General features: G+C 37.1%; 7 protein-coding genes and 1 long non-coding RNA gene across 36 annotated transcripts; 4 read left to right on the top strand and 4 right to left on the bottom strand.

Moving 5' to 3' along the window:
* Positions 1–73,786: 73,786 nt before the first annotated feature.
* Positions 73,787–136,707, bottom strand: PARN (poly(A)-specific ribonuclease). 11 transcript variants are annotated; one of them, XM_075165001.1, is made up of 25 exons: positions 136,547–136,649; positions 136,056–136,133; positions 135,068–135,147; positions 133,419–133,486; positions 133,243–133,324; positions 132,493–132,553; positions 131,423–131,588; positions 131,146–131,211; positions 130,337–130,375; positions 128,374–128,416; positions 128,193–128,273; positions 126,149–126,238; positions 125,970–126,026; positions 124,829–124,906; positions 123,186–123,229; positions 122,659–122,701; positions 121,049–121,124; positions 118,725–118,835; positions 118,570–118,639; positions 111,939–111,994; positions 107,158–107,244; positions 99,526–99,600; positions 83,816–84,005; positions 76,840–77,033; positions 73,787–74,391 (listed from the first exon to the last, which is right to left on the bottom strand). In XM_075165001.1, exons 1-25 carry the CDS (start codon positions 136,563–136,565, stop codon positions 74,339–74,341), a joined length of 2,007 nt encoding a protein of 668 aa, XP_075021102.1. In that variant the 5' UTR covers positions 136,566–136,649; the 3' UTR covers positions 73,787–74,338. The 11 variants fall into 11 exon arrangements, 10 of the variants coding, with proteins under 10 accessions (XP_075021102.1, XP_075021107.1, XP_075021106.1 ...); XM_075165006.1 differs by having other exon boundaries at positions 136,338–136,620; XM_075165005.1 differs by having other exon boundaries at positions 136,363–136,620.
* Positions 136,708–136,716: 9 nt separating this feature from the next.
* BFAR (bifunctional apoptosis regulator) lies at positions 136,717–152,097 on the top strand. 7 transcript variants are annotated; one of them, XR_012676091.1, is made up of 10 exons: positions 141,427–141,581; positions 142,580–142,910; positions 143,747–143,948; positions 144,333–144,502; positions 145,157–145,301; positions 145,554–145,724; positions 146,223–146,425; positions 147,333–147,652; positions 149,727–149,904; positions 151,366–152,097. XR_012676091.1 is itself a non-coding variant. In XM_075165017.1 (8 exons), the coding sequence occupies exons 2-8, from the start codon at positions 142,645–142,647 to the stop codon at positions 147,523–147,525; spliced, it is 1,350 nt and encodes a 449-aa protein (XP_075021118.1). In that variant the 5' UTR covers positions 136,717–137,684; positions 142,580–142,644; the 3' UTR covers positions 147,526–148,294. The 7 variants fall into 7 exon arrangements, 5 of the variants coding, with proteins under 5 accessions (XP_075021118.1, XP_075021116.1, XP_075021117.1 ...); XR_012676092.1 differs by lacking the exon at positions 149,727–149,904; XM_075165017.1 differs by lacking the exons at positions 141,427–141,581; positions 149,727–149,904; positions 151,366–152,097 and adding an exon at positions 136,717–137,684 and having other exon boundaries at positions 147,333–148,294.
* LOC142089063 (phospholipase A2-like) lies at positions 147,903–163,879 on the bottom strand. Its single transcript, XM_075165018.1, has 4 exons — positions 161,327–163,879; positions 155,043–155,208; positions 152,178–152,284; positions 147,903–149,555 (listed from the first exon to the last, which is right to left on the bottom strand). Exons 1-4 carry the CDS (start codon positions 161,709–161,711, stop codon positions 149,410–149,412), a joined length of 804 nt encoding a protein of 267 aa, XP_075021119.1. The 5' UTR covers positions 161,712–163,879; the 3' UTR covers positions 147,903–149,409.
* Positions 163,880–164,191: 312 nt separating this feature from the next.
* LOC142089452 (uncharacterized) lies at positions 164,192–182,014 on the bottom strand. Its single transcript, XM_075166041.1, has 6 exons — positions 181,805–182,014; positions 178,645–178,730; positions 178,191–178,297; positions 177,398–177,511; positions 176,727–176,914; positions 164,192–164,997 (listed from the first exon to the last, which is right to left on the bottom strand). Exons 1-6 carry the CDS (start codon positions 182,012–182,014, stop codon positions 164,896–164,898), a joined length of 807 nt encoding a protein of 268 aa, XP_075022142.1. The 3' UTR covers positions 164,192–164,895.
* Positions 182,015–182,028: 14 nt separating this feature from the next.
* Positions 182,029–213,000, top strand: ZC3H7A (zinc finger CCCH-type containing 7A). Of its 2 annotated transcripts, none has more exons than XR_012676089.1 (23): positions 182,029–182,642; positions 189,276–189,379; positions 190,647–190,686; positions 191,543–191,740; positions 192,286–192,444; positions 194,106–194,186; positions 194,273–194,314; positions 195,147–195,177; positions 195,704–195,984; positions 197,866–198,073; positions 199,035–199,099; positions 199,823–200,015; positions 201,738–201,899; positions 202,536–202,732; positions 202,969–203,066; positions 204,130–204,311; positions 206,373–206,449; positions 207,007–207,140; positions 207,509–207,614; positions 208,123–208,231; positions 209,105–209,254; positions 209,608–209,771; positions 211,106–213,000. XR_012676089.1 is itself a non-coding variant. In XM_075165000.1 (23 exons), the coding sequence occupies exons 2-23, from the start codon at positions 189,312–189,314 to the stop codon at positions 211,293–211,295; spliced, it is 2,919 nt and encodes a 972-aa protein (XP_075021101.1). In that variant the 5' UTR covers positions 182,032–182,642; positions 189,276–189,311; the 3' UTR covers positions 211,296–213,000. The 2 variants fall into 2 exon arrangements, 1 of the variants encoding a protein (XP_075021101.1); XM_075165000.1 differs by having other exon boundaries at positions 182,032–182,642; positions 209,121–209,254.
* A 561-nt stretch (positions 213,001–213,561) lies between these two features.
* TXNDC11 (thioredoxin domain containing 11) lies at positions 213,562–251,789 on the top strand. Of its 8 annotated transcripts, none has more exons than XM_075164991.1 (14): positions 213,562–213,828; positions 217,897–217,971; positions 218,260–218,476; positions 219,229–219,326; positions 221,322–221,451; positions 229,039–229,132; positions 230,385–230,497; positions 231,678–231,878; positions 232,391–233,174; positions 235,635–235,780; positions 237,055–237,164; positions 239,182–239,262; positions 242,129–242,246; positions 245,393–245,549. In XM_075164991.1, exons 1-14 carry the CDS (start codon positions 213,683–213,685, stop codon positions 245,417–245,419), a joined length of 2,340 nt encoding a protein of 779 aa, XP_075021092.1. In that variant the 5' UTR covers positions 213,562–213,682; the 3' UTR covers positions 245,420–245,549. The 8 variants fall into 8 exon arrangements, with proteins under 8 accessions (XP_075021092.1, XP_075021095.1, XP_075021089.1 ...); XM_075164994.1 differs by lacking the exon at positions 242,129–242,246 and adding an exon at positions 245,130–245,197 and having other exon boundaries at positions 213,563–213,828; XM_075164988.1 differs by lacking the exon at positions 242,129–242,246 and adding an exon at positions 251,582–251,789 and having other exon boundaries at positions 213,565–213,828; positions 245,393–246,053.
* On the bottom strand, positions 246,899–256,988 carry SNN (stannin). Of its 5 annotated transcripts, none has more exons than XM_075164995.1 (3): positions 256,907–256,988; positions 255,747–256,027; positions 246,899–248,866 (listed from the first exon to the last, which is right to left on the bottom strand). In XM_075164995.1, the coding sequence occupies exon 3, from the start codon at positions 248,788–248,790 to the stop codon at positions 248,527–248,529; it is 264 nt and encodes an 87-aa protein (XP_075021096.1). In that variant the 5' UTR covers positions 248,791–248,866; positions 255,747–256,027; positions 256,907–256,988; the 3' UTR covers positions 246,899–248,526. The 5 variants fall into 5 exon arrangements, 4 of the variants coding, with proteins under 4 accessions (XP_075021096.1, XP_075021099.1, XP_075021098.1 ...); XM_075164998.1 differs by having other exon boundaries at positions 255,807–256,027; XM_075164997.1 differs by having other exon boundaries at positions 255,747–255,875; positions 256,907–256,983.
* On the top strand, positions 252,064–279,101 carry LOC142089059 (uncharacterized). Its single transcript, XR_012676088.1, has 3 exons — positions 252,064–252,084; positions 261,049–261,115; positions 279,077–279,101. It is a non-coding gene; the product is annotated as an uncharacterized LOC142089059 (long non-coding RNA).
* Positions 279,102–288,358: the final 9,257 nt, after the last annotated feature.

Raw genomic sequence — 288,358 nt, 5'->3', positions numbered from 1 at the left:
GTAAAACAGAGAGTTTTCTACTACTATGGACATCATGGATATATATTAAACTTTAAATGTATGTTCATTTTATATGTGTTACCCAAATTAATGATGATTAGACAAAACAGTGGTAGACTCCCTAAACATCTATGTTATAAAATTTCGATCTCTTTCCCTCACACTGTTTTTCCCACAAGGTTTGCGTGCAGCATGGCGTGGTGGCCTCACTCCTGAAGTGCATTGCGTATCCAGAGCATTAATAATTAAATACCTGGGATCAGTCTATCTTGCTATTTGAAATGAAAAAATAAATTTACAGAAGATAAAAAGTAGATGGTATGTTTGGAATCAAAATTAATTTTCCTTGAGATAAAAACTGTCATGAATTATTGAAAAAATAGTATTTAGAGAGATCAACTCCAATTATTTACTTCATTTATAATTTATAAAATTGAAAGCCCTACTAGCTATGTTTCCATTTAAAACAAATTTAAAACTACATTTTTAGAATGACTTTTCTGCATTTTTAAGCAAACCTTTCAAAAAACAACTTACAAACACTGAATCAGCAGAGGATTATCAAATGGCCTAATCTGTTTACTTTTGAAATTTTATTGAAAGCAGTGAAAAGATCAGGATCTCCACCAGAATCCAGTGGCATGGTTTGGGGATTGGTCTATGGCCTGCATTTTCTGAAGCAGGGCCTCAGCCTTTGACATCTCCTGACCTCATGTTGCAACAGAAAAGTTTTGTGACTCCCCTCTGATCTAGCCATAGAAAAAAAGAGAGGAAGGTAGTGACCCTGAGTTTAGAAACTCATGACCTGGAACAACTAAAAATTTTGCCTTAGTAAAGGCTACAAAATCAGTCGTCCCTTCCTGTGAAGCTATCCAGAGTTTTTCCAGGGCAGGAACCCAGATACCCAAGGTATGATTTTTAAACTGTGTCTTGTTCTTTGCTCTCTTATAACGTTACACATCAGCACTGCTTGCCTGCGTAAAACCTGGACCTCAAGCCACAAAGAAAATCTATGTGAACATACACCAGTATGTTCAGAACATATTTTTCAAAGGTATCACTCAACAATCCTTTTTTTTTTTTTGCCTTAACAATCATATTTAGCAGGTTATGAAGCAAAAAAAATTTGTAAGTTTTTTTGATGGCTTTAAAATATTAGGGGAAAAACATTGCTATCACCTGGAAGCTGCACCTGTAGTGGAAGAAGTGGTAGAAAAGTGGTTGTATTACATGAACTGCCAAATCCGCTTCAGACCATGCAGCTTGAGACCATGAAGCTTCTGGTGAAATTAACGAATTTAAGGCATTGTTTCATAGCGCACATCTGTTAATAAATACGTAAATCTCTTGTTGCAATGTCGTACGCTTTTCTCAGTCAAACAATGCAAATATGTAGGGAATTTGGTAAAGGTACAAACACGGAAAAATGAAATAAAGAATCAGCTTTTTTTGCCTGTTGTCAAAATGCCCAAATAATTTCTGTTTACAAGATTTCAGTGCAAGGGCAATGTGGTGATTATAGGTGATGTGTGAATGGATAGGTGTTATTCAGCTTGTGGATTTTTTTCAGGACATTTCAACAACATGTATAGAATAAATAAAGATAATATGAATAGAAGTAAAAACACATCTATTGCTTTGTGAGCTAGCCAAATATGACTACATGTTAGCAGTTGGTTTCAGAAGGTTACCACTGATTTCTGACTCCCTGTTGGATCATTTTATTTTTCACATTGGAATCATAATTCTCTACAGACAGGCTCCAGAGTTTTAAAATATTTTTTTTTCTTTTCCTGTTTGGAGCATACCTGCTCCTAGGTGAGCTCAAAAGAAGTCTTAAAAATGATGCATCAGTCCTATCTGATTTCCTAATATACTGAATGTTTACATTGTTGATACACATTAATAAGTTTAAACAAAACTATTTAGATCTCTTCAGTTAATATTGCTATAATATTTTAATTTAGCTGTTAATGGGGGAGACTACAATTCACCAGTGTAATGTAATAATGATGCGTTTTTGCTATTTTACGTATCTCAGATTCAGTCAGACAGCCCAAATCCTTTTACTGGAATCATGCCCTTTCTATATGAACTGATACAAAATAGTAGCTACACACCAATTTTTTAAAGTAATAGCTTTTCTTTTGGCTTGTAGGTCAGTATAAGAATTAAAACAAAACGACAAAATGCATTCTGTCATCTACAACAAGGCACATACAAATGGTTTTTGGTAAGGGGGAGAAAAATCATTCCAGGATGTTTCAGGATTGGCCCACAAGGGTCAGTAAAAATAACTGAATGCAGTAATTTTACTGAAGGGGTATTTCTATTTGTTATATATTGCTACTGTTAAAAATGTCTGTTAAAGTCAGTGTAATTTAGATTTTTGCTTTGATGCTGCTGCTGTTTGTGTAAAAGCTTTCTTTTGTAATAAAAGGCCTATTTCAAATCACACAAACTGCACACACCTGTCAGTAGGTGCCTGGATGCTGGTATAAGTCAGCAGTATCTCCACTGAAATCGCTGGACCTACATCAACAAAAAATACAAGTGAGATCACAGTAAAATTTCTGGAACTTGAGGAAAGAATTAGGTTCATTTTTTATATTATAACACGAACAAACAAAGAGCGAATGTATTACACAGAACACCATATTAAATAATATATGAGGAATTGAGCATTGCTTTTTTCAACAATATTATTATATTTCATACGTTATGCTACATGAATCTGTTGAAGAATATGGATTAGTGTGGATTTAGTGTGGATTATTTTAAAAGACTAACTTTTCATTAGGCATGTCAACTGAATAGGCATAACTAAAAGTTCAAATGTGCTACCTGTTTTACTAAGGAGATTTATAAATATGGAATATTCAGTCTTTACTAAATTGGGATTCCTCTTTGCATTTTTACTGACTGAGTGGTCTTTCTGTATGTATGGAAAACTGCCCACATGGCTGGTTGGAAAGTATTTTGAAATTCTTTAAAATGAAGATATTATATGATTTTATTATGTATCATTTTCTTCTATAAACTAACGTTTATGCTGTCACTGAAGTAAATAATCAAAAATGAGGGATGCAGGTCAACTGTTAATGATTATTATTCTGTTTTATTTTTTGCTTTTTGAGAGCTGAAAGAACAAAAATTGTCCTGGATTGTCTGTGCTTTACGCATAATGTTTTTAGCTTCCCAATACTAACAGTAGTTCTAAGATAGCTGCTTCAGAATTCACTTTGGTGAATGGACAGAACCATTTTATACATCCAAAGTAAATGAGTTCGAGGCTATTTGAAAAACTACAATTTTCCTATGCAGTGGACTAACAGAAAATTATGAAACCCTGAAGTATTGTTGGAAAATTGCTCTAACTTAAAAACATTTTCTTTATAGTTTCATTCTTGATGTTCCACAGCATTCACCACTTCCTGCATGGCTCTTTACCGCAGGGAAAATGAGGGACTTTTGGGGGCAGATGTGTTTCCATTACACTACCATAATGCCCCTAAAAATCCTTATTGCTCTTGCAGTATTCTTCTGTGTTGCTGGGCCTGGTGTGAACTACTTGAAGACCTAGCTTATAAGTACAGATTTTCTCTAAAAATACTTTAAAAAAACCACTGAGTTTTATTTTGTTTATCTTATATTATTTTTAGTTGTGTTTACTGTTGCTTAAAATATAAATGGCAAGATATGCAACCACCTGTTGGTAAACAAATGTCATAAGTCATAAATCCAAGGGACATGCCGATAACTGCATGGTATTACGAAGAGGAATATATTTTGGCTTAAGAGTGAGAGCTTCACTCTTTTGGTGTGATTAACTTGTTTTTAACATAAGAATTTAGGGTGTATGTCTCTGAAAACATGACACAGATTTTGCAAGCTAATTTGAATGACTGCTATAGTGGACCTCACTTAGAATATTAACTGCTTTTAAGAACGTACATCAGGCCTTTTATCAAATTAATAGATCTGCCCAGTACTTTTATTTAAATTAAATGCACAAAAACATTCAAATCAAATTTTCATGCAGTCCCAAAATTAATTTATGATTAAACCTAGAAAAGCCATTGTGGGTTCTCAACTATTCTATGCTTATTCAATGCGAAACATCTTTGTGTGGGCACACCTCTTGCTGGGGCTTTTGAGGAAGGAGGGATGTCATGGTCCATTGGGAATGCAGTCGTGCTGTATGGCTCCTCTCTCTACCCCTCCGGGTGAGTGTGAGAGATCTGCAGGACGGGAGCGCCCACACTTAGTCTCTCAGGCACAGTTTATTCCTGCTAGGTGGCAGGTTCCCCTGAAGTCTGCAGATTTCCACAGTTCTTGAAGGAAAAGGCAGAACGTATAAATGTAAACATGGTTTGGTTTTGCCTGAGTATTGCAGCACAATATATCATCAGCTTGACATGTGCAGTGCTGGTAACATTTATTTCAGTAGCTGTGTGTAGGACAGTACTATAACTGGTTTGTGTTAAACGTAGTCTTGACTTTACTGACTAGCTTAAAAGAAATAATAGATATACGGCATCACATCATCCCTCTGACAGTGTCTAATATCTTTAAATAGCCTTCAAAATATTTGATGACATAGGAAAGAAACTAGCTGCGTAGATTTTCCCCACCCCTTTTATATTAAAGTTTAATCCCCAAGGAAATGTTCTTCTTCATTGTGCTAAAGGATTGTTTCTCATTTTTCAGGCAGGAAAATCTTACAGGTTAAGTCATGTCCTATAGGTCACAAAGCAAGCTTGCTGTTATGACTGGAACCCAGAACTTTTGATGCCCAGATAAATACCACAATAACAAGAAAATTACTTTCTAGAAGGACAGAATGAGCCATGTTGCACAATATTATATTCACAGGTCAAAACACGCTGGCATATGCATTTCAACATACAACATTTCAACATGCAACAGCATTTCAAATGTATTTATAGATAAAAAGCAGTAGAAAAACTACTCATTATATTAATTCTAAATTTTCATATCAATACTTCAGTGTTTCTATTTGGACTATTGATCGCAAGATGATTCCTAGCACCTTCTGACATAAATGAAAGGTGTAACACAGACTGGCTTGAGGCTTATGCAGCCTTTAAAATTATAAAAGTTACTTGCAAGGTATTAGATTAATTGAATTATTGAAGTTATTATAAAGTTTTTTGCCATCTGTATGCATGTTTAGCAAACTTTTTATTTCCAACACTCATAGCTAACAAGACTGCATCTAATTGAAAATGTTTAAAAAAAAGTTTAAGACCGCACATATTCTATGGAGTTTTGTAATATTAAGGATCAGTGAAGAGAGTACTCCCAGAGCTATAAATTGCATCACCTTTATATAGAAGATGCTGCTAATAGGAACAGACTGGAATTTTAATTACTTCTAAAAAAGTCTTTTGGGGGCTGTGCTAGTCACAATATTATGTAAAAAATACTGCAATAGATTTGAGCACTAAAACTGATCTGATTTTGTATTTGTCCTTCTTACATTTCTTATCTTACATGTAATCTTTCAAGGATATCAGAATTTTTTTTTTCCTAACATAAGCAATCTTTCATAAAATTTCGTGCATATATAACTTACAGATCTCAACAGCTGATTCTTACATACATACCTACTTAGATACACACAGGCCGCAGCAAAAGTCAGATTCCCTCTGAACATGTGCTCTGTAAATATATGTAAAAATATACCTATCATATAACACTGCTGTCAAGAAAAGTATTTGCTTAGACCTAGCAATCCTGAGACTGAATTCAAGGAAGGGAATCAAAATCAGTAACACTATATTCCAGACCCTTTTATATCTAATAGGAATCACCTGACATACAATTGTCATTTTTTTACACATTTTTATTACTGAAAAATAAGCATTAGAAAATGAGAGCCAAGCACATGGCTTGAGATGCGTACTTAAACCTTCAAATTCAAATACTTGCTTCAAATTGTTTAAGTATTTAAATTATTTTAGTTTGAAATAGTATGTCACAAAAACCTGTGGATCTGATACAGTCCCAGAGGAAGGACTGCAAAACTCATCTGTAAAACTGTCCACTGAAGCTAACAGCACTTTGTCTGTGAATAGGTTTCAATATCAAATATTTTGTAAAAGATAATTTTGCTGTCTGGTTGTTTTTTAAATATGAGCAAAGCAAAGATTTCCATTAGCTTGTTCTTAGGGATTTTGATTTCTTTTAATTATAGGACCAAGAGTCATTAACATGAACCAACAAATTCATGGTGTTGTTCTAAAAGTTAGAACAGTAGCAACTAGGTAATATTTTTCGAATAGAATTTCCACAGTGGAAAAGATATTAAATGTTTGTTATGTGCCAAGAAATGAGCAATATGAGAATAGTTTCATTCTTTTACAAAATAGAAGAGCATTAACAGCATTTTAGTTATATATATATTATATATAAAGTTTTTGATTACCAACAGTCTCATAATAGATAAATAAAAATAGCAGAAAAGACATGTAGTTATTAAATAGGCTGAATAAGATAAACCAATCTCATTTATGTATTGAATAAGCCCATTATTATTTTAAGTTTTGAACTTTACCTCAACTGTATGTACACTGACTATTTAAAATGTTATTCAGAATACAGAACTTGGCTCATCCATTTTAATATTTATTTATATACGATGTTATTTGACTTCCGATATGTTAGATCCAGTTTCTTACTGAATTAAGATAGTATCAATTCTGCTTCGGTCAGTACTGAGGGGATACCAGTGCAGCTCCTCTGTACCATTACCTTAGGGCATGTGACTACATAAATAACAGAGTTTGAACGCAGGAAGCAGTACTGTACCTGTGTCACAATGAAGCTGTTCAGAAACGCTCAGATAAGCCATCTAGTTTCGCACTGTGTAGAGAAAGATGTGGGAAAGGGAAGAGCTGAAGCAAACAGAGTAGCAAGTCAACTGCAAGAGATAAATCACTACTCAGATGTTGTAAATAAGTCTATAGAATAAAGACTTAACCAGTTTTCTGAACAGGGGACCAGAACGCGGCCAGAAGTAAGGATAAAGGAAGCAGACCAGTATTCATGATGAACCTGCAATGTATCTTTTCCTTAAATGGTTAGTTATGGGAGCAGAAATGCATACAAAAAATGAACTCCATTAATAAATGGTCACTACTACATTTCTCAATTATACTAAACCGTTTCAGACTGTGTTAATCTGTTGCCATTGATGGCTGATTAAATATGTGTAAATGGTTTTGTTTTCATTTTCCTTAAATTTTAAATGTGTATAAACATTTTTATTCCCAAATTTAAACTACCAGTGCCAAGATTCTGACTGAAGTGGATCTTTATGGTTGTATTATAAACAAGTGCAAATGTAAGTTATGAAGTACAGTGCTGACATAATCTTAATTATAGCTGGAAGAAGATTTGCCAGTGTGTATACAGTGTAGAAATACAAGGAATCATTGTAAGTTAATAAAGATCATTAAAAGAAATCACACATTTCATAATCATGCTTTCATCAAGATAATATGACCTATTTTACACTTAAGCAATTAAAGCAGAAGCTGAAATATTTGGAGATTATTAACTTATCCAGTAATTAGACTTGACAGGTGATATTACCCAATAACTAATCTACTGAGCAACTGGAATTCTTAACCAAAATGATTTTTGTTGACTTCTGGGTTGTTTTTTTTTTTTAAGAAAAAGCCACTTAAAAATTTCTTTATCTTTCCAATGACAAATTATATTTTGTATATTCCTTTAAAAGAGAAATCTACAGCCTTGCTATGACTGCTGTCTGAGGCTTTTGGAGATCTCAATGGTGAGAACAGCATAAATATCTAACTAGATTGCAGCAGGTTAATTTTGTATCAGAGGAAGCACTAAGATATTCATATATAAAGCCAGAGAATCTGTGCTAGTCATTTTTGGAGTTCTGAACTAATCCATAACAAAATTATCCCATGACTGAGTTGGCAGTAAGGAGAAGCGAGTGTGTCCAGAAGATCTTCAGATTGCAGTTTGAATCAAACATAGATTCTGTGCTATAATCTGGACTCATATTGAAATAATCTAGATTCAATATCTTGATAATTCATATAAGATCATCTTATCTTACAAATTTATTCTAACTTGTACCAGAATTTCACAATAATATTCTTCAAAACTCAGGGTATATCAAAAACCAAAAAGGAAAATAAACCTCCTCTTAGAACGTATCTGAAATGAAAATTGTGGAGTTTTGGTTCCAGTCTGAGCATTAGGAGATGAATGTTGCAAATTCAAGAGGTTCCGGATTCAAGGTCTGGGCCCTGATTTGCCCTCTAGCCAGTCACAGTAAGGTGCAAAATGCCTTCATTAGAACCTAAGCAAGGCAAGGTACTGCATGCTATCAGCGGGAGCAGTACAGCTACCAGCTAATTTCAGAATGCATTTTAATCTGGAATAGTAGGCCAGGGCAAGTCAGCCCTGGCCTTAAACATAGTATCTTTCTGTACCAGCTCTACTCCTATCTCCTCCTTTGCAGATTATCCAGTTAATAAACACTTCCAAGAAGTAAAAAAATAAAAAACCCCAAACCAGATGTAACTCCTTTTCAAGACACTCCTGCCAGAAAGTAAAGACTGAGCCACAGCTGCAATTTCCTGATAACGTACCTCTTGCTAACATCCCAGTATGATGTGTGTGAGTGGAAAAATTACACCAATTAGTCAATTCAAGCCTCTTGATTTTCTCGTAAAGCAAGACACTCCATGCATCATGTCCTGAAACAGAGACAAGCATCTAGTGTGGCGGGTTGTATAATAAACGCATGCCTTCGCAGGGGGTCGTACAAGACATTGGTGCACGTGATAGAAGGAGAATGCAGTGCAAAGCTGGAGCCGGGGGAAAGTGCCTTCTGGCAGGACCCACTGAGCATGGTGGGAGGCTGGAAGACACCAGCCCTCTGCCTGCAGGGCAATACTGTGGCTCTGTCCTTTGTGCTGCATGCGCTAGTTGGGACTAGTCAGCAAGCAGATCACACTTGACCTTTATTATTGCTATTTTATGTGTCTGGTTTTCTTGACTTTTTCTCAGACGTCACTCACAAGATAGCAAGAAATGGTGAACTGCTGCATTATGAGCTTCATCTCGCCTAACTCCCTAAGAAATTTTCCTTCATCATTGTTAATAATGGGATTGAAAAACAGCCTACAACCCTGATCCTGCGTAACAGACAAACTGTTTAGCTACACAGGTTTAACTGATTTCACTAGGAATTAATAGGAACAGAGCAGTATACTTGAACACCAAATTCTGCAGAGTATATGACAATACCTGTAATAGTAAGTTCAGCTTACTGCACAAAACAATTAACATTTCTAATGAAGCGTAATGTAGGATGGTATTAACATTATATATATTATATATTCCAAGGACATATTGTCACCTTTTATTTGTATCACAGAGAACAGAAAAATGTATTTTCCCATTCTACCTACGGAACACTTAAAAACACTCCAGTATTTTATGTTAACACACCAGAATACAGCAGTATTACAGCAGTATCATGGAGTTTTAAACATATTTGGGAGATAGGGGCTTTGTTTCTCTTCTGTGATTCTACATCTCCCAGTCCTGATCTATGTGTTTAACACTCCGGTGTTAAAAGATTGGAAAGAACAAATTTTAAGGTGCTGTACCATATTTTGGAACATTTTTTGTACTTAGGCTGTAGATAATTATTACCAATCTTTAGCATTAGGAATATAGAAAATGTGCCGAGAAAAGACATGGGAACGAAAAATAAAACAGAGCAAACCAAAGTCTCTTTAGACTGCAGGCCAGTTGCCAGCTTCTTCTTACAGGAACTTTCAGTTCTGCTGCTTGCTTTGAGTGTAGCAAAAAGATAAACATTTTCTTGTTGCAAGTTAACAAACACTGCCATGCGTGACAAGTTGATAAGCAGTATCAAAAGTTGTATCAGGAGTTTATTAGTTCATTTGAACAAGATAGAAATGTGCTGGAAAGTTTTGATGTGCAGCTGAAAAATGAAAAATAATTGGTCAATGCCCAAACTGTTCTGCTGAAAAAAGGTTTTCTATTCTTAGTAACTGGAGCTTTCACTGCTATAGACAACTTTTCTTTCTGTTTGTGGTAAATTCCTCAATGCGTCTGCCTCCTTTGTACATCTTACACTACTGCGTTGTGGTTCTGTATTTTCAGGTGGTACAAATATAGGAGTCTAAATTCTACACTGATAAACTTTAGCAACTATGCTAAAGTCATAGCACAATAGTCAGAATTTGTCTTAGTGACTTCGTTAGATTAAAAATAAGCATTTTCTGCCTTGTGTCTTTTCACATTAACTGTGGATGTTGGGATCTTGTTTCCATGGTTTTGCCTTTTGTAATTACTGAAAATTAAATACTGTGTATTTAGGTATGGTACAAAATATGTGCTATGATGGGTTCTGCTGTACATCTCTATTTAGCACTCCTTAAATTCTTGCCTGATTATTTTTCTGATATAGGCCTATATGACTTAGAACAAATTGATAGCGTTGAACTCTTGATATTGTCACCAAATCTGTATTTGAACTAAGATCTGCCAAAGTAAATATTAAAAATCCTGCCATATATATCCCAAATGTCACTTTTAGTTACCTTTTTGTAATGGTATGCAGCATAATATAAACAAGGAGAAACAAAGAGATAGCGCACAGTGATGTAGTATTAGGGTTTACTGGCAAAAATTGGAGGTGCGTATATTAATCACAGATGATAAAAACATAAGGAAAAAGATCTTCTTCCTAGGCTGCAGGAAGAGACTTTTATCCTACACTCTAATGACTTTTTTGTATCATTTATTTTATTGAACAACTCTTTTAGAAAACTTTTAATTTTTTTTCTTACAAAAGTATCCATACTATTTTTATAGTCCCTCTCCCCAGTAAGACAGGCTTTTAAGCACCATTGACATTTATGGTATGCCAATTTTTATGGCTCTAGAGAAATAACAGTAATACACTGTGGAGAAAACTGTGACACATTTTGCCTGGTAAATGTTGTTACACTCTGTCAAAGAAATATGAAGAACTTATTTTAATATCCTGTCTCACAATATGGGGTAAAAGGGACAAGAAAATTAGGACGGGTAGATGAAACGTATACTTTAGCAAGATGTGATCAGTAACTAGAGGGCTAAGATTTTCAGTTATTTGCAAGACTTCAATGATTCCCAGATGCCTGAAGTAGGGCAAGGATGAGGGCTAGGAATTTCTTCTGGATTTGATGGTTGCTTGGCACTGTGGAATGTAGATACCTTTGCCCATTTGTTTGAGAATTGTGTCCTTTGCCTTGGTTTCCCACTGGGAGCTCACAACTGAATACATAGACAGTCTTTCAGGACTTCCTTCCTCCTTTATTTAGCGCACACACACAGGAGATACATGAGCAGGATGTTTCTTGAAAGGAATAAAAAAGTTTTACTCTTCCAGCAACGGAATGCTCATGAGAGAGTGTGTCACACATATATGGATATTTGGTGAAAGTAAACATGCTCCTGTCTGTCTTGAAGGAGAAAGAGCAAAGGCTTTTTTTCTTCTGTATTCTCAGACACTGAATAACATTCTGCTGCAAGACAGAAATTGTTTGTGTGCAGATGCTTGGCTTCCTTGAAAACATAAAGAGTTTTCTTGGTAGTATATTTATTCACCATATTAATATTAGTCAACTAGGGGTTGTTATTTTTTAAATTGAACTACTCTCAGGCAAATAGCACAGAAGGATTGCTATTGGCATACTAGATATTTTCAATTAATTAAGTAAATAAGTTCAATAATTTAATAAATTAATAATTTTAAATTAGTTATTTATTAAGTTAATTTATTTAATTGCTTATCCTGGTTTCTTCTGATTCTCAAATCTAGAATATTAAAACTTAAGCAATGGACCAGACACTGACATGTACATGTAAATTCAGGTATGGGATATGGCCTTCATAAAACAGCACACTGAAATTAGATGTCTCTTGATAAAGGATATAGTTCCACTATTAAGCAACGGGGGCTAAATGTAGCTCTAAAAGATTCAGAATGTGAGCAATCTAGTAAGACGGTCTATAAGGTGTAAATTTCAATTTAAGTCCTCTGTGAGGTCAATAGCTTCTTGCAGTGCAATGAGATTCCTCCAAAGTGTCTAATATTTCATGGCAGCAGACCTCTATACTGTGATAATCAGCAGACAATCTGCTTTGTGATAATCTATATTGTGATAATTAGCAGATAACCCATGTTATGAAACTACTGTACCTTGACTGTGGCATGAAGAAAGCAGGATACTAATGGATCATCATTCCGCAGGCTTTTTAGCTCTGGATCAAGGGAACTCATGTAGGCCTGTAACATAAATAATAACCTGTGAGAATGCAGAAGCAAAGAAGAAATGTGCGAGTTCAGCCGACTGGCTGCCTACAGGAGCAACACACTGCTTGATGAATGAATTGTCTTTCAACTTCGCACCAACAACTTTGCTGCAGGTATTTCATAAGATAAAGAGATCACATATGGCAAGCACAGACACACCAGACACAGACAGCATTTCTCTTCTGAGGTCTAAGAATATTTTTCTTTAGTTTGCACAGAAACCCAAATGGCCGTAAGGAGCTAATAAATTTAAGTTAAAATGAAAGAGAATATTGTTTGATAACATTTGTCTTATATTGGGTCTGACAGATTTAATGTTTAGGGTAGAATAAAGTTCATATATCATAAAAGACCACTGATCGAGCACTTTAGACTCATTATCCTGCCTAAAGGAGATTTCAATTTTATGTTTTGTCATCAGGTTATATTAGGTTAGGTTAGGTCTCCCAAAACAAGTATCGTCTTTCAAGAGGGAAGACTGATTTAGACACAAAATTTGACCTGAATGATCTTAAATGTCTTGTTCAATTTTAGAGTAATGAAATGAGACCTTAACGGGGAACTTGTTACTTGTTCTGTTACCCTGATTTATTAAGTCTAGAGAAAAAACAAGAATCACATGGTAGCTGGTATACATCAGCATTGAGTCAAGTAGTATTATGCCAGTTCATATCAACTGAAGTTTTAGCTCACGTTGTCTTGGAACCTAGAAAACACCTTAGCACAATTTAGAGGCAAATCTCTCTTCCAAAGAAATGTGGAAGCCAACACAAGCCAACACTGAAATATCTGATACAGATAAATCTAAATCTGTTAGGACCTTTTCCAGAAATAGTAGAAGGAATGGACACACAGAATTATATCTGCACATCAGCTTTACATTGAAATATAAGGCAGCGGGAATGTAGCTAGAAAGTATTTTATTGTTTTTAACTGAGAGATATTTGGATTTAGCCAATTATGCAATGTTTGAATGCAGGATTTATTTAAAACTAAGTTGACTTTTTCTGAAAATAATATAGTTAGTGAATGTTAAAATCTTTTCCTCACCTAAGAATTTATATACCCTGTTTCCAATGCTGACATGGTTTGTAGTTATTATCATTTATTTTAAAACAAAGTTCAGTCTTTTAAAATATTTGAGGCATGTTATACGCAGATTCACTGGTCTTATCAAACCTAAATTGTGCAGTTACATCCAAGTCTTTTTACACAAGAATGTAAATTCACTACTAATACAGAAAGAATAGCAAAATATTCAGAAATAGGACTTTTTTAAAAAAAAAAGCTAAAGTGGTCTTGTATTTGCCTCCCTTTAATATTCGATATAATTCTGGAAGCTTATATAGGTAATGATTTTAATGCATTTAAGACAACACGCTGTTGTCTCATTTTCATTTTGTCATTGGATCTAGTATTTTCATAATACCTGCCAGTTCAAGTAGTAATAATGAGCTTGCGATTTCCATTGGTGAAGGTGACCACTGAAACTTGAGGAGGGGGAGAAGAATGACTAATTGGCTGAAATGACTCTGTTTTTCAGGAAAACACTCTTGCACAAGAAACCTGTTGGCAAAATGGAAATTATGTAACTGTTCCTACTCCATCTGCATCTTTTTAAATTGTTAAATTAAATACATGAATGAAGAAAAATCAGAACTTATTTTATCTGTAAATGTATAAATACATGTAAAAATTTGCTTTCACAAGTTATTTTATTTCTATATGCAGTCAAATGCATAATTCTTCTTCTTTAGTCAGCTCTTCCTTTTGTATTTTGGATTCTTTCACAATAACAGAAGAGACCTACAACAATAGCAAAATACCAGCAGGGATTTGCATAATGCCAAGTTATATCACATCTCAATGTACAATAGAATTTGTAAAATTTCATAGTACAGGCCATTGTATTGAATATTGCAAGATATATTTAGTGTCCAAAAGATTCCTAATTACCCATATATGTGCATGCACAAATTACCATAAAAATTATTTTCTCTAAAATGGATGAACATTTCAAATTCTGATTTCAAATTCTTGCCACTTTTCACACACCTGCCATCTCAGTACTTTACAAAACTTTTTGAAAACTTAATTTTTGATAAACAAAGCTCTGGCAACTTGTCAGGGAAGCGAGCGAAAGAAAGCATATGTGTATAGAAGCAAACAATGGTGTACATTCATAAATCATCACAAATTCATGGAGAATTAAAGTGCATGGAGAATAACAACAATTAAGAACTGCATTTCTTCATTTCTAAGTTCTCTGAGAATATCCAATGTTCTTCAGGCATGAAAAATATTCATGTTGTTCTAACAGTTCATTTAATTTGCAATGTGTGTGTGTATGTCCCAAAGCAATCAGCCATATTTGTATTTTGTCAATTCAATGATAACTTGAAATGTATTAGAAACTGTAACATTATAGGCCTGACTGCACAATTAAGTTAATAAGAGCTTTGCTTCAGAGTTGAGAATAGCTTAAAATTAAGATCTGAATGTGTGTGACATATCACTGTAGATACCACATTTGAGAAATCATCTCTCTTTTCTTCTACTCGCACATTAATGCAGAAATAATCTACAAAGGCACTTCATGGACCCCTTCGTTTAAAACAACAGGCCAGCAGTATTTCTCTGGGAGGACCCAGATAGCCTGATTCACTTTGTACAAACCCAAATATAATTTGTTCGTCTAGATTTAAAACTGAACTTCTCCATATTGGGATTATTTTAATAATAAAAGAGATCTGTGTTAGTTAGTCAGGCATTGATAGCCACATATTATATCCTGGAATTAGAATTACTGTAGTAATAAAGCTCCAAGAACACAAGAATGTGGTAGCAAAGAAAGGGATCTTCCCAAATCAATCCAACAAAAGTACTATCAGAATCATTCTCTAAGTATGTGCTGCTTCAGTATGCAGTTTTTAATCATTAAAAAGTGCAGTCTTTTGTAACTTGAAGATAAAGACTTTAATGAGAATTTTTGTGAATGTATTACTTTCCTGTTAAAATACTTGGAACGCTTTGTTAATCCTAGTAAAGCAGCAAATGGAATGTAAAGATGAACGGAATTGAAATAATATAGTCCTCCTCTATGGAAAAAAAGTACTTCAGAGCTGAATGATAAGTTCTCCATAGAAAAGCATAAACTAAGTAGAGTATTAGAAAGAATTCCTACAGAGCATGACTAATTTAGTCCTTACTGAAGTAACAAATTTTACAAATTTAACAAATCCTTATTAAACAATTTTTGATAATATGGGAAGTACCTTAGCTGTACTCCTGTAGCTGCAATATCTATCTCTACTTGACTTTCAGATTTACAGTCATATTGATTGTTCTTAGCCAAGATCTAAATCAAAAAATGATTAAAATAATGAACAAACATTTCAGAATACAGGTAATGTATTGTACCTGGTTCTGCCTCACTGCAATAAATGATCATTTAAGGAGCAAGAACTAATTATTTTCTATGTATATATATATAACTATATATAGATAGATATACACACATATGATTTGCTTTAATAGATGCAAAGGAAATATCCCTTTCTATAAAATCCACCTTTTCATGGCTGTAGTGTGACTTAACAGCATAACCCCCCTAAAGATGGCAGTCTGGTTTTGCAGAATATATTAGGATTCAGGGTAGAGTCTTTCAAAACTCAACAAATTCTTCTTTGAGTTCTACCTATCTTAGATGCTTATCGTATGAGAGGACGAATAACTCTTTGGCAGTAGCCATTTCTCTTCCCTGATAACAGGGTGGTACTCAGTGATCTTGTTCATCATGGTGCCTAAGTTTTAGACGTCCAAAGTAAGGAGGGATTAATTCTCCTTGAAGTCGCTATGTTCCATAGAGGATTAAGAAATGAAAAGCCAGCACATTATTCTGCTTACTTACAAGATCAGAAGAAATGCTGAAAAAAGGACTATTCTAATATCATCTCATTGTGGCTGCCTATTCTATTTACGACACCACTTTATAAACCGCCCAAATCTATTTATGCAACCTACAGATACTCTAAATTACAAAATAAAATTAAGTATGAATATAGGAAAAGTCATGCATTTATCATGCCTAAATCATTTCAGCCTATAAACACGTTCTAAATTGTACTAGACAAGGCTAATATCACATAAAAAATCAAGCAACTAGATGTTTGACTTGCAGAGAACTAACATGATCAAAGATAAAGTCTAAATGACAAAACAGTTTTACTTAATAATTGTCTACTTAAAGAAAATTACTGGCAGTAATATTTTTATGTCATTATAGTCATATTGATAAAACTTTCTAGAGTAAAAGAGTGTGCATTAAACATGTAAAAACCCTTGTAGTATAAAGTTATGATGAAACTATTGAATTTCCTTCTTTAGAGAAGTCCTACTGAAAATCAAAGAATGCAGAAATAGGTATCTCTATCACCTGACATCTCTACTAGGCATAGATCCGTTTTGAATCTGAAACAGATCTGCACAACCGTAAGTTTAGCATATCTTCAAACAACTACATTTGTGAGACCATTGTGTTTATAATGGAACACAGCAAAATGTTCTTTTGACAGAACATTTTGTTCTGAGTCCCTATTTCTGTATCTTATCCTAAAAATCACTTATGTAAATTATGAGTGTCACATAGATTGGTGTGAAATACCCAAAAAGAAATCTCAGTCTATGGAAAAGAGTCTTGATTTCAATAGGTTTTGCTTTTAAATCAACTGGAAACCCAGACCAAATTCCCTTTAACACATTAGTATGCCTGAGCTGATTTATGGTTTCATTTTAACACAGCAAAAAGTTAGTACTAATGACAGGAAATAACGTGAAACCTGAGAGATTTTGGCCAAGATTCATGTGGAATCTGGAATGTTAGTAACTCTAAAGTGTGAGAAACTAGCATGGAAATGAAGGAAATACCCATGCTAACCTTTTCATGCCTAATTATTTACAAAATGAAAAGTTTTTGCTATATTCATAAAACAAAAACCCCAATCGTACAACTGTGCTGAACAAGCAAGGTTCCCTCTCTTACTAAATGCACAGTGATTAAACATTGGAGGCTGTAAATGCTGTTTGATAAAAATGGCTGGTGCCTGTCCCAGAGGAGGTTCTCTCTGGAACATAGTTAGACTCTGATAGCTGGATTAACACACCGAATAAATGAGGAGGATGACCTTCTAGATACTACTACTGGCAATTTCTTTGTACTCATTCTTCTGGTATACTCCTGTTGGTTTAGGAGGAGAGGGCACAACAAATTAACCGTAAGTCATATGTTTAATTCAGCATCTTAAATAGGTTCCTTTGCTGCATCAGGAGTTGCCGCTCTAATCAGAATGTGTTTTGCATGAGGGCAAAAGTGTAGCATAGCTGCATATCCCTTCATACTGATCATTGTCTGGGGCAGGGGCTGGAACATTATGCAAAAATGAGACTGTTAATGCACTATTAGGAACTAACTTTGTCATAAAATAGCACATTGCCTGATAACTAGAAAATTATTTTTACATTATTCCAATAGCTGGACCAAGTAAAGAGGTACTGTGACATGTTATCCCGGAGATACATTTCAGGTACTTGCTTTGAGCTGCAGCACATCATGAAATGGCTAGCATAATCCAGAAATCATCTAGGACAACTATACTTTCTCCTTAAAACTTACATTCAGGAGTATTATTTGTAGGCATTATTTCACACGGTGCACAACAAATACTTGATTCCATGTTTCAATTATACAAATATATATTTTCACTGAATATTTACACTCTTCATACATGCCCATTAAAAATATAACTCTTACCTCCAACCCAAGCATAGATTTTTCTATGTAGCATAAGGTTTATCCTTAAAGCGACTGCTTGACTATAGTGAATAATGTAAAAAGGACATTTTTAGTCCAGCCACCTTAAACAATGACCTAAATGAATCACTAATGGCTAGTGACAGAAAACTACTTGGTTACAGTTTGCCATTGTTGGGCATTAAAAAGGTCTTTTAATATTTGGATTGAAGTTACCTGGCAAAACCTTCACTGGCTTGATTAAATTGCAATAACCACTTATTCACGAAAACAAATAGTTACACATACACAATTCTATCAGAATTCCTCAAGTCTTTACCAGCATGGACGAATTACAACATGAAATCTTTGAAGGATTTACTGGAGAAGTATTTCTTTTTTGTGTGTCAAAGGTCTATGTGGAATGTAGCATGCTTAGTGCTGGAGCAGGGTCTTTTCTATCCCCACCATCATCAACAACAGACAAAATATGGTCATTTAGCTACCACCTACATTTACAGAGGTTTTTCCCTGAAGAAAATGCAGATGAGTGCCAAATGAGATTTTTACTCCATTTGGCATTAGACTTTTAACCTGCTTAGCCGCTTTGTATGTGTTAATCTGAGCAAACTCTGTCATTAGGCTAAGAATCTGTCCTAAAATGCATTGGTCTAGTTAAAATACATAGGAGAAGCCTGCATAGTGCCTCTCCACACTAGATTTGACTGCAGCCAGTACTATTAATCTTCTAATATCATAAATACCATAGGAAAGACATGCTAATAAAAAAGACAGCACTGACACCATTAATCATGTATAGGAGTATATAAATACTGCAGAAATCTCTCTCACTTTTTAAAGAAAATCAGCATTAAACAATTTCCTGGAGAGACTTTACTTTTATTTCACTGCAAAAAATATTTATAGTCTGAAAATAAGAGTCTTTTAAATAACCATATGATTTTAAGTATCATTGTTATATCTATGTCAGCTTTTAGTGAAACAGTTATGGATGTGTTATTAGTGTTTCTGCTATCTGTTCTGTTTGTGGGAAGGTTTGATGTAGTTAGCAATGAAGTTTGCTTCAAGCTGAAAAATTCATTTCAGCCTTATGTCAGAGCTATGTAAACCTGGAGTAGATCAATATCTAAAAAATGACTTATCGTTGGGGAAAAAAGGCATCTCCTAATTAAGACACATTACAATGAGTTTTTTCAAATAAACTACTTCTATGCTAACAGAAATGCCCAAGTTACTTACATTTAGAAAAGATTTAGCAAATTGTTATTCTCTGATACAAGCTAGCTGCTAGATATCTGCAGAGCACTCTGGAACCCCACTCTGTAGAATTTAAGAGCACTGATGGAATTTACAGAGTCCACAAACCACATTCCTAAAATGTTGATAAAGACTGAGTTTCGGTTACTTACATGAAATTTTTAAAGGTCGTCAAAATAAACACTATAAGTTAAAAACTCAGCAAAATGCAGCATAGTTTTTAAAATAATCTCTATATTCTCTCTCTATAACTTATAAAACTGAGTTGTTTGGCCCATTTCCTATTATGAAGAAATTCTTTATAATTTTGAGTTATGGATAGTGGCATTACTCATAAAGGGGCAGGGAATAAAGTGACTTAAGATAACTATTCCGATATATAACTTTTAGGTTTCTATACCAATGGATTTCATACTCTATTTATAAACTGTTTTGAAAAAGATTATGTTTGTAGAAGAAACATTTGGCTGACAGCATCTTCCACTGAACTTCTCTCTTCCCCACTCACTCTGAAGTCTCTACTCCCTTCCACTCTGGAGTGTAAAAAGAATTTGCTGCTGGGGCAGTTTCCAGTTGCAGCTCACATCAGTAGGGAGTTATCAACGTTCAAAACATTTGAAAATACATTTCAAAAATTGAGGCATGCAAAATCAGAAGTATAAAAAAATATTATTTGAAAATATGGTTTGTGCTGACAGTATGTAGATAATTGAAAACACACATGGGTATATTACAGTAACGTATGTGGAACCTCACATCTTCAGATATTAAATCTTGAGTATTGAACCTGAATGCTAAAAAAATAAATGAGAGGTATTACGTTTATGTACTTGTGGGTACATAAATATTCCTAAATATTACATTATGCCTTCATTTTACTTTCTTTTTGGAAAGAAAACCAATTTTCCTTGCTTGAGGAACTTCACCATTGATAAACTTAATTTCTCTTTGAAGCTATATAAAAAAGTTATAAACTTGGCTTTTATTGCATTTTTATAGAGTTCTTTCTTGTCAATCTTCCAGAGTTTGTCTTTCAGTCAGGCTTTTACTGTGAGAAATTTTGCATGCAGACAATCCGCATCACAGCAAAAATTTAAATTATATTTACATTAAATAAAGCAAAGTAAACTGTTTTCCTGTTCCAGGTGATAGAATTTTGTGAATAATTTTATAACTCTATTCTTTACATCTGATATTTTAAATAGTTTAATCTTATCCTGCATTATTCCTAATTTGTAAGCCTATGTTCATTGATTTCCATATCCATGGGTGGTATTCATTACACAGAGTCAAAATCTTGCTGTAAGTATAGAGGTGGCTTTGGCTTGCTCTCCAAAATCTAAATCCTAAACTTGTATAACATTGTAGAAGTAGTTTTTATTTATGGTATATAAATGTATTATTCTTCCCTGTGCAAACTGTGCTTCTGCAAGTAGATTTGTAATCTGCAGTGAACATAATTAAATTGATGGGACTCATACAGGAATCTGACTGCCTGGATACAATGCCATGTAGAACTGAGGATTTTTTAATTCTTTTTACTCAACAGAAAGTAAATATAAATATATTTTGCTAATGTGTTACAATATTTATGGGAATTAAAAGATCTAAATTTTGTCATAATCCTTATTTTGCTTACTGCTTTTCTTATGGGTAAAATATTCTAGTCTCTTATTCAAAGCTATGTTGCAAACCGAGATAATTTATGTCCATACAAATGTCAGGATTATGTATATGAGTTTTAGATATTCACACCGGGTATAACTTTGATACGAGAATAAAACGTATATCAAATATTTTTCCAATACAAACTGTATAGATTTTTGAAAGACTATTTAATCTTCACAAATGTTATAGGGCCCACTTTTCTCTGGGGCAGATGTCCTCTCTTACTTACATTGATTACAGGAATAAATGCTAATTAATGAGGCACCTTTAGCTAATAATAGCAAAGATACAATTTATAGTCCTAAGAAAATTGCATTTTTCCTAAAAGAAGCCCTCTACTTTGCTCACATTTAGTGTAATGGCATTATTTCTAGAAGAAATCAGAGATGGACCAAGATACAAATACAGGTTACAAATATAAGAATATTTGCATCAATTATACATATACATTTGAAACAAAAAATGCTTTTTGTTTTCTCACAACTGTCGCTTTAAAATATATTACATTTATACATTCTTCCTGTTCACCAAGTGAAATTTCCTTGCTGTTTTTTCCTTCAACAGATATTTCTAATCGGTATCTAAAATACTCATTTCCTCCAGAAAACAGTAAGTGAGAGAGTGTTAGGGATTGGCAGAGATGGATTTTCTTTATGTTTTTCTCACCATAATTTAACTGTGCTAGCACGTCATAGGCTTTTCAAAAAATAATAGAAAGAATAGACTCTCTTAAGGGGTAGGTGACTGGGGTATGGTGTCAAATCTTTTATGATATATGGCATAAAGACAAAAAAAAGATTACTAATTGGAACACACTGGTCCCCACTTGCAAACATTGTATGGTTTGTACCACTCCAGCAGTCCTTTTTCTTCCCTACTTGAATGAATCCCATGACTGGTTCTGCAAGTCAGAACCAACAAACCCTAGTAGGGCTGGGCAAGGGAGTTACCCTCCGCCTGCTTGCACTTAGTTAAGCTTTTCATGCTTAAGCTCAAACATGTTTGAATATCAGCTCTCATTTCAGTATGTGAGAAAACTACATCTATGCCACACTCAACAGCAAGTTATATGCAAGAATGAAGTAAAAGTAATTAGAAGTGAAAATTCAAATAAAGGAGTCTTTTTAGTATAACATTTTAAATGCATTTTCCTATATAATATCACAACAGCAAATAATAAAATATGGACTGAAAGCTAACAACTTAGGCACGATTATAGATTGGAAGCTGTAAACGTTAAATGTTAATTCAGCATGAGAATCAGGGAAGTCAGAATTACAAGTTCAGCAGGAGAATACTTTTACAACATGCACATTAAAAATCAAGATCTAAAGACCTATCAGTTTTCAATTTATACATTAAATAATCACTTCATAGAAAGAAGGACAAGTTTAACAACAGGAATTATCACTTTAAACTTGTCATTTAAATTGCTGATAGTTTCTTAATAGCATTTACTTAAAAATATGTTACAACTTTGGGTCCAACTAATAGAAGGTTGTCTTGTCCTGGCAGGTGAAAGAGGTTGTAGAATAATAGGTCTTTTATGTTTATAATTTTTTTTTTTTTTTTTTTTTTGCCATTTGTCAAATGTAGTAAATACTACTTAGCAAACCTGTTAATAAAACTTTCGTTATGTCCCAGATACAAATGGAGCTAGGCAGGTTAGTCTTCATGATTTCCATGTTGCTTTTAAAAGTCTGCCCTTTGAAAATACAATAACAATGCAGTCTATGTAAAAGTGTTCATTATAAACATAAAAGAGAAAGAAATCTGTTGCTATCCTAAATCTTACTTTTCAGTTTTTGTGATTATAATGAGAAGAAATGAAAATTCCTGACTGCTAATAAAGATGGCAATATTTGTAAAAATAAGAACAGCACTGCTGGGCAAGGGCTGCTATACAGTGTTTCCATGTACAATAACAATCCTATAATTTCAGATTTATGTTACAGAAAACTACTCCTGTCCTGATAGAGCATTTTTCCATCCTTTTTTCACTAAGGGAGACAAAAGGAGTGTCCAGGATATGCCTCTAAAGGTCTACTTCTACTTCTTGCCAAGGGCTGGTGCACTACTGAAATTTAAGAAAAATCTTGAACTGATTTATACTGCAATTTCTGAAACTGAAGTATTATTGTATAGAAACTGCATTGTCTAAAGTATTATTATATAGAAATTGACTTCCTTAATGCAATTTGTCTACTTTTTCTCCAAACATCATAAAAGCAAATTAAAATTTAAATGCACCAAAATGTTTTACAAAAGGTTTTCAACTATTCTGTTATTTGAGCAAAGATTCTGGCAGCACTCATGGAATTTGCTTTATGTACTGCTATGGTTTATACTTTTTAATTGTATAATTTGTTTTATATCAGCTGCAACTCAACAGAATTGCAAAGGAAGATACGAATAAACATGAATTTGAGATGTTGTAACTGAGCATAGGAGTGTAATAATGGTAAATTTTTCCCTACAAATCAGCTCCTTGCAAGAAGCTTTAAATGTATGATTTCCTCCACACAACTTAAACCAAACCACTGATGTTATTTAAAGGAGTAATGTGCCTGCATATATCCCTTACACCATCACTCCCTTATAATTGATTTGTACAATACAAAAGCCAGTACAAAAGATTGCACAGAAAGGAGTTCGCTGTTACCCTACCTATGCAGTTCCCACAAAAGCTACCACTGAAACTTCTCTCAACACATGCCAGAGATTTCTACGTTGTGAATGCTAAGGAATCTGACTGCGTGGTTTTTAAAGAAACCAACAGGATCGTCAGTTTTTTACACTGATTACATTTTTGCCTGCTGATATTCATCCATTCTTGAAAGGAAATAAAAGCAATGTAAAAAGACAGAAGTTACACTAAACCAGTAGCGTTTTATTTTTCTCATGCTTGTGAATGCAGATTCCAATTAAAAAGCGATGATGGTTAGAGCTTTTGTATCTTATTTTCATTTTCCCTTCCAATTTGTGAAATATAATAAGATAGAGCACTAAAATAAGGATGAAGAGAGAAGGATAGAGGTGGAGAGGCATCTAAATGTATATCTAAATATAACCAAGATTGTTTATGTCAATGAACTCTGCAAAAGGATAAGCATGTGTTTATGCGACTTTCTCAGTCAGAGAGTTGGTTCGCAATGCTCCCTTATGCATTGTATCCTTTATTGTTCATATTTCAAAGGCCTTTTTTTCCAAGATTCTAAACAAAGAAATTAAAAGTTAAATTATTATCCCAGTTGCAGAAATGGAGAAATTGAAGTATTGAAGCTGACCGACTCTGTCAAGTCAGTGTTTACTATTAGAAATAGGATTAGGTTTCATGTCATCACTCCAAATCTTGCATCCAGTCTTCTAGCACTGACTACCTACCATAATATGACACATGTTCATGTGTTTGGTTTTAAGTGATTAATACCCAGTGAAGAGCAATCGCCTGAATATCAGGCAAATGACTAAAAATTTCTTAAGGATAACTCAGACATTGAAGATAAAAGACCTAACGTTTCATGTTACAATTCTCATCCTTACTGTTTCTCAGGCATGCTCTGATTCATCTCTGCAGAATACTTCATATACTGTAGTTTAACTTTACGTTTCTATCATGATACCAACAATTTGCCATGACAGCCATTTCCCTACACGCTGAGTATTGCTAGCTCTTAAATCAAATGTATACTATCTGCTTCCATCCCTGCTCTCTGTCTCAATTATTATTTTTCTGAAGATAAGAAAATCCCATTTTTACCACTGGAGAGCCAGGCTGCTTAGGTCACAAGATTCTCTTGGCTTAATCCTTGAGTATGAATCATGAACTTTCCCTAATAAGTACTGGCATTCTTCAGATGATCAAGCTAGCTTACTAAGGCTTCCAGAGCTTTCCACATTAATTATCACCACGTTTAAAGTATCAAAAGCAGTAGCTGATTAAGAATTATTAAGACTATAAGTTGTTTATTCTTACTTTTCCTTTCTGTCCTCTATTTCTCACTCTGATGAGGGTTGATATTGTAAATGGCAATAATACAACTCAGTTAAAAGAAAACAAAATATTAAAAAGATTATGAAAAAGACAAATCAGACTGAAAAATATCCATGTGAAAAATTGGAAACAAATCCAGTTGCTTTCTACACTACGTGGCTCAAAAGTAAGCTATAAGTGCCCACGACTCCAGTCAGAAAAAGCTTTTTTTCTCACATTTAATATCAGAAAATTGTGAGATAACCAGATTAGTAGTAAGCCTGTACTCCGCAAATGACTTATAACCCCTGCAAAAAAAAAACCCACTCTACTGAGAGTCATGGTAAATGCCATGTGATTAAATAAGCGTTCTGTTAAGAAATAAATAAAATGAAGACCCTAAAAAGAAAAAAGAAACTATTTCTTAACACTTGAAAGTGGAAACAGAATATTCACTCTAGATTCAGAGTACAGAAGATTGCTGAGATAAGACTGGACTCTACTAAGTACTTTAAATCTGGAAACGAAGATCCTAGGCACTTCAGGAAAGGTTTCATATTCATGCACCAAATTTACATACTAAATCTAGTAAAAGTAGAACAAATACGAACCTATTCAGTTTAGCTACCAAAAATATTTTTGTATCTTTTACCAGGATTAGCACTTCTAAACAGAAATTGAGTAAATTCCTCAAACAGTATTTTAAGTGTGGCACAGTATGACAGGATAAAAGTATATTTAATATTTGGAAAAAATAAGGAGGTTTGTACTTAACTGGCAGTTAATTAAACAATACACATATATATGGGTCCATTATATATGTATGAATAACAGGACACACACAGGACATAGTCAAAATCACTTGGGAACTTTTAAAACAAATATTTTTACAATAGCAGTGATTAAGCCTGAAAATAAAAGCAGAAAGCCCTGAAAGGAAATCGGAAGTGAGTCAAAATCACTAATGGTTACTCTCATATTTATCCTCAGAAATGAGTCAAAATCACCAGGTTTTACTCTCATATTTATCATTATATAAATTGTAGTATAAGAATGCTAAGTATAAGTATAATAAGTCAAGGTGAAAAGAAGAAACAAGATGAAAAGAGCAAATCCAAGAAACATCTTTAATATTATTTCCAAAGCTGACAAATTCAAGAAAACTAATAAAAGTAGTATTAAATAGAAAATGCTTCTTTGAGTGCTCAAAAGAATGAGTTCTCAAAAAAGAACTAAAACCAGTGAAGTAACATTCTAGTTTATGTTTCTCAGAAATATAAAAATCCTTTGAAATCAAATTTAGATACTGTATTTAGATATTTACAAATTTAAAAAATACACAAAAATATCTTGAAGGTTCAGTACAGCCCTTTTTTGAGGCATGATTTAGTGACATACTTGAGCAAGTGAGTAGCTGAACTTGAGTCTTGCTTCCAAGGACTTGCATAATTTAGCACCCAAGTTCAGGAAACGACTTTAAGTAATACCAACCTGATTCAGTAAACTATTTGAAGACACAGGGTACTGAGCATTGAATTTAGTATTTGCTATGTACTTTATCAGATAAACAGAATCTTTCTCCAGAATGAAGGAGCCTCTGTAGAAAGAGTAAAACATTCTCTAGTTCTATTAACTGTTTTACTGAGTACAGGATACAAAAGTTGTGCAGAAGATCTAGTGTGGATGTGTAGAGATCTACAGATCCCTGACTTAAAAAAAAAAGTTTCATACAGGAGTAAGCTTACTTGAACGTTATTTATTAGAGATAAGCTCAAGCCACTTAAGTGAGAGCTAGACATATATAAGCAATGCTTCTGGAAAAAAACTTTAATGTATTATTTCCAGACTTGGTGAAAAACACTGCAAAGTCTTGTAAACAGTTCATAACATCATGCAAAATTTAAAATTTTAGGCTACTGCTGTGATGAGTGTTTAGAGAAGTTTAAAGTTTTCCAGAAGCTGTACTATTTGACTGTTAACTCTTTTTGTCCTGTTCTTCATTACCTCTGAAAATATTTTAATTTGTTTTGTTTTTATGGAAGTGTACAGATATGCAGAAAGCCTGTTTAACAATTCATATTAAAAAAAAAAAAAAGAACTCTAAAGCTCTGCACTCACAAAACACAGCATAACATCTTAACCTAATAAAGTGTTGCCCTACTTTCTGATTTGGAGACCTCGAAATAGGAATTTAAATATTTTACTTCAGCACTGGGGCAAAATTACATCCTAAGACAAAAAACTTTGAAAGAGTTATCTTATCTGGGTACTCCTTCCAATCCTACACTAGAAACTGTAGAATGAGAAACTGTTACCAGACGTGATAATGTACGTGATGTGAATTAGTAATGGGAGCCATATTCAATTACTGTTGTACAATGGCATAAGTAAGTGGAAAAGAAGAAAGAAAAGAAACTATTTCCAATGTTTTTTTCTTTTGGATGAAATGAGCTTGCATAGAACACAGTTACAAAAATGAACTAAAACTGTAAGGCCAGAGTGCTGGCATAGCATGCTCTTAAGAAGAATCTGTCTGTTTATGGTTTCCATATGCTGTACAAACATAAAAATAACAATGTATCTGAGCAAAAAATACAACTTTTTATTTATGAAAAGCAAATTATTGATAAAACTATTTTCAGGTAGCATTAAAAGCAAAGAAGGTAATAAAGGTAAGAATATAGCCAAAGTGAGACAATTTTGAATGCTAGACAGGTATACAAATTATTTCCTAAAAGTTCTATCAATTACTATTAAGCATGTCATTCTTTATGACTCATCTTTGCTCAGATAGCTCCATCATGCATCCAATGCAGATTGTCAATTAATTCTTCATATTCTCTATGTATGACTATATTAAAGTATAGAAAACTAGCAATGTGAATTGTAAAATTTGGAAAATTATGCTCTTCTGTCAAGTGTAGGTATATTTACAACATCTTTCTCTTCAGTCAGCAGCTACTTCTGTTGTTTGTTTTGTTTAGTCTCTCAAAGGGACAAGGGAAGGAGAACAATATATTTTCTCTGAAAAATACTGTTCTTAATATGTCATATCTACTTCCAAGTATTAAATTCAACTTAGTATATGCAGTGATCAGTAGAAATGAACTTCATGGGGCAAGCAGTAAGTCAGTAAGGCACAGCAATTAAACATTAACAGAAGTAAGTTACTTCACAAGTACTGTTTGCGGGTGTTCTCTGTCTTTCTATCCTAAGGGTTTTCTGTTGCCTGATGTACTAGTAGTTTTACATTGTATACCTAACTGATATTTTTCTTATGCATGTAATACATTTTAATATATAAGTTCATCAATAGCAATTATATAAGTTTAACATTCAACACTTATCCCGTTAAACTGTTTCCTCTCCTTCAAAGCTGTTCATGATCTTCATTTAGTTACCTTATTTATTATTGGATAATGCATATGTATATGCAGAATTCTTACCACATCCCACCACTGTTTACAAATTCAAAAAGCAACTGAGTTAATTCTTTTTTCATAACAAAGAATGCAGCATGTTGTTTTTATGTACCACTAGGAAAAAAAATGATAAAGAGGAAATGAAGCAGGGGAACAGAAAAACAAAATAAGAAATGAAATCCAAGTTTCTAATGCAGCGATGTAATGCCAAGAAACTGCTCCAGAGAAACTGATTAACTGCCAGCTTTTCTACCTGTTGCCAAGAAAACATTGCTGTGTTCACTGATCCTGTAATTAAACTGAGTATATTCTGAAACAACTTCTTCTGAATTGTGCCATCTTCTGTAAAGGGGGAGGGAGCTTCATTTCTATAATACACCAATAGAAAGATGGTTCTTCTCTAAAAAGTAGGTAGAAGGGCAAGCTTGGTTGTACACACATCCTTTAAAGAAGAAAAATTAACATTTGGAAAGAGAAATCTTGTTGCCTACAGACCTTTGGTGGGAAGAACAGAACAGTGATTTGCATCATTCAAAATAATAATGTGCAGGACAAAAAGTCTTAATTGCTATTCTTTAGTGTCCTGTAATACCAGGAGTCTTGCTGACTCCTGTTGTTTTCTTTATCAAGGTTTAAAAAGTGAGTTCTTAATTCTAGTGTTTTGTAGTATTTTCTTGCTAGGACTTTTAATGTTTAAGTTATTACAATTACCCATGCTAGTCAAGATTTTGTATACAAGTATGTCAATAAAACAGAACACACCAGTATACTTCTCCTCCCTCATTTTATCTTGTTCAACCCAATCTTGTTTAACCAAGATTTCATAAAGGCTGACTATATTCTCTTCACCTCCACTATAGTCCTCTGGTATCTTCTTGTAAAGGTTTCTTTTACTTCGGATTTCTTTTCTCCATTCCTCATGCTTTTACATTTGATGAGTTAATGAAATGTTGGCTTTACTTAGTTGAATCATTCTTTGCTATGTGGCTGGCTGTGCTACACAGGACAGCCGCTCTCTCTCACATTAGTCCTTGCACTCCTTATTGTATCAAGAAAGGTCTGGATCACCTAATAAAAGTGTGAGAAAGCCCTTGCTTCCAAGACAGTTCCCAATATTCAGCAGAGGAAATTTGGAATCCCAATGGAGGACACCTGAGTTTCCCCTTAACTCAATAGCTCCCTTACTCTTTCTGTGTGCATCCTAAGTACATTCCTACCAAACCATTCAAGGTAGAAACATCACTGTAAAGTCTTGCTACTTCTGTGAACTCCATTCAGCTCATCCTTAGATTCAGAGCTCACCAAATCAATGTAGACCAACTTCCTTTAGAAGGTCGTTCATATCACTGGACATTTTGCCACGCTTGACTTGAGCTATGCTGTTTAAACCATCTTGCCACAGACTTTAAGCCACTTTAGTGAACTTTCTTTTTAAAGATACAATGTTTATGGAACTAAGAACTACTGTAAGTAATGGCAGTTTTAGTGCAATTTTTGTAGTATGAGGAGGAATTTAATTTGTTTCTGTATCTAAATGATAAAATATGAAACATTTTTTGGTTTAGTCATTAGTTTCTTCAATCTTTATCTTATTACCTATAATTAAGAAACCAAACATTTCATTTGGTATGAAGAAGTCCAGAAAATAGCAGTTAAAATGCCTGCTTGCAAACTAAACTTATTCTCTAATTGTTTTGCTGCAATTTACTAAAATTATCTCTTGTATGCCACTACTTAGACTATTTCTACAAAGAAGCCAGGGAAAAAAATAAACAGATTCAAGAGTGTAATATTAATGACTATCAAGTTCCACTATTTCCAGTTTTAGTCCTCAGGAAAATGGAATTATTCAACTATTAAAAAAATATAATGTAGCTCAGAGTGCAATACAAAATTAATTTTAAGACAGGGATACACAATGTAAGAAAGAAAGTTCTAGAAAATAAACATAGCTTGACAGACAGGAATAATATTCATTGCTGTTAATTATCTCAACAGTGACTGAAGACTAACCATTAGCAAGGAAGTCCTGAGAAAGTTGGTTGAGGAGAGAGTGTGTATGCTTGATGGCCAAACTGGAGGGAGAAAAAAAAAAAGAAAAAATTACAGATACTCCCCAAAGATGTCAAGTCACATGTGCTAGCTGGTATAAATTTTGAGCTAGCCTGTTCGTTGCTTATGAACAATCCTCTCTTCAGGTTGATGAAGCAAAATGTACTCTGTTAAGCACCACACTTCCAATCATACCCAAACCTGATCTTATGGACTAAGAGTCTCTCTGCTGGAGACCTAATGAAACACAGTTTTTCATTCTTGTGCTGGCCAGAGGTTTATCTGATGGCACACACTAGCCAGAGCTGAGAATATTCAGCTCACAATGCATTTTAGTCACGATCCTTTTACTCCTCTTCATTGCTATACCTCTGGGACAGAGAGGGACTTGAGGTGAAATAGAGCTGTTGCATTTGTTTGGAGCTAAGCTGAGAAACCTTTTGTGCCAGAGGTATTCTATAAGTGTCAATAGCATCTATAACTGAGATAGCATCAGCTCCAGCCACTGCGTGACTCCAAGCCAGAAAGAGAGCTACTTCCAGAGGCAACTCAGATCTTGGGAAGGCTGAACCCTGAAAAGTTACTTAGTCTGAAAGTAACTGTCTGATGATGACACAAGACCTTAAGATGACTACACTCAAAATTTACACACCAGTACCTAAAGTTACATGGGACGAGATACGGTCTGTGAATCACTGAATTAAGCTGTGTTAACAGAAGAATACTTCCTCATTAGTGTTATAGAAGTATTTTTCAACTTTTCATAGATTTTTTTGTTATTCTCACATAAAAGAAGTGTTTGGAGTTGAGGACTCCAGAAAATTTTATCTGTGTTGTTCTCAATATCTTTTTCTTTGATCCCCTTCCCCACGTATTACAATAGCAGCTGTCAGAATGTGCAGGTTTAAGGCTGACAGATTCACTCTGGAGTGAATAGCTGAGCATACCTGACACCCACACTCCACTTCATTTGGGGGTGGTGAGTTGCTTTGTTTTTCTTCTGTTTTGGCTTGTTTAATTGACGAGTAACAGATCAGAGTCACTCACCAGAGAGAGAACTCTGCTACTAATCTACCTCCAAAACACTGAGAAGCTGAGCCAGGTCACTCTTACTTGCCTGGCTTGAATTTGTCCTGCTCTCTATTGCTGATGGTATCAACAATATCCACTGATATCGGTGGACTTGAATATGCCCAGGTGGCACATTAACGATCATTGCTTCTATTCCTGACACCAACAAATTAATTCTTGTACTTCTAAGCCAAGCTTTGCTTTTTCGACAGTTTGTTTAGCAGGGAATGAACAGTTAGCTGTTGATGCTGATTCATTCTTCATCACCTGTTATTTCTCAGGCTGTCAGCAGTGACTCCAAATGCAACTCTTCAGATTTTTCACTGCTGAGCAGTTCCACTTGCAATGGACCAAATAGCAAAAAAATTATCTATAGTGTTATGTCTCATTACCTAATCAACCACTTTTTTGTAACCCATTCTAACCTTTGTTAGTACAAAATATTAATGGGACAACTCCCAGGATGAATGCCCCAATAAGTAAATGTTGTGAAGCTTCCCTTTGTGGACATCCCTGAGATTATGATTCTCTAAATCTCTTTGGTGGTAGTGTGCCTTAGGTGTTCCCCAAGATCTCCACAGAGTCTTTCCTGCCTTCTGTTTATGGGCTTTATCTTTTGTTTGGCTGTGGGTTTTAACAATGTTATTTTTCAGGTGGATGAGTTCCCTGATTCAGCTCCATACTAGCCCACGGATAGTTATGGCAGCACAACAGAGCAAAAGAGGTGGCATGAGGGTCGGGATGAACAGCAGGAGTGGAAAACAGGGACTCTCTAAGCGTGTTTGACCGGCACAGTTGCTGTGTTTGTCATGACCTGAATTCCATAAAGTACTCAAATACTCCATAGTAAGATATGGAAACCACATTCTGTAAAATCGTGGAAATTTTAAAAAGATGTGCTTCACAGGAGACTTAATTTGCAGGTATAAAGAAACCAAGCCACAGAATTTTTAAAAAGGTGACTGTTTTGGAGGTGCTTAATTCAAAAAGGTACTACCAGTTCTAAAAGGCTAACAGGTATGGGCAAACAAACAGTAGTAAAGCTGCTTAAAAGGCTATGGCAAAACTCCCACTTTTCCTTTTTCATAACAGCTGATATAGTCTATTTCCAGTGTCTTATGACATTCAGATCATTTTCTGTATAACCCTTGTGGTTGAATTATTTATACTTAAACATTTAACTTTGTGTTTTTCCTTACTAAATTGTATCTTATATTTTTCAGACTATTTATTGAATTTGTAAAGACTATTCTAATTTCTAATCCTACTTTTCAGCATACTGGGAGCTTTTCTCAATCTTGAGAAATTTTAATTCTAACATCCAATTCTAGCATCCAAGACACCAAAAAAGAAAAAAAAAAAGTACAAGATTTTAGACACCTCTGGAAAGCCCCACTAAGTTGATGATAGTTTTTGAGTACTTTTCAACCACCACTAAAATCTACAGCAAGAGTAACATAAAAATCTATGCGTAAATTTTGAGTTGCTGCAAGAAAGGCCAGAAGATAGGTGCAGGATTATACTTGTACCTGTTCAAAGGAGACTATGTTCAGTAAATATCATGTTTTCAGTAGCCCTTGCAGTTGTCATCAGGAGAGCTGATAAAACTGGCTAGCAGGCAGGACTCGGCCTCTTTGAGCTATTGCTTGTCACAGCCTTCTCATCCTATATTTGTCTCTTTTCTTGTGCCTGCCCTGGCAATAGGAATCACAGCACATTGGTAGGGATATATATGAGACGCCACTATCTTTCATAGAAGCGACACATTGCCAGTAAGAAGCATCTTGTCTGAGATGTGACATCTCCCAATTTGCATCAGGTTCTTAATGACATAATTTGGAGGGGGAAATTCAATCTGGCATACAGCCCTTAATGTTGCCAATGTATGACCTAGATAGTTTATGAGAGTGCCATTTGAGACATTTTCAAAAGCCTTACTAAAATTAAAATATCCAACTCCTACTGCCTCTCCCTCATTCGCAAAGGCCGTTACCCTGACGTAGAGGGAAATCAGACTTGCTTAACACAGTTTGTTGTTCACAATTCCATCCTGTTACTCACCTCCTACTTATCTTCTGGATGACTGCAAATTATTTTTATTAGTTTATTCCACAATTTTTTATTTTTTACTTAGTAAAAGAGAAGTCAATTGGATTCCTGAATAAAAGTAATATTTGCAGCTAAGTTGCAGGAAAATTCACCTGTTCTTTGCTGTTTGCAATGGTAAAAGACATCTAATTTCATCAAGTGCTTTTAAAATGGATTTGTCTTTTCATTTTTCTTCTTGATCTTATATTGTCTTTAACATGCATGAGTACCCTTTACAGCTGCATCAGATTAACTTCTGTAGCAGCTTTGTGTTCCATTGTCTCCCTCCTTTTTGACCATCATCCACGACATTCAATTTATTATCCTATTACTAATAATTTTAAAATCTTCCATCATTATTAATGGCATTATTATTAAAAATTTGCTGTTCATATCACTAATCTTGAAAATGGTTAAGAAAAAAGAATACACAATCAGTGCATGTCTAAAATCCATTGCAATGGTACTGTCACATGGTTTATGCAAACTGTTCTATTCCAATGGATAGAAGCAAAACCTTTACAGCTACACATGGATTTAAAAAAAAAAAAGCAGTAAAACCTTGAACTTTTGATTCTAAGGCATGTTTTGATAATTAAAAAATATATGGACTTCAGACAAGCTTTGCAACAGGTGAACTTGTCTTTGAGACTGAAGGCCACACCAAGCTTTCTTAGAGTGCTAGAGACATTATATCATCTTTCTGTGAGCCAGGTTGCATACTAGCCATTGTTTTATTAGTCTTATAAGTTAAAGTTCATTGCTTGTTGCAGAGCATTTTGGATTTCTTTTTAACTTCAATTCACAAACTAGTGAGACTAAAAGTGGTTTTTCTCTATGGATTTGTATTTTATGTATTTCCACATACGCTGTTTGGTATACAACAGTAAGAAGTGCTTTTTATATAATCAACTCGAAAGCATTAGTTTATAAGAAAAGATCTGACACGTAGTGTATAGGTTAGTTCAATTGCTTACTTAACCACATTGATTGTGAAATGCTGAACTCAAAACAGCTCACACGGGATTTGTTTTAATTTCTCTCTGTTGGAAGAAATAAAACATATAATTTAAGCCAAATTCCAATGCTTTGCTCTGTGTTTTACTAGTGCATGCCATCTAAAATGTACTAATAATGCCAAAAAATAAAACATTGAATGTTCCTCTATTTATCCTCCATGTATCATTTTCTCATTTTGGTAATCAGGCTCTAAAGTGATGGTAATTGAAATAATCCAAAACATAAGTTTTTGAAAGCTACCCCTTAGTACAGACCTTGACTACCTTTGTGGTGTGGGGGTTCTTTGAATCTACAGGAAAAAAAGTCTTAACATTAATCTTTTGGGGTTTTTTTTTATGCCCCACCTACAACTCCCTTATTCTTATTAAAGATTCAGATAGAAAACTGTTCTTATCCCTAGATCTCCTGTTAAATATGACAAACGCATTTCATCTGTTTAGAAAGATGAATATGCTTCAATTATGAGAAAGTAATATTGGCACACATTTCTTTTGGACCTGAATTATAAGGGATTAACTATTACATTTATAAAGTTTTCTAGACCGTTACAGTAAACACTTCTTTGCTCAATGGATTTAGATGACAATTTACTAAGTAAATCTGCAGGCTCATTCAATTACATTTTGAGAGTGAATTACAGAAACAACTACATGGAATTCTTTCTAGACAGTGCAAAAAAAAGGTCTTCCTTTTTTTAGTTGCTACCACATATGCATATTTCACATGGGCTTTCTAAAGATGACTCTGCCTTCATAAAATATTAATTGGAAGATTTTCTCAATGCTTTCTATCAGTGTATGAAAACAAGGCAAAAGAAGCAGGACATTTCTATCATGATTCAGGCGGGATTAATTTTCTGTAGATATGCAAAAGAAGTTGTTCGTCTAAATCTACTCTCTCTGTGCAGTCTGGGGAAAGAGACAGAAGGCAGAAAAACTGCCTTCTGGAAGTGCCTGCTTCTTAAGGGGAACAAAAAAGTGCTTATTTCCTGGGGACTGACTCTTGAGGGACTCTAGAGCGAGTAACTAACTGAGACTAAAGAGCCAATTTTTAAAAAGATGGAGTGAGCACATTGTCACAGAAGAAATTAAAACTTTCTCTGAGTTTAGCACAGATCAGAAGAACAGGCTCTGGTCACAGAAATTACCAGGGAACTGGTCCATCAGGGATGGATGTTTGAATACACACAGTTCATAGCTCCAAAATTAATGTGTTTTTTTTTTTTTTTTAAATTGGCAATTCCCTAAAACCAATCCTGCAGAACTACAGACAGCTGCATACCAAATGTAAGCCTACAGACAGTAGGCCAATTTGTATTATGTAGCATATCATGCAGCATTGAAGACTATCATGGCAATAACATTGCTACTACACACATTTTCTATAAGCATAACAGTAGCAAAAAAATTATTTTAAACCAACATTTACTCTTCCAGTTTACAGGTAAATGTAGCTTTCACCCGAATGTGTGTGGGGTAATCTCACTTCACCTCCCCCCAACAATCACATGAAGGATGCATCTTGTCTTACCAAAAAATTGCTGAAAAGGTTAGACTCACATTCTTCACAAGTAAGAAATGTTCCTTAAATTTAACATTAAAACTTTTTCATTAGGAGTATATATATGAAATACCTATGATATATACATACCACAGTACAACTGTAATTTTAAATGCACACATGCATATAAATAATTGGAACCAAAATTATTGGCAACAGTAATACCATGTATCCACAGTGCTAGGCTTGTGCACAGAAGTTTAGAAATCTCACATTACTGCTCATATTAGTACTGTAAAATATTCAAATGGCACTGTTCATCACTACAGCCACATTTTTAGTCTGGTTTGGTCTGCTGCCTTAAAATTCTGCATGGTCCCAAAGAGCAATTTTCATAGTCTAAGTAAGTTCCTTTGAGAATGGCACTTCCTTTCTAGTATTTTAGAACTTTAGGACTACTTGTTTGTTTTTAAATCACAAAGCTAAAATTGTCTCAAATACTCTATGTCATCATTTTATCAATAAAGCTGATCAAAATCTATATGTCAGGGAGCCAGCAAATCTGCTTTTAAGCACCAATATACCTCTGAAGCCTTAGATGTTACCCCTGGAAATTACATTCATGTGTGACAATATGCTGTTTTAAGATGCACCACCTGAAGGTAGCCCCAGACTGATTCAAGACAATAATTGTTATTACTTATATATATGTGCACTTAAAGGTACCCAACTATTCTAATCTTGTCCAACTGTACCCATTTAAACTAGTTCCTTTTCATCTTTCATATAACACAGCTAGTTCCCTATTGATATTACCTTGCTGCTTTTGTAAACTTTAGACACTTTTTTTTTTTGCTGTTCTATTTTCTTCTCAACAAGAGTAGCTCCTTTATTCTGTTTGATAAAAGCAGAATGCTATGACTAACATAGTGCATGAGTTTAACTACATGCCCAGAAATATCAATTGCAAGGACTTTTATATGTTAATTTGATAATATACTCATTTCTATGCATATTGCGCATGTTCAAGGACAAAAAGTTTTCTAATAAAGAAAGTGGATTGAGCTACATGATGTGAAAATTGCTAACAGCTGGAGGAAAGGTGCAGTAATGGCAACTGGCCATGATAAGACAATGTAGAAACAATGAAGAGGCAGGTAGCAGGTATCTGTCCAGAGACAGATGCCCTTGAAGTACAGAAAGCCACAAAATAATAATGGGACAGGTAAAGAAATATAAATGGATTTTTAAAACAAAATTCTAAGCAGTATTGTTACAGGACAAGCACAAGGTGGAAAACTGTCAATAAATCATCTAGAGAGAACAAATATTAATATTGGAAAAATATTAATAAAGCTATGTATATTGTGTTAAGACATCTATCTATTGTAGTAGCATTCCATAAAAAGGGAAAATACATCCCAAAAAATATCAACCAAAAACATCATCATGTTGATTTTAATATGAAGTAGATTTGTTTTTCAGTATAGCCAAATTTAAGGGTGCTGATTCTGGTTCATGGAGCAATCAAGGTGTGGCGGCTGTCACAGATTATCATTTCCTTACCAAAGCCAGCAAAATAGGAAACATGCCTGCAGCTCAGCAGATCTAGTTCGGATAAAATAAATGGAAGTTACTCAAAGGTAACCAGAATTCTTTGAGGAATGTAATTCATCTCTATATTCCATAAGAATACTTCATCCTGTACAGAAGCACTGCATTCTCTTTTTATAGACACAGTATGAGACAGTAGATACAATTGTGAAGAATGTGCTTCTTAACAATTAAGTCAGAGTTCCTGGTATCCAGCTCTGCGCACAAAGTATGACTGTCCAATGAAGACTGGGGCTGAAAAGTGATCTTTGAAGAGCCTATACAACCAACATTTTTGATTTTGTGCAGCAAGCTTACAATGCAGATTCTGATGGCTGAGAAGAAAATACACGGAGAGAACTAGAACAGTGAAAAGCTTGTCCTACCAGACAACATGAAGAGTAACAGAGACAGGGAACAGTCATGCTGAACGTTAGTTGCCTATATGTTGAACATAAGAAAGGGCAGGAGATAAGTATGCCTACTATAGATGCTGCAATGGTAAATAGTCTTCAGCCTGTGCAATACAGCACATGTACCCATTACCAAACCCTGCAGAGAGAAGCTCATTTTACTGATTTATGCTACCATGTCAGACAACAACCTGAAATGGCTGAGGCAGGTGCTTGTTCTCTTCTGCTATATGGTAACAGCCCAGGGCAGATAAAAAGGCCTGGGGCAGAAAAGTAGGGATGGTAATCTCAATCAACCATAGCAAGATTTACCCCATTGTATTTAGCATAGCATTTATTTCAAAGTAGCCTGAATATGTCAAGGAACACAAAAATTGAGATTACATTGTACTTTAGTCCTGGAAGTCTTCTGAACCCAAAAGCTTCATTTCCTCCTGAACTATGTGGATTAGTTTAGACAACACAATTATCTGCCTAAGAACAGGATAAGCTACAGGACACAGATCAGCTTACATAGCAGCTCATGTTTCTGAAATTTGCTAGTGCCAAGCAAGTGCCTGGGCATCACCTTGCTGAATTCATAAAGGTGTAAAACTCTTCCTGCTGCTCTGAGAGATCAAGATAGAAAAAAGGGTCAAAAATCATCCTTTTATATGCAAACAGTAGTTTACTGAAAATGTAAGATAATATGAGCATACAGTGATTCACAATGGCTCCAGGACTTCTTTGGATTACTGGGAGTAACTTTCAGCTCTGATTTTTTGAGCAGCAAGTCAATATTTCTCAGTAAGCATTCCTGATTAGAGTCATGGCTTTATTTTATTTTATTTTTTTTACTTTTTTGACCTTTTCTATCTGGGATAACATATTTGTATTTTGTGAGCTTCCAAGGATGAAGGTTTTATTTCTTTCTCTCTCCCAATTCTTGTGCGAGTAGGACAAATTCTTTGGGAATGAATAGAAGCTATTTGGCCTATAAAACTTGCCCTTTTTTGGTTCTATCTTTCTCACATGATGTCATGCAGTTATTTTACTGAATGACTTCAATGTGTTTGCCTCAACAAGTCTGCTACTTTATTATTATACTTTTCATCTTTTTAAAAGGAAAGTTCCACCCTTTCATTAAAAAAAAAAAAAAAAAAACAACACAAACCCACATTTTTCTTTTCTCCTTTTCCCTTTTGGCTTTTCACAGTATCTGGGAGTTGCATTATAAGGAATATGTAAGATGATAAGCACTACATGTGTTCTGTAAAAATCAACTCTGTGTCTCCTGCTACAATTTCCATATTGAGAATCTCTGATAATATCAAGCTGATTGTAAATAATTAGCAGGCATCTTATACAATTTTAGTCTTACAGTTTTTCAGTCTGTTATTGTCACTATCTCTCTACTCCATTATACTATTTCCTTCTTATTATGAAAATATGATTATATTTGATACAATTATATTAGTAGGAATTAAAGAAAGATTCCCTAAAAAAAACAAAATTAAATTTCCTAAAAGAAAGGATTCAAAAGAAAGGGAATTCTAAAAGAATTCTAAAGATTTCTCTAAAACAAAGATTTCTGTGGTAACTGGAAATATACAAACACAACAGACAATTCCCTCTCATCTGGCTTCACAAGTGAAGGGGACAAATTCCAGATTGCTAAAATGGAATTTTGGATTGCTAAAATGGAGTTTAGCAATCTGGAGTTTGGAACAGCGATGTGGGATAGCAAACCTGAATCTGATAAGGAGATAATTCACGACACTGACTACCTTTCCTGCCTACCTTCTTGGTAAAACAAATTTGTATAATCTGATTGTTGGCTTCTCAGTGCTAAAATAACTGCCAAGTATTTCCTGAGAAGCTTGAGGAAAAGCACTGTGCTTCTATCATAGTACTTTTTTTCTACTAGTGAGAATTTGTAATAGTATTTTGTCCCTTGAGAATATATTGAATTTAAATGGCTATTGTGTACACATTCTACTACTTTATGGTGGATACAGTCAGAAAAAACCCCAGCAAGGTGTCACAGAATCTATGCTAGCAGCATTCCTGAACTACTGAAGAGGTGTCCTTTCCAAAGCAAGCACTCCATTTATATGGGATAGCTATTTTTCAAAAGGAAGCAACATATATGTAGGTGACTTAGGACAGCTCTCATGGCTATAGACTACAATGCTGTGGAAAAGAGCTCGAGAAAGAATACCCAAGATGACTCTACAAATCTGTCCCTAATATCTCTGATGTACTTTGTAACATTGCTTTAAAGATGGCATGTGTTATTTATATAATACTTAAAATCCTTACAAATATTCAGTTGCTGTAGGCTTATTTTTCCTTTATCCACCCAAGCCCTTGACATACCACAGCCGTTCAAAGGTTCATTTTTAATCTTGAAATTATTTTCATATTTTAAAAATAAATTCAAACCCACACATATTCACCCAACTTTTTGATGTTTCTCACTTTCTGAAAACCCTATGCAACTAAAACATCCAGTATGAATTTTAATCCATTTTGACATCGAAGACATATTCTTCTGTACGATTGATTACTGATGAAATTATATACTTTTGCAAGGTCTCTTAACTACCTTTTAAATTTGAAGAATTTAAAATAAAAACATCTGAATTAAACAAATTAAACACTCCACGAAATCCTGACTAAGCTTCAGAAGTTTTAAACAAGACTTTCAATTCTTTTTCCATATTCCCAAATGACATGTTCAAAATAATGCCCCTCTGTTGGGACCTCTGCTTTCTGAAACTCTTTGTTTACCTCTATTATTTGCTGTTGCTTTATTTGTATTATCTAATAGTGTGTGCATTTATAATACAGCAGGTAAAGACAATGAGGAGCACTGGTAATTAAACATGAGAAACAAAATCTTTCCGCTGCTTTCATGTTCTTGCATACCTGTCTAGGAAAAGCCCAGAAGAAATCCACATTAGAAATCCACATTAGAGGAAAGCTGTCAAAGATTATGACTAGGCAAAGGAAGGACCCAGAAAACCTAGTTGCACAAATATTTGCAGTATGGGAATGTGGTAAGTGATTCAATTTCTCTGGTTATCAAGATAAATTATGTTGTAACTGCCATTACTCTCATTCTCTCAGTTCTCAATGAAATTCAGCCAGCTGGTTAAAATCTAACCTTTTCCATCAAAGCTTCTCGACTGTGGTCTGCAAGAATCAGAAGTTACTCTATGAAATAACTGCAATATTTTCTTTTTTTTTTTTTTTAAATTCATGCACTTTCATTCCCACTCACACAAAAAAGAAAACACCCCATTCTGCAAGGGAAAACATACGTAATGGAATTGAACATTTACACTATTTTTATTCATTTATAAGTCAATGCTTTATGGCAGCAATGCATGGGATTGTCTATGTATTTCTTCTTCCACTAAATTGAGAAATTCTACTTTATATTTTCTGCATATTTAAAATACAACTCTCTTCCTCACTACTGTAAACTACCACTAACACCCAAAAAACTGCTTTACTTCTTATTGGAATATATATCAAGCTGTTTGAATGGAATAATTACTCACTAAATGGAATGTTTAAACAAAAAAAATCAAAAGCACAGAAACCCCTACACCCTTTCATTTCCTTCTCTTTAGTTATATTTTTCTAATATATTGACCATACAAATCAACTGATATAAGTGACAAACTGTGACTTTCTTTTTAAGTAACATTTTATGTATTAGTAATTTCATATTTTTAACTTATAAATCATCTTGCTATTTTCAGGAAATATACTGTTACTGAACAGATGTTTTAACCAAAATATCTATGTAAGACAATTAAAAAGAAAAGTGGCAAATTGGAGCTGATACCTTTCCTTAGTCTTCTGTAATTTCCAGAATCATTGACTCTGATGATTATCCATCTTTCTTAACTCTAAGACATTCAAAATGTTAAGCATTCTCAACTACAATCTTTCATGGGAATTAAAAATTGCTTTACATATCCCAGCAGAACAGTGGCCATTTTGCAGAATCTCACTTTTATATGTATGCTAAAATGGAAAAAAATGTGAAACAATAATGAGATTCCAATCCCACATAACTAAAACTCTTGAAATTTCACAGCAGAGAAGAAAGCGAGATGTTGCTGTCCTTACTATACGTCTTGGTACAGGTGGGCATCAAGACATTCTGAAGCATGAAAGCCTGTAATAATTTCTGTGATTTTAAAGAATACTATGAGGGTTATAAAATATATGACCTATTGATTTAATAGGTTTCAAACACGGACAACAAATACAAACAAGACAATCAATACTTTCAAAAACAGATGTAGTGAAATACAGCTATCTGAGAATCACAGCGTGCAGCAGGACAACAGAATACAGACCAGCTCAACGGCTCCCCTGGGAGGCCTTCCAGAAGAGCAGGATGTAAGATCCTAAGGTAATCAGTAGCTCTGTAACATTCTCAACTTTTCCTCATCTACAAGGAAAACCGAAAGATAGTGTTTCCAAAGCTACCATGTTGCAGTGAATTAATCTCTCTACCACAGTCTCTACCATCTGCCTCCTTCTGGGGTTAATGTTCCTTCTGAGTCCTACTTCTGCTAACTCAAGAGGGTGCACCAGCCTAAAGTGAGCTTTGGTATAGCATGTTAACTATAATATCTTTTATTTGCTGCATATGAACATGGTTCAGTGATGGAATCTGTATTCTTTGGAGGATTCACAAGTAAATACTTCAAATATGTGTTACAAATCAGTCCACGGATGTTCTCTTTGCTGTAAAGATAGCATCTTCTCTCAAGATGTTAGCTTCTGATTGCAATACCACTGCCACAAAACTCAGATACTTAACAGTAATGTTTGTTCCAAATTATCTCATATTGTCACTCATACTTAATAATGGACTCATGGAGAAAATAAAGAAGAGGGTGGACATGCCCAGCAGTCTAAAGCGAAATGCAAAGCAACAGGAAATACAGAAGGACACAAAAAGCAAAGGAAGACTGAATATTTCATAAATTTAAAAAATGGTGGTGGTGGTGGTGAAACCAATAAATCCTCAATCTGTTCAAAAACAATAGTATACAAAAGACCTTCACAATCCAAACTGCAAGACCACCCATTAATTGTCAACAGGTAAATACTACTAACATATTCCCAAAAGTGCAAAGATCTGGAAAAATCAAAGGTATCACCCTGCAGATTGTGGATGAAACTGTTAAACATGAAACTACAAGTCAGATTATGCATCTGTAAAACGAATGTTCAGGTTATTCCACAGCTTATTTGTAAGAACAACCTTAAAAATTAATGCTTACATTTTAAGACATGTATTAGAAATTGAAAACAAATGCAGCAAGACCTCCACAATTTAATGTTTAAAATGAAAAGTGTAATGAAATTTGCTTCCATCTCCCTATTGACAGAGAAGACTAATCTTCAGGGTTCTGGACCATGTGGATTTTGTATCAAATGACAAACTGGATTCAAGTTAAATCCAACAAAAGCTAAGTAGGCTTCTTTTCAAACAATGTATTGTAGGAGGAAAATGGAACAGTTGATCTCATTCAGGTAAGAAACACAGAAAGCTAGACAGTAATCAGTGCATGCCAAGAAACAAATAAAAAGGAACTAGCTTTGGACAAGCATAATCAACATACTACTTTTCAGAAGAAGAGCCAGCCTGGAATCTTACTCACTGAAATCAACAGCAAAGTTGTATTAACTTTGGTTAGAGCAGAATATCAAAGCCAGATCCTGTTCCAAGTCAGAAATGTACCAACACAAAGTTACATTTTTATTGAGGTAAACAGAACATAACAGAAAAAGGTGTTATTTAGATCCAGGCTTAAGGCAAGGAAAAACTTTTGTCTAAAGTTTGGCTATAGCTATTATGAGAACTGGAAAGAAGTAAACTCAACAGAACTCTCCCAAGATAGAGAGGAAGAAGATACAAGAAAAAAGCAAAAGTGTAATCAAGCACTTCACATATATTAATTTTAGATTATGTAGAAATTCAATTAAACTTTTGCAAAAACCTCATGACATCATTCATGACTCCTGGATGACGCTAAATATACAAGTTTAAGTAGTTAAGTAAGTAGAAGTAAATGTACTTGTATTCTTTTCTCTAGAGCTATATTTCTGCAAGTAAATTAATTACTTCAACAAGTTCAGTGGCTGCTGCTATTGCTGGCTGTTATGTTCATACCAGTTTGGTAAGATACCTGCTGCAGTGACAGGTGGTGAAGTAATACTTTTGCTTTCAAGTATTTCCACTATCACCCCTAAATGTTGTATCTTTTATGTACTGGAATCCAGGGCTCTTTCAAAGACCTAACGGGAGAAAATTAAGTAAAGCAACATACATATTTGAACAGTGCACAAATGCATGCAAGTATTATATATCCAACATGTTTAAAATACATGGCTGTAATGTTTGAAGAAAAAGGAAATCTTGAGCAGAATTTAAATCCATACTCAGGTCCACCATCCCATAACTAATGACACTTCTATTGGTTTTAAAAAAAAGGTGGATCCAATAGGCATAGGAAGCTGCAAGATGCAAAGGATGCAGCAAACTCACTGGAGTTTAATTATGGCACTGGAGAAACTTATTGGAAAGTCAGCTACCCAAAACATTTTCAGTTACTAGAAAAATAGTATTTTCCAGAGACTGATGGGAACTGAAAAACTTTTTAGCACAATTGGAGAGAGTTTTTAGCAGACAAGCAAAATATTGAGGAGCATGCTAGAATCCCAGAGGTACCTTTGCCAGTTTGTCATACTCGTTATAAATCAGCAGTAAGAAAAATAATAGTTGACTTACAGAGGATATTTTTCTTCAGCATAAGCTTTGCAAAGTTTCAATACACTCGGAAGATAAATATAATAAATATAAAATAATTGTTTAAATGTATATTATTTAATTCTAAATATTATGTTTATATCAATAAAAATGAAAGCATAAACTGAAAAGTATCTGGAGTTAAAAGGTAGTGATTTTTTGGGGCCTTATTTTCTCCTTTATGGCACTTCATATACATATTCATTTCTGTGCAAACCCTAAGTAATACTAAGATTGTCTACTCAGTATTTCTGACATTCATTTGCACTAATTTTATCTATTATCTAACAGACACTGGAGATATCCCAAGGTGAGAGGTGACTTTTACTTGTTGATTCCACTTGGCAAGTTACACATGTAACTTTATATGTGTATTTATGTGTGCTTACGAGACAATTGGAATTTTCCTGCTCAAGAATTAATCCACTGCATCGTTTTGTCTGAATGATGAACTCTTTCTGCTCTCAGTTTAAGATATAAGCACCCAGACTGCTTAGTCATAGTGCAGTGAGGAACCCAATATTTAAACAGAGTAATCATAAATAATTAGTCACCAAAAACATTAATTATTAAAGATGATTAAGGCCTGAGGAAGGTCAAATTAAACTGATGTTCCCAGTGAATTATTTCTTTTAAAAAAAAATTTTTTTCAAACATCTGGATTCTTACAAAAATCCTAAATTACAAAATTACACTTAGTACTTATTTAATAACATACTACTATAAGGAGTGACAGGAATTACAGAGAGCAGAATTAATGCTAAAGCCTTGAAAACAATTCATTTATACAGCTACCTTATTGCAACTCATGTAAGGTCGTTCACATGTAAAGCTGACACTGTAAAGAAAAATCTTTAACTTACAGATAGAAAAAAAGTTCAGAACTTTTGCAATTCAGTGGTTTTGCAGAATCCCTTGGACAGATTATGTTCCTTAAACCATCATAATCCGACAGAACTGTCATGTCTCATAACTCTTTTAATAGCAGGTGAAAAGGCTGAGTAACTGCAAATGCTTTATAACCATTAACTGTTGGTAACATCAAATAAGGCCAACCTTTTACATACTTTTTTCATGCTAGCCACATCTAGAGCTTAGGTCCATGACTTTTTATGCTAATTCCTCAGAAGAAAAACTGAGGGGAAAACTACTACAGTTCACTGCTGAGCATGTGAAATTAAGCTGCTATTTGTTAAATTTTAACATACAGAGCTGTGAGCTGCAATAACTGCAATGCCAACATTCCTGTGGCTCTGCAGCCCTGTTATGCGACAGGCACTGCCAGCTGAGTTGCAGAGCAGACAGGTAGATGCAGTAAACTCTAACCAGCTTGCCAAGAAATTCATCTACTGGGGCTCCCCAGCTGTGGTCAAACACTTCAGAAACAGCTGTGATTGTTTTCAGATGTTACTACTTCTACTAATTCTTTACCATCCTCAAGTCCCAGTAAGTGAAATGGAATTCCTGAGCCAGCTAGGTTCGGTTGAATCACCTTCAACAACAGTTGAAGATGACTGAATTTATTATGCCACTAGGTCTACATTGAAAGGTACCTGGAGTCTAGTCACATTAAGACCTCTAAGGGGACAGAGCATACCCAACAGCTCTGTGGAGCTGGTATGCATATACTCCATGTGGAGAGAGGTTATGGGAATAATTAGGGAATAGAATTATCAAAGATTTTGCTGTTAGAATCTAGCAAGCAGAGATCATACTAGGAGTTATGCCCAAAAGGGTTAAAACTTGGTTACATACATAGATTTGTCACAGAAATAACAAAAAGCACATGCTCAACAGGCAGGCCGCTTTCCTGCCAACATCAATTCTCAATTCCAAGCCTTTGGGTCATTCCAGTATTTAAAAAAAAAAAGTTGCCAGACCTTTGTTTTTTAATGAGGACAATACAGAACATTGGCCCCTAGCTTAATTTAAAATAAATAAATAAATAAAATGCTTACCATGTTTACACTGGAAATACAAAAGATTTCTGTTCTATGCTCTCTCCTTTTTAATAGTTAATGTATTATTAATGTAAATCATTCTATCACAAACAAAGAATGGGTCAAAGTTTATTTTCTAAGTTGTTTTTTTTGGTTTCTTTTTGTTTGGTTGGGTTTTTTTAAGGATTGCTATGGTATTCAGAATTAGCCAAACTAAGTCCCAGGCTATCACATCTGGATATTGGGTACAGCAACATAACTTCTAGGAATACTTATTTAGAACATTTAGACACTTGGACCAAGTGCCAAAACATTAATCCTGCACTATCTGAAGCTTTAAATTTCTTTCATTCTCAAGTATATTCTTCATATGCAAGAAATATATTTCATGTTATGAGATTACAAGCAGATATAATAAAATGTACACTGATGTAAAATTAGAACACTTAAAATTGCCTCTTAGTAATTTTTTTCTCCTAAATGCTCTATTGTACATTAATTAGCATTTTTCACTTTTTGAAACTCAGTCATTTGATATCTGAAAAGTTTTTAACACTGTGAGTTTTAGCTGATAAGTTCGTATGTACATCAGTCTAGAAAAATCTCAGTAAAGCAATTTAATTTGAAAATGATCAACATGACAGTGAAAGTGTGGATGATGGAGGTAAGTGAATACAACGATTTAGGTGCTGACATAAAGGGTTTCCCTTGTCTCTGGCCACACATTCTCATTCCCTCCCCTTGAACCAGCATCTTCTGACAAGATCCTTGTCAGAAGGACCCTTCTGATCTTTTTCAGTAAGCTCAGGGAGTGAAGCAAGCAAAAGATTATCCTTACAGAAAAGGAAATCATCTTCTGCCAGATTAGTTCCCTGAACTGGAATAACAGAAAGGCAGGAATCTGAAGCCAGGATCACGATGACTGTTCCCATCAGGAGTTAGACTGGCCTAGCGAGATATGCAAACTGCACACTAACAGTAGCACAAAAACAAGCAGAAGTGATGTTGCTCCAATGCCTTTGCAGAAAGTCTACTGTGTGCAAGTCAAAAATAACGGATGATGTTATTATTCTCTTTGAAACTACAGCAGAAAAAAAAAGAAGGTTGTGGCTTCAGGGGTGACAAAAGCCAAAATTATGCTTCTAAGCCTCTAGCCTTCTATGTGATTAGAAGGTATCATCTTTTTATCTATGAAGTATTATTAAATAAGACTTGGTTGTTATTTTGAGTGATGAAAATTAGTAAATAAAGCATATAGAAATGGATTCTTCTTAATGCATCAAGAAATAAGGTGTGATATACAAGGCTTGATGCTGCTCAAGACCTTTATGATGTGCTCAATATGATCTTTTTTTAAAAAAAAAAAAACAAACTACCAAAAGAATACTTTAGAATTATAGAAAATAAGTTTGAAAGTGTCTGCTGGAAATCTCTAATCCAATCTCCTGCTCAAAGCATGTCTAACGCTGAAGTTAGAGCAGGTTTCTCTGGAGCATGTCTAGTTAAATTTAGATTCCACCCACCCCAGCCTTTTCTGGGGAGAAAACACACCCTCAGTGTCTCCTTGCATGCCTTGTTCCAGTCCCCAGGTCACCTAGGTGGTCCTCTGCTGGTCCCTCTCCAGTTTGTCAGTATCTCTGGGGAGCCCCAAACCAGACACAGTACTTAGATGCAGCTTCCCAAGTGCTGGTGACAAGGGGAATAATCACTTACATTACCTTCCACAAAGCCAGTCGTTTCATCACAGAAGCCAACCAGGTTGGTCAGGCACAATTTCCATGAGTGCCTTGCCTTCTGAGACCTATATATATTCTCATAAAACCAAGCTATGAAAATGCTGATTATGTTAAATGTTTGCAGTCCAATAAATAACATCTATATTAGAGATATACATTATAGGTTTGTTATGGAAAATTTTAAGACACGTTCACAACCTTCTTGTCAGTTTACCTTATGAGCAAACACCGAACTGTTTAAAACAAACCTGGAAAGATACGGAATAGGCTTTTGTTGCATGAGTTTTTCTCATGTTTCTGATTCATAATCAATGTGAGATTTTTCTGCTCAGAGAAGCACTGTCTATATCTTTTTAAGATTTATATAAAGCAGCTGCTGGCTTTGTAACTAATCCTTCGACTTAAAAGTTATGTGGTGTGTCAATTCTCACTTTTCATATTTTATTCCATTCTAACAGCTGTTTATATACTCTGCACATAAAAGCAGTCAGGTAAGTATTGTGTGAAATGCAAAATGCCACCAGTACAGCTTGTAGGTAAAATACTCAAAACTGTTAACAAATAACATTTGAAACAGCGTATGTCACAGTGTGGGAAATCTATCCCTGTACAAAGTATGAATCCTGGTTGCGGTTATGAAATTGCTGTATCATTAAATACCTCAGAGGATGTGAAGTCAACTCTATGCTGTCAGGGCTGAGTCATATGTGTCTCAGACATGGGACCGTGGAAAACGTCCCACCCTAGCAGCTCCCAGTCAAGAGGGAAAATAAAAGGACAATGGGGTGCCTGAGCCAGACAGCAATCAATTCACCCAAACTCTTCCTGCAAGCCAGGGTTTGGAACTATGGAATTTCCCAAAAAACTGAAAAGAAGATCAAATGTTATGACTAAAGCATTTGGGAAATGCCATGAATCACAGAGACAGAAAACTTGTGCATAGAGAAAGAACAGTGAGCCATGCTTTGCTAACTGTAGGTCAGCCAAGTGAGAAGGAAACTGGCTTCAGAATTCTGACATGGACATGCATGCAACATAATTTAGAAAAGTTATGTACAGAAATGGATGACACGGAGCGCACAGACTATGCCCAAAACAACATTCAAAACTGAGGAAGGGAAGTATACACAGTATATTTAGTGTTTTCTCATCTCTATGATATTTTGTGCCAGCTAATATAAAGAATCATTGATTTTATGGAATTTCTACATCTGTGCTTGTCTACTTCAACTATCGCATGTTTCTAAGAGGTGAACTGTAAACCCTGAGCGAGTAAAATGCGGGCTAAAGGAAAAGATGTGCTTAATCTTTCAGAGAACCTAGGGACACAGCTGTCAGTACTCATCCTTGGGGCGGGGGGAGCATGTGCAAGTGGCCAGTAAAGTCTCACATTTACCAAGAAATAGAAGAAAAATGATCCTGACTGGAAACTGAACCAGAGAGAAACCTGCTTCCAACTCTGATCAAACAAAGCTTAAAGGTATACAGGCTTAGAGAGCTAGAATGGAAACAAAGCAGTCCATTTCCAGCTGATGGAACATTATCGAGCCTGTGACAAGCTTGTATTTCTTCTTACTATTACATGAGTTGAAAATTGCAGGTCAGTTGTCCAATTTTCACTTTCACTAAAAGTTAACATAGTTATGATGATTTTAGGAAACACGCCATGCAGTCATATTTACAAATGGCTCTTCACTACCTGAGTGCTCTTCATTAAATAACTTTAACAAAATTTGGGCTACTATTTGTTAATCTTGCTATTCTTCCTATGTTCTTAGCCAAATACCAGAGGAAGATTTCCTGCCTAAGTACTTGTTCCTAACGAAAAAGCATGTTCTTCAATATATTGTAAAATTACACCCAAGCTACTAAACTGAAATTTCAAACCATTTATCGATAGACCAAAAATAAGATAAGGAGAACATTCAGAACTGTTTTCTTAACATTATAGGTAACTAGTTTTGTTCTTGACCTCTTTACTCATAAGAATCATTTGACTGCAACTTTTCAGGATAATCATTTGCATTTTTAATATTTTAAACTCTCTTCGTTATTATGTATTTCTAATGTGTTCTTAGGACAAAAGTATGAGGGTGCATTGTCTTCTTATTTTCTGGGTGGAGAACCATAAGCAGAAACTTTGGAAATCACACATTAGCACAATGTTCAAGTTAAACTGTGTCCAAATAGCTTTGACTGCCATGCACTTCAAAGCACTGGCAAGCCATCACGCAGTATTCTTCCAAGCTTTGCTTGATTTCCATAGTGGTGAATCATGACCATAAAAGAAGCTGTGTGAATGTTGCTTTTTTTTTTCTCCACACAGGAAACAATAAAACATTAATAAAAAATAAGGTCAAAAGAGAACTATAGAACGGTTCTTCAGTGAGATCTAAGTGGCCAATTTTTTCCACCTGGGACACCTAGTCAAAACATTTGTTATTACAGACCTCACTGTGACTCACATGCTAAAATTCCAGGTACAGATTTAACTCACTCCTAACTCTCTGACAAATCCTGACAAACAAGAGAAACCCTTTAGGTCACCAAATCTGACGAAGTTTGGTGTAACTCATTCCAAAGCATTCTATCTTCTCTTGGGCTTATTACTTAGAAAAAATTTAAAGTATGGCAAAATCCTTGTCACTTAGCTCATAGAAAATTCAACATTTTGTAAAATTAGACATCAAAGCCAATGAAGGAAGTATTAACATATATAATGAATTTGCATTACCGCAAATGCTGATACAGAGATTATGAAACCTTTGTCTTCTCTTTTGAAAGGCATTCCAAGGACTGTCATCAGATTCATACTAAATGAGAAGATCCACATATCCTCAAACAAAATTATTCATCTGTCCAAACTTTTAAAAGCAAACCATTCTTTAAACTGTATGGAAAAAGAGACAACTGCTTGCAAGTAGGATAGGAGATGCTCTATCAAATCCCAACATCATAACCCTTTCTTAAAAGAAAAAAAGAATTATGTAAAGCACATATCCATTTAATTATCACTAAATTATGTTAAGTAGCCTAGTAAGCTAAACAAAATGCTGTATAACACACATTTGTTCTGGGTAAATGTTTCTGAAAAAGAAACAAATTAATCTCTGTTCCAAAACAATTTACACAAATTACAGCAACAAATGTGTTGGTTTAAAAAAGTTATATAACCTAAGGTTTATTTGCAGGAATTAAATTTCTTAGATCAGTATCTTTCTAATCTGTTGACATAATTGTAAATTATCACTTATCTAAACTTAATAGTGAGACACAAGGATTATAATTCTTTCAAAATACTATTTAGTTATCAGAAATAAGAATGCCTAGGTAGATGAAAGCTGAACTGGGCTTACATGTGAACAGTTTCCACATCTGGGGAAATGTCTTTTATAAAGTGGTCTTGCAAAAGTAACTGTAATGGTAGTAATACAAATGCAGGTACATTTAGCTTTCTTTAGTCTTACTTCCCACACATCAAGAATTCCTTCTGACAAACCTGTCTGCTTTCAGGCAGCCAATGCTGTGATCTGCAGTTGTGAGCCCACTACTGGGCAGATCACCACCTTTTCTACTCTCTCTGCATACTGGGACAAGGCTTAACTCAGCCATCCTTCCTGGACCCTGTGGGCAGGCTCATGCCACGCCTGCAGCTAACCCGGGATTTCAGAACCTCACATTTATTCTGAAATAACCGGGCAGCAATCTAGACTGTTCAATTATTTCTTCCAGCCACTCATGACCTACTGATTTTGCATCTTGACTCAGGAGAGATTACATTGACTTCTGTCAGAACTGAAGTGAACAGAAGAGATTTGTTTATTTTTTAAGGATCAATATCATCACTGTCAAGTTCTGAAATAATTACGAAATTTAGCTTATGGAGGCATGAAAGAATGAGACCCAAGTTGTGAAAACCAAGTGAAAGAATAAACAGGAAGCTTTTCTGTTTGGAAAAAAAACCATTAGGAAAAGAATTAAACAGCAAAAAAGTCATGAGAGCACACGTATGTTGATGGGTTTCAAACATGCTACTGTCTCATTCTCCTGTGTTGCAAATCAAGTATTGTTGACTCACAATCATTTCAGAGGTTGTTTTTGTTCTGTTTTGTTTTAAAGTGAAGGCAACAATTATGGCATTGCTTTTGTTTCTGAAGCGTGTCTATGCTGTTTTTTTAACTGGCATATACTTTCCTATTCAAAGAGGCCCAGAATCAGTCATTTCATTTAAATTAGTCCATCCATTTTAATATACATTAGGACTCAGACATCCTGCGGATGCCAGATTACCCACCCTCCTTATCTGAAATTATTTAATTTTTTTCGCCCTTTACTTACACCTTATTTCTTCAGAAATAATTATGGTTTTGATATCTGCAAACCATGAGTCAGTTGTCAAATTTATCCAAAAGATAATACAGCAATAATGTGGAGTCAGACAAAATTGAAAAGCTTATTGTTTTTCAGTTTTTTCAATTATATAAAGTACTTCAAAACTGTACATTACAGATAGGACAAGTGTCTGCTTTCAGTGGACAAAGCTTTATACGAATTTCTCTTTCATGCAAACCCACTAAACCCAATTTCTAGGAGAGCATTCAGCAAACCTTCAATTTGAATGCTTAGTCAATATTGATAATTGTATGAATACAGATACTGCTTTGAAGATTTTAGCACCTGTATTCCTTACTTTCTTGTTATTCTTAACAGCTGATAATATGCTAGCATCACTCATTAGCTGGTAAGAAGTTTAGGTGTGGAAAACTAGTTATAAGCCCAAGTAAGACCTGACTTCTAGCAAAGATACGTTATTATTCCCTCTCTTCTTGGGAAGGAATCTGAGGAGGTGACACAGTTCAAGAATCATAGAATCATAGAATCATAGAATCATACAGGTTGGAAAAGACCTCTAAGATCATCGTGTCCAACCGTCAATCCAACACACCATGGCCACTAAACCATGTCCCTAAGGGCCTTATATACACGTCTTTTAAATACTTCCCGGGATGGTGACTCCACCACTTCCCTGGGCAGCCTGTTCCAAGGCCTGATCGCTCTTTCAGTAAAGAAATTTCTCCTAATGTCCAACCTAAACCTCCCTTGGCACAACTTGAGGCCATTTCCTCTTGTCCTATCGCTAGTTACTTGGGAGAAGAGACCAACACCCACCTCGCTACAACCTCCTTTCAGGTAGTTGTAGAGCGCGATGAGGTCTCCCCTCAGCCTCCTCTTCTCCAGGCTAAACAGTCGCAGTTCCCTCAGCCGCTCCTCATAAGACTTATGCTCCAGGCCCTTAAGACTTACGCTCCAGGCCCTTCACCAGCTTCGTTGCCCTCCTCTGGACACGCTCCAGCACCTCAATGTCCTTCTTGTAGTGAGGGGCCCAAAACTGAACACAGTATTTGAGGTGCGGCCTCACCAGTGCCGAGTACAGGGGCACGATCACCTCCCTACTCCTGCTGGCCACACTATTCCTAATACAGGCCAGGATGCCGTTGGCCTTCTTGGCCACCTGGGCACACTGCCAGCTCATGTTCAGCCGGCTGTCAATCAGCACCCCCAGAGACACTAGATTGTCCCAAATATGTACAGAGTCTGAAAAGAAAGATCTGAAAAAGATTAAGACGTCCACAGTAGGATATCAATTCCTGTTCTACCCAGCCAGTGCATACCATTTGATCCAGAAGTGCTGCTGTACACCGTCTACCTGTAACTACAACTCATGTTGCAGATGAACATGCATTTGGTTCCCTGGAGATAATAATTATCTGATTACTTTAAATTATTATTCTGCAAAAATAGCAGGAAATATATTTTCTGAAATACCAATTACATACATGAAAATATTGTAATTTGGTTTTAAGTACAGTCTTACACGTTGTGCAAAGAATAAGGCCTGGATGGACAAAAAGATTTAGTGTAGTTGGATATTGAAGTCCAAAACTCTGCTGATCCTTTTAATCACCTGACATCTGTAGGAACCTAAAGTTATCACCAGGACAAAGTTCCCTGTGCATCTAAACATTTTTCAAAAGAATTCAAGATAAACATCTATGGATCAAAGGCAAATAAATAAAGAAAGAAAGAAAAAAAGAAAGAACATCCCAAGCTTTATTAAGCATACTCTTCCCAAGAGGGACAGAATGGTGTCTCCAAGACATAAGGTCAGCAACATGGATGAATTCTGGATTGATCTTTCCCTGCTCCTTGCCAACATATGATGTTTAGGTTGAGTCTGAGTCAGAGAGAGATGAGAAAAACCATGCTGATCAGCTCTGACCAGTGCAGAAAGACAGCTGTCAGGAGTCTCATTTGGGAAATACTAAGCTTTTATTCTGAATTAGCTATACCTAATGACAGCTTTCAAGATAGTTTTCATAGTGACTAACGTAATGACAATGTCTCTGTCGACTTCTGTGGAACCGTAAGTGATTACCAAATGGTAATTTTTTTGGAGAAAGTCAGATAGTAAGGGAAAAAAAAAAAAGACCATATATATAATCTACCCATTCAACTGTCAGTCCTATTAAAAAAAAAAGTTTTTATTTAATGATATTCAAAGTAAGCATTAACCTAATAAACAGCCTTCAGTAGACTGGAGTTTTACAGCTTCAGCTCTTGTCTAGATTAAGAATATTGACATTTAAAGATCATAAAAATGTAAAAGTAAAGCTGTAACATTTCAAGTGGACGTATATCTGTATGAAATGTGTTTGTTGTTGACAGGAGCTGATGAGAGCCAAATGGATTCAGCATTAATTTACAATTGTTTCAAACATACATAATACAGAATATTATGCCAAAATCAGATGAGAATAGAAAAGCTCCTTAGAAAATACAGCTATGCTCAACAATTTCCATTAAGTTGTTTTTTGGCACCAGAAAGATTCCTGTGACCCAATTTCCACCTGCTTATTGGCTTCATATACCATGCAAAGTAAAGTACCAAATAGGAAACTGCTAAGTGAAAGGTAACAAAACATGAGTTTTTTAAAAGATTGCCATGTGTATGACATTATTTGTCAACATAACTTACAAAAAAAAAAGTTAGGAAAGTGATGGAGACTGCATACATAACAGTTCTTTAGGGAACTGCAAGTTAAGAGACCAACTGATTCTTGTTTTGACAATTTACAGCAGCAAACAAATAATGACAAAAATGTATTATAGTTAGTATATAAATCCCAAGATTTATATAACCCTGCTTCTGAGTTTCACATAATTAGGAATACAAGAGTCAACAATTCAATAACAGGTAATGTAGACACAAATATTAAATTCAAAGTCCTAGACCATTTTCAAACAGATGGCTTCCTAATGGTTTGGTTTATTGAAATAAAATTTTGCTTAAGCTTGTCAGGGGAAGATTGTTTAACTGAAACCCTATTTAATAATTTCTAATTGTATATGTGCAAAATAGTTCAAGCTAACACACGGTAAGTTAGTAAATTTCATGCTGCAAATGTGACACAATATTGGCAAGTGTAACAATGGCAAAGTTATACCATTTCAAACAGAAAATTTCCCCAGAAGGTAAAACTGATATCTTAAAATTCGGGGAGAAACACACTGGCCACTCTGCTTTGTGTATGGCCTTTCAAAAAGCTTTATCTCAGTCTCTTTCAGCCTCCTAAGAAATGTCAATAATCAAATCCATTTGAGCCACTTAAATTGCACCTGTTTGCACAAGGCTTGTACTCTTTAACTTGTTGTTTGAAGTTGATTTAGTTTCCAAATATCTCGTTAAATACCGTTATTTATTAACCCAGTCATTTTGAAGATCTATTGGTTTGCATAGGCCTGTGCAAAAGTAAAATTCAGCTCAACCCTAAATACATTTGGTTTGGGCATTTTGTATATTAATTTTGTCCCTTTATTAAAATGCATTTAATAAAAAGCATTTATTTACTTAGTATATACAAAGTCCACAAAGATGCACTTTAGAATTTTTAAATGGAAGTCAAAGAAATTAAAGTATGCTTTTGGCAAAAATATTAAAAACAGCATGTGCTTGTAGTAGAAATTTTCAGGAAGGTCAGACCAATGAATCTTTGGAAACCCTGGGCTTAATGTCCTAATCAGTCATCCTGAAATAAAAAGTAACTTTTTTACATCATTTGGCTCTTCTGCAAGTGAGGATGATATTTTCTTAATTCCCATTTATTGATTACATATTTTGATGCTTTAATAATTGTTAAGAATCAGACTGTCACGGAAAATTTGCTTTGTACTTAAAAATTATTTAAAATAGGTGGTTTAAATACACTTTTCCTGCCTGCTACTTCAAATCAAAAGAAAACTTGCTATTGAAAATCGCTCTGATGTTTTAACCATACTCATTTTGATGTATGGTTATCATAAGGTATTTCATGTGTAACATTCTGAATTCACAGTAGTGAATTATCAATCACAAGATCCAACTTTGTGGCATAACAGAGTCCACCCATAAAATCAAAGTAATTTAGTGTTTGCATGGGGCAAAGGTTAGTCTGATAGTTTTTATTGTAATGGGAATAGCTCACCCAGGACGTAGCTATTCCTTTACACAAGATGAACAATTCCTACAATACAGTTTGTAGCATCTTCTTATTCCCTGATCTTGGAAAGAGTCTTGATCCCATTTATGTGATCTACACTAAAGAAATTAACTAAAGATTACTTAAAAAAAAAGGTATTTCTAAGTGTTTTTACTTTATATTAACAAATCTCCTCTTTGTATACTTAAGGAGAAATAATCTCGAACTGAAGCAAACATATTAGGTGGTGTTTCAATACTGCAACTCTATTAGTCTTGCTCAATCACACTTTTCTATCCCCCACTTTTTTACCTCCAAGGCTTCACAGGGTGTTGAAGTTGCTTCCCATCCACACTCCATTTCCGGCAATGTCTTCTGTCCCATTGTTGCACAAGGGTCCAACAGCCTGGCACTAGGACAAGAAATATTTGTTTAGAAGTTCCTGTGATAGTAAAGTTACATGCATGACCACATACTACTACTTCTGTCAGGTTTCAGTGGGTACGAAGAACAAAACCTGAAACTTGAAGCAACTGAGTCCCTCTGTTTGCACCAACAGTACAAATCATATTCCTATATATTCAAGAATAATTTATGTCAATGCACAGCCTTCTTACATGAGTGCAAGCAGATATTGGGGTGGTTGAAGTCCTGCATGAGGACCAGGACCTGGAAATTTGAGGCTGCTCTTACCTGTCTGCAGAGGGCCTGATCCACTGGTTCTTCCAGGTCAGGTGGCCTATAGCAGACACCCACTATAATGTCACCTTTATCTGTCCTCTCTTTAATCCTAAACCATAAGCTCTCAATTGGCTCATCTTCCATCCCCAGGCAGAGCTCCATGCACTCCAGCAGCTCTCTCACATAAAGGGCAACTCCCCTGCCTTGTCTTCCCATCCTGTCCTTCCTGAAGATCCTGTATCCCTCCATTGCAACACTCCAGCCATGGGAGCTAACCCCCCATGTCCTCGCGATCCCAACATCATCACAGCCCTGCAACTACAGGCAGATCCCCAATTCATCCTGTTTATTCCCCATACGGTGTGCACCAGTATAAAGGCTCTCCAGAAAGTCCACTCCAGCGTGTTGAGTGCCTGGAGAGGGTTTGGGGGATTTTCCATAATGGTGCATTGCAGGCACTTCCTTACTTACACGCAAGTGTAAGCATGCATGAGAAGCTCTTCTTCTTCTTTCCAGTATTTTGTTATTCATTCTTTAGAATGAAACAATGACATCTAGAGAAGGCAACGATGTTTCTTGAAAAATGTAATATTAACGGTACATGGAAAAAGCAATGCCTAGCTGACTTTCTTATTTTTTCTACCTTGTTTTTCCCTAGTTTCACTTACGTTTACGACATTCCTGACTTTCCAAAAGTCTTTCCTTAGCAGACAGATGATTAAGGTGCCTCTCTGCTTTCATAATCTGTTACAAATTAACTTTCTTTGCATTAATAGTGATTTACAATTGGCTGCAAAATATAAAGAAGAAAGAACCAGCACTATTTACTTTGTTTCCTTATGTTATATTTTTTCCCTGCTACTAGCCTAGAAGAGCATATACCATCTGGCTTCTCCAGTACTTTACCAAGAATCAATTGTTATTCAGGTTTTTCACGGTATCTCAGAAGGTACCAAACTTTCGAGACACCCGTATTTCTCATTGACATACTATAGATGCAGAAGCACTACTTCAGAGTCAAAAATTAATTAATTCATCCAGAGACAGAATTGAAATCCTTGAATGTGATATGCCACAGACTTGAGCTTTTTACCACAGCTACCGTTTCTGATTAATTCCTGTTTGTGCACTTTGGGTAAGATTCCTTTCAAGTAAATTGTCATTTAAAGGTAAGATCAGGTTGCTCTGACCATTGCTTTTGCTCTGCAGCTGACAGAAAAAGAGCTGGGCAGCTCCAGAAGACTATTCATTCTCATCAGACAAAACCTGTGTTAGCATGAGACGGACCATCCTCCAGAAGGGTTTGTTCTTATTGAAACTGATGTGTAGGTTCAACTAGATGAAGCTTTAATTAGATGTTTCAGCGAAATGAATCCTGCTTTTATATTTGGAATATGAATACTTCAGTCTTTTACTTAGGAGTAGAAGTAGATGTTTATGTCTTTCTCATCCTTAGAAACAGCAGACAAATTAATGCAGAAAGAAAATGTTTGGCAACTCATTTTGTCAATTTAAAATTTTGAAAGAGGTAAAAACTTTGCCCATCACAAAGCTTATCCATGCCTAACACCTACTACAATGGCTCCTGGGGAGCTGAGGGAGGGATCGCAAATTTTGTAACCCCTCTCTCGTTGACATAAATAGTGGATGTTACTTCTGCCTTCAGGACAATGGAAATAATGAGAAAACTAACAATTGTTCACCTTTTAAATTGAGATCACTGTGTACACAAAGATTCTACAAGCTTTTAAACAGAAGCTTTAATTATGTTATTTCTGTTTATAAAGGTGATTTTCTGTTGCAGTAATCTAAGATTGCAATTTGGAAAAAACAAGACAGTTTAAAGTCAGGAAACTATAAATGCTAAAGCTAGTCTGCACAAAAATCCCTCTCTTACCGTACACATTCAACATTCATATCACAGCAAAATATTTTTAAAGTTTACACTGTAAATTTAAAAAAAAGTATAAGTTACTTATGTATGTTCAATTTGGTTAAATTAATTATTTTGGACCAAATTAAGTTCAAGTAATGACTTGTTTGAGGTGCTTCTATTACAGAGTCAAATACTGCACTTTGCAGGCAATGCATATAATGCATGAGGGATTATAACCCATGCAAATTAAAAATATTTTTTAGACTTTGCTACCTTTCTTTCTGAGCCCCAGAGGCTTTTTCTCCAGACTCAAACAACTCACTCTCTCTGCATAAATCATGTATTTTATGAGTTTCTATACTGCGTGGTTTCTAAACCCCAGACACTTCCAAGCCACCTTTATAAGCCTTCTCTTGGAGATATCTGGCTCACCAACAATATTCTTAGTTGGCAGAATGTACGTCACCTTTAAAAAAAAAAATCTTTAATTTTTACTTAGAAGTCCTAATAAGTCCAAACAAAGCACAAGAGAAAACATTGTATTGGAATAAAATAGAACAAAGACTTTGTTGAAACTCTAAAAAAAAAAAAATTAATCTTGAAAGTGAAATTAATGTTGAAATTTTCATTAAAGAAATAAAACTATAAGAATACAAAAATGAAAGTTGAAATAAAAAAAAAAAATTGAAACATTGTTTCTTCTTTGGTATGCTCTCTGTTCCACAAGCAAAAGAAGGAGGACAAATTAGGTTGTTGCAAGGAGATACTTCTACTCAGGGGAGTTCAAGGAAAAAAGAAAAAAAACAACTAAACCACCCCCCCCAACACAAAAAAAAAGCCCACCCAAATGCAACTTATACCTATTTTTAATGTAATCAGAGCAATACAAATAAGTGGACTGGATCTTAGTCTTGGTCTATCTGTTATGGAAGACTGTATGCACCAGATATGAAATGAAAGAAATTAGTATGTCTAACAACATTGATCACATGAAACAGGATAAAGCTTTCTCTTTGTGCTTACATGGTGCTTTAAACTATATCAGGAAAATACTTGAAGAGAACTATAGCAGATACTAAATGTCACTGGAAAGTATTTTTGCATATTTGTTCAAGGAATAAAAAAAGTAACGCCTGTTCCTACAAATACCAAGATGAAAAGGGTATGTTGTCCCACAGACCTCCATTCCTACACAAATACACACTTAGTGTCCAGTCCAAGAAAACCTGGACTATGATTCCAAAGAATAGCTATTCTCATTGTTCTTTTACTTCATTTCCCTTGTCTCCTCTCAGCTGGATTATTCCTGTGTCGTATTCAAGTTGCATAGAAAAACAGCTTCTGTGTAGCAGTGTAACGACACAGGTTACATTTACAGTGAATACTTATCTGCTTAAACTTAGACATGCTTTCATTGCTTACTGTAGTGAAGACATTTCAAAAAGTAGGAATTTGTCTTTTTCGCTTAAGGCAACTTCCCAGAATTAACTTCTATATGAAATCTCTTACGCAGTAATTAACTTCCACATGCACAAGGACTTAGTACACATTGTTCAAACTAACATTCTCACTGAATGAACAAACGTTTCTAACTTCGTGCTCTCTGTTGGGAGTTTACAATACCAGGAAAAGCTGCATTATAGGTCTTTTCAGGTCAAGAATGGGGGCGGGGGGGGGGGGGGGGGGGGGGGCAGGAATTATTCCATAAACTAAGACTCTATAACATAACAACATCCCTATACATTTAATTAGAACACAGAATAATACACTTTAGTTATAATACTGGGGAGACAAAGGGGAGGGAAAGGACTAAGATGGTAAAACATGGTATTTCACAGTGAAGACAGATCCTGGAATGACTTGAGAAAGACAAATGAGGCAGAATATCTTTAAGCGTGTATGCTCATATCTGTCAAATGAAATTGAAGAAAACTGTCATACCTGATTTTGTCAAACACTTATTAATAGATGGCAAAACAGTTAATTCCCTGTGCATTGCTTTTATGGACAAAGTTCACAACATCCTGAGTAAATACTCATTAAATTCATATAAGTAATGATTCTTTTCATATGTAATAATGCCTCACATAAAAGTACAATATACTCCTGGATCTTAACTGAATTCAGTCTCAGAGTACCAATACGAGATACATAACTATTACCTCCATATTACAGATAGAGAAACTAGTGACACAGATGGGTTAAAGTGAGTTGCCTAATGTCACACTAAAAACTGGTGGCGAAGCTGACGGTGACAAAAATCAGATTATCCAGTGCTGTCCTACCAGGAGGAAAAAAAAGTATGTGTCTCATAAATAACAGAGCAACTCAGAAGTGTTTCTCCACTTTGCCAACATTGTGGATAAATGTTGGCAGTATAAATGTGTGGAATTTGGCATACAGCCTCTTTCCTTACAATGTGTCATTCATCCTCATTTTTAGCATTTCAGTGGCTGTTCCTTTTAGGTAGCTATTAAAGGGAAGAAAAACAGAAAAAAACCAAAACAATAGAATACACTTATATGACATTAATGAAGCACAAAAGTTAAGCAGAGCATCCTCTTCTAGCTTTGTAGCAGTAAAACAGCTCTACAGTATCAATCAGATTAAGTGCTGGAGTCAGTCCACCCCCCAGGATCTATCAAGATCTTAAAATTTTTGGTTTTATTTTGTTGGGAAAATGTGAAGTTCTTTGTGATATGATTTTATGATAAACCGAAAGAAGTGCCAGTAAAATTGCCAGAGCAATTACTCTATATAGGGCTAGCAAAAATAGGAAATACTGTACTGTTTCCCCTCACAATGCCGTAAATCTTCACAGGTTCACTAAAGAACTATCCTCAGCTAGAAACTTTACCTGAATACGGTATTAAATTCACATTTACAAAACACTTTAAACCTATGTAGGTTTGAGTGGCTGAGCTTTATGCACTGTCCAACCCTACATAATCAATGTCCTGAGATATACACCAGAAGTTGTATAAAGAGTAAGTTAAAATCAGAAGAACTTTATCTGTCAGGAAGAAAGAATGTCAGAACTCTGTTTGAAATTCACAACAATTAAGTCTAAACTAATGAAAATATTAGCTTAATTTAAATAAGCTTTGCTACAGCAGCATGAACATAAAAATGCAAACTTTTCAGGAGGAAGGTTTTATCCAGCTCATGGCTAAATATAGATACCCCAGAAAAAATAATCCTGAATCTCTCAGATTGGACTGATTTTTTTAAATACAAAATAAATCCTCACAACATTTTTTCACCATTATGGGAGGGAAAAAAAAAAAAAATCTGTGTTTAAAAGCCACCGTTATCTGTACTGATTACACAATTTAGATCTTAATAAATATTATCTACAAGCCATATGCATTTTCGGAAGATACTTACTTTATTAAAGACTCCCAGCCATAACTATTTACATATGGTTCCAGAAATCAAAGAAGATTTCTATCTTTTGAGAATGGGATTGTGTTGCAAGAATTAAAAGCACTGTGAAGGCAAGTAGGGAATCCCTGAAATTGTACCTTATTCCACACTAAGTTTGAAAATACATTTGTGAACTGTTCAGGGTAAGTTGTATGCTGCTGTATAACCCTCCACAGAGCAGTGGAAATACAAATGAACTAAAGGATAAGAAAAAGTCATTATTCATATTTGTAACAAATCTGATGTAAGTGCATATAAAAACACAGATCAAAATGTTTGCAGATTCCCAGCAACTATGCACTTCAGTGTTAAAATTCAGATAAATATCCCAGACAAATCATTCCGTGAAGAATTACTTTAGTTTCAGACAAATGATTTCTAGCAGCTTTTCAGCTTCCAAGTTGAGTATTCTGTAGAATATAATATTCAGCAGCACGTATTGCATGAGAATTGGGCATTGTACAAGGGAACTTACGCAGCTGCTTAAACTCTGAGGCTTGCATTTGTAGCTCCCAGTCAACTCAGTGCTAAAAAAAAAGTCTTTCAGAGCATGAAAGGTGCGAGACAGTTGCAGACACGCGAGAGTGAGCTGGATCCCAGAGAAGTGCATGAACTGGCATGTCTGAATACGACTAAGTGCCAAGCAGTTTTACAGTGATTTAAACAGGGCTCAAACTTCAGGAAATGAAGGAGGAGTGGGAAACTGTGCTTTTGAATGTGGCATAATATTATTTAATCACTAAGCCATTACCTTCTTCTAATGAAATATAAGAAAGCACTCAAGATTTTCAGCTCCACTATGTAAATTCTCCTGTTATTCTTCTGTTTGGATATTTGGAATTTTATAAGGGTTGTTAAGTTCCTGCTTTGGTTTTATTATTAAGCAGATACTGTGTATCTATGATTATGGATGCTTTAACTTATTTATATTACCCTTTTTTTCCATTCCAGTTTCCAGTACTAATTTCAGTTACCTAAAAGCCAGCCAGAGCATGCTAAAATGGATCCACCCACCCAGAGGGATCAGTGGCATAGTTCAGATTTTCTCTTAGGATCATTCACTCCGATTTCTATTCCACAGAAGTCTGGAACATGGCAGCACTCTGACAGTTTATTATCTACAATGATAACTCTGTGCTGCTTGCACTACAAGCTTTGAAAATTCAGTGAGATGATTTTTTTGTTATTATTTTGAATGTGGATAGATCTTAGTAAGGCTCTTCTAATCTACGGAGTAAACATCTATGTCTGTTATGTTCAAAATACACAGAGCAAGAGCAGCAATGGAAAAAATGTAAAAGCTAATGCAAGAGTCCTGCAAATTTTTCTCATCTACTAAAAGTCCCTGTATTTACATCTCACTACAGTAAACATTTTAACTTTTTGTTTTTCTACATTAGACTGTATTAAACTTGGAAAGCAAGTTTCACTACTACTTAGACGAGACTTGAAAATCATCTGACCGTTCTGCCAGACAAAACTCTAAATCTATCTGAAATGCAAATACATTTTAGCATTTAAAAAAAAGACAAAACCCAAGTTTCCTGAACATGAGTTAGCTAGCAGTTAAATTACTTAGAACACTAGATGAGTGTCAGCTTCCTGCTATTTTTTCCCAGAAGTTTCTACAGTTGCACTGCTAGCAAATATAACTTCAGTCAGATTTATAGGCCAAAAAGATCATTTACTCTGTTCTGTTTCCCACAGTATTGAGATGCCAATGCTTGGCCTTATTTTTCCTGGTCATATCATATACCCATTTGATTGCAGTCATCAAATACTTACATTTAGAGCTAGACAATACATTTTTGTATTTTATTTTTAGAATGTGCCTTACAATATAATCAAGCCCCCCAAAAAACCCAAAACCCAGGATGAAATAGAAATTGAATATTCTGTTCAAAGACGACTGCTAAGACAAACATGTTGTGTTGTAGTGATGCCTTTCTCTCCAAAATCTGGTAACACCCTCAGTAATTATCTTTAAACTGAAAAATTAAGCTGGAAAACTTAAGAGTATCTATAGAATCTTCCAGATGTCTCAAAGAAACATACAGATAGTAAACCTAGCAGGAATGCTTGATAAGAAAATATTGCTCACTTTTACAAACTGAAATTAAATTATTAAGTGACATTCTTATGCCCAGGTTCTTATTAAGAATGTACAAAGAAGCAAGGAAAGGAATTTGTATAATACAAACCATTTGGTTCTTTTATCTTCCAATGTCTATTTGACTAAATGTTTGCATATTGTTTGTTAGCATAAAAAATGTAGATACTTTGTAAAGATTTGTGATAAAAATACCACACTGTCGGCATTTAACAGAAGAGTTATGGGAAATTAGTAGTAACCATAGAGCTTCTTAGACTTTTATATGCATTTAAACAGTTACAGAACACGTGAGTGACTATGTATTAATTGCCCCTAACAAGGACAAGACACCTAACAGAAGGTATGATTCTGCTCCAGTGTAGAACATCTGTATCCTGGAGTCCAGCTGAGTACTCAACATTTACAGGCAGTATTAATATAGTTGCACGTTATATAACAAAACATGAAAACACTTTTATCCTTTATTTTCTCAATCTAGCGTCACATTTAAATCTCCACTAGTCATTCTTGTCAAAGGGCATCACTGAACACTGCCTACATGAGGTCTTATTTGCCCAAGCCTTTTCAGTTCTATTTAAGAAATATTAAATGTGCAGACGTACTCAAAATTCTATCAGCTAATTAACTTCTCATCTTTATTGATATCCTTTGTCCATTTTCTTTTAGTATATTTTAGGATTTTTTAGTTTTTGGGTTAGCTCTTCAGCCTCCACAGAAAAAACTCTTCCAGTTTTCTGTAGCTTTTACAATGTTTGACAATGTACTGTTCTTCAGGTTGTTATATGGGAAGTTTGCCAGCGCCTCCAGCCTTGGCTTGCAGGAATTCCTTTGCATTGGTGGTAGCATGGCTGAACAGCCACACATTGGTTCCACAATCCTTTGCAGTATGTTAAATAGTCACCATGCCAGATTATTAATTTTACGTTCCATTTCATGTAAATATTCTGCATGTGGAAATGGAGTGCTCTATCCATTAATGCACTGAGATTACACAGATTGCCTGAGTCATAAAACAGCCTGTGAGAGGTAAAGAGACTGCAATTTCAAAACACAGTGATAATTTCAGTTCTTGCAGAGGGAAACAAGCTGAAATCTATTTGCCAAAATTAGTAATGGAGATCTAAATATTGATTACACAGTAATCGCAAATCTACCTTAGGCTGTATGCCTACATTTGAAATTGTACGCTATGTTCAATTCATAGGAATCTTTTATCCCAATAATTGATTCCTAAATATAAAGGAAATATACACACAAGTAAAACTATACATAGTGTAAACATTAAACATTTTTCAGAGAGTTCTGAATGCAATAGTACAGCTGTGTTTATGTGTGTGTGTGTTTTTCAGGAAAGTATTCAAGGAACAAGAAAGTGTTTGATTTATTTAACATGAGTGAGCATTTTAGTAAATAGAAATAGATGAGAATGTGGTAGCCATAGTTAAATTTGGTGTGCATTAACTTAAACAAAGTATGCATGGGAAGGAAAGCAGGGAACTACTTTTATTTAAGAAACTGGAATTCAGAACGTATCACAACTCTGTCTCATCTGAACTCCTGAAGAAGCAAAACACAGAACTTTCCAAATTTCTTATTTAAACTGAGAAAACATCTACACTAGATTGAAAAGCATCTACAGATAGAAAATCTGTTCCACTAAAATACATTGGCCTGAGTGCGTGTTTTGGCAAGACAGAGTAAGAAAGCCTGCTTTTTAAGATAATGGAACACGTATCTAAAAGCTTCTAGCTCTTGTTCATAACACACATACACTAAGATTACCTATCATATACACAAAAAGAAACCAGACAAGTTCTTTCCTAAAAACACAGATCTGAGTTTGTGCACTCATCAAGCCTCTGAAAATTGTCAGACTATAACTGGGAATCCTCTCGTAACACTGCATCCTTTTTTTGCCATGAAAAATAGTGCACTTCCCTCAGAAAAGTGCTGCTTTCTACTGTTACTTATTAGACTTATTTTATATGTTAGAGTAGTAATTTTAGAAGCATCTCTTTTACAGATTCCTTCCAAGGTGAGAAAATAGCTCCACCTTGCTAACCTTAGAGTGGTACCAGTATGGAAATATATTAAATTGAGCATCATTTTATTCTTTAGTCTTTTTATAAACTCAAACAGTTTCTTAAAGTTTGTATAACTGCTACTGTAAAGTTTTTAAGATAAGGTGCATTAAATTTAGATGTTAGTATAAGCTAGTACTCATACTTAATCAGCATATTACTACTGGCATCACAAGTGTTTAAAAGTGTCTTTCAGAGTAATTGTAAGGAAAATAAGTATTTGTTAAAACTGTCAGTTTAAAATACTGTTTCATATTTAGTTTATATCTAGTCTAATTCTTCTAGCTCTTTCCTCCAACAAAAAGCAAGGCATAAAAAGACTAAAGGGTACTAAACAAGTGATTCTGCCACTGAAGCTCCATTTTACTTTAGGTACATCCTCTATCAGACTATTATGCAGCTAACAACGTGTAAATGCAGCGTTCCTTGCTGTACACTTGGCTTTGTTTTTGAACAACTGGACTATGTTTACATATACATATAGCTCATAGACTAATAGATTTCTAAGCTGAAGGCCTTTGAATGGGAACATGATAATAACATTTGGTGTTTTTTATCTAATATACTACACAAACATCATATTAGCATACGCTGGTTGGTTGGGGCGGGGGTGGGGGGAGAGGTTTGCACTATTGCCTGCAGACCTGGACGGGACTGTTTTGCTGACATGCGAGGAGATAATGCACAGGAAGAAAAGGTTGTTCTGTTCAAACCTACTGAGTACTTACCCCAAATTTCATGTTAGACATGTATTATATGATCAATTAGATGTCAAATTCCTGTTCTTGGACATAATTCAAACCAAAGGTGTGTGTCTCAAACATTTCTCCACGCATAATTGCAAATATTCATTAGAAATTATTATTAAGATGCTATAAGCACTTTAGAACACCTTAGAATTGCACCCTCTAAGAGACTGAAGAATTTACTCCAATTAAGAAACCTGATTAAAGTACTGAAAATACAGTGATCTGTTTTAGGAGAATGGAATATTAAACATTTCAAGCAAAACCTCATTTACCTTCTAAAATTCACCAGTACAAACGCTTCCCATTAACTTCTTCACAGACTAATCATTTAGTACCACCATAACCATTCCTTAATCTGTTTTGGTAACAACAATTACTTAAAAAACCCAGGCCAGTATCGTACCATCTAGCAGAAAGGGTTATTAGTCTACATGCAAGGGACTCCAGTAACATTGAGGTGAAATTCTCTGGTAAGTCATCTCTTTGTAACACTGCATTATTAGTTGAAAACAATATGCTCATCATAGGACCAGACAATTGAACTATTGTTTCCACTTTCAGAAGTTCTACACTATTATAGTAAAAAGTTTCTATTGATAACTGGCAGCTTCTCAACAGCACATTAAAAATACGATAAATGAAATTAAAATTTATCGTATATGAGAGAATACGATATGAATTAAAAGGGAAAGTTGAAGTGTAGACTTTTTCCAAACAAAATAGAGAGTCAATTTTAAATTATTGTGGAATTGTTAGCAAATATGTATCAGTTGTTTATTGCAAATGCAGCAAGCAACTTCCCCTAATGCCAAAATTTTAAATGGCAGACTTACAGACATGCTCAGAGCAGACTTATTTTTGAAGAGTAAGAAGCAGCCCACAAACTCATCTAACTTCTAATTTGAAAAAGAAAAAAAAAAAGAGGATATACATGAACTAAACATGTTTGGTCTTCCTTCTAAGTTTAAAATCACATTTGAAAAAGACAAAGATATTTAACATAAAAGTTAATATACACCTAAGTATACGTACGAATGAACACTTACACCCATTACTAAGAGAAAATTATTCACAAACTCTTTGGAATCAAACAAAATAGCCGTTCTTACCACAGTAACAGTGCAAAGTTTTTTTAAGGCTTATATAAGGAATTGGTAACTTCAAAGGCTGAATTTGAAGTAATCGGCTTTAACACAATTGTATTTTCAGTCATTTGACGGGTTATAAACACATCGTAGATTAGGATGCAACGGGCTGGGCACAGCCACAGCCTCCAGATTTTCACATTCAACTGCATACCAATCACGTCATATAGGGTCACTTTGGTAATAAACCGGAAAATTGTTTGCAAGTGCTTGCAGACTATAGACTGCTCATGTACAAATACAACTATCAGTCATTTTAAAGACATTAATGTAAGGGCAGGGAAATCTAACTTTTCACAGTTTGGCTGAATGTTTTCTATATTGCATGTATGAATAGATGCGTTCCATATGAGTTTGTCTTGAGCTGGGACTGACCCGTGATCTGCTATAGTGCTCATGGAAGCACATGGCTGCCAATAATTATTCTGCTGGAAAAAAATATTTAAAAGGAGCTTCATACATACCTATTAAAGCAAAAAGAACATCTTAATTATGATATTGACCCTATAAATCCCAGCCTAACCCACCATCTAACCTCATCCAATGAAAGTGTGGCAGTATTTCTGTAAAGCACACTGGGAACGTTAGTTTAGTGTAAGTTTATAGCTGCAACAGTACAATACAAACTAAATGTTTATTCATTCACTAAATATACCATGGAGTGACTTGAGGAATCTTCTTCAATGTACACATCTGGTCAGCTGGCAATAGTCTAAACACTTCAGAAGCCAACAACTTTGGATTATCAGGAGTCTTCTTGTGTATGCTCTGAAGCTCGATTGCAGAGGACGTTTTTGTCTGCGTTACGTTTACCATGATTTAAAGATAGAGAATACAGCCAGGATACCAGACGTTCTCTGGGCACCATGACAGAACTCAAAGGTTTAAAGAAAGAAAGATACATTTTTTTTTTTTTCCCAGAATCACTATAAGTTTAAGCTTTCTACCTCTCTCTTGGTTTCTTCACTGGATGGATAGTTAAATTTAGTCATCTGAAGCCTTTAGCTTTTTGCTCCAAACCATAAGCTCAAAACTGAGACCAAGAATAGGCTGTTGCACTCCCAGCAATCTTAATTTTACGCGAGAGAGTTCATTCTCCCTTACTCTTCATTTTCTCTTACCTGTCCCCATTCAAATCCATGCTACAAGGACACTCACGCTCTTCTCTAAATTTTAGTCTATACCACACAATTACCTTTTTCTCCGTATTTCTTGTCTACCAGCAACTTCCTATACCCTGTGCTGTCAATCCCGTGCATTCTGACGCAAGTTAATACTTCTCACCCATAAATGCTTGAGATGGATTTGAAAATTATTACTTCAAATACAGTTTTAACTTGCCTTCTGATGCAAACAATGAAGCTCTCAATCACCATTGATAAATGATCATTGTCAAGTTTACGTTTCAGTCAAATAAACACATTCTTACTCCTCTGAAGAGGCAGGATTTCAGCCCACCTTCCTCATTGCCTGCTGAGACAGACTTCCCCTATGTTTCTCCACACCATTTCTTCAGATCATCTCATGTCAGGTCTACACTCCCAAGTTCTCGTCTCCGCAACGGTACTCACAAAATTCCCTCATTTTCTCAAGGAAATTCCTCATTTTCTTCAACCCTACTTCCAGCACTTCTATATATTGTTGCTTGTTGCTTCTACCATCCTCCTCAGCCTCCTCCCCGCCCCCAACTCCCTCCCCCTCACAGCCAACGGTGAGGAAGAGGCCGCTTCCAACCTCACCACAAGCAAGGACAACCTTCCACAGGACACCCACAGCTACAGCGAAGCCCCCGGCCATTTGCTGAAGAAAATCTTTCACTTCAGTACTAACAGCCAGGTAGTGCTGCCTGTTTTACACAATCGGAAGGCAGAAAAAAGAACCCTTAAGGCGGCTGCAGCCCTGGCCCCGCACGGCTCACCTCGCCCGGGCTCCTGGCGGCCTCCACCTCAGCCCGGCCCGGCCCGCCACCCCGCGGCGCGGAGCGCAGCTGCGCCGCCACCTCCCTCCCGGCCCTGAGGGGAGAGGGAAGGCCGCGCCGCCCCGACCGCCCCCCATCCGCCAACAGAAATCAGAGGGCCAGAAGAGGGTCCTCCTGCCTGTTTGGCTCTGAGCAGGCGCCGTTGTACAGGACGCTGAAGGTGGAGCCATCGCTGCTCCTCCAAACCAAGCAAAACAATAGCTCTAAAATGGAACAGATCCGTGGGTGTCGTCCCCCCCTCTCCACCCCCCCCGGGAGAAAAAGGGAATGAAGAGGAAAAAAAAAAAGTAATTCAAAAAAGTAATTCAATCAAACTATTACACAGATGCATCTGACATTTTACTGGGCCAAAATAGAGCCTTTCAGCAGCTTACCAGCTACCCCAGCTCCATAATGAAGCAGCCAGCCGATGCCTCGCCGTACCTCTGGAGTCGAGTAACAGCACGTAAAACCCCGGAGATCAAGACCCAGGAATCTCTGCAGCCACGGAGACGAGTGATGACAGCTTTTCCAGAAACAAATGCTGTAAAGATCTAAATTCTATGCACATATTTTAAACATACATTAGGAAACAAATATGGATCTAATTTAAAAAGCTACATTCTTTCCCTTCCAGAATTCATGATTTCATTTAAAACGAAGGGAAGTGTACCAAACCCCACAGAATAATGAGATTTGATGTGGTATCAGTGGAGCCAGTTCCTCTTAGGACACCACCTGTCACTGACCCCTGACAGTTCACCACCTAAACTTAGTATTAGAAATATTATAGCCCCGCATCCAGTCACATTTTATCAGCTTACCTACGTGTTAACTGGTAAAATCAAATACATGCAAGGACTAGAAAATGGAAGAACACCATTTTCTTAAGAGGTATTAATTACAGGTAGAGATGAATAACATCCTGCTCCTCCAAACGACAATTTGGGAGGGAAAGAGAGTAGAAATAATGGGAATATCTACTAACCTTTGTAGTTTAGAGAAGGATATACCTGGCCTACTCTGAACAAACAAGTTTTTAAGGGATTGTATTGTAATGCAATTAAGACATATTTACCCTGGAGGTATGCAAGTGCTGTTCAAGAGTGAAGTCAGTACCATAAAGATCCTAATGGCCTCAGGATAAAGACCCCAGGTGGATTCTCTGCAACAGTACAGGCCTTTATAGCTCTTGAGCAGATACTTCCTTGCCTCTTAACCTATACTTCCGCCCATCCCTTTAAATGCTTTTGTATCCTTTGTCGTGATCCTAAGCTCCCTCCCAAATCACGTTATGCCAGTTCTTCAGGATACATAGTTAATAACACCCCCCCAACATTTGGATAGAACACTGTATAAGCTACCTGAATCATCTCCATAAGAGATAAATCTTTTATACAATTTTTCTTTAAGTTTGCATATATCCCGAGCACTAAATTTGCAGTTTCTTTGTACATTTGGATACACAAGATAAAAGTGATTTAAGTGTTTACTCCTAAGGTCATGAGTCTCAGAGAAGGAAAGTCTCTGGATCCTTGAGAGCAGAAGAGTTCAGTTTCCCCTTGCATCACTAATAACACTGTCTTCTGTCCCACATTTTAGCGTGAGAATGTGATGATATAGCTGCTATTAAAAACCCAACAACTTAATTATACTACTTCTGGTAGTATTCCAAGGTCAGAAGCAAAATATTTCACTCTTAACATCTTTAAATTATTTTCTCCTTTGCAATGCAAGTTCAAGATAGCTCTCACAATCATTTAAAAACCCACAAATTTTGGCATACCTTCAAACAGGTTATTGCATTGTTTAAATGACAGTGGTTTCCACTCTAATGTAAACACAATCTGGTGAAGCCTTCTTAATATTCCACTCTTCCACAGCAATAGTTTTAGACTCACTGATTTGCCGAACTCTCTTCTTTTTTCCCCCCTCCAAGGGAAACTCATAGCTATTTAAATCTTATGACAACAGGCTTGCTTTTCTTGGTTATATTTCACAAAAATCTTGAAAGTAGTCCATGGACCAAAAGGGTCTGCTAATCACAGGCTGACAAAAAATTGTTATATTATGAAGAAAAAAGAAGAGTTCACTAAAAACATTTCAGAAGCTAATAAATAAAAACAAACCAGTTCCTAAGAAAATGTCTTTAATTTTCATTTTATGGAAATACATCTTTTGTTTTTATTTCCATGATACAAAAATGTTAAATATCAAACATTTTCTGAAATCTACCAATGCAGATCCTTTTTTAAACAAATAAAGGGCTGGTGCAGTTAGCAGGTTTATCACAGGTACCAAAAAACATTTTTACAAAAACCCCACAAGCTGGGGAAGAAGGAGGGAAGAAACAGATCAAGACTTAAGAGTGAAAACAGCAATAGATGTGAAAAAGAAAAACTACCTCCCATCAGGAAATTAATGTTTGAGAAACTTGTAAGTTACAGTTTTTTGAAAGGACAGGGTATGTGTAAAGTTGGTATTTAGATGAATACTGGCTGCACAGGGGGTGGGGGGTAGAGAATGGAAAACTAAAAAAGATTTCCAGATAAAGTAACTGGTAGAAAACAATATGCGAAACTGCAGTTCTACCTGTTTCAAGAATGCTGACAGCATACTGATACCGCCTGAAAAAATAGCTAAAGATTAGGAGATTTGTGGTAACTCCCCTCAAGCACAGGAAACAGCCTAGCATGAAATCATAGAGTGCCAGTTCTTTTTGTACATTTCATAGCCAGCATGCCAAAGTAGGTGACCAAAATACATTTAGTCTTGCTTCTTAAATCTAACATCATTTATGACAGCAAGGATTTCACATGATCAACAATGAATCATATACTAGTTAATATACACACAAGTAAAATTGACAGTGATTGTTCAATAAACAGTTTAAAATAATTAAACTGATTTTCAGGACACATACTGCTTTGTTAACACCACTTTATTTAAATAAAGTATGGCTTCCAAGAAGTGTATTCTCACAACTGCTTTCAATCAATTCCACTTGTTAAGGCAGTTGTTTCCTACCATGTTTCAGGGACTTCAAAAATTCCAGTGGAACTAGTTGTGAGGCTTCCTAAAAGACAGAGTCACAGAACAATATATTAAAGACTTCAATATACAAACACTGAAAGGAATAAAAATTAAATGAAGAATCTTTTTATTCTTTTAGAGCACACAAAGACATATTTTCTCCTCTAGAGTGAGGCTCTAGATACATTACTGGCAAGTCAATATTTACAAAGGGAAACCAAGAGACTGTTTATGAGTAGGCACTTATAAAAGAAAAAAAGGTTAATGTCAAGTTTTTTACCCAAATGGTAAACACTATATTTTGCAATTAATGAATATTTTTAATCCAAGTAATTTTGTTTTTGCAATAACAGGGGTGATAAAGTTAAATAATACTATTTTCCCAAGTGTATTTGCAGTTATTCTTGTTTAAAGCAGTTAAGACAGTGAAGAATATTTTCAGCCCAAATTAACTGAAGAAAGATGAATCACACTAATACCAATAATGTGTATTTCCATAATGCCAAACACAGAGCATGCATTTTATACTTGGAATTATAGCAGACAGTCTTGCCATTTTGCATATGCTTGCATGGCCCAATTGCCCTATTGAACTACAAGAAGAAAGCAATTTCCAGGCACAGCTTTTCAATCAGCTAAGAAAGATTTTACTCTACCAGATCAGGAAAAAGGATGCTTGGCATACAATACCACTTTCTGGATAAAAGTGGCTAGAGCAGATATCGAAATGAAGTTTTAACTATTAATATTAATATTTGAATATTCTTCCATACAGGCAGTGCTCCAGATGACCAATAATTAAGATATGACAAGAAATTACTAACAAAACTTGAAATAGCATCAACAATAAATAGATCAATAAAAATAAAATCTTTTGAGGTTTAAATTCATGTGACCTAAGGTTATTTAATTACATTGTGAGTTCTAAACCAGATTAAAAAAAAGAAAATTTATAAAATATGTAACAGGAGAAAGAAAAAATTTTATCACTTGGGCAAATCCATAATTTGACACTTTTACAACAAAAAACTACTATTTCTTCTGCTTTTCAAAATCTGCATCTCCTGAAAGTGAGATTCCTCAAGCTTCAACAATTAGAAGTCCATGAAATGTGAATGATCTGCTCATGGTCCAGTAAGCCTTTCAAATAAGCAAAGGCTTTCTCAGAGCATGTGGTAGACTGCAAGAACTGTTAAGGGTGACTATGATCCACCTGTCCAAAATGTTTGGAAGGGATTTTAAACACACTCACTCTTCATTACCATCTTGCCAAGTGTTATCAGAAAAAAACCCACAGCTGAGTGATTCATAAATCAGCACCCAGTGATTCATAAATTCAGCACCAGAAAGCTAAAGGGCCTGCGTAAGTTTAAGAGCCCAGTAGATCAGCACCTCTCTGGCAGCTTACTCCCTTCATTGGGTTGTTTCAGAAAGTCAACACATTCTCAGGAATGTTCTAGAGAAGAAAGGGCTTCAGCAGAGTTGCAGCCTAGTTATTTATACCAGGGGATATAAAACAGCAGTCTGACTGGGTCAAACTGCATTCAACCTAAAACAGCACTGTGGCCAGAGGAGTAGTGAGGGGCAGGCAGATAGACTGTCAAAGTTTTGGCTTAATTGTAGAGGTAAATAATATTCTGACCAGATTGAGAAATTCCATTGTTTCCTCAACCTACAGAAATATCTTATCTCACAAATAACTGTAAATAAGGGATGTTAGTGCAACATTATCAGGATATATAGTCTTAAAGTGCTAATTAAAAGGGTACATATATTAGCTTTCAGGGCAGCAGGTAGGTTTATTAAAACCAGACTCATTTGCAAGCAACAGAGGTTGTCTAATGACACACATGTGGCAGGGTCTCGCAAATGCACCGCCACACAGGGCAAGCTACGTGCATTCAATTATGCCACGAATCCATCCCATCAAGCTTAAGAGAAAATGTCCACATTAAGTTAACCTTACATTTTGTGATAAAGTATTGGATTAACAGGGAAATCTACTCTAGAATCCTACTTCCTTCGGAGTTCCTTCAAAGGAAGGAAGCATTGCTTATGATACGCAAAACATACTTGGGTAACCTTAACTAGATAATCACATTAAAAAAAAAAAGAGATTAAGAATAGCTAAAAATATACAAAGAGCTTTATTTTCAGGAAGAAAGTAAGCAAGTAAGATATCAACTACGTCCTGCTTCCTTTGGTTGGTCTCAGGTGGGGGTTTGTTTCTTTGTTTGTGGGGGTTTTGTTTGTTTGTTTCTTTGTTTTTTAGTTTGTTTTTTTAATTTGTTTTTTGTTTTTATAATTTTTGAATGATGCAATCTTCAGTTTAAATAACTTATTGCAAAAGAACTTATAACAGTGACTTATTGCATTACATTCACAGAAGTCCAGAAAAGTTAAGATATTCAAGAAAACAACTTCAGTTCTGTCCAGGCCTAGGGTAGTTCGAAACAGAACAGAAAACCATGCCCATGAACATTGCGCTTACCTGCTGGAACTTGTTCTGTCTTGATCTTTTTGAACTTTTTGGCTCTCTTCTTACCATCTGGAAGGGACTCTGCACAGGAGTCTGTCTGATCAGATTCTGGATCTTGGCCTTCTCCCTCTTCCATATCATCAGAACCAGTTTCTTCCTGAATAGGACTCATGCTTCTCTTTCCCACTGTACTGGTACCTGTAAAACTGAAATGTAGAAGAAATATGATTATGAACAAGTCAAGAATAATTATTAGATAGGTACTAGCTGTTGTACATCTATTAAATGCTTATGAAGGTAGTAGAATAAACTGTAGTAGTGGTGTTCCATCAAACTACCTTATCTGGAAGATCGGACTTAACTATAAAATTCCATAAGTTGGCTATCTAATCCAATCTTATGCAGATGAAGGTATTCATTCTTTGTACTATACATGTCTCAGGCTTAGCTGCTATTCTGATGAGATCACTCAACCCAAATTTAATTAAAGCTGTTCTCTATCCCTGCTTAATTTTAATTTTTATTCTCTTAGTTATGAAAGCTCTTGTAAAGCATTTTCAATAGACACTAAGTTATATGCAACTGTTAAGCCTCAAACACACATCTTGATATTGAAGGATCCTACATGCTAACTTCATCCTCTCTCCTGGAACTATATACACAGTTTTAAAAGCATTTCTATTATATAAAGGTAGAGAAAATCATCAAGCTCCATATAATAAACTTTAAATCAGGCCTTAAAGTGAAGAGTGCTACCATCCAATGGGCTGGTAAAATAAAAAGCACAAAAAATTGCACACTCATTTAACAGGTGGTATTTGAACGAAGCCTGACTAATACAGTATGAAGATGAACTTAGAGCTCCATTTCATTCAGCATACATTGAAATAACACTGCATAGATTTTCATTTGACTGGACTGCTATTATTAAGTCTCCTTGAAAGACAAATAACATTATTAAAATCAAATTAGCATGAGTATAAGAAAGAATGCAGTAGCAAAGGGGCTAATTAAAAAAATAGTTCCCGTTACAAACTTCTAGATATGTGAGTATCAGCTACTTAAATGTCTATTTTAATGCTCTTTTAGAACAACCAATTAATGAAAAACTAAAGGTAAGTCTAAAACTACCTTTTTTTTAAGAACTACACAAAGTGCTTGTATGCATCTAAGCTATGTTCTATTCTTTTATTTAAATAAAAATTAATTCCAAGTTATAGAACAAAGCTTTACAAGCTTTTTTTTTTTCTCCCCTAATCAATAATAGCAGGGAATTATGGTGTTTCAATAAGGTTTCAGCTAAAGGACTGTTAAATTTGGCTGTATAGTTTTGGCTTTGAAATGGAATTTTTTCAGCTGAACATTTTGCAATTTAAAACAGACTCTTTCTGGGATGTCCAAAGGCAATAAACAAACATGAAACATATGATTACGCCTCATGCTCTTACTTGCACTTTAGGAGGACAAACACCATTTACTTTGCTGAATAGCTGGCTTTTCCTCCAAACATTCACACACAGAAGGCCTTCTTGCATGATTTCTTACAAATCATCATTTCAAATTGCACCGGAACTACCATCAATAAAAAGATGCAAGCCAAAAAGCGGGATAGAACTGTTTATCCTACATACACACTTCAATATTGTAAAACAGGCAAAAACTAGGTTTGGAAAGAAAAAATGTCTAGTGAAGAAAGAACATTAAGAAAATGAAAAACTGCTATATATATATTTTAAAACATTGTTTAGAAAAGTTTGTAAAAATTCTACTTTTGGGAAAGATATTCTGAAAAATACATAAAGAAGAAAAACTCAGGAGACATAAATTATGATCCCAGGATTTCTTAGACATACTATGAGCACTTGGCTCTTAGAAGGGAGCTTGCACTCACTGTAGGAAGAAGCTCCCTTTTTGAAAGGTCTTAAGGCTGAATTTAATTTTTTTCAACTTAGACTCTTGAGAAGTTATTGCAAATAAAGAGAAATAAGTTCTTGACCTTCAGTGCGCATTTGGCTATTTACCAAAGTACAAAATAAAAGTTAATTTTAGCCCTTATGTTCTTCCTGCAGATACCTTAAGGGGAAAAAAAAAACCACCAAAAACCAGCAGCACAAAATCCAAAATGTATGTATTTTATAATCAACAACTGTTGACTTCTTGCTTTCTCCCAAAACATTAATTTTATTCTACATTCATTCACTGATTGCATGGATTCGAGATGGCTAAGGGTTGATTTTTATGTGTCTTATTCTTCTTTGACCTAAAATAAGATTCAAGGACTACAGCAACATTATTTATTCACTTAGCAATAGTAGCAAATCAGTATGGTTGTATATACAAGTTAGAGCACTACTCACAAAAAAGTTCAGTTTTCTAACTGTACTAGCTATTTTGGAATATGTCCATATCTCTGCCTCAATTTCCTTACTCTGCTGAGAAAGAACTAAACAAAGTGGAAGAACCAAACAAACTAATAGCTATCAGTAATTGTCCAATTCAGATATACTTGTTTAGCATCCTCACCTGTTTGGATACCTTAACCATTTAGAGACAGAGACTTACAATCATCCATTAACAAACGTAGCACTTAGGTTTCAAAACACACATGTACAACAGTTATCCAGGCAATTTTTTTTTTTTTTAAAGAATATATTTAAGAATGTTCTGAAATTTCTTTTGTAAATTGAAATGGAGATTGTTCTCATTTTTTAAATAAAATTACTAGCCAAGTTGCTGGGGTTTTTTTTGGGGGGGAAGGGGGGGCGCGGGGGGGGAGGGCAGGGAACAAAAAACAATACCACAAGAGAAGCCTATCATATATTGCCAGTTGGCAAATCCACTTAGTGAACACAATATAGCTTTCACATCAGTCAGTGATGATAGTAGGTGGGGTTCCAAGCGTCTTCAATGACGGCAGTTCCCACTAGTACTTCCTCAACCTCTCCCTTCTGTTGACCTATTTTAATGCCAGCCTGCGGGCAAACCTGACGAGGATGAATGCCACTGGAGGAAGGTGGTAGAAACAGAAAATCTAGATTTTATTCTCAACTTCTGTTCCTATTAAGTACAATCCTAATCAACAAAGAATACAGGTTTTTTGTTAAATTCCAGCAGTATGACTAGCAACATTAGTACTGCATGAATCAACAGGATGTGGAGGACTTATATATCACTACTGCCAGAAAGAGCACGGACTCCACCTGATTAAACTGAACTTTGTTATCTCATTTCAGCTACTAAATAGCAGCAATCCAACTAATACTATGGTAATTAGTTTGAAAGAATCAGCAAGTGGGGGGGGGGGGGGGGGGGGGGCAAAAGGTGGGAAAAAATTATGATGATGTAGCATTACACATTTTTTGTTTTGCAAAAGCATGTCCTACTTTTAAAGGGACCACTTACTTCCATCACAACAGAGCATCTTGAATTGGCCTGGATATATAGAGACCTCCAACTTCAAGTAAATTTCATTTAAACAAAAACATAAACCCCATGTTTTCTTGCTACTTTGAACAACATTGAGGAGGGGAGTAGTTACTGACCCATCATAAAAATCAGTCATTTCAGCCTAAGAGCAGGTGAAATCTCCTCAAATAACACTAGAATACTGGAATACTATAATAATTTGCTTGCTATATTTATTATCCATATCTTTAATGACTCAGCTTTTCCCAATTCTTATCCTTTATTTAGTAATAAACCACTATAAACAACCATTTCTGTAAAAAGCAAAAGAATCATCAGCAGAAATACCTGAACATTTCAAAAATGAGAGAAACTATCTTCAGCACCCTGACTTGACAGAAGATGCAACACTCCTGGTTTTAGGCACAAAACTTGTAAGGCAAAATGACGTATCACTTTCCTGTATTTCATACTAGTGTAAGTCTTTTGCCATTGACCTTATTTTATTTTACTCATTCCTAGATGATGATCAGGAAAATTATAAGTAACTACAAGTAGAGCAGGATATCTAGTTTTACATAGAACATACCCTATTTGATTTTTCATGTTATGGTTTAACACTATTTTGCTAAGGAAAAGATCTTAAATCCATGCATTTAAGAGTCATGGCAGAGCTGGCAGGCAGTTATTTGCTAAGCACAACGTAGCCGGTACTGTGTAATTCACAAGAGGCCATGATCCATCCGTTTCGAAAGTCTATTCTGAATAGTGAACAGCTTTAGATAAGAGGATCTTATTAACTACTTGAAGTTTTGTCAAATGCATCAGTTTTTCCGCTACTTCTGCATCTGACATTAATAATCAGGCATATTTCCATTAAAATAAATTTTGATATCTAACAGTAGTAATAAGTTATATGCAAGGGGTATATGTTAATTATAAGTGATTTTACCTTGTGACTGCTATTAATAATATTAAACTATATTTTCTGAAGAATAGTTCCTCTACAATATGGGGCTATAATTTTTTTAGTAAGACAGGAATTAAAGAACCTTTGTTACATACTTATCAATCTGTCAATTTAAGACAAAAGTTCCTTACAAGAAATACCCAACAACTTCATTACTGAATGAAAAAGTAGCCAAGATATATTGTCATCATGGAGAGGAACAGCTATTCTGCAGCTGTGCTCCCTGGCAGAAACTGATGCGGTAAGCTTATTAAATAATAAATAAATAAAGGATGTAATAACATGAAGCTATTATAAGAGATCAGCTGCTAGATACATCTCAGTATTGAGCGCTCAACTATATATGATTCAAATTAATCTGGACAAATATACACACATATACATCCACTCATATATTTGTCCTGATTGTTTCATATAAATATTTGTTATATTTATTATATTTTATACAACAATGGTTGTATATAATATATAAAAATACAAATAAATATTTTTGAGATATCTTTGTCTAGAAACAAAATGAGAATGTTCATCCTGAGTGAACTAAAAGACCACAAGGTTTGCAGTTCCATGTTGTACCTAACCAGATTACACTTAAGAGGAAACATTTATAAAAGATTAGTTGACAGGAGAACACAATCTAACTAGTAACAAATAAAAATAAAATGAAGAAAAATATGTCAAAAGACCTGCATGAAAGGGAATTTGGGACAGAACCAAATCATTTTATTAACAGAATAACAAGAGAACAAAAATTCATGTAACATCAATTACAAAAGAAGTTCTATCAGCAAAATAAAGGCTGCTATCCAAGGCTATCAAAGTGTTGATCATCTGAAAACAAGGCTGCTTCTTGTGGAATTTTACAACACTAGACAAAATAGATTAAAAATTCTCATGGAGATTAACTGCTCAGGCATACAACTCATTGTGGTGTATCATAATTTTAAGGAAAGAATTCACTGAAAATTTTATTCAGCAATTTTCCAAATAATACATTTGCGGTAGTCCTCAAACTTCTTTGTGAGTTAACAACAAATCAGCTTTCCACATTTACTGTTTTCCAAAGTATATGTTAAAAGAATAAGTTGTCTATGGTTCAAACTATAAGCTGCCACTCTTACCATCTCTCTAGAATCTGAGAGATGATACTCAAAAAACAACGTTCATTGAGGAGATACTTCCTCTAGTAGAAATAAAACTAGGACTTAGTATTTCTTTGCAGTAGACTCAAGATGTTTTCAGACTATTTAATACAGACTTAATTATAGACCTAAACCTTAGCCACATGTAAACTAGTGCCAAGACAATCTTTAGAGTTCCTCATGTCTTCGCAGCATGTTTTCCTAAGTACAATAGTTCAATTAAACTAACTTCATTTGATATGGATTTTATCACCAGGTTCCTTCATATGGTTTTTAGGGACCAAACATGTCTCTAACACATTTAGAATTCTCACCATGGCAAAAGCCATGAAAATTTGATAGCTAGCCAAAATACACACCTGCATTTAATTTTGAAAGTAGGCAAATCATAAGCTCATGTAAGTGAGAAGTACAGAACAAGTTTAGTGTATTTGTTACGTGACAGGTAACATTTACAGGAGAATATAATGACAGCTAGAACTTATCATAGAACTCCCAAGAAAGATAAAGCAGAAAGACCTCAGTGTTGGTTTTAAGACCATCTCATTTGGTCTGTCTCACCGGGGGTGGGGGTGGAACAAACCAAACCAAACCACCCACCAAAACCACCACTTGCATGTAACTTATGCACTCCACTTATGCGCTTATTTCTATATAGAATTGATAGCATGGAGGGGGGAGCGGGGAGAAAGAACGGCAATAACTTGATAGGTTAATTATATAATTATATTAACACTAAAAGACCCTTCCCATTCACAGCTACACAGGTGACTGAGAAAGAAGCCTCCTGTTACCATCATATCCAAAACCTGTCATTAATATGTGAGGGTAAAAATGGAACAAGGAATACACACAGCAACATACTGTACCAGAATCAAAACTGGCATCTCCTGACTTAATTTTGTCCTTAAATAACGAACTAAAACCCTATTCAAGTTTTACTCCAAAAACTTAAAGCCATGCAAGTGTCATCATTTGCCTTCCTATTTCTGAAGCATAAGGACAACTTCATCAGGACTGCTTAAGATGGTAAATTATACCCTTCCCTGTGGCAGTATTATCACCATAGAAAGTAATCCAAAAACCAAGATGGCCTTTACAAGGGTATAAGATGACAGCTAAGTTTCCAGATGACACAAGCCATTCAGAGGTGTCAAATGAATAAAGAAAATAATTCTTTTATTTTGGTTATAAGAAATGGTGCTGCTACATCAAGCTCAGAAGCTGCGATTTGACCTGCCCTCAAGATCCCAGTATTTTAAAAATTTGTCTGATCACATTTATGACCAAATTCCCTCTGCTCTTTTACCCATGATCTTGTGACAGCTGATGTACCACTACTGATTTATATGCAAAGAAATATGTACAGAAAAAAAAGTCACCTATTTGTTAAGAACTATCTGAAAATTGCTAGACTTCTAATAAAAATGCAATAAAAATACAGGAGTTGGCAATGCAGGAAAAGTCTCACCTGTTAACACAGTAGTATCGACTCTGGGAAACGTAAGGTGTGCATTGAGTTTTTAACCGCTTTCTCTCCATCTCCTTCCAACTATCTTCTGTACATTTTCTCTTTGCCTGTTTTTCTTCATGTTTTTTCTCAACGTATTCTGCATATGTCTGGATCCTATAACTTTCAGCATACCTGCTGGTGTTTACAGCTATAGGGAAGAAGAGTGATGTTATATACAAAACACTGTAAAATGACAGCATGCCCTCTCCTGAAATAACTTATTTTGAAAAACAGAAGGCAGTGAGCTATTCGTTCTGTTCATATAAATGACTTCTAGTTCCATTGTTAGTGATTAGGGAAGGGGGAAAAAAAAAAAAAAAGAAAATGCCATACTCTCCTAAATTCACATGGTGTGTTTGAATTAGATATTCAAAACTCTCCTCAGAGTTCATACGAAAAGGGTTAAATCTACTTAAGACTTTTCTTTTAAATTAGAAACCATCAATTCTTCAGTCGTAACCCTCTTCCAGATTGCTTGTTGGCAAGAAAAGATTTCCTGGATTTTTTCCCTTTTAGTCTCATTACTTAACCCAGCAGGTTTATTTTGCAAGTCTGCCAGGAAAAGACGACATTTGCAAAGCCTTTGCCAAAACTCTGTTTGATTGCTGTGAAACATAAGCTTATTTGAGCTGCATTTTTGGTTGCACAAGATATCCATGGAAGCAGCATTTAACTAATATCCAGCTGTTCCATCCCTGTATCTTTCTAATGTTTGGTCTCCATTTAACTAAAAAAGACTGCAAGTTGAAGGTAGAAGGATTTCTGTCAATGCAAAATTAGAATCACTTCAAAAATAAAGAGAAAACTTTCACTGCCTTCACTCAGCAACAATTTACCAACATTCCTTCAAATCCCAGCATCTTCACTGCTCTCAGCCTTTAGTCTGCAAGCCAAGCTCTGGCCTGAAGCCATCACTATAACAGATGAATCAGCAAATTAAACTGACTGTCAACTGGTGTCCTCTGCTGTTTTCAGTCTAACTCACCGAAAGTATTGTAAACCAACCAGTCAACCAGTTTAAATGTAAAAAAAAAAAAAAAACAAAACCAAACCCTGATTGTTTTTCATATACTTGGGCTGCGCATTTTAAAATACCATAATTGTAGTGGAGACAAAATCCTGATTTTATTATGTGTTTCCAATCTTTTTGTAGAAATTTCAGATGTGTATCCAACTTTCTGGTTCTAGTTAAAGTGTTGTCATCTTGAATACAGGTATTCTGTTTACCTCTAGCCCAAGCACTAGAAATAGCAAGCTCCAACATCACAATTCAGAAAAGGTGAGGAAGATGGGTGGATTTGGTTTTTCTCCTGTTTCAGAATAGATCATATATTCTGCATATTGGCTATGCTACTGTGGAATTAATTACCTATAGTACCAGTCACAGCATATAGATGCTGCTGCAAAGTCTTTCAAACGTACATAAAACTGGGCAATGGCTTTGTATATTTAATTTTAATCCCAAGAATAGATACCAGCAATTGTTAACATAATATAGGTGTTATATATTGTTGCACTAACCAAAGAGATGTTATGCATGAGATTGTTGCACTAACCAAAGAGATGTTATGCATACCTCCTTTCACACCCCTTATATTTGTTTTGAACTGTGAAGTTACAGGATCTGTTTGTAAGAATTAGGAGTATATTTATTGCCCATGAAGTTATGGTGCAGGCATCATGAATGAATTAATAATGCTCACTGGAGTTACTGCATGCCAGCCGACATTCCTCAGGGTAAAATTTGTTTAGTTAAACTCAAGCATGTTTTTACTTGCTAAAATCAAGCACATAGTTACCATGGATCATCTGATAAACAGTGATTTGTTAAAACACAATAACCATTTCACATTATTTGTTTTGCTATAAACTAAGAGCCAAAGTTATGGCTCTTCCATTTAACTCCCTGACAAACCCGGCCTGTATTTAAGGCGGGGGGGGGGGGGGGGGAATCATCCTTATGCAGCTTAAAGATAATTTTAAAATAAATCTGTGCAAGAGTCAATATTTTTGAACAAAGACAACTCTGCTTTCCTGAAATAAGGCCTATATTTTATAGTAACCCATTCATATTACACATACACACATAAATACATGCATATACATATATATATTTAATATAAAAAATTATATGCTGAATATATTGCTTCATGCATTGAACAACCAAAATGAAGGCATATGGAGAATTCTATGGAGCCACACAGATAAATCAATCTTGCATGGTCTTGAACTGAAGAGCAGCTCCCTGTAAAAGTTTAAAATACATTTTCTCTGATGCTTTTTTGATGAATGCTGTCCATATTGCCAAACAAAGCAAATACAGTTACATCGCTCTGCATTGCCAATAGAAGAAATGCATTGCTAGAATGCTTTGTGAATTCTAACGAACTGAAGAGAACTTAGGGTGTTTATTTACTTAATTATCTAAATTATAAGAGAGAAGATAAATCTTTCTGTGAGAAACCTGACCTAGTAACCAACACCACATGGCTGCATTTCATTACACTGGTTGCAGCCGTGAAGTTTCATTTCTGTCTTATAGTAGAATAATAGTAATTGCACATTATTTTAGGAAAAACATTTCCAGAGGATGGCATCTTCCCTAGTTATTAGGCAAGCTATTAAACAGGTTGACTGATGTTGAGTGATCTAAGAGGAATGTGTACAAAGATCCTCTTTCATCAAGTCCTCGCTCTTATGCAGAGCAAAATCCTGACAGATGGCCTGACAGACAATATTAAGTCTCTGAATAAATAGACAAATATTTAAGTGAACTGTGTAGGTAAAAACCCCACAATATATAAATAAAATAAATACACAGAACCACACAGATTAAGGCTGCAATACTAAACACTAAATTTAAGGTTCACAGGTGAATTTTTACTTTACTATTTCATAAAGTGACCTCTGTATAGATGCTGTGTTAGTCTTATCTGATCATGTACTACTTAAAAACATGGGACTGCTGCCTCAGTCAGATCGACAATGTTTAATTAGTGAGTAGCTAATTCAGTTATTTTGTTTTATTCTCATTACTCATTGTATGGTTCCACAGCCTTATTTATTGACTTCTAGGGCTATTCATGCTCCATTTAAAAAAATCAGAAGTTCGCATATGCACTTTTTTCATCATGGTATTGTCCAGTGTTTCAAATTAAAGCTCATGAGCTGAAGGAGCAGGGCTATGTGCCTATTTTGTAAATAGAAAACAGAAGTAAAGACTCAACAACACAAATTAGAAGGTATCTTTTAAATTAACCTAAATGGAATTAAATTGTCCACTACACAAAGCATTCAATCAGGGTTGTGTTCCTACACAGCAAATGTATTAACATATTCTCACAGAAGTCATAAATCAAAATTCGCCAAAAGAAACAGCATGTAGTCACGTGGCCAGGGACTTTATCAATGCATAAGCATAATTCACCTATATTATGTTAAATATTAGTGAAATTGGTATTGCAATATTAATGTGTGGTTTTTTTTTTTTTTTAGCCTATATGCAGTTTTCAGACTTTTAAGCATACCTGGACAATTTCTGCTGCAAGGCATCACACTTACATGCAGGACTAATTAGTTGGACCAGAAATTAAACGCACTTCTCCAGCCTCTCCCACTAGAATTATGAAAGTTACTGAGAGTTGCTAGCATTGACTCAATATAAAAAGCATTGGGCACACTCTCTGTTGGCTACTGTCAGAAAGAGATGCATGAACTTGAGACCATTCTCACTAATTAGCCAACATTTCTGCTGATTTCTACTCTTACCCTACCCTCTCCAATTTGTCTTTTTCCCAGTTCAGTCTTTTCTGGGTATGTCTATCTCATATTGGTCTTGCAATCTATCATAACCCTAAACATTCTTCAACATTAAACTCACTGTTTCCTATTTTCTCTGGCAAGGCAGTACTCCTACCTCCTTTTTTAAATTGTTTGTCTCCGCTACCATAAGGCACCAGTTTTTCCCAACTTAACCAAGCTATATCCCACCCATTATCCATTTCTTTATCCCAGTTTTTTTTCATGCAGGGTAGTCCTTGCCAAATGCATTTTTCTTTAGTGTCAAACCAGTTTATTTTCAAACCTGGTCCAATTACAGCCTCTTTGCTCCATCTGAACATGTAAACTAGTTAGTTCCCAATCTCACCCCCATTCACTAGTTCCTTGGCCATCCCTTACCTAAAACAAGGAAGCAGAGCTGGCAATGGGGCTGGAACCATACGCTGGTCTATGCAGTACTACAAAAAACCTTGGTGAAGTGAAACCTTGGTCCACCTCCAAAAGGACCAGCACACCCCAAACAAGCAAACAAAAACATATGATAAAAATTACTCCATTAATTTTTTCCTTAAAATTTTTTCCTTAAAATAGTCTTGTTTGAAAGCCAAAATAAAGAACACTGTAAAGAACAAGGACAGCACCGGGACAGCTTTCCCTCCCCGCCCAGACTAAATGAACAGTTTTTAAAATTATGAGCAATCTTTAGGATTAGGAAGGAGGCAGGTTATACTGACTCCTACCAATTAATTACTATATTTAGTTTTCTTTCTTAATGTTTCTTCACTTGGAGTAAGTCCAGAGTTAATTATGAATGGCACTTATTCAAATACAGAAATATAGCGCAGATTCAATCTCACAATCTTTGTGCTCTCTTCTCTCCCAGTACATACAGAGAATGAAATTCTAAACTAGCTGGCTACTTTATTGTATTATTCAGTGATTTGCAAAATTTCATAGGCACGTAGAAGAATCTAGAAGACTACAAAACAACTTTAGCAGGAAAGAAGTGATCCTGAGAATAACTGTCCTATGTATTATATTACTCTTAGTCCTGACAAAAGAATAATTTCAAAAAACAACTAAATGTAGTGGATTAGACCATTTTCTCAAGTCTGGTTACAAAAAGAGTTAGCTAAACTGTGTTACTTTTGACAGTTAGCAGGTCAGAAGGATTCAAATTCATTTGTATTTCAAAAGAAAAACCTGAATGTTTCATTAAATCCTGCTTTTAAAGTGTTGGGGTTTTGTTTGTGGTTTTGGGTTTTTTTAAAAATTCTTTTCATCTGGAATGCTCACATCAACTCATCACCAATCAGCTGAAGAGCACAGTGGAGTTTTAGGAGAGTAAACCCATCTAACAATGTTACTGTCAAAACTGATCTAAGGCCTCATTAATTTACCAGGGTAAGACACCTGTGTATGACAGGATTCTTTAAAGCCTTGGTCATCAACCCACACTAGCAAGGCAGCTATTTTGTTGAGTTGGATGTATTCAGCATACACTTTGCTAAAGCTTTTATTGAGATGAAACCTTATCCTGAAAATAGTTTTATCCACTTTCAACAGAATTATCCTGCACAGGTCTACTTCTAACAGAGTCAAACAAATATTTCAATCGTGACTGAAGAGAGTCAAAAATAACTGCTAATTCAGCTACAGAAAGCCTGACTGCCTGCTTTCCATTTTCCATAAAAGCTGTGCTGCTGCATTGAAACCCTGTTGCACAAGCCAAGGTAACTACAGCAGACTTGCCCAGCATTGCTGAATGAAGTGACACTTCATCAGTGTGCTTCTCAAGATCCTTGTCCTTAAGGAAGGTTAAAGAGAAGAAAAACTCTCACTGCAAACAGTTTATTTAAAAAAAAAAAAGTAGAGAATTAAATAAAACAAGGTATTAAGATCTCATGAAAGATCCTCTAGGATCATCCTGCACTGAAGCATTATGAAGGGAAAGTCTTGGTTTGCTCTGAGATCAGGAGATAATTGAAATTCACTTACAATTTCTTTTACTGATAAAAAAACATTTAACCACGTGAAAGTCAGAGCCTAATTGTTTGAAACCTATAATGCAGCATAATTTTGGATCCCAGCATCACTTAGAAAAATTCAAAAGCCCTGAAGAAGTTAAAAAGTATGTACTTCCAGAAATATAACCACAGATAACTGTCTCAGAGATCAGCACAATGATTTACTCTGTCTTTTTTTCAGGATAAGGAAAGCAGCCTCAATGTAACTGTTCGAAAGTCTCAAGTCTCTTAGTACCAGTTGTAGCATTCAATCATAAAATATGTGTGCTTCAACAAGTTTTTCAATTATTTAACATGCCTGTTTCCCTCCCACTTTCCCAAGGGAATTTATCAAACTTCTCTATATGCATTGTTCCTCCTTGGTTGCCCAAACTTTACAACAGGCTGGAAGGTACTGTATTTAAGAAGTGCCAAATCTCAACATTTCGTTAGAGAACTTAAGTTTTTATCAATTTCACCAACACAGACCACCTATTCAAACTACTCTAAGAAAATATAACTCTCTGAAATCATCTGCATTGCATTTGCTAAAATAAAATACTTGACTGATCATTTTCACACGCTTAGAAATTTAGATGTCTAAAAATTTTTGTTTAGGAAAAAAACAAGATGAAACAAAACAACTGAGGTAAAATACCATGTTATTTCTACCACCATGAAGAAAATCTTAACTTTGTATAAACAACTTTTGTTCTGAGATATAGGTACAGAATTAAGTACAAAACGTTCAAGGACAAATCCTATGCTAGGACAACATTTTTCGAAGTTACAAAATATATCAACTTTGTTAGTTAACTCCGTACCTAATTTCATAAGCTGCATACTGACTGCACAGAAACGCAAATTAAGGTTGGTGAAGATGTATTTCCTTGCTCCAAGGAATCTGTGTACTAGAGTATGATGGAGAAAAGTAATTTAACACTTTGAAGGATCCATAGTCTCTGACTTATGTTTGATAATAGCAACTATCTGCAGGCTGCATCAAAACTGAAAACTCCAATTTGTACATGATGCTTGATTATCTCTTTCTGTTTTCCTCTCCCGTATTAGCCTAAGATAGCGGAAGGTGCCTATACGGATTCTAAAATAGACTTTTAAAAAAGACTATTTTACAAAGATTGTCATATCTCTATTGACATCTGAATCCAGAGCAGGATCAATGTGGTGACAAAACAGCTGTTCACCTTGCAAAGGAGGATGGCAAGTTAGTCAGAGAGCAAACCAAAATAAGTCTTTGACTCTCCATTTTGAAGAAAATGGGAAAATTAACAGGTGATCTGAAAGAAAATGGTTTTACAGAAGAAAGAAAAAATGCCAAGTACAAAGCATGGCAGAGAAAGAGGCTCCTTATACAATGTTTTAAACTAAGAAAATTTCTCTCGACAAAGGGAGATAGTATAGTCCACTGAGACATTTCACATTATGCACATGTATGCGGATTGTTATAAAGGATTTTAACTTTCTTTAAGATGCATTCTTAATTACTGAAAGAATTCAAGCTACTTAACCTTTGCACCCTGTTTAAATACCTCAGTAATTGAAAAAAAAAGCTGTGAAATGTATTCACCCATTTCCAAAAATCCAAATCAAATTAAAAGGTAGTCAAAAGACTTCCAATATTATATTAAGAAAAAACCTACTATATTAAAACTTACAGGGCACAGGGGGTTTTTTGTTTTGTTTTTTTTAATTGATGATAAAAAATATGGCTGCAGGTGCCTGAAGGCAAGTCTATAATCAGTCCTCTTAATTCTGCATCACTAATGCTGAAAGTTGTAAAATAGCTACCTATATTATGATTTATACCACAGATTCCACTGTAAAACCATGACTAGAATATATCAACCAGCAATTCATTTTCTTGTTATAGTCAAGATTCCTGAACAACATAAGCAGAAATTCACCACATCTCATTCCCTGCATTTACTAGTACAGAGAAGCTTTTAAATCAACACTGGAGAATTTTAATTTCCAGGAGTACTAGTAAAGTGTTCAGATCTGTTAATCTACAAATTAAAAGTGTAAAAAGTACAGAATACTTCCCTTCTAATCAGATAGAAGGTCTCAATGTCTATTATTACTCAAAGCACAGAGAGCTCAGATCTCAAAGACTTTTTGGAAAGAAATGGAAGTCACGGTCTGGCTAGACAGCTGATTTAATCTAACAGCTTGTTACCAAATGGGAGAATCCCATTCCTTGCTCCTTAGCCCCTGCTCCAAACTACATGGTCCCATGCCCTCCTTTACAGTGTTTCTGGTGTTTATTGACCTGCTGAGCCAGTTCATCTTGCTGAACCAGCAGGAATTTTCCTTTATTATTTTTTCTGGACACAGAACCAGCAAAAGAAAAGCAGCGAGAGCTCGCTGTTGGAGTGGGGAAAGAGTCACCCCCTTTATGGAACCATGAAGGATTAAGACTGGCACAAACCATTAGCTATATTTTAATACCGGCAAATTAAACGTTTCAGCTAAGGCTGAGCAGTTGCAGGAAGCACACTCCTGCAAAATATGATGACATTTCTGACACTTGTTAAGAACTTCAGAACAAAAACTAGTGAACTGAGCTTGGAGACATCCTCATGGCAGTGCTGTCCAGAAGACCATTCAAGATTAACACAGACATTTTCAATTGAAGCGCCTAGTAATGCTCCACATGTCGGGTGCTTCAAAAAGAACTATCCAGTTAATGAGTTCACCCATCAGATACAGTTTGCTACAGGAATGATTGCACCCTATTGCCAGAATTAACATATTCACTACTGCATCAAACAAGTGTGTTGATACTGTCCCCATCTAAAAAGGCACCCCAAATAAAACCAAATCTTTACCTTTTCCATTTTGATAATCCTTATTAGCCATGAGGAGTGCAAAACCTACAGACTAACTGCTCAGGTCTTCCTAGTGAAACCATTTCATTCAAGTCCTTACATAGCATACAGGTATGTATAACAAATCATTACGATCTTTTGAAAAACTATATGCTGTTTCAAGGTAACGTATGTTTTTAAAAAATCCAACTTACATGAAAATGACGTAAAAGCACGTATCTACAAGATGATTATATCTTACTACAATTATTACAACTATTAGTTTCTCATCTTAAATGCCATTTTGATGCAGCAGAAGAATTTAAGCCACTCAAAAATTAACATGAGAAATACCAAGCCACTGATGCAAAATTTAAGCCAAGCTTTCCTAAAACATCAAAACCGTGTGGATCTTAAAAATTTGAAATTTGATGGGGGAGAGGAGAAGGGAAATCACAAAAAGCTAGAGACACTACTTGAGACTGCACATAATTTCAATAAAAAGTAGCACTACAGTAATGACTGAGATTAGACATGCTGCAGTATGACTCCAGCTTCCTTGGTCTACATTAAGGAAGTTTCCTGCCCAGAGTATGTATCTGACATGAATTTCACATTATCTTATTGGTGAGAACACAGCCACGTGAAATACAATTTTTCAAAGAATCTGGGTAATACAGTAGATACTCCCTTCCATCTCCCCAAATTCAGTGAGAAGAGACTGATATGCACGCAATCTCAAAATACATATGTACATTTTTAAATTGTGGTGGCAAGTATTCATGCTAAGTAGAAGGTTCTATAGCAAACCTTATAAAACACTAATAAACCATAAAGTCCAGCACTGTCTGAGAAGCTCACAAGTTCAGAAAGATTAATGACTTAAACAAGAATCATTGAAAGGCCATCAGAATTTCAGCTGCTGCACCTGCCTTAGTCCATTGCTCCCCTGCTGTCTAAATACATTGGTCTACTCAATGCCTAGGGGAAGAAGATATCTTGCACACAGTAAATTCTATATAAGCTCATGTAACAGGGCACTAACACATGGAACAACTTAACATTATTTCAATGCTTGCCATTTATGACAAGCAGTTGCTTTTCACACGTATTTAAAATTTCAGGTTAAGTGTATTTATTGCATTTTAAAACAGCAAGAAAAAATTCTCAGGAAGGTACTCAAGTTAAAATTAGTCTTAAATCCAGTGGTCTTAAAATATCGTAGAAGTTGCTTATAATAAGAACATAGACGTTATTAAACTGCACCTAAGCCTTAGGTAAAGATAATTAAGAGCAAGCATTAGCTGCTAAGGGAAAATAAACCAGGTATATTTTTGAAGTACCACTGATAAACTTGTCCATTATTTCCATTAACATATAACTATGTCAAATGTCTCAGAACGGAAACCCAATTTTACTTTCAAGCACTTAAATTTAACATAAGACTTTTCCCATGTTTCAGAAATTAATCCACCCTCAAGTAACAGCAATTTTTAAGAGTACATTTTAGATGGCCTATAAAGACTCCACAAGTGCAAAGATATCTAAAGAAACCTCCCTTTAAGAGTGCATCTAGGTTCTTTTTACACCAGCGACCTAGATAGTCACTGAAAGTTGGCTGGAAACAAAATTCAACGAAACCATGAATAACAAGAGCTTATCATTGATACAAAGTATTAACTGAAGACTCACAAACTAGTTAACTGCCCAGAATGGTTAAGATACTGAAGTGGTTGAAACACTGAAATACTTCAGGTTATGTCAATTTATTAATTAAAATAAAATACTGGGTTTACTTTAAAGTTGAGACAAGCTGAAGTTTCTCCCATCTTCCCCACCATTTCCAGACTATTTGTATGAAGTCTAGACCCCTGTAAGTCAAGAAGCATTGAAACAGTACTTATTTCATACTAACCTTTCCAGATGAAAAGCCAACTCTACAAATATACGAAGCTGAACAGCATCCAAAAGCAAGCTTATCTAGCAAGCTGAAAGTCATAAGAACCAGAAGTTGTACACCAAAAGTTTGTTCTGAAGTTTCTTGTATTTATCAACTATCAGTGCACAGTGCTTTATGTTTTGTCACACACTTAAAAAGCACGTGCTCCATGTTTGACAGAAATGCTGAGACCACATAAAGTACAATTTGGCAACAGGAAGTTCTGTCTCCCAGATGTCCAACTAAAGGAATATCAACCATTTAACAAATTCTTATTAATTACCTGCCTTGAACAGCAAACCTCAACAGAAAATAGGCTGTGTTTATTGTCCATTATTGTTTTCAGGTGCTTGTAACTTGGAAATCAGTTTACAGCAGCGTATATTGCAAAAAGTGACAAATCAGAGCCATCTAAACCACCACTTTCACAAACTTCTTATTGGCTTTAACATGACAACATAGCAATTCAACAGTGAAACTGACACAGAGAACACAGCCCAAAAGAACTCAAGAACAATCTTCCCCCACTAAATATGCAGGTGCAACTGGCACATATAGACATGGCAGGCACCTAACTCCGTGGTGATTATGAAATGGTTAACTAACATTCGTCTTGATGCAGCTTCCACTTCAAGCTGAAGTTTACATTCTAATTGTAAAGAGTAATATCATTTTATACAAGAACAAGCCTTTTCTACTTACACTAAATTAGAGAGTCTGCCAATATGCGAGTCACATGAATAACCAAATAAAGTGAAGATTCTTGGACGTTACTATAAGCAGCAAAATGAGAAGGTTAAGGGATTTGCTTCTTGTTTCCCAAGGTTTCTGTTTTACATGTTTTAAGCATGCTATATTCAGTTTGAAACTTAGGAGCAGCTCCAAAATTGCCTATAAAAATGCTGCCCTTTCCCCTACTTATTATTTCAGACGGAAATAAGTGGAAGAGGGAAGAAGTCTTTTTATGCTATGCAAAGATTCATAGGTCCTTCAGGGTAACACTTTAACAATTAAAAAATTGGAATGTGCATTCTTCCTGGCCACATAACACACTACTGATTACCATGTGAAATTCGAAGAGCTACTCATTAGTTTAATTCAGCTAATCAGATTTATACTTTTTAAATAGAAGAGCATATGGACCAATATTTTATCAATCAGTTTTTTACTAGGTCTTAATGGTTACCATCCATGATACTACATAACTCAGGAACACTGTTTTAAAGAGCACTGGGGGATGAACAGATACATTTTATTACCTACATATTCAAAACGGATTTCTATGCATGTTAACATGAGAAATCCAACATATTCCAAGGGTGTAGATGAACAAGTTTTTAGTCCATTTAAAATAACTGAGGCAAGGAGAGTTAGAAGCAATAGAAACAGCATAGAACAGCTTATATGAAGTGTCACATTTTAAGAGATCTGTCATTTGTTTGATGTAAAGGTTAAGCATGAGCATGAAAATTAATTATAATTAATTATCTGAAATGTGAAAGACAACTTGAAGGAAAAAAAAAAAAATCTACTCCCCCAACCTTCCCCCTGCTCTTTTTTTTTAATCAGGTAAAAACTTAATCTTGAAAAGCAAAATTTTTCAAAGTTTTCAAAGCAGCATGGAAAAAAACCCCTGTGTTTAGGGTACAAGACCATCACAATTTCAATACAATCCTTAAATACAGTTACACAAAACCAGTAATATGGACAAATCACATGTTTCAAATTGTGTTTTAACACCTACAAGGCAGAACAAAATAAAAAGGCATTGGAAAAAAGTTTTTAAGAAACAAGCCAGATTCATCAACTGGTTATCCTGAGTATGTACATCAAGGGATGACTGCAGGTCAGTCTTTAAATGATCTGCTGTTCAATTCTGTAGCTTTACATTAGTTCAGCCAAATATTCAGTATTTGAATTGCTGCTGCAACTGATAAATAAAGACACCTCTGACACCTGAGCTGACTTTAAAAAAAATTTGGTAGACCTGCGATCAGTTAGCACTCTAAGCAGATCACTACAAAACTGATCCCGTTTTCATAGCTTTTTCCCCACACAGTTCCCTTATTAAAAGGATGCACAATAAGTCTGGATATTTTTACAGTGCTTAGACTCATATATGATGCAAATCTGACCACTGCAACTTCCATGCACCCTTCATGTTCTCAATCCATTTATTTTCCATAAATGCTTTTGTTGCACATATGTGCTTTGTTAACTACACATATTAATACCAGCTCAAAGCCAGAAACATCTTTAAGAGGTAAGCATAAACGTATGTCTGCAGCAACATCCTGCATTGTATCATATTGTTTGACAGTTCTGCAAGGCTTTCTATATAGTCCAGAAGATGCAGACATATTTATATAAACAGGTTAAAAAACAGGCCACATAATTAGTTTTTCCTAGGTTCTTCACTTAAACACAGCTCACTAAATCACAAGTACAAATAGTGACTTTTATAGCCAAAGCAGTTCATTAAAGAATTTAAGATCAGGAAATAGAATAACAGAATTGATTTTATGAAGTATTTATTACAGGAAAAAAAACCCAAGAGGTTTAAGCGATTTTACAGTAAAAATCGCACAGCTTTTTGGTAATTGAGGTTGCTATAGTTTACCAGTTGGTTGGCTGACTGCTTTCAGTATATGAGATTTTACTAACCTGATTTCATAAAAATCTATGAAAGACTATAATCACCTGAGCTTTCAAACAAATAACTTGTTTCCTAGTACATAGGTCACAGAACAAGCCTCCCTGTTTGTCAAAACATTAAAAAACCACACACACAGAGCGGTGCCAGGAAGATTCAGTTAAAATATTCTGCGGACATTGAGTTCTTTCCACAATATGCAGTTGCTGTAACAAAAAATGAAAATTTAAAAAGAAAAAAAAACTGGTGGTGAATGTGTATGCCAAGCATTCAGACAATAGGTAAGTGACTGAGGTGATAGCAGTGGGGAAGTTACTCTAGCAGCATCCAGCATCTAAGAAGGCTTTCAGCTTATGAAATGGCATAAAACACATGGTTTTTATTGAAAACAAATAGTCTTGCAAGACCCACTCAGAGAAACAAGCAATCAGCTTGAAAAGAAGAGGGAAAAAAGGCACAGATATATAAACTTACAATGACCTATAGATATTCTGTACATCAGGGCATCTGAACTAAAAAGCAGAAAACACAACTTTGTTGCATTTCACCTCAAAGACAAATCCTCTTGGAAAGACAAAGAGGTGGAACAATTCCACCCCTTTATTCAATTTTTTCTCAGCCTATACCTCACACATAGAGACCAAATTCTGAATAAGATTAATCAGGTCTGAAATAAAAAGCTTCAGACACTTCAGGTAAGTTGCTACTTCACAAACAAATCATTTGTGATTGCACAGCTCAGAGTAGATTTTTACTTAAGGTGATTTAGATTACAGCTTATTCCCTCCAATCTTGTAATGTACTCGTTGCTGCATGAACAGTATTTCCCTCAAACCTTTGATGGTGTGCTGGTATCACCACAGACTATAATACATACAGTTTACAAATCATGAATGCTTCAGAGGTAAGAAACTAAGCTGACACATGCAAGAAGTGCTAGCAATGCTTTCCTGAGTTACAGAGCTAGCTAAAATAGGGCCACGTTTATTTTGACATAATTCTTTATCTGGAACTTCTCACTAGAAGTTATATGGTCCTTGTATCTATATACAGATGAAGAAACAATGGCTCTTGCCACTATGGAGCATTTGCTGTAAGGAGGCTGCTGGTAAGCACTCAAAATCCTCTGCAGAGATATGTATGGATGAGGAAGTATGATAAACACTCACAGGATGTTAATAAGGGATTAGGGAGATACACTGATTATGCATCCAGAACCTGAAAGCTTCTTTATTTGCACTTCATAAGATAGATGATGGTAAACTCAGTGGCGTTTTCTAATTTGTTTTTTTCTTTTTAGAACTTAATTGTGACAATTCTGGCAGGATAGCTCTTAAGTGGAACAAAATTTCAGCCACTTAATCAAAAGTGCTATGTATACTGCTGTTCTTACTGGCTCCACAGCATTTGATGCAAGCATTTGAGTAAATAGGGATGATACTACCATAACGTATCCCAAATAATCATGTATAATGGTCCACTTCCAATCATTGTTCTCAGCAGTAAGTTTATGGGTCAGTCCTAAAATATATGCCCAAAAGAACTACAGAAACCACTAAGAGCTTGTGGATCCAATGACAATCAACCAAAAATCTTAAAAACAAAACAAAACCAAAACACAACCAAAAACAAAAACCACCCAAACAAACAAAACAAACAACGCCCCCATTTTGCTCTATGCTTTCAGTCAGCTTCTTATACTGGAAATGGTTCTTTCTAGAGTACCTTGCACAACTGTAAATAGTAAAATATTGCTATCTGTCCTAGGATAGGAATGTGGGTTCACTGAAAGTGTTGCCAGCTGGGGTTAAACCCTCTCCTAAAATCCAAACCAAGAAGCAATATCTAAAAAACCAAACCCAAAACCAATCAACTTTCAAGAAAAAAATTAAACATGAACTTTTTTCAAAGCTAAGCTCAAAAGTTCAAATGAAAATTAAAAAATTAAGGTCTGGAGATTATTAATACACAAACTGTAGACACATTATCAGTCCAGACTGTTAGGACACTGTTACTTTGCATGTGTTCTACAATACACCAAAAGGCTTTCCACTGCACTTGTTATTTGCAAATGTAAGCCAAACCAAACGTGTATCAGTCCAAATGATATAAGGCAAAGACCATCATCAAAGTCTTTGATAGCTCTGCTTTGTGCAAAGTAACAGTAAATAACCTCAATAAATTCTGCATCAAGTGAAGAAACTGGCATTACTCTACCTACAGGTTCAGGTACTTAGAGGGTCATGAAATGAAACACAAAACTCTCTCAACCAAGTCCAGTTTGGGCTTGTTGTCTTTGCTGCAACACATGTGCCGGTACTATAAAAGTTTAGTTCCTCCTATAGCATCTGAACAAGTCAGTAGTTTTGCCATTAGAATCACAGAACCCGGTGGCTCAGAGCATTTTACAGGAGCCAGCTGAAGTCAAGTCTTAATACTGAAGTAAATTCAGAAACACTTACCTATTTGTACTTGTTCTGGCTGGCTCAATGATACAAATGCTGATGTATCATCAATCCACGAAACCTGAATGTTACCTAGAAAAGGCAAAAGAAATTATTATGACTATTTTTATCTTAGACTTAATCACAGATTTTATCTGATGTGTCATGACATAAAAGAAGATCGTCAACTAAGAATAACTTCACCTGGGAAGGCTTTTGTCCGCTGTAAAGGTGCATACTGCATACACAGTTGTACATGAGCCTGGAACTGTTCAGAAAGCAGTGAGTGTTAGGGCTGCGTATGTATCCTGCATACCCTCAGACCCACTAGAGTAAGGACCAAAAGGAAAAAGAGACATATCTAATACCTTTCTAATACCTTTTTCACTCCCACAGTATTCTTCTGCTTCTTCATAGCTTTTTTTTTTTTTTTTTTAAATCTTGTAACAATTCAAGTAATCTTAGGGTTTTTTTAGTCCTCCCTTCATGTGTTCTATATAATTCTACAAAAAAAATTGAAGCAATTTTTTCTGGGAAATTTCAGTTCTGTACCAAAATAAAGAACAGCTCTTTGGGTTTTAAAAAGTATCCATCCTTCAGAATGGCAGCATTTCCTAAAGACACAGCATGGACAAGCTCCAGTTACCACTCTCTGTTCCTTTACTAGTACAGACACACAAGATAAGAAATTCCAGTAGAGCGGGGCAAGGCGGGGGCACAGGGAAGATTGTTCTCATAAGTGGAGAACTCCAGTTATTGCAACACTCTAAATCTTCAAACTCTGGTTTGTTTGGATCACACTATACACCATTTCCCGGATGTGCAACGAAAACTTAATTTGAGTAAATATGAGGACAAATGCACAAAATCAGGGACCTCATTTGGAAGCTGTGACAATGGAACAGTGACTGGATATAAGTTCCTCCATTCGTGAAGCAGTTAGTCCATTTTCTATGTGAATGGCTTAAAGTGTCACATTAGCACTAAAAGAGCTCATAATCAAGCAAAAGTAGAGGAAAGGATACCCATTCCAGACACAAGGTCTTATTACAGTCTGAAACCCATTTACATCTCCTGTCCTCATCTAAGTGCTCTACTGTTTGTACAATTCAGATATTGAAAATTGGTGCAATTTTTTTTCAGGTAGACTAGGAAATCAAGTTATATATAATGTTACACTACCATTTAACCTTCAGACATTACAAGGTTAAAAACAATGATGCAAAATGGCTTAAAATGCATTTTATTTTCAGATGTTTAATCTATTTAAATCTAATTTAGCCTACAGGTTACAAAGTTATAGAAGTCTCTTCTGAAATCCAGCCAGATAATAAACAGATTTTCTAATTATAAAAAATAAAAGCCTAGTTAGATTTAGTTTGCATGCTATACATTTGAGTAGCCAGCTATTTAGGACTTTAAGTTATAATCATTTTGACCATTGCCAAAGCCATAATTAATTCAGTATGGTTTCTGACATTTCCCTATACTAAAGGGCTAAGGCTGCTTTTAAGAAAAGCCTACACTGAGAAGTCAAACATTAGAATTTCTTTAAACACTTTGTAGGGCAAATAAATCCTATTTCTAATAATTCAGTCTTTGAAGAACATAGATCTTTGCTGCCTATGGGTAAGGGTCTTTACTGTAGGGAGAACATGCTCTTGGCAGGACACTTAATATTTCACAACACAGGAAAAGCCCAAGCTGATTTATGATTGCAACTCAAAATTGTAGTGCATTTGGTAGGCCCCGACACCGAGCTTCCTTTAAGTATTAGAAATTATTGCACAATTTAATACTGTTCCAAGTGCATTGACAAGTTATTGCTCTGAATTTCCCCGAGTATCAAGTCCTCCTTTTTTGCATTACTAATTACAAAATTTTCTAAACAATCATTTGAGACATCTGAGACCACACTCTTCTGTAATTCTTCAACACAAAAATGCTGTCCAGATTCTGCCCCTTTCCTCTATATATAATTAATTCCATATCTACCTGAACAGACCAAAACAAAAATTCTCCTGAACATGTTAAAATTGTAACCATCTTAGCGTAAAATATCAAAGAGGATCAGTGATGGACTAAAATCTCCTGAAGGGGTTCAACTACTATTCAAATGGACTTCAGTGCCCATGTTTTCACTATGTACCAATTAAAAATAAATAAATAAAAATCCAACTTATTGATGGCACATCATTTCAGTATCAGATACTTATTCATTGCTGCAGAAAGGCTGTTGCACTCTAAATGACTTTGGTATTTTACATAGATAAGGGTTTCAATACCTGCCAATATATGTTGCCTTTATACTCAGATTTATACATTTTAAATATATAATTTTAAGAACAAGTCAAACATTAAATAGTGGACACTAAGCTGCAGTCTGAAGAGAACTGCAACAAATGTTCTTATGCAATTCTCCATGCTTAAAAGATACTCTTTTCAGACCATGTCACATTTCATTATTATTAAGAAATAATGAAAGAGATTCAAATTTGAGACAAGATTAATAAATTAGATCATTCAGCAATATTGCTAAGCACTCAGTAAATATTGTGCATTTCAAAAGTATGGTGAAAGGGCAATAAATATCTGAAAAGCAAATGCATCTGCACTTAAAGTACAATATTTAGCAATCAACATAGACTCATGCCAACTTACTGCAAGGCTAATCCAAATAAGCCATATACAGCAGTGTAATAGAATACCAGCTCTAGAGGAATAAAACAGAAGATTTCTCTCTCTACACTTCTAGAATAGATCAAATGTCTTCAATACTTTGAAGAACACCATCGTTAGCCTATATGACTCCTTGTCTATTTGCTACTACAATGCACTGTCAAACAATGTCGCTCACTAAAAAAAGGGTAACATCAAGCAAAGAATTATTGAGTGAAATAAAACATCTTCACCCAAATAGGAGTAGATGAAAATCTGATCTGTTGCTTCTGAGATGAAGGCACGAAGTAACGTGGTTTTTTTCTGTAAATAAATTTGAAATTTCTCTCTATATAAATGCAAACATGAAAACAACGTTAAAATCCACAGAATAAAATGATACTGATGGATTATGTCAGTCAAAGAGATTTTGCTTCAGTTTTTATACCACAATGACCAAAGGTATGGAAAGGCTTCCGTATAAGAGACTAAGTAAACTAGGACTCAGCCTTCAAAAGAACATTCTAAGGAAGATGCCTATACAAGTATGTGGGGAAGATACAAGAACAGAAATTATATGAGAGACATACAGAGGGGTTTCACTACTTCATTATAAAACAACTAAGGGACATCTAATAAAATATAAAGAAGTTTTAAAACCGAAAGAATTCTTCACACAATGCTTAATTGCAGTTAGGGAACTGCCATCAAGTGCTGCAGATGACAAGAGTATATATGGGATAAGGAATGATTTTAGACTGACTTACAGAAAGCTGTGAAAGGTTTAAACTAAAAGATGCAAGTGTGACCTCTAGCTCATGAGTCTCTAAGTTATAGATTGCTAGAAGGCAAGAAAGTTCCTTTACTTTGCCTCTGTTCTTATACATTTCCTAAACAACCATTAGTGGCAATTAAACACTTAGGATAGGTTAATTAGGACTATATGGACCTTCATTTAACCAAAAAAGTTTATTAATATATTCTACTTTCTTACAATAACAAAAAAAAAATTGACCACATTGACACCATGATAGAATGGCTAACAGTTTCTGGACACTAACTGCATCAGACAACAGAAATAGTTGAAGCTTTTAGTGTAGGAGCAAGGGTTGAAGCATATATTAAACACAAACAACATTTTCCTGGTGAATAATTGAGAAGGGTTAACAAAGCTTCCACCTTTCTGGCAGGAAGAAGGGTACAAAGAAAGCAAGAACAGCTGAAGGAAACATTGGCATGAGAAGAAGGAGGAAAGGCCAGAAATGCACAAAGAAAAATAGGATTAAAATTTAAACCCCCCAAAAAACAAAAGAAACAACAAAACCAAACAAAAACACTTTCACACCACAAAAAAAACCCACCCCACACCCAAAACTCCCCCACAAACAAAAAAAAAACTACCACTCAAAGCTCACATCTACATGAACATGAGCTCAGGAGAATACTTAATATATATAGTGTGTGCTAGAAGTTTTCCTTAAACTAGATTGTTCACCTTTGAAAGGGACATTTTTCAAGCTCCACTTTTTTTTTTTTAATAGAAGTTAAACAGTGAGTTTGCAGTACAGCAGTTAATAGGAACAGATGTCATACTGTATGGAACTTGTAAATGAGTCTCAAAAACGTATTTAAGAGTCACTTAAAACTCACCTATATAGTAGCTTGGACTACTAGAAAATTTAAACACACAAAGAGCTGGTTACATTTTAAAAGTAATTTATGCATCTTCAGGATCACTATGACTCCATGAACTACATCAGCGTTCACCTCCCTCCTAAAGACGACTCTCACGTTCTCACAAAATACAATGCATAGGTTTGACTCCACTCACTTGGAAAATGTTTAAGTAGTAGTTTTTATAATACTTTATAGTATGTGTTTTAATTAAAGCCCATCAAAGACATTCATTTAAGTAGAAGTGAAGGCAATACACAAAAGCTGTATTCCAGCAAATACTATTTTAATACTTTCATATTTCACATCAGCATGACCAAATAAACTACACAAATTTAGGAATTTAAAGAAAGTAAGTGTTTTAAGAGACTGCATAGTACTGCAAGTACTTGTACAGTGAAACTACATTCACCCATGAGACTACAAAAACATCTTGCATGAACAGGTGTCCACTTGGTATGCATGCAGTACTGAAAGACTTCAGAATCATGAACACTCCTTCTAGAGTAGCAAACATAAAACGGTTCCAAGTCTGACACTGCAGCCCCTTCAGCTGTTTCACTGCTTTCATTAGAAGCTTCCTGGAAGATTACAACTCTGCTTCAACTCATGCTAGGCTAAAACAAATTCAAAATAATTTTTCTATAAAGTCAGATTAATGTTGCTATTCAATTTAACAATTGATTTTTAATCCAGGTAAAAGCTTAATTTAAAACCACTTTTGTTTAACTGGTGTAATAAATCGGGATAATTCATATCTGTTACTGCCATGTTTTTGGGGCTTTTGGCAAATCACTTAACCTTACATTGCGCCACTCTCCGTCTCTCTGTCCAGCTACAACTGAAAAAGCATGGGTACTCCTAGAATTTTGGAAGGAATAATCTGCAGTTTGTTTTGAAATACCATGGCAATAAGACCTAAAACAAAATACAGATTAAGTACTACCCAAATACCAGGAGTTTGTAAATCCAGGTATGAAAATATTCAGTTCTGAAATCTGGAGAAGTGAGAGAAATGGGAATTTCAAAAGTGAATACTATTTTGTGTAAGTATGTGTAAGTATGACCCCTGGTGGTAGTAATCTGTGCTTGCGCTTCACACCAACACTGAAGGGGAAGAGTTGATAAAACAAGAAAAATTATATGGCTGAGTCTTTAAAAGCCTGTAGAAATAATGTCCAAACTGCATTGTTTCTCACCCCTGTAATAGCAGCTCTAGAAGAATCTCATTAACTGTCTACATTCTCACATTCCAGATTCCCAATCAGCAACATTAAATCCTATCCAGCATTATACTGGCATCATGCTGCAGTACAGATGAAAAAGTCAGAAGGAACTGAGCGAATTTTATACAAGTCCAGAGAGCCTGCACAGACTACCAAGTCACAATTCTAGGTTAAGAGGAGAAGAATGGTATTCTGTAAACTAGCATGGTGACCCACAGCAAGCACAGGAGCGACAAGACTGAGTACACTAAGGGATTTCAATCCTTTTACTGGTGATTAAACGGCCTTAGGGATACCACAGCAATTATTTCAATGGAGGTTCAGTTCAAGTTTGCCCTGAATCCGTTTGCCACACTACAAACTCACAATTAAGTCATTAAGTGTGGTACATAACAAGTGATAGGAGGAGAGGAAACACCCTCAAGGTACACTGGGGGAGGTTTAGATGGGACATGAGGAAAAATTTCTTCACTGAAAGGGTTGTCAAGCGTTGGAACAGGCTGCCCAGGGAAGTGGTGGAGTCACCATCCCTGGAGGTCTTTAAAAGATGTGTAGATGAGGTGCTTAGGGACATGGTTTAGTGGTGGATTTGGCAGTGTTAGGTTTATGGTTGGACTCAATGATCGTAAAGGTCTTTTCCAACCTAAATGATTCTATGATTCTATTACTTTGAAACAACTGCAGTACACTGATCAAGTACTAGCTAAACAGACATCTCTTCATTTGCTTGTCTCCAAAAGGGGAAAGGACCATTTCATAATAGACACCCAACTAGTCACTTACCTGCTTAAAAACACATTTAAAAACACGCAGTTTTTATAGTGATTATACTCCAACAGACAAAATCGGTACTGGGACTTCAAGTAAGACTGGGGGCAGGAAAAAGGGGAAACTATAGTCCCAAGCAGAAAATTTTTAGGAATAGGGAAATTACAAATTCAGTCATACATGCTGTGCCAAGACTAACGTAATGTAATGTAAAGCAAAGATTTTATTTTTTAAATGAGAAAGTGATCCCCCCCAATAAATGCTTTGGTAAATAGCTTCCTTCTTTTTTTTTTTTTTTAAGTAATTTCCCATTAAATCCTTATCACAGAATTTGAGGAAGACAAGATGCATAAATGTCTATTATACGTAACATTTAATAAGCTACTTTCAATAATGTATTGTAAGTATTGCGAGCAAATATTTCTGGAAAATCATGCAAAAAATTATTTTGATAGGAGTGATAATTTTTGTTTTACATTAAATGTTTTAAGAAATGGCAAAAAGTTACCTCTTTTGGGGGGGGGGAACCTGCCAACCAGAAAAATAATTTAAAATTATTTGCAAGCCCAAAAGATCTCTTTTGAAGCATTACTGTACCTAGCAATAATAAACTAGAAACCAATCTGCAATAAAAATCTTGGAAGCAACATCCAACACAGGGCTGTACGAAAGATGATTCTTGTTCTGATTTAGGGATGCAAAACATAACCACTTTTTTCTGCTGCAAGAGTTAGGTATCAGGAGATCACTGTCAATTACTTAGGATCTCCACGTCCTTGCATTATGTACTAATACTTAGCAGAAGAACAACAGGACTACTAGTCCCCAGTTACCAGATAGCTTTTTTGTTATTTCTACTGACTTGGATGGTGTTCACAATCTTGAAATCAAATTGGCTATTTTGCTTGCTTGCCTGGACTCACATGAGTTAGTGTTCGGCTTTAAGCAGACTGCAGGATGAACCTTATTCCTAAAACCTTTATCTGCCTTTCACACCAGTCCCCATTCTCGTTACCTACCTATACAAACTCTTACGTCCTCCCAGGAGAGGCTGTAAATAAAAGGATCAAAGGTCCACGATATTCAACAAGCACCACATAAAAAGATTTCTAAAGAGCAGTTCATTAAGGCAGACATTTTCAACACATCGTTACAAAGAAAATCCACGGGACACCATTCAAAAATTACAACAGGCGATTCATCATTACCTATACTAGGAGTAAGTCTGCATCCACAGATTAAAAATAACAAACCAACTCAGAGGTTCTGCTAATGACAAAGAGGAAAAAACTACGTATAAGGAAGGATAGACTCTATCACTCACCAAAGGCACTGAAAAGCTGGTAAAGGTCACTAGTTTTCCACTCTTTGGGAAAAGTAACATGAAGAACATGATCTCGTTTTGGCTGCACTGCAAAATAAAAAAGTGTTTGTTAAAATAAGAGTCACTACTGGTATCTTCAGAATATCCTAAAAAAGTTATCCAATAGAGTCATGTAGCTTTTTTTTTTTCTTTCTTTCTTTTTTTTTTTTAAATAAGAAAACAGGCCAAGATCTATGAAACTACATCAGGCACCAACAAAAACATGCCTGCAATTATGCATGAAATAGACATACTAAATCCTACCAGCTCATCTGCATAAGAAATTGAAACAGCATTACATGCAGTGGGAAATGCCCACAAATTCAGTCCTTCACATCCTTTGCGACAAGTTCAAGGACAGTAGAAAAAAACAACAGCCTCTTCATGCTCTAGCTTTAAAAAATTCTTAGCAATAATTCAATGTTGCCATTTTTCTGTCAATAAAAAACTTACTGTAAAACAATGTTCAATTCAATTTTCATATTACATTAGGTACAAGCCAGAATATACACACTGACAGACTTTTTTTTTTTAATTAAAAACTACACCAAGAAAAAAATAGCATATAAAGGCCAACATCTAAAGAAGAAGTGCAAAAGAAGTCTTTGGTGTATACTGAAAGTTATTTGGAGCTTTCTGAATTTGAGAGAGAGAATCCAAGTCAAACTGCTGGACGATGTAAGAGTATAGCAGAAATTATCACTATACTGACTTTCACATACTTCCCCCTACACATCTGTTTTTGGTCATCATCAGAGGCAGGCTACTGACCAAGTCGGACCTTCGACCTCACCCAGCAAAGATCATTCGTACATAAGAAATCACCACAATGTACGTGCAACTGAAGTTCCTTTCACTAGACATTTGAGCTTGTAGAACCTGTAAATTCCTACCGTATTTTAAAAAGCAGCAAGTGGAATACTGTATTTTAAGATGCAAAGATATTGAAATATTTTCCGTTTTAATGTGAAACTATTTACAAGTCATTAACTGAGCCTCTCCACAGGTATCTACAGAGATTTATGTTTCTATACATCACACATTGCTACATCTTCTCTTGCCATTTTACATTTGATGTTAGACAGAGGCTGAACCACTAAAGTGGAGTGTTCCACTTCATAATTTACTGTTCCAGTTTGTTAAAGGGTTAAAGGGTTAACTACACACAGTTTTATATGATCAGATTTTAACATGACCACTCTCAGGAAGAGCTTCTCTCTTCTTTGGGAGAGATATAGGGACTGACTTCCAGTTTAGTGAATTACCCTCCTGAATTCTTCTGCGATACAAACTTTTCTAGTTCCTGATCTCCTTAGCTTTCAGCATTAAAATAGGAGAGTTTTTCAAGGTGTATCTCATTCATGGAGCACGTGTCCAAAATTGGACCATCAACCCCTTGTTATTGCTATATCCAACTTTCATGTGTACTTGACCCCATTATACAAGGGCAAACCTGTTAGGTTTTTTTGCCACTTTTGGTTAAGATGCAACTTTGCACTGTTTACAGATGAAAGCCTTGTGGATTGTTAATTTCATAAATACAGCTAAGCATTAGCAATTACTACAATTTAGTTATGACTAGTAATTAGAGTAAGTGGTATTGTCCTCAGCCTGGTATGTACTTTATAGTAGAAAGCATGTATGTTTCTAGGTGTAACTCCATTCCACAAGTAAGGCTTCGTTTTTGCATGAACTTGAGAACTGTAGCTTTCAACAGCTACAGTGTTTCCTGAATAGATAGAACAGATTTTTATGTGCTTTGGTTTTAAGCCTTCCCACTCATGCCCAAAGGGTTAATGGAATTTTTATTCCCAAATAATTTTTTTAACATCTTGTGTAAACTCAACAGAACACAACAGTTACTTAGAGGTCTCAAACTCAAGTTCCTAACCAAAACATGTCATGAAAATAGGACAGAGATTTCCAAATGCATCTATCTTCTAAGGAAGAGATGGCAGCATGAACTCAATTATAGTATTAAAATACTGAAAAAAAAAAAGTTCACAAAAGCACTATTATGCATGTACCAACAGTAAAAATAATACACTCATAACTCAGCATTTCATAACTGAAATACTGAATGCTTAATGAAGTCAGGGGAAAATAAGTTTCATAAGTTTTGTTTTCAGTAACTACTTGTTTTGCTCCACATAAGTAAAGAACCTAGTTTTTCAGTTGCAAAAAAAATGGAAGACCAGAATATGACCCTGTGGTAAGTTGTAACATAGTATCTAATTAGTTGGTCAGCAGAACCCATGCAGCTTAGAAAAGGGTAAATTTTTTGATCTATCTGATCGTATCGGCTGAAATAAAATTGATGTTGGAGACAGGTATGCAGGAATACAGCCTTTTCCAGATGAAACTGTATTAACTGAAGATGTTATAGCTGCCAGCCTCCAGGCACTTGTGATTTGCTTGTAAGTGCTTTAATCTTTTTTGCTCAGAACAAGCCGGATTAGCACGTGTTTATTAGAAACTCCCTGCCAACAAATTACAGGTTTGCATGAGCACCTGAGCATCAGACTGGATGGAGACACAAGTAGCTGAAGAAAGCAATCCCTTCATGAGAACACAGGGGAAGTCTTGTTGCTTAAATCTGCTACTTCAAAAACCAAAAAGGACACAAAATTTTTTAAGCACCAGAATTCAATTCTTTTGGCACTATACAAGCCAAACACCAAAACCCCACAAGTTGTCTTAACAAGCCAATGAAGATCAATTCATTGCTGTACAGCCTATCGAACAGCTAGCAATTCAAAGGATTAGGTATTTGCAATCCAGTAGTAGAGAATTCTAACTGTCACAACTCCAGTTTCAGATGTTGTAACAGCCTTTTTCTATTGATTGGGGAGAAGAAACTACTCCTAACCCTCCAGTATCAGTTTATTCTTAAATTCACTTTGAATCCTCTGTTAAACCTCTGTACCTTCTACCTACTCAGGCGAGAAATATGTGATTCATATTCTGCTCTGCAGTCGTTTTGTGCAGCAACTTCCTTCTTTTTAAAGGAGTTTTTAATACACAGTAAGAAAAGAAGATGATGGAAGTCACTTTCACATATTCAATACTATTTGACCTAGCATATGTTACCAAAGTCATTATTTCTGGAAAAATTGCACAAACTAGCTATAACACTACAGGACAAACAGACTGATAAACACAACAAAGCTTAACAACAGTCACCTAGTTAGCTGTTCCTCACCTGTTTTTTTTTTTAAATACAGTCTCCAAGTATATCTACCACAGAAGTGTGGCCTTGTTCTTTGCGTGGCTTTACTTCTCTGCAAAAATGCCCCCTACAGACAACAACCAACCAGATAGCTTTCTCAACCTACAGTAGTGTTTAAATCTCAGAATAGAAATAGAAGTTTCTAAAGCAGCCAATGAAACATGCCACCCTAAACATACTTTCCAGTTTTGAAGCTTAGAAAGTCTCCCTGGTTCAGATTCTGCTGTAACATCTGCATCAGTCTGTTCTACAGGAGCAGCTTTCAGATAAAAGAGACAGACTTTCAGAAGCAGACTCTTTTTTGGCAACTCTTCTTGGCAAGTTATCAAAACAATCCTGTAAGTTGGCTAGCAAGTGGAAGTAGCATCTTTACAGCTTAGTAGCTTTGGCATTCTCTCAATGACCCAAAGTATTTATCCATTCTTCCACTCAGTATCAAACAGTTGGGGAAAGAAATATGCAACATAATTAGATAACCATTCCAATAGATCTGCAGAGCCAGATCTCAGTGATTTGATCATCTAACTGCATTTAAAAATTAAATATATGCCCTTACAGCACATATATTTTTCTCTCCAGTAGTTACTTCCATCTTTCTAGAACTGCATTCTGTTACTGTTAAATTAGCATCTAATAAAAGGTCATCCTCCAGTCTGAGCTTTCTGATGCATGGAGTAGAAAATATCTTCATATCAATATTGCTTCCAGATGGGTACCATTTTTAAGACGTTTGTGTATCTGACTTCACAGTATAAAATTAAGCTTTCATCTAGTCGAGGACTAGACTGACCCTCCAGGCCCTCACATTTTCAGAAGTCAAGACATCAGTGGTAACACTCATTCAAAGTTTTCTCCCTCATAGCACAACATCGCATAACAGTAAGGACCTTTATTTTAGTAAAATCTGTTTTCATTTAAATATATTAGCAACTTATTACAGCAGCCCCAGGTCTGTAACCTGAAATAACTTGAAATGTAAAAATATTTCAAGTAATATTTTTCTATTTATGTAATCATAATCTCAAGTAGCAAAAGAATTCTGATGTTTCGATTGAAGTTAAGTAAAGGTATTGCTGCATGCAAATTGTGAAGTAAAGTGGCCAGAATATTTTCAGAACCATTTGCTATTCACTAGTTTGCATCCTGTATTTACTGCTGAGGTGAGGGGAGAGGGTTAAAGTGTTAAGACCCCACTTTGTATGTTGTATGGTATGTAAGAATAGTGACCTAAATTAACCATAAAGCTGTTAACTTCAAACTCTGTTACATTTAGTTACAATAGTTTAATCTGTTCTAGTCAATCCCCTTTATAATGCAGATTCTCTGGTCAAAGTTGAAGAACTTACAGTTTTATTTTTACTATTTAATTCAAAAAAAAGGGGACGTTTAGATCATTTGATAAGTGGCTAATAACCTAAACACAGCTGATGTCCCAGATAATTAATCTTTACACTTCCTCCCCCAGGAAATTTGTCAGAATGGTAGTAAGTTTACAATGAAATAAGCTACTTACAGTCTGGTCCTTCCAAATTGAGATATGGTATGTCCATTACTCTCATAAGAAATAGCCTGAAGCAAAACGGAAAAGCACCATTAGCAAATTTCTGCCCAAAGACCTTTTAATAAGCCTTCCTTTTTATAGTTTTTTAGATGTTGCTTCTGAAGAAGCAGAATTAATCATCCTAACCATATCTTAAGTTATATTAAAAAAATCAGACCCTCTAATTAAGTCCAATCCATTATCTAACAATCCAGACTCAAAAAGTTACTTGGCATCATGCTAGCAATTTTAATTGTTCAACAGAACAAGAACAAAGAAGCCCCAAACCATTACTGCTGAAAACAATTAAAACAAGTGGGGAAATGAACATTTAGAAAATAGCAGCTCTGCGCAGCAAGAGTCAGTTACACAGTGGATAGTGCAAAAGCTGTCATTCTAAATACACATATACTTTCCCATTTTCTGAGCGCTGCATCATGCTTTAGACAGAATAGATCTTAAAACCCTAAACCTGCAAAAGCCATCACGACACTTCAGTGGAGATAACCAAGACAAGCCTTTTGCCCTTTAACACCTAACTGAAGAGTTTCTCAAAATATTCAAGAAACGCTTTCAGTAAAAGCTCATATTCAGCTCTGAAAACTATTTCCCTCCAAAATAAGATAAGTAGCCCAAAATCCTGTCATAGGTATAGATACCACATTGCTATTACAAAACATTTGCTGTGTATAGTGTTCACTGGAGGGCTAAAATAAATAACTTTTCTATCATAACTTCAAAAAGCTTCTAAAATGCTTACCAAATTACAGCTACGGTATTCAGCTAAGTAATAACTGATATAAACAGCTGATAAAAACATTTTAAGTGTGCAGACTGATCTGTAATTCCCTAGATATTCTTTGTATCCCACATCAATACTAGTTTTTAAGAGTTTGAATATTATGTCCTTATGGTTACTTGTATCACTGAAAGCCTACTGGAATGCAGTTGGTAACTCACTTGTCTTTATTATAAATACTCAGGAGAAAGAAAAAAAAAAAAACACCACTAGGGAGAAAATGGACTAAATGACAGGCTCACATGTGAGCCAGAGGGTCTTCAGAGAACTGGCACCGTTATGATACACACTTCCCATCTAATTTCTCTTCCTGAGTCTCAGGGAAGATACGGCATAATGTGCACTGTGCCCCCCTGAGCACTGCAGAACCTAAAAGGAATTTTATCAATAAAAATTAGAAACATCAGCATCAATTAACTTTAGAAACTTTAACAATTCCAGCATAGCACTGAGTAATGAAAATATTTTACAAAGGAGCCAGAGTTTCTTCTTATGTTTAGCCTTAGGTGCCATACTCCTATAGTCTTGGCTTCATTATAGCTATCTAACTAAACAAGACAGGAATGACATCTTGAGAACGAAGCTAGCTTCAAAGCACAGCTTCCACAAGGAAACAAAGAAAAACGTCCTTACTCTGACATCTCCTAGAGATCCGGGGTAATACTGACAGGATATGCAGTGCTATTGTTCTAAAAAAGAAACAAAAAAAAGCCATCCACCCAGAAAAAAACAGACAGGAGACACAGTGATCAGGACATAAAGGTATCTTTTATGAGATTAAAGGGAGAAGGAATACAAAGAGGGAGTGTGGGACACATCTTCCAAGGAGGAATAGAAAGGAGGTGACTATAATCCATCTCTGGTGGAAGACATCAGGCAGGATCATACCACCATCACAGAGCAGCTAGCTGGGCAGAAAAGAATTTGTGGGTCTGGGATCTATGCTCTGCTAGTAAATTGGGCTTCACTTCAGACTGTCAAAAGATGCTCAGTTCCATTTATTACCTATGATTTGTGCTCATATCTTCATCTGAAATAATGTCAATGTCACTGTTAGTAGGAGCCACAGCCGCCTTCGGACTCCAGTGCAGGGGATAAGCATAGCCTAAATATACAGTATTTCAGCTAGTCAGTAAAAACAATTTAGTTTTCGCTGGATGAAGGTTGTCCATCATCCATGCAGGATAGCAAAAGTTAAAAAAAAAAAAAGGCAGATTTGGCTTAAGTTGAGCTATCTGAAGAAAAAGCTTTCACAGAATTCTTGGAACCAGCTACTTGTTAAATAACTAGTTTAGTTTCATAGGTAGCAGTTTTCATAAAAATAAAGATGAAGTTTACTAAAAATACAATAAAAAGCAATACAGTGGCCAACAGCAAGAACAGACTTATACCAAAAAAATGCATATACCTGAGATTAATTAAGATCAGTTTTTTATCCTCTGAGACAAATCCTACATTTATTTGTTTGGTCAAAGAAGTACGTCTCTAAACAGCACATATGCACACAAACACACGCACTCTTTAGACAGTATAAACACTGATTTTAATATTAAATGCACTTGAAGTACGTTACAGCAGTAACTGCATCTTGTAGCACTAACTTACATCACATGGATTATGAACACTGAGTTGCAGCATAATCCATAATTAAGTATCCATAATTACAAGATTCCTCATGTATCGGCAGAAAATTTAAACTAATAAGGTTGTTCTGCATGACAACATGAACCCTACTTTATATTAAATTAGCTAGATTCGTGAAGCTGTAGCTATGACATTGCTTTTCACTACATTAATTCACAATTATTTAAAAGCTATACTGACCAAAAATATTATTTCCTACACTGTTTAGAAGCTACAGCCATGATCACATGGTCAGAGGACAGAGGTCTTTCTCAATATACAACAATATCCTAGGAACTTCGAGGTATTTTGAGACAGCCACTTGGAAGATAATTGTTTCTGTGGCAAGTCAAGTAAAATAAGAAGAGCAAGGCTATGATCATGCCACTTCACAGTAATGCATAAGTAGTCTCAAGTAGTCAATATTCTTCCTCTGTACTGAGCTAGGATGAAGGTTTTCACAGCTGTGTGATGAACTGTGTAGAGAAACTGATCCAGCTGAAAAAAGAAAAGGCATCTTTTTAAATCCAGCTCAGTTTACCAATCCAGCTCAGTAACTAGTACAGCCACATGTGGCTGAAAGCACAAGGACAGCAATTGTTTACTCCTACACCACGATTGAAAAGCTATCAGTCAAACTGCAGAAAAGCACACTGATGTTCTTTTGCAATAATTCTGCAAAGAAAATTAAATTAATATAGAAAAGCAAAGGGAGAAATTAACTGATGTGCAATACGTGCCAGAGAACCTAGCTCCCTTGTGAGGCATTTTCCAAAAATATAGCGCAAAACCAAGCTATTTGCACAAACATCAAATTTTGGTTTCTGATATCCCATTGTAAGAAAAAAATATTTCTAAGATAATTTATATTTCTACAGACCATCATGCTATTCAGCTCAATAAAACATGGTGTTTTCATTTCCCTACACCTCTTTCACCCCCTGCCTCCAGCTATATCAAAAGAAAAAAAAAAAAACAACATTCAAACAACCCAAAGAGATCCGAAATACAGTTGTCATTAAAAGTTTGAGAGGGGCTTGCTGGTCAGGGCAGGGAGGTATGGAAGAAAAGAAGAGATGTTGCTCTGAACAAAACAGGTCAAAAAATTTCAAATCCACTCCAAAGCATATCACACACTATAGCAACTGAATTACACACGTAAGAGTTTAGATATTACAATATAAAAAGTCCCATCATCTCAACTCCTAAGTGTTCATCAGGGATTACTCACAGCACATTGTTCACATGAACATGATTTTTCAAAGATGTTATAGATACAATGAAGCATAAAGATTACAGAAATGCACCTCTGGAATTCTTGGCTTATTGAGTTGTTTATCATATAACTTACTGCATTATGCCTAAAAGAGCCAAATAACCCTAAGGCAAAGTCTGTTTTTAATCAGTTCCACTCTTAAAAAAAAGTTGAAACTAAAGATCTTACCTATGTTCATCATTAACCTATACGAACATTAGCCTATATGCTGGCCACCACTCTTGAACGGCAAGCCAGGAAGTTCCGTAGCTTTGCTGACATAATGAAAGAGGTCAAAATAACTAGTGAAAAGAGTATTACCTTACTTTGAAGGCTAAGTTTGTAGAAATCAAAGCTTGATTTTTCAGTTTTAAATTTACTCCCACTATGCACATTAGTGACAAGTCTATTCAAACAGAAAACATTTCCAAAATCCTATCAGTCACACCAATCATGTAAAAATCTAACCTGTAAACTGTATTTAAACACCTAGTATTCAGAGATCTCGAAATTATAAGCAACCCAAAGAATCATGAAGTGTTCTGCTTTAAAGAACATTTTCCAGACTATCTTGATAATAGTTCAAACTGAGAACATCGCTTTTAAATAATTGCCTTATAATAAACTACTCTGTTCAGCTTCTTTCAGGAAAAACTTTTGTGACAGAAAGTATAACTTTCATTTGTTTAGCTTACTGTTTGCATGTTGTAGTTTGTGTTTTGCTTGAAGAACATGACTACAGCACAAAGGAAAAGGTTTCCTTGTTCTGACTGCTGCCCACAGGATCAGGTAGAACTTCTGGAGGAAGGAGGAAGATAGTTTTTTTTCTCCCCAGGAGGAAGAGAGGATGCTCAGCTAGGGAAAGCGTCTAGACCACAAACTAGAGAAAACTATGTGTAGCAGGAAGCTAGCTGGCAGCCCAGAGCATACCTGCAAAAAAGCCCCAGAAGCAACATACTTACTAGGGACCTTAAGGTAACTATGTAAATTGCACAAGCCCTGGATGCTACTTACAGGTGCTAAACAGCCCAAATGCTGGAAATAGCGATCTGGTCTGCAAGGACATACTGAACAGAGCAAAAGACTTTTTCATTTAAATATCCAACAGCTCCAACTTCTGACACGTACTTAAATCTTTCTTCTTTTTTAAAAAATAATTAAGTAAATGGAGTTGTCTTATTCTGGTTTGTTATTTTGCATTATAGTTAAAAAAAAAGCTTCAAAAATACAAGCCTTGGCCTGTTCACTATAAGGAAAAGGTGAGACAGTCATCTCCAAGCTCTGATTGAGGTGAGGTGGCAGATGTTAGTTAGAATACAGCAAAGCTTCTAAGACCACGTGAAAGTAAGACATGGCAAGTCTTCCAGGTTTTCATGACTTAAAAATAACATGTAACTTTCCTGAAATAAGAAGCTACAAATTCTGAACAACGGTAATGTTCAGTTCTCACTAAAAAAAAAAAAAAAAAAAAAGCAGCTGTTCTCCCTACAATTTTTTGTTAACTTTCCCTTTCGTTACAGTTAGGCAGTGTTAACTCTGAAGCCAGAACAGACACGGCAGGCTTCCTCTCAAAACTTTGAAATGTCACTGTTAGAGGAATATCACATTTGAAGTATACAACTTAATGTGAAAAGCTTAGATTTAACGTATTATTGTGACAGTTATAGAAGTTTCAGTTTGTCCTTGTTGCAGATATGCATCTCTAAAAAGAACTGATAGCATTTTGGTTAATGATTGAAAAAATAACCCCTTCGATTGGCATCTACTAGTCGGCATGTATGTGTGCTGGTGTTACTGAAAACAACCCTGTGATAAATCCTATCTTAAAATGAAATTATGCTGATCAATTCTATCATCACCTTCACATTCAAATCAAGAGGTCACTGTGGGTCCATGTTCAATCTAAGGAATATACATACAATTTATAATGTCTGCTAGAATATATGAGTTACTGCCTCACGTGTCTTAGCGTCAAGAGAATCACCAAACTGCTGTCACTACAGTCATTTGGTTTCCAGACCAATGACTGCTGAAAGCCATTGATCATGATTATTCCCTCATTTGTGTGGGCCATCTGAAGCTAAAATAATTACTTTTGCCAGCTCCCATATGACAGGGTTTGAAAGGATGAAATTTCTCCTGAATTTAAACAAACAGACTAAAGCACTAGCAGCTTTTTAATTTCAACCCCTTTCCCTTTATGTGACAGGTTATACTATCTTTAGAAACTTCATAAGGTAAAACATACAAATTAAACATGCAAAGAATCAAATCTGTGCAAAAGAGATCTAGATTTCTCAAGTCTTACTTCAATTTGTTCAAGCAATTTGCATGAAGATCCAATTCAAAAGCAAAATACTGATCATAGCATCATCCCATAAACTACTAATCATATATGTTTATTATGCCTTCTTAAATTGGGTTACCTGATAATGTTAATACAATAGTTTTGTGTTATTTGGATTGATATTACAGTAGGGATATCTTAGTTTTTCCAGACTGTTTAGTGTACTCAGTTTTAACTATCACCAGTTTCTGACAGTGTCCTACAACATAAAGAACACCTGAACACCTGAGTTTTTCTTCAGTTCCACTACTCCCAAAGCTTACTCCAGAAATAATTTTTCAAGATTGTAAACATATTCTCAATACTGGCATGGACAAGGCCATTAAAGCAGTTCAGGTACACTTCTAAGTGTCCTTTTACAGGTTAGCAGAAAGTAAACCATTCTCTTCAAAAGAAAAGGTATTTACTTTACAAATTCTGGCCTCTCGACAGCATTACTAGTGTGAACCAGAAAGCCAATCAAAACTGAAGTGTAAAGAAAAATGCAGTTAGCCATTGATTCTGAGGCTAGAGATACATATTCTAAGGCTAGTGTTATATTTCCATGTTTTGGCAGTCTTTTAATACAACAACTACTTACTTGTTAAAAAAAGGTTCAATGAGTTTTGATCTAGCAGACACATGGTTTTTCGGAGGACTGAGGAATGAACCTAATGAATGAAGAAGAAATTCAGTATGTAATAAGCAGCTACAGATAGCACTAAGGAGAAGGTTTAAAAAAGACTACATAGATACCCAGGAAATTAGCCATGGAGATGAAGCACAGTCCAGTAATGTAAGCATCATATCCTGCTTCATGAAGTTGCTCGGAAGCTGTATCATAACTTGGAAACCCTTCGGCACTTTCTGAGGAGAAAAAATAATTTGTAAACATCACTGAACCTAAAGGCAGCCCTGTATGCTTAGCCACACACTTATTTTGTCAGAGCATAACATCATTTGGGTAAGTTTATACGATTTTCAGAATTTCTGAAATTCAGATGTTCCAAAATTTCAGAAGTTCTGAAAAAAGCACAGTTTTATTTTGTATTTTTTAAATAAGAATAGGCTTCTAGGATAGAAACTCCTTCCTATTAAAAAGCTATTAATCCACAGACCTACTTAGCCAAATTGGAGTGCTAATTCTAACACAATGACAGCAGGATTCCCCACACAGAGTATTTTTTCCTGACTGTCTTGCATTCAAAAGACAGACACTCAGGCTAATTGAAAACTCTACTATTAACCTGTTTGCTAATCATCCGATGGACCTATAGTCAGATTTCTCAAGGGATTTAAATGATGAAGATAGAACTAAGTGATTAAAGGATGTCTCTATTGACAATCACGCTTGGTGTTTATGTGAAGACCTTGAGAAGTATCCCTTGAATCACCTCTGAAAGTGGGAACCTTAATAGGCACTTCTCTGAAGAGAAGTGTTCGAAAGTGCCTAAGTCTCAGTAACAGAGAAATATGTGCACATCACACATTTTTCTTTATCATTTAAATTTTTCCCACTCCCAACATCAACATTATTTCACCTCTGTAGCTAGCTTCTCAACCTCTAGAAAGCTGGCTCATTTTCTTCTAGAAGTTATACTGAGAATAGGACTGTTCTGTCCTGTTTAAAAAGCCAGACTCATGACCGTTACATTAACGTACAGACTGAAAAGTGAATTCTCTATTTTTTAAGTAAATATTACAGGGGCTTATCTGAAAAAAGGCCTGATGTTTTACTACTCTAGTTTTGTATGTAAAGTTTGGATTCAAGTTTCTTTTTACAAAATGCAGCAAGTATATATGCTTACATATTTCCATTGTATAAGTTATGCTAGTATTTCTATACATGTTTCATCGTGTATGTTTCATCATTGTTTTAGCTTTTTTTGCTAGGTTGAATGCAATAAATTAAATGGAAATAAAGTTCTCTGAGATTCAGACAACGTTAAGCTATACTGGCTGAGCTGAAAAGGACATTTCTTAGTGCTTTACTTAATTTTTTTTTTAATAGATACATATCCAAAAGAAAATGTAAACGAACAGTTAACTAAAGTATCTTAGTATCTTTAAACATGCTTTGCTTTGGATGTTCTGAACCACATTAATCATCTCTGATGAAATATTAACACTTCTGAGTCAGTTAACCAGTATTGTCATACTTTGCTCAAGAAAAAAAAATTGGTAAAATTATTATTTTATATTACATCCGCAAAAAATAGTACCTGACAGCTGCCAAATTATGTTACATCCTGAGAAGAAGCTACAGAGGATATGCCACTAAAAGCTCTGCATGCAATTACTGTACACTCCATATGCATGGTATTACTTAGGTCTAGGCACCAACAGCTCCTGCTTGTTGTCTGAGAAGATTGTAGATTATCCATCTTAGTATCTGTACTATTACTACAGCTTAAGTGCATCTGCTCTGCACATTCAGCAATATAAAAAAGTATTGCTCATCTTGGTTTTGATTAAGCATTGAGACTTTCCTTTTCAACAACTCTACTGTTCAGTATTGCCCTCCCTTTTCTAAATCAGCAGCTTAAGAAAAATTCCAGAACCTCGAGATAAGCTTGCCCTTTGATTAAATACCCTTTCATTCACCTCAAAGCAAAGAAAGCTCTAAAGGAACTTTAATAAATTCTAGAACACGCATGACTAGTCTGTGTAAGTTTTCTTGGTTTTGTTTGTCCAAGTACCTATAGAGTGCTCTGGCTTTGATCTGAAGGACAAAAATAACCAAATGAAACAGTCTTAAACCAATTTCAAGTTACTCATCAAAAATCAAGCTAAAAACCAAAATGCCGTCATTAAAGATGATGAAACTGCTGTTCACTGAATACATCCATTCTTCTATTGTCTGAAATAAAGTGGAAGGATTCCTACTGACTTCCACTAATAGTTCTAAATACAACTGCACTATATGTATATTGCCCATGTTTAAAGTCCCTTTCATCAAAACACTAAGTATTAATAGGGGAATTTACATTTCAGACCAAGAAAAAAAATAATCAAAACACTTCCTTGCCCCTGAAAGAGGAAAATATTTCAGAAATAAGACCATTTTGACATATCCTTACCAACTTTAGGAGGGCTGAATGGAACCTCTTTTAAACGCTTTTCCAGTTCTGCAAGGGATGTATTATTAATAATCTCCTGCAAGAAAAGACACCATTAACTGCCAATGCCAAGCACATTTTCCCTGGAAACTGAAATCAAATAGGATAAAATGAGTATTTCCTGCTGCCACCTTGTGTTCTCTAAAGATTTAGAGAACATAGCCTCATTTCAAACTAATACACCAGAGAAGTCTGTCAAGGCAAGTTTTAAAAAGTTAACTTGCCTCACCTACAACATAATATCTATGAGTCACAAGCATTTATTAATACTTTCCAGAATTCTTGATGATGAATTATGCAAAAGTAGTATTTCTATTTGAATCTAGTTCCATGTATGGTACATGTGGCAGGTGAAAAGGCAGCACAAACAGCACAGCAAAATATCCTAAATATTGATCATAATGGTTGAATGCATTCAAGGTGAATTGAAATGTGCTTGCTGACTGGACATTCTTGAATACTTTTATAAGTGTAAATACTGCTGATTTAAAGTAATACAAAGACAGTGAGAGAAGCCTGACAATCAGAAAGCTGCTCCTACTCTTCAGCTTAGCTGAGTTGCATTACTGAATCTACCTACATATATAAAATGTCACAAAAAGATATATAGATTATTAATTTCTTCAAACTAAACTTCCTGAATAATCAAATATACTTTGTCAATCAGAACAATGGAAAAAACATGCAGAATCAATAGCAAGAGAAAACCAAAAAGCTCGCACAATCTTTCTTAAAGTTGTCTGAAATTTTTGAGGACCAAATTTCCTTTGGTTCTAAATCATGACAGCTGTTTACTGTTACCATCAAGTCTGCGGTCTGAAAAGTTATCAAGAACTCAGTACAATGAACAAGATCAAATGATGCATTACATTGGCATCCCAAAGCACCACTTGATAGTAAAACCCAAGCATCTACTGTAAAAATTATGAATATCAACATAACTGTACCAAACATAAAACTTGTACAGGATTATTAAGTTTTCAGAATACAAAAGCCTCTGTTCTTACTACAGTAGTATGCAAGACAAACCTGAAAATACCTTCTAAGTACATGCTAATGAGATTTTCTGCAATGCAATGCTCTAAAGTCAGAGAGGTATGCAGAAAAATAGATGCTGCTTCATCAGCATGTTTTTTAATTAACTCATTCCAAAGGCACACAGGAAAGCAAGAGAGCATGACCACTTACCTCGATACTTCTTTGGAATAATAAAACTCATGCTGCAAGAGGTTTTAAGAGAAACCTGTAGTTTTTTTCTCCTGCTGACTACCCACTGAGCAGCAGGCCACAATAGAACCTAATGATGTACATATTTTGCAATTCAAAGATGCTAAGTTACCTTAAAACTGGAACAAACACAAAAGTCACTTGTACAAAAGTAAAAATTTGTATTCTAAAAATTCTGTAAGTTTAGAGACGGGGTTAAGAAAAATCATTCTTTTACAAAAAAGGAGCATCACAAAAAACATCATTAGACATTTTTCTCTAAAAAAAAAAAAATAATTTGTTTCAATACACGCTTAATGCAAACTTGTATCTTCAAATCATTCTATAATATTATATTAATTTACCTTAAAAGGTTGTGTACTTGCCATCAATTTAGTATCCAACAGCCTAGAAACAAAGTAAGAGCTAAATAAGTTGAAATGGAAGAATGTCCCTTTTGACAAATCCTCAAAGATGTTTTCGTGTATTAGCTGGGAAACATCAGTTTCGCCTTACTGAAAAATTACTATCAGATCGTAGAGCAGCCAAAACACTCCTTGGCTTCGTTCAGCATGAAAAAGGACAGCAACTAAGCAATAGCAAGAGATGCAAACAATAAGCAACAAATAAATCTTGCTCCAAATGTAGTGCAGATTCAAAACACCAAACATCATGCCAAAAACAAGCGGGCAGCAAAGCTGCATCTTTTGCCAAGAAGCAGAACAATAGCACCGCTTTTCTGAAAAGGAGATGCTACAGAATACTTTTAAAACTATATTTATCTAACTTGTTCCAGTATTTCCAGTAACAGCTAGGTAACAGGGCTAGGACAAACAATATCAGCTTGCTAAAACAATACTAAAACAGCTGGAAGTTTGAACTAAGAACTTACCGGGGAAAGACACATGATGTTACTTCCTTGAACTCACTTAGGTCCTAATTTAACATTAAACCAGAAGATAAAATCCAAATAAGTTAACTGTTTATTAGTCTCAGAATGATAGATAGCAATAGCTACAATTATCCAATCAGCTTCTAAAATTGAGATACAGTGACTGAATTCTCATCTCATAAGAGATGTATTTGTCAGCATTACCATAAATACCACCTGCAATTACATAGAACTACAGACTAATTATTTCTGATTTATCTGTGATTCGTAAGAGAAATGTTCTATCACCTCCAATATGCCTCTCCTATGAAGAAAGGCTGAGAGAGTTGGGGTTGTTCAGCCTGGAGAAGAGAAGGCTTCGGGGAGACCTTATTGCAGCCTTTCAGTACTCAAAGGGAGCTTATAAGAAAGATGGTAGCAAACTTTGGCAGGGCCTGTTGCGACAGGACAAGGGGGAATGGTTTTAAACTAAAAGAGGGTAGATTTAGACTAGCTATAAGGAAGACATTTTTTACAGTGAGGGTGGTGAAACACTGGAACAGGCTGCCCAGAGAGGTGGCAGATGCCTCATCCCTGGAAACATTCAACGTCAGGTTGGACGGGGCTCTGAGCAACCTGGTCTAGTTGAAGATGTCCCTGCCCACGGCAGGGGGGTTGGACTAGACAATCTTTAAAGGTCCCTTCCAATCCGAACTATTCTATGATTCTATGAATACCCTATCCTATTATATAACCTAGACTACCTCTAATTCCATATGTGTTAACAGTTTTACTTGAATGTTCTCTGCGTTTAATATGTCAATGGAATATATGCAGTCACTCCAGGTGGACAGTTGACTGCCTACAGGTTTAGATCTTCCAAGTGTCAAAAGTATAGGAACAACTGACAACTGCTTATGTTCCAACACTGTCCGAACAGGTCCCAAACCTTCTTCTCCCATCTCATAATCAAGTCTTTCCCATAACACCCACAAGCCCTTGAGGATTGCAAATAATATAACCATTATGCGGGCCATCCTTCCAATGAGACCTTTAGCCTCTTCAGATAATGTCCTCAGTGCCAATACATTGCTTAGTTTAACTTAATTGTTAGACTATTGCAGTCATGAACTGTTAGACTGCCCTACTGCAGTCATGAAAGTATGCTCCCTCCAATTATCCAGACACCCCACCTCTTCACCCCAATGAACATCATCCTGCTACAAGATTTCTTATCATTCTATTAATTGTACTATATTATATGAAAACATGTATTCCCACTTTGTAAACTACAGGGGGAAAAATGCTCCAGACCAGTATCTTAACAAGTCAGTCGGTTAAATTTACCTGCCATTATCCAAGCAGTTTCTGAAGGACTAACAGATATGAACAGAAACCACAATTCAATTCCAACATTTAATTTGAACATTTTAAAAATGTAAAGGAGAAGAATTCAATCCAACTAAGCTTTCTACATGAAGATTTAAGAAAATAAGGCAGTAGCACAGAAGTAACAAGTGTCCTTTTTAAAATACTTTTCTGTTCTTAACAGATTGTCATATACAATCAGATTGTCATATTCACAAGAAAGTTTGGAGATAAGACCAAAGACAAATACATTAAGGCATTTATTTCATCATCTGAACACTCAGAAGATTACTTACATCAGGTAAGGGACAATAGAACTGGTGTATGGTATGCATAACATCCAGTAGCATATTGTGCCCAATAACAAGCTTCCCCTGTGAAAAGAACATTAAATGTCAGTTACACTTCCGATCATGGCCATAGTAAGGGCAATTTGTGAAAAGCACCTATCCCAGATGCTAGCCGAGGGCAGCTAGGAACAAGTACAAATCAAACCTCCCCATTTGCTCTCTGCCTGCCCCACAGACTCCTCCATTCTCTCAGAGCAGCCACTCCTTCTTCCTCTACTCTCAACCACTTACAGCCTTCAGCAGCAGCTTGAAATGTTGAGAAGATGCACTAGAACAGCTACTTACAACTTGGTTTCCAAATGCAATCTGCTTAAGATTGAAGTCAAGTGATTTCTCAGTCCACTACCTTTTAATTTACAACTTGTACAACAACTCACAATATATTGTTTACGGTTGTAACATACGGTAGCTATTAGGGGCATGATCTGGCTTCTCACAGTGCAGAAGCTTTCACGCCAGATGTTGTACAAGCAAGTTCCTTCTTGAAAAAGTACAAGAAATTTTTTAAATGGTAACTTTGATTCATTTGACATGACAACCTTTTCTCCTTCCCTGCATCCTCCATTTGCTAGAGAAAATAATATGCGTACATTTTTTTTTTCCCTACACAGCAGGCTGTAACAACTAAATGAAAATAATTGGGCTGAAGGGGACAGATGTAAAACTATAGCCTATTTTAACTATGTAAGTAGAAGAGAACCAGATGACCTTCTCTGATTAAGCCTTTAACTGCCAGGAAAGAAAAAAAAATCCAAACAACAATCTTTTCGGGACAGAGAAAAAAAGCCCTCAAAGCTCAGTTACTTAAGAGAATCTTTTTAAGAGCCCGAAGAAATTGGTATTGTTGACTCTTGCAGATAATGAGGTTGTTCGTATCATTAGTTTAAGAGCTTACTTAACCTACCATACTAAAACATGAAGCAACATCAACTTAAAAAAAAAAAAAAAGGGGGGGGGGGGAAGAGAAGCCACTTCAACTTGTGTTTCATCTTATCTTCCAAAATGTAACAGTAAAAGAATTCTTTCTTTAAATTAATGATTTTTTTTTCTTACAACCAAAGGTACATTAAAAATCATGTTAACTTACAGAATTAGCAATGGCATGAACGACTCTGGAAAATCCTACCGCATCGTTCAATTCTTCCTGTAAGCAAAGATTCCGACATCAGTGTAACACAAGTATAAATACTGTCAAAACTGTACCTGCGAACTGGTAGACACACCAGTTTGGCTCAAACTGTTTCTCAGACATAATCAAGAACATACCACAGAGGAAATGTCAATATTTGGAAGACACATGAGGTCAAAGCAGGATGCTGCTGATAGAATTCCAGTTTTATATGTAGCTCTAGTTCTCTGTAAAGTAGGACAAGTCGCGAGCTATTGCGGTGGGTTGACCCTGGCCAGAAGCCAAACACCCACTCTGTCTTTTGCTCACTCCCCTTTCCCAGAGGATAGGGAGGAAGAAGGGGGGGGGCGAAGGAAAAAAAAATAAAAGAAATTCAAAGGAAGGCAAAAAGTCTCATGAATCAATATAATGACAAGTTTAGTAAAAGTAAAAGCTGCGTGCACAAGCAAAGCAAAAAGAGGAGTTCATTCACCACTTTCCCATCAGTAGGCAGATGTGCAGCCACTTCCTGGGAAGCAGGGCCTCAGCATGCTTAAAGGTTGCTTGGGAAGATAAACACCATAACCACGAACATCCCCTCCCAACCTCTTGCCCACCCCCCCAGCCTACTCGCTTTTGGGGGGAAGGGTGGAATAGAGAGAGAAAGCCTTGACACTGTGCAAGAGTCATTCAGCAGTAGCCAAAACACTTGTATGGTATCAACACTTGTTTTAGCCACAAATGCAAAGCACAGCAACTCATTGGCTACTATGAAGAAAGTTAACTTCATCCCAACCAGACCAATACAGCTGTAGTCAGTTCACTGTCAATACAAGATCTTCAATAGTGCTCAACAGCTATTAGACTGCAAACAGCTCAAGAAGATACTAAAATTAAGCTACATATCTTCAGCCATGTATTTTACATACACTGTTATAAGATGCAACAGGTTGATCCTGATTGTTATTTCTATTAAATCAGACCGTATTTTTATGCTAAAATTGAGACTGGGGAAGAAACATTCTTCACTCTTTATATAAACAAAAATAAGAAATATTACACAACTACAATATTATACAAACACAATATTATATACTGCAAGATACACATTTTAAACTGACTCAGATTGGTTTGGGGGGATCTGACTAGAGCATCTATTTTAGTTTCACTTCAGGAATTTTTTGTAACAGGTTTTTCTTTTTCAGGTCTAGGGAAGTAAGTTCTGCCTTGCATTATTTGTTTTTGTTCAATCAGAAGGGAAATAAAAACATTCACTGCTATTTTAGTTCAGCTCTGAATGCCACTAGTCAGAGTGAGTAATACACCTATAAAGACTGCTTCAGAAAAATTTACTGTAGTAGTAAATTGTCCCTAACTTGCCTTTTGGAAAAAGAGATGTCACATTAGTTGAGGTCTCTGTTAAATACCTCTTCCCCTCTCAAGAGGCATTCTGCATGCAAGTATTATTGCTCCACCCAAGTTGACTTTATCTTGAAATGTGTAAGCACAAATCACAAGAGCATGATCAAGAATTCCCACAATTCAAGTCTTATGACCTCTTGAAACTTGTGTCAGACTCAGTAAGCAAAAATATCAAGTCCCATAAACAATGCTGAGAGTGCCTGAATATACAAGACATGACCTTCCAGTCAACTTGTTATTACAGTAGTCGTGTGCAGCATGTTTCTATCAAGAAAAGTCAGATGACATATGAATTGTACAGGACATTTTAACTCAGACAACTAAGAGCAAGCAGGTTTTGTAACAGAATACTACTCCAAGGACAGATTGTGAATCCAAATAATGTAAAAACTTGCTCAAGAATTTCTGCAAAACTTTTTGAAATGACTATTGTTATACAGCACCAACAAATGCAATCAACTGATGTCTCCTATTACTAGACCATGCTTCTCTGATAGAGCAGATTCATGAGAGGAGAAATTCACTGCTCCAGAATACTGGTTCAGTATTCTACAGTTACTCATTCTTTAAAATTTTGTAGAGCATCTTGCAACTCTTCTTGCGCTATTGCAAAGCCTAAGTTATCTGGTAGAGTTTGGAAGATAAAGTTCAAACAACAGCCACAGCCAAACAAAAGGGAAATACTACCAAAACCTATCACACAGTTTTGCATAGCTAATTGAAGTCATAGATTCTCCCCCTCCCTCCTTCATGTAAACTAATGAAATGGAACTTATTTACCTGTTCTTTTGCTTGTTTCTGCTGTTCTCTTCTTTTTCGTTCTTCTTCGTTTACCTTACTAATAACAATATATCTCTCCTTCTAAAATAAAAAAATGTATAGTTTGAGGAATGACTCTGAGAAGTTCATATTTAAGACCTGTAAGTTTCTGTAAATTTACAGCAGTAACATGCCTAGTTACCTTATCTGACTCCAGAGTTTCAACATGGATACCTTTTGGATATCTACATCAAAACAAATGAAAAGTAAATATAAGCATTTGGCATATTGAAACCACAACAGTGATTTGGTAATTTCATGTTTCATTATTACTATAAGTCTTAAGTGCAAAAGATCTATTAAAAGTTCCTTTTCAATTTAAAATAATGGAAAATTTTACGCAATGGGCTAGTTAAATTGGCCTCCTTAACGTTACCTAACAGTAACTAGCACTAAAATGTACTTTCTTATGCAAATTTCCCATTGTATTGCTGTGGAATCTATAACTTCTTATTTTAGTAATATTAAGTAAACATCATCTAGATACTTCATCACAAACTAGAATCTGTGATTGAAATCCAAAACCAAAACGCTGGTGAGAAAGCTCTCATTCACTTGCAGCCACAAGACAGCTTCTTTGGTAACTGCATGCCTTTAATAAGTCACTTATTCTAGGGTTTAAAAACAACCCTGAACTTCCTGCTAACAGTAAGCTCTAATAGGAAATAGTAATACAAATTTCGTTACCTCTGCTACAGGGTTGCATCACTCTGCCACAACCACGTTTAATTACCAAAGTACTATCATACATAGAGCCACAGAGCATCCAACCAATAGCAAGGTCAGAGAATATTGTCTTTCACCGCTTAACAAGCAGCTATTACCCTGATCTTCCCATTATAATAAACTAACTACAATTATATAACCACCGCAGAACCAGCATGTTTCCTTCGTCCTCTCGCTACTACTAAAATTAGTACTAGAGAACACGTACTAAAGTACTATTGTGTCCTCTCCACCCTGACTTCTCACACAATTTTGAACCTAGACCTCACTTTCAAGCTGCTTCATGTCACAAACCTTGGATGCATCAAAACACTGTTGCACAACAGAACACTTCAATAGAGAAAATGACCCATGGAGACTTCAGGACACAAGGGCAATCAATAACCTCGTTGTTTTCTGCTTTAAGTATTTCCATGCTAACTTCACAACTTTGCTTTCTCTCGCCAATATACACACAGAGTGTACACAATATACACACACAACGTACACAGCTCTATACATATAAAGCAACACAGCTGAATGTTAAAAAAAATGCAATTCATGAACACACACTTCCATCCACTGAGAGAAGATGCAAGAAAAAGTGTCAGACAAACATAACATTATGTGCTACTGGAAGCTTTAGATATTCTATCAATATATTAAAAAATCCACACAGAAAAATTCTTGAAAACCTCTTTTTTTCAGACTAGTTCTGAAGCTCACTTCTTGAGATTCCATTTTATAGAGGGAAGCTTTATTTTATCCACTTCCAGTGTAAGTAACAGAGTGTCAGATACTGTTGCAACACTGAATTAACTAAATGTACAAAAAAAGATTTCCACATTTTACTAGTGCAGTCAGAACAATGAAATCCCGACAACTTTACAGTTTCTCCTAAGGCCTTAAAGGATATATTTAGGCAAGGATGAGGGATAAAGTAAGACAAGAAAGGAGAAGAGAATTACTACTAGAATTAGGATTTTTAAGTCATCAGAAATGCTTATACTTGGCATCTAACAGAAAACTATAAACATACCAGTACCTACTATAGAACTAGTAGTTTTTCAAGTAAAGTCCGCAATCTGTATAAGCACATGCACTTTCTCTTCAGTAAAAACCTGTCAAGTTGCATTTGTTACATAATTCTAGGCTGTGCTAGTCTATTCACAGATTTTAGATAGGAATGATAAAATAAATACTAAGCTTTAAAATATTCAAATGAATCATCACAAACCAGTTTAATGCAATTTATCTTCAGAACATTATGAAAGTCTTCTCTTAGACAAAAAAAAAAGTCTAAATGAATCACCACTGAGGTGAAGTAGATTAGACCTTACCCAGATTTCTTATCAGAAATACTAAAAATATACAGTAAAGCAGTATTACCAGTAACTTACTTCCAGCTCAAGGTCTGATAAATTAATTTCCTCTGAAATCTAAAATCAAAGACAATTGTGTTACTAATACTCCACTTACAAAAGCGTTTCAAAATAATAATGTTCAGTTAAAGCTGGCTCCATGTTCATTTGTAGAAAGATTTTTGAAGCGTAAGTCACTGCTACCAGAACCTATAGGCTTGGAAGGGTTTTACTGAATTCTGATGTTCAGTTGCCAAGTTGTAAAGGCATTTACACTATTTTGTACAGTTATCCACATATCTTCTCAGAAGCAAATATTCTGTACTCATGATTACTGAATATAGATACAGTGATGTTACCTTACCCCCAGCTTCACAATGTTCTAGTATTTCTAAACTCTTTTTTTTTTAAATTTTTATTTTTTAAATAACTGTACTCTCCAAACATCTGGACTCCAAAGCTAAATAGACTTTTGGAAGGAGACCCACTAAAACCAGTTTCAATACAGTGTCAACTATGGATTATTGATAGCTCAATACATTTGAGAAATTTGTTTATAAAATGCATATCCAAGGCTTATGGAGCACTTCAGTAATAGCAAAAAGAGGCTCACATATGCAAGACACACACTTAAATATGTTGTCACTACATGCAGAAGTTATGGCTCATAAAGCAGAGTATGACATTCATGTAAGTTACCACGTTTTCTCAACCTTCAGAGATTAGTCAAATGTAGATTTTGCTACAGTTAACCCAAGTAAAGATATTCTTCTTCCTTGTCACTCCCCTAACTCTATATGGCCAAAATAAATTTTTTTTTTAGAATATATGTAATTTCAGAAACTGACCCTGTACATGGCTCCAGTTCCAAACTTTCATTTTCTTCATTCTTTAATAAGTCTTCTATCTGTTCCCTGGAAGAAAGAGATTATTTCCTTCTATATCTACCCTTTTCTTTTTATGATGTTTACAGCTCTCCCCAAAAGACAAGAAAACACTTCATAATGAAAAGAGAACTATTTCACAACTAGGAACTAATAAAAATAGCTTCAACATATAAACATGTCACGATTGTTTATGTTTTAGTTTCAACAACATCAGAGGATATTAAACAATTTTACTTACACTACTTTCTCAATGAATTTTTTCTGGTCTTCAGGAATTGTTACAGGACACTTTGTAGCATTAGGAGAAATGTATGACAGAGATCCTGCACCATTGGCCTGGGAACGTTTTTCATCATACTGTTCCCTTAGCTGTCTTTCTTCTTCCTGATTTAAATATGGAATTCCTAAAAACAAAACAAAACAAAGACATTCAAAAGCTCATCATAATTAGAGACAAATTAGAATCATAGAATAGTTTGGGTTGGAAGGGACCTTTAAAGGTCTTCTAGTCCAACCCCCCTGCCGTGAGCAGGGACATCTTCAACCAGATCAGGTTGCTCAGAGCCCCGTCCAACCTGACCTTGAATGTTTCCAGGGATGGGGTATCTACCACCTCTCTGGGCAACCTGTTCCAGTGTTTCACCACCCTCACTGTAAGAAATTCGGGATGTATGATTTAGCAAAGACTTATTACTAACCTAGCGTTTGACAGTGTTACACCCCTGAAGGCTCAAAACACATCCTTCCCTTTCAGTCATCTATTCTAGACCCCATTCTTTATCTGTGTATATACAGGCTTCCTTCTAGCCAGATTATCTGGTAGCATTGGACTCTTAAGAGCTATATGCCTCATCTGCACAAGGCACGACCCTGAGGACTGCAGAGTTGTAGGTGACAATCATAAAAATATTTAACACAGCTCTTTCTTGCTGTCTGCATTGTTTTAATAATAGACTGCAGCAGCACCTATTACAAGGCACTGATACTTTTTCTAAAATGTCACTACTGATCCATTGCACAGCTACATAACTTGTTAATCTATCTATTTATGTTTAGCCACCAAACAAAAATAAACAATCAAGCACTTACCTAAATAGGGATTCTATTCAGTTGCATCTATGCAGTGAATTTTTGGAAAGGGAGTAACTATCTGCACAACTGTAGATCAGAGTAATTCTAAGAACTTCATTATGTGTTAAGAGAGTATCATGAATGACTGTTTTTTTCTTTTTGCAGAAAATGAAGAAAGATGTCATCATAAATTTTGCAGACATTGAAAGAAAGGAAAAAAAAAATCAAACAACTCACCATTGCGAAAAACTTTATTAAAATCAAATCCTTGGTTTGCTAAAAAATCTATACTTGAACTCTGCAACAAAAGAAAATAGCTTTACAATTCGCAAAAGTATCTGTGGCATAAAAAGATTAATTCAATTATTTTTACACTTCTTAAGAAATTATACTAGGTCCAAAGTCAAGAGCAACCAAGTTTGTGACCCTAAAGAAGCCACAGCAAGTTTAGGCTATGCTACTTTTGTTATTTATTTTCAACTTCCATAAAGTACAAGAACAATAAATACACTAAAAAATGTGGTTCAGGAGAACAAATCTGAGACCAGAAAAATGCTGGCAATAGCCTGGGATGCAGTGAAAGTGAGATAAGCAGATAGGAATAAAGGATCACACAGAAAAAGCAAGGGAGCAGCAAGTCAGACAAGAAATAAATAAATAAATGTAAAAAAAAAAAATCATCTTGCCAGGTTTGGAACATTATCTCCAATTCCAGAAACCACAAAATGTAATGTGTAGCAAGATTTAAAAACTGAAGTCAAAGATATTCCCTTCAAGCTCATTTTTAGGGATTGCTCTTAACTGCGTATTTCTTCTATGAGAAAAAAAACAAACCCCAGAAACTCATGTTTATCTGCCTTTTAAGCTGCTAAAAGAACCAACCACTTCTCCCTCTACAATGATGTAGAGTTTTCCTGAAAATATTTTTTAGACATTTGCTGCAGGTATACCTTAAACAAACAAAATCAAACTTGTTTTTCCACTAACCTGACAGACAAACTTGACATCTGGTGAACTTCTGTTAAAGGGTTTTGGAAAAATATAGAAATTAAATGACTTCATTATATACCTGTGAAAAAGATGAGTTGCATGTCAATACAGCTTATCAATATTACTGCATAAATTCCTCAATTAAGAAAACAAGGAATAAGAAAGTAACATACTTTTCTTCTGTGTGATCATATTTAAAAGTGCAAAGGCCAAACTGAAAGAGCAAAAAATCCATGGAATGCTGGAAAGGAAAGGAAAACTTTGCATGAGAATAAAAACTGTACAGATTTAAAGATAACCGGGGTGCATCCACAACAAATATGGCTTCTCTCCATTTCAAAATTAAGCAAATCTTAACTGATGTTTGTTCTGTTGGTAATTTTGAAGTAAATACACCAGAGTTTTTCAACTAGCTTTCATCCCCATTTAATCATCTGACTATTGCCCAAAGATGACTTGTAGTATGCACTTCCACTCCCTAAACAGACAAGAACTGAGGGAAGTCCCATCTCTCTCCATCTATTGCTCACACACAACAGATGCTGCATTCAAAGCAGCTGTCAGTCCTCCTTCTCAACATTCATTTACACTCCCCATAGCGTGGGAGCAGGCTGTGAGGGACACTGGCTGTATATAGTTTTCAAATACACATAATAATACATTTAATGTTTTTCTAATCCACGTGGCTAACTGTGGATAACGTGATAGATGTACTAGCATAGTTACTAGGCACTTTACCATCATGTCCTCTAGTATTTCATAATTGTTGGATCAATATTGGAAAGGTTTTTAACACCACTGCAAGTGTACAAGAAAATAGACAAGCATTGTGATCTCACTGAAAGACTCGTTCCTCCTGAAGGCCAAACACCCATTTTAAACACAAAGAAGACATAGGATTATTCAATTCTATCATAGGGAAAAAAATATGGGTGGCAAAATTAGTCCTCCTCTCTTATCTTTGAGTATAAAGATAAAAATATCAACAGACTGGTCTCTGCTTGTATTGTCTCCTTTAGTGTTTGGGTGTTTTTTTTTTTTAGCTAAAGCCTCCTCCCCATTTTTTGTCCTTTTGTTGTCCTAGTTTCTCAGTAGGAGCACTAACCAGTAATTCCCTCATCAATATTAGTAAACAGTGTTTATTGACTCCTTGGACACTTCAGGGAACAGCATGTGCTGAGATGCTTAGCATTTCTCTCTTCTGATTCCTTTCTTTTGGGGGGGGGGGGGGGAAGGGAACAAACCACAAAACCAAACACCAAACCCAAAACCCAAAACATCACCATTTTGATCTTTTCAGCCTCACACACCATATGTTGTCTCCTGTGGTCATTTGGCTATTTTTCATAACTAGTTCGATGTCCTCCAGCACACCCTTTTTTTTTTTTTTTTTTGTGCTGCAGAGAGGCAGAAGTGGTGGTGACAGCTGGCATTTAAGTTTTGTTAGGGACTGTACCTGCTGGCAGGGGAGGTAGTTTGAGAAGGACCCTAGTCCTGATGTCGTTTCTCTGTCACTGAATTTCTCTTACTCAGTCCCCCTTTGAACTGATAAATTTTAACACTCTCAACACCCTTTAACAAGTTCTACTAACTCTTGCGTGAGGAATCATGTCTGTCTGTTCTGATCATGACTTCTGCAAGTTTAATGCAACACTCCCCAATTCTTGTGTTAGTAGAGACAATGAAACAAGCAATCCCTGTCTGCTCTACGTAACTCAATTTTACAGACCTCTGTCATATTTTCCTACATTGTCTCCATTCTGAACTAAAGAGTTCTAACCTTTTTCCAGCATTTTCATTTTAGTCAAGGTAAACACTTTACCTTTTTAAGTTTCTGATACCTTTCTTCTGGAGTGTCAAAGCCATTGGTTAATGCACTAACAGAAGGCCCATCGCTGATCCCTGAAAAAGTAGAACATATTTTGCTTTGGGTAAGCTTTTCAAAATTAGCCACAGCAAAGAAATGCAACTGGTAATTTAAGAAAAATGTTTTCACTTAAAGTACATATTAAGATTATTTCAGTTGAGAAAGATTTTCTATTTCATAAAAGTATGCGTCTTAGCATAAAAGCCACCTAGTTTAATGGTAGTGTTCCAGCAGTAAAGCTCTGCTGCAAAAGCTCTGCTGCTCTGGTTCCTATTCTACATGATTGTAACATGAAAAGATCTAACAGTAATATAATGTTGATGGTCTTTACAACACAATGCAGAATCAAAGTCAAACTAAAAATGGGATGAGTGCTGTCCATAGATTTATTGAATGACTTAGTCACCTTAAGCAATACATAAGAACAACTATAATTCCATAAGCACCACATCTAACAAAACCTAATCTTGATCACATTTATGTTTCATGGTTGACTGAACTCCGTATCCCAAAGCTAAAGCCCTTCTCAAGGCATCTCTCTGGTGCATAGACCCTCCAAGGTTTACAAACATAAAAGTTCCTACTGCTGTCTTTCCCTGTCCAAACACTTGCAGGGCCTCCCTTATTTATCCCAATCTCTTGCTTTCATGACATATATAAAATAATCTTTTTTTTTTTTCTTGAGCTGCAGTTGAAAATCAATTAACATGTTAAAAGATTACTGTGGGGAGGGAGTAGAAGCAGCATGAGTATGACATGTACCTTTCCTTGACCAAAACTTTGCTATCGCACATATAATAAGTGGCTTAATCGTTTTGTGGTAGCCTTAGCTTTAGCTTTTTCAAGCCACGACTGAAATACGTTACATGAGCAAAGTCGGGCACCTGGGACCCTGCACAAATATTGCCAACAGTTCACAATCACAAAACAGGCGCAACTGTACCTGAAAACTCCCCATCAATGGCCAGGAAGTCCGACTCTTCAATGGCTTCATAAACTTTGTTTAGGTTATCCTTAAAATCTGCGGGTAAAGGGGTAAAACACACCTGAGACTACTAAGGACTTCCCACGGCAGCCCGCCGCCCCTCAGGCAGGCTGAGGCGGCCCGCACCTGCCAGCGACCGCGGGGCCGGTGGCGGGGCCGGGGCTGCTAGGGCCTGCCGCTCCGGGGCCCGCCCGCCGCACCCTCAACCTCGGGGCGCGGGCGGAGGCCCGCCCGCCGCACCTCCCCCCTCAGGGCTGTCCCTCACGGGCGCGGGGAGGAGCGGGGACCCCCTTCGCCCCTGAAGGAGAGCCGGAGGCCGGACCCCGCCGCTAGCCTGGGGAAGGGAAACCGGGACACCGGGACGTCCTCTGCGCCGCCGGCTCGGAGCCTCCCGCCGCGGCCGCGAGGTGCGACCCGAGCCCGGCGCGCGGGGGCGGCTGGTCACTCACTGCTTCTGATCACCTCCATCCCGCACCAGCCCGCCCGCAGCGCGGCCCGGCTCGGCTCGGCACCACCCGCAACCGCCGCCGAGCGCTTCCGGAAACCGCCCCTCCGCACGTGAGCGCCCACGTGAGCGCCCTGAGGCGGCGGGCAGGGCGGCCGCCATTTTCTCCTGGGGCGGTGCCTGGCAGCGGGCGGGAGTCGATCTCTCGGCGTGCCGGGCGTTTGCTCGTACGCGCAGCCCCAGGCCCACCCTGCCTGGGCGGGGCGGCTGAGGAAGTGTTCCCGGAGGGAAGGGCTGTCCGCCTATGTGTGAACGGCAGCAGACCCGCCGCTGCTGCAGCGCGAGCTGTTAGGCCTGAGAAGTTCTCCTCAGCTGCCTGCCGCGTCGTGTAACGGCGGGGGAGGACAGCCTTGCCAGCCGCTGCGGAGCGGAAAAGCTGTAATAGGGCCGGCAGCGGAAAAGGAGCCCTAAAACAGCTATTTTTCTGTGCGGTGTTTTGAAATGTCACAGATGTTGGAAAACAAGGTCTTTGCCTTTCAGACCGGAAAGGCAGAATTAGCACCGGCGACAAAGAAGGGATGGGCATTTGCTGAGTAGGTACCAGGAGGATAGTGGAGAACCACTGCTGGTTATGCCTTAATGATGAAAAGTCCGGAGGAACTGGTAGGCTTGAAGTATTACAGAAGAAGCGTTTGTCTTCCTGTCAAAATGATAAAACCAGCACTTTCAAACATCGTTATAGAATAACTGTAAACAAAACTCAACGCCCTGCAAGATGTCCCTGACCTGTGCTGTGGAAGGAAACAACTGCCCAGGATATAAGGTGTTGCACAAGAGCAGAAAACAGAAGTTGTGGGCAATGACAGTATGCAGAGTTTAGCATATGTGCTGCGGGTTTAGAGTTTACACAGCAAATGAAGAATCTTTTCCAGAATTCCAGCAGAATGAAAACAAATGGAAAATTCTCCGTAAATTGGGACATAATTTCAGCATAGAGTGGAAGATACGGAATTATGCAGGACTGAGCGGAGAGAGCCTTTAAAGATTCTTCAAGATTAAGTTTTGCCTTTTCGGTATAAGCAATTTATTCTACATGCACTCCCAGCAAATCACCTATATGGTTAAATGGTGCTCAGTAAGAGGTTAGTTAAAGTAGTAGTAGAGACTCTTCTATTTTGTAGTAAATTGGCTGAAGCCTAAAATTTTCATGTTACTCCTCTATTATTTAAGAAATGCTCCTGCAGTTTCTAGTTAAAGTGCTCACGGCACTTTAAAGTGCTTGATGGCTGTTTCAGAAACCTGACATTTTTCCCCAAGTAGCTGACAAATCCAGGAATTCTTTGCTTCATTCACCTACGAACTCAAGCTAAAATGCAAGTAGAAATGTAAGATGCTGTAATAAAGTGCAGTTACTTAATAGGAATTGAAGTATTATGTGTTACAGATTAGACATTTTCTACTTCAACATATATGTATTATTACGTATTTAGAAGGAAAATTTGAAACACTTAAGTGAATCTTTTTGCGTTTCTGTTTTAGTTATTAAAAAAAAGTTATTTTTAACTTGGAAGGACAAAAAGTATAAAGAACTTGAATAGCAGGATTAAACCAGCGCAATTAGAGTTAGCATTGACTCTGGTGATAGTAGCTCCAAAAATATTTATGTGGTGCAATAATCTACACAACGAGTTAATACAGTTTTACCTTGGATATAGTGTTGTATGCTCTGGTTTTTTCTGGTGCCATCATCTTGGAAATGTGCCCTGCATATAGCATACAAAGTAATTTTTTACAATAACAGAAAAGTACTCGGCTGAATTAGGACAATTATCCATCGCAACCAATTTCTGTCTAGTTGATAGTAGTCAGATCTACCATGTGATACTAGACATCTTTTCTCTTTGAAGGTCTAATATCCAATTAATTCCCTCAGATTTACTTTTGTGTTGTTTTTTTTGGGTTGTTGGGTTTTTTTTAACTATTAGATGACTTCTGTTTGCATTTGCCACTATCATTACTAGTGTCCCAAACTGTACAACTAGAGCTTGAATAGGTGGGAGTACTTTGCCTTCCTTTTGCTTTCTGAGAAGATCTGATTTGGAGAAAAATCTAATTTTTGATGGTGCAGTTGACAGCCCAGGTGCCTCATTCTCTGGCTTTGCTCCTCTTTAGGAATAGTCTCCTCTTTACTGTCTTCTTGTATATAATATATTGCAATAAAAAGGGAATGCTATAATGTGTTAAGAAGAATTTAGAACTCTGATGATACTTATTGAAGTTTTAATCCCCATTATTGTGTAGTTTTCCTTAATTAGTTTTCTGCTTGCAATTGTATGTGTCAAGAAATGTTTCAGAGGACGTACATCTTTGCTTTTGTTTAATTTCAGAAGATAACATATTTGCCTGATTAATTAAGTACCTGCTTGGTTCTCTTCCATGTATATATTAAAGCAACTGCACTTATGAATATGTGGTTTGTAATCAGACTTCTCTCATCTTTTAAATGACACCAGAAAAGGTTGGCTGCTTTCCAAATTACTGGGTACTCTTGGGAGAGAGCAATACAAACAGCTTACAAGATTGCATTGCTTTTTTATACATGAAAGTTTTATAAACTAGAACAAAAAGGCTAAATTTCCACAACATCACATAAGTCTGCAGCACAGACTGTATCAAACACTTTTGTATGTTCTGTTACTTTACTGAACATCGAATGATGTTACTAACACACGAAAAAAAAACCTAGTAAAAAACTAGATTTTAGAACAGGGCCTAAATATTCTGGGCCACATTTTCGCCTCACATGTACTGAGGTAGATCTAGACAAACTTCCTCTAATCTAGAAGACATAGGTAGTTTAAGGATTTGCTGATTGGGACTTAACTTCAAATATTTAATTAAAACTACAAATAAACTTAAGTATGAGCTGGTTGGAAGATCTTTTCATAAAATAAGCCTTGGAAGCAAGCTTGTATGGATGTATCTGCTTGTCTGCACTTGTTCTGTGCTGCATGTGGAGTTTGAATTTGCACTTGACTAAAGCTGAAAACTGCTTTGGAATCCATAATCATTCCAATGATCCCTGAACTGTTATAGCTAGAATTTTGTGTTTAAAAAAATCTTGAAATGGCATGTACACTTGAGCATAAATGCCTGTTTATTCCATGTCAAGAGGAAATTTGTCTAGTACCTTTAATGTATTACTTTAAAGAAGGCCAGAATTGGATCTTGATTGTTCTGTCACAAACAGATCTGAGCAATAATATTGCAGTTTTGCTAACAGAACTCCACGTGCAAATGAAGAAGCAGTAACTGTTAAGTAAAACAGTGTGATATACAAATATTGGATCATTGCTCAAACAGTTGACGAACTTTTCAGCTACATGTTTTTCTGTCCCATAAGAAATCTGATTAGGATAGTTCTAAAGCAAACAAAACCAGAGCTATATATGTGTCAGCACAGTAATAATTGTCCTCTGGAGAAATCTGGATAATATGGGAGAGGAAACAATGGGAGACTATTATTTTCTTTATTGAAATAGGCTGGAAAAATTAAGAAGTTAATTATTTGGTTTTGGTAGCTCAAATGTCATTTAAACTGGACTTGCAGCTTGTATCAAACTGGAACAAGAACAAAATCTTTAAGAAAATGTCACTGTGTTGCACAGTGAAAAAATACATCTTTACAGTACTTTAAAAAAAATCACTCAATTTTCTTTGGACTGTAGTCAAAAAGAAATGCAGTAAGGGAACAGAGACTGATATAAATAATTGTAAATGTGTGTATATATAGATATACGCTCATGTGGTAAAAATAGTCTCTGTGTGAACCAATCTGGTGCAGTGTGCATTAGCATTGCAGTCAAACTAGCATCTAGAAGTCTAATTTACTTCTGCGATTGGACCTCTAGATCTTCACTTGTAAAATAAACTTTGAACAAAGTTCCTGTGAAGGACGATTACCTGGGTGTGTAGACATCCATTCAGCAAACGCGCCTCAATTCTCATGAATATGAAAGTGAGTGTATAAAGAAAAACGTGAGTTTAGTGGTGTTCCTAACCGGTGATTGTAAAACTTTGAAATACAACACTTAACGGTAAAAAACGGTAAAAAAGAAAATATAGACTGTATCGATAAGCTTGCTGCTGCCGCTCAGCAGAAGAGCAGACTGGCGTTACCCCTGCCAGAGAGCCCCTCTCATTTTGGAGCCTGCCGCAGGACCTGGGAGCGCAGTTTTCCTCCCGCAGCCCCAGGCAAGGGGGAGGCCGCTGGGAGCCAAACCCGCCCCCGCCGAGAGGATGCTCGCCCGCGTTTCCCGTGACGCGACGAGCGGTGGGAAGGGCCGCGGCAGCTGCGCGCCCCTCCCAGCCCCGGCGGCGCGGCGGCGCTAGGGCCGGGCGTGCCCCCGCGGGGCGGCGGCGGCGGCTGTGCGGAAGCGGCGCGGGGGCCGCTGTGCGCCGGGCCCGTGGCGGCCGGCGGGTGAGTGGGGCGGCGGGGCTGAGGCCCGGCTTCTTGCCTATGGCTGAGGCTGGGCACCGCGGAACCTTCGCCTGTGCTTGCTGCGCGGGGGTGCCTGAACGGTGGCGTTTCGCTGGGCTCCCCTCGCTGCTGGGAGCGTGGCAGGGGGTGAGCTGGTGGCGCCGGGCAGATGGGCCCTGCCTTGCCGGGGGGGGAGGAGACGACCGTCACGTCGCTGCAGGCCCGGGGCATCGGTGTCTCGGTTTTGGTAGCAGCGCAGCGGGGAGGAAGCAGGCTGAAGTCGAAAGAGGAGGCAGGACAGGAGCTAGTAAGCTTTCTACTTCTGCCCTTCTCTTATTTGGTGCAGAGACTGAGTCGTGAAATATTTTTGCACCCACAGAAGTCCCGTTGTCTCTCTCTTCCAGGAAAACTCGAAGAATGTTCTTAGGTGCAAAACCTTGTTTTTATTTCTCGTCTTGTAAGTGGAGTTTTAGGTTTTTCTTTTAGAAAGCCAACAGTCTTTGCTTTCCTGGGAAAAGACACGTTTGTAAGCAGTCTGAGGATCCTAGTTGCACTATTGGTTTGTATTTCTGTACTGCTTGTATTTTTTTATTCTTTACCGACTTGCATGCTTACCTCTTTGTGCTTCATCTGGATGTAAAGATGGTTACTTGGTAGTAAGCAGGAGCCACATAGTGGAAAGTGTAAGCATATTTTGGTTTGGTAGTGCCTGAGATGAAAATTGTATAGGTTTTGATAGCTTCTAACATACCATGACTGGTAAGTAAGTGAGTAAGTGATCTGGATCAGTGTTTTTCTTAAGAAACTAGATACAGCCATCTGAGAGAATATAGTAGGAATGTCAAACAAATAGGTTTATATTTTTGGTAAGCTTGGAACAATCTTAAACTCTTCTAATTTGTGCATTTTCTGAAATACTAGCAAAGAGTAATTACCAGTAAAGTTAATTCGGAGTTCAGTCCTTCGGTGAGATGGCAAGCAGATCAATCCAGATCAATCTTTTATAATTCTGAAGCATATGACTTTGTGGATTTAATTTTTTTTTTTGTTTTTAACATTGCCCAGCAATATCTAGCATTGACCTTTGTTAGCAATGTTTTATTCCATATGCTTGGAAGGAATAGTGATGGAGTAAATTAGATCATTACATTATACTGGTGTTTTATTTTTGGATTCTGTAATGGTATTTTCTAATGATGTTTCTTTTGATTGGTGTCTTTTGCTGAAACCGTGATTAAAGATCATCTGAAGTCATCTGAATCATAATTAGTGAGGTTTTTTGTTTCACTGTCATGTGTTATGTAACACAGGAAGAGAAAATATAGGGAGATTGAGCTCAGCTGTTTATACCTAGAATCTGGTTTTGATTGTAGTTTGCAATGAATATGTTGTTGAAAAAGTAGAAGATCATGTTTCATTTTGGGGAGAGCTAAGTTAGTTAAAAAGTTTAAAACCGTTAGAGCCACAAAAGAATTAAAATGATAAATTATACTGCTTGCAATTCTAAACTTCTATAGTAACTTTTTTCTTAATGACATTTATCTTCTTGCTTTGCAGAAGTAATGCTTTACCTGGTTTGAAGATCTAAGAGAGCTTTCTGTTTGCATAAGGCATAAAAGAAAATGGAAGAAGATGAGACTTTACAAGGTGAAACAGAGAGGGCAAAAGTTGAAACACGTGCTACTCCTGAGATTGGTCGGCAGGTATCAGTTAGTGAGTTCCTTTGCCACTGCTGTTATGACATTCTGGTCAATCCCACCACCCTGAACTGTGGGCATAGTTTCTGTAGACATTGCCTAGCCTTGTGGTGGGTATCGTCCAAGAAGAACGAATGCCCCGAATGCAGAGAAAAATGGGAGGGATTCCCCAAAGTCAACATCCTCCTCAGGTGAGTGTACTATGCCATTTTTGGATTTCTAAAACCACTGAAATTAATTGTCTGGTTTCTTCAGTTTGCTGCAGATTTTTGTATTTTGGTAATCTGAATTGTCGCAAGGACGTTTAAATCATGAAGTCTTTCATGTTCTGCACTTGTACTGAACGGTTCAAGCACATTTTGCTGCATAGAACTAAGGGGCGGGTTGATTGGCCTTGTTCTGGGTTTTGTGGGTTTTTTTTTTCCCTTTCTGGATTTTTTGGGGGATGGAGAGGAGGGATCCTTTTTTAGTATTGAGACACTTGCATCTTTTAATACAGCTGGTTGTTTTGTAATAACTGTAAGTTAGAATGATCTTTGATAATTGTGTAATTATTTCTGTAATAGGAATTATTTATAGGAAGAAATGTGATCTTATTGCTGAACAAAGCTAGAAATATCGATTTGCTGTCTTGAATTGCGCACAAGTTCTTGTGTTAATAATACTTTATCTTAGGTTAATAATATCTTAATAAATAGATAGTAGGCTTTTGTGTTGTCTTTTGCTTAGCATTTTTGAATAATCAAGGCTTGCCAGTAGCACACACAATTCTAGTTTTATATAAGAAATAAGCATTTTTTTTAATGTGATATTTTAACTTTCTCTATCTTTAGAAGCTAAGGAAAATGTTGTTTGGAAGTAATTGATTTAAGTTTAACTTTACTAACTATTAATAACTAATGTTTTCTTGCTTTCAAAGATGACAGTCTTTAGTAGGGGCTGGAAAACAAAAATCAAAAAATTCGTCCCTTTTCTGAATGTTCAGCCTCAATGGTTATAGTACAATGACAAATATTTTTCTCATTAGGGATGTTATTGAAAAGCTATTTTCTGATGCCATTGAACAAAGAAAAGAAGATATTCAACAAAACAGTGATGTAGCACGCAGCTTAGCAACCTTCCAAAAATATGGGAATGACCAGACCCCTACAGTTCTGAACACAGGAAGAATTAATCCTCGAGGAGGAGGGTTTTTCTCAGGCGTTCTGACAGCTTTAACTTGTGTAGCAGTAAGTTTCACCTGATTGGTTTTCCATATTTACTTCATTAAGCATGCAATCACATACACTTAAATTACATGCACATAAAAAAGATCATCAGCACGGAAGAGACTTCAGCTGAGCGGAGTAAATAAGGTAGTATTCAGAGTTGTCTGTCAGGAACTACAATTGCATTATACAGCAAACAAAAGTTAGGCAAATTGGGTAAAACTTCGAGATAATTTCTTATAACCTGAATATTCTAGGGTCCGTAAAATAGAAGATTCCACATGTCAAGCCCCTTAATGCATGTTTATTTGTATCATTAATATATTTGCTTTGCAGGTAAAGGATCTCTTTTTTTCTTTTTCTTTTTCTTTTTTTTTTTTTTTTTTTTTTAAATCTAACCTATAGGTAGTTCTACTTGGATATCACTGGAGTAGCAGAGAATTTGAAGAAGATCTTCTTGTCCACAAGCCTGTTGCTAAATGGACTGCTGAGGAAGTGATACTTTGGCTAGAGCAGCTAGGCCCATGGGCTTCACATTATAAAGAAAGATTTTTACTGGAGAAAGTGAATGGAAGGTGAGAGGCCAGCTGTCAAGAACAGCTGTCATTTGATTGGACTACTGGATAGCTTTCATTAGGGACAGTATATTGTGAAATGACTGCACTTCGTTCCATAGATTGTGGGAATATTCTGTTGAAGTATCAGAGTAAAATTCAGGGGAAGTTTTAACACTTGTAGTTGAAAACTTTAGTAGTAGATACTAAGCAAACTAACTGAAAATTTCCTAACTTTTTAAAATGCTGACAATGCAGACTGAAATGATACTGAAAGTAAAATTCTACTAATGTATTATCCACCCCTTCCACCTTTTCTTTCCTGTGAAAATATGCATATGCTATATGCATTGTTGCATTCCACCCAAGAGCTCTAGGTTTGATTTCGGGAGACCAGACTAGATCTGTGAAGTACTGAAGAACTGTATTCAATAATAGCCAACAAGCTGATAAATTTGCATGCTGAAAGCAGGCAAAAGAAAACTTGAAAAGAAGGATATTTAAAACCCAGGCTCTGAGATGCAGTTGATTCAGAACACTTGATATGGAATGTAATCCAAAAGGTGATAACTTCTATGAGTAGCTTATTGTTTCAGTATGTAATTGCTAATTTCTTAGTCGTATCTTTTTGGTGAAGAGGCACTGTTTACCTTCTGAATTCTTCTGCTTTTGTAGACTCCTTCTAACACTGACAGAGGAGGATTTCACGAAAGAGCCTTACAGTATAGAGAACAATAACCATAGAAAAGCTATTTTGGCAGAACTGGAATGTGTGAAAACTTTAGGTGTTAAACCACCACAGAACCTTTGGGAATATAAGGTAAATTTTATACAAAGTCTGTCATGTATATTAAGTATTTTTAAAATAACATCTCTAAAAGAAAGTTTTCTTAAAGCCAGGAGGAGTGTAAAGGTAGTAGAATTACCTTTTGAAAAACTGCTCAGTTTAATGAACTGTTGTATTTGAAAAAAGATCTTTTGAAAAATGATTGTCAGAAAAATCTAAGAACTGGTATGTCCCTTTCAGTTTATTTTTTCATTGTTTGAAACTTGTTAATTTGATACCTTTCAGGCAGTAAATCCAGGAAAATCACTCTTTCTTCTGTATGCACTGAAGAGTTCTCCAAGACTCAGTATGTTATACCTATATTTGTTTGATTACGCAGAAGCTTTCCTACCTTTCATCCACACAATTTGCCCTACGCAAGAAGATAAGTATGAAGATATTGTCACAAAACTACTAGTAAGTGTTCAAAACATTAAATACGCTACTTGCTTTAGTTACAAACGTTTTAAGACTAGCAGCATAAAACCACATGATGTAATTATTCACCATTTCATCTCTTTACAATACAACTTAAAAAAAAAAAAGTCCTACAAGCTAAGTGGTTCCTTAATTTTATTGTATGTGATCACCAGTGTTGTGACCATTACCTTTAATAAGATTGATTTAAGGCTTTTAAGACTTTAAATCTGTGAAACTGATTTTTTTGAAGTTCACATTACTATAGAAAGGCTGTATTTTAACAAACGACATTATAAGGTCTGTCTCTCATATTTTATTCTGATCTAATGGAGATTACTGGGTGATAGTATTATCTACCAGAAAGTATAGTAAAGATAAGTTACTGCTTTCAATGTATGAAAAAACAATTTTTCAACAAAAAAGTAGTGGAAATAAGCTAGTATTGTGTCTGTTTAATAGGAAATTGACCAACAGTCTTTTTATCCTAATTTACAGGACCTTAAAGATCCTTCTTGGAAACAGTGGAGAGAATTCATTGTGAAGTATTTATTTTTGCCATACCAGTTGATAGCTGAATTTGCTTGGGATTGGTTGGATATGCACTACTGGACATCAAGATTTATAATTGTAAATGCCATGTTGCTCTCTGTTCTGGAATTACTCTCCTTTTGGAGGCTCTGGTCAAGAAGAGAATTGAAGTAAGTCTTACTGAGCTTGTTGAAGAGGGTAGGAAGTACATGGCCTTATAAATAGAAAGTAAGAGTCTTACCATTTCACAGCTGCTCACTGAAATGTGTCTAACCACAACTCTGAGGTTAATAAGAACATGTGAATCTGAATCCGCATGTATACTAGTACTCACTCTTGAATATCTTTATTTCTGTGAATACTTGAAAGGGTTTCTTACAGCTGTTTTACTGATCAGATGTAGCAAATGCAGTAACGGTAATAAGTATGTTCTTAACCATTGGGTAAATATTAACTCTTACCTTGAGAATTGCCTTTTATGGTAACTGGTATTAGCTGTCAGCTGAGAACTAAATACATAAGAATTTTGTCATGATATGCTTACAATATAGTTATTAAAGGAGGAGTCCTCAGGATCATAAATAAGTTTAGTTACACTGATATTATTTTTCATAGGTGATGGAAATTGCTGTTTTCAGTTACTGCTTTAGCCTTAATTCAAGCATATTAATATTATTTCATAATTGCTGTGATCTTTCATTTATAGTTTTTAGAACTTGCATAGGAGGAATCCTTGTTTTGGTGTATACTGGGTTTTCACTTTCTCTGCCAGCAGCTAGAGGGCAGAGCACGTTCAAAAACGAACAGGGTATATGGAAAAAATCTATGACAAATCTGGAATTTGACCACTTAAACTTGCTGTGCTTTTTGTTCTGAATAAATTGACTTAATGCTTCCTCATATAAAATCTAGTGTTACTGTATTTTAAGAAAGTTTTTCTGGAGTGCAAAATGATGTTTTACTGGTACCTGAGTAAGTGCTAAATAGTTTGAGGCTGCAGCACATATTAGCTTTTCTTAGAATGGGTAAAAACAAAATGGAAAGTCCTTCTAAGCCTCTCCTTTTCCTTTTTCACAGGACTATTCCTCACCGAATGTGGAGACATTTCTGGAAAGTCTCAACCCAGGGTCTTTTTGTTGCCATTTTTTGGCCTTTTATTCCTCAGTTTGTCTGCAATTGTTTGTTTTACTGGGCCTTGTACTTTAACCCAATTATAAACATTGATCTTGTGGTTAAAGAAGTAAGGCGTCTGGAGACACAAGTGCAGTGACTGGAATTGGAACTTTTGAGCTGTTTAGCTTCTAAAAATGGATGTTTGAAATAAGCTTTGCTTCTTTATATATGTGGCAGTGAAAGTGGTGGATTATGTTAACTTAAACATACAAAAAAGCCTTAAGGTAAGTTACTCTTAAACCAGCTGATTCTAACTCTGAGGATGGGCTTTGTTATCTGAAAGGAATTTTCTATCGGAAAAAAAAATTACATTCCTAATTTAGCTATGTAAAAGTTACACAGTCATGTCACCCTATTTTTGATCAAATCAAACTTCTCCATTCTGTCTTGAGCATTCTGGTTATTCTCAAGCCTGCCTTAAAATCAGTGTCTTCTCAACAGCTACACTGATTTTATTTTTTTTTTTTTTTAAAAAATTCAAAATTTCTTACTCAGATCAGTTAGACTTCATCAATAGCTTCTTTAATGCTCTCCTCTTGAAGTCCGTTGCTAATTCTTAAATTCAGGGTTATCCCTTAAAAGGATTATTTTGGAAAAGTGACCTGACACTGTAATTACATCTTCATGCAATATAATGTGTGTATCCAGATCTGTGAGCTAATATTGACTGGAAAGTTATTTTGTATAAACAGGATTGCCATTTGTTAATGGATGGTTTTTGACTGAAGCAAAAGTTAGATTTTTTTCAAGAGTTTTGTCCCCTTGCATTCTACATTGTTTTGGGTTTATTTTTTTGATTTGTATCATTAATATGAACTTTAAATTTGCCTATGAATATTTTTTAAAATTAAAGACCTCTTTTGAAATCTTCGTCCTTCCTAAAGAAGTGTTGTTTTTTTTTTTTTTTTTTATATTGAAGTACTTGTCATTAGCTTTGACTTGTGTAAATTTGTTCTGTAGCCAGGCAGTTTTAAGTGAGGTGGATGAAAGCAGACATTAAACTCCTGGTTTTTAAACTGTTAAAATTGGCAGTTATGAAAAAGTGTATTATTCAGCAATTCATGTTACAGATTTCTCGTCCTAAAAGGTTTCAGAAAACTATGAAGTGACCCTAGCTAAAACCATCTTTACATCCTTATGAGGTATATACACTTCTGAACTTTGCAAACTCATGCTGTCCAAGATCAAGCACTTACAGGAAAGGCAGTTGATCCCAGTAACTGCTACTTTTTTCATGTATCTGTCTTGGTGATAGTTTGCATTTGCACTTTTAAATCTGGCTCTGAAGTTTTAAGGGTAGAACTTCTCCCTGTGCCTACAGGAAACTCAAGGTGTACGTAAAGTAAGGATCTTGAGCCATATCAAATGAACAACTTATTAGAAAACTGTATTTAAAAAGTAAATACTAGAAAAAAAGAATTGTATTAGGCAATTTTTAATACAGGTAGCACTACTTAAGGTGAATGAGATGCAAAAGTTAAATTAGGCTTCGTAATAAGTGTTTAATATGGATGAGAGAGTTCTTTGTGCTTACACTGTCACTTCATGCATTTCTTCCAGTCAGTTCAAAGTTAACAAATGTTAAGGTAAATGTTAGTGGAAGAGTTTGATTTGTATCTTGTAGCCAGTGGAGGGGGGATGAAAAGTTTACAGTGAATGATATTATGAATCTGAAAAACCTGTGAATGTGAATATAAACGAAATAATTTTAAGTCAGTTACTCCTTAAGCTTATAAACTCAAATTCCTATGTAGTCAATAAAAGCTTACACAGAACTAATGAACTTGCTTTTAGTCCATACATTGTAGAAGGTAAATAAGAGGATAAATGTTGACTTTGGTCATTCTGGGGTGAAGAGGCTCAGATGGCAGGAAGGAGGATCAGGAAAGGGGAAAATCATTTGTTGTCACTATCGCGACAAAAAAAAGTCATTTTAGATATAAATACATACAGAGTTTTCATAAAGACTGATGTTGTATACCTAATATCTACACAAAGGCTGAATCTCATCACACATAAAGTCTGGCCACAAAAGGTATTTTGTGTGATAGGGAGCTTTAGAAAAACATTTGGCAGCTTCACGGTCACATTCACATGCCATTTTTTGACATTTGTCTTCTAGCGATTCTGAAAGAAAACACAGTAAGTTTGATGTTAGTCTGAAGTAATTAAAAATACCAAATGGAATACCAAGAATTGCTACCTCATGTTCCATGTTTGCCATATAAATGGCTCTTATATTTCAAGTGCAGGAACTGTACTGAGCTTTAAGACTTACAGTTCTTTCATGTTCTTCAGGCAGACTTCTATGGACATCTCAGCAACAGAGAATATAGAAGCATGGTTTGGTTTAGCGACAGTTGGTAATCAGTGGAACTGTCTTGGAACTATATCCAATATAATTGGATAAAGACTTAAATACCCTTCTTCACCTTCTTTAAAGGAACGCTGATAACTGATTCCTCTTTAGAAAGTGGTATGTGACCCTCCCTGCCCGCCGTGTTGCTCTAGTGAAACTTGAGTTTGGGAAGATATTTTCCATTTCACATATGCTTTAGTCTACTAAAGGATGTAGCATTAAAATTATATATGTGAAATAAGGGATGCAAAGATGTTCCATGTTCAGCTTAAATCGCCCACCTCTTTTTATTAAGGCATTCAGTAAGAAGTCAGGTAAAGGCTGTTTAAGGATGATAAAATCCATGCCTGGCCATATTTGTTTATAATTCTAGTGTTGTAATTTAACAAATTTCTTGGCTTGAACGTTTCTTCCTGGCATGAACGTTTTCTTCTACAGCAATATATTTTGGTTTTATTGTGCCAACCCAGAAACGTGTGTGTTTTCTCTCTGCAACTGTCTGTAAACTGAAAAATCCTTGATATATTTTGTCTGAGTATTTAACATTTTGAAAGCTTAGCCAAATCTCTGTTTGAGATTTGTCTAGGAGCAGAACAAGTGTTCAGTTTTGTGAATGAACTCAAATTCTGCTATGAAATGGAAGTGTTCTTAATGTATATAAGTTGATGCTGCAGCTAGCTACCCTAAGAACTACTCAATAGCATGAATAGCATAAACAACGTGATAGGTTTAAAAAAAACCACATTAACTGAGAAGATCTGTTCCTTCTCTTGTTATTGCTTCAAACTTATCTTCTCCATGGTATGCCAGGCACTTTGTTTCAGCTTTGTTTCTTGATGAAACTGTCTACTATCTTGGCCAGTATTTTAAAATATTGTCAGCTTCTGGACTGGAACAGGAACAGAACCTTTACAGCCAAATATAGGTGGACTGTAACTTCACAGTTAATCACGTAGTTTGAGAGAGAAGACACTTAGTACTTCGGGAGCAGAGGAGGAAATGAGCAAGTAGAGATTCTGCATGAGGTAGACACTTGGGCAAAGTAAAGGTTGAACGAAAAGGAGGAAAGGAAATATTGTCAAAAACTTTCATATGATTTCAGGTCAGGCAAATTCTAAATTGAGTTATGAAATGAGAGGTTTTTGTGTTTTCTCTGAATGGGCTGCTGTGTTGCCTTTAAACTATGGTAGTCAGAAACTCAGACTCATTGTAAACAAGTTTATATAAAGGTCTGCATTTTTGTGGTGCAAATAATAACGAATTCTCAAGCTGATTTGCATTCTAGGTAGTAGCATAAAATTACATGCAAAGCAATGTTGACCTAGCACCTGATTTAAAAAAAAAAAAACCCAAAAGCAACAAAACCCAAAAAACTAACAACAACAAGAAAAAACCCTGCAAATTTTGGGGGCTTGTGAGACGTTGTAGATTCAAAAAGTCTTTGAAGTGTATTGGAAAATATTTGCTAAAACTTAGGGAGTTGTGAACAAATAATGTAAAAGAAATGCTACTTTTTCCTGTTAAATGTTTTTTGTTTGTTTCTTTGATATCTCTTTGTCCTTCTCTTTTATACTATAGCATGGCAAGTATATTACATTCATATTTTGGAGCAATCGAACAAAATTTATCAGGGTGTGGTCAGCCATCTGTTGCAGCTTGTACTCTAATTATGTAAATATTTTCAAATCAACATTTTATGGCTTGTGGACATGTTACTTCCATAAATAAACATACTCATCAAATATTTTATTACCTCAGTGTTTGAAATTGTAAATTGTAATTGAATTCATTCATAAATTGCAGCCACGATCAGTGGTAAGTATGCCAAAAACTTGTCCATCATAAATGGTGTGAAATATTTTCTGCTAAGTATAAAAATACAGCTTTTTAAACAGTTGTAATTTTCTCGCCTCCTGTTTGTAGTTGCTCTCTAGTTGGAGACCTGCAGGGAGTAGCATAACATGGTTCCTCAACATACATAAATGCCGAATAAAAAGAGGGGGTTTTTTGGTAGTGTTTTCTGAAAGGGTAGTAGAAGCTTGTAGATCAGATTTTTTTTGCTTATGTATGTCAGTAGGTGGGGATTAAGAAGAAGAAACTGCATTCAGTTGGTTGGCATAGCTGTGCTTTCTGGACGCACAGCTTACCCTGGCAAAAAAGTCACAAAAGGAAGGATGGTGAAATAAGAATTTTACAGTTAATTAAGAAAATGTCTTTCTATGAAGTCAGTGAGACAATCAGTAGAAGTAAAAAAACAAAAAACAAAAACAAAAAAACAAAATAAAAAAAACCCAAAAACAAACAAAAAAACCCAAAAAACCCACAACAAACCAAACCAAAAAAAAAACCCAAATCCCCCGACCAACCAAAAACTAGAACTGTTCACTTACCACACACAGCAGCATTGTCTTCACATTCCCAGTGGTAACTTTCTATCTTCGGGTGACAACCTGCTCGTTCTGCCTTACCATAGCAGCAGTCATGGTTAAAGCAGCACCTGAGAGTAACAGAAATGGGCTTGCCTTAATTCATACTGGATGTTTTTTATTAGCATGTTTCTACAGGCTGTGAAATAATAAAAGTCAACATACGCGAATGTACAGTTACCTGCTCAGGACTCAAAGCAAGGTACTTGTTTAATAGATCACCTGGAAAAAATTAGTATTCTTTCATGTAATTAATGATGAGGAAAATGTCTGATAACATTGATCTAGTTGAACTTCCTTATAGATGAAAATACAAGGAATCTTTAAAGCATTCTCAGTTTTAAACACAGTAAACTTTTATGTGGGTATGCTTCCCTCCTAGCCCCTTCCAAGAAAAAGATTAAATGCTAGAATAGTCTGTCAGATAATGAATGATCTATTTTTCTATTGTAACAGTTTCTAATAGGGAAGGGACAAGAAGATTTGTTAGGGCGTAGCATACTATCATAAATGTCATCTGTAGCAAAGTCCTTAGATGGTGGCAGAAAAGCTGAGAGCAGGTGAAATGTTCAGGAATAAATAGGCACAAGCGCTATTTAATGCCGTAATATAACTAAAGCTGTTTGCTCAGTATCATGAGAAAATTTGGAAAATTGCCCAAAATGATGATTTCAAAATTGTCCTTGTCATAAATGGGACAAGGAATTCATAGACTTTCTATCACATGTGGAACTGAACAGTAGAGGTAAGCATTAATGGCATATTTTAATGCTTGAAAAAAAAATTACTCTTCTCGCGTAGAGTCATTGCAAGCCCAGAATAGCAAGTGGGGAAGGTAAAAAGGATCTGAAATTAGTTAGCTTGTAAGTTTTTGCTGCAAACTAACTATACTACTTTTTTTTTTTTTTTTTTGGACTCAGTGGAAGAACAGGATAGATCTGCGAGCTCTTTGCATTTAGTCATTCAGTTTCCTCCTGGTAGCCTAAAACCATCATATTATAGTAGACACATGATGTTTAGATGGTGTTTAGATTGCCTGAGGAATTTGTGTCTGCAATAGAAAAAGTTAATGCTGTGAGCTCTCACTTGCAATTACTGTTCTTTCCTATGCTTATTAAATAATTACTTGGTAATTCCACATGAATCTCCATTTAAAGATCCTGCAGTACGTAACAGTTTAACAGCACATGCCCATGAAGTAGCTCAATACATCCATTTCATGCGTAGAAATTAAAAAAAAAAAAAAAGACTTCTAGTGAGTCTTTGTAGCAGTACTAAGGTAAATAAACCAGGAAATACGGCTTCTTTTACCATAGTGCAGTCTATCTTCATGTGTTTACAAAAATTTTTAGAATTACTTTAGTCCTCTTCTAAGCATTTCAAATAAAAATAGATACTTAAGGATTTTGCATTTTATCTTAGCAATATATGATTGTCTCCATTTTAAAGTTTATAAGTGGCAGGCAAACATCTAAATTGCAATAACTACTACTTGAATAATTCCATTACAGACATTCTTACTTCAGATTAAGTATTTCTGTATTATCACTTAACTAGTTTTCAGGCATAATTCTGAATACAAACAGCCCACAATGTGGCTCCAAACTTTAAGAAATCAAACTTGGTAAGAATGTTTGTCTCTACATTCAATTGGTGCAATTCTTGATTTTGTTCAAATGCAGTAAAGTACGTACACTCACTTCTGGCTTGTTCTTAACATTCTGTAGCTATTAAAACCCAGACCACAAATAGCTAACCATGTTTTGCGAAGAAGCAGCTTCTTGCTACTGTGGCACTTCTACAAAGTGAAAAAATGGCCTACAATGAAAGATTGGCAAACTGCAGGTTCTCCATCATTATCTTTAGGTATACAGATGATTAGAACTAATAATAGTCCCTTCTTTTTGTATGTGTTCCCAGTCATTAAAGTAGCAACTAAAAAATTGTCTTTAAAGTAGCAGATTACACATCCAAAACCTTGAAATATATAGGCAAAGATTCTAAGAGTTTTAAGTCTAATCACGACTAGAATCTTTATGCAAAAAAACCCAAACCAAACCAAACCAAAAAAAACAGATTTGAACTTTCCATATATTCCACCCTAAATGTGAGTATCAGACATTTGTTTTTCTTTTAATTTACAATACATGTCTCATACGTCAGAACTTAAGATGTCGCATACGGTGGGGAAATGTATCATTATAATGATAAACTTGAAAATATAAAATCTTTATTTAACTACTGTAACCAGAAAATCATCTTCCTGTCAGCTAATGCTCAATTATAAATAAAATTGATGCTGAGATTTAGTAATAAACACAAAAGTCTGCTTTTAGAATTATTTTAGTAACAATTCATAATTCCTTTTATTCAAAAGTTATTTTTCAACAGGTTGAATTTTGCATAATTTTCTGTGTATTATTTTGAATACTAATAAAATGAGATGGATGGCAGTAGAATCAAAAGATTTTTCAATTGCAATTTTTTTTTAATTTTAATTTATATAGGTAGCTTGAATGTTTGAGCTTTAAAGCTTCTCCAAGAAGACTTTAGTTCTTCAGCTCTTGGCCAAACAGCAACAGCAAAGAAGCTCAATTGTACTGTGAATCCAATATTAATGCAATGAGAGTTTGATTTGAAGGCAAGTAAGACTCACGTAGATCTACAGTAACACAATTTTCATGCTTCAGAGTTTCTTAGCAGTCTGAGATGTGTTTAAACTTGGTTCCCTCACTGATGTTAAATAAGCCTAATTCATATTTTAGTCCTTTTACTCTGTCATCTGCATACATTCAGCACTTAATCACTCAGATAAATAGTTACTCTTACCAGTCTACTCTGTCCTTGGGCCATCCTCTTCCTCCCAGACCACAATAGCATCCATAGCGTAGGTAGGCAAAAGGAGATCGTCCTGTAGTACATCTAATGGCTCCGGCTAATTCAAGAATTCCTCTTCGATTTCTAAAATGGGCTTCCCCAAAAGTGCCTTTATAAACTGTAGAAGAAAAACTCTTTATTTTTTATTGAATCAAACATGCAGGTATAAAACGTGTTGGGTTTTTTTTTACACTTTGATAACGAATGTCAGTACTTGAAAATAATACAGTTTTCTTTTTGACACTTTGAGGCCACACTGCTTGACCCAGTCCCTGTTTACCCCAATCTGTAGTGAGCAGAATACTGAACATTCTGAATAGCTGCAGTGGTTTCCTCCCATCAAGGCAGCATACAATGGCAGACTGCAGTCTAAAACTGGCAAGGCTGGCATGTGTTCTGTGGTCTAGCTCCACTAATCCGCTAAGATTAGATGCCCTAAGCGTTGCAGTATTTTCTCCTTATCATAACATGCAATTTTGCCCATGTTATTTTATAGAATATAATGCTTTACATTTGAACAAATATGTTCCCTATGATGGGGTTCTGCTTTTCCTCATTTTTAGACAAAGAAGCCAAGTAACTGGCAGGGGTGGTGGGGTGGGTGTAGAGCAGGGAAACGGGCAGGTGCTTGACGTCATTTCCAGGGAAATTAGAAGAAGTGTTGCTTTTTTTTGTTTGTTTCTTTCATTTTGTTTGAGTTTTGTTGTTGTTGTTTAAGGGATTCTCACCATTATTTCTCCAGAACAACACTGTATTTAGGAACTTTATTTTAACTATCCCATGTCAGTATTAAAGCAGTAGGTCCAGGGCAGCAGATAAATGTTGAGACACCAGATGACTTTTTTTAGGGCTTCATGACATCCTTCAGGTTGAGCTAATGCATCAAAGACCCTGCATGGTAATAGGCAGCTTGCAGTGCAGGCTCCAAGCTATTTGCAGCAATTTTTAAGAAGTTGGATGAGTACAAAACAAATTAGTGGAAGGCTGCTGATTTAGAGTTGTCTTAGTAATTAAACTGATGATTTATTTTGGTATGAGAAGTTTATAAACCTTAACTCCCCGTACTGGATACAGATTGGGAAAGACATTAAGCTTTAATAACTGGTAATATCTGTGAGAGAGACAGCAGAAAAAATATTTAGACTTTGTCATTGAAGGCTTTGATATTTATTTTCCTACAGAATAACTATATGATTGTACAGTTTGTATATAATCTATATAATTATAATAGACTAGCTAATAGACTAATCTAGTATAATAGATTATATGTTTAACTATAATCAGTTAATGGAAGATCTGCCAGCAAAATATTGTTCCCAGCACAACTTGAAATGCATGGGATGCTGGTGACCTCCAGCACTTGTAATTGCAGGAAACAAAGGGATTTAAACACCTCATGAAATCACCTCACTAAGAAATACAATTGGTTTGTATGTGAGAACAGTAAAAAAAAGCTTTAGAAAGAATGTTTGTAGCTAATCCTTACTTACGAAAATAGCTAGGCTTCCTAAAACAGTATTTAGGACGTTTCTGACTGGCCACTAGTCCCAGATCTTGTTCCCTCCTGCTTTGTGGGCTTTGTGATCTAGGGAGAGAAGAGGATGTTGAAACAATAATGCTTAAACTTGGATATGCATCTTTGGCTATTGATTAAAAGCAATCACATCTTGAGGAGTTTAAAAAAGCTTCCTTGGCTATGTAGTCACTTGCAGTTTCATTTAAAAATTGTTTCATTGGCACTAAAACTTCCTGCTAAGATAGTGAATAGTATCTATTGTGTCATTGGCTCCCATTCCAGGATATTACCTGCTCTTTAGTTATATAGGTTTTGCGGTAAAAAGATCCTTCACGCTTTCCCAAAGGGTCCATAAGGTGTACTGGGTGGACTCTTTGGAACCTGTAGTTCTAGGTGTCAAAATAACAGTTACGTTGTGGAACTGACACGTGATCATCTCCCATTCCGTTGCAGGTCTGAATATATGTTTCAGTTCTGGGTAGCAGAAGCATCCATTTGAGTATAACCAGATTCTTATCTTTACGAAGTGTTGAAAGTGTTATCTTCACTGTCAGTACAGGTTCAGTAAATTCCCAGCTGAAAAAAAACTGCAATAAGGCTGCAGCATTACAAATGACAACTACTTATACTCTTAAATGTTCGGTAAGATTTGGCTAGACTCTTGTAGCTAGCCAGTAATGTCTGAAGAGGAACTATGTTAGAAGTTAATGGCAAAGCTGGGTTTGCTCTGCATGGTGTTACGTGATTCTGAAAAAATCCCTGAAGAATTTTTACATTGTGTCTCAGTTCCAGGCAAGTGGGGAGGGATGGTGTAGGAGAGCTACAAAACAAGAAGAGGAAACTAAGAATTTCCAAGTCATATTTCTGGCTGCATAAGAGAATTGTTTGATAACTTTGGACAAATCTCAGTCCCTTGCGTTAAATCCATGTAAAGTAGAAGTGATGAACTGTCTACTCCTGGAGGAGCTCAGGTATAAATCTTTAAAATGTGCCATGTAAGTTAAAGAAAAGGACGTGAACTTTTTATCCTTGCAATTTATTTGTGTTACAGCATCTGGACATCCAGGCATAAACCAAGACTGTATGGTACTGTAGATACCCTGAACATGACCGCAGGAAAAGTCTCTGCCCCGACAGCTTTGTAACCTGAGTTTAATAAAAGCAACGGAAGACCATCCCAGAACGCATAGAACTATGGAAACAATAAGAGTATCAGTATGATGATGGTAGTGTTAGTATATTAGCAACATAATAAAATTTCCAAAGTATTTTATCAGAACTTCTGTGGAATACAGTCAGAATGAAGTGACATTCTGTGTATTTCCAAATGTTTCATGATTAAGGTATGATCTTCTGTGTGGTTTTGTTTGTTTTTATGAAGACTTCTCATTTATATATAGGTTTGATCATACATTCCTGAAAGAGTAGTGTCATCCCTCTATGTCTAATCTGTTTTTTGTTTTTGTCATGCAGATTGTGTGCAGCTCTATCAAACACAATATTGTGGGTGGGGAAAAAGGGAGGGAACCAGATTGTGTTTATTTTAATTCCATTGCTTTATAATGTGTATGAAAAAAAAATCAAAACCACATTGTTTTGATATCTAGAGGTCACAGGAAATAAGTACAACTAAGTGTACAAAAATAATTTACAGTTAGACAATTTGAGTCTAGTCTTGTTATAGCTGTTAATATTCTCATAGTATTTAATTCCAGTGTTTATTGCATAATAGGAATTGGAACTTGGGTGTGCCCAAAGTTTCAACTGTTCTCGTTCTTGAAAGAAAACTTTAAAGACAAGATGTTTGGGAGAGGAAAAAAAAACTTAGAAGAGATTAGTCCATTAGCAAACTCAGATTTAACTGGATGTGATGTAGCTGCTTTAAAAGTATAGGTTGAAGGGAAACCAAAACCATACCAATCCGAAGGCTACTTTAGGCACCATAAAATAGCAGATGGGAAAGAAAAAACCCCAAACAAATCTATGCAGTTGTCTGTGATTGTAATTAATAAGCCAGAGACATCAAAAACCATGAGGTGACTTTCTGAAGACTAAAATTAAATAAATACTGAAGACAGCCTGAGAGAAAGTAACAGCAAGTAATCACATTATATTTGTGTTGTGCTTGATTTCAAAACTGTAATTCCTGTTGCCCAAATCAGAGCCCTGCCATGTTTGGAGAGTTTGAACTTCATCATACTGTCTTGGTTTGTTGCCTGTATAAGCTCTTGAGAGTTCAGATTGTGCTAAATGCTGTACATTATTATGTCTTTGCAAGATGTTTTTCACTATACCTTCCTAGTCTCCTTTTTTCCTAGTTTTCTGAATAGCTTACAATAGTATTTAAAAATCCAGTCCCTTAAATTTCCATATGCATAGAGGAAAAAAAAAAAAATTTTAGAAACACATTAATTTTTCGTGAAAGGTCCTATTTCCCATAACATTTTACTCTTTGCAATGGGCACAATGCAAACATAATAATTATTTTTGCAGATACATAATTATATTTTTATTGAGATGCACAGCTTTGCATAATTATGATACATAACTACATTAATCGTTAGCATCTAATACAGTCTATGATGTTTTGTGGGGTTTAAAAGAAATTTTAAGCCATTCTTTCAAAGACTGAGGCTACAGAAACATTTTTTGATGTTAAATATGTGTAAGATTTCCTATACTGATATTTCCTTTGTACAGTCACAGTGCTCCAGTAGTTCAGAACTTGAAACTTGGGAATAAGCAGACTTTCTGGTGCATCTCCAAGACCTTGCCAGAAGTGGAAACCTTTGAACTGTATGCATTATAGAAACTTTTTTTTTCCCCCTTAGATTTTTTCCTCTTGTTTCGTAAGCCATCAGGAATGGCCTTTTTCGCCTCATTTTGTTGCCGACTACTGATGTGCTATCTCCACAAACTCACGTCAGTTTTTTTAAAGGATAAATTTGCCTGCTTTGATACTGTGGACCAAGCATTGAGAAACAGGTAAATTGCATTTCCCTTCCTCCTCCCTGCCTACGGAATGGGTGATTGTGATGCCTGACTCAGAGCTATCGGACCGAAGCCAGGCTCTCTGTAATGATCACTCTAGGCTGGCAGAAGCAGCGAAACAGTCTTTCATAGCTTTCCTTAATGTTCTTGCTGAGGTTTGTGCCGTGCAAAGGATGAAGTCTGGAGGATGATCAAAATGCAGAAGGAGTAATAGGGGCATGCTGAGGTCAGGAAGTAGAATTGGGGCAGTGAGCTTGGTGGTACCTTAAGTTGGCCCCATTATGCAAGCATCTTACCTTATGGTCTTTAATCATGCGATTGCCTTTTTTCCCCACCCCCAAACCCTGATTCATTCTGTGCACAGAATTTGTTACAAGAATTAATTGAGGCTCTTGTCTTTAGTATCCTTCTATTTGCAAAATTTGGTTTGGTGAATTTGCAAGCTGTGTAGGAATGTATAAAAAAATGCAAGAAGACAAAAGAGAATCTCTTAATTAAGGCAGCTGAGTGCTATTCTGGAAAACTGGATTTTGTCCTTACAGCTGTCACAAAGGTTCAGCATGATGTAAGTTTAATCACTTTAGAACAATGCCTATCGATGTTTACTAATAGTACGCTCCCAGCCTGCTCAATATCCTGGGGTTGGAGTACCAAACTACTCAGTGAGAGCTAGGCTTTTAGTAGTTGAAATTCCACGTAATTTTAAGTAGTCGTAGGTAAAATAGAATTCTAATGTGTCACCACGGGAACGCAAAATTAGTGGATGCTTTTCTGTGTCAGCCCACCTACCTGTCTGAAAAAGAGGGATGATAATATAGTTTCACAGAAGTGTCAAAGAAATAAGTACATTCAGATACTATACTGATTAATACCTCAGAAAACCTATGAGGAAATGGACTGTAAATCATTACAACTAGTCTTTAATACTGCTTAATAAATAGAACATAGGAGACAAAAAAATAATTAAATACTTGCAAAGTGAGTAGTCGGCTATGCTCAGGTATGAGGCAGGGGTCCTTTAATTACATTCTCACATCATAACTTATTCATAAAGACTGACTCATTCTTTTAGAATAACCCAGTTATAGTTTTGTAGGCAATCTGAGTTCTAGCAGTTCCTAGCTTTTGAACTGAGATAGCTCTCTCTAATAGCCACAAGAAGAGCGTGGGCAAATGCATTGGCTTTGTAGAAAGATTATTATTACACATGCAATCTGCAATCTGATCTTAAATACTGAACTTTTTAACACACTTGCACATTACTGATGAACTTTAAAAAAGTAATGCGAGACCCTCCAGCAAAACTCCCCTGTTGCACATGGAAGTTGAGAAACGGATGGGCTGTCAGTGCAGCTACAGCCGTCACCCGGCATCTCGGTATTTTCCGTTTGGGTGAGTTACACTCAAGTTACGCCCAAGCGCGTTAGACAATCTTTCAAAGTACGTCTTTTCAAAGTGTGAAGGTATTCACCTGCCACGATCACTTCTCCTAACGCTCTTTCCTCCCCCCCTTCTTCTGCCCCCCAGACGCCTCCAAGCCCCATCCCTCAGGGCACGGAGCGCCCGGAGAAGGGCGAGCGCGTCCCGCAGGGGCGGCCCGGGAGGGCGCTGCCGGACGGGCGCTTCCCCGCGCGAAGGACCGGTCCCCCGTGCACCGCTCCTCCGGCGCCGGAGCCCCCGCCGGCCCCAGGCTGAGCCCCGGCGGTGGGCCCGCCGCGGCTCTACTCACCGGCCGCCAGCAGCAGCAGCAGCAGCAGGGGCGGCCGCAGGGGCAGCGCCGGGCGGCGGGGTCCCATGGGCAGCGCGGCGGGCCGGTCTGCGCAGCTCCCGCGGGCAGGCAGGGATGCGGGCTCCCGGCAGAAGCGCCTTGCTCCGGGAGCAGAGTGTGTAGGTGTGAGCCAGAGCAGCTGCGTGCCGGCTATAAAAGGCTGCTTTCTGCCCCGAGTCAGGTCCCCCGGAGCCAGAGCTGAAGACCACGCTCCCCTGTCCGTCTGCCCAGAAGGGAGGAGCTGCCGCTGGAAGACCTGGGGAGAGCTGGGACCTGTCACTCGGGCAGCGAAGCGCCGGGCTGACACAGTCAGTTGTCTGCTGGCCCCTGATGAGGGAGCCTCCATTCCGCTCCTCCGGGACTGTTCTGCTCTGGTAGCTATAATTTCTCTTTGAATTACAGCACTACCTAGATAAATTAATCTAGATCTGAAGAGTTAAGACGACAGTGAACTTTGTTGCAAGTTATTCTAGTGGTTAATTATAACCAGTGCTGAATATATGCGCTGTACCTGTAGTCAGAATTTGTCAAACTTCAACTCCTTTTCTTGGAGGACTAAAGAACGAGCTCCTAAACTGCTTATGGTTATTTGTAGCTTGATCAAAATAACTTTTTAACCTTCCTTCAACCAAAATAGAGTCTTATACCGAGTATTTTTTTGTACAAACTCTTGTATTACTTTGTAAAACCTACAGCTAGGTGCCATAATGCAATCACAGTTTCATTGCCCCTCTCAACACACAGACAATACCGCTTGCCTTTATGTGATTTTCTTCCTTGCTCATACGTTCCAAGTATATCATCAGACCTTTTATTATTGCACTGAAAGCAGTGCATTTCCTGTGAGTTGTTCAGCCAGGACCCCTGAAATTTTGGGTATTGATTTTGTGTGTGTGTGTTTTGTTTTGTTTTCTTCTTTTTTTTTTTTTTTTTGGCATTATTATATTCTAGGATATTACCCCCATTGGATTCCACTGAGGCCTACACTGCTAGGATAAGGGAGGAGAGGTAAAACCAAAGTTTTTTACAGCACTTACCAAGAGCTTGTTCTTGCTCATGTCATCTCCATCATTGCAGAGCAGCTGGTAGGGTTTTTTGTAGTGAATGGTATTTTCATCAAAGAAATAAAATGTTTTTTCATGTGCATACTGAAGGATAATTCTACTTTTGCATTAAAATGCTCTGATTTCTGTGTTATATCATTCCTCTTTAATCAGAAGAGAAGTAGAAAATCGTATGTGGTCTGATTCCAAAAGACAAAAAGCATGCACAGACAGATCGGCTTTGTTTTTGTTATGCTCTCATTAATCCATGCTCTACTAAATGTTTGTGTTGGCACCGAAGTTAGGGTAGCGTGGGATAAATGTGGAAGTACGTTAATTTAAGGTAGGATTTGATATGCCTTTGTACACCTGATACGCCTTTGTGCAACTACATGCGGAACACCAGAAATGGTACGTTAGCCTGGTCAAAACTGTGCATGGTGCTTGAACACGCAGAAGGTATCATGGTATGCCCTTGACAAACCACAAGAAAGCAGGGTTTCCAGCTCGAGAGCTTGTATTCTGCAAAGAGACGAAAAGTTGTTGGAGGCTTGCTGTGTGACTGTGACTTCCTGCTGATGGATACCAAGTAGCTCCTGATACAATGTGCTAGGATACGCTGCCAGCTAGTCTTTCTACCCCTCTCTTTTGGGTCTTACAAACATAGTGGACCACAGCTACCCCTGTGTTTCCCAACAGAGATGGACTAGGATACTAGCGAAACAGGATCTGTGGCAACCATAAATGTTGTCAATGACCCTGAGAAGTCTTGGTAATGGAAAAGTCAAAATAGAAAACCCATCTATTTGGGATAGATTTTAAAAAAAAAAATTTTTTTAAGGTTTTGTTGCTACTGCCATCAACTGGGTCAAAGCAATTTTCCTATTACTCATGGAGTCACATCGCTAATTACTGTTACTCTATTTTCGTACTGTCACTTATACTGCATTTGTTTACCGACTCTTCCGGTCAATAAGTCACACCTATTAGAACGTTTTAATAGTGTTCAACAGCAGTTTAGTAAAACTTCCAGTTGAACAGTATCCCATCCAGCATACCATTGGATATGACAATGAAAACAGTATCCAGGGGAGCAACATTTACATTTCATGTGTGTTCTTCAGGAGACTGACTGATGCAATGTGTTAGTGCACTTGATGTTGGATTAGTGCAGTTGATACGTTTTTCTCTGAAGGAAGAAAAGTAATCTTAACACCATTGAAAAATCCAGTGAGGCTGAAATGTTCAGACTACAGCTGCTTCTATCAGAAAGCAGACAAAGATGTGAAGTGACAAAAACTATATGAAGTGATGAAGTAAGGAATGGAAGTCAGGAGTTCTATTTCCTATGAGTTGTAGTAAAAGTTCAAAGAAGAACATCTAGTGAAATTGGGGCGGGGAGAGAGAAATCTGATAGAAGGAAATACTTTTATTGAGGGGGAGTTAGGTTGTCCAGTTAATTGCTATGGCATATGGCTAAGAAACTACACTAGTAACAGATTGGAAGTTAATATGGATAACGATATAGTGATTTTTTTTTACTAATTTGAAATTCCCTTTAAATTTTTAAATAAAAACTTATGTGGCAGTGCAGACCTGTCATATTTGCTTTTTGTAGTGTTCCTTTTCTTTTGTCTGAAGCATTTAGTAACTGGTATAAGTCGTATGTGACAAATGGCATTTTTCTTCTTACTGATGAATTCTTTCTTTTTGTCAACTGGAGCTGTGCAGAGGTGGGGAGAAGCATTTGCTTTTCAAATATACTTTCTTAAACAAGGTTGCATGTGCTCAATGGTTGCTTTAATTAAGTTGTTTTTAAATCTGAGGAATAGATTAATATAATTGAGACACATAGTTGTACTGAGGAACATTCTCACAGCATAACAATATTATGGGCAAACTTGTTGTTAAGTTAGTTGTAAAAGCCTGGTTTCTCAGTGTCCGTGATTCTGCACATGCAGGAAGATGATAGAGTGTATTAATCCAAAATGTTAAAATGTTGATGGAAAGTGCTAGAATGGTCTAAAATATGGTTAATGTAAGTGCAAGTTACCCACTTCGCTGTGAGCAGGTAAAGGTAGTGATTCTGGGAGCAGTTTAACAGTGTATTTACTGCTGACCAAACAGCTGCAAAGCTGTATTTTTCTAGTAATAGAAGTTGTTGGTTCCATTAACACTTTTTATTTAGTAAGAGCAGTTATTTTTACTGAATAAGGAAAAAGACTGACCACCTACCTTGGTCAAATTTATACATACTTTGATTTAGCTGTTATGAAGATCTGTAGTAATGACAATGAGCATAGAAATACTAGCGTCTGTAGGTATCTAAGCGAAGTCCTACAAAATTAGGATCCTTTTGCATTAAGCATGTGACAATTAAGCTATATGACATATTTGCTGCCCCACTGAATTAATGAACAAATAAAGAATGGTGAAATAAATTATTTTCCCATTGTTAGAGATGGGAATGGAGGCAGGGTGATTTGCTCAAGGTGTTACATGATGGCTGTAGCAGAGCTGGGAAACTGCACCTTGGTGTTCTGCATCCCAGCTTAAGTCCCAAATTGAGTTCTCCTGTGGCACTGATTCCTGGAGGAAAATAAGGAAAGAAAACACATGCCTCACTGTGAAGGTATCAAAATAATTAGAAACTGAAGAGTAAGTCAACTGACTTACTGTAAGTCAACTGACTGTATTTACTTGATTGCTATACTTGGCAAATGTCCCTAAGTTACCCCACATTTGCTTAAACATTGGATTGGGACATAGCTTTAGCCTGGAATACATCCCTTACAAGTGTATGCTCCTTCAGATACTGAATGTCCAAGTAGTACACAACCAACTTCTTTATCATCGTTGTCTTCATAAAAAAAAAAAAAAACAGCTTTACTTATTCAAGTATTTGTTTGGAAACATTCAGTGCCTTTGTTCCTATTTTTAGAGGTTTGGCTGGCTTGCTTCTCTTTCATGTCTTCCCATCTTCTATTAGTTCTTTTTCACAACCAATGCTTCCTGTTTACCAATGTTTTCTTCAGCTCGTGTTGTTGGGGATGTTGTTTTACAACTACGAGAGTTGTAAAGCATAGTTTGGAGAGACAAGCTCCATGTGGAAGATCAGAAAACATTCTGCTAAGCCATTTTATAGCATTTTCCAATGTACTTGGTATTCTCTCAAATCTATTTCTAGCATACAGAACAAAATCCAACTTTGATTTAAAACTAGACCAGCCTATAGTATAACTTGTAATGTCTTTTGTAATAGTAAGCCTATGAGTAGCATAATATGTTCTGAGAGAATTTTGGGAACCATGTTTGTAGCGTTGCCCTTTGTATGCCCTTTAGCAGCAATGTTACTCTGTCCATTCTGCAAAAATACTGTGCTAGTGCGTAGCTGCCCATAACAGACAGTTGTGTGCTGGAAAGGTGGTTATTACGTAAATGCTCTTGAAACTGGTTTACAGTTATAATGTATGCAGAGGAGCTAAATTACTCCTACGGTTTTCTTTCTTCATCTGTCTTTTTTGGTTTTGTTCTGTTCTGTTCCAGATTATACCCTCTGCTCCTTAAGTATAATGGCTACTAGTGCAAAGTCCATCCTGTGCATACAATCACCCAGGCAAATAACAAGATTGCAAGTAGGTTCTTGGAGTACCATGTACATATTGATGCAACTCTGTCCATGTTTATGACGTGGAAATATATCGTCTGTCTTTGAGCAAAGCCACAAACTGGAAGATTCTAGGGAAGGACTCTATAAATAATTTCTGGCTTGCTTAGCTCTTAAGTTTCGACAGTCATCTCTGCCTTCCAGAAGATTTCTTACACACTGTAAGTCAAGTTCTACATTTCAGCATTTACACCCAAAAAAGACCCAGGGCCTGCTTCTTGTGGAACCTAGGGCTACTTTTTATTTTTACATCTAGAGAAGAAGAGACTTAGCAATGCAACTCTTGCATTTTTGTAAAACAAAATCTGAAATCTGTAGCATATCTCTGGAAGGATGTTTGACTTGCTTTCTTTTATATAGGTTGCATTAACTTGGATTCTTGAAGTGGCTGATATAATGACCAGGGTGATGGGATAGAATGACCTCTCAGCATGTTAGTGGGTGATACCAAATTGAGGGGGAGTGGTTGATACACTGGAGGGCAGGGCTGCTGCTACTCAGATGGACCTAGTCAGACTGGAAAAATGAGCTGTTAGGGACCTCACGAAGTTCAGCAAAGGCAAATGCAAAGCCCTGCATGTGGGCTGGCATAACCCCATGCAGTAGGACAGGTGGAGAACTGACTGAATAGAGAGCACCTTTGTAGAAAAGGAGCTGGGGGTCATGGTGGACATGTTGAATGTGAGTCAACAGTGTGTTCTTGCAGGAAATATGTCCAGCTGCATACTGGGCTGAGTATAACTGGTAGGTTTGGAGGGAAGTGATTCTTCCTCTCTATTTGACACTTGTGAGACTATATCTGGAGTTGTGTGTCTCGTTTCAAGACAGGCATTCACATACTAAAGCAAGGCTAGTGAAGGCCACCGAACTGTTCAGGGAGCTGCAGCTCATGACACACAAGAAGAAGCTGAGAGAGCTGGATTTGCTCAGGTTTAAAGAAGATGATGGTAAGGGGAAGTCATACTGCTGTCTACCACTTCCTGATAGAAGGGTGTAGAACAGATGGAGCCAGATTCTTCCCAGAGGTGCACTAGAGCACAGGTTACAACATGGGAAATTCAATATAGGAAACAATTTTTTTAATTTTTTTTTTTTTTTACAAAGGACGGTCAAATACTGAAACAGTTGCCCAGAGAGGCTATGGTAATTCCATCCTTATAGATACTCATAACTCAACTGGACATGGGCCAAAGCAACCTGCTTTAATGGGACCTGCCTTGAGCAGAAAGTTGGGACTGCAGACTTGCAGAAATCCCTTACCACTTATCTGATTCTATGATTTTGTGATGTGATAGCAGATAGCTTCAAACTAGCACTTCCACCCTGCCAGGGAAAGAGATCCAATACCACTTTTCCTTTTGCCTAGAGGTTTTCATGAAACTATGCACTGCAGGCAGGGAAAGCAGTAGGCCTGTTCTACTGCAACAACAAATTCATTGATAATTCTTATTTCCATGTATCACCAACTAAGCTATGCAAATGCGCAAGGGAAAGCATCTGTACTGAATTCAAAGAGAGTTGAGACTTTGTTTGCCTACTTCTATTATCTAGACAGCTTTGTCATAAACAGAAGCAATGCCCTTTTCATAAAGACCTACTTTCCTACCATTTTAACACACTGTTCTGAAATTCCATTTCTATGCCTTTGTCCTTGTTGACCATTTCTGAATCTTCTTCCAGTTCTATTTTTACTGAGATGGGGCGGAAGCTGCAGAATTGTAAGCAGTATTCAAGGTGAAGATAGACCAGGGATTTACAGAGACACTGCAGATTACGTTCCACTAAGAGGGAAGGGACAGAGATGCACGTTTTACGACTTTGTGTAACTTTTCCTTTTAGTACATCTACTGGCTCTTTGTTGTCTCTAAATGTTTTACATGGCTTAAAAATAAAATGCAGATTTTTCTTACCTGTTTATTTGTTCACCTTTTATTATTTTGTTCTTCATCCTGTCAATGGTGCAACACCCTACTGGTCTGGTCTGCTTGTGTTACAGCTTTCTTTCACGACCTTTCTGTTCCTGATGTCTGCTTCCTCAGCTGTGAAGAGTTTTATGGCAATTGGATACTTGGCAGAGGATAAAACCCTTAAGTTATGTGTCCATCAAAGGAAAGGCGAGTAGAATGTAGCCCTTATCTGTTCCAGGCTAATCAGCACAAGAGCTGTCTATCTTTAAACAGCTTAAATGCCTTCCAGACTGCTTTGGGAACTGGGATGTTACTGAATGTATTGTTGAGAGACAAAAAAACCCTGGAACCCCTGAGGGATGGGGAACGTTGGGATTAGCTACAGAACTTACGAGCAGGAAAGAAGTGAAAACCAGAAATCTGGTATCTTAAGACATGTGGGATCAAAAAGGGGCTTGATAGTGCTGCAGAACTGACTACGTGTCACTTGTCAAGCAGGCTTTGGGTATCTTTCTTTGCTGTTGGATTGTTTCTTTGCTTTTGCTTTTGCAGGGTGGTTGGGATGAAGAGTAATTGAACCAGAGAACTGTCAGCACTAACATCATGATTTGCTATACCTGAAGTAAACCAGACACTTCCAAACCAGCCAAAAGATCTAATAGTCATTTGCCAAGGAGTACGCAGAGAGTGTAAGTGCACAACATGCGAGTCAATGTTCAGTAAAATGTTTGCTTAGCTGCTGTTGTTTTGCCACTAGCTGCTGTTTTGATTTCCAGTGAGAAGCGAGGACTCTCATCTCAATAGAAGAGTTTAAATGCATTCTCAAATCTGGGCCTTCATGACAAACATATTATTAAGTTTTCTATGTAGGCCTGTTTTCCACTGCATTTGGAAGGCAACAGATGCCATGGGTACTATATAATATAAACAATTTAGAACAATTTATATATCCTGTAATTATAAAGACTTAAGCTTATGCTTCTTTGCAGTATCAATTACTGGCTTAAGAATACTTTTTCCTAAAACTAAGAAAGAGTTTATGATTCTATAGGCTTTATATTCCCTTAAAAGTGATCAGTTATGGAGAAGGGAAGACATGTTCAGGACACTTAGGAGCAGAAGACTTTTAGACTCATTGTCAGAAAAAGCTAAGAAAACAGTTGAGTCTGAAGGTAGCTGCTGAAGTGAAGTCCCAGTACCTTGTAAATATGACAGTGCTTAGGGAAGATGATGATACTTAACTCTTACAGAGTTCACTGAATCTTCAAAGACATAAAGAAATGTTGCATAATTTCCATTGTACAAATTGAAAACTAGGACACCAATGGGTTTGGCAGTCTTAAGCCTTGGTCATTCTTTTTGGTTTTATTTTAATACAAGGAAGATGACCTGATCCAAATACATAAATTGCTTCCTTGGTTTAAAATAAAACAAATTCTTAATGGTGATACTGTATTTACTGAATTTTGTAGAGAAAAAGTTTTGTCTACAGGTCCTGTAACTAATAAAGTTCATCCCATCCTAGACACCTAGAGGTGCTGTATGCTTTAAAATAACATGTATGAAGAATCTTGTTCCTATGTATAAAGGAGAAAAAATTTTAACTGCATATGAGATGCCATTGTAAAATTAATACATCAAATGTCATGAACTACCCCGTTGTACTAACAGTGATGGAACTGTCATTCTCTTTGCATTTATTATACAGAATAAAGGAATTTGCTATACTGTGTGTAATAGGACTTGCTAACTGGCATCAGGCTGTGCAAGATAGCAAGAAAAAACACTGGAGCAAGGAATCAGTCATAATAAAGCTTTAAAAAGAATAGTTTTCTCTTCAACTGTTAGAGGTGTGAATCTTGCTAAATGGATTTAAATTCTTTAAAGCACTTACCCTAAAATATATATAGCATCAAGTCATAGGTGATCTCAAGAACCAGCAGTCAAAAGGTGACTAGTAACATTCTAGTTACTAGTAACTAGTAAAGGTGACTAGTTCATTCCTCTGAGGCCTTCTTTGGTAACTTCCTAGTTTCAAATTTATGTTGTAGCTTTTACTGATTAGCCTTTCAAAGTTTGCAGAAATAAACAGACATATTCCCAAACAGCCATTTTACAGTGATCATCAAACTCTCTCAGATGGCAAGTACTAAATATATTTTTACCTTTTTATTGTGTAAAACTTAGCACATTCTAATTGTGTCTCAGTTACTTCACTTAAGTATTTTCATTTAAATTATGTTGAATGGTAGAAATTTTGTCTAGCTTTGTTTTGTGACTATGGCACCCCAAAAAATAGGAATAATATGGTGCTGTGTACAAAATTTTATGCCCATCATATTCAGATTATCTTTTAAAATAAACAGCTTATGCATACTTGACATTTTTACTTCATAGAGCAAAACAGTACTGCATACACAGAGTATTCTGAATTTTATGTGTGGTCTGCACGTAAGATCTGCATACTTAAACTTAATGGTGATTTGATATTGCTGTGAGAATCCTAACCTTTTAATTTCCCAATTCTGTTTGGAATTCTTTAATGCCACATTAATGTTTTAATGTTGCTGTAGTTATTTCCTCTTTCAGAAAGAAGAAAAGATAAACCCTTATTAGTTTATGCACCATGTAATCCTTAGGAAGGATTTGTCAGGAACAGATAATCTTTGCTTGTTTCCAAGTCTTATTTAGAATGGAGAGTCAAGGGGAGGCATACCCAAACTTAATTACATAAGCAATTCTAATTAATATTTATTCTGTAAAATATTATCCTGAATTTTTGTTTATAATTTTTCTTTCTGATAGCCACCAAAGAAAATACCTGTATAGTATTTATTTTAAAAACCAGAAGTCAGTACTGTACATCACTTTTTCAAATCTACGGATGTTCAAGGATAATTCTGTGTTGAGATGCTGCTGAAAGTTAATTTTCTTCACTTCCAATCAAGTAGTATTTTTCATTTATTAATTTTTGTTGAAGCAACAAATACTTTGCCTATGGATGTGTGCGAACGTGTTTTGCATATGCATGCAATGAAGTAGAATTAAAATGTAAAGCAAAGTAATTAACTCTCGGTAATGACTTCATCGCTGATCCTAGGGAAGGGAATGCATCTTCCTTTGGACAGGAAAGAAGCACTAAATAATACAAGCACTAAACAATCACTTTCCTTCCTATAAAGAAAGAAATATTTTGTACCATAGCACATATATTGCATCCCCCCTTCAGTTTTCTGTAATCTGCGTAATTAGCTGATTACCCCACAACTGGAAGGACTGGAAGTAGGTGGGTCCTTTTATGATCATTATGACTGCAAGTTGAAGGAAGAGGAGGAGCTGCAGCAGTCCTAATTTTACTCAAAATACTGGACTTAGGAACCCATATGAGAACACTGAGCAGCACAATCCCTTAGAGAAGGGTCGCCATCGAAACAAGTGTAACTGCTTACTGGTAGGCTGCTTCTTTCAATTTTTTTCGGTCTTTGAATTTTGTTTTTCATCACTTTGTTTTGACCTCTGCCCATCACCTTTTCTTCTTTGGCTTCTTAAGTCACTGGTCATTTATTCAAAGAGTTGAAGGTCAGATCATCTCATCTGACTTGCATGTCATAGGCCCTGAAATTTCTTTTACCAACGCAAGTAATTTCTCTTTGAGCAAGGCATATTTTCTATCCACTTAAAGCATATAATTAAATTTGGAGTCACACAATTTTAGAAGATAAGGAACTTCCTGTTCTGTTAACAGAAGAACATCTTGTAAGGGGCCTGTGGCTGGAAAAAAGTTGAATCAAGAGTACGCACCAGAAGTAAAGATGGGACAGCCTAGTTAGGAGAGAGTTTATTTAAAACTGATTGACTTACAGTAAGATGGGATATGCACATTTGAAGTGGGTCATATTTTTATAGTAAAAATAAAATTTAATAAAGACAACCTTTTTTTCCTCAGCAAGAAAAACATGGTTTATTCATTAAAATACTTGTTAGAGGTAATAATTTGGGAAAGCCTTTGAGAAAAGGAAGGAATGGCAGTAAGTTCAATACTAAAATGTTTCAACTGACAGCCAGAGAAACTTCAGTCTTGAGAAAATGTAATAAAGTGTAAACAATATTTACTACAGGCTAGGTTCTGTCCTCAGTTAAACCAGTACATTCCTACTATCTCTAAAAGGTAACAAAGAAAAATATATGAAACTAACTAATACCCGAGATTCAGCAGTTTATAGAAGAAAGTACATTTTTATGTAAACAAATAATCACTGCAACAGCTGCATAGGTTTAAAAACTGAAAGCTCAATTTTACAAATTTAAACAATGAGACCCAGGATAACTGAAACTCTATACAAAATCAGTGGCAAGGTAGAGACATAAACTTAGAAGAGCCTAGCTGCTTGTCTTATTTTCTGTGCTTTTAAGTGTTCCAGTGCTGCTTATTCTATCAAGAATAAGAATGCTGTAGTTTTAAAGAGAGGCTGACATGCCTAAACTATATATATATAGAAAAACCTCAGAAGGCAGGCAACATTTCCTTTTAAAATAGCTTCTAACAATGACTTAGCATAATTATACATGCTCCAGACTGAGGTTTGGAAGAATGTTAATTCTCCTGTCAATTTAAAACCTCCTTTTGTATACAGCCAATGGGTGGGGTGCCATATTTTAGAATACAGCATTCAAGTTAGAAACCCAACCATCTAAGCTTTGTTTTGAGTCTGACACCACACGAGCTCAAAACTCAAATTTTGTGGAAGCACAACTGGTTAGAAACACAAAAATGGCTTTATAAAACAGACTAAAAGCGCATGAAATAAATGAAAAGTTGATCAGTGCAAAGGTATGAGAAACAGCAGGACTCTGCCTGTTGTAGCAACATCTACTTTAATGGCAGTGCAATTCTGTTGCAATTGCAATTATTTCCTAAAAACATTCCTCCATTACTTCATGGATCCTATATCCTGCCTTGTAATACCCACGTGGACTACGATTGCTGTGAAAGGTTTTGCTGCTCCATCAGTGCCATTATTTGTAATGGCCACTGTAAACTGCCTATTCATCTGGATTCTCCTCCATGCTTCAGAATTAGAACTCTATGAAACTAAGTATATTGTGTTAGTCCACTGTCATGGAACTCTCATCACTTCTGAAATTGCATATATTCATAGAAGTAATTTGTATATACCTAGATGCTTACAATACAGCACACAGCAGAAGTTATGTCAGCACTACTAAATTAGGCAGTGGTAGCACAGTAGTTTACACTTGCTTCCCAAAATTCTTAACCAGTATGCATACTGGGGAATACTGACTCTTTCAGATAAGAAGAAAATGCACTAACCTTATTTTTCCAGATATTAATTTCTTCAGAATAATTCCCTGTGGAATCACTAACTTCCAATGATTGTGTTGTTTATATAGCAACCTCACTGGTGAATCAATTAAATCCCTGATTTTAGGGTTATTTTAGAGTTATACTGGCTTGAATACCAAGATGCTGGACAGAGGGATGCAATGTATGAGTCCTTAAAGAAAATACTTTCGTAGGGTGTCTATGGCAGCATTCATAGAATCACAGAATGGTTGGAAGGGACCTTAAAGATCATCTAGTTCTAACTGCCATGGGCAGGGACACCTTTCACTAGATCAGGTTGCTCAAAGCCCCGTCCAACGCACTCTCATGCTTTTCTGCTCCACTTCTATGATTTCCTTAAAATGCTAATCTTTCTCGTTTGACAAACAACAATTAAAATACTGTTTTAAAATATTTTTCTTTTGATAGAATCTCGGTTATGAAGTATTCTGTTTTTTTTTTCTAATTTGAAGCAAAGAATCTGCTTCTCTCTAGAAGAGAGAGGTGGAAGGAAAACATAAGTTTCTAATATCTAGTTTTGACACATTTTTAAAGTTTCAGTTGCTGGCTAGATCACTTAGTGAAATGACATTGATGACGACTGATCTATACATTGCCAAAATATTTCTGTATCCATTTATAATTCTTAATACATAGCAGCATTACTTATCAGTAATTTCTGCAGTTTAAAAAAAAAAAAAAAGAAATTGCTATATTTATTTCTCCTGTTTGTATTTTAAGACAGTTTGTTGCTCAAAAAAAGTCAAGAATTGAAATGAAGATTGCCAGGAAGGAATAAAAGGTGAATTCTACAAGCAAGTTTTATCTGGAAAAGTAAGTGGTGGGGGGGGAGAGGGGGAAGACTCTTCTCTCCCCTGCTCTCTGAAGAAGTTGTATTTCAAATCCTGTATTTCAGTAGTGATTGTAAAGAAAACAAAAAAACCTCTCATCAGTTTGATGCTCAGCAATATCAAAACAGGAATAAGCAGAAATAAGCTAGATCGAATGCATCAGCTAACTTCTTTCTCCTTTGTTTTTCTGTCAAAACTATTTTCTTTAAAAGAACCTAGTCAAGTCTGGCCACTCCTTATTTAAAGTTTTATTTAAATTCAGTCAGAGTTTTTCAGTGTATATGTAATATTGTTAGTTTTGTAATGTGGCTTTTGTTTCACTACGTTTTAGGAGACAGACTATTAAAACTATTTTGTTTTTCAGTATGTTCTCCAACAAGAAGTAAAATGATATAACGCAAAAAGTAAACACTACTGTTAAGGACCTGAAACTCCAATTCCTTGGAAAGTGTCAGAGGTAAACCTGAAGAATTCCTTAAGTACGTTTTTATACTCTGTCAGCTTGAAAATACTTTGCCATTTTTACTACTGCTTATAAACCTGAGTTTTGGATGACTGCTTGACCTTTTGGAATAAGGATGACGGTTAAGATCAGCTGATGAATAACTGCTTATACTGTTTGCAGGAATTAAGGTATTGGTCTATAACTGAGCATTGTGATGGCTGGTTCTTTACGTGAAGGGCCTGAGCTTCCTCCATAGTATATGAAGAGAGTTAAGAATTCGTAAGAGCCAATATGATGATTGGGGACTTTCTATTTTAGCCACATGGATATGATTAAGCAAGGCAGAGAGGTGTAACATGTAGCCATTTTGACCTAAGACTGCAGGGAAGCAGACGCAGTGCTGATGTGTTAATAGATTTCAGGATATGAGAGATACAGTTTAGAGGCTTTGAAGGTATTTAACCTACTTAGCTCACCTACGAAAAGGATAATCTGATTGCCAGCTTAAAGAGGTTTGTAAGCAACTATTACCTCTACTCTTTATGTTGAAATTGTTAAAAGAATTAAGAGTGTCTCTTATTTAGTGACAGAGAAAGAAACATACACCAGCCACACTCTAGCTTGTGATTAGGATACCTGACTGCAAAAAGAGATAATCTGGCTTGATCTCTGCTTGTTTATGCACAGATCCCCTGCAAAACGTTCTTCAGAGACATCACTCCTGCTAAGAGCAATCTAACTGGCAAAGCGTGTGTCTATGTCAGCATTTTAGTTTGGCTCAGAAGTGAGCCAAATTGATTGTCCCCATGTACTGTGCTTTGGTTCATTTCATAGAGTCGTCTCAGAGCATGTGACCTGGATTCCTTTGGGGTAAAATGAGACAGGAAGGTGTGCTCCAACCACTACTTTCAACCCATGTGTTCAGACTAAAGCTATTCCAAAGTAAAACCCCTGAATGTGCATTCGTGCTGAGCATTTGATATCCACACAACTTTTGCTCTACAAATGGGCTTCTTTTGCACTAGTCTACTTGCTAAAGTAGACACGACAAGTATGTGCAAAGACAGCAGAGTCAGCATATACCTTGCTCAGAAATTTCCCTGGCCTCTCTTGGACAACTCTTACTAAATGTACTTTCCTAGAATTTACCCTAATTTGGCTTTTACATTATTAAGAGATCGAGACCTTCTAGATCTTGGCAAAGCAAAAAAAAAGTTGTTTTTTGATATTCTGGCAGGGAACCCTCCCTGGGTAGAGAGGTATTCTTCAGTTCTGCCTATGTTATTTGCTAAAACACCATTCTTTAACTGAGTTAGATCATAAACCACTGTTTTTCCCTCCCCCATCTTCTTTATGGGTAGATCTAAACCTCATCTATAACCTGTGATAGAAAAGAGATCAATTCACTTTACCCGTATTCCACCTTTTCAGTTACACTGGAATGCTCTAGCATTAAACATCTGTTTAGTTAACCTCTAGATATAAAGCCAAGTAAGGACAGGACTACTGAGGTGAAAAATCAAGATACTGAATCTAACAAAAACATGTAGCTCTAAAGTACAGCTACAACAAGCATTATATGTTGAATAAAACACTTCCTCAGATTCATGCTAACAGTGGATGCAGTGACATTCTCTGACTTCCAAAGGAAGTAATCAGACACACCTTACATTGTTAAATTAATCAGCGCAGCCACAGTTACAGAAAAGAAAATGATAAAATTAAGACCTGATGTAAACAGCTGAAGCTCATGATAATGGGTTAGCTAGTTACAACAGTGATGTAAATATTATATTAGCAAACAGGACAGAAAATAGGTGTAATTTTCCTCAGCCTAATCTGCAATGCTTGTTTATAACGTACAAATGAGTAAGACAAGAGTATAGAGAAAATGGAATTGAATAAAATAATCCAATAAATCAAGTGGGCATAGATTGCTACATTTAAACCTTCTTAACCACAATAAATAATAAGAAAAAATTATTTCTAAAGGGTAGGAAAAGTTCTGATATTCTTTTCTTTAGGGAAACTGTAAAGTTGTCATAATGTTAACAAAATGAAAATTAAAAGCTTCTCAGAAAGAAGAGAGTTGACAAATTAATACCTTCATGATGTGCTTTCCTTGAATCCCTGAAGTATCTTGATATATATAAATCGGTATTTCGTTTTCGAAGATACATTCTGCACTCTCAGAAAATGTCCTTAGCTCGCTGGACGTGAAGAGAGGTGCTGTGAGAACTGCCCACAGAACTGTCTGAACTTCAGACTGCTCGTTACCCTGGCCAAAATTACCTATAATCAGTTGGAATAGATCAGATATCATTAAATCAGTAATTGAAGCAATGTATATATGATTCCTATTGAAATACAGCCTTTATGTCCAGACAAGATACATTTGTCTGATCGTAAGAAATTTTGCAAATGTATGACTCCCTTAAGAAAATGATAAAGCACCTTAAAAAATTTACAGATCTTAAGGGTATGCAGCGTCAAGGCTCAGTAAGCTGGAAAACTGAAGTTAATCTACTGAGAGCTTACAGAGCAAAACTTTTATTTGTATCAGTCTCTCAAATTTATTTACTCTTTAGTATTTCTTGTCTGAATTAATACAAAATGCTCTACATCTTCCATTTCATTTTTAAATCACATTTTCAGAGCTCTCTGTGTGGCTCTGTAAATGAATATTTAATTTTCTAGTCCAGCAACAAGTTTTATTTGCATATTTTTACATATATTGGACAACTAACACTTAGAAAGGATATCTTAGCTAGGCACCTTGATTGTAACTACTGCATTTTTGGGACAGTGTGCTTGAAGAGTAGGTTTGGGTAGCTGTTCTAGAGGCACTTTCAGGTATGGTTTCATGTGGTTCCAGTTTTGCCACTCTTCCTGTTTAAATGTGCATGACAACATCAGGAGATAGTCTAAACTGTAATAGCACTGATGATAGTCTAACCAGCACGTCTCCTTTTTTCTTTTTCTTCCCCCTGCCAAAGCGAGGTGGTGCATTTTGATTTGTTTCCAAACATACTAAGAAAGGTCTGAGTAACTTAGATACCTTAGGGAGTAAAGCTAGCTGGGGAAAAAACCCTAGATCCATCTCCCACCTGCTCATTATAACCCTTAGTACTCTTAAGAGAAGGTTAAAAGCAGACACTGGCACTTCCCCTCCTCCTTTTTTTCTGGCTAACAGAAGATCTCTAACAGGTCACCCATTTTGAAAAATGGTTATCTTTTCTGTTCACATCCTCATTAGACCAGTCATCCATAACTTTGTCATACCGCAACATATTTTACTCATGATTATCCTCAGAGGCTATTCAGAGGCCTGAAGCTAATGCTCAGGATGGTGGCTGGCACTAGCAGATTTCAACTGGCCCCACTTAATACATTTGTTTTCTGTGTGCTAAAATATTGCACTGAAATTACTTAACTTTTTTTTAATTCAAGAAGTCCTTTCTAATTTTGAACCTTTTAACCTAAAAGAATTGTTACCTTTCTACTTTTTTGTTGGATTCGGGTCAGACATAAACTTCTAGCTACCCCCCAGGATTCAGGTCCTACAAACCGTGGGCCTGGCCACCACCCCAGCAAGCGCAGGAGTGGGGCTGATGCCCTCTGCTGGTCTCCTGGGTCGTGACTCCGCTGCTGTGGAAGGCAGAAAGTTCCCCTTCTCTTTAGTAAAATAATATTGAAGTTAGAGCGAGGCATTACGGAATTACTGTTTACTAGCTTTTAATTTTTGCTGCAGATTACGATTGAGACATTGAAACAAACCCAAGATACTCTCTATTGTATACTACTACTTAGTTTTTACGTAAAGGATATGACTGATGGATTTCTACACTAACTCCTATGCAAAAACCCATAGGCGTTTCACTGGCTTAAACAACTTCCAACAACGTTTTAACAAGCAAGAAATCTTAAATTAATTTTAAAAATGCTAAGTAGTTTCCTAAGGAAATTAAAAATGTTCATAGTTAACATCAGGCTCATATCATAAAAGTTACAGTTTAACTTGCCTTGTAGCTGTTCTCCAAATACTCTGCTGCCCCTCCACCACCGCCAATTTCTTAGCGATAGCAGAAATCACTTCTCTGCTAGGACACTACTACTGTATGCAATAAAACTATATCTGAAACATGGTTGTTAGAGTACCAAGTCACAAACACAGCTTTGTAACCTGCCATTTGTGTAGGAAGATATTGTTATGCTGTTTAGCTCAAGTCTAAGGGTAATTAAATAATAATATAGAGACGTTTAAGAAACAATAAACAAAAAAGTGAAAAAACCCCTACCCAAAAACTTTTTATTGCTACAGAGATAAGTGTTGTCTAGTATAGGATATTCTGTTCTTGCATGGCTTTCAAAAAAAGAGTATAGACTGATGTAGTTGCTGTTTTAAAAAAAAATTCATCTTATTTTCAAGGGTCAAGCCCATAAACAGTAACTGCTGGAAATGACAATGTACAATTTCATCAGCATTTGTAAAGGAGAAGCTTTTGCTGTTTCAGTAATGCAGTGAGTTACGGTTTTCAACAGCATGGTATGCACATGACAGAACAGATAAAATAACAGAGAGAGTGTAACTCGCATGCAATATTCAATATTTTATCACGGAGATATTAAGAATCCATCACTACCAACAAAAAAGCAGAAACAAAGCCTAAGACTGGCAATACCTTTAGCGGGAGTCCTCGTCATACGCTGGCCAGCTACAAAAATGTGCAATAGGTCTTCCTATTTTGGTCAGAGCAATGCTCACACATCTCTGGGTACCCTAAGCAAAAAGAAGGGTGTCAGGTAGTGGCAGAAAATAGAAAAATAATAGTGTGGGCACCCGAGAAAAACAAGCAAACAACCCAACTTTTGGGTTGGACTTTTAGAATGGATTACGTTAAACTATATTTTATCTACACATGATTATGTAAAATAAGGGGCATTACTTTGGTTAAGTCATTTGCCTTTGGAAGGCAATTGTTCATAATCTAATTTAGTTCAGTTTAATTCTGCAGGTTTCTCTTCTCATAAAGATATATGGCTTAACTGTTTCAATCTGGTTAATTCAGGTCAATATTCCTGAGCATGGCTTCATCAAAGGAGTTCTGTATTTCATACTGTTGTTTTGTATACAGCTCTATCTTGGTGAAGTATTTATAGAACTTATATATACATTCTTTGTTGTTGAATATTTCCTTTCTTAGTAGCTAAAACATATATTCATGTCTGACCAAAACTGACTGTTTTTACAGATGTTAAAAAAATACCTTTTTTTTGAAATTTCCTGTTTTAATTATTCAGGGAGATATATTTTTTTCCTTCCCAAAATACATGTGGAGTTGGAATAGCCATATATTCCATATGTAGTTATATTCCATAAACGCTGTTTAAGGAAAGAGAGCAATGTCATCATACATACATACATATATATACACACACATACACATATATATACACACATCTCATATATATATATGAGATAGAATTCTGGGCCTGGGAAAGAATCAAGGACTCTTTCAAAACAGCAAAACCAAAACAGTTTTGAAGGGAATACATTCTTGGAATTATCTCTGCACATAAATAACTTATTTACGTCAGAAATTCCAGTGAACTGTAATACTAATGTCAGAAAGTGTTGCATGATAAGGACTTCAGATGCTGCAGATAAAGGCATGCTCTGGAAAAACTTACTTGTTTTCCACTCATCTAAAACTATCATTCACAGCTACGTAACCCTCCTGATCAGTGAGCACATAATAAATATGGGCTCCAAAGCAATTTACTTTATAACATTTGAATTATAAAAATCAGACTGGTTTTGTTTTGTTTCCTCTCCAAAAATATTTTTAGACTTCAAGAGAAGTCCCTTTGCTTGTTTTATAAGCTTACTGTGGAAAAAAAAAATGTTTAAAAAGCTGGACACGTTTTTGAAAAAGGCGGCTGCATAAATGCCTTAATTTCCATTTTCTGTAAGTGTCAACTCTTCCTTAGCTCAAAATATCACTTTACTTAAACAAGGAAATTCATGAAGGATTTTTTAAGATCAACTACTCAATCATAAAATCATAAGATATTATCATAACTAAGATTAACAACAAGGAATACATCTACTTGTAAAGCAGTGGAAATGACAGAATATGTATTTTCTTCTGTCTTAATAGCTACTATGTAAAAAAAATCTATAATTTCGTGTTTTTCAGGCTGTAGCTTGGCCAAATCTGAAAGCAGACACAAATATAGCAAGCTTGGAAGATAAGATGAACCAGTGGTGGAGCAACAAGGGCATATTTCAGCGACTGGATCTTGGAGTGCAGTTTGGGTGTTTTTGGAATGCAGGACCCAGTTCTTCTGTTTAAACGCTTCATTGAATAACGGAACAACGTTTAATACAGATATGCTTCACCAAGTCAGGGAACCTTCCATCAGCGTAACTTCACCTGATAAACTACTAACTGGCTCTATTCCTTTCAGTCTCAATTAATGGTAGTATAATTTGTACACTATATTTGTTAAAACCTGGAAGGCTTTTCTTTATACAGTTCTACCATACACACCACTTCAGTGTCTCTAATGTTTTTTATCAAGTTATTTGTGAGGACATCTGTACGAGACCGGTCAGCTGCCATTACTAATGCTACTGGAAAAAAGGAGCCAGTATTATTAGAACATCAATTATGTCCACTGTAAGAGAGGGAAAAAACCCTCGCATTTGAGAGAGGATGCAAGGTATCTGCAATTCAGCAACCCCCTGGGCAGGGTACGAGTGCCAGCAGAAGCTGTACACCTGCCTGTCACCAAGGCACTGCCGCGATCAGCCGCTGCTGCTGCGGAGAAAGTAACGACAAAACAACGTTCCTTAAGCCTCCTGCTTACTCATGTTTTATTATTTGTCAGAAGAGTTTTCACAGACGTATTCTGTGAGTTCCAACATAAAAAGTCAAAAGACACAAGTTCCCGGGCTCATAAGTACTCATCCCAGGCAGGTGACAGAGAAAACCTCGGGTCGTGCCGGTGCATGGGAATGGAGGAAGCCGTACGCCGCAGGGCAGCGCCCAGGCTGCCGTTCCCAGAATGAGCGCCGTTCCCGCCGGGCTCTCACGCCCGCCGGCTCGCTCCGCGGCCGTTTCAACGCGGCTGACGGCGCAGCGCCCAACACCGATCCTCGGGGTGACGCTCACTTACTGCCGCCTCTCCCGCGCCCGATCCCGGCGAGACGAAGGCCGTTAGCGAATCCCGGAGGGCACCGTCCCGTCCCGCCCCGCCCCGCCCCGCCCGGACACCGGCGGCGGCACGGCCACCTCGCCCGCCCTCACAGGCGGCGGCCGCTCCGGGCGCATGCGCACCGGAGCACGCGCACAGCGGGAGGAGCGGCGCCGCGCCAGTCCGGAGCATGCGCAGTGCCCCCGCGCCGGAGCGGAAGGAGGAAGGTGACGTCACTGGGCTCGAGGACTCCCATGGGGCGCCGCGAGCAGGCTGCCCACGTCAGGCTGCTTCCGGGAGAACCAATGGGAGACTTAAAGGTCCGCAGCGTCAGGCTGGCCGGGGCGGTGTCTCCGGGCGATGGCAGCTGACGGGCTTATTCGTGGCGCGGACGTTGCCTGTTCCACCAGTCACACGCCACAGCTCGCACAGGGGGATGGCGAGGCCTAGGGGCGGGCTACGCTCTGCAGCCCGCTGAAAGGAAAAAGGGGGGGGAGGGGTAGGCAGCTAGCCAATCAGCAGCAAAGCGTTTCACAGTCGCCACCAATCAGAAGTGCTGGTTTTCAAAACAAGGGTGACGAGCCAATGGGAAAGCCCGCAGTGCTAGCGCTCCGGCCAATCGAGTCAGGCCGCCCGTAGGCTGTGGTCGCGACCTCCCAGCAGCAGAGGGCGCGCTCGGGAGCGGGCGGCAGCGGCGGCGCTGCTGAGGGCGGAGCGAGGGAGGCGGTGCCGTTGTCGTCGTTGTCGCCGCCGCTGTCGCGCGCCCGGCTCGCTGGCTCCGCCTTCCGCGGCGCTGCGCTCCCGCGGGCCTGAGGAGCAGGTAGGGGCCGCGCGGCGGGGGCAGGGGAGGGACCGCGCTCCGCTTCCTCCGCCCGCGGCGGGGCCCCTCCGCCTGAGGAGGGGGCGCCCAGGCGCGGGCGGCGCCGCCTGGCCGGCCCGCTCCCTTTCCGCCCCGTTCGGCGGGCCGGCGGGGGGAGCCGCCGCCGCCGCCCCTCCCCGCGCCGCGGGGGCCAGCCGCTCCCCGGCCGAGGGTGGGGCCCCGCCCTTCCGCCGCGGGGTCAGCCGCGGGGTCCGCCGTCTCGCCCCTCCCGGGGGAGCGGAGCGACCCTCCCGCCGCTTGTGCCTCCCCGGCGCGGGGGGCGACGGGCGCGGTCGGTTACGGCCGTTGTCGGTTCTCTTGGAGAAGTTGGCCGGGCCGGGCGGCGGGCGCCCCTGGAGAGGGCTTTGCGTCGGCGATCGGGACCCGGTTGGCGCGAACAAAGGCGGGGGCAGGCGGGCCCGGTCCGGCGCGGCGCGTGTGGCGGCGCCGGGGTCTCAGGGTGGCGACGGCGCGTGGGGGGCCCGCTCAGTCCCGGCCTGACCCGGGCCCGGCGGGTGCGCTCGGCGGGGCTGGCGGGTTTGCCGCGGCCGCCCTCCAGGAGAACGGGCGTTTTAAGAGCTCTCCTGTTGCTTCGTGACTGGAACGAACCCTGGCGTTTGACAGGCAAAGCGGAGAGCGAAGCGCTGACAGCGGCCGGGGCCGGGAGCGGGACGCGTCTGCCCTGTGCCGCGGTCGCGTTTCGCGAGTTTTTCGGGCTGTCTGCGCTAAGAAGTGCGCGCCGTGACTCGTGCTCTCGTTCCTCCAACTAAAGGGAAAATCAATGCCCGTTTTGCGTTTCGTTAATTTGTTGAGGCGGTGTTCTCGGTTGGGCACCGCCGTTACCGTTTTGTTACAGACAGGCATAACTGTATTACAGGAAGTGAAAACAAAAAAAAACACAACCCAAAGACTGTCAATTGCAGTCATCAAAATCGATTACCAAAGCTTATCTTGGTGTAAATTCTGTTGATAAATCTGGATTTATTGATAAGATGCTCGTTCTTCAGCTTGAATTTTGCATCTGTTCTTTACCGAAGTGTCTAAGGGAACCATAAACCAAAGTCTTCCAGCCCCACTCCTTAATTTCCCTGGAAATGAAGCGACTTGACAAAGCGTCTTTGTTCTCTCCTGTTTCTTTCATGGATTTAAAAAAGTCTAGGAAAGCTATGAAAATAGAAAACAAACCTTGAACAGTATCTTATTATTTTGTGAGTAGGGAACGAGTGGGAGGAGGTGCATCTAAATACTTAATGTAAATAAAGAATGTGGAATGAATAGGTGTTTAACTGTTGCTGTATATTCCGTTTCATTTGTTTTATTTGGCTATTTCATTTTGTTTGTTTCTCTTTGAAGAAATGAAAACTGAAACAGAGTTATGTCTTGTGTTATTAAGTGGCTTTTTCAGCTGACATAACAGAATTGTGTGATTGTGACCAGAAGTATTACATTAAGCAGAGGAATTAACTCAAAACTATTGAAATGTGCGTCATGTACTGTTTTCCCTGTTTCCCCCCCCAGCATGTTTCATGTTTGAAATGTCTTATGTAACGGCCCAGTGATGCATGAGCATGAATATTAAATCTTTTGTGCCTTTGCTATCTGAGAAAGATATTTCTAAAAAGGTTTTGTGTTAAGATTTCTATTTTCCCTTCCTCATCTTGATGCCAGTCCAAGTCTGTTGAACAGTTTATAATCTCTGTAAGGCACGTTTTAATTTGCACTGTAGTTTATTATCTGTAATTATTCATTTAAACTGTCATATGGTTAGGATGAGCAATAAAGTTGCTTTGAGAAGTCTGCTTTGGGTCAGGCTATTCTATGTTGGGCAGGTGCTTGGTGTCCAGTTTGATTCTTGGCTGGCTTGGAACTGCGGGTAATGGAGATGTTTTTGTCGGTGCCATCTCTCTAGGAAGCAGTTAGGGTATAGCTGCATGTGTGCCATTTCCTTTTCTCACTTGTCTCTGTTGAGGTAGGGGCCTGCTTTCTTGTGCCCCTGGAGTGGGAATTGTATGTATATAACTTTTTGGATCCAGATGCCTGAACACATTATGCTTGTTGCTGCTGTTAGTGGTACAGGAGGTAGCAGGAGAGATAGGCTTTCGCTTCTTACAGGCCAAAGGGATTTATACTGCCTGCTGTATATTCACTCCTACTGTTCTGTTTCAGTCTTCCCTGTTCTCTTTTCAGTATTCCCTTTATTCTAGGACCCAGGGTGTAACTCCTGGAGTACAGTTTTCCGATGTGGAAACATTGGTGAACTGTTCATGTTTTCTTTTTATACACAGACTTCTGGTTTCACAACTTCTGATTGCTGATCAAAGTTTTGACATATGATGGTGTAGATGATGGGTTAATTTCTGACTGAGCTGATTTAATATTTTGAGCTTGTTACCTTCTTTCCTGCATGTGTCATAAAGAGGGGGAGAAAGCTGATGCTAGAAAACAAAAGGGGGTCTCTTTGCTCAGTGTGATTTTTCACTAGACTTGCACCCCAGTCAGGGTTCATAATTCAGCTGAACAATTGAAGCTGGTAGAGATCTATCAGCAGGAATCATGATAAAATTTTCAATGTGCTTTGTACTGTACAAAGATCTAATTTGAGATTCCTGTAACCCAGTAATTGCATTAATAGTGTACTCAGTGATGCATGGCAAGAGGATATGCTTCTGTGTCTTAAAAGAACACATCTATACACTGCACTTAGTTTTTAAGTTTCAGCTCTGTGCAGAAGGAAGTGCAGTGAGGACCACTGACTTCCAGTTGTTTTCAGCATTTAGGCCTGAAGGTGCAGAGAATGCTTATTTGAAGTATTCATAATAGCTGGAACCATTAATATCAATAATGAACAGTAACAGAATTACCTGGTCAGCTGAAGGTCATTAATTCCCAGTGGTAGTAGTTCTGGTCCCCCAAAAATGTATGCATTTTTGCTATATTTTTCCATTCATCTCTAATTAAGCTGTCTGCACAACTGTATGCAGCAGGAGAAAGGATTAGTCCTGCCCAGTTCCTTATCTTTTGGGATTGAATTTTCAACTGGGGCAACTTGTGTGCATGGCAAACTGTAAATACTTGCTCCCTGGATTTGCAATTTAGAAATGGAAAGGCTAGACTGTCCAAAGTTTTAAGCAGTGTGACCTTCCTTTTCAGAATAACCGAGGCCTGTATTCCTTTTACAGAAAAACTCAATTGTCTGCGTTCTGTATGAATTTATTGACTTGCATTCCAAAGATCAATTTTGCTTTGCCGGAGAGTCTAGCAATTGTTGTGTTCAAAGCCCTTGTGACTGAAGGATTGTCCCAGGCATATCCTAAATATTGTGAATGTCCTTTAAAACTTACCATGAATGCCTCAGAAGTGCCAAAATGTAGAAAACAAGAAAATTGTCTTGCCCTGTGCTGGAAGGAAAGCAAATAACCAGTAAGATGCGTAAGTGGCTTTGTATAAGAGAAAAGCCTAGGTATTCCTGTCTGCCACAGCTGGCACAAACTTGTTTTCCTCCATATCTCCTGTTTGTATAACTGGACCAGCATCTATCAGAAAAGGTGACATTGGTTACTGGCAGTGTAGTTTATGTCACTTGGCTTCGGCTTTTGTGAAACATGATGAGTTGAAGCCTGTGATAAAGATAAAACAGTATAAATTGTTCTTTAACTTGTTTGGGTTTAGGTAGCTTTTTTTTTGCTTTACTAGATTTAGTAAATCGAACTTGTATTGGTCATGTAGCAGCAGTTGTAGAAATATAACATTTAATGCAACAATCAGTTCTGCCTATGACCTTAATTACTGATACATTAGTCTGCTTTTTTTTTCCCCAGATCCCATACTATTTTTTTTCCTTTCCTTTCCTTTAGCTTGTCTCTTTCAGTGAATTGTACAAAGAGTAAAGCAACAGTAGGCTTTGCTTTTCTAGTAATTGTGAAAAGCAACAAAGCAACATTTTAACTTTTAAAATATATGTACATATGTATATTTGTTTTAAATTCTGTCCCTGCAGATGGAGGAGAAAAGCTGTTGCTAAATAGGTGGGGTTTTTTAAACTTTGAAAGTGGATGGATGACATTAGAAGTCAAAACATGATTGTTATTTGCCTTGTATGAGTCTAATGTGTTTCTGGTTGCTCAAGAGGATCTAAGAATAATTTGGATTGGAGAGATGCTGTTAGAGGTGCTATCTGAAACAATTTTAAATCCTCTGCAAAATCATCAAATATTGGGGCAATGTGACTGTCAAAATATGTTAAGGAAAGCTCATTTTTGCCTGAACTTCTTATGGATGCAGATGAGTAAGTAGGAAAAAAATAGAAAACTGCTTTGAATAATAAATTACACCACTCGCATATGTTCATCACTTGCTAGCTATTCTCTTGTCTGTGACGCCAGTTTGTAACATTTCCATTAACTCTATTGTTACAGAGAATTTGGATCTGCACATCCTCAAGTTTCAATATATCATTTATTAATATTCATGCTAGAGACGATAAATAAATGCAATTGTTACTATGTTGGACGTTTTTCATCTCTTTGCAAGTTGTTGGTGTGGAGTATTGGGGTTGATTAAAATTAGTAGAGTGAAGCTGATCTTAGTACTTGCCCAGATCTTGACATATGAAGACTCTTGTGTTGGCAGGGTATTACTTTGTCAGTTGTTAATTCAAGGGACTAAAATATGTTTTACATAGCTTACTTATTCTTGTGGGAAAGTATATGCTGGTATTGCTGCTGTCTTTGGTGCGTGAGAGAATTTCTTACTCTTACTAGCCCTCATTTGAATTCTAAAACCTAAACAATGAATGAGTAAATAAAAAATATTCAGATTCCCAATAAATTTCCTTTTGGCATTTATATTTCGATTTCTTCATAGATATGCTATTGTTATTCATTAAAACATTTGTCTTGTAATAAAAGTCCTTCATATATATGCCAAAAGCACAGTATGTATTACTAACTTGTGGAAGAAAAGACGATACATAAAATAACATGAAAACAGTTACAAAAGGTGTTCATGGTTATTTCCTCTCTGGAGAATAGATTACTGCGTGCTATTTGTATACCTAAACAAGCAACATCTGAACAATTCATGTCAGTGAACTATTGTAGCTGTCCATGATATTTATCTACAGACTAATTCTTTTTTTTTTTTTTTTTTTTTAAAGCTTGCTGATATTAGAGGTTACAGTAGGAAATGAGGTGAAATGGGGACCTTGGAGTGTTGCCATTAAATTTGCTTAGTGACCTTAAGAAAACTGCTCAGTTTCTTATGCTCGTTTTAGGAATGTGTCTCAATAGGGCTAACTCTTAGTGATTTGAAATGGTGTAGACTTCATTGGTTCGTTTAGGATGCTTTGGAAAGGTTTTTGAGCATTATTAGAGCTGAAAGCTCTTCAGATTGTTTCATTATTCCAAATCATTCGGAGAAAGCAGTGTATCTTCTCCAGCTGGTTTCTATTCTCAGTTGGGATTTTGCTGAGTTTGCTGGGGGTTATTTTGTTTTTTATTTTACTTTGTTTTTATTCGTCAGTCATTGATGTGAAATGGTAACATGGCACAAAATGCTGGCTTTTTTTAGCTTAGTTTCAAGACTAACAGAAATGTACTGCATGCAGTTCCTTTTTTTTTTTAACTATGAATTCCTACAAAAAGTAATTTTCTTCACAAAAAATATGTATTTCCTCAAGCTAAAAGCCTTTTTCTGAATTTCAGTATTTTCAGAATAAAACTTTGTCCTACTAATCTTTTTTGTAAATATAAGTTGTGTTCTTATATTGCAGTTAGTCACAACTGCATGCAGCTGTGAAACAATACTTTAAATAGCCTTATCTTAAGGTTATACAGATTGTTTTAGCCTATTTAACTTGAATATTTGTAAATCCAGTAAATGAAAGACATGAAGAAAAAAAAATCACTGATTCAGACTATTTTGGATTTAAATGTCAAGTTGATGATGTGGAATTACATGAAAGTAATTCAGTTTTTCAAATGAAGTAGGTAGTCTTTGCTACTGGTAAAGTTTCCAAGATTTTCACTTTGGTCAACTGGTAGATATTATTAAAGCAGTAGTATTTTGCTTCTAATTACACCTTAGTAGTTGAGTGATGATGAGAGACGCTAGAATGAGACTTAATGGTAGTTTTCTAATCAGTTTGAGTTTTATTAATAAATATAGCAGGGTCTTGAGTTTATTTCTACTTCAACAAACAAATAAAAAGAAGTATAAAGCTATTAAAGGGGGAAAATGTGGAACCTTAGCTTGGTTTAGCAGTAATGCATGCAAGCTGTGCTTGTAGTTTGGTTTATTTTCACTAACATGACTCTGCATGATCTAGAATAAATAAGTGGAAAACCAAAGATAAAGTAGAAATTGGAAGAAAGGTTTTCTGTAGAAGTGTTGTATAACGGCACTGACAGACCTGGGGCTTCTACCTGTATCGCTGAGTACTGCAGTATTTGAAGTTTCTTCAGAGTGTGTTCTCTGAAGCTGTGGTACAGTGTCATCTTTGTATGATGGACTTAGTGTTGATGTGAGATTGGATCCTTCTGGTCCAAACGCAAACTGCTATATATTAACAGCTATTTGTCTTTCTTCCTTTTTGAGGAGTGGCATATCCGAAAAGTGGATGTTCAGGATAACATGTCCAATGTGTCGGAAGAGAGAAGCACTAGACAACAGGACATTAAGAAAGGACTCCAGTTTATAGAGTATGATTTTGTGGTTTTATTCTTGTATGCTTACACGTGTATATATATGAGATGGAGAGCTCTGGGAAAGTCCTTTTAATATAGCACCAACGGAGGAAGAAGGAGGACCTGTGTTTCTCCTCAGAATATTTGCTAACATGGACATGGAAATGGAGAGCAGTCTTAAAGAAAAGACAGAACCCCTCTTTGTTCCCAAACAGAGCAGATTGAAGGTGGGAGAGTATTCCTTTTCTACCTTTGCAGCATTGAATTTTTTTGGTGGGTGGAAAACGTCGATAGCATGAAAATCCACCTTATACTTATGGACCGCTACACGTAAGACTAGGTTGCTACTGAAAAGGATGGGTTTGCTCACCACTACCTAAGTGTTTCAGCTCTTTGGAGCTAAAATTTAACCTAGTAAAAAATCGTCTTACTAGTTAATTTTCGTTTGGATCAATGCCAAATTCTTCTCTAGAACATCCTGGCTAGCTTAAAATCATTGTGAAATTTCACACTAGTTCACTGCTTGCATAAGGCATTCTTTAAAGAAAAAAAAAAAAGAAAAAGAAAACTTCCCTTTTAAAAATTATGTAGAAACAGATTCTCAGATAACCTATATAGGGAGGGAAAGGGTTCCTATTTTTCTTCCTGAAAAGTAAGAAGTAAATAGCTCTGTTCTGTGCTATAGAAAATCTCTGTTGTGTGTCATATGGAAGAACTCTTAAAATTCCTGTAGTGTCATTGGTATGACTTAATTAAAATTGATGTTTTCTTTTGACAGATAATTTGTCATTTTATAATACTTACAAGAAGATTGCAGTTCTCCTCATGTGTAGTCTGTTTCTGCACAGTGGAGGAGAGGAAGGAAATTGTTTTTAAACAAACAACATTGAGGTTTTAAACTCAAGGCATTCAAAACCTTAATACATTTTGAACAGCAGAGTTAAGACTGGCTATGTAACTTCAAATGAAAATCATAGAATAGTTTGGATTGGAAGGGACCTTTAAAGGTCATCTAGTCCAACCGTTCTGCCGCAGGCAGAGGCATCTTCAACTAGATCAGACATCTTCAACAAAATGAGTCATTAATAATAAGAAAACACAGTTGTTTAATCAAAACTAATCTACAGCACTCCCGCCTTGTTCAGTGCAGGCAATAGACAATATTTAGAGATTTGCCTGTTGCAGCAAGCAAGACTGCTTTTAGTAAGAACTGGTATTCTCCAATGTGATCATCTTTTAAGCAATATGTATAATAAGTAAATTTTGTAATTTCTTTTTCTAGATCTACTTTGCCCTATCCAGGGACGCAAGAACAATATGAGGTAATGAAATTACTTCTTCATTTCCAGAATGGTTTTTAACATGGGCCTATCTTATTATATTTATTCTTGTTTTTAATCATTATTTAAGTAATGGTGTAGTATGACTGGTAATTTATAATGTCTCTATTGGAAGTGGAGGACTACTTACGTCGTGATACAGATATTCAGATATTTGGATGCCCGGAATTCACTCATATAGCAGTTCAGATTAACTCTTTCTCTACTGATGTTAGGGATGAATTTGGGGCATTCATTGGATAAAACAATGTGCTATTCTAGTAAAGTTTAGAGTAGCACAGCAGAAGTGAGATAAAAGGACCTCAGTCACATAAATCTTCATAACATACTTTGTTTCTGTGCATGTTGTTACTTTGCATAATTTTTGACTTTTATTTTCAGACTCATCTTTTTAGCATTTTTATCCAGTCGTAGGTGGTTTCATTGGGTTTGAGAAGATATTAGATAAAAATGCAATTGTTCACATTTTAGATTAAAAAGTCTTTTGCTCTGCAAAAGCAGCCTTTGTGTACTACTGGTTTGCCAGTTGCTATGGCTGCTGCTTGCTAAAAAAATGTAGGGAACATATATATATATGTCTTTTTTAACTTACTTATACAAAGTAATTCTTTTATCAGTAGTTCAGCCTCTCTTTTATTTACATGTATTGTAGAGTTGAATATTAGAGGTTGTCTTGGAAAAATGTTAGAAAAAAATACTAATATAGACAAAAGTTTTGCATTTCATTTTGATTCTGTGAAGTTACAAGCATAAATTTTCTATTTAAAAATGTATTTGGAAATATGGAAGATAAACAACAAATACTGCTGTTGATGAGTGTTTCTTTTCTTTGTTCCAGTTATTTATACGAGAGCTTGTTAGAAATCTTTTTAATGAAGGGAATGATGTCTATCGAGAAGGTGATTGGAGAGGTTCACTGAGTCACTATACAGAAGCTATAAATATAGCTGATTATGCTAATTCTGAAGAAATCCATGTTTCTGATGATATTTTAGAGAAGCTGCACGTGAACAGGATAGCATGTTTTTCAAATATGGTAAGCTTCTATTTAAACTGTATGATTTCTCAAGAACAGTGTGCTAACAGAGTATGAAGACATGGAAAGTTTCCCAGTGAGTGAAAAGCTCTTGGTGTTGGTTTGAGGATTGGCATGTTTCAAATCATCATTTTGGCATATTCTTTAATCTGTTCTTTTTACAAGTATAATCATCAAGGTATTTTTAGTTACTAATACTAGAATATTAACATGAAAGAATCATACTGGGCTTGGAAGTTGATGGAGCAGAATTTTGTCCATTTATATTGCTGATTGCACCTGAGTCTGCTGCTTTCTCTGTGGAATGAGTCTTGTGAAAGAGCTAAATTGTCTTCATAAGTATTACTGGATTTTACATGAATGATGGCCCTACTTCTTTTTAGTTGCATAAGTTGGTCACTTAGCAAAACTCATACACGCAGTGTGCAGTAGCCTTGGTGAATGCTTTATAGTGTTTCAATACCTTCATCTAAAATAGTTTGAATTCAATATTTCAATGATAATAGTTCTGATTAGTGCCTTTTTTTTCTTTTTTCTCCTTGTAGGGATTGCATGAAAAAGTTCTAGAAGACTGTGAGATAGCATTAAGATTGAATGAAAACAATTTCAGAGCTCTCTATAGGAAAGCAAAAGCTTTGAACGAACTGGGAAGGTATAAGAAGGCTTATGATGCTGTGGCAAAATGTTCTCTTGCTGTGCCGCAGGTAGGTAAATTATATATTGATGATTATTTTGAAAGATTTAATACAGAAAACATATATTTGCATCAAGACCGTGAAAGGTTTTTTGGTTGGTTTGGGTTTTTTAAATGCAGTACAATATTTTTTATTCCTCTAAGAATTATTTTTTGTTGTGGAAGTGAAGACTGATAGCAGAGATTACAGTTCCCAAGCTCAGTTTGTTGTGTTAACTTTCAGCAAAAGAAATAGTCAATTTGCAGTGGGGGTCAAGTGCCATAAACGTGTGCAATAAACACTAGAACTACTGAATTAATTGTTTAAAATTCTCTACAGTCAGAAGTACACTCATGACATAAAGAGAAATACCACCCATAATTATAACGTACAATATTGATTCTTTTGATAACTGTATTTTAGCTTTCCAGGCATTTAGTAACATTCTTATCCGTGCATTGTCCTCCACTTGAATCACTTACTATGCACTTCTAATGTTAGGCTATATTTATATTAGCAAGCAGTGTGTGGTATAATGGGAGAGGATCTATAGACTGAAATGCTGGTCCTGAGGATCTGCTTTCCATGGTTGTTTGTGGGTTTTTTGTTTTTTTGTTTTTTAAAGAGTTGGAGTGCATCAAGTGCACTCCTGCAGCAATTTCAATTTAGTTTCATCCAAAATGTATCTAATTTGGCTCTCTGAGACACTTCATACTGCAAACTAAAATGCCGTGAGAAGATGATTAAGAAATACACTTCAGAAATGCATTCCTGATTTGAACTAAAATGCTGATGGAAACTTTACATGCTTTGCTCAAAATAGACTGATCACAGGACAGAATACCGAGTTGCATTTTTTTTACCTTTCTGCATCAAAATTACAGTGAAATGGCTAGACAAACTGTTGAGCATACGTTTACCTCTTGATATAGAGAAGGTTTCAGTTGTGTTGCCAAAGACACAGCAGTTTATCTGAATGTGTAACTTTGGACTTTGGATCCTCACTTTGCACCTCCAGATCTGAATGTTTTTGCTTAAGGTTTGTATGCCTCTGTATAAGCTTTATAAATAGCTTTTTCTAGCTGTAGGACACGTTCTGAAAACTAAATCTTAAAATAATTTAAATGGATAGTTATTATAACTATAGGACAGAGTGAAATATGACCAGGTTTTTAACTCAGCTTTTCTAATTGTATGATGCAATTACTGCCAAAAATACGGAGTTCTCATTAAATATTCAGCAGTGTTACATAGTAGCTGACATTATGGTAACCAGAAATGTGGCCCTCAATTTGTGTAAAAACAAAACAACAAAAAACCCCATCCCCTCAAAAACCAAACACCCTCCCCAAATAAACAAAAAATACCCACCCACAAAAAAACCCCACTTCTCTGAACTTCTCTGGTTTTGGAAAAATCTTTATGTTATTTTAAATTCAAATAAATGGATGAGAAGGATATTGTCTATTTTCTGGCTTTTCTTAAAATTCCAAATATTGGAGTAATTTTGCTTGAGGGTGGCTGTATTTTTCAGCGTTAGCTTGCAGTCCCATATGTTTGTGAAAGGATAAAGATGCTTTATGAGACATTCTGCATATAAGGATTTTGCAGAATATAGGCTGAGATGTAAACAGATGTCTTGACTAGATGACAATACATGTAAATGATGAAATTTTATTTATGTCTTTTAGGATGAAAGTGTGATTAAGCTTACCCAAGAACTAGCTCAAAAACTAGGGTTAAAAATAAGGAAAGCATATGTAAGAGCAAAGGTAAGATTTTATTTTAACATTTTACATTGAGGTTTCCCTCTCTTGATACCAATTTTGTATTTAATGAAGGTATCTTTTCATTGCAGCCACCCTCCTCAAATTCAGTTTCTAGCGATGTATCAACTCGGGTAAGGTTTTACATCTTCCAAATGCAAGCTGACTTTAAACTACAGGGAATAATTGTTTCATAATTTCATGATGATGAAGTGAAAATTGTGCAATTGACATTTTATATAAGATGCTGTTATTTTGGACTTCAGGGTTCTGTCGATTTTTGTGTTCGGTTTTGCTATATGTTTATGGCAGACTAGGACATCAGATTATCATTCATGTTATCTCTGTAGAATAAATGTTAGCTAAGACATTAAATCCAGTGCAATGAATATGTTTACTTTTAATGTCTTGAGGCGAGGGCATAGTTAATGTGCTTATTTATTTTTTAATTTTATTTTATTGTGTTGATAATTATCAAAGTGAAGGGTGCTGGGATAAAATCCCTTTTAATTTATGCATTTGTCCAAATTCGACCTTCGTTAGCAGCCGAACTTGCATTTATCTTGCTATTTGTAATGTGTCTGAATAGCAGTAATGAAGAGGAGTTCATCTTTATCTTACAGGCTGTTTTCACAGGAATATAGACAATTTAGCTGTAAATGAATGAGGAAACATAGGAACAGCTCATTTAAGATACTGTTTAGACTCTTTCATTCCCTGAAGTATCACTCTCACTTTTGTTCGTTGGTTTCAGGTTTTTAGTGATACTGTGAGTGGATTTCAGTTTGCAAATGGATGCTTTATCTAAAAAATTATTTGACCTTTAAATTCCATTAGACTTAAAAAATTTTAAATTTTATAAAACCTAAATTTTAGGACTTACATTCTTAGTCTGCAAATATGTATTTGAAAATTTTTAATGGCTCTTGTGCAAAGTGCTGAGAGGTATTTTTTTCTCACTTACAGAATTCTTCTTCTGTAGAAGACATTGAGTTAGGTGAGTCTTGTGTTACAATATTAATGCTAGGAAGCTAGATATGCCATGCATATCTAGTTGTATTTGTTACGAGATTTCTTAAGAAAATTCATCTTGTGATTTGAAAGATCTATGGTAAAAAGTCTGATCTGTTTATCTCTAAAACTACTTATTTAAGTGGCTGAGCAAATTTCCTTTCAGTCTCCTCAGCTTGATTATGTTTGTAACTGCTCCTATAGTGATTGTCTCATACTGTTCTCTTTAACTTGGAAAAATAAGGAGGGGAAAATATGCCAAAGATTTAGTAAAGTATCAGGTCTGTAACTTTTCCTGTCTTTTTTTAGTTTGAATAATATATAAACACTGAGATGTAAGTACACATGAATCGGAAGTTAGTGGAAGCTGAAAACATTTAATATGGTTTTGCTTAAACATTCTTCATGTTTCTCCACTCCCTCACCCCCCACATTGTCAGGGTAAAAGCTATGCAAGATATTTTTACATCTTTGAACAGAAGTTCCAGTCATTCCCGTCTTACCTGTTTCAGATTTATCTGACCAGAAGCAAGAGATGGTTTCTGCTCCTTCATCATCAAACTTTGTGTCGGAAGTGTCTAAAGTGTCATCAGTACCAGTACCATCTTTATCTTCTGTTATGCCTCTTCAAGTGGAAAAGGTTTCTTTGCCTTCTGCAATGTTGGCAAATGGAGGGAATGTTTCTTTCTCTATGCCAGAAGCGTGTTTAGATTGTGGAGATGGAGATATAATTATTGGGGAAGAACTTGATGAGTTACTTGATTCTGTGCCTGATCCAGATGAAAGTGTAATGGTAAGACTTTTTTGTTTGTTTTCTTTCTCAAAAGACTGTCCTTATGAGTGGGATTTTGTATTTTTATCAGGTGGGCTAGTAGTGAAACGTGAGTTAACTTTCCTAGTTACGTTGAGCTGTATTTGTGCATGGTTTGGTTGATTTTCTCAGGTGCAGATTCTTGCAAATGTGGCTGTAAAGATACCAGGACCCAGCAGAGCTCTAAGGACAGCTATATTGGGTTTGCATGTTGGAACAGCTGAGCGAGGTTGCTGGGGGAGAGATACTAATTCAGGAATACTGCTATACTACTACCAATACTGCCACAGTGGGAGGGTTACTACTTCTAGGAAGTATTATGAATAGAGAAGTAGACATTTGAAGTCTGGGCTGGTGGGGTTTTTTTTGGTTTTTGGGGGTTTTTTTTGGTGCAAATAAACCTTCTCAGAGCCTGAGTGTTGGAGTGTCCACACTGTAGCTGTAGAAACTATAGTTAAAACTTATGCTAATAGCTTTGCAGGACAGTAGTACTTGCACTGTGCTCTTCTAGTGCGTTCACTAGTGTCTCTGCAATCAGAGATTTGTCCAGATCCACCTCCTGGATAACCAGAAATAGTTAGACCATCATGAGTCTAGCTTTTTATATTTTTTAGAAGAGATTATTAGAGAAATTTAGGCACATGAAGAGTTGTTCTTAATTACATCGTCATTCCAGAACTAGAACAGACTGTGAAGCATACAGAGTTCCTCAACTGTTAGTCAAAATGAGAGCTCTGATTGATGAGCAGAAATGTCTGAACTTATTAACAAGGTTACTGACTCTCTGCTATGGCCCTGCCAGTCATTTGGAGCCCTTAGTATTGCAATGTTAAATGAGACCGTGGCATATTTAATTCTTGAATTAGTTGTGATTTTAATTCCTCATTCAGCTGTGGATGCAGTTGTAAATCTTTAAATCAAAAAATGCTTTGGCTTTTAATTTTCCGTTATATGCACTTTGTTTTGTAAAATGTATTTTGGAAATGCAGAAAGTAATTATTTTTAAGAGATCCTAGGAAGTTCCCTGAATTGGTCAGGCAGTTGGACTAGATGATCATTGTAGGTCCCTTCCAACTGAAATAGTCTATTCTATTCTATTCTAAGTTTGCCATAGTGAAAGCCAGGAGGAAATACGATCTTCCAGGATAGACTGCAGCCTTGTGTAGTGTAGAATCTTGAGTGAGTTGTAGGCTAACAACTGTAGGGGAACAGAGAGAGTTTCACATTGGCCAAACTCTGTGCAGACCAATTTGGTCAGCCTCCGGAAAAGGGGGGAGCTTATTGGGGACAGGGAGGAGGGAGGGAAACTCCCCCACTTGGTAATGTCCTTGACAAAGGTGTGCAGAAGGATATGTTATTTTCCATGGGGGGAAAAAAGGTGATCTGGCCTTTGCAGAACATGGTGTCATTTGTTTGTATCTGAGGATCTATTTCAATGCTAACTCTTAACTCTTTACTGTACTGCAATTTGAATTATGTTCTATTTATTTAGAAAAAATCATGTAGATTTCTGACTCTTCCTACTCTTCCCTATTGTCTTATGTTTTAACATAATTTGGAAATTCAGCTCTGATCTGATTCATAAAAAAAATCCAAATCTGTTAATAAGTTAATAAACTTCATCTAACTGAACCTTTAAAGTGGTGGATTCATGGATAATTCCTTGCATTAGGGCATTGTTTAGGGTTTGATTACTGTAGTTCTCTAAGTGTACTGTAGTACTGTAGTGTCCTTTTATTGTTGTTTTTTAATAGGTATATAAAAACTTTGCCAAAAACTTTACTAAAAGAAATACTGTTGCACATTGTGTCCTTGAGAGCTTTGCTGTTTGTGAACATTCTTTTTAAATTTCCTTTTTTCCAGCAAACTACAGGAGCCAGAGGACCTATTCCTGCAGGAAGTGTAGCTCCTAGTGTACCTTTCTCTGCCTCTTTGTTGGGGACGCTGCCAGTTAGTGCAGGGTTTGTTCCTTCACCTTCTCTTTCAGAAATCTTTTCACAGCCTTTGGCTTCTTCACTGGAAAATTTTTGTTCACCATTAAGCACCTTTTCAATCAGTGACCCAAAAAGAGGTAAGAAATGAGTCTTAATGTTTAACCTTTTATGATGAGAGAGAGTTGTGCATGAGCCAACTGGCTTCTCTTTTTAACAAATGAGTTTTCACAACTATTCAGTAATATGTTACACTTACATAACATTTGATCTGTGCTGACAATTTTTGAGAGTGTTAATAATTGGCATTGGTTGTACACAAGAATTCATAAATAAAGCTTTTGTTTACTTGGGCTCTGAATAAGCATGCTCCAAGCTCCATCTGTTCGTTTTTCTGCATTTATTGTCTAAGTTGTTTCAGGTGAGTGAGTATAAAGAAGGAACCATGTTCCTTGAAACATTTTTTTTTTAAAACAGCTTAAACCATTTCTGTTGTTTTGGCAATAAACAAGAATCCTAAAAGGCTAGTGTGACTATGTACTCTGAAAAGATACCAGTATTAGATGTTTGAATTCAAACTCTAGGGACTGCAATTATGTAGTGAAATCAGGTATGGGAAATAACAAGATATAAATAGCCAGTGAACTAGAAAAGATAAAATAAAGTTTTGTCTCTACCAGTGTTACAGGAGCATGCTCTCTTTAGAAGGAAGCCAAATTTATAAAATAAAATTAAAAATAGAATTCTTCTCTTAAAGTTCTTTCATCTTCTCATTTTTGATAGTCAGGTATTGCTTATCTAGCTACCCTTTTTGTACTCCACAAGTACCTTCGTGTTGCTTCAACATATGCCTGTGAAGCTACTGCTGCTGTTAATCACATGGTTATATTGAAGATGGTTACCTAGTAATTTTTCAGCCCAGATGTTTCCAAGGGGCTTTTACATAATTGAAAAAAATAATCATAGCAAACAAAAAAACCTTTGTTGTTTGTCAAAAAAACCAAACCTTTGATGCTTCTACTTCTCAGGAATGATAAATAATTTTTTGCATAGGGTGTTTTGGGAAACTGAAATAATTAAAACCTCTTTTTATTCCTTTAGACCTCTCAAGTTCAGCTCCTAGGGATGGAACACCAACACTTCGCAGCAGTAATTCCCCATTGTTTGTAAGTATTTTTCATGTTTTCTTTCACATGAGTTCAAACGTTAATGCCTTGAAGGCTTAACATAGATCTTAATTTTTAGAGTAGAAGTTTCTATTTTTAAAAAACGGCACTTTTACCATTAAAATATGTATGGTTCTGTTGGAAAACAGTTGTACAGCAAATGTTGCTTTATATATGCAAACTAACTACTGTCATAGCCACTTTTCCATTCTGAGGAACTTGCTGTAAAATACTGTGGAAGTGTAAAATAACCAACCTAAGAGAGAGAAAATCTCTTATGATCTGAATGCCAAATGTTAGGAATCTTGGAGAACTGTCCTAGTACAGGAACAGAGCAGAGATCGCCTCGTGTCTGAGAATCCATCTGGTCTCTGTGTTCTAGTCATGCTGTGTATTTTCAGTCATGCTGCTGGCCATGGATTATGTGGGGAAAGGGTGGCATGAAGGATTGCATCCTCATGAGCCAGCATGGAGTAATTATTAGCCTGGCAAGTGCTGTTGTTCTCCTGTACCTGGTTGGATCTTGTTATATGCTTAGTCTGTGCTGGGTATACGGCTTTTGTAAAATCGCTGTCCCCTTCTTAGACATGTGGTTAAGTTTGTACTATGATTTTTTTGTGTGTAGTCTTTCTTATGCTTTGAAGAATAAATTCAGTAGGTTAAATTTTAATTGTAGATAAATTTAATTATATGGATCGAGTAAAATATGCTTTCTTCCAACAGATAAATGGCCCTAGTAGTTTGTTTGGGTCCGAAAATTACATGGGAATTGCAGGCCAAACTAGAAACGACTTTTCAAATGTTTTTAGCAGTGCAACTGCTAATATACCTGTATCTTCAGCGCTTGCGGGAAGAAACCCATTAGAAGGCACACATGAGCTAAGACAGGCCTGCCAGTTATGTTTTGTCAAAAAAGGTAAGGGGCTTTTGGACTCAATTGGATTGATTTTTAAAAAATTAAAAAGCATACCTTTTAAATTTTAGTGTTCGTAAGTTAAAATACTGTTGGCTTCTAAAGAGCATTAATCCTGACTTGTTCTTTGCAGATGTAGTATGATCTTATGATTAAGGAACTGGTAAAATGTTTCAACAACTATTTCATCTTCTTTCTTCTTGTCTTTATTTCTTGTCCTAATAGATTCTTGATTCCTAAAACCACCACAAATCACCACATGCTTTCCCCAACCTGTAGGTTTACTATGTAAGGTCGTTCACATTCTGTATTCGCTTTCCTCCCAAACCCCAGGGTACTGTGAAGAATGACACCTTTGCTCAAGACTAAAAAAAACTTGCAGTACTCTCTCTGATTGGCCATGGGGAATTGAACCGCAGTTCAAAGTACCTGGTAACCTTCACATCCCATCTGTTTTATTCTTCTTTCAAACTAATTCTACATTATAATCCTGAGGCTTCCAAACCTGAGTAATAATTAACTCCACTGTATTGACTCAAAGGATCTTAACCAGTATTGGGCTTTAATATAACTAATCTTTTAGGCCTGAGCTGTTGCTATTAAACAGAGCCGTATTCTAGAGGTAATAACTTTTATTAAGACTAATCTTGAAAATAAGCATTGTCTTTCAAGTCATAGGTGTCATTGATATTGATAATACTAATAAAGTGCAGCATAGTAACAGATCTTACAAAGAATTGTATCAAGACATTCAGGGGATGACTATTGTAGTTTTAAGAACTTTTATATTAGTTTAAAAGTATTTTTACAAGAAAAATCCATGAAGTGATGTTTGAAAAACATAGAACACAGTCTGTTAAAAGCAGGAGCTATAAAATGTTGGTGGAAGTACTTAGCACGTTCCTATCTTGACTTCCTGTATCAAAGCATCCATTTCTTCTGTTTCTTTGCATCTCTATCAAAGCCTGTAAGTGTCTCCTGCTTTTACTACCTACTGTTGAAATGCTACTGTTCCATCAGCTTCTTGTCCAGGGAAACTGGGTCACACTCTTGTTTTTGTAGTTCCTTAAATAGCAAAATTCATTGAGCATTGCTCGTCTTCAGACTCTCTCCTTGATTTCTTCATTTTAGTGGTAATGTAATCTTCACTTTAGTATCATTCTAAAGACAGAGTTTAAAGCTAGGCTTATTTTAGTTTCCAAAATCACAAAGTTCTGGGATTGGCATTTATATTTTTGGCACGTGTGTACTTCTTACCTAGCATGTTTTGTCTCTGAACATAGTAACTGTTCTGATACAATAAGTTGAAGGTTAAGAGAGCCATTTACTGATCCTTGGAATTCATCTGCATTGACTTATTATAAATAAGCAATTTAAGTTTTAAAGTAGTGTTATGAAATGTATACTTTGGAATTTGAAAAAAGGCAGCAATTTGTTGCTGTCCCAAAGTAATTTTAGGGTTGTAACACAGCATCCCTCCCCAAATAACTTGTGGGTTTTTTCCTTGCCAAGACTGGTCCTTTTGTAAGTATTCAGTTTTTTTCTATTCTGCTCGACATGGCTGTTAATGACTTTTGGTTCTTCAGAGTTGCTGGTGCAAGTAGGAATTCTATACAGTGGGTTCGTGTACTTTGCTTTTGGGCTTACGTGCTAGTCTGTGTATGGAAATGTTAAAAATACACTGCAATTTATGCAAATATAAGCAATTTTCTGTGATTGTTTCAGGTCCTAAATTATTGGATTACGCTTACCATCCCAGTTTAGAACATAAATGTAAGAAGGATATTCTAATTGGCAGAATAAAAAACTCTGAAGATAAATCATGGAAAAAAATACGTCCAAGACCAACAAAGACACAGTATGTGGGACCATATTATATATGTAAAGGTACGTGTTATAGATAGTAAAATGTTAATGCCTGCACTCAAAGTAATATAGTTTAGCTTTTCCACAGTGAAGTACAGAATGAGTTTTTATTCTTGCTCGTGGGAAGTGGAGAAGGAAGTTCACTGGGTTGGTTATATTTCAAAGGCTGTAAAGAGAGCGATATTTTGACCATTAATATGATTATTTAAAGAACATGCACAGTACTTCTGTACTGTTCTTCATCATGAATAACTTTGCTTCTGAGTGCTGGGCTATTACTGTTCAAAACAACAACAAAAAAGCATTCTTGTTAGACTTTTGCAGTATGGGCCTCTACTTATGATGTAAGCAAGATGACTTGTGGATTAATTAACAGCTATATCTGATTGTATTTAAGCAAATGGTATTCTGGGTTCTCAGCATTGTTGCCTTAAACTAGAAAAGGATGGTTGATGGAGGTGTGCATCAGCCTTTCTGAGGAGTTTTACATTTTCAGCAAGTCATTCAGCATAACATTTTGCTTCTGTCTGCTAGACTTAAGTGACCCATTTACAACAGATGGAGCTTCTTTATGAAATGGAGATAGTGGAAGTTTTAAGATGAATTTCCAATAAAAGCTGTGTAAAAGCAATGTCATATTCAATGTTATCATTTTAGATGTTGCTGCTGAAGAGGAATGCAGATATCCAGGTCATTGCACATTTGCATATTGCCAAGAGGAGATAGACGTGTGGACACTGGAGCGCAAAGGAGCCTTTAGTCGAGAAGCTCTTTTTGGAGGGAATGGAAAGATCAACTTGACTGTGTCCCGACTTCTTCAAGAACATCATGGATTATTTATGTTTCTTTGTGAGGTGATGCTTTATATCTAATGACACAATAAAAATAATAATAGACAATAAAATTACCTGCAAATAAATGCTTTGGTTCATGCATGACTATTTTGTAAATTTTCAAATGCGTGTTCAGTAATAATCTGGCTAGTTTTAGATTAGAGACTAGTTGAAGTCTCTGTTAAAATCTTTAAGGTAAGGTATATTTTTAAATGTATAAAATACATACTCTATAATTACCTGTTTTTGTATTCCAGAAATGTTTTGATCACAAACCCAGAATAATAAGCAAAAGGAACAAGGATAACTCATCTTCTTGTTCTCACCCTGCTATGCATGACTTTGAAGATAACAAGTATGTCTGAAATACCATCTCTTTAAGTTTCAAATGAAAAGCAAAGGTTTCAGGGCATTTTTTTAATATTGACTTTCATTTCTTACCTATCGATTAATTTCTCTTCCTTGCTAACTGACTGATACGCTTTGGCGATATTGATAAGACAAACTTACTGAACAAGGCTTGTCTCATGTAACTAAATTGAAAGTGAACTATTTCTTTATCAATGCATTCAAAATTAGTGGTATCCACCCTCATGTTTGAATCTTGCTCGTTTTGGTGTCAGTTTGTTAATAGCTTATTTACCTGGTGAGCTGCATTGATGTAAATAGATGTGTGATGTTAAATTAATACAGGAATTCATAAATTTGCTCTTCCTTCGGTCTGTTTTGCTTATTTTGCTGTAGTTTTAGCTCAGTTAAGAACAGGTTTACCTTAATTACAGCATCTGAAATAGACCATAGTCCTTATTAATTCAGTTGATAAAAAAATAGTGTGAGGAAAGTATCTTTAATTATTCTTTGAAAGTTAACAAAGACTTCATAGTGAGTGTTAAATAAGTTTTGGAGAATTAATAGACTTACATTTTTATGTGATGGAAACGTAAGTGGGAGCATTTTAATTGCCTTGTTTGTACTCCACTTCCCTATATTGAGGAAACATTACAGCTATAAGAGCTAGGCTGTTACTGTGATGCATCAACTCTTTCTTTAATGGTGCTCTACAAAAGAGTAAGTACTTGTGTTTGTAATTAGATCAGGATGTATACTTGAAATGGACATGATATGCTTTCACTCTTGGAAACCAGTGATCCAGTTGGACTGAATTCAGTAATGCTTTGCAGAAGAGGGACCTCTGGATTTCACAAGAGTACTGTTCCATGATGTTTGTTTACTCAGCCTAGAAATGATAATTAGATGCTACTTCCTTCTGGAAACTTTTTTGGCTTTCTGATTTCAAGTAAAAAGTGTTTAAAAGCCATTTGAATAAGCTGTGATGAGGGATGGTTATTTTACATGTTTTTCCACACATGAACAAAGGCCTTTTAAAGAATATCTAAAATTGACTGTTTGCAAAACAGGTGCCTTGTCCACATTTTGCGAGAAACTATGGTGAAATATTCCAAAATCCGCCCCTTTCAAGTTCGATGTCAGCTTGACCTGTGCAGACATGAGGTGCATTATGGCTGCTTACGAGAGGATAAATGCTTTTATGCTCACAGTCTGGTAGAGCTTAAAGTCTGGATAATGCAAAAGGAAACAGGTATGCTTGGTAAAATGCTCACTTTACTCTTCATTGTAATGCCACTTCTTCCTTGTCTCAACTCCCTTCTGAAATTAGCAACTTAGTGCATTCACTTACAATTTGCTGGAATCTTTCATAGAGCATATTCAATAAACAGTAATGTAAATATGATAAAAAGTGTTGAGTAGGCTACTAGCTATTCAAAATTACAAGATTTTGATAATAAAAACTGCCAAAACTTATTATGATCAGATTTTTTTTTCTTGAAATAAAACTAGAAATCTTGAGCAGACACTAAATCCAAGTCAAACTAGATTTGTTTTTGTTTTTAAACCTTCAAAGTTTGGAAGATCTTGATCAAATTTCTTTTTCACAGAGCATTGAAAGAAAAGCTTGAAATATTTATGCCATTGTTTCCCTCCATCCCCAATACAAGAATCAAGTTTTTCCACAATTAAACCTTTCTTTTAGCTTACTGCCATTCTGCTATTCTTACATAGTGAGCCAGAAAAGAAATCTTTCCAGTTCGCTACTCTGTCTCTCATTAGTGTATGTGTTGATAAAACTTAACTATTTTTCTGTTCTTGCTTACACAGGACATTTTGGCTGCTTTTTGTTGATCTGGCTTGTTTTTGTTGTCTTCTTTGAGGATAACAAATTTTACTACTTAATTTCTAGCTGATAGCTTTTGAACAACATGTCTCTCTACTTACAGCCCATTCCTTGGTCATGAGTTCCAAACTCTCCATGACGTCTGTTGTTCCCCCCGCCTTTTTTTTTTTTTAAAAAAAAAAAAGCAATTGAACTGTTACTTACTGTAGTAAACAATTTGTACCACATAACAGTTGCTCATTCTTCCTACCTTGCTCTGTACGACAACAGTACTTTACATGTTAAGTAATCATGTTGGATCATTGAGATGCACAGAGGAAAAACGGAAATGGGGCAATCCCAATGTGTTTAAGTGTTTCTGGCATTTTTGCCCCTTTATGCCTGTGATTTATCCTCACCTCTCCCTGCTTTGAAGAAGAGGCTCCTTGTTGCTTCAGCTTTCTATCTAAATTCTTGTACAGGCATACTGACATGAGATGTCATACTGACCTGAAAATTTTGGAGGAAGAAAGTCAAATAGAGACTTCTTTGCTGATTTCCTGTTCTCTCTCCTGGGCTGAGCCTTTAGAAGTTTCTGTGTGAAAGTAAAACTGTTATTTTCTTACTAGCTGCCCCTACAAAGTCAAGGATAGCAAATACTCTGTGATTTCTATTTTGAAGTAAGGATTGGGATCTCCAAGTAACTTGATTTGCCACAGAAGGCATATTTTTTGTTTTATGATGTGTTCATGCTGCCCTCGTGCATTGCCAAATTCAGTTAAAGCTCAGTCTCTGCTCTTTGAATGAGGTTCCTCTTCTGAATGTAAGGTGTGGGAAGTAAAGGAATGCTACCTCGGGAAAGAAACATTTTACCAACCCTCAAATCCGAATACAGATGACAGTGTTTGTGTGGAATTAGAAGAGTAAATGTTACAGTATGTGTGAACACTGTATAGCTCCCATAGGAATCTTAGCCAAAGTATTTATAAGAATGTGTTTTTTTCTGAAACAAAGCCTAATTAGCAGGGCTTGTTTAAAATCTTTGTAAAGAAGGCAGGGGCAATCTAGTGTCTGTCAGCTTGCATTTTAGATAGTTTTTCTGTGGTCTATAATACAATGTAGCTTTTCTAATTAGATTGTCATTAGAGGTTTAGTACATTATGTTTAAATAAATACTCAAAGATGCACCTTAACTTATTTGAGCAATCTGTAATTTAAAAAACCTTTATGTTTGCTTTTCAATGTGATAATATATACAGTATTTCTGTTTTGGAGGCCCTCATGTGGTTCTTAAATATATATATATATGTGTGTGTGTGTGTATGGATGTAAATGTATATCCACACCCACACATGAGTGTGTGTATATGTATACAATATTTAAAAAGAAAAATAGATAAAAGCTTTGGGGCTTCAGTAGCATTCCAGTTGGAGCATGTCTGTAATTCTATACATAAGTGCTCAGGAACTTTTTTTCTTTCCTTTACAGATATTTCACATGATACTATTGTTCAAGAATCAAAGAAATACTGGCAGAACATGGAAGCTAGTGCACATGGATCACAGGTATTTTTGTTTTTCCATTAAACTAATTCTACAGTAACTTTGGTGATAATTCTTTTTCTATGTCTGTGTATAATGTAGCTTATTTCAGAAATTACTTTTTTAATGCTCTCTTCAAGTAATCTCTTTCACTGTAGGCTTTCTTCAGCTTGTTCCATTTACGCTAAAATGCTTGCTTTGCTTCTATGCAATTCCTTTTCTGCTTTGCTTATTCTGTCATAGGTGGAACATAAAAGCTAAATATAATTCCAAAGTCAGCTGCCATAGGGCCATTAATTATCTTTTCAATATTTAGGACTTTTATGTGTTTAGTTTGTATATATTATCACAACTTCTGGGTAGATATACCTAAATCAGAAATAAGTTGAATAAAAATGCATTTGTTAAGAAATGTCTAATTTGAAATTACAAGCTGAACTATTACAAGGCCATGCAGTGTAACATCTGCTTCTGGACATGCGTTGTAAACTTCTGTCGTAGGGGGTAATTTATAATTATGTATGGATTTCTTTGCAGATACAAAATACCTTTTATTGTTGTTGGTTTTTTTTTGGCTTAAGATCCTTGGGAACCAAGTGAAATATGGATCACTTAATTTGAAGATGAAGTTTGTTTGTGGTCAGTGCTGGAGAAATGGTCAAGTTAATGAGCCAGACAGAAACAAAAAATACTGTAGTGCAAAGGCAAGACACCCGTAAGTAAGACCAAACAGTGAGAATTTTAGCTTTTTGTCAGCCATTTAAAAACTCTTTTGGGAAACTTCGTTACTGCTTAGGAAAGAGTCACAGAAGGAATTAAAAAAAATATATTGAAGCAGAACACAGTCATCTCTTTGTAGTATGTTAATAGTTGGTAATGAGAAACACTTTGGTGGCTGTTTGTTTTGGTTTTTTTTTTTTAATTACCAGTTACGGTAAAGTTTCAGTAGAATTTAGGAAAACCTCAAATATATGGTGAAAGCTTTATAAAGAACCTTTCTGGGCTTTCCTGGTTCTGCTTCTGTGTACACAATGTGTCTTTTTTTAATAGTATTTTCTTTCATTGAATGCATCTGTTTTTTAGATGGACCAAAGATCGCCGTGTGGTGCTAGTAATGTCTAATGAACGTAAGAAGTGGATGACCATTCGTCCTCTTCCCGCAAAGAAACAAGTGCCTCTGCAATTTGATGTATGTTAACCTAAAACTGTTTTAGTTGAGAAAATAGGGTAACTGGAAAATACTAGTAATTGGGCTGATTTCATCAGTTCTGCAGAAATTCCCATGGGAGTTGGTGGGAATACGTTTATAGTGTTTCTGCAGAGTTCAGCCTTAGAAAAGCACTGATCTCGCATGTTATTACTGAAGCCCTTTCTCATCAGTGGAAGTTAGTAACTTTTTAAGTGATTTAACTAAGTTCTTACTATTTCCAGTAAATATTTCAGAAATAGTTTAAACATATCTGTGTTCTGGTAGTCTGATAGCAGGCAAAAAGCAGTCATAGTATTTGCTTCCAGCAGTTTGCTTTTTCTAACTACAATATATGAGTTTTTTGTAAAATATACATTATTTTATTTTTCATGTGATATAAGTGTCTGTTTGGGAGGGGAAACACTAGCCAAGACTGAAAAAAAAATTTTTCTACTATCATCCATTTAACTTTATATTCATAAGGATTTTTTTTTAATTCACGTTCCAGTTGTGCAATCATATTGCTTCAGGCAAGAAATGTCAGTATGATGGAAACTGCTCATTTGCTCACAGTCCTGAGGAAAGAGAGATGTGGACCTATATGAAGGAGAACAGCAGTAAGTAGAAGCGTAACTCTAACATGTTGTAAATCTAACTGTTCTGGTTTTCATTCTTGTTCCGCAATTCCTTTTTAATCCACTTTCTTTCACTGTCTTTTGTAGTAAACCTTGCAAGTGCCTTTTTTTTTTAATTTGAATAAGCCCAGACTGGGTATTCAAAACCAATATTAAATAAAAATAGCTATATTATGTATTTGTTGCTTGATGTGGTTTTTAACAATAAAGTAGTTTGTATCAATTTTTTTTAGATGCCTTAGAAATAGTATATTGATCCATGCAGCAATATTGTTTGGTATTTATACTCTGTGTTGCCATGTGCACATACTAGGATTCTGTTGATAACATATGGGGGCAAGCTATTTGTGGAAGAATTCCTCCTGCCCGCCAAGTGTATTTACTGGGAATTACTATTCACTTTCTGTTGTTGACTTGTTATCCCATTAGAGTGTCACTAGGGAGAAATAATCGAAAATGGGAAGTAATAAATGACATAAATGATAGTATCATGGTTTGCAAGAAAGCACGCTAAATTTACCAAGAACTGTAGCACACTTTATATTAGTACTTCGAAAGTCAGATTTGATACGCAGCGGCACAGTTGTTATCTAGTGGCACAGTTGTTACCTGTGCTTTGGGTGTCTGTTCAGAAACGTGTAACATCTTACTTTCCCCTGGATAGTCAGACATGGGTCTTGGTAAGTAGCCAGAGATTCATATTGCTCTTGGCTCTTATCTCTAAACTGTGTAACTGTCTCCATTGTGTCCTTTTTTTTCTTCTTACAATAGGTGGGGACTGAATTATGCTTGCAAACTCAGTCATTTATCTAGTATTCTCAAACTCTTGCCTTAATTGCTAATTACTTATTTTAGCTTCTGCTCTCATTAGTTCAAGACTTGGAGCAGTTGTATGACATATGGCTAAAAAGTCAAAAACCAGAAAAAGGAGATGATACAGCTGCTCAGGCAAACAAAGAAAATGGGAAGCAAATTCACATGCCAACTGACTACGCTGAAGTTACAGTAAGTAATCATAGGTATAATTCTAAATTCAAACGTGTTTTTTTGTTGTTTTGGGTTTTTTTTCCCAGTCAGTAACATAAATTGTTGTCCTTATTTTCTTGGTGCTTCCTTAGATCATAGCTAGCTACACTAAATGCAAACTTTAACTGACACTCTAAAGCAGTTCTTCTGAATCCTTTCAAAGCCAGTGGAGATCATAAACTTCAGGTGATTGTTTAAATAACTAAATCTGTTTAGGTAAACAACAATTTACAGACCAACATAAAGAAAACATTCAAAATGTATTAGGAGCAGTTCCTGTGCTTACAGTATTGAATTCTCAATGTTTTGTTTACAAATTCCCTGTAAAACAGGTGGATTTTCACTGTTGGATGTGTGGGAAGAACTGTAATAGTGAGAAGCAATGGCAGGGTCACATTTCTTCTGAAAAGCATAAAGAGAAGGTTTTCCACACTGAGGACGATCAAAACTGCTGGCAGTATCGCTTTCCAACTGGATATTTTAGCATTTGTGATAGGTATGTGGTTTTTAAGATGTCAAAAATGCTGAAAAATGACAGTTCATACTGTAAATAATTAAGGTGGTTATTAGTTTTGACAGACAATGTTTCTAGTATTTCTTGCTTTGCATACATCTTTCAACAAGAAATCAAGTAATTAACAGTATTTTAACACGTACTGTTAGAACTCGGGGAGTGACAAGGTGCCTAATTGTGGAACCAAATTAATTGCTTGTGTGATGTTTATAAAGGGTTGCAAGTTTATTGCACCTGCGTGAAATATTGTTGGTATTATTACAAGTTTACTTACGCATCTACATATTAATTACCTGTGGAACACAAGAACAGTACCTAGCTGGACAGTGATAGTGGAGCTTTAAGGCAAGTAGAAATGTTGTTAGCGTCAAACCAACTTTGTTAAAAGTGAGTGTTATTGGACGTCGTTTACGAACGTGTGGAAGAGAACTTCCAAGACCTGTTTGTTTTCCCCAGCATTGGTTGTATGTTTTGCTGCTTCCTTTAATTATTAAATGCAGCCTGTTTACCTGACTGCAGTAGATTTTTTGTAAATCTGTTGAAAGGTCTTTCCACTTTTGGAATCTTTTTGGAAGGCTAAAAACTTTGGAATCTGCATTCTGGAGTTAAAGATTCAATTCACTGGTACGGATACCTTTGTTACTCCATTTCAAGTTAAAAGATTTTGAATGCCTTAGAGATCTTGAGAAATTGCACAGCATATAAAGCAAGTTGTTTTTTGTTTGCAGTCTTTGCATGGAAGCTTACATGCCCACTTTACTAAATTTTTAAGTAACGTCCTAAACGTATTTGATGTTTTGAACACTAACAGACCTCGGATATGCAGTATAAAGTGAATACGAACTGGCATGCTTACAACTTAATACAAAAATACTAGGATAAAATAGATTCTTAAGTCATACTGAGTACTTAAAAACCAAATTAGTTAACAAAGGGTAATTAGTTGGAATTTTTAACAGTAGTAGTTCTTTAGCTCAGTAAGTTAAATGATAAGGTATTCATTCCCCTGATAATTTGACTTGATGAAATTAAAGGTTTCAAGTGTTAAATGACTCAGTACTAAGTAGGAGCATGAAGAACAGAAAGAAAAGAGCCATCTCTTGTCCTTTATAAATACTTGACAGCTGGGAAAGAAAAATACCATCAAATGCTAAACAGAGTTAGTATCATCTTACTTAAGAAGTAAAGTCTCCCAGTTTTTTTTTTTGTCCTTAATATTTTAGTGTATTTGAAAAACATGACCAGAAGAAAATACCTAGATACAATAGCGATCATGCTAATTCTATGAAAACACTATTTGAAATCTGTCTTAACAGATATATGGCTGGTACTTGCACTGAAGGAAACAACTGTAAATTTGCCCATGGAAATGCTGAACTCCATGAGTGGGAAGAACGAAGACAAGTTTTAAGAATGAAGCTCAGCAAAGCAAGAAAAGACCACTTGATTGCTCCCAGTGATAATGACTTTGGAAAATATAGTTTTTTGTTTAAAGATTTAAACTAATACCGAGATGACACATAAATGTTATCAGCTGGAAGCATAAACCAGAAAATTTGACAATAATCAAAAGCATGTGACAGAAAAGCTGCAGGTTTTCTGCTTTTATTGGCATATATTGTTCCTCCTGAACAGCAAAATATAGTAGATTTAGGGGGATTGAGCAGACCTGTCTATGCTCTCATGAAACAGAGTGGTGATTAAAAAAATCTGAAGTATTACGTGCTTACTCACCTTCTGTTGGACAGAAAGTTAGGAAATAGAAGGGGGGGAAGAGAGGTTATAATATCTAGGAAGCCCCCTAGTATCAGTCCTTCAGTTGAAAAACTTTAAGGTATCAAGGTATTACAAAACAGAGTGTTACGGGCTAAGAAGAAAATGATGGATGAAAATTCTTCAGATCTTTTAATGGAGAGGATTTGTTTAAAACAAAAGTTTGCTACTTATCTATATGTAGGTTGCTAAAAAGGATTTTCTTATTAAAGATTTTAAACAAAATAACCATTTAACTACAATATATGTTGAATGGGTATTTTTTCTCTATTTGTATGTTTCATTATAATTTACTGAAAAAGGATCTTGGGAGGAAAAAACGTATTAATTTTTGAAAATGAAGTAGTTAAAATTCTGTTTCTTGGTCTTTGCTGTTTAAATGATGATTTTGAAAGATTACACTTGTATGTCAGTATTGTGTATTATTGTATGGACTAATGTTGCCTGTAATAAAGAGAACTTTACACAAAGCTGTTTTCTGCATGTAGCCTCTCAGGATTGAGATTTTGTAAAAACAAACAAACAATGATTTGCCTATTAGCAAAAGCTTGAGCACCTGTAGCTAAAAATTTAGAAGTTGGTATTTGTATCTCCAGCTGCTTGTTTGCAGTTTTCTGTATTGTCATTAGCTCATCGCATCACTAAAATAACAAAAATGGCCAACTAACTTGCAAAGTAGACAAGCATTTTGGAGCTATGCGGTGCTGGGACGTATTTTCAGCCTTCTGATGTGGGCATGAACTACCACCTCAGCTGCAAGGTGGATGGTACTTCAAACGGCATTTCCTGCAGACCACAGGAAATGGAAAACCATTCATGGGCTGAGGTGGCTTCTGACTGATGAGTCTTTTGGCTTTACAGTCGCTGGAGCTTCTGTTGTGTTTTGGCTTCTCTGCAGATCGTGCTTTCAGCTTTCTTTGTGTGTTGACTTAATTCCTTTTTTTTCTTTTTTTTTCTTTTTTTTTTTTTTTAACTAAGCTTTCAGTCATTCATTCAAAATAGCTAAAGCTAGGGCGTTTTTTTTTTCTCCCAGGACTTGCTTCTCCCTCCTCTCGAGAGTATTTTTGTCTGTTATTGCCTGATCTTATATAATTAGAAGAGCTTTAAGAATGACTTCAGTAGTTTGAATGTAGTCATTGGCCATATATTGTGTATGTAAAAAGTGTTGAACCAAAGTTCAGTGATACCCATACACGTGACAAGCCTGGATGCTGTGTCCCTTTGACTTCACAATATAAAAGCACAATGAATACTAAAAGACCACCTTATGCTTCAGCCATAGCTAGGGGAATTGGCGAAGTAACTGTTCCTTACAGGGGCTGAAGTACATTTGAATACGATGTACAGTATGCATACAAATTTAGCTTGGTGCTTGAAATACCACCTGCTGCAATGCTGATTTTTTACATTGTTTGTAATAAACTGAGCTTGAAATAGAGTACTATGGACACTGTTATTTCTGTGACAAAACCTGATTGTATCGTGTGCCTTTCTGAATTGTTTTCTTAATTTTATGCTTTCATTGTTTAATGTAAGTGCTCTGTAAATTACTGGAACTAATTCTAGACAAAACTAAACATGAAATCCTTGTTCTGTAAGGACGGTGTGAAATCTTTACTGACTGCAGTGTGGGGGCTGTTGGGGAATACCTGCCGGAGGGGGTCGGTCCTCGCCGAAACGGAGGAGTTACTGGGCATTATTTACTCACTGATCCCGGATGTCCTGCACCGGTAGCAGCCGGCGAACAAAATAATTGTGAACGTTTTTCCTGAGGCCGCGGGCAGGACGGGGAGCGAGCGAGGGCTGCCGGCCTCACGGCGCTCCCCGCCCCGCCGCGGCCTCTCCCGCCGCCCAGCCCGGTCCCCTGGCGGGACCCGCTGCGCCCTCGCCTCCCCGCGAGTCCCCTCTGCCGCCGAGGGACCGCCCCCCGGCTCCCCCTGCCCCGGCCGGGCCCGGCCGCCTGTGCGCCTGCTCGGGGCGGCGCGACGTGGCGGCGGCGGGTTCGCCGGCGGAGAGGGCCGCCCCGCCCGCCCCGGCGCGGCTGACAGGCGGGCGGTAGGAGACGTGTGCGAGCGGGAGCGGCCCGGTGGCCCGCACCCCTCCCCGCCTCGGCCGGGGTGATGTCGTTATGCGGCGGCTCCGGCCCCGCGGCTGCCCCTCGGCTGCGGCCTCGCGCCGCCCAGATGGCGCGGCGGCCCGAGCTGCTGTGCGGCGCTGCCATCGTGCTGGGCTGCGCCTTCCTCGTCGCCCTCAAAGTCACCTGCAGGTGATGGCGGGGGGGGCGGCTTCGGGGGAGCGGGCGGGGGCCGGCGGACCCGGGGCACGCGGGGCCCGGCCGGGGGAAGCGGCCGCCCGCCGCTCTTCTGGAGGCGGCGCGTGCCCCGGAGGCCTGGCGCAGAGCCGCCTGCGGGCGTGCCGGGGCGGGCGGCCGGGGGGGCCCTCCCGGGGCGCCGCTCCTCGTGCCCGCTCTGGCCGCGCGTCTCCCTGCGCTCTATGGTCGGGCTCCGTGAGGCGCCGCGCGGGGCCGGGTCGTGTAGGAACGGCTCTTCCCGGGGTAGGTGACAGACATCTTCCTCCGGGCCCCATGACATGCGATCCCCATGGCAACGACGGCCGTTCCCGTGTCGCGGGTGAACACCGTCGCCGGCTCAGCGGTGTGGCGGCGGGGGGACTCGGGGCCCAGTGACCCGCGCCGGGCAGGGGCTGGCGGGGCGGGGGCAGGCCCCGCTCCCCGCGTTAATACACGGGTGAGGAAGAAGCGACGGTATTTTTAAGACACATATGGCCTCGCCGGGGGGCGTCGGGGTGTGGCGGTAGGTACGCGGATGCACACCGCCTGGGGGACAGGCGCTTTGTTGAGAAAACTGTTTTCCTCATCTCCAGAGAACGACTCGTACCTGGCGTTGCCGCAGCAGGACTGAGGGGGCTCAGGGCTGAAACCCTTTCCTCAGCGCGCTCGGCCGGCTGCGTCGGCGTGGGGGTACAAAGTGGAGGGAAACAGGTCTCTTCTGGCTCATGCGTTAGTGTCGACCCCCCCGTTACCTGCACCTGCTTCAGACAGAAAGATGCTTTGCGTTTTTTTTCCCCCGGTCTGGTGGTGCTCCTCTTGGGAGCTGGAACTTTCTTCATTGCAAAATGAACCTCTTTGGTTCCTGTTTGCCGAGAGCCTGGTATACGTGGGGTCGTGAACCAGATGATGTTTGCAGCTGGAAGTGTGGGGAGAGTTGGGTGATGTGCAGTAGGCACGTAAATGCCGTGCAGCTGGGCAGCTCGTTTCTGGAGCCTAAACTGGGATCTGAATGTTCTGGACGGGTTTTAGGTCAAGGTGACTGTTAGGTGTTTCAAGTCTTATATTAACTTATAAGTCTTATATTAACTTAAGAACATCTACTGCATCTGGGGTTTAATTTTGGGAGTGGGAGAAGGCTACAAGGATGTGATTACTTCCCTATTCTGCAGAATCTGACAAATTCGTATTCCAAGAAACACTTGATTCACAGGTAATGCTTCTGAAAAATATAGAGGCCTTCTTTTCTCACCTGTCCACAGGGGATGTATTATTTGAATTGGAGTGAATTTTAAGTCTGTGAATGAGTTGCTCTGTGAGCAGCAGTGCCTCTGTTCCAGTAGTCTGTATCTCACAGTGACCAGATAATTTAGATGAAAGTGTAAAGCTCTTGCCATATTCCAGAATGTATGGTGAAGGATTTCTGATCTTAATCACCTCCCTGTTTTACTGTCCATTACTAAAAAAATAATTTTTTTTCCACACTTACAATGATGCATCTGTTCTCTTCCTGCTCTCCTTTATTTCAAACCTGCATGTTCCTTTCATTTTACTGCTAGCTGTGTTTGAAAGCTCACAAATGGAATGTGCTTGGAATGTGCTTCTTGCCACCCTGTACTCTGTACAGGAAGACAGGAAGTTTGATCAGAGGGGTTTGGCTTTTCAGATTGTAGTTAAATAGACAAACTAATATCAGAAAAGTATTCCCTCTTCTACTGCTGTCAGAAGCATGGAATATTCAAGTGTAAAAATTCCACGTGCAATTTGGAGGATGGTGAATTGCACATGTTAACTATGACCACAGTACATAGTTTCTCATCACACATTAGTATGGTTTGTAAACAAGTCTCAGCACCAGAGTGCAGTTACTACCACTATGCTTACAACATGTAACTTTGGAGACCAATGGATAAAAAGTATGGAAAGGGAAAATTCCTCTACTACAAGGCAATCCGTTAGTGGGGTTTGAGGTATTGCAGGTTTATAGTGGCTCAAGGAATAGCCAAATGAAACCTGATGTAACGTGTTATTATAGAAAGCCTGTGGTTTAGAACCTGAATTATTTCTGGCACTATGCAAATGTCTTTTGAGACAACCCCACTCTAGGGACCTTGCAGTCAAAGGGGCTGGTCCTACAGGCACTTGCATGTGCTTTCCTTTATTACCAGGTTGTTCTGTTGAAATGAGTTTAAGTTTTTATAGGCTCTGTGCAGCAGGTAGATAACACAATCAGTTTTTTAATAAACAGTATGCGATTATTATTTTTGTATAATCATTTATTATGTAATCCTCAGTTTACACTTGTACAATTTCTAGGGGTTCAGAGCACTATTCTCTTTGTAAACCTGGGAATTGCGTAAAAGTACTCTGTTATGCATTTGGTATTGCAGAGGGAGACACTACTGAGCAAATCAGCTTAAGAACCTGGTAGCTCTTGATTTATTGTGTTTTCGTTTTTAATAAGAGGGTTTTGTTCATATTTAATGGTAGCCATGTAGTTCCTGACTCATTCATGTCATGGGACTTCTGTTGATCTGTTTTACACTTTTTTGCAATTTAGAGCCCATTTCATATCTCATTTTTAAGGCTTACGCTGTAACTCTTGAACCAATTGTCCACTTTCAGTTTAATTCAGTAGAGGAAGCAGAGGTTTTAAACATATTTAGGTTGTCCATTTTCACTAAAGAGGAGAAATTCTAGTTAACATCTCTGAAGGAATATGTGTTAGTGCGAGATCAACACTTAGCTGCCGTGTTTCACTTTCAGCAGCTGATCAGCACGTGCGTGCTGACCTGTGAGTTAGAGCCGTAGCGCATCAGTGTTGTGTCCTGTCCAGCTGGCAGTTAGAAATCACGGGAAGAAGCCAGCGGTTTGGATAAGCGCGGGGTGCAGGAATGGGAGGGAACCAGAGGTGGCGGTTGTGAGGTGACGCAGGAACCCCAGGGTTGGGGAAGGAGGTGCTGGGTTACTGACTGGGGGAGAAGGGAAGGTCCAAAGGTAGAAGTCCACAGAAGAAACTAGATTTTTGGCCATCTGTGTGAAAACATAATTTTGTGAGTCATGGAATTAATGAACTGTAGACACAAGGAACCAGTTAATATTTTCAAAATTCTGGATTTTGAAGCAAATATTGTCCCCTACATATGAATTAAGAATTTCCCTAACTTTTAGAAAATATCCTGGAGTGATTCTTAAACGTTGAGCTTTAAGTGTATACTTTGTAACCTGGAAAGGAGAGAAGAGCGGTGGCTTTTCTGGGTCTGTATTGTAAAAACAAAGGTACTTCTTACAAACCAGAATGATTGTAATGTTTGAAAATGCGGCAGCGTTGTTAGGGGGTTGCTTAACGTATGAGTTTGACAGTGTTTTTATCACAATTACTAAAATTGTAACCTGAGGAGGATCAAATATCAGGTAAAAAGATTTTTGTATTAGCTTTTTATTGTGATACAAGGTAAAGGAATGCACAGTCTTTCCTAAAACTTCCTGTCACATAAGGAACCATGGCAAAATTGAGCATTACAGTGGTGCGGTCCAGTTTTTAATCTGACTTGCTCTAGTGTACATGTAGCTAGTGGAAAATTTTGGAGTTAAGAGAATTTAAATAGAGAATACAATCATTCACTTGCATTTAAGGCCGTTTATACCATAACAACTTCTGAACACCTTGGAAATGTTGAGTTCTGGATTGTTTGATTGCTGACTTGATAGAAAATGGTTTCCTGAGTATTTGGTTTATGTTCTTGGTATTGCTGGTCAAACTAATTTCTTTTAAGAAACTTAATCTGTCATAATCTCTTTAAATTGAGACTCTCTATTTGTTGATATTGGCCTTACATTGAAGAGGAAATGTGCCGTGAACAGTTTGCGGTCCCTGCGCTCATCAGTAAAATAAACTGACAGGCGTTTACATGTTTTTTCCTAATACAGTATAAAAGAATAAAAGTGTAGAATACTTTAAAGCAAAGCGTAAGGCAGGGTAATAGTCTCTGTTTATATAAACATCACATCATAAAACTTTATGACCAGTGTCTCTTCTCTTATCAGGGTGCTGTTACCTAAAGTACAAGTGTTAAAAGAGGATGAGGCCAGGGAAGAAATCCAAAGAAATCACTCTTCCTGGTAATTTTATGCTGTATAGCAACCAGCAATGAGTGTGAGCTAACATACCCATAAACATAGTGCATGGTATCACAGCGTGACTTTCTAAAGCTTGTTAAGGGTGATCTTTAGATTTTTATGGTATTTCATGAAACTAACTCAGATAATGTAAGTTGTAGTCATTTGCATCAGTTTCTAAAGTTTTGTCATTGCATGACCTTTGCTAAGATTAAAAATTAGGCCTTTGGGCACACCTTTTTAACTACTGCTGTACAGTCTCAACAACCACTCTTAATTTCTTTCCTGCAGCCGAGCAAAAGATGTAACAATGCCAGCGAAGCTTCCAGTGAATTTTTTCTCCACGAGATCTCCAGTCATTGATCTTTTTCGGGGACAATTAGACTATGCAGATCACCTTCGTCAGGATTCAGACATTGTGCTATATTTCTTCTATGCGCCATGGTGTGGCCAGTCCATTGCAGCAAGAGAAGAAATAGAACGTGTGGCCAGCAGATTGTCAGACCAGGTAACTCCAGAGAAGAACGAATCTTAAACATGACCTGATAGCTTTTTAGTCTCCAAGCCGATGCTAATTTCTGTCACCCCATGGGAACCAGTAGGACCTGAATGCTCACATTTTAGGGTAACTCAGCCAGCCGTCTTAATTTAACTTCACATACAGAGTGTTAGAATAAATGGAGAAAACTTGTGATTCCTGCTGAGTTGTCTGTTATTTCTGCTCCTGAATGGGGAACTCTGCAAGTTTCTTCTTGTAAAGTGTTCTCAGATTTATTCACCTGCCTTCAGACAGAAATTACAGGGAGTTTGCTTCCAGTTCCAGGATCCTTGGAGACACTGGTAACCATGGAAGATTGCAGCCATAGCGCTGCCTGCTAGCAGTTGGTTACCTGTGAACACTTCACAGGTACAGCTGTCCTAAACCTCCGCTTGTTGAGCTCCTCTCTGCAGAAGTAATTAACACGGATTATGACTAAGTTAGTAAATTTGAAGGATTTAGATTAAGAAGCTTAAAAATTAAAAAGAAAAGTGACCAAAAGGATTGCTGTTGCAAAATGACAACAACAACAAAAAATTAAAAATAATAATAATTAAAAAAAAAAAAGTCTTGTGTGATAGGATTAAGAGGAACAGATATGGAATACTGAGTTGAGAAGACACTGAAAATAGCAGATGGAATGGATTGGAAAAAATACATGCTAGATAAAGAAGGTCACAGTAATGTACTTTGTTAGCTGTGAATTTTTACCTGCTTTGCAGGTGCTGTTTGTGGCTGTAAATTGCTGGTGGAACCAGGGGAAATGCAGGAAGCAGAAGCATTTCTTTTATTTTCCTGTGATACACTTATACCACCGGAGGTAAGATTTCATACGTACAGTCTGGGGTTTTTATTGTTGTTTTGGGAAACAGATATTGTATAAAATGTTGCATTTTGAAAATGTTATATTTTCTATATAGTAAATAGCTATAGTAAATAGCTGTGGAGGAGGAGATTCTGGGTGAAGCTTGTCCTGTATGCTACTTAGGTGTCAAGAAGGGCTGTAAATGTCAGTTAAATGACATGCTGCGCAGTTCTTCATCCTTAAGGAAATTTTCTTTTGCCTGTGCATCTATCTCCTGGCAGTTCTGCCTCCAATGAAGAGTAAAGAATTCAGATTTATATATTAATTTCAGTTGTCCGCTTGCTCTGTAGCTGGATTATACCAACTGGTCTCAATTTGTAACAGCAATAAAGTATGTACTTAAGAGCTATTGAAGTTAGTGGAATTTAAGTGCATATTTAAATGGCACTATGTACTGAAGACTTTCTTCTAAATTTGAACTTTACACTCACTTTTTTATGCTCCAAATGTTGAGATATCATTGTATAAAATTTTATATAATACCACTTTTATTTTTTAATATTTGTATGTATTATCCTTTTTTTTTCCCCCCTTTTTGTGTGGAGCAGAAGGTAAGGAAACACACTTTCTAAGGCTAGGTATAATAGAGCTGGATGCTGTGTAGTTTATCACTGCATTTTGCTTGTGTACTCTAGTCTTGAACTGCAGCTCTCTTCCATTACAGAGGCTGATTTTTTTGGGGGGGAGGGGATTTATGTATTGAGGAGGAACAATTCTGATCTTGGCAGCTGGACTTGGAATAGACACAGATGGCACTGGCATAATTCAAACTGTAATGAAAAAACACAACAATCCCACTTGGATGTACATTGACTTAAACTTATTTGACCTTGAAATTATAACACAATAGATGGATACACTTGGTTATTATCAGTAACCTTACACAGAGTTGCAACAAGATGAGATGTAAATTCATATTGATACTTCATAAGAACCCCAAAGGGCAATGCACCCCTCATGCCCGAGATATTAAACCTCGAATGTTGCGTACTGGGCATGTGACATGTCGAAGCAGTGCATGTTGCTGTTAAGACAAAGGTTTGTAATAAACCAGTGTAGGATGTAGAATAATCTAGAGCGCTCTAGAAAACCATTTCAAAGCATCTGAATATAGGTATCTCAGGGCGAGTTTGATTTTTTTCAGAGTGTCTGTGTGTATAAACTATATTAAAAAAATGCATCACATTAAATTCTTCGGTGGGAATGGACTAATTCCTCATGCTTTTTGTGTTTGATTTCATTTTGGACTGTGATGCTTTGTCCAACCCGATGATAATAAATCAGATGCAGGATTTCAAGGGGATGAAGGAGAAGCTCTGGAAATCACAGCCACAAGGCCCGGCCCGCCTTCTGTTTTAGCACTACCTAACGTGGTGTGAGCTGTTTTATCAGATGGTTGGGGGAGAAACTGTAGACTCGCTGAGTCTGTTCATCAGCAGTGCGACTGGATTCGACCCTGCTTTATTGAGTGCTACTTGTAAAAGTCTGTGTAAAAACATTGCACCTTTTCAGATCGATGCTGTTTGAACTTTATAAAGATTTTAAAAAATCAGGTTAAAATAGTGACATTTTTCAGATCTGTATTTTTAAGTCACATGTGTTTACTTCGGACAAAGCAGAAAGATACGTATATGATCATATAATTCATACCTGCAATTTACTAACTTCTTTAAAGGCACTCAGAGGTGGTCTCCATCCCTTTGTCCCCACCAACACACTGCCCCTACCCATAGACATTGCGTTAGAGTCCCTGCAATTTCTGCGCTGTACTTCAAGTCTGGTAATACAACTCCTCTATCAGTTACAGGAGCCACTGTTAATTAACACAGGGAGCAATTCCCTAGAGGCTGAGCATGCTGTCTGTGTAACTCCTATCTCTGCCACCCCCAGGAGGGACTCTCTCTATTGTTAATTTAAGTCTTAATGTTTTATTATTTTTTTTGGTACTAGTTTTGGACCAATTGAATACAAAGGCCCTATGAGTGCTGTTTATATTGAAAAGTTTGTTCGCCGGGTGATGACACCACTACTCTACATCTCGTCTCGATCAAAATTACTAGATTTCCTCTCAAATTATGAGGTACTTGTCTCTCTTCTCTAGCTTTACCACTGTGGTTCAGAAAGAGTTTGACTTGTTTCACAATTAAATTTGATCTGCTCCGAAGTACTAGTTTATTTCCAGGATCCTGAGATCAGTGCCCTGTAAATTTGTTAAAATCATAAAAATATGAAATGACAAATTCATAATGTTGGTTCCCTGTATAGTGACTCTTATGATTTAGTGATGCTCTTAATTTACAGTGCTTTAGTATGTAGAGACAACAATCATATGATACCTCACCAAAAAGTTACATATGAACAAGAAAGAAGGGAGAAATCTTTTCGGAAAAATCTTGCAGTCTAAGTTGGGAAAGCATTTGAGAAATATATAATCATTGCTTTAATTTTTAAAGGAATATTAAACCTTTCTAAAAAGATAAGTCTCTTAAGTAAAAACAAATGTGAAATCAGTTGAAATAACAGCTCCTAACCACTTCGTATGCTGTAACTTCATGATTTTAATCCACTGGTACATTGTGTTTTATTAATTTTCGGTCTGTTGTGTTCAGAGATGCCAAGATTAGTAGCAATACTAGTGGATTAATAACTTCCAATTAGACAAAATGCACTTAAAACAGAACCATTTATAATCCCTTTATAACTCTTCATTTCTCTAGCGCACAATGGAGAAATACCATAATGTTACTAAACCCCAAGCTATTACAGCAGAATGGAAAACCTGATCAACAAATTGATACTTCAGTAGTGGCCAAAACATGCGAGGGGCTTTCCAGTGTTCGAGAATGAAGCAGAGTTCCTCTTTGAATTAGCGTATGTCCTAATGACTGGTTCTGCAGCAGGATGGAGCACGACCTGTGCTGTTAAATGAAAGCTGCCACAGCATAAGGGGACGCACACAGGTAGTTACCATGGGTAGGTGCGTGCTGTTCACACTTCAGTTTATCCCTCAGGAGCTATTCATGGGTTTAGTTTTCCAGTGTTTTAAGCAGAGTAGTGAGGAGTAGAGTTGTGTGTCTGTCTCTGACGCTGATATTTTCTGTGATCACAAGCAATTCTGTTGTCCTTTCACTGCTTCTGTGTTGCCATTCTAAAACTCTGTTATTTTTTTGCCTCCTATAGAGATTTGAAAACAGCCTTGCTTGGTTTTTGGTCTATGTTAAGTGAATTATTTCTTGGTAGTCTGCAAAAGGTAACTAAGAAGCATAGTGTCATTAAGCTTAAATTTGCTTTACAGTAGGAGGTGCACTTCCGTTGGAAAAAGACTAAGATAAAAGACAGATTTATGGGGGAACCACAAAATATTTTTTTTAAATACTGCTTAGTAATTGAACAGACATTTTTATTTCTATGTTCAGACTTCCCCCCCTTCCTGTGCTTCAAATTCTGTGGCTCCAAATGCCCAGTCTCTGTTTATGTTCAATGTTTGTTGGTTCTTTTTTCTGAAATGGACTAAGAATAGAGTGATCTGTCATGCTGCCCCGCAGTCATTTAAGGCTGAGGTTATTTCCCAGGCCGTGGCACTAGGTGCTCAGTGTCTTGCTTCTGTAAAGTTAAGCAAGAGGGGGAGAAGGGGATACAGAAATAACAGCCAACTCATGCAGTGAGATCCATTCAGGGAACAGGACATTGGCGAGAGCAATAAGAAAAGCAAATGCTGAGTGTTCAGGAGCTGGGATACAGAGAAGACCTAAGAAATAGAGACTTGTATGTGAAGATGGATGGAGAGGGAAATATAGTTAGGCACAGAGGAAAAGTTAGTTTTAAACCAGAAATAAACACGTTGTTTCATAATTTTAAACAGTTAGAAATGTGAACATTTTCTAATGTTTTCCATGCAAGTTGAGGAACTTTATACGTTTTGTAGGAGAAGATACAATCCAGGAGGAGACTCCTGTGTTCAAGTGAGAAAGTTTGAGGAGTAGGGTAGGTTACAGGAAGAGCATGTATGCCACAAACTAATTCCTATTTTGAGAGCCTTGGCTAGTGTCTTCCTTTGATTTTTGATCTTTTATATAGTAAAAATGTTAATTTTTAGCAGAAGGGAAAGGAGAGGAGACTAAAGGGTAGATCATTGGGCATTTTGAGCACTGTCTGCTGCCTGATCAGGCTTTTGTGATTTCTCCATTGAAAAACTAATTAATTTGAAGCTCCGAATATTTTCTGAAAGATTTGTCATCATCAGTGTCTAATTTTCAGCTCTGTGTTCTGCTAGGGAGTGGGTTCTGCAAACTTAGGTTAGGGGTATTTAATTTTGACTTGAAAATTTCCGTTGAAAAGAACCTCCTGATCCCCAGACTGCACTTAGGCAGTGCCTGTTCTGTTCCTTGGCTGTTTCATTCTACTTTGGTATTAAGGTCTCCCATATTAAGGAGGCAGTTGCCTGTCACTCACTTTTGGTCCCCATTGTTTTGTTTCTCTGTCCAAGGATAGCACTATGTATAATCTGGAGTGTGCAACAAGTTGGTAAGCTATGAGTAGATGAGTGATTCATTTGCAGGGCATCACGCTGAGCTGAAGTTCTGCTCAGCATGTATTTTCACACTTAAAAGAGCTACTGCACCCTTCTTTTCTTGTTTCAAGGGCATTTTGTTGTTGCTTGTCAATTTACTGATAGCCAGGACTTCAAGTCCGTAGTTGTCCTTTTCCATCTAATCTGTGAAGTCTTTGGTACTTTAATCTTGTGTTCAAATTCCAGTAGCCAGCTTTTGATGGGAAAAGCATCTAGCAAAGAAAACCAGGAGCTCTACCCACACTCAACTGAATATCGAAATCCATTAAAGATGTTAGTATGCTTGAACTAACAAGTACTGTAAAGGTACCAAGATAAACATTCAAAGCATTTTTTTATAAGTTGAAGCACACCAAGAGATCCTGAAATCTAGCAGTATTTTATCTTGTATTCAGATGTTAATTAGCATGTTTTTATTTCTAAGAAATACTGATGAGCAGAATCCAGCTAAATGTAAGAGCAAGTGGTATTAGTTACATGGTGTTATGTCCATTCCTCAGCCCAATAATGAATACTGTGAGATGATGTGTTGACCTCAGAAGAGGGCGCTCAAACCCCGTGAAAAAAATTCTGGTTGAAGACTCGCAAGTTAAGATTCTGCATTTTCTGATAGTATTTAAGGTTTTTTTGTGGTTATGGAATGATACTAGTGCAAAACCAGAACTGGATAAGAATTAGAATTTAATTTTTGAGAGCAGGGAAAAAAATCCCATTTGGAAAGCAGTTAAAATCTTGGAATGCATAGGAAGATCTGTTACATCAGGAGAAAGATATGCAGTTCCTACCATAACTCCAGGTACGTGTAAGTACCTCTAATCAGACTTCTCTTGTTCTCTTAACTGCAGAGGTGTAACAGTTTCATTTTAATCCAAACTCGTTCCTCATCTGGCTAACCCAGCTACTAGAAATGGCCTCAATCCTTCTGAGGCACAGAGGAAGAAAACATGCAGCTTCTGTAGTTAGACAAAAAGCTTCATTCACTTACGAAAATTAAATGTGCCCAGGGAGCTCATCATTTTCTGGCTTCGGGAGAGGTGGGGGCGGAGTTGGTCTCTCTGGGGGGTAGCTGGCATATGTCTTAACATGATGTCAGCTTTCTTCTTTGCTCTATTTGTGTAGAAATGCTTCCTGAGCGTTAACCCGCTGTGTAGGATCTGACCCAGAAGTGGATTTGGCTTAATAGCTTGCTCTTGTGTGGAGTACTGTGGTGCCTATGTTAAATGATGATGTGAGAATTTGCTTCCGTTCTGGATACACAATGTTTTTAACATCGTTAGAAAATGAACAGACTTTTACTTGTAAATTTAATTAATCTAATATCAATCAACAGTTTCTTCTTTGCATTTCTACAGTATAGAATTAGTGGTGTGTAATATTGGTTCTTCTGTTCCCCAGAGATAACACATTCCTTTCCTCTTGCTGTTTTCTTTCCTGTGTTCACAGGTAAAATGAGGCAGGAATTGCCTGCCTGCACAAGTCTGAGATTCTGGAAAAAAAAAATCATCTCCCTTTCTTCAATGCAATATAGCCAAAACATAAAAATAAGTAAATACAAATTGGGATAGAAATGACTTAATTGAGTAGTAAAAGCATTTGTCTAATTGTGAAAGCTAACCAGTAGCTGTGGCGTTTTTTCTGTTCCAATTACTTTGCATATATTGGCCTTTAAATTTCAGAGCTCTTTCATCACATAGTCATTTAATACTGTGTTTCTGCAAATCTTCTGAGTCAGCTGTAGTTTCGATGATTCCCAATAACCTTTGCAAATTTTGTTCCTCACCCTTCTCTCCCTTTTCTAAAGTGTTTATAGAAATGTTGAACTATATGAGCATCAGTACACATCCTGGCTGGCTGTCTTGACTGTGGAAGAACAGTAACTTCTACCTGTAGTTTTCTATCTTTTTTACTAATCTAGAAAAGGACCTTCCATGTTACTCTTTATCACCTTAGTTTCTTCCAGTGTGTTTGGTAACTTCTTGTAGGCTTTTGGGGAATTACAATATGCTGCATTGAGTAGATCAGTGATCTACAAGCTTGCTCGTACCTTCAAAGAACTCTGATGGACTTGAGGCATGGTTCAGTAATAAAACCATGCTGTCTGTTCTCCAATAAAAATTACTCACCTGAAGATCTCTGTTAATTCTTAAAGTTTCTCTAAAGTTGCGGTTCTGTAATTGTTGAGATTCTTGTCAAGTCCGTTATTTGTTTGATTTAATTGGCATCACACATCACTTCCCATTCCTCTGGTGTAGAGACCAAGCAAGAAATAGGCTACACTACAATTAATGATTTTTGTATTTCCATATATGAGTTTTATTAGGAGATGGTACTAATGACTCTTCACTATTGACATCCTCCAAAACCTTTGCTCCAAAACCTTTCCTACAGACACTCGCTTTGAGACAGGTGCTGAAAATTGTTTCATGGAAAGAAAAGCTCCAGTAAGCTCCACTCTAGTAATGCCAATGCTCCTAATGCAGTATCTTTGAACTATCCCTGTGTCACATTCCAGTACTTTATCCTCCAACTTTATATAGCAGTAAGTCATATCCTGTTCAACTGATTATTCTTAACTGCCTGCATGAAGATAGTTAACCATAACTCCACATAGATGGTTGCTTGGAAGCAGCTGATCATCAATAACAGCTTTTATGTAGATGCCCACATAAACAGTATGCAGGTAGCTGTTGCTACACCAGTTATTGGTTGTTTTGGAGGTTCTTACATGAAAGGAAGTGGGAATTGCTGCCATCAAGCTCCTCTTAGCATACTTGTATTCAAAACTAGGAACCTCTTATTTATATCGAGATCTCTCTTCTGTAAGACTTGAATCTCACTTGGACGGAGCAAGATTCCTTGTTAGTTGCACCTTTAAGTGTTCAATTTTGTTAAAATGAACAGAGTACTTGGTATTAGCAAGGGAATCTCTTTATTCTGACAGAAGAACAGGAAAATTTGCATGGTACTTGAGAAGAAATACAGCATTTTAGACACTTTCCTCATGTATAATTGCAGCCTGTAACAGGGAGGAAATTTTAACTATTCTGGGATGATCTAATGATCTAAGGACATTAATTAACCAGTTTACTGATTAGGCATATAGTGTCAGTATATATTCTCCCACTATAGTTTTTTCTTACTGAAAAAACACTTTCCAAAAATGCCTCATGGAAGCATCTTATTCCTCACAATCTGGAAGTCTTAAGCTGTTATTAGTGTACAACAGAACTGGCAGTCAGAATCAGAACATCACTTTTTTTAATAACTTTATAAATATTTCTAGATCTGACTTTTGGCTTCTTGTCACATTTTACTGTCACTTTTGACTCTTCTTTCATTCACTATTTGGTGCCATAAGTTTGCTTCGTACAGTAATGGTATTCAAAAACGGTCCTAGGAAATGGGAAACTAAAATTTTGATCATTTTATCTGTCTCCTTATTTTGGTTCACTTGAATGCTTTAAAAGTTCTTTATAAGGGATTGTTTCTTTTTACTGTCTTAATTTGGTACTAGGAGAAAAAGATGAACACTAACCTTTTTATTGTTTAAAAAAGAATGAGTGCTATTATTTTGCTGTATTTTTTCAGTTCTATTTTATTTATATTTTTATTTCCTTCTTGACAATTGTTATTGCAGAAATGTCACTCATTGCTTGTATCTGATTTTTATAATTGATAATTTTCTTGGGGTACCTCATAAGGAATCTTTATGAACAAGGATCTTGTGTTTAGCATTCATTCATGAAAGATAATTTCTGCCTAAAAAGAGCAGGTCGTTAGTTGGAATGGGCAGTGTTGTTATTGGTGAACGTCCTGAGATCGCTAATTCATACTGAATTAGCTCAATTCATATGGCTGGTATGAATAACTGACTTCATATCACTAATGACAGTAACAGGTAAAATATATATTCATGTTTTAAAAATAAATTAAAAATTTCATATCTAAAACTCAACAAAAAAATAAGCAGCCTCTGAAATACCAAATGAAAATACTTGGGAATATATTTGGGAATATATTTGCCACACAGATGAGTGGTTGGAAGTCTGGAATCTTTTGTTCCACAGCAATCCCTAGAGTGCTCTTGCTTGTGTATCAAATGCTCTTTCTGTATGCACTGGTGGAACTGGGAAACAAACAACACAAAATAACCAAATTCCATCACTTACCCCATCCTGAAAGTTTATTAAGCCAATCTGAGTGATGCGTTAAAAAACATAATTAATAATAATTTTTAATGGCTTATATTTTGCAAAATTTAAAACCAAAACTTAATTGAAATTTTGGAACAAGAGAACTTTAAAGACTACGCACTGCTCTGTTTCAAGTCAGCTTCTCCCAGATTCTCTTCCTGAATTTAATATGAATGCATTCACGTTTCATACCTGGCAAAGTCAGTAGGCCTCTTAGCCACGAGTCTTTTAAATTTTGAATTGTCTGTTTGGCAATTTGAAGAGCTTTATGGATACGCAGGTGGGATATGAGGCTCTTTCATTATTTTTGTGCAGCTGGTCTCTCACTGACTCCTGCAGGATATACTGAAAGAATTTACAATGACTGATAGCTTAATGATGGGATGATAAGCTGGCTTAGCAGTTCAAGTATTCATGTATGAAATGTGTGAATTCATATGTATTTGCTCATTATGTGCAATATAGTGAACAATTAAAGTGTTACTGTTTAAGTTGTTTATACTCTGAAAAATCACATTTGATATTCCAATTCTAAAAGAAGTCTTTATGATGCTTATGGTTCTTATGTTGGTGCTGGAACTGACTCATAAAATAGTTGCAAAGCAAGTATTAATTGCTTTTAGTGAACTTTTAATAGCTAACGGGGAATATGTGGTTTGAAACTTACGCATCTACAGCCATAAAAACCCTCTCTCATACATACCTTTTGAATGACAATTTTAGAATTGATTTCCATTCAATCTTTTAATATTAAAATTTTTCTTGCAGCATAAAGTGACTGTTCTTCAGTTAATATTGTTGTCTTTTTAAAATCTGTTGTGTTTTACTGTAGGCAAATAATTGCTGTGCCCCATATATTTATACTTGAAAATAGCTTAAGTAACTGTAATTCTTATTATTTCAGCCTGGAGTTCTAGGATATTTTGAGTTCAATGCTTCACCTCAACCGCCTGGTTATTTAACATTCTTCACATCAGCATTACATTCATTAAAGAAAGGTAAAAGCTTCATTTTCATAATTTAAGGCATCTGTGAATGAGTTATGTATGTGGGTTTCAGTAGTTTTTTTGCAATATTTTGTAACTTGGGAATTAATCTCTTTTGAGTGTTTCTTGATGTTGATCTAATTATGAGACTGTCTTTTATTACAGTGTGAGGATTGCTTACATAAAAGGCCTATTATGTGATTGGCCATCATGGAATAAAGTATATGGCAGGCTGCTATTCAAGGATACATTAAGATACAGTTTCCTCAAAAACCTAAACATGTAGCTGCAACCCATATAGAGCCATAATCAGAGTAGCACTTATTTAAGTTGAATCCAAGATTGTTTATCTTGTGCAACGTTTGAAATGTCCGGTTCAGAGGCATTAGGATGAACTTGACTTTGTCAATACTTAGTAACTGACTTCAGCAAAGTGCTTTGCTGGATGGTGTTACAGAGCTGGTAAAGGTAGCATGATGAGAAGGGCTTTCTCCCCATGTTGTTTTGCATTAATAATCTAAAATACAAAACCTCTTGTGTTTAAATATGCAAACTTTTATATGATTAATACCTTTTTTTTTTTCGGGTCATAAATTCTGGATAGAACTTTCTTGAAGTTAAGATTAGCACATTTTATGGATATTTCTTCCTGTTAGGAAATGAAGGAAATTGATACCCTTATTCTGATTTTTACTGTGCCACTGACTTGGTATATGATGTAGAGCCTGTTCTCCTATATTTTGTTCTGTCATTCCCCATTTATATGTTGGGATAGTTCTTTGCAACATAAAGATGAGAAGCAGTCTATCCTTGTGTGTACATATTTATAAATATAGAAAGACTATAATACATATTTAAACTATATATTTACTGTAAGTGTACATCATCTAAATGGTCAATGTTCATACATCTTCCTTATATGTATATCTCATCTTGGCTTCTGAGGTGCTGTAACACGTAGCAAGGTGCATCTATGATACCAGATTCTATATTTTATAAGCAAATCAAGAAATTGGAGAGTTCAGGTTAACATTCTCTATACCTTGAGTGCAGAAGAGGAACGTGTTTGTTCTTGTTGCCTGCTCTTGTCATCTTTCTTCTACCTCGCTTAATCACCAATATTGGCAGTTGCTATTCAGTAAGATTTCGGTGCCTTTGCGCAGCAATGTTCTGTGTTCTGGTTTGAAGGTGTTCTTTGAAGGCTTTCAGGAGAGAAGTTCGGTGTGTATAATTGTATTTAAAAACTGAAAATTTGCCCTTTCAGATTACCTTGGAACAATTCGCTTTGGAGTGATCACGGATAAACATGTTGCAGAGGAGATCTCGTTGGTGCATTCAGGCAGCGTGTATTTGCACAGACATGTCAACACATCTCTTGTGAGTGTTGTGTTTATGTTGTAGTGACTCTGAGACGGTACATGGAGATTGAAGCTCTGTCATAGTAGACCATGAAGAAGTGTTTCACGGAGCTTTAGGATACAGGATGTTTAAGAACGGTATTTTTGTACAGTAATACACATTTTCATTCGACCAGTCAGCAGCTGTTCTAAACAGTAGCTAAGACCCAAGTTGATCGTCTCTATCGAAATAAAACCCAAAAAACCCAAGCACCTCAGAAATGATTACACAAAGACTCTTTCCTAAAGTTTCTACCTCTTTCAGTGGGTCAGAATTAGAAGGCTACTTGAATGAGGATATGAACAAAGAGATTTTGTGGAGAGGTAGTGAGAATAGTGAAAACTTGCATTTCGATTTAAAGGTGTGACATTACACTGATACATGCAAATTAATTTAATTCAAAATTTATAGTAACTCTTAATCCATATGCCTGATTTTTGGAAGACTGAGAGTGAAAATACTAACTTTCAGATTTGCTATTTGGCATAGAGACCTTATCTATCCACACTGCTACCGTGAGTGGAAACTCTGTGAAGATAAATATTGTAACGTGTACTTTATTCAATTGAGACTAGAGAAAGCATGGATTTTTCAGGTTAGATTACTGGTAAATAACATAAAACTACCTTTGTCTGTGCAAATGATTTAAGATAAACTTGCCTGAATTTATTAAAATGACCCTAAACTGTGAGTGCTTTTTATCATGCATTTCTTTTCCCCGTATTCAGTAATAAGAAATACCAGTTTTAAGTGCAGTCTTGATGTTGGGGTCTTAAAAGATTAATTTAAAATGAGTTAATGTGGTGAATGAGTAGTGGGAAAACGTTTTCTAATATGCCGTAAATCAAGATATGTGATGATACCAACTTAGAGACTGAGCTCTTTCACTTATAAAGAAAATTTATACTAGTGAGAAAAGTAAATATTATAAGGATGTAGTAAAAGAAAGAGGAGCTTCCCTGGTAGAATACTTTTTGCCTGAAAGATTGTGTGTGTTACTATGATCTGACGAGCATTTGGAAAGATTTCCCAAAGGGAAAGGGTATATGAAACTGGGAAGACAGTTTTAGTCATTACAGTAACAAAGCATGTCATATTTGAGAACTGCATTCATTACTAAACCAAGTGAGCACAAATAATTATTTTTTCCCCCTTCAAGATCTATCCAAATAACGTCATGAACTATACTGCTGAGAATATTTGCAAGTGGGCTCTAGAAAACCGAGAGATGCTCATACGCTGGCTGAGACCACATGGTGGAAAAAGCCTTCTTCTAAACAATGAGTTGAAGAAAGGACCAGCACTTCTCATATTTATACCTTACGATCCCCTAGCAGAAATTCATCCTCTTTTAGATGAAGTAAGTGAAATAATTATTATTTTACTTCAAAAATACTAGTCAGGGTTCTGAGCTTTATTGTGACAGGTATTTTATTTCACTGTTCCAAGTATTCAGTTTTGTTTGAAAACACGTTTTCTCAAGCCATATTATCACAACTCACTTACGCTGGTTTGCATCCCACACAACATGCCTTTGTCTCACGTCAACAGTTGTTTAGAACAAACACCTAACTCTATTCCTTGACTTCCTTCTTTTTGTGGTGAGTACTGTGTGAGATGCAGATCTTTGGTCTTCTGTTCCAGCTGACATAGCTCACATGCTGAAATATCTGAAAATTTAACTTTGTTATCAAGTCAGAGCCTCCTATAATTTTCTGTAAGAATGATGAAGAGTAGTCAACTTCATGTTTCTGAAATTCCGTCTCTAATTGCATATATGTTGTTAAACCTGCAACAGATAATTGCATTTGAGTGAACAATGTACAGTTAATTTTTCTCTTTTTTTTCTTCCTCCCCCCCCCCCCCCCGTAGATTACCAAAGTGGCCTTGGAATACCACAACTGTAATAAAAGCCAGGCAGCTGAGCTAGATCTTCAACACTTAGGAGGCACTGATTCACCAGCTTTTGATTCCTCTGTACCAGATGCACATACGAAATTATCAGAAACATTTTCAATAACCAAGTACCCATGCTGTAATACAGTGGTGCTTCCGCAGTGGCATTCAATATCTAGAACTCACAATGTCTGTGAGCTTTGCATTAACCAGACACTTGGTGTCAAACCAAATAAAGTCCATGTGCCACACTGTAACTTTTTAGAGATAGAAGCAGCTTTGGACTCTTTCTACCTCCAGGAACATACCTTTTTTCAAGTTATATCAAATACCATAGAATGCAGCAATTTCTTAAGTTTCTATAGTCCCTTTAGCTATTACACTGCATGTTGCAGGACGGTAAACAGGAATTTTTTAAGTTTCATTAGTTCCGAGAAGACCATCTTTCAGACCCCCAAAGTAGCATTTTCTTCCCATGGGAAGAAAGGTAACACCCAACAGTCTATTCCTCATATTGAGGATAGGAATTGTTTTATTCCTGACCTTCATATTAGTGGCACTAACATTACTGGTCTGAGCTGCAGGACCAACAAAACCTTGAATCTTTATCTACTGGATTCAAATCTTTTTTGGATATACGCAGAGAGACTAGGAGCATCAAGATCTACTCATCTTAAAGAATTTGCTGCCATTGTTGACCTAAAAGAAGAAGTGCACTATGTCCTGGATCAAAATCAGTCACTTGTTGGATCTACCCTGGGTATGGTATCTGCTATACAAATGCTTAAAATAAGAAAATTAAGTTTGCTAGTAAGCTTATGAATGGAAAACTTAATGCCGTTTTGAAAAGTGAGACTGTAGTCAACATTGTGAGTCGTAATTTACTCTATTCTAACTTATTTAGTAGTTCACCAAGCAGTAGAATCAGTCAGTTCTAGATGACATAAGAACTACGTTTCATATACCAGAAGTAATTTGCTTTAAAAGAAGTGAACCTCAAAATGTGTGATTGTTGACTGCCTGATGCATTGAAGGAATTGGTAAAATCTAAACTAATTTGCTTGTGGAAAAAAAAATTACTATGCATCTAACACCTTTGATATTACAGAAGACATTTGTATATTAATGGTGGTGGTGGTGTTTGCTCAGCTGTTCTGTGTACTAAAATATCCCAGAATTTTGTGCAGTACTGCCCACTTACCAGCAGAGGCCTTCCTCTTGTCCTCTGAAATCAACTTATAAATTGTTTTAAATTTATTTTGAAAAGTATGTGTGTTTTCAAGATAGAGCTCTGATGTGGTTTTGGCCAAATCTGTCAATACTCTAGTTCCTGGCTGAATTGGAGGAGAAAAAAAAAACCCAAAAACCGCCAAAAAACAAAAGCAAAAAACCAACCAACCCACCCAGCGATCGCAGTTCTGATTTATTTACAGGTTATTAAATAAGACACAACATGCCTAGCCACATGCATTTACCTGTCATAATGATGTGCAAAACTGAGTTCACATTCAGAAAATGCAGGGTTTTTTAATGTTAGCAGTGTAAGTAAACATGGAAGTAAATTCAGGTGAACATAGTATTAAATTGTTCAAGAAGGTATATCAATATAATTCTTATAGCATTAATTAGATTTCCATTTTGCCATAATCATAAGTACAGAAGTACGCACAACGTAGAACAAATAGCCATGTTGTTAAGGATCCCATCCAGCCCTGTATCCTGTCTCCATCCCAAACCCCCAGAAGAACACTCTGGAAAAACAAACAAAACCCCAGTGACCATAAAAGGATGCTTAGGAAAAATTAAGATCAGAGTGAGGAGATACAAATTTCCTTCCCCTTTCTGCTCCCCAGTACTTTATGTTTATTCAGGTCACAGGATTTCCTGAGCATGATGAGGATTTCTCTGCTAAGGAACACCCAGTATATTTCTATTCCAAGTCATTTGAACTTCCGGAAAATTTTTGTTTCTACATACTTTGTCAAGGGCTGACTGTGATTTATGTTGGGTTTTGTGGGGTTTTTTAATATTATATTTTACTTCCTTAAGCCTCTCAATTTTTCATATTTTAAAATAACAAAACAGATTTTTATTTAATACCTTTAACAGATTTCAGTTTTTACAGATAGTTTCTAAAAATTCAGGAGTATGTCTTCTAATTAACCCCCTCCTTTCAGTTATTACTTAATCATGCATAGATATTCCAAATCTGGAGATCTAGAAAGAAAAAAAATGTTTTGGTCTGGTATAAGAATTTAATGAAATGCTGAATAGTAAATATAAAATTAAATATACTGCTGTTTGCATTTCAGAGATAAACTTGATGATCTGGTATTTTGTATGTATGTACAAAAGTGCCAGTTCTACTTGGGCCTAGGTTTTGGATTGGAAATACGAGCACAAGATGTTTGTTTGATCAAATAATTATTTTTTATGTGTTTGACATTATATCTTTTGTCTTGATTATTGAATACTCTTATTTTATAATGCGTAGAATAATATTTCTCTATCTAAATTGAAAAGAAGGGTACAGTCAATATCTTGCAGCAATTTAGAGAACGTGATCCAGGCTCAGAGTAGCGTAGCTGAAGGTAGTTTGAGGTCTTTGGGGCTTGTTTTAAATTTTTACCGCTGGCCAGCTACTTGTTAAATCTCTTAAAACTAAGGAGACAGTTGAATGAGGGGGAAGGTGATCACCGGTAAACAAAAGGTGGCTGGTCATATTGGCGCAGGAATAGCAGAGTCTTTAAAGGTCTAAAGCAAAAGGAGAATTACAGGGAAAATAATTAAAAATTAAAGAAAAAATGCAAATAAATGTGGAATTAAGTGGAGCCTTCAAGATAAGGGCCAAATACTTCAGTGCTATGTAGAAAGTGAGAGGATGCTATTTATGACTTACCAGGTGTATAGTTAGATTAGGAGAGTAGAGAATTATTATTATGGTACAATGAATAGGAGTAGAAGCAAGATTAGGGAGCAGTGTGGCAAGTGAAAAGAAGACTGCAATGAGCAAAACAAAAAAACAGAGAAATTTTATCTTGTTTTCACATCAGTGGTGGTTACTGAAGAGTTGATACCAAACTGTCAAAAATTAATGACATGAAACCAAGTTTGAATTTGTATTTTCTCTGTAAGTTCTTCTGAATTTCAAAGTAAAAACTGCCAAAATGACATATTTGTGAAACTGAAATAACTTTGTTATGTATCAATTTCATTTCAGAGAACTTCATAAAAAATTTCAGTATTCTCTACAGTCCCTTGAAAAGGCATCTTGTTGATGACTCTTCAGTCCATTTGCATGAACAGCGTGTAATCACTGAAGTGACTACTAATACCTTTCATGATACCGTGTTTTTGAGTGAAAAGGTACACCTTATTACTGAAAAAGTTTCTTGCAAATCATTGCTCAGACTTTTGAGGAGAGGGTTTCATTCTTTTTTTTACATTGATGTGCTTTGCCTATTGTAACATAAAATATGTTATTTTGTAACAATTCAAAAGTATTTTTTTTTTAAAAAGGCAATTCAGAATAGTGTGATCTTAAGTAAATCTGCAAAACATCATCTTCTGGTGTTAAAATAATCAAAAAGTCAGTGCATCTGATTCCCTGACAGGTTTCTGCCACAGTTCAAGGTTTGTTGAGTTTTTGGGGGTTGTTTTTTGTTGTGGTTTTTTTTTTTCCCCCAGCAGGAGGAAGTGTGGTTTTTTCCCTGTGTGTTTGAAATATAGATTTTAATTTTTAAAAAAAAAAAAAAGTGTCTGTGACGATTTTTTTTTCTTTTCCTTTCTTCCACTGTAGCAGGAGCACATGCTAAATACATAGGGTTTGAGGTAACATTGAAGAATATTCTGATTTCTGTGTTTCATACCTCAAAGGAAATAAATATACCACAATTTTTTTTCCTATATATTACATTTTTAAAAAAAACTTACTTTAAAAAAAGTTTAAAATTATTGCAAAGTAGACATAATGAAAAAACAAAAAATGGAAGGTTTTAAACCTAAGGCATTATTTGAAAGCACACAGCAAAAAACCCAGAACTCTTACAGGTAAAAGCTTTCCAATTGCATGCCATGAAATTGCTTTACATAAGATGTCATCTTGAACACTAGTTAAATTACTTTGATTTCTTAAAGATGTGATAGTAAGGATTAATATCCATTGTCTTTTAGGTCTGCAGTGAATGTATGCATCTCCAGTAATTGGTTTCCAGCAGCCCTGACTCCTGCTTTGCTAGTTAGAGGCAAAAAGCAGAAGCCTAGACATCATCCCCTGCCCTCCCAAGCATACAGTCACTGTTAGATACATAGGAATTTAAGAATGCAAAAGAATCTTGGGAAGTGTAGTAAAGTTTGGTGCATTTTCACTTAAAGGGAGTGATCCTGAACTAAATAAACTAAATAATCCTCTTAATTATGTCTTTTTCTTTATGGAAAGAGAATTCCCCAGAGTTTTTGGGTGTTAACTCAGTAGACAGAGGGCATCAGTAAATAGCTTATAATAAAGTTTATTAACATTAAGATATAGTTTCCTTTCACATTTTAAGGGTTCCAAGTTTTAGGTGTTGTGAAGACTAGTCCTCCTTTACTGCAGATTAACTGCAATGGATAATCACACTCTTCTCCGTTTCATTTTCCAGAACGTCTTGCTGCTCTATTATGCACAGTGGTGTGGATTCTGTGCTTCTCTTAATCACATCTTCATTCAACTTGCTCGGCTTTTACCTCCAGATAACTTCACTGTGGCAAGGTAAAAAAGATTCTAATTTCTTCTGTCTAGAATAACGTAAGTTCATTGAGGTCATCAGCCTAGAAAATAATTACTTCTTTTCTCTCTACAATCTTGCAATAGTAGATGTGAATGTCATCTGCTTCATTTCTCTTTGAATGCATTATTTTGTTTTCCTCTGTATAAATTTGGTGGGTTTCAATCTACCTGCAGTAGTTATGCAGTTTAATTAAAATCAGTTTTTAAACAGTGCAATTAACCTTGAAGCTTCCTAATTTCAGGAAGTGAATCAATAAAACAGCAGCAGAAGATAATTTATACCCCTCTCTGATTATTTGTAGCAATTAATTATATTTTGTAGTATTTGAGAAATTGTTGAGATAGGCAAAATACATATTTTTGTGGGTTAACCCTGGTGGGCAGCTAAGCACTACACAGCTGCTCGCTCACTTCCCCCTTTCATCCCCAGTGGGACGGGGGAAGAGGAAAGGAAGAATAAAACCAAGAAAACTTGGAGGTCAAGATAAAACAAAACAAAACAAAATTGTTTAATAACTGAAGGATAAGTGGAACGAGAGAGAAGAAAGCAAAACAAGTGATGCAAAGGCAGTCACTCACCATCTCCTGTGAGTAGACCGATGCCCAGACGGTTCCCAAGTAAAAGACGGCTAACCTGCTAAAGCCCGCTCTTTTCCCTTTTATTGCTGACCATGACGTTACATGGTATGGAATAGCTCTTTGGTTATTACCAGTTCAGGTCATTGCTTGGTTGTGTCCCCACCTCCCAGTGTGTCCACTGCGGGGGCAGAGTGAGAGACAGAGAAGGCCTTGATGCTGTGGAAGAGCTGTTCAGCAGCAACCAAAGCATTCCTGTGTTATCAACACTATTCTCATCACAGATCTAAAACATAGCACCATACAAGCTACTATGAAGAAAATTAACTCTATCCCAGCCCAAACCAGTTTATAGACATGTGTATTTTTATATATATATGCATGTGTATAATATATTTATCTATATTTTTTTATATATATAAAAAAAATATTTTTAGGGATATAAAAAAGTCATGTTTTTGTTTGGCATTTCCAGGGTTTTTAATGTTTCAGTGCAAACCAAACATTCTTGTTCATGTATTTGATAACACATCAATATTTACAACATCTGTTGTGATTGCATCCTTGTTTCATTCTGACTGAACTTACTCCAGGAGGCAGCATGAGATGTATAGGAAAAAAATTCAGTTAAAAATCTGGAATTATCACGTGTTTATAATTGTGGGTTTATTCCCATAGATGCAGTGCTACTCTCAAATCTACACCCATTCTCTTTCCTGACTTTGAAGTTCTTTCATTTGCTCCATTATTTTTATTGCAGTATTACTGATGTGATCATCTATGGGTTTTTTTCCTGTAATAAAATTGTTAGTAAGAATTTTATGTGTAATCAAAGAAAACCTAAAAATGCAGAGAAAAACATAACAAGCAATTGAACAAGTGTTTCATTCACAAAATCTTGTGTTCCTTTCTATGTAGAGCTTTAGAAAAAATTGTGCCTTTAAGAATGTGCTTGTCTTTGGAAGAAGCAAAGTAATTTGCTCCCAAAACTACTTGAGGGGAAAATATTCAGAGTTGTACTTGAGGAGCAAATTAGTGAATAGAAAAAAACTTCAGTCTCGCGTTGAAACTGTTAGGCAGGTCTGTTTGTTTCAGAGAAGGACAGTGTGTACACAATGAAGATGTGTACATAATGAGTGACTGTGCGATTTAATTGCTGTGTGAGAGCAGCTGGAATACTGTACATATTTTTCTAGCAAAAAAAATACCCACAGATACTTGTTAAACTGAGATTCATCAACGTGAATATTGGTAATTAATTCTGCTGACTCATATGCACAACATATTTTTGACTTAACACGTTTAGACATACTTTCACAGATACTTGCATTTCCTTCTTCCCAATCCCTAAAATGGCATTTTACAAGAAAATACAGATTGTTCTTCTGCCTGTTCTCTTCATCGGTGTGTCTTTTCGTAACAGAATTGATATCACTCGAAATGACCTTCCATGGGAATTTATGACAGACCGTCTCCCAACCATTTTATTTTTTCCTCATCAGAGGTAATGTAATTCTTTTCCCTGTGCGTTTTTAACTTTCATTTTACTAAGTTATAGTAATTATCTGATTACATGTCTTAGTAGAGAAAAAAGCCAAACAGTAATTCATTTCCATATATGCATTCTTATTTTATGCATATTCTAATTTAAAAAACCCAACAACAATAACAAAAAACCCAACACAGATGTGGATATCTGACGGTATGCAGATAGTGAATGTTCTCTGCCGAGGTCATTATGTAATTGTAAGTCTTTATATTTATGAACAGCAGCATTACTAACCTTATTCTTCAGTTAATTTTCCTTATTATTTGGTTGTATTTAAAATTATTATTTTGGCATGGTCCAAATAAATTAATGAGTGACTACAGGAGAGGGAAAAGGGGGAGAAATGATGTAGATGGTGGTGCAACGTAGATCTAGTGCAACTTGTATCTAGTTGCTTCTAATTGGATAAACTAAGAGAGATCTCAAATAATATTATAATGCATTCTTGCAGTAAAATGCAAGAATTTGCTTGCTATGTTTTTAATGAACAAAAATAAAAAATAAGCACAGATGGAGAGTAAGTAATCCAGCTCAAGCTTTGTCTCGTTTAAGAGAACAAAAACTAACAATCCTGGCATTACAGAGGGAGAGGAGATAGATTGTTACATGTTTTTTAAACTAAAAAATCTGTCTTTAAAAAAAAAAAAAAGTAGAAAATCCGAGTACTAAAAGAGGGCTTACGCATCCTTTGGAAATATTACAGTGGGCCTAGTCTGTGAATGTTTATTTCTCCCTCAGTCCTTTGTGGTAGAACAAATGTAACGTAATCAGAGGGATTTGGAGTGTTCATTGCTCAAACTGACATTCTTTCAGGTTGCGTTTCTATCATTGTTCTGCTGTTTGGCTTTTGGGGGCAATGTATGTGTGTCTCGCTGTACCTGTATTTTCGTTATCGGATTCTTTGGCAATCTGCGTAAACCGTGGAAGTGTTCCATCAGCTAAGAACTAGTCTAAGCGGCAGAGAGAATGACTTGAAATACTTCTGGCCTTTGTAAGCTCTCTGAAGGAGATGCTAATATCTAAAGCAAAATCTCTAATTTTACATAGTATAGGAATGGCATTATATATAGAGATAGCTCATATCTTGTCTTAATTTAATAAAAATAAGGGTTAAATTTTCCTATGTTTTATATTTATATTCACCCCAAACAACCGTTATGAATGTTAGAAGGTAGAAAGAGAATATGGGATGGAGTGAAAAAAGGTAGTTGAAGAAGCAGAAGTATGACACAGTAAGAAAATGTACTTAAAATGAAAACATTCTCAAAATTGTTTGGAAATTGTACAAAAGTTATTGGAAGGTTGTCATGTTGCATGGCTAGAAAAACTGGAAAACCTATTGCAAACACTTCAGGGGTTTTATTGAGCTGTTCAACTGCAGTGTTTCTTAAACATAAGATTTTTTTAAAATTTTTTTTTAAACTATGAATATTTCAAATGGTGTCTTCAAGTGAAAGCCATGCTTGAAAGTTAAGTTATTTCATGTAAGAACATCCTGTGTAAACTAATACTGTGGTTATTGAAATATCTTTTTTCTTTCTAAAAACAACACTTATACTTTACTATTTCACTTGGGCATAAATACATTTTTTTCGAAGTTCTAAAAAAGTTTTGTTGAAAGAGCACAGATACTTTAATTGTCGTTAGTGTCCTTAATGCTATTGACTAAATTTTTTTAGCAGTAATTAAAAAAAAAAAAAAATGCACAGCATTGCTGTTACAGGTGCTATAGAATTACATCATGGGAATTTGTGTATATTGCCAAAATGTTTTGGTTTTCATTCTGACTCAGTAACAAGTGCTGGACTTCTCACAGGAGAAAAGTAGCAGCAGATTTGTTGGCATTCTAGAAGCCTTGCATTGTTTCTCTAAAAGAGAAAACAGTTTAACACCTACAGAGGAAACTATCCAAAGATGATTAGCAGTAAAACAAGGTGTACATGCTGTTCAAGTGAAACTATATACAGCAAGCAAGACTTCAGAGAAAGAGCCAAGAAATAAGAGTGTAGGACAGGGAAGTGTAGTTTCAAGGAGACAACTAGGATTGAGAATAATTTCTGGGATGATGAAAGAAAGCTGAGTTGGAGGAAGGGAATTGAACAAAAAAAAGGCAAGACAAAGGAGGGTGGGGTAGAGAAAAGTGCAAACGGTGGGTCAGGAGAAAAAGGAACTCTAAAGTTAGGGATGTAAAAGGGCAGGAGAGTACATTTAGGACTGGGATGGGACCTGGAATGGCATACAAGGGTCCTGAATTCTACTCTTCCTCTGCAGCAGGGAGAAATTCTGAAATCCAGTGTCAAACTGTGTGTCATTTCTGCTTTGTACCACTACACGTATGCAGGTGCCTCCAGCCTCTCATAGCCTGAGGAACAAGAAAGAAACATTAGATGCAAGTGAGCCACAAGCTTTCAAAAGTGCTTGATTTTTTGTTTCAGATATGTTTTTGGTGTAACATGTATGCCCTATGCATTAGACTTGATTGACCTTGGGTTTTGTTTTTCTTTTTTTAAAAGATTAATACTCAGTCTTACACAATTACAGTTTTTATAAAAAGGAAATGAAAACAAACACTATAATAAATACGTGTCTTTTTTCAATGTAAAATAAAAATGTTGATTTCCACCCTTCTCCCTCAAGAACTGCATCATCAGCAAATGGTAATTTAGACTATTGGTACTGTGCAGTGTTAGCTACAACAAAATCTTTAAACCTGTGCCTTAAGTTTTGCAGTTCTAAATTCATGTTCTAATTCAGTACAGAAATAGTTTCATTTGTATGAGTTCTGAGTCACTCCAACTTCCAACGCATCATCTCCCCTAAGTAAGCCTTGCAAATCAGCCTCAGACCAGGCTCCCTCTGCCACATTCTTCCAGCTCAGTTCCAGTCCTTCTCTGTTCCCTAGGTTAAGTGAGCAGAAACTCAGCTGGAGTAGTTCCAAGGTGTGTACTGTCTACATAAAGGCAGTGTTCTTCCGCTGCTTAGCAAAAGCTGCAGTCTTCAGTGCCAATACCCGAATCCAGTTACCTGTCAAGTTCTGCCGATTCCATTGAGTCTGTTTTGCACGTTTTCCAGCATTCAGACTCTTTATCTCTCATTTGCACTGTCCATTAGTTCTGGCTGGCTTGAGTAGCTAAAAGCAGAGGACCTGCTGGTTTAAAGATGTGTAGTCTCAATTTTAGTTGAGATGAGCCACATGTGTTTCATGAGGTGCTGTTGACAACTGAGACAACAAGTAGTAGTAGTAGTATGCTGTTGTTTTCTGCTCTATTAGGTCAGGTGGCATAAGCTGAAGATCTACTAGATCTAACCATATTAACAACCATTGGAATACTAATGTGATTAATTTTAGGGCTGGAAAAAGTTAGAAACTGATTTCCAAATATTGTTGTGGGTACAGTTTTAAGACCACTGTTCTAGTTCATGAGCCCCAACATACTATTTGGAAACTTGAGTCAAGTGACTTTCCCTCCCAGTTTTGAACAAGGATCTAGTTTGCAGAACCATGCCTTCTAGGGGACAGAGTGAGTGTCATGTATCACAGGATTAAAAGGTTTTTCTTGAATTATTTTAAAGCATAGCTCAAGCAGGTTTTAGAGCAGTAAAACAGTTTATGGTAAGTGAAGCTTCCTCTAATACTTACGATCTTCCCTGTGTTACTGCAAAGTCCGGTGCTCCCGCACTTTTCATAGATACTCATTTCGCCTTGGTCTGTTTTATAAAGCAGCTCTAGACTGTCTCTGGAGTGACAGACTTAATAGTTTTAGTAAGATTGTTTTTGTAATGTTCCAATTGGTTTCATAAAGGTACCTTACCTCTAGTCATTGTGTTCTCTCCTGCTTTTCCTCTCCAGGGTGTTTTATATTTTGCTGCATCTAGGTAATCAAGAAAATCAGGTTTTGATAGTATTTGTAGTATCAGTAGCACTACTAGAGTAGTTGTATATTAATTTTGTATATAAAGGTGCCTCATTAAGGCTTTCTGTGCAGCTCCTTATGCATTTGCCTTATGAGACAGTTTTTGCAAATTAACTTTGTTCTCAATTTCTTTCCATCACATGCTGTTAATACTTTGTTTTGCTTTTTGTTTTAAATAGCCTTTTAGCTTTTCTACCTACTGTGTTTTTGATCAATAACAGTAGATGATGATGTAGTAAAATACTACCACTGTATAATGAGTCAGTTTTGTCTTAGTGTAGACTATTTTTTGCCTAAATCATGTAATGATTCATTAAACTTGGATGTGAGCTGATTGTCAGCTGAGAAACTGCTGATGGTAATTACAAGAGTAACTTGGTTGATCACCAGAAGTTTGCAGGGGAAGAAAAATCATGTTGCTTATGCTTCCAGAAATAGCTTAATTTTGATGAACAGGAGCCTCATCTGGCTGAAGTTCTTGAATTATTGATAAAATATTGTATCTGTCTTCTACCTGAAATACAGTAAGTAGTTGTCAGTAAATGAAATTAGCATATGTTTATATCCCATGTGCTAATGAGTTGGATTTCACAGAAAGCATTTTTGAGGCAACTGTAATTGGTAACTGAACAACTCCCGTGTTCCAGATGCATGGTGTAAGCAATTCAGAAACATAATGTCACATATGTGGGGACATAGGAGTTGTCCATGGTGTGTGTTGTACAGGAGCAGCAGTGATAAACTTTGAGGAATTAGGCATTATACTTGAATCTGGCTTTCTTGCTTTGGAATAATTTTTGTTTGGGTTTATCCTATGTCCTTTTTTTGACTTGTGTAATTAACCCATGTCTGAATGTGTGCTACGTACCATTAATCTGGTTATGAATTTGGCAACCAAAGGGAAATAAACTAATCTTTTCTTCTCTGTTTTGATGGCTTCCTAACAAAAGAGAGAATGTGCTTCTGACTGGTGAAGGCTAAAGACGATACAAAGTGATAAACTATTAGCTAGCTTCCCAGTTAACTTATACTGAAGTATAAGTAGCTCTACTGCAATAAGTCAGAAGGGAGCAGACTCATGTTATACTGGAACATGCTGAGTGAAAGGTTGAAGGTGTAACTGGTTCAGAAAGAGAAGGTTAAGAGTTAGTTCCTCTCTAGTCCTCAGAGGACAGTTTAGCCTCCTATGTTTTGTGATAGAAATATGCATGTGGTCAAAAAAGGGCAATAATTTTAACATTTGACACAGCTGGAGGTTGTGGGTGTCTTTTGGTGGTTAGTAGTCTTGAGGAAGAGATTTGGTACTTGTTGGTTTTCAAGCAGCTCGGAGTCATCAGGTTACGGGTAGCAGTTTATGCTGTAGCAGAAAGCAATGGGCCTACCTCTTCATAGTCTGGGCTTAGTATTCACAACCATATAATGAGCTTCAGGGAGAAAACAAAAAACTTGTTTGGTGTGCTTCCTTGATCACCACAGTGGCATAAAGACAAAGAAGTAAGAGGAACAAATAAAAAGATTTGGGTTTTTTGACAGCAAAAGCGCCTTGCTTCTGACTAAAGTGACTGCTTACTGTTTAAAAGCAAACTGTACTTTTCTGCTCCTTGCAATACCCTTCTGATGTCGGAACACATTAAGCTACTTCTTCCAGGATAACATATATAGGCTCAAAATAGTCATTTCCCATCAGATAGCTTTATACATCTGGATTTAACTTCTAAAATGTATGTAGAATTAGGAATGCTTAAATGCTCTCCTTCAGCTTACTAACAAATGTTAGTATCAGTACGCTCTGATCACACCTGCCCAATAGTGATGCTACCATAAGTACTTCAAGCTCATAACCCATAATTGGGATAGGTTTTTGGATTTTTTTTCTAAGAGTAAAATTTGTTTCCTGAAATTTGACAGAAAATTTTGCTCCCAGCCAAATACCAATCCAGTGCAGAGATGCTTACAGCACCCAGACTGGAATACAGGTAAAAGGTTCATCAAAGATAGAGCACACAGTATTTTCTTTTATTACACGAGTTCAGGTTTCTTTTAGCTGCTATGTTAACCATTTTTGATAAAAAACAAGATATCAAGTTGGAGTTGAACAGCAGATACTTAAATAAAATTATCATTGCTTATCTATCTGAATGTTTTAATATTAACTTGTTATGTCTTTCTAGGAAGGAACAAAGTGTGAAGTTCCCTGAAGACTTTTCAGTTAACCTTCCGAATCTCCTTAAGTTTATTTTACATCACTCAAGTCTTTCTTCAACAGAGCCCTGTACCAAAGAATGCCTACATAAAGAGACAGTTCTACAGCAAGGACACATCTCCCACTTAGAGAGAGAAATTCAGAAGTTAAGATCAGAAATCAGTGCCCTTCATCAGGCCCATGACCAGCTTGAAGCACAGCTTTCTGAAGCTAGGAGAGAGGAACACAGACTACAGCAGCAAAAACACACACTGGAAAAGCAGCACAAAACTCTGCAGCTCCACAGTGAGCAGTTACAGGCCACATATGACCAGAAGAATCAAGAATTATTACAAATGGCTGAAAAGCTTCAAGAATTAGCTGATGCATCAGAAAACCTCCTTAAAGAGAATACTTTACTGAGAATCCTGGTGGCATCGAGGGAAGGAAAGCTACAGAGCAAAGATGAAATTAAAGAATCCCTTCAGTTAGAGCAAATGCTTTCTGAAGATAATGATGTATCAGTTTCAACAGCTACTGCCACATTAGAGGAAAAAAGGATTGATAATATTGATGCCATAGAAATGGAACACAGTAGTGGAAACAGGACAGAATGATTGCTTACACAAAGTCAAATGATGCAGTATTGGGTAGGTATTTATGCAAATTTTATTGAAATTTATTGTAAATAAAGACTTCTTCCCCCACATGATCTAGAAAAAGAAAAAACAAATGGAATATTTTTGTATACTTGAACAACTTATTAGATACCCACATCTAAAGAGAAGAGGAGAATGGAAAACACTTTCTGCACTTTACTATTGTACTAACTTGCAAACATCTATCCATTTAAATTAAAGATGCTGATTTTTAGGGTCAGCAGTGTGAAGCACCTCTGATAACAACCAGTTATTTTTCACTGGCTTTCTCTTACAGCTGCTAGAAGAGAAGTTAAACCTTTGATTTCTACTCTTCCATAATTTCTGAAGTTTGCCCTCTACACTGCATTCTCTTTGCTGAATTAAAATAGAGATACTTCATCTGTGTAATCAGTAAACTTGAATGGACAAAGTCATCTTGCTACAACTATTCTGTTCTAGAACTTCAGCACTTTGTATCACTTTTGTATACCAGTTATCTGACTGTCTTGAAACCTGCAAGAGCCATGTGTGAACTGTTCTCTACTGAAAACTAAAGAAAATCTTACTGAATTAATCTTTTTCTCCTTGATTTGTAAGAGGTCTAGAATACAGCAGTTTAAAGTGTATGGGTCTGGCTATACATGCAAGTTTCATGAGACTAGTGTCTTAAAAAAAAGCATGTGCCAGGGTAAGAACAGCCCTCTATCAGCTGTACCCCATATTGTACTCAAGAGGCAACAGCAGGAGCTTTTTGCTACTGACAGCATTAATTTTGCTTCAAGTTATAGCCTTCAATTAAAAGTCAAATATAGCACTAAAAATGCAAGTGAACATCTTACTGGAGAAGAAAGGGACAAGACTGTCTAGGCCATTGTCTTGCATATAGTTACAATTCTCAAGCAAGCTTGCTAGGCCTGTTACTTAGTTATTCCATATGTACAGGTACAAGAAGCAAGTCTAATGCTTCCTAGAGAGCTGAAGAACTTGGACTTCATTATTTGTAACTTATCGCAGTGAACAGATTTACAGTAGCTTTTTTTCTCCTAGGTGATTAAGTGTTTAAAAATTTCAGTAGACAAAGGAAGCTATGTATAGAGTCATAGAAAACAGGTCAGTGGCCTCAAAGCATGTGTGCCTACCCTAAGAGTTTTAGGATATATAAGCTGTCATTGGTGGCTCAGTGTTGTTCCCTCCCCTCCCCCCAAACCTTTGAGATCCAGAACTCCCCATTTAACACATCTTTTTACAGTTCCTAGAGCTGAACTATAGCACAGAGCAGGAAACCTAAGGGATGTCCTTATTTGGAAGGACTTCACCATTGCTAGCTGAAAGTCTTTTACAAACTGACCAGCAATCTCCCTGCCCAATATCAACATTTGTTTTTGTAGGAAAGACTGAAATTTATCTTGTTGTAGTACAGTTAAATCAAGAGAGTTGTCTACAAGATGCATTAACTGAATTCTATAGTTGACTGTTTGTCTGTAGACTAAAATGCCTTTTTACACCAGGCTGTTAACATATACCCTAACTGCTAAGTACACAAACAGGGGTTCTAGGAAAAATTCATACTAGATGCACTTATGCCAGTTTTAACAAGTAACCACTTCTGCAGTTTCAGCATGCAGACCTACAGAAGAGAAAAGCCTGCTCTACTGCCATTTCAAACTCCTGGAAACCTTCTGGACCATCCCTAAGGGTTCAGTATCCATCATTAGTTCCCAGGTTGGAATCCATCAAAATGGCAGTTTCCTTGCAGTAGCTACATAGTTAGAGAACTCAGTTCTAGCAGCCAAAAGCTTAACCTACCTAGCTGCAACTAAAGGAAATCACTTCCTTTCTTGTAGCTCCTGGGTCTCCTCCCTCAACATGTTACTGAAGGCTTATACCTTCTTTTAAAAAAAGTATTCTGCATCAGTCCAATAAACTGTAAAGAATAGGAGTTCTGACTTTATGGCTGTGCACTCAAGTTAGTAGCAGAAGCAAGCTTTAACTGCAGATTTGGTTTTGAAGGCCTGGAATCCCATTTACAGTTGTGGTTCAGGAGTCCCCTTGTATGTTACGTACAGTTGCATCATATTATTCCCATATGCTGTGGAACACAAAGCAAAAAGCTTCTGGCAGCCTATTTACAGTTCACAGTAAAGTAGTTCACATTACAGTAGTAGCTCCATCAAAATAGGCTCAGCTAAACATTCAAGTAACAAAACACACTAGTAGTCTCTTCACACCAATCTATCCCTGTGTCCATTGCCGGCAATGGACATTATGCCAGGTGAGTCAGCTCCTGTCATAGAGGAATTGGGATACGCAGTTGATGCAAAGTGCAACTTCTCAGTGCATGCAGTTGCAAACAAAGCTTACTTAATCCTCATCACGGTGTTTTCTGATGAGTAGTGTGCATGTGACCAGGTTCTTCACAGTATAGAGATTCTTCTGCTGGTTACACACATAAGCGTAGTCCATATGCATGTGTTGCTCCAAGTTAGCTATGCACTTCTGTGCCATTTGGAGTTAGCTTAGCTTTCCTCTCTACACAAGGTCCTTTAGCAGAGTACTGCACCAGAAGAAAGGGCTCTTTGGTTTCTCCTTCGCCCACAATGCTTTCCTCATCTTCAGACTGGCTGATCCTCTGCAGACGCAGGTAGCACCAGCAGCCCAGTATCAAGGCACCAAGAGCTGCAATAGCAATCAAAATAACGATAACTGTCACCACTCCAGTGGTGGGGCTGTGATCCATAATAGACATGGTCAGTATTTCAGATCGTCTGACTTCAAGGAGATTCTTCTGTCCTCACTATCAGGCTTGCTTCATCTTCAAACTCCTGCAGTGGAAAAAATAGGCACTTAATGAAAAATAGGCACTTAATGAAAAAAAGGCAGTTTTACCATATTCAGCAACATTATAGACATGATTGGTATCTTTCACAATGGCACATGACCCTCTTGCATTCAGTGCTTTGAGCTTCTCACACTCCTATGGTTCTTACTCATTTTGAGCTATTTCTTCAACAAACTGCCTTTGAAGATGCAGGTTTCTACATTAAACTAAAGCAAATGAAAGCTAAACTTATTTCAACTCTTGACATGCTTGCCAAGATAGCACATGGTCAGCCTGCTAAGAGGTAACAACTTTTACTATGAGACAGAAGATGGAGACACAGACACATAATAGATTATATGAAGTTATACAGTTTAGTATCAAGAGATTTAAGACTATTTAATACAAATGCTAAATTACAGGTGAGCTCTCAAATCCATAACAAGGTAGCAATTCAGCTACCTTTAGTTTTCGTAAAGGAATCCTACAGAAACAGTACATTTAAGAGTCAGAAGTCTGGCCCTTACAAACATCCTTCTTGCATACTAACAGTTCCAGGATTGGTAAGCTAATTGCAAAGGTAATTCCAATACTAATGCATTACTATAAGCCTGTCCATAATACCGGTCTGTTTAGAAGGGTTAACTACATGTAATTAATTGGCTGTTCATTGCACTGATAAAAACAGATGTTGCTTTATATGCATTTTTCGTAAGAAGCAGGTAAAGTTAGATTTATTGAAGACTAACAAAACAGAAGTGGAAGATCATTATTTCAAGCTTTTGCTCCTCTTGGTGGCTTTCAAACCACAAGAGCAAGGTGATGTTAGGACTGCAACTGAAATTGGAACAGAGGCAGCAGGCAGGAAAATGGGAGAGGAGGAGCTCCAAGACTTCTTCAGTCTGCTGCAGAGTTTTGGCAGGAGAAAAGTGTATAAGGAATGTCTTTTGCTACTTCCACTTCCAAATTCACAATACTATTTAAGGGGTCATGTGAGCCTTGCCTTAAATTTCAAAGTTACTGTTTACAAAGTTGGTAGCTTTACATTGCTCCACTTCAACCAGGACATAATACAAAGTCATTCATTCCTTTTCTTTCCTACTACCCTAACAAGACAGAAAGTCATGGAAGACTTCAGTAGAGACCCAGAGCCAGTCCTACCCAGGAATATATCTTACCTCTGTACTGCTGTAGGAATCAGGTTAGGGCTCAATACTGTAACTTCAGGTACAACAGATACAGTCCCTAGTTGTTCTAAGGTCAGCTGCAAGTGCAGAACAAAGTCTGCATTTCAGCTGACATGTAGCCACCAACTGGCAATGTAATAACAGCAGTATCTTTCAGCTGCCGTTAAGTGCCAGTCTATTGAGGGCCACATACCTTTCCAGGAAAGGCTCTTCCCCACCATCCTTGTTGCAGTCTCTTAGCTGCAACAGCAGCATCTTCACACACACCCCTCAGGAGAAGTCCGTCTTAACCAGCCTTGAGCCAGAACCTTTAGGTTATTGCGAGTTTTATCCACTGCACTTGAATTCTCACCAGCATTTCAACATGAAAGAGTCAAGGCAATTACAATGCAGTATCTTTACCAACAGAACTCAAGCTGTTCTCATTTATTCCCTAACATCTCATGGAATGGCAGACCCATGCACACTGCCACATAGCCATTTCAGCAAGGACACATTCACTAAAGAGAAGTTCAGCATGAGTGTCATTAGGGTCCAGTGTCACATAACTAACTTGCACACACACTGCCTACATTTCCAGCCCTGTAAACTACAGCAACCAATAGCTTGTAGTGTACTTGATACAACCAACCAAGTCCTGCAGACCCAATTTTGCCCAAGAAAACCAAAACAAAGCTAACCACACCACACACCCTCAGCAGAGCTATGTGCCCACTGCAGCCAGACAGGTGTATGATTTTTGTCATGATCATCTTGGTTCTGCAATGCTTATTCAACACAGGGTGATCAGCTGAGGGTGATTAAGAGTGAATTTCACATAGTTCATTTTCCTCAGGGCATGTCTGGCCTGCAGCACTGTTTGATCTAGCCACAACAGCACAGCATCAGCATAAAAGATGGTTTACCTTGCTTCTCATGCAAGCACTGCATATCCACATTAAGCCCTTTTCTGCAGCTTGCACAATTGCTAGCAGCAATGACAACCTACTAGCACTGTTTCTCTACAGCAGTTTGGTGCAGCACATAACCTTACATTAGAACTAAACAGTTAACTGTCATCTAGAAAATAGCTTTTAATGCTGGAAACTAGCATTGCAAATGCTACCACTTTGCCAGACTTCAAGTGAGTAGACAGCATCAGCTATGTAAGGTATGAAGCTTTGCACATCACCACCCTCTACATCACCAGGATCTTTTGGTAAGCTGTTTTTAGACCTCAGCATAATAGTAGCAAGGCACAGACCTTTGCAAACAGTCTCAAGAAACAAGTTTGAAAGCAAGAGCTTGATGTTAGGTCCAGGTAACAAAGGACCTACATCTACCTGGACTGTAAGAGAATGTATTTCTCCCTCCCCCTTTTTAACAGCCACAGACTGCAATGGTCTCAGTTTGACCTGGAAAACACAGGCAGGTCTGTAAGTTCCTATTTGAGGGAGAAACAGGGCTCTTTAAGGGTGCAGACTTCTGTCTTAAGGCAAGGCTTTCTCTTACCAGGTTACACACTGGGCTCTCGCCATTCCTGTTTCTCTTAGAATCCTGAGGAGTACAGCTGGACCAGGAAGTCCACTGTTTGGGAAGGTGCTTTTTCTGAACAAAGCATGCACAGGAGCAGTTCAGAGGAGTTACGAGAGGTAGGCATTTATTGCTGTCTTGTGCGAAGAGCTGCATAGTACTTTCTTATTTACTGGTCTTGGACACTTCTGTTGAACACCACAATTACTGCTTAATAACACTGCTACTACTTGCTTGAAGTTTGAGGGCAATTTAACCCCTACTTCCACCTTTTAGAAAAATCCTGATGTTAAACTATACAAAGATCAGACCCAAGTCTCCATCAGTCTTATTTCTCAGCAGGCACTGGGAAGAACCTTGCAGGCCCACATGCACTCCATGAGTGGGTGGCTTCAGTCATTGGCAACTCCCACACAGCTGATGCTTCTAGAATATATGAAGTTCTACAGCAGATGCCAGTCAAGAGCATAAGTAGAGTTTCAAGGTGCAGAGCTGGCCAGGAACAACATGCTGACTACTTTGGGTATGACAGCTTTGTTTCTTTATCCTCTAGTCTAGCAAGTCAACTCAGCTTATTCATGACAGCTCCTTCTAGGATAAATTCACACAAATCCTTTACAAAAGGACAGATTTAACAACTGGGAGATCATCTTTTCTTGTAGAAGTCTTGCTCCTAACTTTACACAGAACAAAGAATATTATCAGACTCATTCGTCTAGTCTAAGGTATTTATTATCACCAACTAACTAGAAGAGCTGTTTAAGACAACCAAGATGTTAACAGTAGTAGTTATAAACAGAACAGAAAGTTGCAGGACCTGTCCTTGAGGCAGGATGTTATACATGAATGCTCACTCTGTTTACACTAGAAAGTTACTTCTAGCTGGGTTAGGCTCTCCTGTGTCTCAAGTGATTTTGCTTTGATATGGCCAGGTAGAAAGTGTTAAGAGATGGAGAACTAGGACCTCCAGGATGCATGAGAATGATTTACCCTCATTAAACAATTTCCAGTCCAAATTTGAGTGCAACACAGTAACTTACAGATTCCTCTTAAAGATCTTGCTTGGCCAAATCCATAGGTTTTTACCTTAAAAATTCTGAATGCTTTTTGATTTGATTAAAAACTCAAAGGATCTGCATCAGTTTGAACTCTGGCACAGAAAAGAGCACAACTTCCTCTGGATGTACTCACCAGTAAATTCCCTTGCTTTTGGCACAGAAACGAGTGTGATCTCACATTAATACTGTCAAGATAATCAGGTTGCATCAAGAAGCCCTTTCTAGCTTCTATTTGGAAAGCTCCTCACATCTTTGCACCATAACATAGTTAATGCTAAGAGTTGTAGGAGAAAACAAGCCTACATATCTTTAGAAAGATTATTCCATGGACATTCACCTTCTAGGAAAAGGACAACTAGATAAAATTCAAGGTCACTTTCTCAAAGCACTTCACTTCTCAGCGAGATAGAGGTAAAGCATAGAAGTCATTCCTCCTGCAGGCATATCCTCTTCTCCTTCCCACTCAAGGACTCTGGAGCCAGCACCCTATATAAAGTCAGGTATTAAGCATCTGTACAGATTTACAATGGTACAAACAGCTATTTAATGGTGCATGATAATAACTGGGATGGTAGCACTGTTACTTTATTAGCTTTGGGTAGTTTTGTTTCAAACACCTGCAGTGTTCTGGCACTGAAAGCTACAGTGTTGTTGCTAGCTCATGCTGCTATTTTTCTGGCTTTAGGTCACTGTATACCTAGAGCTAAAGCGCTCCTGCAGCCTTAATTCTATCCTTAGCACAGTACATTTGCATGTTGTAACTATACTCGTAAGAACTACCAGAGAGGCCTTTGGCTTTTGTGTTTTCTCAATGCAGAACTCTAACCTCACTACTCTTCCCACAAGCAACCGATTGAAACCAAGATTAAGCTGTCTTCAGAGTCCACTTCTTGATGGGAGAAATGCTACATTCTGTAGATCCTCTTAAATTGATCTAAAGGAGATTACAACTAGCTTTCAGATTCACTTTTCCTTTAAAGCACACCTGAGCTAAAAAAAAGCCCATGAGCATACCAGGAGCAGCACTGACTTCATTTATCACTTTTACTGTAAGATATTAAAAGCTGTAAATTCCTGATCTTCAAAGGGATTGCTAGCACCATCCATATATACTTGGTGGCATTTCTAGTGCTATATCCCTTCCCACCACACTTGCTATCAAAGCAAGCATCTAAGCATATTTACTCATTAGCAAGATTAGTCGGATTCTCTGGTGGGAACTGCAAATAGCCTATCTCAGTTCTTACAGCAATCAAGCAGTGAAAACATCAGCTATAAGCCATTTTTCCATAAATAATTGCTTCTTTTCTTTTTTGCCTAATACCAGCTTCTACTCAGAACTTCATTTGTGAAGTTTTATTATCCAATTCAGAAGCTGTAAGTAAAGGACAAACAGAAAGGCAGTTTAAATTGCAGAAGGCTGCTAGGGGACAAATTCAATGCAAGGCTGGCATTAGTTTCTAAATCAAGTTTTTCATGATTATAGGCATTGTGCTGCTAAGTTCACTATCTTTAATGCCTGCAGGCATGTTTCTGAGAAGAAATACTGCTACCATAGAGGCCAAAGCTATCGGAAGAGGCTTCAAAAGCAAATCCGCTATAGATCACCCAAATATACCAAAGTCCTCAAGCAGTTATGTTTAAGGTCCAAGTCTTCGGGCTTTGGGTTTTTTGGGGGCTGGGGGGAGGAGAAGGTGGGAGGTATCCTTTAGGTGAAATACTGTAATAGAAATAAGTTGAATGGGGCAGGGCAAAGGAAATGAGAGTTAAACTACCCAAGTGACCTTCACCTTAAAAAAAATTTAGTAATGACTGCTTAGTTAAAAAGCCTCCATGTTAAGACCTCTGAGAGACAGAGTAACAGCAGCTTGCACTACTTGCTACTAATTGTGAAAAATGCTTTTTCTTGTGTATGCCAGTAAAGTTACTTTTGAGGAATGCTGCATACTCATGACAAGAGCATCCTTATTGCCAATGGAAGATGAGAGAAAAACCCTCTGGGGAAATCAGAGCTGTAATTCTACCATTGGCACACAAGTGCATACAGTACCTACACTACCCAGCCACAGAGTTAGGCCTTTACAATACAGGAGTGCTCAGGCTTCACCACTTCCAAAAGAAAAGTGGGATCGCTGTTATTCTTAATTAACTCCAGTTAATGCCACCTCTTTCTAATAAAGTCAAGTTACCTTGCACAAACTAGGGCTTGGCCAGAGGGTATTTTAGAAGCAGGGAGCTGTTTAGTAGAAGCCTTCAATGCAAATCTCCTCCTCCCAACTCCTCCCTTATTATACTTGTGATGAGGAATAAAAGAGCAGGGAAGGCAGCTAAAAAAGGCTTTTCTGTGGCTAATTAGTTATGGACAGTCTTCCAACAACTTAGCATTCAATCAACTGTTAGAAATACTAGAACAAAAACCGATACCCAACAGCATTGACTGGAACAGCAGTTAGTTTCCGCATGAGCTGGAGTAGTACCTTACACTTCATCAAGAATCACTTTAAAGCTTTACACCAAGCTAAACCACACAGAAGTTAATATTTTACAGAAGACAGTAAGATGAAGAGAGGGGAAAGCAGCAGCCTAAGAAGTTTCTAGACACCATTTCAAGAGTAGGTAGACCTTCTCAGCAGCATAGCAAGTGGAATAGGTTTACGCTGTAACTGCCTGTCAGGCAAGTCAGCCAGTTTATGCAGAACTAAAAGCAGGTTTCTAGTGTTAAGACCATGTTTGCTTCAGAGGCAACTGCATGGCTGGCAAAGCATCTGTCACACTCTAGATTTTATTTGTCAGTGTCACATCTAGATGGAGCTCTAGTGAGAGCTCTGTCCTGATAACAGGGTCACTTCTGACATGCAGTTATCGGAAGTAACATGCTGTGTATATCCTGTGGCATAGCTTAATTCTTGATATAGTAGAAAAATCACTGAGATGGCAACATTAAGTTTGCTGATAAAAAAAGCTTTTTCTATTTACACATTCAAGTTCTCCAAATGTGCGGTTTGGGGTTTTTTAATGGCTTTGTCTAACAGCAGCTAGATAGTACCCATACATTTCTGATATTCAAGTAGTTTTTATACTCGGCTCAAACCTTCAGACTGCAAGAACCCAAAAGTCTATCACATACCTGTACTGAGTAGCTCAAGAGCTCAGGCTAGGAGTCCTCTACTCAGAGCTTCAGAATTACCTTATTAGAAAAGTGAAGGTCACACTGGTTTTGGATCTTGTCTGGCAAGTCTTCCTCCTCGCTCCTCCCCTGTGGAAAGGGATCACACTGGTCTCCAGATGCTCCGCATCCCGAGTCCCTTTTGCTCTTGGCTTTCCGGAGTTACATAACAACGTCTAACCGCTAGCTTCTGGTACGGGCAGTCAGGGACAGAAGATCTGATACCTGCTGGTTTCACCTACCTGCTAATCAAGGCAAGAGTCTTACAAGCTGTCCTGAGTTCTTTAGGTCTATTCAAAAGCAACATCTACTGACAAATGCCTACACCTGCATTCATGTCAGGAAAAGGAAGAGCACGAGACAGCACAGTACACCGCAGATGCTCAGAGGAAGGAACAATATTCATTTTGAACAACTCACGTTACCGTGAGCTCCCAGGACTGTCCAGTTTGGACTCACTCTGCAGCACGTACCTAACTCCTCGCACTAAGCTTTGCGGCGCTGAGCGAGCGGGGACGAGCCCCTCCGGCCGAGAGGGGCCCGGCTGGTGGCGGGCACGGCCCGCGCCCACCCCGAGCTGCCGCTGACAAGCCTTGAGGCATCGCCTTGTGACTGCAGCACGGCAGCGGCAGCCGCAACCGCGGCGGGAGAAGGTGGCCGAGCCGGGAGGGCCGCTCGGGAGGACGGGGCAGAGCCGCCGCCCGGGCCGGGCCCCCCCGGGGAGCCCCGAGCCGCCCCTCGGGGCCGCGCGAGGCCTACGGGGCGCCCCAGCACCGCTCGGGAGCGAGGCAGGGCCGGAGTGGAGCCCGCGCCGCCCGGGCGCGGACCCCTCCCGCCGGGCGGCCGCAGACACAAAGAGCGGCTCCGCCGCGGCGGCGCCCGGGAAGGGGCGGCCCCGGCGCGGGGAAGCACAGGCGGCCCCTCCGCTGCTCCCGAGGCTCTGGCCCCCGCCCCAGCGCGGGACCCTCCCCGAGACGCGGCCCGCGCCCGCCGGCCCCCGCCCCGGCTCACAGCACGGCGGGCGCACCCCCCACTCGGGCTTGCGGGCCCCGGGCGGCGCCCAGCCGAGCCTCCCCCCGCCCTCCTGCCGGGATCGACCCCGCCGCGCCCCCGGCGCTCACCGTCTGTCACGGCCCCGCCGCACACCGCCCCGCGGCGCACCCACCGACGCCACCGCGGGCGCGACGGCTTCTTCCCCGCCCGCGCCGCCTTATATCGGGGGCCGGGCGGCGCTGCGTGGCGGCCAATCGGCGCCCGGCGCGCAGGGCCCGGCCAGCAACAGCTGACGGGCGGGGCGGCGGCGGCTCGGCCTTCCCCTCCCGTTCCCTGACAGCGGCGGTGGGCGGCCGCCCCGCCCCGCCCCGCCCCGTGAGGGGCTGGCGGGTCTCGGGGAGCGGGGCCGGGGGGCCCGAGGAAGGCGAAGCTGAGGTAAAGGGCTCCCCTGACGGGGCGCGCCCCTTCCCGCCACCGCCCTCGGCCGCCTTAGCCCTCAGCCCTGCCCGGCGGCGAGGCGAGGGCGTGAGGGAGCAGCGGCCGGGCGGGAAGACGCCGCCCGCGCTGGGCAGCCCCGCAGCCACTCCCTCAAGGGACTGAGGGTGCCAGACGTCTCTGCCCCGGCCCCAGCGCTCTCCTCGCCAGCCTCTGCGGGGGTGAAGCCCCTCAGCTACCGCCTTGACCCCGCAAGAGGCCGTTTCTCGACTCTCCGTGCAGCAATATGGCAAGGGCGCCGTTACCGCCAAGGCCAGCCCGGAGCCGCCGTGGTGCGTGGTGAGCACTGACAGCCACCGGCCGGCCCAGGCCAGGCCTTCCTGCCGGAGGCTCGATGCAGACAGCGTGACAGGCCTCCCTGACTCTCACTAAGGTCGTCTGTCTCAAACGTCTAGTATGATCTCATTCCCAGTATGTCCATTATATTCAGTAATTCACCCCGTGGTGGTGCAGTAACTATGTAAATGCATTAGGAAATTGCCCAATACAGGGTTCCACCACCCTTCCGCTGAAGTTGGTCCTTACTGATGCCAGAGAGCGAAAACGTGATGGAGTATTGCAACTCCTCTGACGTGGTATAGTTGCTGGTAAAACAGATCACAACTTGTTTGAGGTTCATGTAAAGTCTTAAGAGGTTTCTGGCAAAAGGAGTTTTGAGGGAATAGACTCTGACAAAAGATCAAGTTCAGAAATTACCATTACTTGTATAAACACCTGTTTTACACTATAGATGCTGGTTTATATCATTGTTGTGGTTTAACCCCAGCTGGCAACTCAGCCCCACACAGCCGTTCGCTCACTCCCCTCCAGTGGGATGGGGGAAAGAACCGGAAGGGTAAAAGTGAAAAAACTCATGGGCTGAGATAAAGACAGTTTAATAAGTAAAGCAAAAGCCGCGCACACAAGCAAAGCACAACAAGGAATTCATTCACCACTTCCCATCGGCAGGCAGGTGTTCAGCCATCCCCAGGAAAGCAGGGTTCCATCACGCGTAACGGTTACTTGGGAAAACAAATGCCATCACTCTGAACGTCCCCCCTTCCTCCTTCTTCCCCCAGCTGTATATGCTGAGCATGACGTCATATGGTATGGGACATCCCTTTGGTCAGTTGGGGTCAGCTGTCCCAGCCGTGTCCCCTCCCAACTTCTTGTGCACCCCCAGCCTCCTCGCTGGTGGGGTGGGGTGAGGAGCAGCAAAGGCCTTGACTGTGTGTAAGCACTGCTCAGCAGGAACGAAAACATCCCTGTGTCATCCACACTGTTTCCAGCACAAATCCAAAACATAGCCCCATACTAGCTACTGTGAAGAAAATTAACTCTATTCCAGTCAAAACCAGCACATGCAACAATTTTCTAGGGAGTAAAAGTAAGTTTTCCTCGCATTAATGCAGTGTCCGCCATGAGCATGTGACAATCCTAAGTGCATTGTCCCTTTCCATTCTCATTCAGTGAAAAGCTAAATATGGTACCCAGATGGATGCCTCACCTCCTCTGCTCGCTCTCAAAGCTGTCCAGCCACCTTTTGCCTGGAAGCTGTACAGCCCCGCTCACAGATTTTGGTGTCTCAGGAGGCCTTCCTAAGATGACAGGTAACTCTGGACTGCTCCCAAATCCTATCTAGCCAGTTTGCAGCATTAGCAGAGAAGCTGTCTTGTAGTACAGACTGCCCTAAGCACACCATCCTGTAGTTTTGTTTAATAAAAAATGCATGGTGGCATGGAATACCTGAGATACTACAGCCAATAAAGAACATTTTAGAAAAAGCATTGGTTAATGTAAAATTAATGTTTTATTTAAGCTTTGGATCTAATGAGTGTAGCACAGCATCAGTTTCTATCGTCTTTATGCATCAGCCACCATAGAAGAGATGATAAAGTACTACTAAACACATCCTTAAAAGTTCAGAGTCTTTTTTGAAAGGAAGTGGAAGACCAAGCACCGACACTGGGTTACTTTCACTGTTAGTAAGTAATGGTCTGGATTGTCTGGCAAAGCAATATTGGCCATGGCAGTAACTTATCTTTCTGACAAGTGAGCAGATGCAGAGGTAGCCTTTGGGCCAGTACTTTAATAAGATGTATAAATCCCATTTAGATATTTGAATCTCTATGGAGATGCCTGTTTTACTTACGTAACCATGGATGTAGACTCCACTGTATATGAGTGTCCTAATCTACTTCAGTTAGAAGGGTCATGCCCTTTTGTACAAAAAGCATGAATGCAATTACAACAGAGCTGACTGTTAAAAACCGTCCAGTAATAGCACAGCCTTAAGAGAAGACCAGTAATCTCTTTTGGCATAATTTGAAAACTTTCTGCCTTTGAGAAACTTTTTATAGTGATTTTGTAACTCATATTTAGTAAATTGCACAGAGAACAAAGCAGGTTCATTCACATCAGTTTCTTATCTTTGCTAATGGGCTGCTTGATCTGTGCAGGCTTACAGCACTGGGAAATTTCCAGTCTGCTTTGGAGAAAGTACAGGGCTGTTAATCCTTCAGAATTGCTTAAAAGCTCCTCTTACTTTGCCACCTTCACCTGTCCCCAGTTAATGCTTAAGGCTTATAGCAGGCGCAAGGCTCTAGTCACCTCTGATCCTCACAGTTGGGGAGCAGAAAGAACCCACTTTATACTTTATCAGGAGCTTGTGAAGCATACTGGCAGATTCAGTTAAAGCAATCAAAGTAACATGCTCTTCAGCTGTGCTAGGGATGAAAAATTGAGAGTTTCTTATCATTTATTTACTATTGCTCCTTAGCTGTGCACAAGAAATGTATAACTATGAACATGCAACATGCTAGTATAGGAGATAGTTTTCTCTTCCTAGGAAAAAGAAAAAGTTTATCAATAAGATTTTTTCCCCAATATTCATAAATTATATAAACAGATTTAACAATTTTCTGAATTTTATACCATCATTTAAAGCCTCTTGCTTTGATGTCTTCATATCACAGCACTCAACATTTTAAACCATTACATATGCATATTGACTTCACTGGGAATTATCTGCAGAAGAATTCTGGGGTCAATTGTAATCATTGTCACAGTCTTCGGGATCTCTGCTGGAGCTACTCTGACCCCTAGCATAGTTTCCAGCAATGTTAATTTTAAGCGTTACTAATTATAGAGATTCTTTGGTTTCTCTTCAGGGACTATACCACTGTCAGAGAAATTCATGATCAGGTTAAGATTTGCCTATATTTTATTTTGTTAGAGAGAAATTTTTTCCATTGTTGCAAATTCACATCACACTCTCCTTGTCTTTCAACAGCTTTCAGATAGGTGATGTGGCTACTTTAAATGTACCTCTTTTTAGAATTTCCTTCTGTCAGTTACACCCTGTGTCCTCTAAGTATATTCTTTGTATATCCATTAACTTTAAATTTTGAATGGTTACTGTCAATATTTGTTCCTTTAATTAGGGGCATACATTGTGTTACTTCTGAAATGGTAGCTAGTAAAACAAAACACGTGCTTCCTCGGTTCCCACTTGGAAAGACAACAAATATGCAATAGATATATAATTACACCTATAATACCTATTCAATTTTCTGTCATTTTGTAGCACTCCTTGCTGCAAAACGTGTTCAGTAATCATCTTTGCACCCTAGAAGGTGTATCGGGGAAACAGACTGGTCCACACAGAACATTTTGTTATGGGTGTTTTAACTGTTCCTTAGAAACAGCAAGTCTATAGAGGGATTGTTAAAGAGGACAAAATGCCACTATCTCTATTCAAGGAGGTATAAGTGACAACTTGCACCTTTACTTACAGGTCCACTGGAGAGCACATATCACAGAGAAAAGGTGACCAAGATGAATCTCTGCAGCAGCTTGGGCAAGTAAGTTTTATCTTTCCTTACTTCACCTGAAAGAAGGGAATGAGAAATTGTTAATCCAGCTCTGCGCATAAAAAGGAATTAAAGTATATGAAGAATCTGTCCAGGTCAAAGTTTAATTTTTAAAAGTTTTATAAACCCCACAGGGTAATAATACTAAACCAAGACTTGCTTCCTCTACCAGGGCGTGCTGTACATGCCCCAGAAGCTTTTCTTGCATTCTTCTGCTCTGGAACCCTACCAGTTTCCCATAGCCTTGCACTTAAGAAAGCATCTTTTTTGTACTCAGTCATGGATGAAGCTGAGACCTCCACAGCTCCAGCTGTTGGCTGAAAGTTTGACGTTGTTTTTTACCTTTCAGCTGTTTCACACACAACATATTGGTTGACCTCTTTAGTATATTAGAAAGTTAGCTGCTTATGTTTGCTTGCTGTATCATGTCCACTAAACTTGGGGCATTTTTTTCATGCCTGCAAAGCTAAAGCTACTGAGTGACATAATGTCCCTGCAGCTTTAGTGCATTAGATAGCAAGTGGATAAACTCTGAGGCCCAAGGCTGAGTCCATAGTGAAGGAAACTAATTTCCAGTTTTCTAGGAAAAAAAGAAGGACAATGAAATTATCAGACAGGTTCCATTAATACCGCTATTTTAATTTTCCATCACATTCAGAAAATGTGGTGTGTTTGCTCTTCAGTGATGAGAGAATGAAGGCAACTGATACTGCTGAGAATAGGGGAATGAACATGTCGTTTTATTTTAAAGGGTTCGGCAGTCATTACAAAGTAGCATCACTGGTTATCTTGTGCAGTTCTGAATATCCATTTGTAATTATGCATATATATTTCTGTGTCCATGCTGCATCTTACTCTCATTTTGCTATGACTCACAAAGTGTAAAAGCACTTTCAAGATTAGTGTGAGAATAGACTCACTGTATATCTCTGAGTAGTAGAATCAATTCATTTCAGCATTTAATTCACCTTCAGGAATACCCACCTTACCTATTTAAAAGAAAACCCTCAAACGATAGTTCTTATGTGACAGCAGTAATGGCAATGAAGAATTCTCTTATTCTGATTAATGCTGTAAGTGGTACTTCATGATGACAGACTGTGAATCCAGGCCGGGAAAAAAGGATTGTTTAAAACCCATTTGAGCATAAGCTTAGCTTCAGGCTTCCGAAGGCTGAAGCCCTTTTTGGCATAGAACCTAACTTGGGACAAGAGGTGTTTCTGCTTGCATGCCTTGCCTTCTGTCTTGAAAGAGCAGCTTTTATATGTAATTACACAGATGATAATTAGGTGAAAACAGTGGTATATGTCACATTGACACAGAAAAGTCTCATCTTTATTTTGCTGCAACACAGCTATGTCCTACTCACTTCTACTGCTTCAAAATATGCAAAAAGAGAAATTTCTTGTCTTTTGCTGTGTTGAAACATCTTTGTCCCATACTTTGGAGGCTGGTTTTGTATCTGAAGGCTGATGAGCAAGCTACAAGGCATTTCCTTTCTGCAGCAATTATTTATAAAGCTTTATGCCAGAGTTATGATGCCTACTGAGAAAAGACATCTGATGACAGTGCCACCATCTCAGGCTCACTCAGTGTATCTGGGTGTATACAGACAGTTTCCCATCCTTCCAGGTTATTACCTTGAATCCAACAGTTATTTTAAAACATGTTATTTTAAACATGACACCATACAGGTTTTAGCGAAATCAAATGTTGCTTTGTAATTAGGCTGCAGCAACTGTCTGTAGTAGACATGAGAGGTGACAGTTTCCTAGTTGAAAGATCTGGCAGTGTAATAAAACTCGCTTTGCAGGAACAGTGTTTGCTTGGCACTATAGGTAACTGTTATGCTGAAAAATAGATTCCTTGATACACATTTGGAAACCACATTTGATAGAGTTGTTCAGCATTTCCTTCAATTTAACTTTACCACAAAGACATATGCAACAAAACTATTCCCTGTTCCAAAACTGGAGGCAGAGCCAAAAAGTTTTATTTTAGTTCTTTCTCTCATCTATGGGAAAAGACCACATATTTTATGTTCCTGGATGTAGCAGCCTTTTCCCGTTCTTGATGAAACTAGCACACTCCTATTTCCTTAGTGTGGCCCAGAATATGTTTTTACTTTGGCAAAGCAATCTTTTTTTGTAGGACAAACAGTCTGCAATCAGCTCCTGACTAGTTTCTTAATATGAAACTGAAGGACTGCAAAAATGGGTATGATTAGATCAGCAAGAGCTTAGCCTCCTTCATAGCCTGTAGATATTCCAGAGAAGCAGGGACCAAAATTTAAAAATTGTCTTAAAAAATGACATTACTAACCATTAAGGGTGTGGTTGGGGTTTTTTATTCATTTTTTTATGAAGAAACATTTCCTGATAAATGGGGTGATTGAGCTACTTCCTGGAAGAACTGACCTCATGAACTGCTATAGAATAGTATGGAAATACGTGAAGAGAAAGGACATTACCCTCCTTTTACTAGATAATACTAACATCATGGTGGATTTATCAGGACTGTAAAATCAGTAAATGTGACACCCCCCCCAAGAAATCAAAATACATTTTTTTCTGGTTTTGCTTCTTAGGCATTTGGGCCTAACTTTAGTCTATTAATTCCTTTCTCTTTAAAGCTTGCAGAGGCTTACAGTACTTCTGAACTTCAGGTTTTCTGTTCCTCTTTTTCTGTATAGGGATTTCCCAGGGAATCTTCTCGAAGGACTTCCTTGTTGTGTTCTTCCTATCCCCATCCTTTCCAGAAGAGAAGCAGGTATATAGGTTTAAAAGAGTATTCATCTGTTCAAATCAAATAATTACAGTATTAACACAACCAAAATGGTTTGGCTGTAAATCTCTTCCATTTTCATTCTCTCTGCTTCATTTTTGTTTATTGATTTATTTCTGATGTTACACCTCTTCCAGCTCTCCAGACCACCATAGACTCCCCTAGGAAAATTTTATAAGTAATACCAGAATATCTTGTACAAAAAAACCTAAAGAAAATAACCTGTATTTTTTTAAAAAAACAACAAACCCCAGCTGCAGTCACATTTTTCCACCTTTTCACTTACACATTATTAAGAAGGCTCCAAGTTTTCTTTTCTTTTTATGAGTGAAAAGAGAAAGGAGAAAGGGAACAACAGATTCACATTCATACGTGAATCCAAAAGAGGGGGGCAGCACAGGGACAGCAGTGCTGAGGAGACATTTGTCCCTAAGAGTCCAAGGCCTCTAGACTATGGACCCCTAAATTTACTGAGTATCTTCTTTCTTCCAGGTATTAAAAAATCCAATTGTAAAGAAGTCCTAGTGTATCTGTACGACTCTTGTTAATAATAAGTCCTTGGCCAGTTTTGGAGGTACGGACAGGTAAATACCCCATCCTGTACACTGGAATGGAAGCTTTTCTCTCTCAAATTTACCACTATAAGTGCATTTAACCAAATAAACAAAAGGTGTTTTTGAACATCTACCAGGTTTTTAGCCCTCTCCTTGTTTACTGCTTCCCGTATTTGGGCCATATTTCTTGTCTGGTCTTCAAGACACATATTGAATGTGTTAGCTGCGGAAACCCAAAGAAAATCTGTTTAGATTGCTAATTTGCATGTTTAAAGCACATTTTTTACTTTTTCAGCATACAGAGTAGAATAAGCTATTTGGTCCATATGCTTTACGGTGTACTTGAGCTACATTCACATAGAGATAGAAATTCGGATTGGAGTGATATTGTTTTGAGGCTGGGTAGTCAAATATTTAGTAACTTCTTGACAGGCTTACTGGATTTTATCACCATAGTTCTGCCTTTTACAGCAAGCGCTTCCTGAAACAGTGTAAGTGCACTAATGCAAATCCTAATTTACACCAGTGTATTGCATTTACTGTGACAGATTGCCTTGCAGTGGAACATCTGTCCAGGTGAAACCTAGTCTGAACCTTCCTTACTGTAGCCAAGAGAAAAAGAAATCCCTTGTTATCTCAATATTTGTGCCAACTTGCCTTATTTTGCTTTGAATTTTAGGAGCACTTCTGAAACCGAATCACAGTAAACAGTTTAAACTGGAAGTGTCAGCCGTTACAGAAAACCAGAAAACACTATACAGCTGATACCTGCAAAGAATAGAAAACTAATGAAAACATTTGCTACTGCACTTAATGATTACAACTGCCTGATGTTAGTAGAGAAGTTAGAGGTGATTTAGAGACAAAATGTTTTTTGAGTAATGTAAACTGGGAAGGTGGAAATGATCTGGAAACCTAAACCCAAATTGACAAATCAATTCAGACAGCTCCATCTAGTCCCTTGATAACTCTGGTCACCATTTTTTTCTGCAAGTTTCCTGGTAAATTTTGCCTGGACATTGTTATTTACTCCTCTGGGATCCTGGAAGGCAACCCACAACCTATGAAACCCAGGACGGGATTATTGCATCAGAACAATCAGAACATTTAACATAGGCAATATTTAATACATAAAGTAGCTATTCTATCTATTAGTAGGAAAGACTATTACATATAGTAGTCTGATTATGAGTAATTGTTTTAGTTGCAGTTAAGATCTTCAGATTAATTTCCTGAATACCAGCAATTACTTGCTATACTAGAAGCTGAGCCATAAGCTGTTCGGATGCTGTTTGTGCAAAGGCCTTCATTCTCCTTCGCATTCCTGCAACTTAATCTATCTGTAACTCTCCCCTCTTCCTTTTACTTCCATCGTTTCAAGTCTCAAGTAAAGACATTTTTATCTACTTTTTAGGATTATGTGTACTCTCCATCTGAAAATCTTCAGCTGGACATAATTTGAACGGAATCTGCTCTGCAGTAACTGCATTATGCTAAGTTAAATCCTAAATGTCAGAGTACGTGACTTTTGCTACATTATAATTATTGGTAGTATTCTGTGACCAGTTTAGACAGGGGTAGCAGGGCCTTAGAAGGCGTTAAATGGAAGTTAGCTGTGGTAGATGGTGCACTGGTCGCTGTGTGGAGGACCACATCTCCTGAAGAAGGCTAGAAAGTTGCAAAATTACCAGAGTTCAACGTGTGAATCTAGGGAGAGAGAGGTGCTGTACTGTAGTTACCAACACATGCAAATCCTCAGGGGAGAGGGGGTTTGAAGACAAAGGAATTCAAGGTGTTAATCCTGCATGGTGAGCAGTGCACAAGAAGTATACATTTGTGCTTGGCAGTTTTGCAAGTAAAATTTTACATCCTCGTTTCATCAGCTAAGTTGCTTATTTGAGCAGTGCCAACTCCCTCCAAAGGGAGGGCAGAGTTGTGAGTGCCTCTGATCCAGGCTTATAATCTGTGGGCAACGAGCAGAACAGCCTTTTCTCTAGTGACCTAACTGTCTTGTTGACTCAGCTTTTAGAGAATTCTGGTTTTATAAATCTTTCTTTTGAGAAATGCGGGTTAAGTTGTATATGTCAAAAGTTCAGTATAAATTTGATTTTTATGATGTTTTTGTTTGGCATAGTTCTAGCTCAGAAAATCCTTTATTGCAGCAGAATTAATGCACTGGTAAAGCTGTTCCCTACAAAACAGTTTACAGTAGCTCTCAGCATCAAATGTTTTCTAGGCACTACATTTGCCGCCTAGCAACCATGCTAGGGTAATCTTGCTGCAAGTCATCCATGTGTGCAGTCCTGTCAGATAAAGGGACTGTGCTGCAGGATTACCCACCAGTCATTAGTCATTAATGACAAGATATCTTTCTTACAATACAAAATGCCCTGCAGATTCCCCAGGGTGAATGTACAAGACTTCAAAACAACATTGCATTTTTCTGTAAAAGAAAACTTATACAGGATTCCTTATGGTGAGGTCTCCAGTCAGGTCTCCAGTTGCCCTGGAAGGCAACTTTTGTAGGAAATACTTGAACTTTTTTCTTCCACTGTATTTCAGAATTCCAAAACTGGAAGTGCATATTCTTTGAGGCTGATATTAATTGCTGTAAGAAATCAGATCACTTTACACATTGAAAAGTCTGTTATCCTTTAAATACACTAAAGACATTTCTCTTATTCCTGTCTATTCCCTAGATGCTCTTAGACCCTGACTGAATACCTGTTCTCCATTTTAAAGACCTCAGTGTCTCTTCAAGAGTCTCATCTCTACTAGATTTTCCTGAAGTTTCTCTGCTATTATTCGTTATTGGAGCTATACTAATAATGGATAGTCTGGATAGCCTAGACCTCTCCAGAATTAGACACCATAGTTGTCCCCATGCCAGCAGCTGGCCTATGACACCGGCTGAGTGCTAGCAAAGACAACATGCTGTAATGGGGCTTGTAGGGTATTGCAAACTGAATAACAGAACATATGGTGAATGGTGCTGCTGGAGAGAGTAGTTATTTATGAATACAGGGCAATTCCCTTAATTCCTTTAGGCTTGTGAAGAGTCAAGAACTCTGTGGTGAGAACATTAGCAGGAAAAACAGAGAACAGGCAGTCTGAAGGATAAGAAAAATGCTTAAAAAACTAAAGGAGAATACAGAGCACTGGGACACAGTAACAGTACCACCCCAGCAACTTGTGCAGATTATCCCAAACGTGACAGCCCCTTTCCATTTTACTTGTTGTTGGGGCATCGTAACTATGGAAGGATTCTGAATATAGCTTCAGGTGGGATATAGGATGTCACATATGAAATGATTCTGGAAACAGTCTTCTGGCATTAGATACACTTTTTTTTAACAGAAAAATCAATAAAATTTGTAGGTATTCAAACATGAAAGGTGTTACTAAGGTGCAATTTACATCTGTGAACAGTTATAACTGCGAACAGTTTTACTTTATATAGTGTATGGTTTCCCTTGGAGCTTATTTCTTATCAGATGTCTGGGTAAGGCTGTGACCAGTGTGATTATTTGTATTTCATATTTCCATTTTAAGTAGTAACAGGTTCCTTCTGTTTGCTGGAGTGTCAATGTGCAGCCAGATAAGCTGCATGTCTACATATATGGCTTAGATTGTATTAATAGCCTAAATTGCTTTTCAGTGTTTTGTTCAGATTACTAGTCATTACTCAAGCCTGTATAGTAGTGCAGAGCACCTTCAGCCCATTGGTATTCATGTATATGTTTCAAAGATGCATTTAACCTGGCTATGAATCTTGAACAATAGAGAGGAAAAAATTAAATTAACAGCTTTGATGGAGGTGGTATTCCAGCCTCATGATGCAGACAGGCCTGAAAAGCTCTTTCTGTGGTTCCTTTCGTATATGACCAAATCATGTATTTTCTGATTGTTTAACGGGACATTATTTACTAAATACAGACCAACAGCTGTAACTGAGAGATCTACAATGTGCTCAGATGGCTGATAGGAATGAAATGTAGATAGTGGGTCAAAACACTAGAGAATATAAGTGTGATCTCCAGACTAGCAGGTGGTACAGTTCAGAGGGTTGAAAAGTTTAAAAGAAACTGTTGGGGAAATCTATTATACAGCTCTTCAGCCATTCAAATACTATTTAGGTTTATTTAAAACAAACAAAACCAAGAACTGTTTGGAATAGAAATCAGTGTATTACCTAGAGACACAAGGGAATTCAGTGAATTTACCTTTAGCTTGTGGCAGAGCAGACTCTGACAGCCAGTTCTAAAAAGAATCAAATTGGAAGTGACACGAAAGATTATCACAGACCCAACACAGCACTTAGACTACCTTTCCAGCTAATTTCAAGACACTTGGAAAGCCTCCTAGACACAACTGATATCCTTCTTTTTACAATGCTGGGCAGAAATGTAAATAGAACATTCTAGAGAAACCTGTTTCTTACTGCAGAGTTAATACAAAAAAGCCTTGTAAATGGAAACCTGACATCCAGAGTGTCACCTATAGACATCTATAGTGTAGATGTGCCAAGAATAGGAAGGTGTTTATTCTGTGATAGGGAGATGCCAGACAAGGCAATTAGTGAGATGTCCCAGACACCTAGGTCTACTGAATCTCCATTTTCTATTACTCTCCTTTATGCTCAGACTCCTTATGGTTCTTTGTCTTCTGTAGTTAACTGCATCATCTCATCTGTTGTGCTTATGGGGATTTGGGAGTGCAGCAGTACCAGCCCTAGTCCTGTTATGTATGGCCAGGCCATATGAAGTGCTTCCAAGCACTGCCTCTTGCGGTTAGAGTCAGCTTCTCTAGGAGAGGATGCTCAGGAAAATTAAATGTGCAAACTTAACGGGCATTGATTTGTTTCAGCTCAGTCTTTGGTCAAAGTTATATCCTTAGCTAAAACTCACACCTCGTCAAATTAAGAGCCTGTGCAATAGAGTCACACAATTTAACTGCCTCCAAGGTTTAAGTAGAACATGTTTGTTCCTCTCTGTCCTGTGAAGCCGGGTATCAACTAGAGGAAAAGGGGGAACAGAGTGGCAAGTGAGGGAGAACAAGGGCCAACCTTCCAGATTGCCTGACTTGCAGAGGAAGAATCATTCAGTTGCACCGACAGGAAAATTAAGTTCTCTGACCTTGCCGTATTTTCTCAGAGCTGCAATGTTCACTTAACAGCCTTTTCCTGAGCAGGAAAGGCAGTTCCTAACCTTGATGATGACTCCTTCACCTTGCAGAAAAATGACAGTCGTTGCTCTTGAGCAGGGGCTACTGCTTAGTATATATTGATACATATGCATTACAACTTCTTCTGCATCTCATATCATATTCAGCCATATTCCATTTTATTGCTTAAAATCCAAGGAGATTACATTACATGTCACACAAGCACATGGTCTGAAGTAACTTTATACTAAGAATTCCTAAGTCACCAACTTTTCTCTGTGTCTTTCAACACATTTTCCATTATAAATTGATGAAGTCAATGTCTTCCAATATGTTACTGTAGACCTTAGTAATATTAGCAAGTAAGTCATCTTGTTTCTTTTGCCTGCTGAATGGAAGTATCTGAATAAGATGTTCATTTGTTACAGTGTTCTCCACTCAGCTGCATATTTATTTATCTTAGCTAGTTTGTTTTTAGTTGATGTTCCTGTAAACTATGTGAACATAAAAAACCTCAGCTTCTTTATGCATTACTTTACTGGTAGTTACAGTTTCCTGTACCTATTTGCTTTAAAAATCCATTTATAAAAGTACGGTTAAATATGTCACCTAGGCATATGTGCAGAGTGCATTTGGCAGTTACTTGGTTTTAAATTGCTTTACCACATTACAGATAGCGGTCTATGTTCAGCTATGTATATCAACACTATATTTCTATAGAACTATTCAAGGTTATCAATACTTGTAATGATCAATAGTTAGTCTTCTGCTACCAAAGTTAAATAGATTAATATTGTTCTCTCTGTCTTGGGTGAGGCAAAGTTGCTACAGATGATAAAACCCAGATGGGTATGAGCTCACAATTTTGAAGTTCCACCAATTGTGGGCCCACCCATTGTGGGCCCAACTTGATGTGTAGGACTGCATGCCAGAGATGCTGAATGCAACAGCAGAAACATATAGAAGTTGTGGGTATTCAATGCTTCTGAAAAAAGTATATGGTACTAAGGGGTTGGTTCTAGAAGCCAGGCCTACTGTAGGTTTCCAACTGCTCTGGCAACACTTGGATATTTTTATATAAGCAGATTGTCCTAGGACACATAGGAAATCTGTGCCAGATCTAGCAACAGAACCCAAATCTCCTGATTCCCATTTTCCCATAAATATGCGGAATATTATTTCTTCTTTATTATTTGAACTGTAATTATGAGTCATATGCTTTAGAACTGTGCATGCTACTGGAATGCTGAGTTGTAGGAGATGAACAACATAAGAAATGTGGTAATGCTAGCAAATTGTTGATGAAGAAAATATGCTCAAAATGTTTATTAAAAATGTGCTTAGCCTAGCTAAGGTATTCCTATAAGAGCAGCAGGCCTAAGCAAGCTTTTTGATTGACACTTAAGACAAAGAATTCAGCTTCAGCATTTGACCCATCTTAATTCCTCAGTCTCAGGCAAAGATTTGTAGTATCCCATTAAGAGCTAAAATAAATGATAGCTTAGTTTAGGAAAAGCTATAAACATCTTGGCAGAAATTTTTTTCTTCTCTTTTTGTTTAAGTGCCTTCTCCAACAGCTTTATCTACCCACTTCCTTATTGAGGAAATGAGGGCCGAAATGCTCCCAGTGAGCTGTTCTCAATGGCTTTCAGTTCCTCCCATCATTTTGGAAACATTTTGGAAACTTAGTCACACACTCTGAATTAGTAATCATTTTAGGTCTTGTAATAATGCAACCAGTCTTATAAACTCTGGTACCTCTAGTATGAGTAGTACTATGCAGAACAAAGGTTACAGAATAAACTGCAGAGAGAACTATTTGAGTCTTACTTTTCTTAGTGGTGTCTGTCTGTCCCTTACATTTACTGTCTATCAGATTTCCTTGGCACCTTTATTTGATAGACAGAAACCCACAGATAAAACAAAAATAAGCAACCAAACAAGAGGAATGCCTGGCTGCTCAGCGTTGTAAGACACAGCCTTCCTGCACTACAGGCTCTGCTGAGAGGCCCACAGTGACATTTGCAAGTTGGAAGAAGCTGGAATCACAAAGTCAAGATGAGTCAAGATTCTGTAAACTATTCTTAGATTCGAAGATGACACAAAAGCCTGTACATAATTGTTTTGGCTGGTAACCTGTAGCATATAACAGTTAAAATAGTTTGTTCAGAACCTCTGACTTTTCCTTCCATTACTGTTATGTGTATCTAGGCCCTTTACTCTGATTTTTTCATCCAGTTTCTTTTGTAGAAAGCTAATGATTTGCTTGACCAGTACTGTTTCAAATAAATTCAAAAGTTGCCAGGAACTAGACAATCCATTTCCAGCTTTCTTGTATGTGTTCCCACAGGAGTGTATTTCAGTCCATACTGCTAAGCTCAGAAACCCATGAGTCAATATGTTCTTGCCAAATGCCCCTAGAGAGGGGATTAAAATGACAGAAAAAAAGAATAATGGGTTATTTCCTTCCATTTTAAGAGTTAGCTTGAATACATTTTCAAAATTTCTTTTGTAACCAGGAAGATTGGAAGAGTACATTGAAAATAATGAAAACTGAGATTCTTGTCTTTCCAAGGGCTTGGACTTAAAGAAAAGACTATATATCAGAAAGCTTGAGACAGTAGCAAGAGACCACAATTCTAAATCAAGCTACTAAACTAAATTTTCCCAAAGATCCTAGTCTTCAATCAAATGTGACTAAGTTGTTCTCAATTTCAGTATCAGGCATTGGTATCTAACTGCTACAAGGAATTTCAAGGCTCAGTGAATTTCTGTTCAGGATAATATTTTATTAAGTATACTCCTGCATAGGGAATTCAGAAAACCTTTTCTAGCAGTGTCTAAAAACACTTGAGTTAAGCCTCAGTCAACTTTAAGATTTTCTTCCGCACAGAACAAGCCTATATTAGGAGTTACTGGACAAACCGTCAAAAACAGAGTTAAGGAAACAGCAGAACAGCAAATCAGACTCATACTTAAGCCTTCCTCTTAACTGGATCTGGCAGCAGTATTTACAGGCTGCTCATTCTGTGAAATAAGGTTAATAATTAACTTCAGGCAGATTTGGGCCTAGACCATAGTTGGAGGATAAACTTTCTGAAGAAAAAAAAGAATTGCAACAAATCAATAGGTAGTGCTTTGCCCTTTTTGTGGATAGGGAATGAATAGGCTAGTCTGGTGATACAGGCCTTGGTCTTTGAAGGTATTTGACCCAAGTGCAGAGTGAATGCCTGCGGATGAGGTAGCAGCTCTGTGTCACTACTAGGCTAATAAGTGATGAAATTGGTTCCACTGCTGATTTGTTTCAGTCACATTTCCATGGATTGTGATCAAAAGTCTCACCCAAATCTATGTAGGGATCTGCCGGCATGGTCTGGTAACTTCTAGAAAAGCAATTCATTTGTTCCTTAGGCTGTTCCTTTGTATTAGTTCCCATCTCTGCAGACCTGTATGTTCCTGGCAGAAACACTTTTGTTCCAGTGCAGGCTGGTTGTGTTCTGTGGAATAAGTTGACTTTTTTCCTAGGAAACAATTTTGCATGTGTCAGAAGGGTGAGAAAAGTGGAATCCTTGCCTGCATTATTTTTAAATAAAATGGTGATTGTCACACTTTTGGAAGATTAACAGCAAGATTGCAAAAGCTCTTCACATGTTCTGGTAGCTGTCAAGATTAAATTTGCTAGTCTGTTTTTTAAAATGTGTGAATACAGATGGATTTGTAGTGGAAATAGCACCTCCTGCTTGACATTAGCTGTGTACGGCAGGGCTTGGTGCAGTTCCTGCATTTGTGCGTAGCAGCCACACAGTGTTACATTGCTGCCACAAAAGATTAACGGTTCACACTCACGCTCGGGCTGTGTTAAAACCAAACACTTATACTCGCTTCCTCTAAGCTAGCAGTGCAGTGGACTGTGTTGAGCCAGGCACATCTTGTGTTCACACTAAAAATTGGCAGAGCAGTGAGTTTTGGCACCAGCTGGACTTCGCGTTCAAGCTCCCTTTTCCATGTGCATCAGCATGCAGTTCTACCGTAATTAGTCAACCCTTGAATTAGGCAGAATCCTGTTTTTGCAGCCAAATCAATTCAAACCCATGGATGGGATTTTTTTAGAATCCCCTTTCCTATTGTATTAGATGATTATTGATAATGTATGTAGTTTTAGGGATTTGAATTTTTTCTTCTCCTTTCCTCCAAACCTATCCTTTCACTTAAGCAAAAACAAATCTACATTTGTATTTTGATTACATAATACATAGCCTAGTAAAAATAAACACCACCACCTCTCTCTGTCTACATAGCAGCAGCCAGTGACAGAAACTGTGGCCCACACTCTTATGTTAGCTAATTTACTGTACTGAAAAAGCAAATCGGTAAGTGGAAGTCATGTGAGGGTCTTCCAGTGAAGACCACATTTAAAGTTAGCCAGTACAAACCTGTTTTTTCTTTCTTTTTTTTTTTCTTTTTCCCTTTCCTTAGCCAGAACCTTTGCTATGATTTTATGAGGCTAAGGTGATGGTGCCCATGCAAACAATAGAAAGAATTCAAAGCTTGTTTAACTGAGGAGCAGTGGGTTTTTTACTTGCTCAGTTTTGCATCTTCCAGGTCACTGCTTGTAGCACAGTTTTGTTTAGGTAAAGATACTGTGACATGATCCTTCTTCAGATGGGATGTGCAGTGCTCTACAAATCCAAACTGCAAATTGAAAGCTTGGACCTATGTTTAAGTAAAGGTACAGCAAAGAGGTTCCTTAGCAGCGTGGAAGAGTCAACTTTAAAGGTTTACCCCCCCCTGCTACGCAGCAAGCCATCCTACCCTGGTGTACATAGAAACTTTTGAGCAATTCACCTGTTCAACCCTTTCAGGAAATGAGAAGTAAAGATGGCAGAAGACATGTTTATGGTGTCAAGCAGAGACAGTCACGTATTAGTTTTTCCTAGGTTCCGAGCTTGTGAAGTGTGACGGACTTCTGGTTGGGAAACCATTTACACACACTAACACAGGCACACTGTCAGGCCAGCATAGACAGAACTGTCTGGGAGCACTGGAGTGTGAGAAGAGCTGGGGTACCATTGCCTGCACCTGTGGAGCAATGCCTGGGGCAAATGGGGACCTGGAGGAATGCTTGGTGGGGGCACAAGTGTTTTGTGAGACTGCTGTATTTGAGATAATATATATTTTTACCACATGTTGTATGCTCCCCTAAGTGTTGTCACTTCTGTTTCATAGTGGAAGGCAGGAAGGAAACAAAGTGAGGATCATAGATTATATGATTAGATACTATTATAGCTTGCAAAGCCATAAAATAGATGCTACACAGTTCCAGTGATAATTATCACTTATTTATATTTCTTTATAGCACATTTATCAAATGGTGCAATTGAGCTCTTTTTGGTACAGTTGAGCTCTTTTGTAGGAGAAGTCTTCATCCTGCTCTGTTCCACTCTTTTCAGGGCAGACTAAACATATTCCTGTGATAAATGTGGGTTTTTTTCCCTCTTTAATTTCCCAGTAAGTTCTGAAGTGACTTAATCATGCCAATGAACCTAAGTGGTTTTCATTCTTTGTAGATACTACATTTGCCCATCCTCCCAGTGTTTGCTTTGTCTTTCCCTTTTAATAGGCAGAGAAGAGCCTATAAAAAAAGAGGAAAAGCTGTAATTAGGACACCAAATTACTAGATACACTTAACAGCAGAATCAGAGATCAAGAACTTGGCACCTTAAGTCCATCTTGGCTCAGCTTTTTTGATTGCTGCTGAATCACCTTAGGGCAGTTTTAAAATTGGATCAGCAGCCCTATTATTATAAATGGAAAGTTTTGTTAGGCTCTTTGATTGAGGGTCCCCCACAAAGACCCCATCTCTTCTGGAAAATACCTTATATGATACCTCCATTTTCTGCTGTTGATGTGTTCCTTATGAACAGTTTAGTATGTGAGCTAAGGAATCACATGAACCATACCAATGCAGAGATTACTACACATACACATGAGTGAATCAAGGGCAAAGAATCAGTGCAAAGAGAGACTACAAAGAGGTAGCAACACAATGTCAAATATTGAAGGTGTAGAAACACTGCTGCAGCATTATGTTATTTGAAGTAGCTTCATAGTTTGCTGATAAGTCTGGTATCTGCTGTCTCAGGGGAAGGATCTGTGCATTCCCTGCCGTATGGACTGGCTGCCAGAGCAAGATTTGATTGAGAGAGCTCGTAAGCTCTAATCCTGCAGAGATCTTGCTCTGTTATTCAAGATGTGATATGGAGAAGAAAATACCCAGCCTTCAGCCACATTATGTATATACCTGCAGCTGCAGATGAGCAACTATCTATCTGACGAATTAATTGGCCTAGAAGACAAAAATATTTAAGTACTATTGAAAATGCTATTTTGCAGAATGAATAAATATAGCTTATCTTTCTTTGAATGGCAAAGTCAAGGAATGCTTGCTAGGCTAGATTAGGAACTTCCCAGTCTTTGCACAAGATCATCCCATTCTTTTAAGTGATTATTAGAACTGATGCATTGACAGAAGTTGTATCAGCAGTCCACTACCTATTTTTGGAAAATATTTATATTCAAAACTATACTTAGCAATTGAAGAGTTTTGCCAGCATTGCTTTGGAAAGTTGTGGTTGCAGCCATTGGTATGGTTCATGTGATTCCTTTAGCTCACATACTAAACTGTTCATAAGGAAAACATCAACATAAGGAACTGTTCATAAGGAAAACATCAACATCAGTGCAATTCATGTTGAATGTGATCTTCGAAGAAGAGAAATTTGCCAGCTGAGACTGCATTAATTTTTTGTGTTCCACCTGCAGTTTCTGACATCAGGACAAACTGCACAGAGAATTTTTGTAGCAGTCCAAATTACTCAATAAAACACACACACAAAAGTGTAAGCTTCCCAAAGCATATCCTTTTAGTGGTATTTTCAAGGCAGACCAGAGAACGTGGGTCTGGAAATGGGGCATATTTAGGAGGCTTTCTGAAAGTTAAATTACTGGTGATATTACCAGGGCTTCTAAATGGGATCTGCTCCCTGCAGTAAGAAATAGCTGTGAGGAAGGTTAATATGACATTTTTTACTGAACAGACCCTGCAACAAACAGCAAGAAAACCTTTTTTGGCAAAATAATGGAATTTTTTACGCAGTGCTATTTTTTGAACTTGTCACTTTTATGCAAGCTAATGAGGCAATATTAGTTATATAGCTATAATATTTCCTTCTATTTCTTATACTTAGTGTTCAGTGTTTGCAAACTGTCTGATCTGTACTGAAAAGACACAGGTGTTGCTGCATGTCTAATTAGAAGGGTTTTTTCTGCCCTATTCCTTCACTCCTCTCCATAGCACAACCCTTTACAGGACAAATCAATTTGCAGTTATGGTAAACAACTCTTCATCTTGTCTGGATATTGTGTAAATGAAGATAAATTAAACTTTTTTCAATCTATGAAATTGTAACTATAAGAGTAATTACCTGTTCCTTTATTCATTCTCTACAGATTTTGTTCAGGGTTGGGTTTTATGCCTTTGTTAGGAAAATTCTCATTTACATTAATTAACCTTTTTTCTATGAGACGTTCATAAAGTTTAACAGATTAGATAAAGTGCTGTCTCTCTAATACACTGAAAAAAACCTTCTTGAAGATACCTGTAGCCAAACAATACTTGACCAGATGTGTCTTATGACTATGGATATTTTTCCAGCCTTTGAGTTAGAATGAGATGTCTTTCTCTGCTGCTGCATTTCTTTTTGTGTATAAAGTCTTAATAAAATACACAGTTCTTCTGGGAGAGCTTACATTTTAATGCCAGATGAATTATTTATGCACCAGCACTTACAGAAATGGAATTGCCATATGTTAATATACTGAAGAGGAATGAATACTGGCTTTTAAACTTACACACGGAGGGATGCAGAAAAACAACAAATAGTGCATTAGAAGCCTGTAAATGTTACTCTGTCTGAGAATAGGCATTTAATATATTTTTGTAGCTTCTGTTAAAACCGTTCAGCTGCTGTGTGATTCATTTTAGTTCTTGAAGCAGAAATACAGAATTTACTATAAAATATAAGTTCATTAAATGTTTTCTTTTGCTGAAAGACTAATACAATTAATCAACTATATATCTGTAAAGATAAGATAAGCTTTTCCTTTAAGTGTGACTAGAGGCAAAACCATGAGAAGGATTTTTAGAAGAAAATGTTCCATTATGTGTGTAGAAATAAAATTAAATGTATACACAGCCTTTAAAGTAGGCAGAGAACTGGTCATGCTATAATACAATTATATAATGTCACTGAAGTTAGAGTAAGAGTCCTGAAAAATACGGGCATGGCATAGGCAAGTATTAAGACAGATTGTGTTTAGCTGCAGATGAGTCTGCAGTTTCCTTATTGCAGTAAGGTCACAGTCCTTACTTGGATTTCCCGAGTTACAGGTTTTCATATCTGAAAGTCCCATTTTATAAGTTGTTCCATTTGTAATTCAGAAAGGTTGGGGGGTGGTAAATTATGGATATAAACAGAAGACCTGTGTATGTCACGTGACAAAAGACATGTCCTGAAGTACCATTTCAAATGGTTGTAATCATCTTTACTATCAATGAGTCTTTTATAAAGAGGACTTCACCAGAACATGGACCTGTAGAAACACAGAGTGTGCCATTAACTTCAGAAACTGGGGTCAGGGCATGGACACTTACTTCCCCATTTTGCCTCAGTGTGGCCTTGCACACAGTCACTGAAGGATTTCACCACCCCAAAGAGATTTAGGTGCCTAACTGCCACTACGTCCCATGGGGACTTAGTTTCTGTGCCTTGTCTGAAAAATGAAACTGACAGTTTCTCCTCACAGCCTGAAAGACTGTGTATGATGTGACCCATGCAAATATAGATGATGACTGCGTTTTTTACATAATGTAGCTTAACACTAGATTCCCAACTGCCACCTCGCATAACAGCGAGCTTGCCTCTTCTTTGTGCCGAGTGTTAGAGGTGTCAAAGCTTCTCTGTGGGAAGCTTTAGCTCTGTGCTGCTAGAGGTACTTGAAATAACTCAGCTATTTTCAGCTGCCTCTGCATTTCACCAGTGTTTGGAGAGGTGACACATCCAGGAATGAAGAGGTTTGAGACGAGAACCTATCATACATAGGACTAAGTGTAGTGGAGTTCCCTTTGGGATCCACCAGTACCGTGGTCTGGGAACTGTAAGAGTTACATCGCTTATCAGATGTGTGATACATCTGCTGGTTTTGTAAGTCTATTTTCAAAACAAACCAAGTCATGTCTGCAACAGTGACAAGCTCTTGGTCATAATCATTAGGTGGAATTAAGCTAAAGGATATGTGAGCACTCTTTATGACCCTTCACGTACACTGGGCAACTAGCAATTTGTTGCTGTCCTTATCTATGGCTTAAATTCTTTTTTGACTTCCTTTCCAGCTCTTCACTCCAACTATTGCCCATACTTGCTTGGAGGTGGCCATTTGCTTGGATCCCTTTTCAGAAAACAAACACGGGAAGAATATGAGAATGTGAACGGCTTACAGGTAGCAGGAGATTCAAACTCCAGTGAAAAGGACAATTAAGTAAAGCCAGGTAAAGGATTCGCTCTGCAGGCAATTTTGTTACTCATTTGGCATGAGTGGATCTAGAGGGGAATCTTGCCTCCATTTTTGCTATTTGAGTGCATTTAACTGTTCACTTTTGTGCGTGTCACCAGAAAAATACCTGGATTTCTATGTGCTGCATATATGGTTTAGGAATGTATTGGGATTTATATCAAAATTAGTTAGACTCCATTTGAATGTAAAAAGAGACAGCTATACCAATTCCATGCTGATTGTTGTCACTCTTGCAACATTTGGCATTGCTTTAAAACTCAGACAATAAATGCAAAGCAAATTGTTGGGTGTCATGTTTTTCAAAGAAAGATTGAAAGGAAGACAGGAATTCTGTTGGTATACATAGATTAATAAAAGAGTTAAATGGATTATAATTTTTAAAATTCCATAATTTTGCATTTAAAAACTCATGATTTTTGAGCTCTTGTGGTCAGTCAGCAATCCTGAGTCGTCTTCTATAATCTGGCTATAGTGACTGTAACAGCATGCACTTTGTTTTGACTTTAATGGGAGAAGCCTACAACTTCCATGTTAAAGGTTCTGGGTTGATTCTTGCTCACCTCTCTATAGGCAGGCAAGGTTCATTATATATGGAAATGATTCACAGTCTTTCTGCTTTATTGAGTGTTCTAGGTCTTAGCTTTCTACCTAAAATACGTTGCAGCAGCATAATCTGCAGGGGTAATTTTAATCACTTGTAGACACAGATTACCATAACACTTTCCCCCTTTCTTTTTTCCTTAATATGCTAAACCTAAAGTAGCTTTAGCTAATTGGCAACTTGGCTTTTTAATAAGAGTTTAAGACAATTTTAATCAAACTATCTTGTTCTAATGAATTGTTAATCTCTCTAATGTACAGAGAAGAGAGAATTACTACAGGATCTCTAAACTGGTTTTTCTGGGAAATGGGGCTGTAACTCCTTGATATTCTTTGCTATAGAAAGTGTTTAAATGCATAATTAATACCTCTTTATATTTATATAGCATGTGCTAGTTTGTCCAGACTTTCATTTTGCTAACTTAAGCAAATAAACTAATGACTGCTATATGTGACGAAACATGGAGAGGTTCAAAAGCAGTAGCTTCAATCGTAAGAAATATGTGCATTTTTTGTGTTTAGAATAAGAATGAGACTGAAGCCATGGTTGTCTGATGTATGAAGAGTGAATTATAACTAGGTGGGAAGGAAGTCAGACTTTTCAATGTTTATAAATAGACTTGCCAAACACATAAATAATTCTTTGTATGCATATTATTAATTAATAGATAAACACTGTTTTCTAGTGCTTCCATTAGATATGTCACATGCCAGCTAGGTTTCTGTTTCCTGACTCCATAAAAAAGCCCAACATTCTAACAGAGACTTCAAACATAGATTTACTAACTCAAGACTCAGATTCAGGCGATAGTGTACAACGCTCAGTACAGTATTATTGCACACATTCATATGAACGAAATGGCTTGCTGATATGATCCTACAGAACCCAATCCTCTTCATTTTTGGAGTCGCTGAGCTCTCTCAGCTCCCCAGGCAGCCACTGAGATCTCCGATCTAGAAATCCACCCCACTGCAATATAGCGCTAAACCACAACACATCCCTGTTCTGCATGACATCAGACACAGATTCCAGTTACTTGACCTCAATTAGAAGAATATGCATAAAATCATCCCAGCCATTGCCACTTTTTACCTCTTGAAAGCAAGTGATTTTTCTTGTCTGTTTCTAACACAGAGCATAAAAATAACACTGAACCCTCTCACATGCTACTAAAAAGACTGAAAAAGTATGATTAAATTTATGGAAAGTAATTGGCTCCACAGGAAATGTATGCCTTGATTTCTGCAACATGACAGGCCTGAATGTTTGCAGAATTAGGAAAGCAAATGCTAACATAAACAAGAAAGAAATTCAAAATTAAGATCAATATTTTGTGGAGGGGAGGGAAATACAACTTCTTATTTTACTTCCACCACACTTGTTCAAACAAAATGGAAACACAAAGAAGCTGTGAAATTTGTGTATTTCTCAAATGTGCAATGGGATTCAAAATGAATAGTGTCAGATTACTATCATGGGGAATGAACATGTGTGCTGCTGTGCCTAACAGATATGGTAGACTGCTGACATCAAAAGAAGAAACACAGTAAAAACATAGCAGTTATGTGCTGGATGAAAAATGATTAATTTATGACTCTGCAGCTTTGAACTTCCTGACTCTCTTTGAACTGTCAGTTTTCAAAATGCTTTCTAGAGTGCTGCTTTTATTTAGGCTGTCCTCTCTGCACTGAACGCTCAGTGTAGAAGTGCTTTGACTTTTCTCTGAAACATGCCTCTGATGGGAGGTGTGGGGACAAAAGAGAAATAGAACTGTTCTAAAGGGTCTGTACCAGCTAGGGAAATGCCAAAAGGCCACGTCAGACAGTTCTGCAACCTTTTCATCCTGACAAGCCCAAGAAGAAAAGCCAATTCAGGAACCTTAAATTCAAACTTTTCTGTCTATCCTTCTCTTCATGTGAATAATTGTTTCTTTTCACTGCTACCCACTAGTCTGCAGTGTAAATTTCTTAAGCACCTTCTTTTCTCAGATTTAGCCACTTTGTAGTATATAAATTCTTTGGAGCAGGGACTATATTTACAGCATAACTCATACAATGCTTAGCACGCCGGAGTACTGTTCTGGTCAATGTCACTTCACATTAACTTTTTACACACACTATACCTAATACTTGAGATACCAAATTTAACTCCCTGTTAATACCAAGTCTTTTTCTTTTTCAATCAAATAGCTAAAATTGTTGAAATTGAAACTTCTAAAACAATTTACTTAAAACCTGAATATAATTTCTATAAAAACCAATGGAATTCTCTGTATTTTGCATTCTCCTCTAGGTGCTTTTGTAAAATATATGTTTGTAGCCTATAAACTGTCCATTTGTGACTGCCTTTACCACTTCCAATTTATATTATTTTTAGGGGAAACCTGGGACCATCTAAGTTTGGACTAATACTCTGTTTGGCTCCAGATACATACCCAATTAATTTCACTAGCAGTAATTCCCCTGAGTAGTTGTGCTGAATTTCGTAGGTAATATGCACAATCAAGGACAATCGTATTCTTTAAATATTATTTATGTTGTATGTTGAAAATAATTAGATGTTATTTTTTTGGAAAAAGTGGGTGCTTATATTTTTTCCATCTACAACTTGTCTGGAAATTTCACAGAAAAGGTATAAAGTTCTGAGAATTTATGCTTCCTACAAGAAAGGTACTGCGTGATTTCTTTGTTGTGTGCCTGCTATGAAATAAATGTTTAAAATTTATCATAAGTTACCAGGTCCCAAAGTTTACATGCAGTTCCCCTGGGAAAGTCTTACTAATACCATGGTATGTTTTGCATATGCAGTGAATTTGCTTTTCCTCACTGTTGATGCACACTGAAAAGACTATTTACAGAGATTCACATACCGATACCTCACATATATCTACCAGACGGTATCACAAATGGGGATCCGCTTTCAGTATGACACTTTTGAAGACAGAGGTTATAAAAGGGATATTTCAGACCATGACATTAATTTACACTTCAGTTCCCTTTTATAAAATCCCTCATTTTGATTTTTAACCATGTTTGTCTCCAAACTCCTGTAACAAAATCTAGGAAATTTCTCTCTGCTCCTTTCCTGAAGGAAGTAAAAGGAATAGAGCTACACTGATACTGTAATAATCACTTCAAAAGGAGAAAAAGCTAGCTAGTGCTAGTGCTGTAGCTTTCTATTGAATTGTACCTATGGCCACACAGTTCTGCTCTATTTAATAAAATTGTAATGAGAAACAGTGCCAACCAGCTTTGCTCATTTGGAGTTTCCTGCCATCATTTTGCTGTCTCCTCCCCAGAGAACAGGGGATTAAATGGTGAACAAAGGCTCTTGATAAATATAACACACTTGAATCTAATCTCTTGAAACAGAAATACTGATTACTAATACATTTCATGCTCACATGCAGGTGGTATTATAAATATACAATTTTTTTTCAGACGATAAGCTAATGTGCGGCTAGCCTGATCACCGTGCCCCAAGTATAAACATTTTGAAAATAAAGTGACCAAGCACTAAGCTTATAAAAACTTTAGTCTGTATCCTGGACTTGACAGCATGCTTTAAAAAGCTCCTAAGAGCTGAAGTATAGAGGGACCTACATTCAGTTAAATAACAGTTGAGTGTTGGTTGAACCACATCAACACTGATTAGGTTGTTAATGATATTTTTAAACATGCTTGGCCATGGATATGAGATCTTTTTCAGTTTTGAACCAGAGAAAGAAGGTTGGGGTAGCAGTTTGTGGTTCCTGAGCTTCCAAAGTGTAGTGGTTAGATTAGCCACTTAGATGAACGGGAATTCCTCCTTCTCCATATCAGCGTTGAGGAGAGCCTTTGTAGAAGTGCTGGTATCACTCTGAACAGTCTCCTGAGATGTAACTTGTTTGCTTTCCCTTCAGATTATATATATATAACTAGCATAGTTTCAACTGACAAAAGAAAAAAAAAAAAGAAAAAGAAATGGGCAAGGGCTGACAATCCTGCTTGGTAACTTACTTTCTAGATTTACTGAGTCATAAAGGTTAGGAAGATACAGAACTATCAAGGATGTGTATTTAAACAAGTTGTGTGTTCAGTGTGTACTGATAACCTCCTGTGTAGGGAACTTGTTGGAAAAGAAATTGCTGCTGAAATCATCTTGCTTAAGGACACTCTGCAAAATGCTAAACTCTATGAAATAAATCTCCCTGAAGGGCTACAGTTGAGCATGATTGCAGCAAGTTAAAAACCAAAACCATCCAAATTCAGTTTTCCATTCATTCTTTTTTCAGGCACAGGACTTCGTTCCTTATCCCCTGCTCTGAATGATACTCACCTTAGCCTGACTCTCAGGGTGCAGCAGCAGTGGCTGAGGACGAACAGAATCATACATTCATGTCTGTACTCATGCTCAGGGAAAGAATACATGTTGTCCTAAAGCAGAAAGCAGCAGATCATCCTCAAAGTAGTTGTTTGTAGATTAATGTTTGTTAGATAGATGTTTGTAAGTTATTTTTAATGCCAGTGGGACCACCATCTAATCTGACATGTTTTATAGCACAGCCTTAGACAACACAATACCTCAAAACACCCCCAATAAGCTTAGGATCTCTTCATGTCTAGACCTAAGGAGTTTTACTTAAAATTGTTTTCCTTGACAACTGAAGTGTGAAATATTTATCATCTTATTTGTTATATGTCTCTACCCTTATCATGCCTTTTACATAATGAGGACTTTTCCAGCGTGAGCTATTGACTAATTTGTCAAGTTCCCATTGGCTGGAAAAATTTAAAAGGAGGGAAGGAAATTCTTCAAAGGCTTGCAGACATTTCACTTTTCATTCATTACATAAGAAAGGAACTGGGATCTGAGACTAAACTGATACCGTTTCAATGCCATCTTAAAGACTTCTGCTTTTGTAACTCACCTGTGAACTAGTGGGGAATTGGGTTAAAATAAAATTTGTGCTATATTCATAAGTAATACCAAGAAAAGGAGACTGTACTTCCTGAGTCTGAAGTATATTTTTATAGGTAGGTGACTTATAAAACCTCTAAAATAGGAGGCTATTAGAATAGAAATGCTGACATAAATGTTACTGGAATGACCTCACTGGAAGGAACTGAACTTAAAGTTCTCTGAAGTTAATGAGGAGTTTAAGTATTGCTACAATAACACAATACTGGTATTTTCACTTGAAATGTTAGAAGTTGAGCAGCTGGATTTACTTGATTTTCTCTAGATTGTTCTGTACTCAGTTCTGCTAAGTCTTTTAACCCTGGACTGCCTGCAATGACCCATAGCTGCCCTGGATAACTGCATACCTAAATGGGCACTGGGAAGAGACTATATAGCATTAAATTCAGCACACAAGCTGCTGCTTCTTAAATTAAAGGAAGCAGTTCTATTATCTATCAAGTGAAGAAATTCACATGCAAGAACAGAAAAATTGCCATCTGCCAGCTTCTCTAAAGAGAGAAGGCACCCACCAAGCTATCCCTGCATATTTCTGCAGCTGGTACCTTTTGAGGATGGCATGGCAGCCCTAACCATTCAGCTCTGTATTTTGGCATTAATCAGACTAACTTGTGTCATTTTTTATCCCAAGGTTGTGCAGAAGCTGGTTGTATAGCTTCAGAAATCCAAATTATAATTACATTTAAATAGGCTATTTATTTTAAGGAAATACCAAGGCCTTCATCTTATACTCTTATTATCTGCATTGGTAACTGAATAGAGTAGTGGATGTAACTAGGTTAAAAATAGTAGTTGTCTTATGATGTTTCCAGAAACCTTCAAGGTGTCTATTCTGTGTTGGATCAACAGTGTGCAGTGAGCCAGATGATCTCGTGCCCCTGTGATTGTAGTCCAACATCTGACTCTGTGCTTGCAATAAACTGCTCAAATAGGCATTCAGTTAATGTCAAAGAAATTGATAATAGCATGAGGATTTTCATATTCAGAATACCCTTTTGAAGAAGGGCCTAAAATATTGCCACTGGCAGAAAGGGAGATACACTGACAATTCCTAAGGAAGGATTAGCATTCCCTTTCCTGTATCTGTGAGTCAGCTTTAGCTGACTTGCCCTTTTATTCTTTAGTATTTGCTTTTGCATTTTCATTGATGTTGAGCCCTCAGTGGGCAGAGACAGTGATTAAATTCTTCCCAAGGCTCTGAAGTGGGATATGGCAGTTGAAGGATGATAATTCAGTAAATGGCTGTGCAATTCAACCAGACAAGGGGCTATGCAGATGTACTGTGGCAGCATTGTATGATACCCTAGAATATCAGAGCCCTCCACAATGAACAGAGCTGGTTTTTTCAGTCCTTTATTGGTGATGCAGGTATCCTGGTGGTTTTGATGGCTGTCAGACCTTATTTCCTATTCACAGAAAAATTAACTATGCCAGAATGATTAAGCTCACTAAGGTAATGTAAGCGGCAAGAGTTTCAAATGACTAGGCTGACAATCAATGGAAGGGACTGTTCAAGGAGAGACATTTTCATCCTTTATATGTTGTAATAAGTTGTCAAGGCTGAAACCTTTTTTCCTTTTTTTTAAAAAAGCTAGATGTTAAAAAAAATGAGTACTGCTGACACAGGATGTGAAAGTTAACCATTTTAAAAAGTGAAAAACAAACCTCTTCATTGTTAAATTCAACGGACAGTGACTCTGCTTATTAGCTATGGATGATGACATACATTTTTCACTCCAGGCTGCTGACAAGCAATCCTGCCGACTCCCCCAGTTGGATTATACTTGCTTTGCGGGATGCTAGCAGCAATCATTGCTTATCGCACTGTTGCCTTCCTTTTTGGCCAATATGAGCTTTGGAATCTCACTACTATTTCTAGCAATGGTTAAATGTCCTGTCTCACATGGAGCTGATTTCTAGTGCCCTCTGCCCTGCAGGAGCTTTCCACGGGCAGCAGTGTGCCGGGTGCCCGCCTAAGGAGAACTTTGTGAGGGGAAATCTTGGCGGTTTTGAGTTTTGTCATGGAATTCTGAATAATGTGACAGCACTTTGTACAGATGGGCAAGAATGGGGCATTTCAGCTTCTGCTTCTTCAGTGCTAAGGTAACAGTTGAAAAATGGAACGTGTGTCTGAAAGGAAATAGTTGGGATAAAGCTGTGTAGTGTTCACTATTTTCAGGTAGTAAATGGGGGCTAACAATGTAATCTCTGTAGGTCGAGAAGGCGCTTTTCTCATTCTTTCTTCTCACTCCTGCTCTCCTTTGCTGTCCTGGTTTTGGCTGGGTTAGAGTTAATTTTCTTCCTAGTAGCTGTTATAGTGCTGTGTTTTGGATTTAGTATGAGAAAAACCCTTCTGACGGGCCAGCCTTCCACATCTTCCAGCTTTAATCTCTAATATCTCTCTAGTAACCTATTCGTGAGAAGAATTCTTGGTATTCTTGTTTCCCTGCCACATAAACATCTGAAATTGCCACCTTTTAATCATTTTGTGGTACTAGGGCATTCTGTGTATGAAAGGCAAGAAAGATTTTCTTGAAAATCACTGGCTGATCTGTATGATTGAGACATTCCTATGGTTACTGTGCTATGGCCCTACTTTAGCTGCGATCTTCTACTGCCCAGGTGTAAGTGGTCACCCAGACCCTTACAATGTCAAGTGTTTAGTCTTGCAGAAGAACAAAATAAAAAATAATGTCATAAAAAACTTGAGAAGGAAGAAAAATTTATTAGCAATAACTGCCTCCTCTCTAAGCCAAGCAAGGGGAAAGTGGTGTCACATGTGGCCCTGTGCACATAGTGACATTTTCAGAATGATTATTGAGAGCACAAGGTGTGAGTTTTCATGCAGCTATATTCAGAGTCATACAGACAATTTAATTTGAACTGGTGTAAAGAAAAATGCTGCAGGATTGGCTTCAAGTTGAAATCAAATGAACAACGCAAATTAGTGCCTTCTAGCCAGGGATCTCAGCAGCTACGGAACGGGCTGCCCATACAGCATCCTGTTACCGTGAAGGATGCAATTCCTTCACTTTGGAGGATATTGAAGGTAACTGAATTATAATCAGAAAAGAAGCACTGCATTACAGTGGGCATTAATTTCCATACTTGTCAATAATGCCAGAGAAGGATGTAAAGACTAAATGGGCAAAGAGACTAAATTATACTCCTGAAGCTGGTCTGACTGGAGACAGTTGAGACAGTCCTTGTGCAAATGCGGGGTTTGTAATACTTGTGTGCTTGTTCAGTGTGTGGATAGCCCCTAGGACTGTCAATATATATTCACCTTTCTTGTGACAACGTTATCTCTGTTTTTCCAGTAAAATGAATTCAGCTTCTGTTCACTTGTGTAAGAAATCAAGACATCTGTCACAGTAGTTTAAAAACTTTGCTTATAAACACGTGCAAACGGGAAGCATCTCAGAGGCAACAGAACTGCAGAAAGGGACGATGGGTGTATAGTCTATAGTCTGTCACTGGCTGAGTGAATAGACAATAAGCATATAAAAGAGTATCATAAATCAAACAGAGGAGGTGGTT

This window comes from Calonectris borealis, chromosome 16 (genome assembly GCF_964195595.1).
Source record: "Calonectris borealis chromosome 16, bCalBor7.hap1.2, whole genome shotgun sequence".
In the NCBI taxonomy this organism is placed as follows: Eukaryota; Metazoa; Chordata; class Aves; order Procellariiformes; family Procellariidae; genus Calonectris; species Calonectris borealis.
Note: the sequence above shows the minus strand (reverse complement) of the source record. Positions and strands in the feature narration are given on the sequence as shown.

Excerpts from the sequence above, each read along its gene's own strand:
- PARN (XM_075165001.1), bottom strand. Across the intron at positions 133,325-133,418 it reads TATGATCACACAGAAGAAAA|GTATATAATGAAGTCATTTA; the intron begins GTATGTTACTTT and ends TCTTTTTCACAG. Across the intron at positions 111,995-118,569 it reads ATTGAACCTTTTTTTAACAA|GCTATTTCTTATGAGAGTAA; the intron begins GTAAGTAGTTGT and ends GTTTTGCTTCAG.
- BFAR (XM_075165017.1), top strand. The coding sequence starts at position 142,645 with ATGGAAGAAGATGAGACTTTACAAGGTGAAACAGAGAGGGCAAAAGTT. Across the intron at positions 142,911-143,746 it reads AAAGTCAACATCCTCCTCAG|GGATGTTATTGAAAAGCTAT; the intron begins GTGAGTGTACTA and ends TTTTCTCATTAG. Across the intron at positions 145,725-146,222 it reads ATATTGTCACAAAACTACTA|GACCTTAAAGATCCTTCTTG; the intron begins GTAAGTGTTCAA and ends CCTAATTTACAG.
- LOC142089063 (XM_075165018.1), bottom strand. The coding sequence starts at position 161,711 with ATGGAGGCTCCCTCATCAGGGGCCAGCAGACAACTGACTGTGTCAGCC. Across the intron at positions 152,285-155,042 it reads CCCAAGGACAGAGTAGACTG|GTGCTGCTTTAACCATGACT; the intron begins GTAAGAGTAACT and ends TGTTACTCTCAG. Across the intron at positions 149,556-152,177 it reads AGACAATGCTGCTGTGTGTG|AATCGCTAGAAGACAAATGT; the intron begins GTAAGTGAACAG and ends GTTTTCTTTCAG.
- LOC142089452 (XM_075166041.1), bottom strand. The coding sequence starts at position 182,014 with ATGCTCCGGACTGGCGCGGCGCCGCTCCTCCCGCTGTGCGCGTGCTCC. Across the intron at positions 178,731-181,804 it reads CGGGCGCGGGAGAGGCGGCA|TGTCCTAGCAGAGAAGTGAT; the intron begins GTAAGTGAGCGT and ends ATACAGTAGTAG. Across the intron at positions 177,512-178,190 it reads GGGTGGTGGCCAGGCCCACG|GAAGAGTGGCAAAACTGGAA; the intron begins GTTTGTAGGACC and ends ACATTTAAACAG.
- ZC3H7A (XM_075165000.1), top strand. The coding sequence starts at position 189,312 with ATGTCCAATGTGTCGGAAGAGAGAAGCACTAGACAACAGGACATTAAG. Across the intron at positions 198,074-199,034 it reads AATCAGTGACCCAAAAAGAG|ACCTCTCAAGTTCAGCTCCT; the intron begins GTAAGAAATGAG and ends TTATTCCTTTAG. Across the intron at positions 207,615-208,122 it reads AAGTGCCTCTGCAATTTGAT|TTGTGCAATCATATTGCTTC; the intron begins GTATGTTAACCT and ends TTCACGTTCCAG.
- TXNDC11 (XM_075164988.1), top strand. The coding sequence starts at position 213,683 with ATGTCGTTATGCGGCGGCTCCGGCCCCGCGGCTGCCCCTCGGCTGCGG. Across the intron at positions 230,498-231,677 it reads GACATGTCAACACATCTCTT|ATCTATCCAAATAACGTCAT; the intron begins GTGAGTGTTGTG and ends TCCCCCTTCAAG. Across the intron at positions 239,263-245,392 it reads TTATTTTTTCCTCATCAGAG|GAAGGAACAAAGTGTGAAGT; the intron begins GTAATGTAATTC and ends ATGTCTTTCTAG.
- SNN (XM_075164995.1), bottom strand. The coding sequence starts at position 248,790 with ATGTCTATTATGGATCACAGCCCCACCACTGGAGTGGTGACAGTTATC.